The 288358-nt window shown below is 35.0% G+C and overlaps 1 long non-coding RNA gene and 1 other non-coding gene across 4 annotated transcripts; one reads left to right on the plus strand and one right to left on the minus strand.

The window, feature by feature from the left end:
- Positions 1-79640: 79640 nt before the first annotated feature.
- On the plus strand, positions 79641-206153 carry LOC123860692 (uncharacterized). 3 transcript variants are annotated; one of them, XR_010413174.1, is made up of 6 exons: positions 79645-79908; positions 158873-158952; positions 162379-162448; positions 187145-187206; positions 188540-188606; positions 205620-206153. It is a non-coding gene; the product is annotated as an uncharacterized LOC123860692 (long non-coding RNA). The 3 variants fall into 3 exon arrangements; XR_010413175.1 differs by lacking the exons at positions 187145-187206; positions 188540-188606; positions 205620-206153 and adding an exon at positions 167410-173121 and having other exon boundaries at positions 79641-79908; positions 160271-162448; XR_010413173.1 differs by lacking the exons at positions 187145-187206; positions 188540-188606; positions 205620-206153 and adding an exon at positions 167410-173121 and having other exon boundaries at positions 79707-79908.
- Positions 206154-249912: 43759 nt separating this feature from the next.
- On the minus strand, positions 249913-250019 carry LOC123836302 (U6 spliceosomal RNA). Its single transcript, XR_006788932.1, has one exon. It is a non-coding gene; the product is annotated as a U6 spliceosomal RNA (small nuclear RNA).
- Positions 250020-288358: the final 38339 nt, after the last annotated feature.

The following is a 288358-nucleotide window of genomic DNA, read 5'->3' on the forward strand; positions in this document are numbered from 1 at the left end:
AAGGACCTCTACTCACTGCCAATTGGGGAAAAATTTTACTTGAAGTTGGACCTGTGCAGAATTACTGACTTGGCACTGGATGTGTATTAGTAGCATTGTAAGGCTACAAATGGATATTGGCTGTAGGTGACACCATTTTACTCTAGGTGTTGCTTATTCTGAAAAACAAGCAACTTCAGAGAATACAAGGAAAACTTAAATTTATATATTTCACCTGTCACTAGTCAACATATTTCTCTTTACAAATTTTGTTAGCGAAATGAAAATATGTTCCAAATAGTTGATCATTTTTGTCCACATGAATATATTTCATCTGATAAAATTTTATACTTCATGCCACTAATGTTCAAAAATCAGATATGAAAAAATAATCTTACTTAGCTATATCACCTACCATATAGCCCTCAGAGTAGTATTCTCATTGGAAAATGGAATCAGCAATTAAATCTGATACTTAAAACAGGATGGAAATTTTGATGTTGGTAAGGCTAAGGAGCAACATAATCTCTCAAATAATCTCTCAAATAGCATTGAAAAATTTGGATTTGCACAACTAATTTTTTAAGAATCTACTTCTGGGGGTGCCAGGGTGGCTCAGGGTCACCTGATTTCAGTGCAGGTCACAACCTCAGGGTCTTGAGATGTGCCACCCGCCCCCCCATTGGACTCTGTGCTCAGCACAGAGTCTGCTTATCTCTCTCCCTCTGCTCTCGCCCTGTTGCTTGCTCTCTCTCTCTCTCTCTAAAATAAATAAATAAATAAATCTTCAAAAAAATTCTACTTTTTATTTTTTTTTAAAGATTTTATTTATTTATTTGACAGAGAGAGAAAGCACGAGCAGGGGGAGTGGGAGAGAGAGAAGCAGGCTCCCTGCCGAGGAGGGAGCCCGATGCGGGACTCGATCCCAGGACCCTGGGATCATGACCTGAGCCAAAGGCAGATGCTTAACCATCTGAGCCACCCAGGTGCCCTTTACTTTTGATTTTTAACGAAAGGTAAATATGTACCTATTCTCTGGCTCAGCAATTTTATTGTAGTAGAAGTGCATGTGTCCATATACAAGGTGACATATACAAGGTGACATATTCAAGAAGGATCATCACATCATTATTCATAATAGTTTAACACTGGAAATTAGAGATTTCCAATAATAGTGAAATGGCTAAATAGTTATGTATTTATATAATTGAATTCAATAAAACATTGAACAATGAATTAACTATAACTCTGGGGATAAAATGAATAGAAATTACAAATGTAGTATTAAGTGAAGGAAGCTTGAAACAAAATAACACGTATTGGATGATCTCCATGTAAGTGAAATTCAGTAAGAGAAAAAGCACATTTATATTGTTAAAATTGAGGATAGGTTTTTACTTGGATGTACTCAAGGGTATAACTGGAAGAGTGAATGAATCAACAACTAGCTGTTAATATATTTTATTTCTTACCCAATTTTACATGGCTGGTAAGTGGCTGACCAATGATTTGGACTAAGGTCAACTAATTATAAAATAAGCATTGTATTCATCACACAATGTTTCCACACTAAAAATCCTTCTATCATTGGTCATTTTCATGTTTAAAGATTGCCTATATCCACAACATAAGTAATTCTAGTCTTAAATTTACATTTTAGAGCATCTATGTATTTCTACTGGTGGCTGGCCATGCATGTCTCCATTCAGACTCTCCATATAGCTAACCTGATCTTACTCACATTATGGCAGTCTTTTAAGTAAGTGCCAGGCTGGGCTTCTGTAGCTCTACATTTAAAAAGAAATATCGCTCCGGGGCATCTGGGTGGCTCAGTCAGTTAAGCATCTGACTCTTGATTTTGGCTCAGGTCATGATCTAAAGGTCATGAGATTAGATTGAGGCCCATGTCGGGCTCTGTGCTCAGTATGGAGTATACTTGTCCCTCTCCCTCTGCTCCTACCCTAGTGCTCTCTCTCTCTCTCTCTGTCTGTCTCAAATAAATAAATAAAATCTTTAAAAAAAAATATTGCACTAAGTCTGTCCTGATTAATTTTGACCTTTAGTTCTCATTCTCCAGTGAATCATCATCCAACATTTCCTTTTATATATTTCACCTGTCACTAGTCAACATATTTCTCTTTACAAATTTTGTTAGCGAAATGAAAATATGTTCCAAATGTCTATTTCTGTTTAATAAATCATTACAAAATGTAATGGTATAAAGTAAAAATATATTATCATCTTTCATGATTTTGTGTTTTGGCTAAGTTCAGCTGGGCTGTGCTTTTGCTGGAGGTTTCACATGTGTTTGCAGACAAAAATGTGATGGGTTCCAGTAATCAATGTTATTTAGATAACTGGATTTGCAAATGGTTTCTTCCCTTATAGGTCTGGTGTCTTGGCTGGGATATCAGGACAACCAGGAATGATCATTTATCTCGTCATGTAACCTCTCCACAGGGCTAACCTGAGCTTCTTCACATCATCACAGTTTTAGAGTAAGGAGACTTCCTGCATCTTGGCCAATTTCCCTGAGAATATTCTAAGAGACCACAGCATAATTTTCAAGACTTCCTCTAACCTAACTCCAATTATGAAATGTCACTTCTGTTACATTTAATCTGGGCCAGCCCAGATTTAAAGAGAGAGAACACCTACACAAAGATGTAAATATATACACTACACAAATGTTCATTGGAGGTTCATTGAAGGCTAGCTATCACATTGTACCTCTGATTTGCAATGATTCATACCACTCCTACATGTAAGAGTTCAAAGGCCCCCAAAGCATCATCCTATTATAGCACGAGGCTTAAGATTTAAATCTAGAATGTTATCATCCAAATAAGATTCATGCATGGAAGAGTTTTCTCAGGTAGAACTCTTTGAATAAAATTTATCTCATCTAACACCTGGAGCATAGAGGGACAAATTGTCTAGAACCCACATCCCCAACATACAGTGGTGATACATGGATAGGATAGACTATGGGAATGAGATGTCCATAGGGAGCTCCCACATATTTTGGGATATCTAGAAGGCCACACACATGTACAAGACAGCACACACCCTAGGGCAGTGTACATGCTCAGCAGAGACCTAAAAAGGCCCTGTGTTTTCACTTCTGGATGACCTTATGGTTGTGAATGAGCAGGAAGTGAAGACTAAGAGTTGTAAACTACCTGGCTGAGTGTTTAAGGTATTCCACTGTATATATGCAGAGCGCCTCAGCAAAGACTGGGAGACTTACTGGTTCTGGGCATTTAAAGAAATCTATGTCCAATCATTAGCTGAGCACCAAGTTAACAATCAGGATTTGGTGGCCACTCAGGACAAAAGGTAGACTTCAGAGACTAAATTCAGAAAAGTCACAAGATAACTACTACAACGAATAGCAGCAAAAGCAAACCCTGGGGAGGAGAATCTGATTCCCCTCTTAGTCATGGTATATAAATCATTTTATATGTTGCTGTATTTGCATTGCTAGCTTTTTGTTGAGGTTGTTTGCCTCTGTGTTTATAAGGGATATTGGTCTGTAGTTTCTTCTCTTGTGATATTTTTGCTGGCTTTGGTCTAAGTGTAGTGACCTCATAGAAATGGAAAGTGTATACTTTCTGTTTTAGGAGAATTTTTGTTAAATTCCACTCCTAGTTACATACGCAGGAGAAATGAAAACATATCCATGCAAAAACTTGTTTAGGAATAGCAACACTATTCATAGTAGACCACAGATGGAAACAAACCAAATGACATCAACTGATGAATGGATAAAAAAAATACCTTATATTCATGCAACGTAAGATTTTTCAACCATGAAAAGGAATGAAGTACTGATATGTGATAAAACACAGGCGAACATTGGAGGTATTATAAGGAGAGAAGTCAGACACAAAAGGCCACACATCATATGATTTAGAAGAAATGTTCAAAAGAGGCGAATATATACGGAAAGAAAGAGTAGGTGTTGCCAAGGAATGGTTTAGGGGGATGAGAAGTATCTGCTGATGGGTATGGGGTTTCTTTTTGTGGTGATGAGAATGTTCTGAAATTAAATATGAGTATAGTTATGCAACTTTGTCAGCATGCTAAAACCACTGAATTATTCACTTTAGAATGTTGACTTTATGACATACCACGTCTATATAAAAAATTCTTACAAGTCCTTTTGTCTAGCTTAAATATTCTCTGTTCTATCTTAGACCTTTCTGAAGTGGTAATGAAGGTAGACCTTATAGCTCCATCTGAGATTTGTTTTTCACCCTGAAGCATGTCTTACTTTGCAAGTATTTTGTGAGGAGAGAGTTTGAAGAGAAACAATCTTACTTTTCAATTTAGGAAATTGTACTTCTTTACATTCACTTTAAATTCTTTTCAGAATTGAACATTCATTTTTTAGTTCATCATTCCTTTTTAATATTACATCACAGAAATATGAGAGATTCTCGATATTATAGTTCTGTATTTTTCTGGAAAATCTCCATGGATCCATGAATGTATTAGATGCTGTGTGTATTAGATACATGTGTTTTCATGTTGTCATAAGGGATAGCGTTGCCAACTTCCTGCCATTACATAGAATGTGTTATTCTCCCATCTCCAGAAGCATTGTCTTATCTGTCCTTCAGGCTCTAATGAATCATCTCCTCCAGGCTCATCCAGTTTACACACTAAAAGGCACCTTTGGGCTCTGGCAGGTCATGCTTACTGTTCAGTTTAAAAGCCAGTGCTAAATGTTTTAGATTTTGGTACTTCGCCCATTTCCAGGTACCAAATTTTGTCCTAGTTTATCTATTACTGTGTAACAAAAATGCCTAAAGCTAAAAAAAACCACAAACAACAATTTGGGATGTGAAGAATTCAGATAGGGCTCAGCTAGGTGAATCTCTTGTTCCACATGTCAACTGAAAGCATTCACTGGTACTTTTTAGGTTGGCCTGGAGGTTCTGAGATGGAAGAAAGGCTTGGCTTGCTGGGCAGTTTTTTGAATAAAAGCATCTCTATGAGTTAGCTTGAGCTTTCTCACAATGTGAGGAATGACGAGTAATCAAACTTTTTCATGTGCCTGGCCTCCAGTAGGATTCCAAGAGACCAGGGTGGAAACTACAATATATTTTTCTGAATTGGCTTCACAGGTCACATGCTATCACTCGTAATATATATTCTTTATGAGAAAATCAGACAAACCCAGATTAAAGGCAAGCATAAGAAAAGCCTGTGAATAGTGGGAACTGTGTTTCACTTGGGGGAAATGGGCAGATTTGTGGAGACAGAATTTTTTCATAGACATTTACTTGTGTTTAAAATTCCATGTAATCTTATGGATATATATGCACATAGATACATCACTCCCTAGAGCTAAACTTTCAGCTTCCTCTACATTTGACAGCTGCTCCTCCTTTGGTTCCTTTGAACAATCTATACCGTACCCGATTTTTTTTCATATTTCTGATGTGATGAGGATCAATCAAAAAATAAAGTCACATGTTATTTTTTCCAGTTCCAGCTATAGGTTCTTTTTAACATTTAAGTAACATTTTGCTTTGTTTTGTTTTGGTTTGGTGTTTTTAGATCAGCCTTAAGGGAAAAATATTAGCTTTGTAAGTGTACAGAATACTATAAGATAGATACAATTCATTTGAAAGATTCCTTTTCACCCCAACTTTAAGGGTAGCAAATTTTCTTTGTTATAAATAACGTAACAACATAGAGTTTCAGTATAACCTTTTTAATCAACTAGCCTTGTGCATTGTAGTTTTGGTACAAAAGAAAACAGGTTGTGTCATCATTTGAAAAAAGGTCACTAGTCTTATACACGGCGATTTTCTGTTTTTTGGACATCTTCTTTTTTTCAAGCATTGTCACATCTGACCTTTAGCTTAGAGGAAACTTTTGGCCTTTTGCTGCTACTGTTCCACTAAATACCTTTAAAAATAAATGGAAGTATGTTGCAAAAACTGGTATATTTAGGGAAGTGTAGCCATAGAAATGCAGTGTAAAAAATATAGGAGAAAGAAAATAAGATGATTCTGTGTTATCTTACTTTCTAAATATTTCCTGGATGGCAGAGGATATAAAAACAAAACTTACTGAATGTTTCTATCAGATCTTTATTTGTGGTCATGATTCTTTGAGTTTGTTGTTGTTGTTTGCTTTGTTTTATTTTTGTAAGTGAATTGCAATGTTTTAAAAACCCTTGATGGGGAAGAAACCTGAGAGGAGAATCTGCACCTGAGTAGCTATTACTGTAAAGTACTCATTCTCCCTTCACAAGTATATAATATCTTCAAAAGTCTAGGTGGACAAATTTCACAAGTCCCAATTTTCATAAAAGAGAGAAAAGCAGTGACTAACGTTTATTAAGAGACTGATGTCAGCTAAAGATACACAAGACGAAGTAGATAAAATAAGCTTTAATAGTAGATTTTTTTTGAGCCACTAAAAGAAACTTACAGATCTGATATTGAGAAGCTGGACTTTGAATAAACAAACAAATTTTAAAAAAAGCTAGATTGGGAAAGTAAATATATGGGTTATAAAAGTTTTGGTCTGAAAATGTTACTTCTAAATTTAAAAGAAAACAAAAGCAAGAGTTGTATTTTCATTTATTTGTATCATCTTCAAATCATATCTTTACATATCTGTATAACAAATGGCCCCCAAACTTAGTATCTTAAACAAACATCCATTATCTGACATGTTCAGTGAGTCAGAAATTTAAGAATGGCTTAGGTGAGTGGTTCTAGGTCAGGATCTCTCATGGAGTTATAATCAAAATGTTGGTCAGGGTTGCAGTCATCTGAAGTGGGAGGATCCATGCTCAAGCTCATTTATACAGTTGCTGGCAGAGGTCTTGGTTGCTTACCATATGGGCTTCCCCACAGTGTAAAATGGCACCTGGCTTCTTTCCGAAGGAGGAAGGGATATTGTGCAAAAGAGAAGCTACAGCATTTTTTATATCCTACTTCATAAATGACATACCATTATTATGCCATTTTATATTGGTGACAGACACAGACCAATGATGATCCAGTGTGGGAGAAGACTATAGAAGCTATGAATAGGAGAGGGGAGTGAGTCAGTGGGAGACCTCTTGAGGTTAGCCACCGCAGTCCCAAATCAGATATTTACCATAGGGGGTGCCTGGGTGGCTCAGTCATTAAGCATCTGCCTTTAGGTCAGGTCATGATCTCAGGGTCCTGGGGTGGAGCCCCACATTGGGCTCTTGCTCGGGGAGGTGGGAGGGGGAAGCCTGCTTCTCCCTCTCCCACTCCCTCTGCTTGTGTTCTCTCTCTCGCTGTCTCTCTCTCTGTCAAATAAATAAATAAAATCTTAAAAAAAAAAGAGATGTTTATCACAATACATCCTGAAACAGACTGAAATGTCTTTCTAAAATCTCTATTTTATTCAATTTGTTTTTCTATAAATATGATAAATAATTTAAAGATATATTATGATAGATGTAAAGCAAATGTCTAAATATTTATAGGTACATATGTATATATTGCATATATATGTGTGTGTATGTTGTATGCTCTTCAGTCTATTTTCTTTATGTAGCTTCTTTCTTTAGTTCACAAAAAGAAAAAAAGAAGTTCTTGCTGTATAAATTTTTACATCTCAGTAGGAAGTCATAAACTATTACTTGGTCAACAATTACACTTCATGAAAATCATTCCTTAAAATTAGGCAACTCTTTAAGAATGATATTGTATGTTTATATTATTTTCTGGGTGAAGTGACAAATAGTGGCTTGAATTTTCCTCTGGCATGCATAAAAATATTCTAATACAACATTAATGCAAATAACATGTATTTTAATATGCAATTAAATGTTTAAGTGATAATTTTCTCATATTAAACCAAACAGTAATTGACAGGACATTCATCATGGAAAATCAGACACATGTATTTTTAGGCTCTATTCAACAATTAACTATTAGTATACCTCTTAATTTAAAAATATCATGGAGATAAATACAGTGTTTTTTCTGAGGGATGATTCTGTACAATTTTGTTGAATTGTAGGGTATGACAAATTAATTTTAAGCTAGCATCTGTTTGAGTTGATTAGTTTATACATTATATCACTGTATTTTACATATTTTAATTAACCATAAAATGCCAATAGCTCACAGATTTCCTTAATTTTGAAATAGTTTACAGGTGGCATTTAAAAAGTATCTTAAAGAGTGTGGTTTTTTTTTTTATGAGATCAGTTCTTAGGCACTTTTTGGCGGGGGGTCTCAAATTATCATATAGCAATAATTTAAATTCCAGAGGGAGATTATGACTTAAATCTTAGCTGTGTTAGGTATTATTTAGCTTTTATCACACATATTATCATTCCCTTCCTCAAATTTGATAAGACTGGCTTAAGTTTTAACTAGGATTAGATGTTCTTTGTCATTACTAAGACATAATTGTTGAAATAGACTCTTGTTTCAGTTTCCATGAGCTACTTTTTCCTTCTCTCATACTGAGGACCATTTTATGGAGATAAAGGTAATGTTCATACTACTGACTCATAGTCTTCCTTTGTGAAAATATATCTTTGTAGGAAGTCTACTTTTGTATATAAATGTATTATGAGTTAGAATTCTACTTATTTATTTGCATACTTACCTGTTTAAGGAATAAAAATTAATTGCAGAACTGCATTAAATAAAACTCATTTTTAGAATTAATTTCATTTTCTCCAAAATACTTCTTTAAGAGAATTAAGATACCTCCAATAACCAAATTATTCATTTTGAATGTATAGAATGGCATACACACAAAAAGTTTAATCAGGTAAGTATATAATTTTTAGTAAACATATATAAATGCCTGTCTAAATAATCCATATTGAAATTTATTTATTTGAATAAGGACATTTATTCTTTCAAGGACTATTCAATTGTCAGCCACTTAGAAAATGATCTTACACCAAGACATTTCTGAGGTGAATATTATTTTTTTAATGCATATGGAAATGAGAATAGACAAAATGAGTGACTTACTCAAGGCCATGCTGAAAAGAAGTTGTAGAGACAGAAATAGTTGTTTTAACTTGTAGCAGCGTTTTCAAAACATGTGGAATATCTCTTGTAGAAATGTCTCCAATTGGGGGAAAAGAATGCATTTTCCAATTTAAAATTACTTCTACCCCTCCTCATCAAGACACTCTCATGGACATCAGACAGACATTTTTCATTCTTCTTCTTATGTGATCTTCTGTTCCAGCCGGCTGCCTTCTTCCTACCTGAGACTCGTCTCAGCATCCATACTGCAACCGGGGGTTTACTTTGCTGTAAAGGCTTTCCCTCATTGTTTTCAGCTCCATGTTTACAAGTTGTTTTTTTCTGAGCAAAGGCCCCTTTCATTTTCTTCTGTAATTCCAGAAGGAAACTGGCTTTTTGTCACCTTCTAATTTTCTGTCCACTCTTGTTGTCTGTGCTTTCTGATCCTTCGAAGTTTAGAATAAGAAAAGAAAGAAATTGTCTTATGCTCTCTGGAATGTGGCAGGATTTGAAAGACGATATGTTTTGGGTCCTCTCATGGTTTCTCTGGAGGCACCCTGTGCTGATGGTGTCCAGTGTTACTCCTGGCAGATGAATCTGTCTCTTGGCTGAGCTTCATCCACATCCAGGGATCTTCCACCTTTTACCTTACCCAACCCCCTTACCTTTCTAGGAGGCCTTTTGCACAGAATACAAGACAACACTGTGCTGTTTTGTTTTGTTTTGTTTTTCCTGTGTAGCCTGTGTCCGATTCACAGAAATGCTCCAGCATCTTTGCTTCAACCGACTGTGGGAATGGAGTAATTCCCAGGCCTTTTGTCTGATGCCACAGTTGCTTCAGCCAACCTTTTGTTCTTGAGATTCCTTGGACACTGTTCCACCTCTCTCCACACCTAGTGCTCTAAGTAATTTTGTTACAACCCTTTTCTCAAGAATTCTAAATAGGAGGCAGCCCTCCTTTCCCTTTCCCCCTTGAAGCCTGAGCTCATAGTTCTCACTAAAGAAATATTCTTTAGGGGAGCCTGGGTGGCTCAGTTGGTGAAGCTACTGACTTGGTTTCAGCTCAGGTCATGATCTCAGGGTCCTGAAGTAGGACTCCGGGAGGAGTCGTCATCTGCTTGAGGATTCTCTCTGCCTCTCTCTCTGCCCCTCCCCCTACTCTCTCTTTCTCAAAAAAATAAATAAATATTTTTTTAAAAAGAATTACTGTTTAAAAAAAAAAAGAATTACTGTTTAAAAATAATATCTCAACCTCCATTCTCCTCATCTTTTCATACCCTTTGGGAGCGAGGCATTTCTATGGTTATTTAACATCTAGTTTACCTTCTCTCAGAGTTTTTGTGTCTTACCATATAACTTACTTTGGAATGTGGCTTGTCTGGCATCTTTATTTTTAGCATTTGATTATAGTAAATGAAAAAACTATGAATGAAGGAATATCTAAATTTATTTCCTAATTCTTCCTTATGTGAATGTTCTCCCACCCTTTCTCCTTATGAGGCAATAAACAGAAGGATTTTCCGTTAGTGCTAATGATTTTCAAAATTTGTTAATCTCCTTTAAGACAAAAGTGGCAGTAGCAAATTCAAAGGAGCTCAAGGAGCAATGTTTGAAGTGGGATTGTCGATATGCAGTTAGGAACACCTATCAGAAACAGGAATCCTTGAACTGACATGGAGGAGTACAAAATTTATATTCATAGACTTGCCCCATTTTCACTTTTTCATCATTAATATTAACTAGTCTATGATACAAAAATATTTCAAGAAAATTTAGAAAAATACTTACACTTTAATGAACAATTTTAAAGTCAATGTAAAAATTAATGAAGCATAACAGTTGTAACTAAGTTTAAGTTATTCAACAGTTAGTCTCCAGTATTATTATTATCATCATCATTGTCCCAGTTCGAGCTAGACGTATAAATATTAGAAGATACTAGATGCAACAACATGAGTTAATATATCAGGAACAGATATCTGTTTATTTAGTTTTGTCCCTAATAGCCATATTAGGATACTTTAGTTCATTCATGGTTCCATTTATTCAGTTATTTTTTTTAAAGATTTTATTTATTTATTTGAGAGAGAGAGAATGAGAGAGAGCAAGTACATGAGAGGGGGGGAGGGCCAGAGGGAGAAGCAGACTCCCCGCGGAGCAGGGAGCCTGATGCGGGACTCGATCCAGGGACTCCAGGATCATGACCTGAGCCGAAGGCAGTCGCTTAACCAACTGAGCCACCCAGGCGCCCTATTCAGTTATTTTTTTTAAAGAAAACAGATTAAACTACTATAATTTGGGGTCTGTTATCTAAATAGTATGACTGTATATTTAAATGAAAATACTGAAAAGAAGGTTCCCATTACTGATCCCATGTCAGGCACTCATTTAAGTGCTTTGGTTGCATCACCCCATCTAATTCCACAAATCTATGAGACAGTTAATAGTACTATTTCCATTTTACATGAGGAAACTGAGCTTAGCAAATTGTTGAAGACTACACATATTGTTGAGTGAGGAAGTAGGATCTCGTACTTGTTTTATATGTAGGCACAGCTCATGCTCTTAATGACTACAATACTCTGAATATAATGATTGCCTATAACATTTGGAGTTTGTTCAGAGACACTTCATATTAATGTCAGCGTGTTATAAGGATGTTTTTAGAAACTTAATTTATTCTAAGTCATCTTACCAAATTATGCAGATAATTTTTACTTCTTAGCATAAAGTAGAATTTATGTAATCAGCCATTTATATATCTATACACATAGGAGTAGGAAAACAGGCCCTGACCCCATATTTCTTTCATTCCTTTTTTTAAATTCAAGATAGAAAAAGTTGAGCTGTTGTTTTTTAAAAGTGTAATAAGTAGACATATTAATCAAATGCCCAAATTACCCTGTAATTATATATACATTGGTTCCATTAACATTAATGAGAAATAAAAGTCTGGGGAAATATGACTTAGTAAAGACTGTATAAATGAAAAGTTAGGTTCTATTTCAATCACTTGAGCTGCAAGAGTTTACAAAGTTCTAATAATACCTGCAACATTTACATCGGATCTGAATCATGTTTCATTCTGGTGTATAAAGCCGGGAAGCTAATGTGATACTGTAGGGCAAAAATCCACATAATGAGCGATCAAAGAGCCTAAAGGGCTCCTATTATATGTCTTAGGTTTCATTTTACCTCTCATTTATGTGTAGAAATGAGGTGTGAAAACTGTGCTTTGGTTGTCTTAAGTGTCAGTAAACTACATCACACCACACTTCTTTACTACTTAATGGGAATGAGTGAGATTCACTTTACAATTAATTCCTGCATTTAAGTGAAAAAGGTAATAGCCAAATGGTGTTACACTTTCTGTTCAAGTGAGTTTTTCCAGTGAATGATTCATTAGTTCTTTCAAGTCTATTAGCAATAACTTCTCTTTGGTAAGATTTTTTTTTTTTTTTACATGAAATGCTTTCCAAGTACATTTTTGTATAAACTATACTCAATAAATATTAAATTATCTAATGGAATATATTTTCACTGGGGTGACAGGGAGCCAGACCAATATCCAGTGATAATGTTTCTAAGATCTAGGTTAGGGGTAATGTGGAATTCTCACCCCATAAAGGACTAAACAAATGCAATTTTTAATATTGCCATTACTAAATGAAGTTCTTTGCCACGTCTAAATCCCTAGAATTCACAGGTTATTGAATTTGTGGTTTCATGACTCATTTCAAAAGAGGTTAATTTAATAGATTTTTGCTAAATTACTGAATGCTTTTTCCTAAGAAAATGAGCATTTTTTTTAAAGATTTTATTTTTTGAGAGAGAGAGAGAGGGGGAGAGTGAGCATGTGCGGCGTGTGGGGAGGGGCAGAGAGAGAGGGACAAACAGACTTCCCACTGAGCAAGGACCAGAAAACAGCCAGATCCCAGGACCCCAAGATCATGACCTAAGCCAAATGCAGACGCTTAACAGCCAGCCACCGAGGTGCCCTGAAAATGAGAATTTCAATTTGGTCAGTATTAGGGATGGCATATTTATTCCTCCTTACTTCTTGCCCCCCAGTCATTTGTTGAGACCTTAAGCCTCAATATGATTGTGTTTGGAGATGGAGCATAGGGGACGGGGTTAGGTTTAAATGATGTCATGAGGGTGGAGCCCCCATGATGGGACTAATGCCCTTCTAAGAAGAGAAAGAGACTAGAGATCACTCTGTAGGTCCAGTGTGGACATGGCTATCTATAAGCCAGGAAGTGAGCTCTCTTAGGATGTCAGACCTGCTGGTACCTAGATCTGGGACTTCCCAGCCTCTACTATAATAGATACAAATGTCTGTTTTTTAAGCCACCCAGTGTATGGTATTTTCGTTATAGCTTTTCAAACTGACTAAAATAATCAACTTACTTTTACCTCTGGAATTAGATTGCTTTTCTTCCATTCTGCTATGTTGGCAAAAGTATTTAATTAGACCTTGAGAATTTAGAGTAATTGTCAATCTCTATCATAATTTCTTTAAAAGAAACTCAAGTCAGTACAGGAGTAATTACAGGAGTAATACAGAGTGGTACCATCTCTTTTCGCAAGAAGACTTCTCTGTTTACTCATTCACACAAACAACTTTTTGAGATCGTATTTGAACCAAGTGCTCTTAATGATGGAGATGCTTCTAAAAGTTTAAAAAGCTTATCACTGAGCAGTATTATTAATAATTCCATTTCTATTTTTGCTTCATTCTCTTTTTCACAGTGTAGCTATAATTAAATATTGTATGTTATCTTGTACATTGCTAACATGGGCGTATAGCTCAGGACACAAGATTTGCAACAGGCTGGAAGAGGGCTCTTTCGTATTCATCTGAGTTTAAAGGTATAATCAGAAATGTTTGTAAGGTTTTAAAGTGATAACATAAATTCAAATGATGTTTGGAATTACTGCCTTTTTCATCTCACTGCTCCATACTTTCTCATGTTAGATCAAAATGACTTGATTTGAAAGAATATTTTCCTTGTCAAAGAAGTGGTGTTTTTTTTGTCAAGTGTCAAAGAAGTAAGTTCTTTGTAAGAGGAATCAAAATTCTTTTTCCTAGACTTTTTCCCCAAAGATCTTGCAGATTTCTTATAATCTTAAATTGTATAAAATGTTTTGGTTTTTTTTTTTAAAGATTTTATTTATTTATTTGAGACAGAGAGAATGAGAGAGAGAGAGCACATGAGAGGGGGGAGGGTCAGAGGCAGAAGCGAGCTCCCTGCCGAGCAGGGAGCCCGATGTGGGACTTGATAAACACACACACATTTTATGTAAACCCTGGGTTTTTGTTTTTGTTTTTGTTTTTAAAGATTTTATTTATTTATTTGACAGAGAGAGACACAGCAAGAGAGAGAACACAAGCAGGGGGAGTGGGAGAGGGAGAAGCAGGCTCCCCGCAGAGCAGGGAGCCTGATGCGGGACTTGATCCAGGGACTCCAGGATCATGACCTGAGCCGAAGGCAGTCACTTAACCAACTGAGCCACCCAGGCGCCCGTATAAAATGTTTTTAAATTCTATTGTTTAAAACACATGGGATTCCATCTTTAAAAAGTCTGAAGACCCCACTGCAAAAAAAAAAAAAAATTAAAATTAAAAAAAAAAAAAATATATATATATATATATTTGAGCAGTCTTCACTAATAACAATTCATCATATTTTGATGAACTTACTGGACAAATAAAAAGTCATTATAATCTAATCTAGTGAATAAGTAGGGTTATCCTAACCATTTTTGGCAAAATTGTGAAACGGTAATAAAATGTTTTTTTCTCAACTGCTCCATGGGCAAATTTTTTGTTAGTTTAGAATAAGAAATATTACATTTTAAAATATTAAACAGTTTTTTCACAAAGATCTTCAAAAATAAATAGGTGCCCTCATCTTCATCAAAACATCTATTACAGGGGCATCTGGGTGGCTCAGTCGGTTAAGCATCTGCCTTCAGCTCAGGTCATGATCCCAGGGTCTGGGATTGAGTACCACAACAGGCTCCTTGCTCAGCCAGGAGCCTGCTTCTCCCTTGCCTGCTCTGTCTGCCCCTCCCGTTGCTTGCGCTCTCTCTGCCCCTGACAAATAATAAAAATAAAAAATCTTAAAAAACAAAACAAAACAAAAAAATAGTAAACTTACCATTCCTTTAGTCAGAGCTTGGGAATAAATCATAATAAAGAATGCATTGCTCCACTTTTCTCAGGAAGACAAAGAAAACCTTGATTTTTTTCAACTTCCAAAACACAGGTTGATGTAATGAGTCTATGTCTTTGAATCGATCACCCCCTAAGTTCAAACTGTGCAGTTTTTCTCTAAATATTAATCTCTGTTGTATTTAGTATACTAATTATGCTATGCCAATATATGCGAATAATTTGGGGGGATTATAAAATACATTAAAATGTGTTCTCCTGGCTAGTTAAAATAAGTTCTCTAGACTTCCTATTTGGTGCCATTTTGTTTTCTCTCACAATTATTGAAGAACCTCCTTCATAACATTTGCCACCTTCTCTTCCAGGCCCCACATTCACCTAAATATTGTATCTTTTCTCCCTATAGGCACGATAAATACCCTTTCCTTTGTAGATAACTTGTGTCCACCCTCTTTTCCACCCACTCATATTTTGTAGATTTAATATTCTCTGTCTGGACTAATAATAACAATTTTGTAATAACAAAAGTGCACAGCATGTAATGCTTTGTAGTTTTGCTGAAATCTGGTGTGAATCATGCATACTGTGAACTGGTGTGGTGACATGAGTCTTTGTTCTAGTGACAGTGTCTAATGGAGTCCCCAGTAACTGACTTCCATGCACAGTTTCTGGTTCTTCCATAAACTAATCTTCCTGAATTTATTTTTTTAAAGAAGAAGGAGAACTTTGATTCTTTGTTAATATGGCCATAAAATGAGAACTGAAAGTTACTACTGTAAACTGTAGGTATTTTTGAAATCATTTACATTGACTCCCATAAACCACTAAATTTGTTTCTTATTGTAGTTCTCTAGAATGTACTATTTAGCTTAGGAGCTCAGTCCTTACAAGAACAGGATATTTGAGTTTTTTTAGGGTTCACTTCTTTACCTTAAGATAAAAATGCTCTCCTTATTGAAATACTGCCAGTTCCAATTTTTCTCTGATTTTCCTCCTCATGGTAGGGTTCTCCTTGGAACTTTCAGATCTGGAACTCAGTTTGAAAGCCCCTTTCCAGGTGCATCCTTGAAAATAAAACTGATCACCACTATAAACTCCCAACAGTTGACTTACTCGCACCGAGCTTTACCCAGGGTCCATTAATTAGTCAATATTTACTGAACCTTGGGTCCTTTAGTAGAATTCAAAAAGGAGGAAAGAAGAAACGGCAAGTGAGTAACAGCATTAATGCCAATGAAACTGGGCATAGTATGTTAGGCCCTCATCCGAATAAGATAAAAATACCAAACAGAAATAAGGATAGAGAAAAAAAGGATTGAGGAAGAGGATGAAAACAAAACAAAACACAACAGAGGTTCTTGAGTGCCATGTTGAACATTTTAGACAGTGTGGTGGAAAATATAGAAATTTTGAAAGCATGGAATATGATGGAAGCTGAATTTTTAATGTCGTATGCATTCATGTATGCTAATGGAGGAGAAGCACTACACTTCAACCAGTCAACCAAACGTCATTAAATGTCATTTATCTTGATTGGCCTTTGGATTGCCATGGGACTCTCTAACTCAGTGCATTTTAGATACTTACCTATTCCACTTGTGTCCTGCTGAACCTGCCCTGAAATGAGGAAGTAAGTCCAGTGGGACATTGTGTGATATGCTGGGGGGCTTCACTCATTATGAATGATCCTTTAATCTGTAGTGCATCCCTACTCCTCTTCTGCTATGGAAGCTTACTGACATTGCTGGTTTAATTTTCTTTTTCTTTTTTTTTTTTTTTTTAATTTGATTTTGCTACTCAGTGATTCCATCCCTGATGTGATTTACATTTTTGATGAGTAGACTCTTGGGAACTCTTCATACTTCAGCATTGAAGGAAGGAATGTTTGAACCTTTTTAGTAGTGACTATTATACATAGCTGACAAACCAAGCAGAAAATGTACCTTATGGCTACACATCTCAGTTGCTATCATGGACATATTATTTAAGGAACTAGGGAGGCATTCCAGCTTGTATGGTGTCACAGCTCACTTGTGGGGTAGTCCTTGGTGGGAGAGGGAAAAAGCCTATAGTCTGCAGCTAACCATGTGACATCATGAAGCTTGAGCAGGGAATGTGATAGGGAGGAAATCAGAAGCCCAATTTTTACTGGTTTTCATTATCTTGGTCCTAATATTTTTAAAATAGTCTTTTTTCTTTAATTGCAAAAAATTCTAGCATCTTCCCTTTAAGTGGCATTGACAACTTTTTAAAGGCCTCTGCACATGAGGTGATTTTATATAAATCATTGCTTAAGGAGTTTTTTGCAGAATTGCTGCCCAAGTTTTGACTCTACAATTACAAGATGCACCTTATTTATATGTCTAGATATTTTTTAGAATTTTGCATTGGATTCTGCTGCTTCTAACCGATTTCCTAGTTTGACCATAGTATAACATAATTTTCTTCAATTTCAAATACATTTTGGGAATTCTTAGAGACCATGCCATGCTTGTTACAATTGCAGATGAGTTCATGATGTCCTGAAATTTTCTCATTAATTTGTTTAACTTAATTGACTGTGCTCATGCTTCCAATGAATGCTATATAACCATGGCCATAATCATAGTTAAAAATATAATTTAAATTCTGTAACATCTTAAAAAGGAGAATTAATAAATGATAATAAAAATCTCAGAAGTCAAACATTTTGAGATTCTTTTTTCTTACTGCAGAACTACATAAAGTTAAAAAAAGTGTATATATATATTTCTAAAGTATTTAATGGAACCCCAATTTACTAGGAAGTTCAATAATTTTATAGGCCACTTTTAATGGTTTAATAAAAGACCCCAAGGGAAATTAAAGTTTATTTCCAGTCCTGAGGAGGTACACAGCACGCTTGGGGCGGGCACACAGGAAGGCAGGGTGCAGGTAGCAAAGGGCAGGAGGACCTGGAGCACATGGCTTTGTTAGGGCCCGTTGTGGAGGCCTTTGTGATTCCTGAGCTAAAGCTGGATTGGTCAATTTAAACCAAAAAAGAGGTGTAAAGTTAACTGGTGAATTCGGGATTTTTCTATTTTTTTGAGTGAGGCTTGGATGGCTATGTATTTCCCCCTTAGGACCGCCTTTGCAGTATCCCAATGGTTTTGGACTGATGTGTTTTCATTCTCATTGGTTTCCATGAATTGTTTAAGTTCTTCTTTGATTTCCTGGTTGACCCAAACATTCTTGAGCAGAGTGGTCTTTAGCTTCCAAGTGTTTGAATTTCTGCCAAATTTTTTCTTGTGATTGAGTTCCAGTTTTAAAGCATTATGGTCTGAGAAGATGCAGGGAATAATTTCAATCTTTTGGTATCGGTTGAGACCTGATTTGGCACCCAGTATGTGGTCTATTCTGGGGAAGTTCCATGTGCTCTTGAGAATAATGTGTATTCTGTTGTTTTAGGGTGGAATGTTCCCTATATATCTATGAGGTCCATCTGGTCCAGTGTGTCATTCAAAGCTCTTGTTTCTTTGTTGATTTTCTGCTTAGATGATCTGTCCATTGCTGAGAGTGGAGTATTGAGGTCTCCTACAATTAACCTATTGTCAATATGACTCTTTATTTTGGTTAACAGGTGGCTTATGTAGTTGGCTTATGTAGTTGGCTGCTCTCCTACAATTAACCTATTATTGTCAATATGACTCTTTATTTTGGTTAACAGTGGCTTATGTAGTTGGCTGCTCCCCATGTTGGGGGCATAGATATTTACAATTGCTAGAAACTCTTGTTGGATAGACTTTTTAAGAATGATATAGTGTCCTTCTATGTCTCTAACTACAGTATTTAACTTAAAATCTAAGTTGTCTGATAAGAGAATTGCTACCCCAGCTTTCTTTTGAGGTCCTGTTGGCATGGAAGATGGATCTCCATCCCTTCACTTTCAGTCTGGCTGTATCTTTAGGTTCAAAATGAGTCTCTTGTAGACAGCATATGGATGGGTCCTGTCTTTTTATCCAATCTGCAACCCTGTACCATTTTATGAGATCATTTAGGCCATTCACATAGGGAGTGATTATTGACATATATAAATTTATTGTCATCATGTTGCCTGTGAAGTCCTTGTTTCTATAGATTGTCTCTGTTAATTTCTGTTCTATATCACTCTTGGGGTCTTTCTTCTTTTATAGAACCCCCCTTAATGTTTCTTGCAGGGCCAGCTTAGTGGTCACATATTCTTTGTTTCCATCAGACTTGGAAGCTCTGCATCTCTCCATCCATTCTAAATGACAGCCTTGCCAGATAAAGTATTCTTGACTGCATGTTCTTCTCATTTAGTACCCTGAATATGTCTTGCCAGCCCTTTCAAGGAAATAGAAACAATTTTTAGAAATTATTATCAACAACAATATGCCAATAAATTAAGCAACCTGGAAGAAATGGATGCTTTCCTGGAAACCTATAAACTCCCAAGACTGAACCAGGAAGAAATTGACAACCTGAATAGGCCAATAACCAGTAACGAGATTGAAGCAGTGATCAAAAACCTCCCCCAAAACAAGAGTCCAGGGCCTGATGGATTCCCTGGGGAATTCTACCCAACATTCAAAGAAGAGATAATACCTATTCTACTGAAGCTGTTTCAAAAAATAGAAACAGAAGGAAGGCTTCCAGATTCATTCTATGAGGCCAGCATTACCTTAATCCCAAAACCAGGCAAAGACCCCATCAAAAAGGAGAATTTCAGACAGATATCCTTGATAAATATGGATTCCAAAATTCTCAACAAAATCTTAGCTAATAGGATCCAACAATACATTAAAAGGATCATCCACCACAACCAAGTGAGATTTATCCCAGGGATGTAAGGTGGTTCAACATTTGCAAATCAATCAATATGATAGAACACATTAATAAGAGGAGAGAGAAGAACCATATGGTCCTCTCAATTGATGCAGAAAAAGCATTTGACAAAATACAGCATCCTTTCCTGATTAAAACTCTTCAGAGTATAGGGATAGAGGGAACATTTCTCAATTTCTCAATTTCATAAAATCCATCTATGATAAACCCTCAGTGAATATCATCCTCAATGGGGAAAAACTGAGAGCCTTTCCCTTAAGATCAGGAACATGACAAGGATACCCACTTTCGCCACTATTGTTCAATATAGTACTAGAAGTCCTAGCAACAGCAATCAGACAACAAAAGAAATAAAAGTTCTTCTAATTGGCAAATAAGTCAAACTCTCTTTCCTTGCACATGACATGATACTTTATGTGGAAAATCCAAAAGACTCCACCCCCACATTACTAGAACTCATACAGCAGTTCACTAATGTGGCAGGATACAAAATCAATGCGCAGAAATCAGTTGCTTTCTTAAACACTAATAATGCAACTGTAGAAAGAGAAATTAGAGAACTGATTCCGTTTACAATAGCACCAAAAACCATAAGATACCTCGGAATAAACCTAACCAGAAAGGTAAAGAATCTATACTCTAGGAACTACAGAACACTCATGAAAGAAATTGGAGAAGACACAAAAAGATGGAAAAACTTTCCATGCTCATGGATTGGAAGAATAAACATTGTTAAAATGTCTGTGCTGCCCAGAGCAATCTATACCTTCAACGCCATCCTGATCAAAATTCCAATGACATTTTTCAAAGTGCTGGGACGAACGATCCTAAATTTTGTATGGAAGAAGGAAAGACCCCGAATCGCTGAGGAAATGTTGAAAAACAAAGCTGGGGGCATCACATTGCCTGATTTCAAGCTATATTACAAAGCCATGATCACCAAGACAGCATGGTACTGGCACAAAAACAGACATATAGACCAATGGAACAGAATAGAAAGCCCAGATATGGACCCTCAATTCTATGGTCAAATAATCTTGGACAAAGCAGGAAAAAATATGCAATGGAAGAAAAGACAGTCTCTTCAATAAATGGTTCTGGGAAAATTGCACAGCTATATACAGAAGAATGAAACTCTACCATTCTCTAACACCATACACAAAGATAAACTCAAAATGGATGAAAGACCTCAGTGTGAGAATTGAGGAATCCATCAAAATCCTAGAGGAGAACATAGGCAGTAACCTCTTTGACATTGGCTACAACAACTTCTTTCAAGATACATCTCCAAAGGCTAGTGAAACAAAAGCAAAAATGAACTTTTGGGACTTCATCAAGATGAAAATCTTCTGCACAGCAAAGGAAACAGTCAAGAAAACAAAGAGGCAACCCACAGAATGGGAGAAAATATTTGCAAATGACACTACAGACAAAAGGCTGATAATACAAGATCTATAAAGAACTTCTCAAACTCAACACCCAAAAAAACAAATAATCAAGTAAAAAAATGGGTAGAAGACATGAACAGACACTTTTCAAAAGAAGACATACAAATGGCTAATAGACACATGAAAATATGTTAATCATCATTAGCCATCAGGGAAATTCAAATCAAAACCACATTGAGATACCACTTTACACCAGTTAGAATGGCAAAAATTGACAAGGCAAGAAACAACAATGTTGGAGAGGTTGTGGAGAAAGGGGAACCCTCTTACACTGTTGGTGGGAATGCAAGTTGGTACAGCCACTTTGGAAAATAGTGTGGAGGTTCCTCAAAAAATTAAAAATAGAGCCACCCTATGACCCAACAATTGCACTACTGGGTATTTACCCCAAAGACACAGATGTAGTGAAATGAAGGGCCATATGCACCCCAATGTTCATAGCAGCAATGTCCACAATAGCCAAACTGTGGAAAGAGCCGAGATGCCCTTCAACAGACAAATGGATAAAGGTGATGTGGTCCATCTATACAACGGAATATTACTCAGCCATCAGAAAGGATGAATACCCAACTTTTACATCCACATGGCTGGGACTGGAGGAGATCATGCTAAGTGAAATAAGTCAAGGAGAGAAAGTCAATTGTCATATGGTTTCACTTATTTGTGGAACATAAGGAATAGCAAGGAGGACATTAGGAGAAGGAACGGGAAAATGAAGGGGGGGCATTGGAGGGGGAGACAAACCATGAGAGACTATGGATTCTGAGAAAAAAACTGAGGATTTTAGAGGGGAGGGGGTGGGGGGATGAGTTAGCGTGGTGATGGGTATTAAGGAGGGCACTGGGTGTTATATGAAAACAATGAATCATGGAACACTATATCAAAAACTAATGATGTATTGTATGGTGATTAACAATATAATAAAATTAAATTAAATTAAAAAAATAAATTAATTAAGCAAAAAAGAGTGGGGTTCTGGTAGGTTCCACAGGGGTCTTACATAAGGGACACACAAGGGGAAAGCCCAAAAGGCATGAGAGACTGTTGCTCACAAGAAGTGTTGGGGAAGTCATAGCAGGAGCTTACATTTGCTGTGAGTCTGTGGGTTTCTCTCTAGGGCATGCAATTATGGGATGGCTTGGGTCATTTCAAGTCCTGCTTAGCCACATAATTGGATGCTAAGGCAGCAAAATCGTGGAGGGGTTTAGCAAAACTCTGGACTCACACACTCACCCAGGTCATTACAAGTAAAAGTGGGGAAACTCGAGTAAGGTTGGCAAAATATATAAATGTCAATATATTGGTTGTGATACTATGCTATAGTTTTGCAGATTTCAATGGTGGAAACAGGGTACACTATACAAAGGATCTCTGTATATTTCTTGCAGCTTTGTGGGAATATATAATTGTCTCAATAAAAATTTTAATTAAAATGTTAAAAAGATACATATTCATTATAAAATATTTAAAAAAGACTAATAAACCCAAAGAGGAAAGTTGCCCCTGTATAGACATCTGTGGTCAGTATTTTCCTCATTATCTTCAGGGCACTTTCCAGAGAGTAAAATAGTGTGATTCAGTTTTCATTAGCAGTACAGTCTGTCCCAAATAAGGTCATCATGCTAGAGTCTGATCAAACAGTATTAACTGAGAAAGAGGTATTGTGGACTATTAAAAAAATATTATGCCGTTATTATAACTTCTTTATGACTGTGGGAAATACTTCCCTATCCAGTATAACATTGTGGCAGAAACTGTTAACACTTTGGAGTTGGAATGGACCTCATGTATCACCTAGTCCAACCTCTCTATTTCTCATATGGGGAGACAGGTTTAAAGAAGTTCAGTGACTTACCAAGGGTGCACAGCTGCTGAGTGGCAGAGGTGGGATCACCCTCATGGTGCTCATACTATAACAATATACAACCCATTGTGGCACCTAATAGCATTTAAAAGCATCGTCTATACTTAACGACTGTGCAGTCCTTATATTTGAAAATTGCAGTTTCAGACGATGGAACACACATTTGAACTGGAGCCCTGGGTTAAACTTCCTGTTGGAACAAATTGAATGCTAGAAATGTGTGTTCTGTTGAGATCTTCAAAGTTAGCAGGGTAACAAACAAATGCTAAAGCTTGACATTAATTTCTCAGAATGAAATAGCAGGGTATTCTTTCTTAATATTGTACTCATCTGAAGTGAAGAAAGTTTAGATGAACACTTGTTACTTAATTTATAATTCTTCTAAGGAGTTTGTCGCCACTCATTTATTTTTCTTTTCACGCAGTCCCTCATTTGAGCACTCACCTTCATGGTTTTGTTCATTTGACATCTTAGAATATTTCTCAGAATTCATTAAGTGTTTGCGAAGCTTTATAATGACCTAAAAACTGTGTCAGTGTGTAATTAACATTAGTCAAATATATCTTAGTCTGAGAAACTTCAATGTAAGAAGTCAAATAACGTAAGGACTAAGAAAAAGGGGACGTTTTCCACATCACAGCAAGTACGTTCCTGCATTAACATATGTGCTCACGTTGCAATAAAATTTCTTATCCAAAAGTATTAACAAGTTTCATGGAAAAATAAATTGTGACTACTTTAAAATTATTAAAATACCAAACATTTAGAAAAAATCAGTAAAAAACATAGAAGATAGGAGACCATTTATTTTTTCTTTTGTCACTGTATACAAAATCCAAGGTTTGAATAAGTAGAGAAACCTAGCGTAATGTGAGATTCTGAATGACCAGCTCCAAATCTGTCTACTTCTCTCCATCCCCACTGCCAGTTTGAACTCTCACCTTTCCTAATGCAGTAACTCTTCAGGCACCTTCTTTTTTCCAAGTTTATCCCGCCTGGCACCTCTTTTAATCCACTGTTCTCTAGCATCTAGACTCATTATTGTCCCTTTCACTTAAAAAAAAAAAAAAAAAAAGAGAAAAGGAAAGCAGGGATAGAGGAACTGGGGGGCGTTGGATATGTTTTACCTCGCTTGTGATGGTGGCATTATGGATGCTTGCATTATGTCCAAACTCACCAAATTGTACACAGTAAATATGTGTAGTTCTTTGTAAGAAACAAACAAAAAACTATCCCTGCATTCCCACTATCCTGACACTAAAATCTGGAATCTACCATCTCACAAGGTCTTGTATTAAGAAGACCCTGTTTATTTTTCTGATTTTATCTAGTACCCACTTCCTGCCTTCACTATGCTCCAGACACACAGGCCTTTGTTTGTTTCTTGTAAATGCTAAGTCCTTTCACATCCTATGAACTTTGTACTGATATTCCTCAACATGTTTTCATCATCACTCAGATAAGAGATTATACGTTTCCTCCTGAGAGAGGCCTCCCTGATCATTCTATCTAAAGTCATTTGCATAATGTCTCACTTTTCTTTAAAATATGTATCTCAGATAGAAATCATACTGTATAATTACTTGTTAATTATTAGTTATTTCTTTCCCTTTGCCCCAGGTAGTCTCCATTAAGCAAGGATCTTTTATGCCATGTTTATGACTGTATTCTCATGGTCTGTATCAGTGCTTAGCAGATATTAGACACTCAAATATTTCTTAATAGCTGTGTACCATCTCCCAATCCTTGATTTATTCATCTGCCCTACAGGACAAATCTATACAGTAACAATGAAGTGCTCAATTTTAGAAATAGCATTGAAAATCATTGTTTTTAATATCCCATGTGATCATTAATAAATTTTCAGAATTGTTGATTACAGACCGATGAGTATAAAAATTGATAAATAATATCGAAAAGTCACTCCAGGCTCCTCTCTTTCTTTCATCACATACATGATGTAGACAAATGGTCTTTTGGAATGTACACCTCTAAGGAATGTAATGGTACAACAAGGTCACAACTATCAGCTGACTAGGTTGAAAAGGAAAAATCAAATTAAAAAAAAATGTAAATTTTTCTCCCTAGGATTCTGGCAGTTATTTTTCCTCTTAGTAATTTTTCTATTTCATATTTTTTGTTTGTCAGAGATAGTCTGCGAGTCACTATCATAGCTGGGAGGCAATTTGACTCAGGGACTTCATGAAATAGAGTCTTACCATTAGGTAGTTGGAAATCATTCCATATTTGCACAAAACTAAAAGACTACCCTTCAAAGGAAAATTATCACAGCTTTGAAACAATGATTCTTTTATATTCTGTATTATAGATACTAAATTGTTAGGACAGGCACCCTCCCACACACAGAACATTACATCAATTTTCCACTCTTTTATCTGCTTTCCCTGAGCACTGACAAAGATTATTCTTTATCAGATGCTACAATTTCATAGTTATATTGAATCTTTCTAAAATTATCAAAATCTTGCATGAATTCAATTACATATTATTTTTAGAAGTAGTTTTTCTCACTTTGGATAAAAGTGTTTATTGATGGAATTCAAACAACAGGCACAGTGTTTAGCAGGTGACAGCAACATCAGGAACATAAAAATTTTGTAAAGAAAACCTTATCATCATTTTAAGATTGAAAACAATTTCTTGAGTGTTGATATCAGAGAAAGATGCATGTATCAAGGAATTACAGATTATCTAAATACTTGTCTGGGTATTTATAAGAGAGGACAGTGGGATTGGTTTTGTTTATTTGTTTCATTACTTGATCAAGTAGTTAGCCTTGAATTGTCTAATATTTTAATCTTCCAGTTCCTATTTCTGGCATAAATCAGTTAATGGCAAAGATGTTTTTGGCTGCCTGATAAGTATAAGAAACTGTGTTAGAAAACAATGATGATGACGCAGTTACTTTTCCCTCGTGACAAATTAGAGGTTATATGCACACATGAAGTAAGAGCGGAAAAATCACAAGCCAAATTCTAGAAAATTACAAGATGCTGTTGAAATAGATAGTGGTGGTGCTGGTAATAGAGACCTCTTAAGGTAGCCAGGAGGGCCTTTCTGAGAAGTTGCAATTTAAGGTGAAGCTTGCATAGTAAGAAGTTATCAGCCATGTCTACATCTAAGCAGGAAGCATTGCAGGCAGAGGAATCAACAAGTCAAAGACTCAAGGACAGGGAAGTATTATGTAGATTCCAGGAATTACAAACTGGAGTGGCTAGACCATAGTTGAGCGTAAAGGGAAGCATGCTGGATAAGATTGTATAAGTTAGCAGAGACCTGTTGGCAACTATGTGGAATTTTATATGAAGAAGAATTAAATTATTTTAAATAGGAGACTACAGAATCTGTGTGTTTTTTTTTTTTTTTTTGTAATTATAGTGTGGGTGTTCTATGCAGGATTAATTTAAGTGAAAGGAAAAGAGGAAGTCAGGAGACCATTTAGAACAATACCATGGTCTCAGAAGAAATCACAGTGGCTTGGTCTAACACTGTAGCACTGGATGTAGAGAAAAGTGACCTGGCTTTGGTTATATACGTGAAAACCATGATTTTATAGAAGTTGGAGGTAGAAAAGAGGGCTTAGCTCTTGGGAAAAGCAGTTTTGGACACACAAGGTTTAGACTTCCACTCAGCTGCCTAACAATGGGCCTTGGGCTTGCAACACTACCTTACCAAGAGATAAAGAGCCTACAGAGCTTGTGCCAGACTTAACACTGTGTGGGGCTCTCTTTTCTTTTTTCAGGCTCAGTGAATGCTCTTAGATGGTCTCTATTTAAAGCATGTGCATCACATGGCACATGGCCAACTCCACTGGTTACATCTGTCATCTAAGAGGAGGGACAAAGTCCTTCCTACTGTGGCACAAGAGGGATAAATGTGAGCAAGTTGCCCTGAAATGGCTACCTGGAGAGACCCACTAGCCATGAGGGACCAATGCCTACTTCTGAAGCTGATCTTGCTCCGTGTCTTCTCTCTGTAAGGTGTTGTTCTATTCAGTGCCTGATTGTGCTGTGTTTTCCTTGTTGACTCCTATACCAAGATGCAGTGGGTAGAATTATTTAGAGCCCTATCCTGGGATTGATAAACTGGTACACAGGACTCTACTCCTCTGGGATTGCTAACTGATGCATGGTACTCTTCTGGACAGCAATGTGAATATTTTAAACCTTAACAACTGAATGATAAGGGGGGTACAGTTTGGGATAGGATAAAGTCAAGAGTTTAGATTGACTATGTTGAGTTCAAGTATGCAGGTATATATACCTCAGAAGAAAAATGGGAAAAATCTCTCATTCATCAGTAAGCCAGTAGTTCTAAAGTCATGAGAATGAGATCATCTATAGAGAAAAAAGGTGGTCCAGGACCGAATTGCAAGAAATGACATTTTAAGGTCTAATATGCAGAAATTTGCAGAGAAGAACGTGAAAGAGAAGGCAGAGAATTAGGTGGGAAATTAAAGTTATGTGTTGTCAGAACCTAAGAGAAACAGAGTTTGTTAAAAATCTGGGCTCAAGCAGATTCATTGAAGTGGTTGATGGATGGGGTTGGGTGAAAGCTAGTTTGGAGTGGTGTAAAAAGTGATGTGATGTCAGAAAGTGGAGGTGAAAACTGTAAACAGTTTTTTGAAGAAGTTTGTGGAGAACTTTTGCTGATAAGAATATGAAGTCAAGAGAGGCTAAAAAATACTTGATCTGGGAAAAACAGAGCAGATTTATATGTGAATGAGAATGATCTAATTAGGGAGATATTGATAAGTCAAGAGAGAAAGGGAAAGTCAGAGAAAATGATATTTTTATTGAGGAAAAGAGTCATCTATGAGAGGAAAAAAAAAAGCCCAAATAGTTGGTTCATTAAAAGCAGACACTGGTAGGTTTGCAGATTTTGTCATGGGGCAAAGAATGAGCAGTACTCCAAAAGTCCGTGTTTCTCAAAGATGGGAAAAGCAGTCAATGGCAGAAAGTAAGGGGGGACAGAATCAGAGAAATAAGACTCTAGGAGAGAGCTCATTAACTAACTTTGAACTTATCGTGACAGTTATTATATAATATCTGATTTAATTATATTCCCTAATGACATTTGTTTGCACAGATTGCTAGCAATCTTGACCCAGATATACTCATCAAAGTGGCTGGTAGGTGGGGTACATGGGTGTAGGCATGGAGAACATGAATGGCTAAATTCCTGCAGACATTCCAACTGTTTTATGGCTGGGCCATAGTTGTTTAGTAGACATGAACTGTTAGCAATCTAAATACAACTACCTATGGCATAAATGTTTGTGAACATCCCAAAATGCATATATTGAAATTCTAATGCTCAGTGTGACAGTATTAGGAGATGGGGCTTTTGGAAGGCGATTCCATCATGAAGGTGAAGCGAGACTACTACCCCTTTAAAAGAGGCTCTAGAGAGCTCTTTGCCCTTTCTGCCCGTGAGGATATGCGATGTCTACAGCTCAGAAGAGAGCCCTCACTTCAACAACACTGGTACACTGATCTCAAACTTCCCTCCCCCAGAATTGTGAGAAATGCATTTTTGTTGTTTCTAGGCCACCCAGTCTGTAGTATGGTGTTAAAGCAGCTCAAACAGACTAAGACAACTACTGTGAGTTACTTGGTGTATTTAAACCATGTGCTTCCAGAATTATTAACCAACTGTCATCAATATATTCTAAATATCCCTGCTTCCATGACTTCTACAATCACCTCCTATCTTCCCTCACAAAATATCTGTGTGTATATGCACATATGTGTGTGCATATACATATGCATGCATATATATACATATATGTGTGTGTATATATACATATATATGCGTGTATATATATATGTGTGTGTGTGTGTGTATATATGTATATATATATACCTATCCCTATCTAATCTTTCTCTCTCTCTCTCTCTTTCTCTCAACACAGAGAAAAAAGACCCAAGATACAACCTTAAATCAATGAAAATACACAAATCTTAGGATCCATCTAAAACCTAGGGTGATCCTCAAATGAATCTGCTGAAATATCTAGACATCTCAAATGAACCTGCAAAATGCTTAAATTCTACTTTTTACTGATATCTTTTTATATCACTTTACTCATCATCTCTATCTCTTCATCAAAGTTTTCTCCAAGTTCTGGCATATTTTTTTTAAGCCAAACTTCTAAATAATTGATTAGAATTGTGTAGTATTCTGTAATCAGTTTGTTGCCTTTTTCTTGTTTTCATTTTGACAATTGTGATTTCCTCCGATGTGTTCTTTCTTCTGAGGGGGCTCCCATTGGCCCGTGTAGTCACATATTTGAGAACACACCTAGATCCTTCCTCCCTAAGTTTCCTCTTCTTCCCTTGGGTACTATGACTTGATAGAGGGATGTTGACTCTGAGCCTTTCTCCGTGACAATACTATTCATGCAACAGGGGACATAAGATGTGGCTGTTTAAAAAAGAAATGGCTCACTTTTACAGATATGAGTGGTGACTTGATATGGTAGACAGGAAAAAAAGGCAAAGGCGAGATCCTGAGAATAAGATGCTAACATTTTTGATTCAAAATATATGTGTGTGTACCTGTATGACCAGCATGTGTCTGAAAAGTATACACACACAGCTATTGACAACATGAGTACGCAGTGAGGCTGAACTGCAGGATGAGGAACGTGTGTGGAAGAAAAACTCTCCATGGTTTATCAATGTAGAATCTGTTTATTATTTGATATTATCATTTGCATGCCCTTAAAATGAGTAAATATTTTAAAGGAAAGAGAAACAGAAATTACAAATATTTAAGAACAATGCCACCTTGAGCACGTCTGATTTTGTTTCCCTCTTCTCACCTTCCCTGGAGGAAGAATAAAAGCCAGTACAGGCAAGCTGCCAATGCTGGGGCGTGGGACTGTCAGATTCAGTTAACCATCCAGAGCTGGGAATTCCTGCTCCTTGACACTGAGTGAGAGACAAGACGAAAGCATTCAATAGCAGGACTTGCCTTGATTCTCTGCTTGAGATGAGAATCAACCAATCAACTAACCAAACAACATGTCTAGACACACTAATGAAACCAAATCATCTTGAGGTGTCTCAGTCTGCTCAGTGCCATTTCCGTTAGAAATGGAGGACATTACTGTGTAGCTGAGTGAGAGTTGCCACCAACAGTTTGGGAATCTGGGAACACAGATGCTCCCTTGTCTCTTAGCACAGAACTTAGAATTTGGTGTTTCTGTTTTGTAGTGTTGTCACCACCAGCTTTCTAGAGCAGAGACTATTACACTGTGTTTCATTTTCTCATTCCACTTCTTGAGAAACAGACCAACCTAGGGCTGAAGAAATGAAAAGTCATGACAAGGGAAAGAAAAATGAAAACTCACTTTCCAGGACTAAGACATCTGAGGGAGGAAGACAAAAACACTGAAGAGTTAGCTTTTAGGAGTTTTTGTTAGAGTCCTTTTTGATATGTATGAGGTCTCTCAAGGAGAAGCAAATAGAGTACAGAATATTTTCTAACTAAAAGATAAAAATTTTTGAAGTAAACATTCAATACATATCCTGAAGAGGAAGATAGCGAAGGAAAACCTAGCCAAATAGATGCTATTATGTTGTAAGGAAAATTATTAAACTTGAATAAATAAAAAAAATTTTGAAGAAATTGAATTAATAACAAAAATATCCCCAACCAAACTCCTTGAAATTAACATGGCTTGACAGGTGTGTTCTACCAAACGTTAACATTCAAGATGACCCTTATGTAATACATGCACTTTTAGACCATAGAAACGGGAGAAAATGTTTCAAAGTTAAGATCTAAATAAAACAACCATCTCCTACAACCAGATAAAGACAGTGCAACAAAAACAGTTTTGGGACCATTTTACTTAAAAATATTTTATTTCCTTTAGAAATCTTAAATCCAAACTAGAAATAACAGTGTAATGAAAATGACAGTACTTCATGACCAAGTTGAAGGGAAAATGTTTTAATATCAGAGAATCTGTTGGTATAAACTACCTCGGTGATGGGCTGAAAGAGAAATGCAATCATTATTTAAAATAATGGAGAAGATACACGATAAAATAAAAAGTAGTTATTATAAAAAGTTTCATCGTATTAGAAAGAGAAAATTCCTTAGTTTGTAAAAGTCTATCTAAATAACTAAAATCAAATATCATACTTTATGGGAAAAATGTTCATTCATTAGGCAAAACGGAAAGAATACTTGATATCACTCCTAGTTTATAAATGAAAAACTGAAAGCTCTGATTTACCAAATAAAATAAGAACAAATAAGAGTATGCAGTGTGAAAGGGACAGGGAAATGCTTTTCCATGTCTAGGATTAAAAAAAAAAAAAAAGCACCAACATAGATTAGTCACTGTGCCAGAAAAAAATTAGAACAAAGCAAAAGTTGCAGCAAGTTTTCCAGATATAAAAGCAAGATAAAAGCCAAGGATAGTCCTAAGAGATAGCACAGAATAAAATGTAGGCTTCTAAATCTTGCTAATGAACCAGCAACTCCACCCTGGACAATAGACACACAGTATATCTAAAACTGACCCATAAAGAAGTCAGTTAAAAGGAAGCCTACTCCTTAGTTTTCCTTCATTAAGGAAATGGGTGGGTAAATGTGTAAAATATAATGGATGCATGCTTGAACTAGTATATAGCAGCCAGAAACAGCAAATTAAATGTACCTTATGCATCACTAATAAATCTTAAACAACAACAACAACAACAAAAATCCTATGGGCAAAGTATTATGAAATAAACCCAGATCGATGGCACAGTGTCATATACATAAATTAAAAGTTTTTTAACTTTTAAAAGTTAAAAGTTTCCACTTTAAACATTTAAAAGTTTCCACTTTAATGAAGGGTGGAGATATTCATGACACAGACAAATGTTCCTGACAAATGAAAAACTTATATTAGAGAAGATTAAAATGCTGCTGAAGAAAGGGTCTTGAGAGGCATTAAGATTCTAGAGTTTGGAGAGCCACAGAGATTTGAGTTGATAATCTGTAACCAATTTTTTTTACTGTGGGCATTCCTGATTCTGGGTGCCATCAAGAGAGAGAATCTTGGCTTTTTCTTAGGAGATAGGACCACAGTTTGAAGTAATAGAAACAGGCAAAGTGTTGTTGTTGTTGTTGTTGTTGTTGTTATAGTCTTGCATGGGGTGACAAAGTTGAGCTTGAGAGTCAACAAGCACATGACTGGGATTTTCTGAAGATATTTGCCAGTGTGTGAAGCTTTCTGGAGAGTGCTGTTAAAACAAAAACTCTGTAAGTGGAATGGTGATTTGGCAGTCTCTCTGTTCTGTGCAGACCAGGAGCAAAGTTCAGCATATGCCTGGGAGAAGAGCAGTGATGAGTGTACCAAGGAAGCTACCCTGGGAGGTGAAGCTTTGGGAACAGTAATTTTATCAGAACCCAACCAAAATCCTTAATTGAGTGTTGATAACATAATGAAGAGTGACCCTTACACAAAAATAAGAAAGGGTGAATCTAGCCTGAAGAAAGATCGGCATCAGGCATGTCTACATTTTTTTTTTTTTTTTTTTTTTACACACTACTAGTCTTTGATGTTAGAAGTCAGGAGTTTATATGGTCCATAGTGTGGCTGGTGTCAGGAAGGGGGTTTCTGAGATGCATTCAATTTGCAAAGTTTTATCAAGCTTTTCATTATAAAATTTATGCTTTAATGTATGTTATAATTCATTTAAAAACTTACTTAAAAAATCATGTATGCATAAAATAATTTTAGTTCCAATAGGTTTTTGCCTACAGCAAAGGTATTCCTGAAATTTGCACATAGGTGAGGCAATAAATTTTTGATAGGCCAGTTTTGTTGATGTATTTCTTAACGTTAAGTCATTTTCCATTTCTCAAATAAACCCTATTAAGTTGTGTTATGTTATTTTAATACATTGCACTTAGATTTTTCCCATCCTAGTTTATAATTATTTTTGGTAATACCTTCATCAGATTTTCATACTAAGGTTATGTGAAACTATTTGGGGGGTGACCATCTTTTGTTGGGGATCAAGAAGAAAACCCACTCTAAATGTTATTGAAAAGATCTGTTCTCTAAAGTTTAGAGATATCTTGAAGCAGATAAATTCAGCTCAGTGGTTAAGGGAAGGTGCTATGCTGAACTGTTCAGGCCTGGCTGGCTGTTCCATCTCCCGGGTTCTGCTTTCTTTGGAAGTGCCTGAATTGAGAGTGAGGTATGAGTTTAGATCCCCAGAGAAAAATCTGGGTAAGGTTACAGAGGGTGAAAGAATGCTTGATGGCAAGATCAATCATAGGCAATGTAAATAATCAGACACTTTTCAGCTTCTCGACTAATATGCAAAATACATATTGTTGACTTTTAGGCTTGTTGTACTATGCTACCACGTCAATCTTCCACTTTATTTAAAATATGTAGTTATGCTAAATCAGACAACTACGATTAGCCTAGTTTCTTTTATTATCATACGAAGAAAGTTGAAGTAAAGTCTTTGATTTGAGGTTTCCTGTGTGCAGTATTAGTAGTCCTGGAATATTCAACACTTCAGCCTACCCTCTTTGGATACATGGCAGACAGAATAATGTCCCCGCAAGTATGTCCACATGCGAATCCCTGGAATTCATGAATGTGTTACCTTACAGGCAAAGGACACTTAGCAGATGTGATTCAGTACATAGATCTTGCAATGGGGAAATTATCCTAAATTATTCAGGAGGCCCAGTGTAATCACATGAATTCTTAAAATCCAGGAAGAGTTCTGGATGGGTAAGAGAGATGAGATGGAAAATGAAGGAACAGAGATTCGAAGAGTAAGAGGGACTTGATATTGCTGGCTTTAAAAATGGAGAAAGAAGACCTTGAGCCAAGGAATGTGGCACTGTCTAGACTCTGGGGAAGGTCCTCGATCAATAGCCAGCAAGGAAGTGGTGTCCTGTAATCTCTAGGAAGTGAATTTTGCTAACTGTGCAAGTAAGCAGAAGATGGATCCTCCTCTTGAGCATGCAGAAGATGAATGTGGCCTACAGACCCCTTTGTTGTAGCCTGGGAAGACCCATGTTGGACTTCAGGGCTTCTGACCTAGAGAACTGAAAGATAAATTTGTTCAAGCCACGGCATTTGTAATAATTTTTAATGGCAACAACAGAAAACTAATACAGAATATTTTGTACAATAAATTCTATGAGGACTTTGCACATCCATTGCACTTATTAGAGCTTCTAGATACAATTCAGTATCTTATAGAACTTTCTGGTACTAATAACCTATGGGAATAAGTGACTACTATGTTGTATGTTTAAAGAAACTAGAAATCAGTTCATTTCACAGGAACTAAGAGATACAAATGTACGCAGTTTTAATCATTAAGGGTATCTTTTCATCTCAATCTTGGTCCTTAAATTGATGGTAGACTATGTAGAATATGCTCAATTTCCAATAGCAATGAATGTAAAAAAAAGAAAGTTTTTTGTGGAGAATAATGTTCCTTGTTTTTATATCCAAAATTATTGGACAAGAGTCCATTCTGTGAAAGTACAATGAACACTTTAATCATGCATTATTTTAATGTCAGTTGTAATGCTATGTGACTAGCATAGGACTCTTGTGGGGGAAAAATTAACGGAAAAGAAAATAAGAGAGAGGAGAAATTTTAAATTCAGTACTTCTCATTTTGAGTCACTGAAAACTCAAAAGGGAAGTTAAAGGTTAATAAACACAAATTTAATGCCTATCATTTTAAGACTGACTAGGCAGTTATTTTAATGACTGTCATTATCACAACATCTTTCTGTCAATATGAGGTCTGCAACAGGCAATCCAACCCTCTTAATGTGATGCTTTAAAGAGTGAGTGCTTATATAGATTTAAATTTCAGATGAAATCCACTTAAATGGCGGCACACAGTATTTAATAATCTGTTTCTTTTGTATTTAAAATGTACTAAAAGCACCATTCTTATAGAGGTCATTTATTTCTGGAACTCTTTATTTTACTTCTTGTCAAGCTCTCTATTATTCCTGCCTCTTTCTGGTACATAACTCTTTACTACAGTTACTGCACTTTGAACACCAAATACCCTCATGGTCTGAAAGAGTTAATGTAGTTCCCTAGGCATCTAATTTAATACATGAGAGTGACGCATACTGATGATGAGCTAGTCCAATATATATTATAGAGAATCAGTCATGTTGTGAAAGTAGCGGTTAAATACACTTTAATTGAGATTTTTTGTTACAAGTGGGGAGTTTTAAAAGTGCTGATGAATTAAGAATTCCACTTAGAGTCAGAGTTAATGTTTTAGGCTATAGGGCTAATGTCTAGGGTATATTTAAGGCACCATGAAAGTGGATGTAGACACAAGTAGGAATAATTCATGCATCTGAGGTATGGTTGAACTAGATGACTTTAAGGTCTTTTTTAACTCTGAGAGTGCAGGATTCTGTGCACTATGCATATTAGAAATTTAGCCCTGGAACAAATATGCATGAGCAGTCACACTATAAAATCAGAGCATAAAGAGGAAACTATAAAAATAACTAGAGTGTGGGGGAAGATGGACAGTTAAAATAAGAGCCCTGCTTTGAATCAGATTTAAAATAACTTTAAAATGCTTTAGTTTGAGTGTCCTCTGGCTAGTGATTTCCACATTTTTTGGGTAAAGACTGGTTTTAACAGATAGGTTTATTATTTCCTAAAATGATTATATGCTGTTAGTATTGCTTGAAACAGTAAATGAAAACAAACAAAAATCCATGTTTTTAAATGATTTTGTATGTTGATAATACTCGTGTGTGTGTTGCATTGTTTATGCAATCAGCAGACCAGGCCACAGGTATATAATGTTTTGTAAAGAAAAAAAAAAAAAAATCCGGCTCTCATAAGGGTCCAGGGACGCAGATTATGAATCATGGCTTTATATTTTTTTAAAGATTTTATTTATTTATTTGAAAGAGAAAGTGCATAAGCAGGGGGAGTGGAAGAGGGAGAGGGAGAAACAGACTCCCCACTGAGCAGGGAGCCCAATGGGGAGCTTGATTCCAGGACCCCAAGATAATGACCTGAGCTGAAGGCAGATACTTAACTGACTGAGACACCCAGGTGCCCCTAAAACACCTTTTAAAGTATCATTTATTAATGATTATCTTAAGACTTGAGATTGGTTCCTCATTTGAAATTTAGAAGGTGAATGTGAAGTCTAGGCACCTGACATGTAGTAAATATTATTTGAAAACACACACACCCCTCCCCCCATCAACAGGAGAAGGTAACATGTTTTTCTTATACCCCATTTGCCAGGAATAATGTGAAGACCTTCATATTACAGCTCACAAAAATCTTAAGAATCATTATTGCAATTGCCTTAAAGTTGCCAAAAATAAAACAAGATACTAAATAACTTACTTAAAGATGAACAGATTTCAACCCCAAAAGTCTGTCTGTTCCCACATACTTTATTCCCTTCACTAAATGATATGCTTATAACATACAGTGAAATATAGCCAACATTAGAAAATCAAAGTGAATATATTAGGAAATAGTGCCTTATATTTGCAAACACATGACGTTTAAATTAGCAACTTTTAGTAATATTTTCAGTTATATAAGACTTCTGTCTTTCTCATAGACTCTGTGACAGAATATCAGATGGTAAAAATACTCCCTTTTTTCTTTCTAGTAATTTATATAACACTTTAAATTATCACAGCAACACCTTAAATTAGGTGCTAGTTTTATCTTCATTTTACACATAAAGATCCAGAAGAATGAAGAGGTTAAATGACATCTCCTAAGTATCATGGGTAGCAAGTAGAATTTGAGCTTAGATGGTCTAATTTTAGAGTCTGTTCTCTTAATTCTTTGCTTATTGCCTTAACAGACAGAATGGCTGAGCAAATACCACAAATATGCATAAGAGGACACCTGGAAAGCAATGGAAAAACCTGGTGTCCAAGAAACCACATTTAACACCACCTGGCTGAGTGATCAATGGCAACATAAATACCTTTCACTGAATTGGAATTTTGCAATTCTCAAGTGATTTAATATATATCCTAACATTTAGTCACAACTTTTTGAGGGTGATACAGGTTATGTATAGGATAACCCTATTTTATAAATGCATAAATGTAAAAGAGGCAAAGTCTCATTTTAATAAGTGGTAGATCTCCATGGACAGATTTTATTCTGGTTCAAGTCTTCTATCCATCAGGTAAATTAGACAAGTATTACCTTAACTGATTTATACTTTTTGAGATCTCTGGGATTGGCCCTTCTGCGTTTGGAGATGTTTGAAAACTTCCAGCTGAATAGAAAACTTCCAGCTGAATGCATTTGACTACATATCTTGAGACAGCAAGAGTTCTAAAGTAAAATAAGAGGTGAAATTAGTGGCTCAAATTAAAAACCATCGACTTAAGTGTGACCATGTCATAAGAACTTGATCTTCAGTCATAACTTTGGTGAAATAGCAGAGCTATGCATGTCTGCATATACACAGATGTGACAAGAACAAAATCTGTATTATTATTTTTCACATATTCATTTTCCCCTTCCCCAGCCAACTCCACACACACACACACACACACACACACACACACACACACACCTCCAATTTCCTTGTAAGGAAAATTATCTCTGTAACTAAACATTGTTGAGATAATGGTGCAATAAATGAAGATAGGGAATTAGGGAAGCCAGGGGGTTGGGAAGGATAAAAAAATATGTGCCCAGGAAAAGATGGAACACCTAGAAGGAAAGGACTTAAGATGGGGGACATCCCTGGAGGTAGCCATCGGGATAAAGATGTGAGGGGAGAACAGCAGTGTCCTAAAGAGAGGAGAGATTTTTGAGAAATAGGAGAGGGAACCAAGAAAGGAAGAGATATCAGCAGATGCTTTAAGCAGGGATTTTGAAGAAAGGGAGAAACTTCATAACTGTTCATCAGTACTTTGGTAGTTTGTGTGTGTGTGTGTGTCCGTCCACACGCGTACGCACAAGGTTGCTGAATTTTGTATTGTTTTATGTGCCTTTATAGCATTTGACAGTTTTTTGAGCTTATGTGGAATATAAACCTAAAAGGGCGTGTTTTATTTGGGTAAAAAGTAGAGTGATTATAACAACGGAACATGTGTGAGGTCTTGTTCTCCTTTGTTTCTTCTGTGTCTATGGATCTCTTAGTGCCTTTGCTTCTCTATCGAGTGGTAGGAGGATTGCTATTTCTTTCTACAATATGCTGTGTAGATGAATTACTACCTCTCAAATGATATTCTAGCTTTAAAAGTATATTGCTCTGTGATTAGACTACTGTTCTATGTTCTCATTCAGCTGAACAATGCACCTTTATCTGTAAGGATCATTACACAAGATGCTAACCTGATTTCAGTCTCTGGTGACGGAAAGGCAGGGACACTATGTTGGATAAGGAAGATGTAATATCTTGTATATAGAGAACAAATTGACCTTGTGAATACTGTAGTTAATTAAATGAAGACCACAATTGAGTGTCAGTTTGCACTAAAAAATGGTCTGCCACCTTCTAAGATTCATCTAAGAGCAATTGAGACAGTCAATGTGTAGGTGTTTATGGACTTGACATTAGATCATTGCAAGTGTTCTATTAGCAATTACCACCTTTATTATCCTGCTTACAAAGAATGTTAAGCTTTCCTCTTGCTGGATGAGCATATTACTTAATATTATAGAAAGTATGCTGAGCATTGATTTAAAATTTACTTTGATTTCAAGCACGTGTGACCACTAAGTGATTGATTTTAGGAAGGATTTTGGAGAAGTCTACACACCCTACAATTTGGAGCATGAATCTCCTGGCATATGCTATTAGCAATATTTCTTACTGCTGAAAATAGTGGATATTTATAATATAATTACTTATTCTAAGGAACATTTGCCAGAAGTAGCTGCAGTTATTTTTCCATAAGATGTTTCTTAACACTGAATAAAGATAAATGACATATATATATATATTTTTTTTTGTTCAGTAACCCTTCTGTTTATTTCTATGGAGTGTACATCTTGACAGTCTGTTTAGAGAAGAGAGCAGATTCCCACTTTATATAAAAGTCATTAAGCTTTGTCTTGTTCAGGTAGATTTTGTCACCAACCACACACTACATCTTTCAAATCATATCAGAGAATGGTGATGAGAGGGGAACAGTTAGTTGCTCGACTTTTGGGAGTTAGTTAGCTGGTCTAAAACAATTGTGGTAAATGTTCAACTATGGCTTGTTGGTAAGCAAATGCCACACTCAATTCCCATATAACTACCCCAAACAGAAATAATGAAGTACTATTTTGGTTTCATGTCCACTCAGAAATCCAATATTTTCCATTGTCATACAGACCTGAAAGCAATGTCAGTATATTTAAGTATGGTTTGTGAATTGTGGGGTGACAAAAGAATGTTCAGAATCCTTTCACCAATTTTGACTGACTTTCTAACATTTCTATTACCCATTACATTTGTTAAGTTTTTATTTAAATTCCAGTTAACATACAATGTAATATTAGTTTCAGGTGTACAATATAGTGGGTCAGCACTTCTATACAACAGCTGGTGCTCATCACTAGCCCTCCTTAATCCCCATCACCTATTTCCCCCATCTCCCCACCCACCTTCCCTCTGGTAACCATCAGTTTGTTCTGTATAGTTAAGACTCTGTTTCTTGGTTTGCCTCTCCCTTTTTTCCTTTTGCCTACTTGTTTTGTTTCTTAAATTCCACATATGAGTGGAACCATATGGTATTTGTCTTCCTTTGATTGACTAATTTTGCTTAGCATAACACTCTCTAGCTCTAACCATGTCATTGCAAATGACAGGATTTTATTCTTTGTCATTGCTGAGTAATATTCCATTGTGCATACTATATATATACCACTCTTCTTTATCCATTCATCAGTTGATGGACACTTGGGCTGTTTCCATAATTTCGCTATTGTAGATAATGCTGCCATAAACACTGAGGTGCACATATCCCTTTGAATTAGTATCTTTGGGTAAATACCTAGTAGAACAATTGCTGGGTTGTAAGGTAGTTCTATTTTTAACTTTTTGGGGAAACTTCATCTGTTTTCCAGAGTGACTGCACCAGTTGGCATTCCTACCAATAGTGCAAGAGGGTTCCCCTTTCTCCACATCCTTGCCAACACCTGTTGTTTCTTGTGTTGTTGATTTTAGCCATTCTGACGGGTATAAGGTGATATCTCATTGTAGTTTTGATTTGTATTTTCCTGACCATGAGTGATGTTGAACATCTTTTCATGTGTCTGTTGGCCATCTTTAAGTTTCTGGAAAAATGTCTATTCATGCCTTCTGCCCACTTTTAATTAAATTATTCATTTTTGGGGTGTTGAGTTTTATAAGTTATTTATATATTTTGGATACTAATCCTTTATCAGACATGTCATTTGCAAATATGTTCTCCCATTCAGTAGGTTGCTTCTTAGGTTTGTTGATTGTTTCCTTCACTGTGCAGAAGCTTTTTCTTTTGATGAAGTCCTAACAGTTAATTTTTGCTTTTGTTTCCCTTGTCTCAGGAGACGAGTCTAGTAAGAAGTTACTATAGCCATGTCAAAGAGGTTGCTGCCTGTCTTCTCCTCTAGGATTTTGATGGTTTCCTGTCTCACATTTAGGTCATTAAAACTTTTTGAATTTATTTTTGTGCATGGTATAAGAAAGTGATCCAGTTTCTTTCTTCTGCATGTTGCTTTCCAATTTTCCCAACACCATTTCTTGAAGAGACTGCCTTTCTCCCATTGGATATTCTTTCCTGCTTTGTTGAAGATTGATTGACCATATTGTTGTTGGGTTCATTTCTGGTTTTTCTATTCTGTCCCATTTATGTGCCTATTTTTATTGTCAGTACTATAAATTGGCAAGGATGAAGTAAAACTTTCACTATTTGTAGATGACATGATACTCTATTACCTGTTACATTTTAATTAAAAAATCAAATGTCAGGGTGCCTGGATGGCTCAATCGCTTAGGCATCTGATTCTGGATTTCTGCTCAGGTCATGATCTCAGTGTCGGGAGATTGAACCCTGTGTTGGGCTCTGCGCTGGGCATGGAGCCTGCTTAAGATTGTTTCTCTCTGCCCCTCCCCATGCTCAGGCACTTGCTCTCGCTCTCAATAAAATAAAATAAAATAAAAATGTCATCTACCCTGGCATGTTCATCAAATTAGGCTAAGCCATTCTTAGGTATCAGTTAAGTCTTGAAATATTGGTGGCCTAAGTTTATTTCTCCAGAGAAGTGCCCTTCCAAGGGAAGTTTAAGGTCCCATCTTGTGGTTTTTCAGTATAAACATGAAGCTTTCAGGGTCAGTGTCATAGTTTGAGCAAGCTACAGAGTCGATCAGGTGCTTTTAAGTGTTTTTCTATTAGCAGTTCAGGAATAAAATACACGGTATGACCAGTAAGACTTGCCTAGAGCATGAATAAAATGACATCTGTGAATCTGTGATAGTAAATTAGCTTTGGGTCTTACAGGGACACAGAAACTGGGTTGAAAATAATGCTGTGATTAGTTAATAGAAATGGGGAATATGAACACATTTGCTCTTCAACTTATTTAAAGAAGAAAAAAGTTTTTATCAGAACATCTATACTTCAGTTCTTACAACTTCATCTTAGTCTAAGATATCTCTTCTGTGACCATTTCCTTTAGAGCATGGAAAGGCTCAATTTTTAGAGTACAATCCTTATTTTTGTCACCAGTGTGCTACTATTTTTGGAATCTTACCCTTTGCAAAATAAGCAATTAGACCTGCCTTTTATTCACAGTTTAGGTAAATCTACATCAGGTGTATTAGAAGCAAAGACAATACGTTAGGAAACTGGTGAAGGAACAGATGTATTTGTAAACACATGCATATTGAACACAAATTTATTGAGAGGGAAAAAAGAGAAGAACTGAAAGTAAAATTAATTATTTAAAAAAAATTTTACCACTCTATTATTTCTGGAAAATAAAAAAACTGAGACCCTTATCAAATCTAAATTTGTCATCGATGAGATGGCCTTGTCATTACCAGAACACTTGTGTGGAGACCCAAAGCCATTTCCTCATGTCCCCCCCAAAACTGTCTAGTACTATAATTAGAAAACAAGAGTAGATGAAAAGGTAATGCTTAAGGCATCGTTTATTTTTATTGCAAGATATTGTATGGTAGTTATTAAAATGTTACATAATCTGGGTCAGTCTTTCTGTCTCTCTAATTTAGTGGTTAATATTGGACACAGCCTAAATCCATTCTTTTTTTAATAAGAATTATAATAGATTTCTTTCCAAATCAAGTCAGATAAATATGTCACTCTTCCCAGAAAGGAAACCTAAGATGCAAGGATATTGCGGACATTAATCTTATTGGATAATTTTGTCTTTTTTGTTATATATATCTATAGTGCACATATTTTTCATATGCAGTGGATAAATAGGGGAATATAACAAGCAAAACATGAAAATGTGTCTGCTCATTTCTGGTATCTTGTGAGATGATTTGGCATAGACCTACCAAATAACAACAGCTGAAAGAAAAAAAAAAAATATATATATATATATCATCAAGCTGAGTGAACAGCCCACGAATATACTCTCCCTTCCCTAGACATGTGCACACACTTGGTGGACTTACGGTCTTTCTCTTACTCCAGTTTCCTACATCTGTTGCTTAATTGGTGTACACTATGCTATTATCCCAAAATTGTTTACTTTTCTGACAAAAGTGTTTAATGCAGCATCTCACACATGAATAAGTGTGTTGGTTATGAGAATCCAAATAGTGAACAAAAGGGAAAGCCTTAAGTAATGAGAAGATTTAAATAATAAAACACTTTGAACGAAATGGAGAATCAAGCCTGAAGAAATCACATTGTTATGTGAGATAAAGCTACAAAAATAAATAAATTAATAACAATGAAAGCTTCACACATCACAGTTATCATCTTCTTTAAATGGAATTGAAAAGCATTTGCAATGGATTTAAATTAACTATAAAGCTGTGTATAGGAGGATGCCGTTTTGTAGCATCTGTTCTCACTTGGCACCCTATGAGCAATTTCTTTATGAGGTAATTGGCCAAACAACAAATGTTAAGTTTCTATTTTAAGCCAATGCATAAAAAAAATGAAAACAGGACAATGAACCATAGTTATTAACCTACAAGGTTAACATAATATTCTTTCCAACATCTCTTTCCACTTCAAAGAGCCACAATGCTTACTATGATCAATTCCACCAAGCAACTTATAAAAAGTTTGTAAAGATAAAGCATTGTATTTATTTTAGTGTTATTAGAAATTTAGGATGTTGAAAAACTGGTGACATTTCTACCGATTAGTTTCTATATTATTTGTGAGTCTTTGTAGGTTCTTAGTGCTCTGTATTCTGTTTCCCATAGTTATTTATTTGCAGAACTTTATAACAAAAATATATATGAACATATATATTTTATATGTTATGTAATTATTATGTATACTACATTACTATATATATATTATATATAACACATATATAATAGAAAAATAATATTTGGGTGACCAACCTAGATTTTCTGATAAAAATATGTTTTTTGTATCTGTGGGGAGAAAAATATAAATATAATTAAAAAGATATCCTAATTTTTGAATGTACATTTTTTTTGTAGGGAAGGGTTTGATTTTGTTCCTTTTGGAACTTTAGACACTGCTCACCATATAGTAGTTATGCATTGTTTTTATTTTTATTTTTTTTTAAGATTTTATTTATTTATTTGACAGCGAGGGAGTGAACACAAGCAGGAGAAGTGGAAGAGGGAGAAGCAGGCTCCTGGCTGAGCAGGAAGCCCGATGCGGGGCTCGATCCCAGGACCCTGGGATCATGACCCGAGCTGAAGGCAGACACTTAATGACTGAGCCACCCGGGTGCCCCTGTGCATTGTTTTTAAACAAAAAGTGAATAAGACTTCTCAGAAAATGCATTCCTCCCATTTCACAAACTATGATTGTTGGCCATTTTCAGAGGCGTACATTATTGGAGGCTCCCATCAGCATCTCTGAACAACTCGTCATTGATTTTCTCATTTCTCATAAATTGAATGATTAGAAGTTGATGATCCCCTGTCTGTAACTACAGCTAAGAACTTCAACACTTGAGTGTCCTTATAGGCATCTCAAATTATGCATGCTTAAAACCGAGTTTCTCAACTATTCCCCAAATTATATGTCAATACCACTTGTTTAATCGACATCTCTGGCAATATTTTGACTATTCTGATTTCCGATCTCCCAATCTCATATACAAATCCTAATAATTCTGCCTACTGGTCACCTTTTGAATTCATCCACTTCTTTTCATCTCCTTTTCTTCTAGCTGATAGTCTACTGATACCTCTTACTTAGGTTACTTCAATAGCATATCCAAACTTGAAATCACTTTGTCTTTTCAATATAAAACAGGTTGCTTATTGTTAATCTCCCAGCTAGCACCTTTAGTGATCACATAAGATGCCCTAACAAGCCCTCTCTTCAAAATTCTGGTGGCTGAATAGCTGTTTCAAGGGACATTGTAAAACCTCACTGAAGTTACATTAGATAGCCAGTAGAGAAATAGAAAGTGTCTTACCCCTAGCTGTTAACGATATGATGATGCTTAAGTTTATTCACTTGCCTTCTTAAAGCTCATACTCATTCCAACTGAATCTTGCCCAGGAGTTAAACTAAGCATGCTTGCTGACTGTTTGAACTCAGGTCACAGGGAAATCTGTTCAAATAGTCATTTTCTACTAATAAGTTTCTCTATTAACCATTGCCTTCACTTCTAGCACATTCTTAAGGCCAACACAAGTATAAAAATAAATGTTCAATTTCAGAGATAGAATAGGGATTTTAAAGTTCTCTAAGTTACCCAAACAACTCCAAAATAAATATAATTGTTTGAACGAAAAAATGGCAATTCTAGGAACACGGAAGCAATGAAACTCAGCTTTCATGGAAAGGGAAGTAAAAATTAACTCAGTAATAATGTCTCAAGATACACTTATTCTTATCACTAAGGTAAAAATAGGGACCAACTCGAAAAACAGAGTCAAGATAAAGTATAAATATTAAGAGAACATTTAAAGGTATAAACTTCCAGTTATGAGATAAATAAGTACTGGGGATATAATGTACAACATGATGATTATAGTTAACACTGCTGTATGATACAGAGGAAAGCTGTTAAGAGATTAGATCCTGAGAGTTCTTACTAAGGAGAAATTTTTTCTTTTATTTTTATTGTATCTATGTGAGATGGATATTAATGAAACCCATCGTGTTAATCATGTCACAATATATGTAAATCAAACCATCATGCTGTATACCTTAAACTTATACAGTGATGTGTGTCAATTATTTCTACATACAATTGGAAAAAGGGTCACCTGGGTGGCTCAGTCAGTTAAGTGTCTGCCTTTGGCTCAGGTTATGATCCCAGGGTCCTGATGATCCTCGATCCTGAGATCGAGTCCTGCATTGGGCTCCCTGCTCAGTGAAGAGCCTCCTTCTCCCTCTCCGTTTGCCCCTCTCCCTGCTTGTGCTCTCTCACTCTCTCTGCCAAATAAATAAATAAAATCTTTAAAAAAAATAAAATAATAAAATAAAACTGGAAAAAATATTGAGAAGTAAAAGGTATGTCAATTTAATATGTAAATTAAAAAACAGATCCTACATCAGATATTTCTAATCAGAATTGATGGAACTGATGGAAAGGATGACACTGTATTCATGATGCCCCATATATCGATGACAGAAAGCTGTCTTTCATTAGATTATTTGTAAGGTTTGATGTTCTCAGTGCTTGGAATGGCATTTACTTACTTGTTTTTTGGAAACCACATTCCGTTTTTACTCAAAAGGGCATATTTAATATTTCTACCTGTGGAAATTGTTAGTATTCAGTCTACAGTTGGTATCTCCTGCTTACAGGAGGACTTCTTTGGTCACTGTACTGCAAGAAACCATCTTTTGATTACTGTGACCAAGATCTCTGCTCTCGTTTCCTTTCAACGAATTTGTACTGCGGTGTAAGGCAGGAGTGACCACAGCAGCCATGTCAGAGCTGGGACATCTGCATGAAAGGGGTGAAACACATCAGTGCTGTTTTTGCCAGGATCCTGGGGCACAGACCAGCATGGTTAGGGGGAAGTGTTCATTTATTTCTTTTTTGATACCCTTACTTTATGTAGATGTGTTTTTGAACTGTATTATTTTCCTTCTCTCCGAAGAATTTCTTTTAACATTTCCTCCAAGGCATACATTTCTCTTCAGTTTGTTTGCCTGAGAAAGTCTTTATTTCTCCTTCACTTTTGAAGTATAACTTTGCAGGGTATAGATTTCTGAGTTGGAGGTTTTTATTTTCTCTCAATATTTTAAATATTTAGCTTTACTCTCTTTTTGTTTTGCGTGGTTTCTGAGGAGAAATTAAATGTCATCCTTATCTTTGTTCCTCTACAGGTAAGCTGTTTTTTCCCTCTGCTTACTTTCAGAAGAGTTTATCTTTGATTTTCTGTAGTTAGAAAAAGATATGCCTATGTATATTTTTTTGGGGGGGGGATTTATCTTGCTTGATGTTGTCTGTACTTCCTGGGTCTGTGGTTTGACATCTGACATTAGTTTGGGGAAATTCTCATTGTTTCAATGTTTCTTCTTTTACTTTATCTACTTTCCTTCAGGTATTCCTATTACACATCTGTTAAATCTTCTGTAGTTTCCCGCAGTCCTTGGATATTCTGTTCCGTTTTCCCCCCCCTTTAACCTTTGTTCTCTTTGTTTTTCAGTTTTGGAGGTTTCTGTTGAGGTACTATAACCTCATGCTCAGAAATTCTTTCCTCAGCCATGTTCAGTCTATAAGGCCATCAAAAGTGCTCTTTATTGTATTATAATGTTTTTAATCTCTCACATTTCTTTTTTGGTCCTTTCTTAGAATTTTCATTTCTCTGCTTACATTGTCCATCTGTTCATGCATGCTGTCCACTTTATCCATTAGAGCCTTTAGCATATTAATTATAGTTGTTTCAAATTTCTAGACTGGTAATTTCAACATCTCTGTCATGTCTGGTTCTGATGCTTGCTCTGTCTCTTTGAACTGTGTTTTTTGCCTTTTAGTATGTTTTGCAAATTTTTTCTTGACAGCCGGACGTGATGTACTGGGTAAAAGGAACTACTGAAAATAGACCTTTATTGATGTGATGGTTTGGTATTGGAAGAAGGGAAGCATTCTGTAGTCCTGTGATTAGGTCTCAGCGTTTTAGTGCATCTGTGCCTCTAGATTGAACTTCATGAGTGTTTCTCAGTTTTTTTCTGCCCCCTTAGTGGGAGAAGATGTCTCCAGTGGGCTGGAGTTGGGCATTTCTCTTCTTCCACAGAAAAGGCAAGAGCTGACTGGAGGTGGGTATTTCCCTTCTCTCAGTTTGCTAAGGCTCTAATAATACCCTAGCAAGTTAGACCTTAGTTCACTAGTTTCTTCTCAGAGCAGGCCTTGTTAAGAACAGAGTACTGTGGGATGTTTCAAAATTGTTGCTCTTCGGGGTGTCTGGGTGGCTCAGTCGTTAAGCGTCTGCCTTAGGCTCAGGTCATGATCCCAGGGTCCTGGGATGGAGCCCTGCATCGGGCTGCCTGCTTGGTGGGAAGCCTGCTTCTCCCTCTCCCCCTGCTTGTGTTCCCTCTCTCGCTGTCTCTCTCTCTCTCAAAATAAATAAATAAGTCTTTAAAAAAAAATTGTTGCTCTTTTCCTTCTTCTGGAAGCACAAACAGATTTTATGTTGATATTTACTGATGGAAACTAGTCAAGCCTCTGAAGATAAACCTTACAAAATTATGGGGCCCCAGGCCCCAACTACGACTGGGTCCCCCTGAAGATTTTAAATCTCAGACTTGTCCACCCCGAGCCTCCAGCAATTTGTCAATTGTAAGTCAGAATTTTTACCCCAGCACTGGTTCCTGCCTATTTGTTTCTCTGTCTCTTTAATCTGTGACTTGGGGACACTGGTTTGCCCTGTGTCCTCACCTCTCTTATGGATCCTAGAATAGTTATTGATTTTTCAGTAATTTCAGTTTGTTACTTATTAGGATGGAGTGGCAACTTCCAAACTCTTTACCTGGGGAACTGGAAAGTAGAAGTATTCAATGACATTATTTTCTAACATGAGTTTTCCCATTTTTGTTGCTGGTGGTTAGATATAATGTTAAATTTTGTGCAAAGACCTGGTTGAAATCACTTATTAATTCTAATAGTTTATCTGATTTTTTCAACATATATAATCATTTGCCTATGAATAATATTTTTCACCATTTTTTATATATTATTCCATTGTCTCTGCTTGAACTTGTTTCTGTTAAGAAGTTAGCTATAAGTCTTAATGAAGCTGCTTAAAATAATTATTTTTATACCTCTTGGACTTCTGATTTTCTGTTTCTATTTGGTTTTCACTGATTTCACTATTATGTGCCCTGGTATGGTATTATTTTTACTAACCCTTTGGCTATTTCTAGCACTTACTAAGTCTGTGGTTTGAAGTCTTTTAATTACTGAACAATTTTGGCCCTTATCTTATTAAACATTTCTTTATATTATCTGTCTCCTTTTTCTGAGACTTCACGTAATTAGATGTTCAGTATTTCCACCTTGTACTATATGACCTCTATGATGTTTTCTATATTTTTTTCTTTTTGCTTAAGTTAGATTGCTTTACTCTTAATGTCTTTTAGTTTCATAGTCACTGGGTTCTCTTCTGATTTAATATTATTCTATTCATGTTTAATTCTTTAAATATGTTTTTCAGTTCTAGAATTTTAGTTGATGTTCTAAAATTTTAAGATAACTGCTGAAATTCTCCATATTACTCATTGTTAAATATTATAATTTCAATCATTTAAAATATCTGTCCATAGGGGGGCCTGGGTGGCTCAGTTGGGTTAAGTGACCAACTCTTGATTTGGGCTCGGGTCATGATCTCACGGTCCTGGGATCAAGCCCCACATTGGGCTCCATGCTCAGCACAGAGTCTGCTTGTCTCTCTCACTCTGCTCCTCCTCTTGCATACACTCACCCTCTCTCTCTCAAATAACTAAATAAAATCTTTAAAAATAAAATATATAGATGCCCACAAGCAGATTTTTAAAAATTTGTTTCTATTTCTCTCTCTCCCTCTTTGTGTTATATGATTTTGTTTTCTAGTATGTCTAATAATTTTTTTTTGAATGCTGGACAATTTTTATGAATTATCTCTAATTTTCATTAGAGATATTATGGACTCTGGATAATGTTTTTTTCCCCACAGAGGGAATTTATTTTTCCTTCTGTCAAGCAATATGGTGGCTATAGTTCACAGAAATCGGGGGGTGAACTATTTATAACTGGCTTAAGACTTACTGAGAGCTGTTCTTCGTGGCTTACTTTTAATCCTAGTCTATAGGCCTCTGTGTACCCTGCTACAAGTCTCTCCTTCCAAGAAACATAAGAGGACTGAAAACTCTTACCAGTCTCACAAGCAAGTCAGCTTATTAGTCCCCTCTCCCACTTACAACTTTATAATTAGTATATACCTCAAGAAAAATATCTGGTGAGTGTTACTTTTACTTTTTTGTACCTCTCTCTTAGTTCTTGGCCCCTCAAGCCTTCCCTATTTTTTTTTATTTTAATTTAATTAATTAATTTATTTTTTTGAGAGAGAGAGAGAGAGTGAGTGCATGGGTAGAGGGAGGGACAGAGGGAAAGGGAGAGAGAGAATCTTAACCAGGCTCCATGTCCAGAATGGAGCTTGGTCATGGGGCTCAATCTCATGACCCTGAGATCATGACCTGAGCCAAAATCAAGAGTCAGATGCTTAAGTGACTGAGCCATGCAGGAGCCCCAAGCCTTTCCTCTATTACTTTTATCTTCCCAAGAAAATAAGTGGTGTGCAACAAGATAATTCAATATGAGTGGAACAGAATCCAGTATAATTCAGTATGAGTGGGACTAGGCCTCAGAATCCATGATACTACTAGATGATGTTTTGATTTGGAAACTATTGGTGATTCTTACCCTAAACACGCAGGAGGTTTCAACAATCCTCAAGACAAAGGGGGATGCAAAAACACTTATGAAAGAAAAATTCAGGATATAGAGAAGCTATTCATTATGTATCAGCTATTTAATGTAGCAAAAATGAGTGGAAGGACTGTGGATAGAAGAAAATCTTCTAGCTCTGTGGGTTTAACTCATTCCATACTTATCAAGGATTGTTCATTTTAAAACTACCTATTTCAACAAGATAAAATAATAGGTTTCACTAAAAATTTATCTTAAAATGTATTTGGTAAGTATAAAAGCATAAGTGTATTTTATTAAGGACAATTAGAACAATATATAATCTGCCTCCTGTGTAAATAAGATTATAACCAACATATAAATTTAAAAGGCAGCAAAGTTTTCAGTAAGTTAATTTCCTTGTTCCATGTTTCTTTCTTGTCCCTTCCTAGACATGTATATTTATATTTATATAAAATTGTATATTTATAGTTATATATATTTAATATATCTAAATCATAGAAATAGAATATTTTATTATTTCATTTTATATGATGAACGTTTTCTCATATTAATACATAATCTTTATATGGTAAGTTGTTATATGTATGTGATATATTGTCCTATTCTGCCATTTGCTCAATCATTCTGCTATGTATTTATACTTACAATATTTTATTTTTAATAATATGCTATTGTAAATAACATTTTTAAAAACTTTTAAACTCCGGGAGCCTGGGTGGCTCAGTCATTAAGCATCTGCCTTCGGCTCAGGTCATGATCCCAGGGTCCTGAGATCAAGCTCCACATCAAGCTTCCTGCTCAGCGGGAAGCCTGCTTCTCCCTCTCCCACTCCCCCTGTTTGTGTTCCCTCTCTTGCTGTGTCTCTCTGTCAAATAAATAAATAAAATCTTAAAAAAATAAAATAAAATAAAAGGCATGTATCTTTAAAAAAAAAACTTTTAAGCTCATATATATTTTTTTTATTCTTTTGCTGGATGATTACCATTGTATAAGCTTCCATAAGAGGGATACTCTTATGGTCAGCAGGCATGTCCATTTATATTTGGATATTTTAATATAATGTTTAAATTGCTGCCATCAGTAAAATTTGAATGTTAATTTCACTATGATCAGGTAGCACTAAGCATTATGGTTAATTACATTAATTTAATGAAATATAGTACTTGTAATGGTTTAATGGAATTTCTTAGGTAATTATTGATTTTTATTTTTTTATTTTTTATTTTTATTTTTTTTTTAAGATTTTATTTATTTATTTGAGAGAGAGAATGAGAGACAGAGAACAGGAGAGGGAGGAGAGTCAGAGGGAGAAGCAGACTCCCCGCTGAGCAGGGACCCCGATGTGGGACTCGATCCCGGGACTCCAGGACCATGACCCGAGCCGAAGGCAGTCACTTAACCAACTGAGCCACCCAGGCGCCCCGGTAATTATTAATTTTTAAAACTTATATTAGAAACCTAGAAAACTATCAGATCTTCAGCAAGTTCCACTTAGATAAGCCACCAGATCAGGTACCAATAGAATCCTCCATATGACTACTTGGGATTAGAATGGTCAGTATAGATAGCACCTCCTAACTTGATAATAATCATGTTAGTACTCTTCCACCTTTAATGTACTGTATTAAATAAGCACTGAAAAAAAAAGTTCCTACTTTTATATACTGTAATTCTTGATCACATTGAATATAAGTTTCTTTATGAAATATTTAGGAAGAACAATAGGAATAAGGAAGCTCAGAAAATGTAAGAGATATCTATTAGTTATCAAATTAGAAATTTTAAAGCAGGTATGGACTGATGAGGAAAACTGCTAAAATAGTTTTGATGATACCCTTATAATTGCATTCATTATATATAGATCCCTGTATGTAAAATTAAGGTGTTAATATTTTGAGTAACTTTTTAAATTTTTATTTCCCTTAAATATCTGATTTTTAACAGCCTCATCAGTCTTTACTTTTATAAAAAATTAAACTTATTTAATATATATTTACAAATTTCTAAAACCTTAAAATTAAAAAAGAAAATTATATAAAGTGAGAAGTCTTCCTTCTACCCTTGACTCCCTGTGCTAATTCCCAGCATCCCTTACACTATTATTTATTTCTTATATATCATTCCCAGAGATTTTTATGACAAGCAATTTTATATATATTGGTTTTACTGAAATATAGAAGTTTCACTTAATACACAGTCTCTATTTTTCTCTCTAATGTGAAAGGCATTTATTAAATAGATTAATTAAAATTATTTTCAAAAGTTTTATGTTGAAGACAACTCAAGAAAGGGTAAATCAAAGGATTTTAATTTCTGATCCTACCTATAAATTAAGATGTAATTGTCATATATAATTATTAAAATTCAACTCAGTGCTTTATCTTGCCTAGCAACAAGTTTGGACATAAGAAAACTCCATTGCTATTTAATCCAAATTCAGTAATAATCTCAGACTTCTAAATTATTTTTATCTTTGTTATATCAGTTTATCACTTTCTACCGAAACAAATGGTTTTCATGTTTGCAAGAAGCTAAACTAGTTCCAGACTTCATATCCACAGACAATAATGACTAGGCAAGGCCAAGACCACTCACTCACATGCTTCCCCTTTTAAAAATGAGAAACGTTTTAATGAAGCATTTTCCTTCCTAGCACATTTACCATTACATCTCATTGAGCAAAATAGCTCACATCCTCACCAATAAACCACTAAGAGTAAGGGGATTACTTTCAGAGGTTTAAACAAGCACACTTTTACCACATAAATATGTTGTAAGAAAGAAACACTAGAATCCATTCCAGTCTCATTTAGTGAGAAGGAAGTATAGAATAATAATAAACAGTGTTTTCTATACTTACTGTGATCACTCATTTGAACAAAAGGAAGGAAGAAAGGAAAAAAGAAAGAAACAAAAACAAGAAAAAATACAAAAAAAATATTTGACTAATAATGGAGAAAAACCACTGAGGAAATGTTTAAATAAAAGAGCGTGGGAAAATGGTTTTGAGAAAGAAGTAAATATGTAGTGAACAGATATGTCTTCATTAACCACTCAGTAGATGTTAAGTATTAGTCATCTCAGGCTGCTATAACAAAATATCATGAACTGGGTGGCTTAAACAACAGAAAATTATATCCTTACAATTCTAAATGTTGGAAGTCCAAGATCAAGGCGCTGGCCAACTTCGTTTCTAGTGAAGACTCTTTTCTTGGCCTGCAGATGGCTGCCTTCTCCCTGAGTCCTCACCAGCCTATATCTGTGTTCCTGCAAGGAGAGAGAGGGTGAGCTCTCTGGTGTCTCTTCTTAGAAAAACACTAATTTTATTGGATCAGTGCACCACCCTTAATTTCATTTAACTTTAATTACCTTCTTAAAGTCCCTATCTCTGAATACAGTAACACTGGGGTTTAGGACTTCAACATGAGAATTTGGGGAGGTCACAATTTAGTCCATAACAATGTACCACTGTTAATAGAAATATATATTTCAACGTATAATGGTTGGCATATAGATGATGCTATAAAATGGAGAAAAGCAATGATTGCAAAACATCTTTCCAAAACTTACAGTGGAAAAAATCTGCACTCTTGAATTAAAGTTAAAAAGTGACTTTAAAAACCTCTTGCTAGCAAATATTACCATAACATCTTCGGTAATAATGATTTGGTGCTTCCAGCAACAGTAAATGATTTAGATAGTGTTAGTAATACTTCCAATTTACCCTTTGACTGGTTTTATCACCCAAACATAAACAGTGCATGCTGCCCCAGAGCAGAGTTACTTGCTTTTGATTCTGTAGACTTCTAATACTGTAATTCTTAGACACAAGGTCAGGAAAAGGAGAGGCCCTGTGAGGATTTCTAAATCATTGCTTTTTTCTCCAGGAACACAGCTTTAATTTCTGATCAATTCAGTTCAGAAACAATGAGCCTTTGAGACCTAACTCATGAGTTCAACTAATGTTGAATGTTTGGTTATGTTCTTCTTTAAACTATGTTAGAACAGAAACGATTTTGTCAAAGGCCAAGACGATAGCATATGGGGAGACAAACCCCAAGATAATATTACTTTCCTGTTGCTACAGGAATAGTTTCGAAATTTAGAGCATCAGAAAGGGCAGTTGGTAGATAGTACTATTTGCTTTGTGGTTATTTACAATATAGTCTCTAAAGGAGTTGTGAAATGTCACCTAGGAATTAGATCCCACGAACATAATGAGGAAAACATGAGTATTGAAATAAGGCATAAGTCAAAATAAACTATTAAAACTATTTAAACAGTTGATGAAAACTCATACTATTGAAAACGATACTTCTATAACCCTGGCAGAGCTGGAGGCTGGTAGCAGGTCTCTGTGAAGAGGTGCTCATAGTATGAAAGCTTTTCCATGGCAGGGGGCAGGCTTTAGTTTTAAGAACACAGCCAATTCAAAAGGCTCTAATTTTCACCTTTGGAAATGACAAGGCATTGTATATCTGAAACTGGAAAGCTCTGAGTTACTTGTTTTTTAATATATATTTTTATTTTTCCCCTATCAGCCTTAACCTTCTCACATCAGATGAATATCTCAATATGAAAAAGAAAAAAATGATATATATATGCGGCACAGATTACAATATAGTACATGACTTATTTGAAAATCAGCCTTCAGAACAGGAGGTGAATGGAGATAGCATATAATACAAGCATATAAGATAGCAGCCTAAGAAGTGTCATTTAGCATTCTGGAAAATCTTTGTTAAATAATGTCATGGTTTACATAAATATAACTAAAACATTAATAAAAGTTAGGGAAATAGAATAGTATTTGAAAATTCATGAGCTATATTTAGATCACTACCTCAGCCTCATGACCAGGGCAATATCAACAGTAATAAATCATGTTAATACTATGTATCCTTAATACGATGTGATGAAAATGACCCTTCACTGGTGGTAGCATTCCTACCAAAAACCCTTCACTACAATCTAGTCATGAGAAAGATCTCAGACAAATTCTAGAAGATCATTCTAAAAAATATTGAACCTGTAATTCTCAAAACTGTCAAGGTCATTAGAAACAAGACAGGTCTGAGAAACCATTAACAGCCAATAGGAGCCTAAGGAGATGTAACAATTACATGAAATGTGGTTTCTTGGATGAGCTACTGAAAGAGAAAGGATATTAGATAAAAACCATACAAGATAGAGTAACTAAATCTATAACTAAAAAAATACATTTATGTGCTATATATTGATAAAATTCCTTTATGTTAGTTTGCTTGGGATTTTAAAAGTGGATCTATTTTTATACTAATCATACCAAACTATGAAAATTAAAGAAATCTCTACAATATGCACACCACATACTAATAGCATGTTAATCCTTTGCAGAAAAGCCTACTTACGTAAAAAAAAAAAAAAAAAAAAAAAAAAAAATTACATATGAGGGGAAATTTCTCTTACAATATGTGAGCTAATTTCACCTGATTTCTATCAGTCATCATCCATTCATTGAATTGTTCAATTGCAGTATACTTATAGTATTAGAATATTTTCCCATATTCCTTTGGGGCTCAACTTTATCAACAACTAAAGTACAGATTGGTTTGTTTTACTTAGTAATGTGCATTTAAGGTTTATCTGTGTCTTTTAGTGGCATGATTGCTCACTTCTTCCTTCCTTCCTCCCTTCCTTCCTTCCTTCCTTTCATTTTTTCCTTCTCTCCTTCTTTCTTTCTTTCTGAATGATATTCTATCCTAATGCACAGTTTATCTGTTCATTTATAGAAGGACCATCTTGGTGATTCTTGTTTAGGGAAATTATGATCAAAAATACTATAAATGTGTGTCTTCGTGTTTTTTTGTGAACGTAAGTGTTCAAAGCAATTGGGTACATAGCTAGGAGTGCTTTTGTTGAGTCCTGTGGTGAGATTGTGTTTAACTTTTTAAGAAAGTGCTAAACCTTCTTCCAAAGTGGTTGTACCATTTTGTTTTCCAGCCAATAATTTCTTGCAAATTCATAAGTGATTTGTGTGAGCAAATTTAAAATCCAAGAGATTAATAGATAGCCATAAAATAAGATACACAGGGTCCAGATCATAAAGTCCAAGTGTCCATTCAAACTATGGAGGGAGGAATCATCACTGAAAAATTTTATTAGTTGGAGGGATATAATTACTTATATATTAAAATTATAATTTTTGCAGCAGTGTTAGGAATGGAAATGTGAGATAAAAGTTGGAATAAGGAAAAGCATTACACTGTTGGACAAAGAAATCGGAGTTACAGATGACAATAGAAACAGTGATGGAAGATGGGAAACAATGGAGCTGGAAAGGTAGACTCATTCTAAATTGTTACGGAGATGCAATTGATAATGGCTGGCTGGATGTGGGAGGTTAGTGAGGAGAATTTGGCTAGGAGTCTCAGGTGTCTCCCTTGGTTTAGTGGCACCATTAACCAGGATGTTGAACAGAAGAGAAGCTTGGCCTAAGAATACAGTGAGATTAGGTTTATAAATACTGGATTTAAGCAGCCTGTGGGATATCCAGGTATAGGTATAAGATATTTCATATAAAGATTTAGAAATCAAAAGACAAATCTTGACTGGAGAGACAGATTGGAGAAGCGTTTCTCTGTAAGGTGTTGGTTAGAGTCATGGATGCTAAAGATGAGACGAGAGAAGACAGACACAGTACCTCTGGCTTTATAATCAAAATATAAGAGATGAAAACAAACCCCCATAGGTTAAGAAACTGTGACAGACACAATTGAAAATGATCCATGCTTGAAGAAAAAAAATTAGAGAAAACCACTGTAGCACTTGTGAAAAAAAAAAAAAAATCAGATTTTTGAATTCAATCACAGATTTACTGAGTCACAATCTCTGGGGCTTTGAAAAACTGCATTTAAAAAATTCAGTAAATATAGTCTAAACTATGAAAGACTATTGAGAGTAAATACCATTTTGTAATGAATTAAGGGTATATGGAAGATGAGAAAATGGAGGCATTGAGTAGAATTTATGTACTCATAAAATTTGGCAGCAAAAGTTAGGAGAGAAACTGCAAGTGTAGGGTGGTATTAAACATGAAGAGATAAAGAAAACAAAGGAAAGGGAGAGGATTCCTGATGGAAAAAAATTCAACTTGAATATGTACATATCTATATTATATATCTGTGTATATGTATATTTTATATATGCGTGTGTATATACAGAGGCTAGTGGTTAAGAATGTGGGTGAAGGCGTCTTAGCTCTGAGAACCACCAACTGTGACTTTTTGAGCAGTTACTTGACCCATGTTTCAGGGTCTTCATCTGTATCAGAAAGAATGATACCTACTCCCTGAAGGAGTTTAGGAGAACTACATAAAGTGAAGTAGAAAAGACTTGGTGTAATACTTGCTACATTAATGAACATTCATTAGGTATTTTGCTAGCGATATGCCTTCAGTTCCTAAAAAAGTTCTGGTCTAGGATAGGGCAAAAAATCTAAAAGTCAAATATATACTAACTAGAAAGAAAATACACTTAAAAATAAAAAAATCTATACCTTTATCCCTTTTTTCAATAGAGACCTCTTCTTTAGTAATACTGTAAAGCACTCAAGAACAGCAAATCCAACATTTCTCAGCTAGCATTCCCAGAAGAAAATCCCCAGCAGCAGTATACCTACAGCTCCACAACTTAAGAGGATGAGTTTTTCTTATAGTTGGGGGAAAACATGCTCTTTCTGTGCTCTCTAAATATACTTTGGTTGGTAGAAATGTTCTACTTTTCAGCAATGAAAATTTCAAACATTGGTTGATTTCCAGAAATGTAAATGTTTAAATACCTGGATTTTGTATTGTTCTATTTGTTAGTCAAATGTGTAAATAAGCCCCTGAGGAAAAAGTCACTGTGAAAGTTTCTCAGTTATAATTAAGGCAAAACATGTGAGAGTAGTTACTTCCGTGAGCTCACCCAGGTAGACAGATATTTAACTTCTGAGTGAATCACATGAAGATCATGCTTGGGGATTAGTAAATTGCTTTTAATAAAGTTTCAAAGCTTTTTTTTTTTTTTTTTTTTCCTTTGCTGCTCTATCCTTGGTTAATGCCTTCCTAGCAGGGATAATTTATAAATGCACAGGATGTACATAACACACAGGAATGAAAACAAATCTCTGATCCTTGCCAATGCTCATTCCAGATAAGCACATACTCTAATTTATACTTGGGTTCGATCTTTAATTAGGTGAGTAGTCACGTTTACTCTCTTATGAATAATATTTAATGATTTCCTATGTAAAAAAATATATTCGTTCTTATCAAATGCCTTAGCTACATGGCATTCACTTAATAATAAACTCTTGGATGATTTTAAAATAATATTTTACCATATTGGCGTGATTTCATGTCCTTTATAATATAACAGCTTTATGCTATAAAATATTATGTAATTATAAAACAATTAATTGTAACTTAAATTTAGCAATAGCCATAGCAAACCAAAACCTTTTACTACAGTAAACTATTAGGATTACTCGTTGAGCATGTGAATGATTCAACAATACTTCACGATCCCTATCATTTAGGAAAATACATGTTTTGATGAAAGCATTGTTTCAACAAACTTTTCTAATTTAAAATGTCACTTTACAGTTTACATTACAGCCACTTCCCTGAAAAATTTCTATTTTAAAGGACAAATGAGAGATTTTATTAGGTCCATAGTATTTGAATGGATGGTACTTATTTTTTCTCACAGTTACAATGTCTTATAGACATTGGAGTTCTGGATTTGATATTATAATTTTAAATAATAAATAGAAATTCTGTTATTCCTCAGACCCAGGTAGGCTCGCATCATATATTTATTGACTAAGAGTTTTAGGAGTTGAGACAATTTTAATAATGTAGAAATGGAGACAGGAAGCTGAGCTAACTTAGGGCTCTTTTGCATATGTAGCAAAGGATAGATAACATTTTGACCACCTGTAAGTGTACAGTTTAGTGATATTACATACATTGACATTGTCATGCTAGATTTGGGTTTTGATGGCTAAATATCAAGTCTTAAAATGCATTTGTTCAAAATTACTTAGTGCTTCTCAGAGTGTGTGTGCCATTCAGAAAGGATGATCTGACTAATTAGTTATGTTTTAGAGATATTTTAATGTTTAAAATAGAGGTGCTGCTTGTTAAACAGGAACACTTGCTTGCATTGCTTAAAATAGGGTAAAACTAGGGATCCTGGACTCAATGCTATATATACCAGATGCCTGGAGCCGAGGCCCCAAGAGGGTGGGCCTCAGGCCCTCTCGCCAAGACGGTTCTTGGCTCTGCTCAAGGAAGAATTCAAGAGCAAGCCATTTAGAGAAAGGGACAAAGGTTAATTAAGTATAGAAGTTAGAAAGGAGCTACTTCATACAAAGTAGCAGTCTCTCTAGCCAGTTGAAAAAGAGGACTCCCTTTTGCCTATAACAACATGTTTTATGTTTTCTTCAGTTAGCTAACTGTATAGAGGGGCTTGCTCTTTAGCTATGGGTTTATCATTCACTTTGGGCAGTTAGTGTTTTCATTGTCTTAAGGTTGTGGAATTACCCCCAGGGAGCAATTTTAAGAATGTCCAGCCCGAGGGAGTGGGGTCTTGAGGTCTTCCTTGAGTCCCATCCTAGGACTCCTTTTATGACCTGCTGACATTTAGGTTAAGGGTCAGCCTAAAACCAAAATGGATTTACTTTGGTCAGCTTGACTCTTGAGTCTCCCTTCCCTCCTGCCTCATACTCATTAGTAGGAATGATAATATTTTGGTTGTCTACCTGTTAGTACTTTTGTTTTATTTCTGAATTGTTTCTAAACTTGGGAAAAGCAGGTATTTCTTACTCCTTATTCAGAATGATACACACTTAATAAAACATTTAAAATAGATAATAAGAGAAAATTGCTATGTTATTACATTGAAAGGATGCATGGTAACATCAGCATTACTGCTTACATGAAAACTTGCTTTTCCCTGTTGAGTTGCTTCTGGAAAAACTGACATCCTTCAAATGGGTTCAAGGCTAAGAATGAAAAGACAGAAGTAATTAGTTTTTTAATTAGTGAATATTTCTATCCAAGATATTTAAGAATATGTCCTATTAATTTGGAAATCTAATCTATATGCCCACTAAGGATTGACAATAAGAGGTTATTGATGATTCTTGAAAAGGTAAACATTCAAATAAATGCCATGTATTATATAGTTTTGAGTACTATATCTACAATTATCACTTTCTAAAAAAATGGCTTATATATCAGACATATTTTGTAGGTATAATTCACTTCTCCTGGCAGAATAGAAATCTCATCATATCATGAATTTAATTGTTCTTTTTCTCTCTTCTATATTCGTGGAAACTCATCAAATTAATAATTTAAGTTTTATTCTTCCAAATGTGTACTCACTGCCAAGGAAATCAGGTCAAATAGATTATATATATTTGTATGTGTAAGTGACATGCTAGGAATTTGTGTTACTGTTTCATTCACTGCAGAAGTCCTGGAATTCTCTTATATGACTGCTCATTGCAGGCTGAATAAAATGCCCATCTCCTTACTAGTCCCTTTGAGATTTGGGGACATACATTTTCAGTCTACTAAGGACATCTCTTATTTCCCACAGTGTGAGTTATCTTCAGGAAGATGATTGTATCTTTAGGTAAAACATATTAAAACTGGTAGCCATTTAAACTTATTAGCTCAGAATGGATTTCTACTTATTACTGCTGAATACTGCTTCCTGAACACATGTCTACATAGTATTTCCTTAGAGAAATCTTGCTGAAAGATTGTCTGAATCTGATCCATATTTAGCCTGACATTGCCATTATTCCAATTAGGGAAGTGTCAGCCTTTACAGTTCATTTACTGCGTGATGGCCAGGTTGATATTTATAGATAATTTTTCTTAGTGTCTTTCTTGGTTCATCATTTAGTTTTTAGTTTTAGTTTTTGTTTTTTAACAGAGGTTAAGTCTCAAACACAAAAAAAAATTATATACTTCCTAAGGCTAATAGGAAGCAGTATGGTCTGAAAGACCCACAACAGAGGGAGTTATTATTATTACTAGTTAGCAGGCCTAGCCCATAATGAAATGGTAAGTAGCTGAAATTTGTCTCCAGGCCATCTCTTTTCTTCCAGCACCTTTCTGTTTATATACATACATTCCCTGCTTCTTCACATCCTCATTGCCAGAGATGCCGGGGTCCACAGCGTACCACATTCATCATTTACCTTCCCTGGGAGGGACTTATTTTGTATTTTCTGTTTCTTTGCTCATAAAAAGAATAGTAATTATATAGTTATACTGTGCTCTGCCTACTCAGCTAATGTGAATATTTAATGTGGACATGTTAATTTGAAGTAATAAATTATATCACAATGAGGTGATCTTATCCTGTTTCCTCCTCTGGCAAAGAGGATTTTGATCCATACCTTACCAGAAATTAAGTGCAGTATATTGTCCTTCATGACACAACTCATTCTCTTTCTATTTTTAGTCTTGGTGATTTAGTTCAGATCTATAACTCCCGCTTGATTGTAGTAGCCTTATAACTTGTCTTGTTTGTGGTATCTACATTCTCCAACCTTTCAACCGTATAGACATTCTAAATGCTGCCTGCAACTTGTCATTCTATCTTTGCAGCATTTGGTGGTGATTTTTAAGGCAATATGGCCGACCACATACCAACAAAATTACTTCCAGTACAGCTACTAAAAATACTAGATAAAGTATTTTTTAAATCAACTTCATTGAGTTGTAACTTATATCCATGAAACCCTACTGCAATCAAGAGATAGGGCATTTTCATATCCTGAAAAGTTCTCTTGTGTCATTTATAGCCAATCACGCACCAACACCTTGGCTCTAGGCAATGCCTAATGGATAAAATATTTTTAAAAATTATTTTTAATGCATTGTTGAACTGGGAACCTCAGGTTCATTGGAACATTGTAAAATGAACATATCCCAGGTCACAAAGCAAGCCTCAACAGATATCAGCAATAAAAATGATACAGATAATATCCTCTGCATACAAAGGTATTTAAGTTGGAATACATGAAAATATATTTCTAAGTTATCCAGAAATCAAAAGGAATTATAATGAAAAATGTAAAAACAGAATTAAATTATTTAAAAAAACTCATATTTAAATGGATGGGATATACCTAAATAATTTTAGAAAGGAAAACTGTAGTTCTAAATGTTCATGTTTAAAAGAAAGAGTTTCTGATTTAAGAAATTATAAAAAGATGAGTATATTACATTGGGTATATTCTGCCCCAGGAAGGAGACAGGTGACCTTGAACCTGTTAGGACCTACATTCCTGAAGGGAGACTTAGGCAGTGTATAATGGCATCCACCCCATCCTCACAGCTATCCTAGATTCCTTGGTAAATTTTCTTGTCTATCTTGTCTAAGCTTGGGAAAATCCTCTCAGTAGCTCTTAATTCTGAAAGAGACCATGATTTAAAATCAACCACGAGGGATTTCTTCCTTTAGAGAAGCTAACTGTAAAGGCCAGCTGATCTTTGAAGAGTTTCCATTTGACACGAGCCAAAGGAAGAGATTCAGAAGGAAGAGTAGTACTAGTAGGAAGTAATAATAGTGTGTATGTTATGGGAAGGGGAATATATGACAAATATAGGTTCAAGTTGTAGTTAGGGTGATCCAAATGCAACACAGTTTTAAGTTTTCCATATCATTTATTTGTCTTAAGGAATCCTTAAGGAAGCAATTTTGGAACCTGAGTTCTTTTTTTGCAATCTTCCTTGTACCAAGTCTGGTTCTATAGCCCATGGGGAGGTTCTGAAGAAACTTAAGTATTCCTTAAATCCCTTTCTCCTTAAACTGACTAGAGTAGATTCTTTTGTCTCTAATATTCATAAATTGATACAGTATAATTCCTGCAATAGGGAGCAAGAAATGTGAAACTAAAATGCTATACAAAATATCTATTTGGGCTTATGGTCAGTATCCTGAACAAACATATACTTTTACTCAGATGCAATCCACATACCACACACCCATTTAAAATGTGTACTTAAATTTTTTTTTTTTTTTTTTTAGTATGCTTACAGAATTGTGTAACACCGAACATCATGAAAATATAATTTTAGAACATTTGTTACTCCAAAAAGAAGCCTGTACACATTAGCAGACATTTTCCATTCCTTCCCAGCCATAGGCAACCACTAATTTACTTTCTCTCTCTGTATCTTTGTCTAGTATGGGTATTTCATATTAATGGAATGATATAATATGTGGCCTTTTTGTGACTGGCTTCTTTTACTTAGCATGATGGGTTAATGGTTGATACATGTTGTAGCAGGTATCAGTACTTATTTTCTTTTTACTCCTGAATAATATTCCATTCTACAAATATACTACATTTTAGTTATCCATTCTTTATTTAAAAACATTTGGGTCGAGATGCCTGGTTGGCTCCGTCGGTTAAGTGTCTGCCTTAGGCTCAGGTCATGATTTCAGGATTCTGGGATCGAGCCCCACGTCGGGCTCCTTGCTCAGCAGGGAGCCTACTTCTCCCTCTCCCTCTGCCTGCTACTCCCCCTGCTTGTACTCTCTCTCTTTCTTTCTCTCTCTGTCAAATAAATAAATAAAACCTTAAAAAAAAAAAAAAACCACATTTGGGTTGATCCCACATTTTGGCTATTGTGAATAATGCTGCCATGAATGTTTGTATAGACATATTTGAGTAGATGTATGGTTTCATTTCTCTTGGTATATATGTAAGATCCCATAGTAATTCTATGTTTAACATTTTCAGGAAATACCAAACTGTTTCCAAAATGGCTGTGATATTTTATTTTACATAACTACCAGCACGTTATGATAGTTCATATGTCTTTGCATCCTTAACTATCATCTTTTTTATTAGTCATGTCAATAGGTATAATGTGGTATCCCATTCTAGTTTAAAACTAGATTTCTCTGATGACTAATAATGCTTAGCATATTCTAATGTGCTTATTTGTCATTTGTAGATCTTCTCTGGTATAATGCATATTCAAACCCTATGCTCATTTTTAATTAGCTTGTTTTTATTTATTGCTGTTCCCAATTCCCAGTTCTGTAAGAAAACTTTAAGTAAACTTTTCTTTTATATATTGAAATTTCCCCAATGTGATAATTTTCTTGTAAATTACATTTGCTATATTTTGCTACTTAGAAATAAAAGAGTAAGAATTGGTGTTATAATAAGAGTCCTATAAGAGGCCAGAGTCTGGTCAAGAGGAGACATGTACATACATAGATAGAAACCCATGAAAATATCTTTGATCAGGGCGCCTGGGTGGCTCAGTTGGTTAGGCGACTGCCTTCGGCTCAGGTCATGATCCTGGAGTCCCTGGATCGAGTCCCACATCGGGCTCCCTGCTCGGTGGGGAGTCTGCTTCTCCCTCTGACCCTCCCCCCTCTCATGTGTTCTCTCTCATTCTCTCTCTCTCTCAAATAAATAAATAAAATCTTTAAAAATAAATAAATAAATAAATATATCTTTGATCAAATATGTTGCTTAAGTATCATATATATCAGGATCCCAACCTAATAGAGTTGGTCCTTTTCAGTTGGAGAACAGACACATTAGCAGCCACTTCTAATAGAAGGTGTTTAAGTGGATCTTTGGGGCACCCAGACTCCCATAGACAAAACAAGATTTTAGGAAAGTTTTCCAACTATTTGAGAGATGACTCAAGTGGAAGATTGATCTATATGGACCCTAGGCTATTGCAACCTGTCGCTTGTTATTCCTCATAGCTGACGTGAAAGACAAACTTAGCTGCCTACATTTGTCCTTTGCCCTGTGAACTTCCTCTTACAGACTAACAACTGAAAGAGATGAAGGCAGTTAGAGAGACACATAGTGTCATTAGTAAGAGAAAGACTTTTTGCAAAGAATATTAATTTTCAAAATTGATCAGTTTATCAAAAGATTTTTAAAACACGAGGGGCACCTGGGTGGCTCAGCCAGTTAATTGTCTGCCTTTGACTCAGGTCATGATCTCGGGATCCTGGGATCAAGCCCCACGTGGGGCTCCCTGCTCAGCCAGTAGCCTGCTTCACCTTCTCCCTCTGCCCCGCCTCCAGCCTGTGCATGTGCTCTCTCTTTCTCAAATAAATAAATAAAATCTTAAAAAAAAACAAAAAGTGACTATACATTCCTGGGATACACAATAAACTCAGGGTTTGGGATTTCCATTAAGAGTTGTTTGTACTCAACATAGAACATAGCTCAGCATTGTAGTAGTAGAGCTCTAGAGATCTCAAAGGCATACTCTGTTTTGGAAAAGATCATTTTAAACCATGGCATCAAGGTGGATTCTGGTGGATCTTGGTAGGGTCTCCAGAATTGTTGAAGACGACTACCCCACTACAGAATTAACAGGAAAATCTATTGAACAAGCAAAATTAAATTTATTAAACTTAATGCAGCAGAGCAAACTTGGCAGAGTGAAGATAGGGAAGGTTATTTAAAGGGTTTCAGGACCTGGATTTGGTGCATTTAGGTGGATTGTTCAAGGTAAAGAACTGACTGGAATTAAGTAGATTTGATGATCGAATAGCTTTGGTTTGGTGGGCACAGCAAGGCAATGATCTTAAAATGAGTCTTGATGATTGTCCTTTTAGATTTGACAGGTAGACTGTTGTGGTTGGGTTACTTATTTTCTGAGAGGAAATACTTCCTAGGGCCAACTGTTAGGGTCTTTTTGTTTGGTCTGAGATGTTTAAGAACCTGAAAATATGCCTGTCTTCATCTTTTACAGAGAGGCAGGTAATTATATTGGCTTCATTTCTCACTATATCCTTTTTTAGAGAAGGAATGTAGAGGAAATAACATGAAGAAACAAAATCGGTTACATATGGAACATTTAGAATTTGATTATATTTGTTTTCAAACTTTCTATGTGTAATAAATATACTTTAGCTTTGCTAAAGCAAGGCTCAAACTTTTAAATTTTTCTGCTAAAGTTGTGTATTTCTTATGGAAGTTATTCAGATAAAAATCCAAGGTGATATCTCTTCACAGCTTTCTTTGAAATATGGTTCTTTATTTTAAAATTGTTCTAAGTATTTGAGTTTATTCTTTAGTTCTAATAATTTAATTGAACCATGTGATTTTTTTATCCCCATCAGTTTATTATCATCTTTCCTATTTCTCTTGTTAATGGTATGCAAATAAAATGTACAAAGAGCCAGTTTGGATCAAATGAGTAATTAATAGGATTTGCATTATAATGCCTAAATAAATATTGTTCAATTCAGAACCAAAGGATGTGTTATGATAACTATCTTTTTTTTTTTTTTTTGGCTGCAATTCTGTCACCCCATTTCCAGAGTTACTTATTGCCTATAATTTTCTTTTCTTCCTTTATAACATACACCTATGTTGTGCCAATGTCTCAAGCTTTGACATTGCTTGCTGTTTTTGTTCTTGTTGTTTTGTTTTTTTCTCCCATCTATAGAAATTTTAGAGTCCTTGCTTTATTTTTTTAAATTTTATCCATTTATTTGTCAGAGAAAAAAAGAGAGAGAATGAGCACAAGCAAGGAGAGTGGCAGGCAGAGGGAGAAACAGGCTCCCAACCGAGCAGGGAGCACAATGTGGGACTCGATCCCAGAACCCCAGGACCATGACCTGATGAAGGCAGCCACCCAACCAACTGAACCACCCAGGTGCCTTGTAAAGGGTGATTTTAAAGTAGCTTGTGTCTCTTTATATCCAGGAAATGGGTATAAATGTTTTCATAATCAGCCTATGTTCATTTGAAACTGTTGGACTTTCTGAATTGATGTTCTAGCTATTCTATATTTTCTACTTGTCTTTTATTGTACATTTTTGAGAATTTCACCTTTTTGGTTTCTAATTTTTTTGTGGCATTTTAACTTCTGCAGTTACATTTTTAATTTCCAAGAATTCTTTCTCACTCTCTCATAACTCTTTTCACAGTATCTCTTCCTCTTATTTTATCATTAAAACAGCTTCTGTAATTTGCCTGAAACTAAATAAAGTTTAGTTTTTTGTTTTCTGCATTATTTCCATTTATTCTAACATCAGATTGTGTATTTTATTATTTTAGATTTTTCTCTTTCCTGTTTCATTTTTTTTTAAAGATTTTATTTATTTATTCATGAGAGAGAGACAGAGGCAGAGGGAGAAGCAAGCTCCCCGCGGAGCGGGAGCCTGATGCGGGACTCGACCCCAGGACCCTGGGATCACGACCCGAGCGGAAGGCAGACGCTTAACCGACTGAGCCACCCAGTCATCCCTCCTGCTTCATTTTTCTTGAACTTTGGGTGACCCTCAGTTTTCCTCTCTTTTTGGTAATAATACAATAGAAATACTCAGAAACTGTATATATGGGTTAGGCACATCCAGGGATACTTTATCCAGTAATAAGTTCAATTTTAAAGAATATTCAAAGATTAGTTTGTATAATATTCTTCACTATGAGATGTTAAAATATTTAAAGCTTTAATTTAGGAATCCAGATCCCTTGTTAGATTCTACCATAGTTTCTTCCCTCTACACTCTATACCTGGCTGTATTTTGATCTCTTTTATTGTTGTTATTATTATTATTATTATTATTATTATTACTATTATTATTATTACTATTTATTTTTCTAAATGTTTACCTGTAATTGGCAAATTCCTGTGTGGTGACCATTTTGGACAAAGAACCAGGAAGATACGTGGGAAAATTTGACTTTTTCAATATATCCTTTTTTAAAAAAAATTTTTATTGTTAATTACCATATATTACATCATTAGTTTTTGATGTAGTGTTCCATGATTCATTGTTTGTGCCTAACACCCAGTGCTCCGTGCAGAACATGCCCTCTTTAATACCCATCACCAGGCTAACCCACCCCCCACCCCCCTCCCCTCTAGAACCCTCAGTTTGTTTTTCAGAGTCCATCGTCTCTCATGGTTCGTCTCCCCCTCCGATTTCCCCCCCTTCATTCTTCCCCTCCTGCTATCTTCTTCTTCTTCTTCTTTGTTTTTCTTAACATATATTGCGTTATTTGTTTCAGAGGTACAGATCTGTGATTCAACAGTCTTGCACAATTCACAACGCTCACCATAGCACATACCCTCCCAAAAGTCTATCACCCAGCCACCCCATCCCTCCCATGCCCCCTACTCCAGCAACCCTCTGTTTGTTTCCTGAGATTAAGAATTCCTCATATCAGTGAGGTCATATGATATATGTCTTTCTCTGATTGACTTATGTCGCTCAGCATAACACCCTCCAGTTCCATCCACGTCATTCCAAATGGCAAGATCTCATTCCTTTTGATGGCTGCATAAGATTCCATTGTGTGTATATACCACATCTTCTTTATCCATTCATCTGTCAATGGACATCTTGGCTCTTTCCAGAGTTTGACTATTGTGGACATTGCTGCTATAAACATCAGGGTGCACGTAACCCTTCGGATCCCTACATTTGTATCTTTGGGGTAAATACCCAGTAGTGCAATTGCTGGATTGTATGGTAGCTCTATTTTCAACTTTTTGAGGAACCTCCATACTGTTTTCCAAAGTGGCTGCACCAGCTTGCATTCCCACCAACAGTGTAGGAGGGTTCCCCTTTCTCCGCATCCCCGCCAACATCTGTTGTTTCCTGACTTGTTAATTTTAGCCATTCTGACTGGTGTGAGGTGGTATCTCATTGAGGTTTTGATTTGGATATCTCTGATGCCAAGCGATGTTGAGCACTTTTTCATGTGTCTGTTGGCCATTTGGATGTCTTCTTTGGAAAAATGTCTGTTCATGTCTTCTGCCCATTTCTTGATTAGAATATGTGTTCTTTGGGTGTTGAGTTTGATAAGTTCTTTATAGATTTTGGATACTAGCCCTTTATCTGATATGTCATTTGCAACTGGATCAATATATCCTTTTAATGAATGCAACCTCTCCTACCCCTGCCCTCCATTGAAAGTACATTCATTGATTTCATGTCTCTCAGGGTATTAACTAAGTCAAGTGTCGAAACCCACTGCTCTAGCCCCTTTTTGTGTGGCATACCAATCAACACCATTCCCTCAGTTTTCCACCTTTGAGAACTCTGCTGACATCTCTCGCCTGCTGAGAGCAAGACAACAGATTCCTTCCCATTTTCCTTAGGCTTTGGGCTCCCCCACATTTTTCAAATTTCTTTACTATCATTCTGCTGAATTTTTAATAGGACAGGAAATAAACTCAGAAGCTTAGCTTGACATCCTGAATCTTATGTTTTAATACCAGGGTATTTATCTCCCTATTTAATCATATTCAAAACCGCTTTTCACCTATGGTTTAAGCAATGGTTAGAATGTATAGTTTTGCTGTTGTTGAGAGGAAGTTGAGATCCATGTCTGCAACCTGCTTAGAGCAGTCTACATAATCTGTATTACTCTGGCATTCCTGGAAAGGAATTTGGTTATGTGGATCAAAATACTTAAAGATTTAATGCCTGGTAATTGTAACAATCCATCCTAAAGAAATATCTAGGGACTTATTTGAAGAACGCTGAACAGGGTTGTTCATAGTATAAAAAAATGAAAAGTTTGAAAGATGCCAACTCAAAGGCCAAAAGATTAGGAAATTATTATATATGTTATACTATCACTCATCCAAAGAAATTTAGGCAAATAAATCAAAATATGCTTAAATGATGACAGTATAATATTAAATGAGAAAGCAGAAAAATATATTATGCATTCAATATAATGCACATTTTAACACAATCATATTGAGTTACCATTTTTATCAGTACAGTCAAATACTGGCAATTTTAAATTAAAATATATAGATATTAAGCAGTTATAATAAATATAGTTACATATACCATATACTTACATAAGTTAAAAGGAATATGATATATAAATAAAAATAAATATAGGAAAGGAATACTAATAGAGGTTATCTTGAGATGATTGGATTTTAGTTGGTTTTTATTTTTCAAATTATCTATAGAGAATGTTGTAATCAGAATAAAAAATTTTTATCTATGTTTTAGGGTTTACACTGTGAACAAATTTGAAACTTCAAAATGTCTTGATTATTAAACACTGGCATGAATGACCTAAAAGTAGGAAAAAAGTACCATAGGTCTATTCATTATAGTGTTTCTTTAATTTGCATGAACTTTATCATTCAACTTTCAGGGTATTTACACTTATATCAGTGTATACAGAACAAGTGCATTGCTCTAAGACAGGATTTAATAATACAGTTTCACAAATAGCTGGGTCCCTATCCTGTTGCGACAGTTGGGCTTTACTGTTATTTGGTTTATTTTGTGCTGCTGTAGGCATTTTCATTGATTACATAGAAAGCACATTTACTCTGTTAAAGTTCAGCACCATTCAGAAAGACATTGGCTTAGAAGGGAGTTTGGGAAAGCAAGATAGGAGCCTTTTAAATTAATACATTGACAAGTCTGAACTAAGTCATCTTCTGATATGCTTGCTGAGGAAAAAGTTCACTTGACTGGATACTTCTATCCATTCATGGCATAAGAAGCTGCACTCATCTTCAACTGGTCTAAATTTGATGGTCCTATTTTTTGCTTGGTTGGGAGCTATATATAAATACATCAGATTTTCTTTATTAAAGTGTACTTTTTTAAAGAAGTGTACTTTTAAAACCTGTAATGTATTTTAGTATTCTCAGAAAACTTATTAGTGTAATGAGCGTCTATTAAATTTTCAGACCCCGCCAAGTATAGCGGCGTATGACACCTCACGTTATGGACTGTAAAACACACTTTATGTCAGTCATTTTCAGAAAACAATTTTAGATAGTAATGTAATAAGATAGCTTATGCAGTTTTTAAAGAAAATTAATAATTTCTTAGTGATTAGACCTTTTTTCTGACCTTTAAAATTGTGATTCAGTATACCTGGGCAGATTTGTGCATATGTGTATATCTGATAGTTCTAAATTTAAGTTACATCAGGTTTTTCTCAGAGAGTCTGGATACCGTGGTAGGTCTTCCAAGTTAGTACCAAGTTTTGTAAAAAACCCTTAAAAAAAAAAAAAAGCCACACGTTTGTGAATTTAAGCTGATAGGATTCAGATCAATATAAAGAGGTATCTCTGTTTAGATATAATATTGCCTCGTATGCAATGAACATGATTAAAACCAAAAAAAGCCTGACAGCAAGATTTTCTTTTCTTTTTTTTTTTTTTTTAATTAGACTTTTTTTCTTTTGAAAATCTCATTTCCATTCATACATGTGTGGAAACCTAGAGATACACCTTCAACCATGGTGGGAAAAGGCAAAAAGGGTAGGGAGGATTTCACTCATCATGGGCAACTTCACCACTTTCCGTAGGAAGCAGCTATTACCAGTAAGATCCATTGGGTTAGACAGCACTGTTTGCCAGGCGTGTCTGGGGGGAACCACTTTTTAAAGAATATGCTTTATCTACATATGAAATCTCCATCTCTCGTAATCCTAGCTAGTACCTAGTTAATATCAAAGAAGACAATATATGAAGTAGTTAGCATGTACAGAGAGGAAAATACAATCTAAAACTGTGAAATTAAGGTAACATCATTATAATTATCTTTAAACTTAAAGATTATTACATTTTAAAGATAGGACCAAAATAAAAAGTCTAGCTGCTAATGTTTGTCAAACACAAATTGACAAAAGGTTGTTTAAAATGGTTTAGGGGACTTTTTATCCTGGAACAAAATTCAGAGTAACCAGATACATTAATCATGGTCATTCCTGGATTCGAGTTAAAAAGAGTTTTCCCAAGGGAGACTATTTTGAATGCCTGTGTACCATTACTAAATAAAGCATCCCTTCCCCTACCAGCTGTAGGAGGTGTTTCTTTTTATTCCTTATTTCTTGTTCTTTTTAAAAAAAATTCCTAGTCAGCTATACTTACATTTAAGGTTGTTTTATATTTATTTTATATGGTTCTTTATCACCTTAATTAAAATCCTTAGGTCCAGATGAGCTTCAGAATTTAAATTACTTTCATTTTTAATTTAAGAAAATTCTGAAACACATTTCAAATATTGACCACACCTCAAAGTAAACAATATTAATATTTCTGCATCAAAATGTACAAATATTCAGTAAATTTATTAAATGGAATAAATAAAAAACAAAATAAGCTTTACGTGAATTCTAGTCAAGTGTTATAATCAGACCAGTTATGAAATAATATTGGATCTTCAGAAAGTTTTGATTTTAAGAATTCTGGATAGGGATTGTGTACCTATGGGTATCTTTTGTTAGTTTTTGTCTGAGAAGTTTTTATTGAAATTGAGTATTAAATTAAAAAAAAATAAAAGTGTCAGAAGATTAGAATTTTCAAACTAATACAGTCGTCAGTCTTTTAGTAAAGAAAAATCACCAAATTAAAGTAAATATTGCTTGTCTAATTTTTCGTTGCTATTGGAGCATTGTTATTCCCAAAATATAGTAGAACAAGGGTTCCAAATTCAAATGCTTATGAATAGTCAGGTACCATAAATGTATGAGGTGGTCAGATGATCAGATGTGATGCAGTTGGGAGTAAGAGAGAATGTGTCCTGAAGATGGGTTACCTTGCCTAAAAGCATCCACAGTCTCCCTGTCTGTTTTTTCTGTCTGTCTGTCTGTCTCTCTTACCTGTGCATACACACACACCCACATACACACAGCCAGATGTGATCCTTAAGTCAGAAATCTATGTATCTTATAAGGAAAGATGGAAAATAATTTGGAAGAATTTCTGACAGCTTAAATAGTCTTTCACATTTAGCTTATTTGTTGTTGTCAGTTTTTTTCTGCTTCTCTTAAAAAAAAAAATACCTAACCTATCATTTAATTATTCATTCATTTATTCAGTCAGTCTTTAAACAAATAATTATTCATCTTCTACTCTGTTAAAAATGAGTGTAAAGCTCTGGGGAAATAGAAATGAATGAGGCAATTCATGCCTTAAAGATGAGATGAACAATATGCAGTCACCATGCGGACGTGAGAGCATGGGGCTGCAGGATTCCAAAAGATGTGCACCCATCCTATTAGTTTGAGGATGTTAGAGAAGCGTTCATGGAAGCAACAAACTGTGGCTTGAAGGAAGAGTAAAAGCTAGTCAAGCAATGAAATGAGACAAGGGATTTCTAAATAGAGGGAAGGTTTAAAGGACAGGTGTAACTGAGAATAAAGGGAATTCCTTAAAGCAAGAGCCTAGGATGCAAGTTTATTTCATGTTTTAAATAAGCAGGGCAAAAATAGAGCTACCTCCATTATTGAGGATGTTCACTTATTTGTCAGTTGCACATTTTGTTTCCCCTTTCATCAGTTAAATGCAGTGTAATTTGGATGTGAATACTATTTAGGTGGTTACTCTACCTATTGTCCTTTTCTAAAAAGTCCCTCTCTGTACTCCCTACACTCTAAAAAGACCAAAATAAACAAACAAAATAAAACAAACAAACAAAAACCAATTCTTTGGTTATGCTTAATAGATGTATATCAGAGAGAAAGGAAGGAAATAAAAGAATATAAAGAAAGAGAAAATGAAAGCAAAAAAGAGACTAGCTCTTTCCTAGTCGTAATTTCAGAGTCATTCTATCTCCTGCTTCAAAGAACGAAGGCAATTTGTTTTACATTAAGGATTCTGTATTATTTTGTCATGTCAGTATGCTTTAATATAAACCTCATCACATAGTTTGAAACACCAAAAAGAGAGGATAGAACTAACTCCAAAGCAAGGCGTTCAACTGCAGTTTTAAACGCTTATACGATAGCTCCATGGAAGAAATTGGATTAAAAAATTATATATTGCCCTCTTATGAAAAATTCCTGCAAATGGACAAGGATATCTGTATTCCGAATGCATCCAATGTTATGATATAAAAACTGTAACAGAACAATAGCTTGAAAATCCATCGGGGGAAACTTCACACTGACCTAGGTAGAACTGCTAATTTAATTTTATCGTTTCAAGTGAAAGTGACTTGAAACCAAGGGAGACTAATCTGAACAGTAAGCCTAATTGCAAATGCCTCAGTACATTATGTAGATAATAACAGCTCCCATGTGGATAATAGAAGTTAGAAGAGAACTGAAAATTACACTTTCTTTTGCTATAGTGAAAATGAACCGATATTGCAACTTATCTCCTGATCCACATACTAAAATGGAAATTGCTTTCCAGGTTTTACTAATTTTACTGACAGGATATTATGTGAAGGCTTTTTTTTCCCTTTATGCACTTAGCCTGATTAAATATAAAAATAGACCCACTCACAGTATTTGAAACTGACAGAAAAAACAGAAAAGGGAAAACCTATTCATGTTCATGTCTGATTTCATATGGCTTTATCATCAGGATTCAGTAAGATATCTAAAATATATTGAGAAGATTCTCTTTCAAATTATTCTATATTATGCAAAACGTATTCTGTGCATGTGCCTGCGAAACTGAATGTATCTGAAATTAGCATGAGCTGCTAAACCATACACACCAACCTTACACTATTTAATTAAACACCATAAATGCCATTATGAGTTAGCATTGAGATGTTTAATATTTGCATATAAATTTAAGTCATTTCAGGAAATTATATCTCAAATAAAAAAATAGGCTTTCATACTTCAAATAGAGAGATTAAAAACCAAGCGAGGTGTGAATTGTGCAAGACTGTTGAATCTCAGATCTGTACCTCTGAAACAAATAATGCAATATATGTTAAGAAAAAAAAAAAGAAGAAGAAGAAGGTAGCGGGAGGGGAAGAATGAAGTGGGGGAAATCGGAGGGGTGGACGAGCCATGAGAGACAATGGACTCTGAAAAACAAACTGAGGGTTCTAGAGGGGAGGGGGGTGGGAGGATGGGTTAGCCTGGTGATGGGTATTGAGGAGGGCACATTCTGCATGGAGCACTGGGTGTTATGCACAAACAATGAATCATGGAACACTTCATCTAAAACTAATGATGTAATGTATGGGGATTAACATAAGAATAAAAAAAAAAAAAAAACAAAAAACAAGCGAGGTGCCGAGAGATTATACAACCACATGTGTGGGAGTCCAAAAGCAATCCTCTCGCCCAGCCTTCTAACGGCCCTGCAGGGAGGACACCAGGCTCAGACTCCAAAGGCTCGAGTGCCTGTGCTCACCCAGACTAGGACTACTTGCAGTTCACAAGGGCAAAAGAAAGAAATGGTGTATGAACTTTCCTTTGCCTTTGCGGACGGCTGCAGTGTTCTCACTGATGTACGCTCATCGGCACACGTATGCACATAGAGGTGCAGATGTTTAAGAGAATACTCTTAACAAACAACAAATAGCTAATGTTTCCAAGTTACATTTATAATTCAAGTCATGTTTACTGTGTTTAAACATTTTGTTCTGCAGCACAGTACTATTTGGTGTGGGTTTTTTGTTGTTTTGTTTTGTTTTAATTGTTTTCCCATCAAGCTTTTTAAAAACATTTTTTCTTTGAGCAAGTTAATGAAACACAGAATATTTTAAGTTCGGCAATAGAACAGAATACTCTTTTCTCTTTTAAAATTCAATCGATCCCCAAAAGGGTGTGTATTGAAATGAAGTTTCTTGAATCTGAAAAATTCCAGAAAAGTCCCAGATTGGTCTATTTTACATCATTCTGGGAATCTATTCACTTTCCCCACCTAAAGATTCAAAAGCAACTTAATAAAAAGATACAAGAAAAGGCATGACAGAAACTTGAGGGTAAAAACCTTTTTACCCAATATGCTTGGACTTAAGAGATCCACTAAACTAATTTAACTGATGATACTTTATTTCATTAGTGGCATGATAACCTCAGAGCAAGTTACACTAATGAACTAATGTTTCAGATAAGAGTATTTGGTTCATTTTCTTTTCTTTTTTTTTTTAAAGATTTTATTTATTCATTTGAGACACAGAGATACAGAGAGAGAGAGAGAGAGAAAGCATGAGCAGGGAGAAAGGGAGAGGGAGAGGGAGAAGCAGGCTCCTCGCTGAGCCAGAAGCCCGATGCGGGGCTCGATCCCAGGACCCTGGGATCATGACCTGAGCCGAAGGCAGACGCTTAACGACTGAGCCACCCAGGCGCCCCTCACTTTCTAAAAGTCATCTTAAGGCTACAGAATGCTTGTAACACTGTCACACCACCACCATATTATGTTATATGGGTAAATGGGGAGGGATGTCTTACCGTAACTATATTACATTGTACGTAATGGAAAAAAAAATATCTTTGAAGCACATTTTGCCCAAATATCCTAGTCAAATTAAATGTTTTTAATGTATTGATACTTTCATACTTAACATGCGAAAGATACTGTACCAAGTACCGGGAATAGTTTGGAAAACAGATACCACCCCCATCCTCATGAAGCTTATTGTCCAGTAAGGAAGACAGATAATTACACAATTCTGTAAACAAATATAAATTCTGTGAAAAAATATAAAGTTGCTAACTACTTTGAGAATGACATGATGCTGTAAAAGCATATTGGATTTGACATAGGCTGTGAGATGAGAGATGACTCCTTGTATCATCTGTTGAGGAAGAGTCATCATCCAAATATTTAGATGAATCCATGTCTGCCATTGTAAGGGGAGAGCTGTTCTTGCTGTAACTATAACTTTCCATTACATACCTCAGTATGGACAATCTTCAGAGCAATGTGATCAGCAAAAACTTCAACTTTTAGGCATTTTGTCTCTGTCACTTTTTGACACCACTGAGTAATTTAAGAAAACATTATGTCCATAGGAAAGTTGATCTTACATTGTTAATGTCCACACACCCTAAGATCCTGTCTTGTTACAAGCTTTCACCTATTCTTCCCTAGTTGTTGAGTAAGTAAATATTCAATGACTTTCTTTAGTATGACTATTCAGGAGTCCATATGTTGGAAAGTCCTAATATTTAGAAGTGATTATTAGTTTTGGTTGATTTACTGGAGAAGAAATGTTTTCACATGTTCTACTTTTTAGAAAAAAGTATATTTTGAAAAAAAACTAATAAACTATTTTGGACAAAAATTTTAACTTTGTAATAGAAAGCTAGAAATTCAAACACAAGTCTCATTTTTATAGTCAGATTTGATTTTTGGTATAACTTGGGGGTAATCTCCATGTCTTGGTTTCTTCATCAATGAAGAAGTGTTAAAAATTACTACCTCTCTACAGGAGTCTTGTAAGGATTACAGAATTAATGTATTTACATTTTTGGAGTCTGAGATGAAAGTTTCTAGATGAGTATTAAATATTATTCCTGATGAATGCTGTAGTTAATCTCACATTCAGGTTAATAAATGTCACTTTAGATCAAAGGTTTATTTTGTGCATTTCTGCAGAAATATGAAGGAAATTATTTATCTTCAGTATTCTGACAAGAATTTTTTTAGGTGTCAAGAACTATTACTAAGGACTGAAGGAAATAGTCTTTGACATTTTTCAACTCTGTATTTGTGGCATTATCTACAACAGCTATACTTTACAAATGGCTTTCAAAATTAAAAGCAGTACTTCTGGATCTAAAGGGAAGAAAGAAAGTGTCTACCAAGACATGAATAGTTTATGCAATGAGAAATTGAAATTAGGTAATGTGGATCAGAGAGAACAGGAAAGAAAATGGTACCATTGGGAAGATTATAATGACAAATTTTAAAATTTCTGCATCTCTATTAAAATCTAAGTTTCACAACCAAATGAAAATTCTTTAATTTTCATTAAGATTACTGAAAGTCCCGCTGAGAATCATTTACTTTAAGCAAAGATTGATTTCCTTTATAAAATGTTGTATCTAACACTAGTTTATAGTACATATGGTTTTTAGTTTAGCAGAAAAAATATTTTAAGATCAAACATTAGATTGTAGGAACATGATCTTACCATGTTTTCTCTTCATGATTTTACACGTGACTTACACAGAATGCAACTATAAATACTGTATAAGACAAACAGAAGTAGTTTAAGGTTTTCTCAGAGTGAGAAATTCCTGGCTTGAGGATTTCAAAATGTCATGTGTACTTTATTGATATTTATATCTTTGTTGGTTTTCAGAAGGAATGAAATCCAGTGGTTAAAGATAAAAATAAGAAAATTCCATCATCTCTATATGCTCCCTAATTGGCCTGAATGAATGTAGTTAAGCAACATGTTGCCTCTGAATTTGTAGAATTTTGTCACTGGATGAAAAATACTTAGCTTATTCTACATCTACATCAGAGTATAAATCTATTATAAGAGTTATTAAACTATAAAATTATATCTAAATAAGTAGTTTTTCCTACTAGCACTATTTTTTTTTTCTTTTAGACATCATAGGAATCATCAATAAGCAGAAGCTGATAATGTTTTTTGAGATTCTCAGAAAATGGGTCTAAGATATCTTACCTTGAACTGATTTGCAAAACAGTAATTAAGAGAAGTTCTGAAATAAACATAATACATATGTAAATATGTGGTTGAGGGTTTTTTAAGTTAGTGATAAAAATTAATAGCTCTGAAGGCTGAATTTTTTGTGACAGGGTACAGTACTTGATAAGGAGAGTGTAGGAATGAATGACCTGTTAACTCCTCAGTTTTCTGATATGTTAGGCAGTTTATAGAGAACTTTATTATGACCTTATTCAACCACAAATGTGGACAGGACTTTAAGGATCATCTGGTCTAGTTATTAAAGAAAGTGTTTCTAAGAAAAAGCCTCTAGATTGGTACAAAGGTAGAGGTAGTGGATCAGTTTGAGTTTACTTTTAACAGATAGTAGTTTTATAAAAGATGTCACTGAAGGAAATGGCTCAGCTACATGAAACAGTTTGAAATACACTGCTTTACAAAACTCATTCAGTTCTCAGAGTAAGAGCCAGAGGGTTCAAGTGATTTTTTATGTCATGAAGTTAGTGCTTTGAACTTTGAAGTCATTCATTCAGTTTTTTCCCCCCAGGACCTCAAGATTTCACTGACATGTACCCTAGCGCCCTCCACCTTGCTCCCTCTGCTGTAACTGCAGTCGCCCGTGTTTTTCCTTTAACAATTGATGCATGCTCCTGCTGTAAAGACTTGGCCCCGGATGTTCTCGTTCTCCATGACTGCAATGATCTTTGCCAAGATAACTTCCTAGCTCTTTCCCACAACTAGATATTTTTATTCAAATGTCAGCTCTTCAGTGAGGCCTTCTATTTTATCCTAGCCTAATTGATTGCAGGAATGGTCACGGTTCTTTCCCTCCCTCTGACAGTGTTCCTTGCAATATGACTTTGCAGCTGCTCCCGTGAGGACAGAGATAAGATGTTTTCCACCCTTTTACTCTGAGATGACTTTTGACTTGCTTTGGGAAATAGCCTGCTGTGCATGGGATAGGTTCTAAACCCAAGCGTAGGCCTTATAAGAACTTGCACACTTACACTGACCCTTTTGGAGCCTGGCCACCCCCAAGAAAACAAGCCTACACTAGGAAGATGGAAGACTATGTTCATTAGAGACAACTCATTTCAGCTGAGTTTAACTTCAACTGGCAGCTTTCAGCCTACAAAACACAGGTATGAGCGAAACTGGCTGAGATCAACCAAGTCTAGTCCAGATCCCTAGAACTGCCCTGGCACCGTTTAGACCCATAAAATTTTAAAATGGCTATTGTTTTATCTGCTAAATTTGGGGGAATGCTGTTACCCAACAGGAATTAACTAACATCACTGAGTTTCCTAGCAAGCAGGACTTGAGACAAAGCTTAGGTAGGAGTATGTAAGAAAAGGGAAGTAAGGCTGGGAAAAAGGAAGGAAAGGAAAGAGAAAGGAAAGGAAAGGAAGGAAGGAAATAAGGAAGGAAGGAAGAAAGAAGGAAAGAAGGAAAGGAGGAAGGGGGGAAGGAGGGAGGAAGAGAGGAAGGAAGTAAGGGGAAGGGAAAGGAAAGGAAGTAGTGTAAGCAGATCCTTTTGAATGGATGATGGCCTCACAAGGAATATCACTGTTTCTTAGGTCATTCAAGCCATTTCCAAAAGTAACCTATGCAATCATTACTTCTTGGAAATGACCAACAGGGAAAGAACGAGCAAGACATTAAATGGTCTGTTTGCAATCTCTTATTTCTCATTAGAGTTTACTTCATTGGGTATAAATTCCCAAACCCTTCTAGCTTGCAAAGCAGTTTTTCCAGCAGTCACTGATGAAGACAGACCTCCGCTGGTGAACTTGAAATAGGGTGCAGAGCTGAGGCTTTGTCTCTGCTGCACATGAGGAGAGCCATGTGGAAGTTCTTTCATTCTGGGGAAAGTCTAAGAATAACCAGTGGCATTAAAAAATAAATAAACAGTGGGAAAGTCTGGGTCATTTATGACTGCAGGTCTAGCGGGCTCTGGGCAAACCATCCTTGTGGCCACTGCAGCTAGGATGTGGGGCAAAGGGACAAAGTACAGGGTTCAGTAGGTCCTGCAGAAGAATAACATCTGAGATATGTATACACCGGTCCCATGTACCTCCTGGATCCTGGCTCAATTCCATAACCCTCTCAGACAGAGTCAGCATACTTCTTTTATGCCGTTTTTCTCCTTAGGTCTTTCACATTTATCATATTAGATACTTTGATTTTATTTTGAAAATTATTTTCCTCCACTAGAATTTAAATTCCATGAGGAAAGGAAATCTTATATGATTGGTTCACTCCTATTTCTTCAAGACCCAGAACAGTGGTCGGCACATCTGTCCCCTTTTTTATTAATATATGTGGATTTAATTGGATTTAATTCTCAATAAATACTTGATTATTGGAGGAAAGGAAGAAATTTTAAACAGTACTCAACTAGCTAAATATTAGATAGTATGAAACTATTTGCATGCCTTTAAGAATTAAAGAATTCCTAAATTTAGACTATTTTCAAATCAATTATGCAATAGCAGCCACATTTGCATTACTAAATTCTATTGATAAGAATGTTTTAAAGAAAACATCTGTCCCCTTTTTTATTAATATATGTGGATTTAATTGGAGAGAAAACTTAAGTGATTATTTTTAGACATATGAAAATCATCTAACAAGATTACTTTTTTGATCATTATGTAATCAGTTATTCACTTAGCTCACAAATTTAGGCAAAAATCTTGATTAAAATTACCACTGTTATTTTAAAATAATGTAATTCTGCTTCTTACCCTGAACCAGACACCCATTCTGCCATACCCATCCAGGGGCTTTTCTTGATTAAAACACTGAGTTACCTAATCACTTCTGTGCCCTATAAATGTATAGCATATGTTGAAAATGTAATAGCATGTGGCTTTTTAAAATAGATTTTCTACTTACCCTTCTTACTCAAAAATTTAACTCGTATTACCTACTTGTCCTTACTCAAGCATTAAAGATGCCCAATAACCTGCATTATTTTTCCTCCCTGTGTTAGGCTCATTTCCATTTTTGGAATTACTGTTAATGTTCCCTACTTATGCTTATAGCAGTAACAACAAGGAAAAAGGTATGATCACTATAGGATAACTAGTTATCTCAGTTGTGTCCTATTCCTTTAATTTAAAAAGATTTTTTTCAAGTACATGAAGATATCATATAGGCTAGAAAAATTAGAATTCATCAAAGTACACATACAATATTACCTATTTGTATTTCTTTTATTTTAAGATTTTATTTATTTATTTGACAGAGAGATACACAGCAAGAGAGGGAGTGGGAGAGGGAGAAGCAGGCTCCCCACTGAGCAGGGAGCCCGATGCGGGGCTCGATCCCAGGACCCTGGGACCATGACCTGAGCCAAAGGCAGACAACCATCTGAGCCACCCAGGCGCCCCGAGCTTATTTGTATTTCTTCACAGCATTTCTCAGTAACTGCTTTTTTTCTTTTTTGGACTATAAAACTTATAGTTCCTGAACCACCCTTATTAATTTTGTTTTAATTTTGTTTATTTTCATAAAGGATGTCCCTTTTGAATTTTATCTGTATATGCATATGTGTTTGTGCATATGTGTGTGTGTGTGTGAGAGAGAGAGAGAGAGAGAGAGAGAGGGAGAGGAAAAGAGAAAGAAATTGCAGCTTGAGAGTAAACTGTGTTAAACTTTGTATTTCAGAAATGATGTCCAGATATGTCTATACTTGATTAAGTAAGAGTCTATTTCACTGGGGAACCAAACACATTTTTGGGGAAGCACTAATTCTAAGGGAGGAAGGTATCAGAACCATTTAAATACTGTATATTAATTTCACATGTAAACAATTTATTAAACCTTGGTTATTGTTTTAAAAATTTGTAGATTTTAAAAAAATTTCTAAGGGTGCCTGGGTGGCTCAGTCGGTAAGCGTCTGCCTTCGGCTCAGGTCATGATCCCAGGGTCCTGGGATCGAGTCCCACATCGGGCTCCCTGCTCGGCGGGAAGCCTGCTTCTCCCTCTCCCGCTCCCCCTGCTTGTGTTCCTCCTCTCGCTGTATCTCTCTCTGTCAAAAAAATAAAAATCTTTAAAAAAAATTTTTTTTTCTAGGTGAATGGTCATATCATCTGCAAAACAAACAAACCAAAAAGGAAGTTGTATTTCCTCTTTTCCAGTGCTTCTGCTTCTAAATTCTTTTTCTGACTATTGACTAAAGGCTTCAATATTATATCGGTTTATGTTGAGACTTTTTAAAAATTAACATTTGTTAGATAGTGAGCCTTGGTTCAACAAAAGACCAAAAAGGAAATGAAATAGAGGAGTTTATAACTCACACGTCCTAGAGGTGGTAGAGGGCATGGCTCCAGGGGCCACAAGGAGAGGACAAGGCAGTGTGTATGCTAAAAACACAGCAGGACTTGGGTCATGTGCCATTATTAGGGTTCTCAGAATGCTTTGGGGTACCTGAGCTGAGGCCAGATTGGTCAATTCAAACCAGAAAGATGGGGGTTTTGGTAAGTTTCGGGGGGCTCTTATTTAAGTGCCTCACAAGGAAAAGGCCCAGGGTAAGGACGGGAGAGACTGCTTATCAAAAGGGCCTTTGGGGAAATGATATCAGGAACTTAAATTAACTTGTGACTCTGTGACGTATTATTTCGGGCATAGACTAGTGTCAGCTATTCCTGAAGGCCACTTGGTGACACAAAATGATTGCCCAAGACAGTGATATTATGAAGCAGTTTAGCTAAATTCTCAACAGTGTGGCTGGTATTTCTCCTTATTACTGATTTTAAAGGGAAAGTTTACAAAGTTTCTACAAAACAGCTCAGGTTTTATTTATTTTTTTCTTTAGTTGTTTGGTTTTATAAGTATTTGTGTACAAGGCTAAGAAATTATCCTTCTTAGAGACTTTTTTTTTTTTTTTAATAATGACTTGGTAGCGTGCTTTACCAAGAAATCTTTCATTGTCCTGATATTTTAAAAGCTACACATTTGAGGATTGTATTAAAAAATAATTAGAAATAAGATTATCTAAAGGCCTTTTATATATCAATTTTTAAAAAACACAAATGCTTGGTAAAGTTGAGGGAAAAAGGAATAGCCATAGAAGAGAAAACACATTTAGTCAGCAAACAAAGAGATGTTCAAAATCACTAACACTAGAAGCTGGCCCTGTAAAGCTTGCTCATATTCAATTTTATTCCTTTCTAAAAGATGAAAACATGTAAGGTAAACTGCATTGCATAAGAACATATCAGAAGAATTAAAGTAAATATAAGGTAATAAAAATCAGTAATTTAAAATAAAAAAAATCATTAGTGATCAAGAAAGAGAAGAGCAAATCAAGATCAGAAATACCATGAAATACAAAAACCATGAAATACAATTTGATGCTCATTTGAAGTCAAAATTAAAAAAAAATCCATTTGTTAACATCAAGTGCTGAAGAGCATATAGATCCAAAGGATCATTAATCACTAATGGGTATGTTACTACAGTCAGGAAAAAGGTTGGCTTTATCTCTTAAATGTGAACATTTATATATAAGATGACTCAGCAATTCCACTCCTAGGTTACTGTCTAAGATAAACTTGCATATATTTATGACCAGGCATATACAGGAATATTCACAGAGGTATTTTTCACAGAAAGGAAAACAAAATGAAAAACTATAGTATATCCATGTAATGAAATATTTTACAGTAGTCACACCTGATCCAGTGACACATAGACTTATAGATGAATATCACCAATATAATACTAATTATAAATATATGTCTTTAAACATAACATACAGCATAATGTAGTTTATGTAAAGCTAAAAAAAATCCTGAAATGGAAAAATGTTCTTTATAGAAAAACATGTGTATAAGCATAAACTTACATGAAAAGAACACAAAAGATTAAAGGTAATGGTTAACTCAGTCTGGGAAAGGTCAGGATGTGCGGTGGGGGTTACCAGATACTTTAATATAGGCTTATGTCAATATCTTGACTTTTTGTCTCAGTGCTTGATTGGCAGGTGCTTATTTTGTTATTTAAGTTAACTATCAGTTAATAAAAGTAGACCATACGTTGAGCAATGCTTGTATCATGAAACAAGGATAATCATTAATCCAATTTCGTACATGTGTGATCTATAGACAAACCAAGAGTGACTTCCAGAGTCAAATCTCTTTCTAAATCTTTCTCTTGGCTTGTGAGTGTGATTAGATACTGTACAAATGGAGTTTGTAGGTAAATGTGGTCTCTGGAAAGACAGAATCCTGAGTCCTAATGGCATTTGAATGATTTGGATTCATTTCAGGTTCATTCCTTGGAGAGCTCCTTTCCCTGCACTCAACAATGGTGTGAGGAAGAAGGGTGGGACTGAATGACCATTGACTTTTTTGGCTCCCTTCCCAGTTTCCTTCTTTTGACCTGTAGTTCCCAAAGGGAGCCCTTTACCAGAAACATCAGAATCACTTGGGAATTTAGAAATGCAAATTCTTCAGTCCCATCCTGTATCTTCTGGATTAGAAACCTTGGGAGTAGATGCAGCAATGTGCGTTATAGCAAACCCTTCAGATGGTTCCGACACACACTCATGTTTGTTTTTTGTTTTTTGTTTTTTGTTTTTTTTGAAGATTTTATTTATTTATTTATTTGACAGAGAGAGACACAGCAATAGAGGGGAACACAAGCAGGGGGAGTGGGAGAGGGAGAAGCAGGCTTCCCACTGAGCAGAGAGCCAGATGTGGGGCTTGATCCCAGGACCCTGGGATCATGACCTGAGCCGAAGGCAGACACTTAATGACTGAGCCACCCAGGCGCCCCCATGCTCATGTTTGAAAACTACTTCCTTTGTCTCCACTTCCTATGCATGTTTTCTTTGTTGTTTACTCTTACTAACCCTCCCATTTCAGCTAAAACATTTTAATTTAATTCAACTAACTAAACTATGGCAGTGATTTTCTTTTAGGTTTCTCTGAATTCAGAGCTGCCATCTTCTAATCCTTTCCCATTTAGAGACAGAGTGATCTTCTAAAATGTGAACCTACTGTGATGATATTTCAGTGCCTAACAATTGCCCTTAGCGTAACATACAAATTCTTCCACATTTTGACGTCTTTCTCTTTAGATTAACTTTACTGCCACCATTAGGTTCATTTTCAAACCTACCAAACTCTTACCAGTTGTGTCTGCTCTTCCATATTTAGTGCTTGGTACTTGCTGAAACCTTTCCCACTGCTTCCTTCTTGTTCTCCTCCTTTACTTTTTTTTTTTTTTTTAAGATTTTATTTATTTATTTGATGAGAGAGACAGCAAGAGAGGGAACACAAGCAGGGGGAGGGGGAGAGGGAGAAGCAGGCTCTCCGCTGAGCAGGGAGTCCAATGTGGGGCTCGATCGCAGGACCTTGGGATCATGACCTGAGCCGAAGGCAGATGCTTAACAACTGAGGCACCCAGGCGCCCCATCTCCTTCTTTACTTTTAACTGGTAACTTCCAGCCCTGATTTAATTCTCTTGTACAATTCCTTAAACTTAGAATTCTTGATCTAAAGTTGGTCATTTCCCCTTGCTGTTCATTCTCACCCCTCCCTGTTATCAACATTCATTATACTTAATTATAGTTAATTTTTAAGTTGTTTGTCCTCATACATCTCAGGTTAGGATTTATCTGCCTGTATCCCCAGCATCAGAGCTTTAGTTTTCTCATAATTAAAATAAAGATATAATTGTATTTCTGGGATAGATGTAAAAATAAGGTGAAATCACAGATTTAGCACAGTGCCATCATTACTACCTATAATGTGTTGAATGAATGAAATGTAACTCCAGTTACTGTGAGTTTCATTGTTAATAAATACTACTTTAACCATAATAGTAAACATGGTTAACTGTTTTGTTTATGGTTCAATATTTGTAAATTAGGAAGACAGCTATTCAAAGAAGTTGCATACACAGTGAATGGTGTCTTTTTTAATGTATATCAGGATTGTTCAGTTTATTCCTGTATATAATATGTAGGGTAATTGACATGTGGGATTTACAGAAATCTCATTGGGACCTATTTAAAAAAAAAAAAAATCTGTCTGCTGGCAGACTGCCAAGGAAGAAGCATGATGCAGTGAAAACCAGTCAAAATAATGCTTCATTTAACATTGCAATCATAGATCCTTGGATAATGAGTCTACCTACTTTTCTTGATGATGTACTGGTCTTGGAAGCAGTCTGAAATTTTATTCAGAACTTAGAAGTTGTATCTCATAATTAGCAGGTGCTAAATGGCTGGAATTGAATCTTTGGAAAATCAAGGTAAACTTGATGGGGAAACATTGGAATGTGCTACACTCAATGCATTAGTCCTATACTAAGCTAGCCAATTTTTAAAGCTGCAGGAAATGAATTATATATATGTGTGTATATATATATACACACACACATAATAATCAAGGATGTTACTCTTAATATGGGTTTCTTCTCAAAATGATCAGAATATCTAGAGATATACTTGGGAACATTGAATAACCAAGAGAAAGGTTTTATTTTCTTTTTTCTCATGAGTTTTTTAAATAGTACAATGCCTTTTTCCTATCTATCCTGGAACTTCATCATTTAAAAAGTGTCATGTTATGATAAATTTTTTGGTATTGAATCAATTGGATTTTGTTGTGCTTTTCCAGTAAGCCAGTATGAAGTGGCTGATAAAATCTGACATGACAAATTACAAAAGATGAGTCACCTGGGGTTGACAAAAATCAGTATTCATTTGTTTACTTCAGAGGACAGAATGCGTTAAAGTGAAAAACATGCAGCACTAGCTGTAAAATATATTGAGAGGATGTACCAGAAAGGGAAAATAAAGGGTACTCATGGTACAATAGCCAGTAAAATGATTTGGTTAAAGATATCACATGTAAACTTAACGGATTTGCCATTTGATAAATATACATTTTCTAAAAAAAAATCTCAAAGATTTGTGTGCAAATTTATGTGCCACCTCATCCATGAACAATTGGAATACAGTTACATTCTCTACTCCATGTTGAAAAGGCAAATACTCAAAAGTTGAAAAGGTTTTCCCCTGGATACTAGAATTAGTTGAGAGATGGGGCTACAAGTTCATATGTATAAGTATGTCCCTACAAGGGCACTCTATGAAAGCACGAACTTCCCGCTTTCACATTAGGCTGTTTGTCTTCAAGTTATTGAGCAGAAAGTTGTTTCAAAGGAAAACCCTTGAGGCCTTAATATTTTGCCTTTTACTCGGGATTATAGTTTAGTGTTCCCTGTAGGCTATCATGCTGCCTCTTATCCTATGTCTTAGAATCTTTTCCCTGTCTTGGAATGGTTTTTGGAAGTGAAACTGACATCTCATACAAAGCTGAAGGGACCCTTAAAATTAATCTTGAAATATTTTAGTCAAATATGTTCTTTCCTCTTGTTTCAACTTTATCTTAAAATTCATTTCTTCTCCTTTGCAAAGAAAATGTTTGCACCCTGTGCTGCAAGAGAGCTTTCATGGTTGATGATGTGATTTAGTGTTTGAGTTCTACTTCCTTTCAGGCAATTAATATCTCAAATTCTCTTTTGACCAACTCTAGAGGATTGTTCAGACACCTCTGTGATACTGAAATACTGCTATAATATGTCTCTAATCTTGAAATATGAATAGAATTCAACTATTTACTATCACACCAAAACACCATGTTAGTCTAGAACCTCATTAATTTCTTTCCTGAAATATTACAATAGAATCTTAACTACTTTTCTTCTGCCTCAACCCCTCATCAATCTGTTTTTAAGAAAGAAGCCAGTGATACTGTTAAAATGTGTTTAATGCCACTCTTCTGCCCAACCATTACCATGACTTGTAATCTCAGAGTAAAACCACACTATAAATATATTTGAGAGTCTTTGTAAGCTGGCTCCCCATCCCCTCTTTCATTATTCCTCTTTTCCTCACAATGACTCAGCCACATTGACTTTTTCTCTATTCCTCTACCATAACAGGACAACTCTCAACTCCCAGCCCTTAGATTTCCATTCCTTCGGCAGGAAATGCTCCTCTATAAAATGTACATAATCCACTCCCTCATTTCCTTTAGGTCTTTACTTCAAACTTAGATTCTCAGTGAAATCTTCCCCGATCATTCTATTGACAATTTTAACCACCTCCCTGACACTATGCTACACTTCCCAGCTTCATTCCCCTCTTCGTTATTATTATTATTATGCTAGTTTTCATAACTTATTTATCTTATTTCTGCTTATTTTCTTCACTGCAGTGTCAGTACTGTGAGGACAGAGATTAATTTTCTTTCTGTTCTCCACCCACAAGCATTATTCCAATTGCTTAACAAATATTTCTTTAATTGTTGAAAAGCTATATGACTATTCTAATATATTGGCCACTTGCTGAGAAACTGAAACAATTTTGTCATAAAAATTATATGTATACATATATATGTAAAAGTGTTCATTGAAAGTGGATTTATTTTATAATTTCTTATTCTTTTATTGATAGTCACTGTTTTTGCATGGTTATGATATACACAGATTTCAGTTAGGACAGATTAGTTAAATAATACTGGTCTCCCAACAACACGGGTCAAATTTCAGTTGCTAGGATATATTAACTGTGAGTAATTACGTGAAGTACAAACTTGACTGCCTTACCTGAGTCCATAAATCACTATGCAAATAACATAGATCTGCCTCATGATCAATACCAATCCCATCACTTCTTTCAAAGTTCATTGAAAATTGGTCACCACACACATACTCAATTTATGCACAGATACTTAGCATGTAGTTGTACTGATTCTTTGTCCCTAGTGATAAGCCCATGTGATATTTTAAAGAAATGGGCTATTGAATTGGCCAACAAAGATGGAAGTGTAGCAAAGAAATTAAAAGTGGTTAACACTTGAAGTAAACTTTGAATCAACAGAAGTGGAATTAGAGAAGAAATAGCTGATCGTGGGAATGTTGACACTGCTGTTGGGAGCCTCTGGATACAATGCCAACAGGGCGGAGTGAAGGCAAACTTAGAGACATAAAGGAGGAAAGCAGTCGTGAAGAAAAGGATGGAGAAGTCTCAGAGGAAGTGACACTGGCCAAAAAAATACACTAAGGGAATGCTGGAAACATTTCATGTCACCGAAAGGCCAAGGGATAAAATGCTACCACTGATCAAATTTAGAAAGGCATGTTACAATTTCCAAGATATATGAACAATGCTCTTTCCCTCTTTGGATCATATGACTAGAAGGTAAACACTGTTTAAACTACTGCTACATTAAAAGAAATAAAATATTTTAATCTCATTGTTTCTAATGTAAAATGCAGTGCATTAAATAAATATTAGTGTATTTTTAAAACTTTATTATGTATTTGTAAGTGACAGGATTTTTAAAATTTTGACACAAAAAAGTTAAAGTTCACAGGACAGTTGTTAAGATGATAAATTGCACAGTAACTATTATGGTCCCCTTCTACCATGCAGAGTGGGGACTGTCTATCGTTAAGTGTTTGGGAGTTTACAGAGATTTATTATTTATTTTGTATCAGTTGATACAAATTGGTAGAAAGAAATTGAAAGTACATTCTATTACATAAATGTTAGGGGCAAAGTTGCAGAGCTAAGAACACACAGTTTCTATTGTACTGTGTTTTTATGCTGGTAGCAATTTACCTGGTATCGAGTAATTCAGCCATTTTTTTGATGTGCATTTTTGTCTGTAGAACCGTAACACTAGACCCCTGAACCTTTTTACTCAAGAAGCTTTAAACCAGTTCACAGACCCCTAAGTCAACCCAATGTTTTAGTACTTTGGTTAATATACTATGTTTACCAAACTGATCTTTTATCTCTATCATTTGCCTGCAAATGCAAGATCTTGGGTGGTTTGTATTTGGAGATTAGGGAAAATAGCATTTATTTAAGATTTTACTATTTAAAAAGTACTCTTTCTATATTATGTAATTTGATTTTACAGATTTAGAAATAAAGTGACTGGAATGTGGGCAGATTCAGTGCCATATCATCCACTAAGTTAATAAAGATAACATGTTTTTGTAAGTGTAATTCTCATATGCTTTCTAGTATGTAATGCTAACTGAACTATAATATATAAAAACCTTTTTTCCAGTCTAGGACATAGTCTACATGCTGCACTGTGGTGATTTCAGGCTTTAATTGGTATTTATGAACTTTGTGGTTAGTGTTTTTAACATTTTAGATGATTTCTGATAAGCTCCTCAGTCTTTTTCCTTCTTATAATTACTGCTTACTGACTCTATGCCTTTTTGTAGAATAGAGTTTTATCATTAGGGCATCACATATCTCCTTTACATTGTTTCTTCTTCACTTGTAATATATCCACACAATCCAAACCAACCCCATCCAGCTTTCAAACCAGGGTAATCACAATTAGGCATTAAACAATGAATGTTTAAACCAGGCATTAAAAATAAATGTATTTCCAGCACAAAGAGGTTTTCATTGAATTTCCAGATTCACTGGTAATTTTTATTATTTTTTTGTTTTTAAAATAAGGTTTTCATTTTAAAATTAATTTAGATTTATGAAAAAGTTGTAATACAGAGTTCCCATTACCCTTATTCCTAGTTTCCCTTATTAGTAACATATTAGGATGGTACATTTGTCACAGTTAAAAAACTGATATTGACACATTATTATTAACTGAAGCTCATGCTTTATACAGATTATTTTAGGTTTTTAAAAATTTAATCTTTTGTTTGTTTGTTTCAATATCCCAACTGAAATATCCCATTATGTTTAGTTGTCATGTCAAATTAGGTTCCTCTTGTCTATAGCAATTTCTCAGATTTCCTTTGTCTTTGATGACCTTGACAGACTTAAGGATTATCAAATAATTTATACAGTGTTCCTCAATTGGGATTTGTCTGAAATTTCCTTTGATGATATTGAGGTTATGGGTTTTTGGTAGGGAGACCATGGAGATAAATGCCATTCTCATAACATCATATCAAGGGTAAATGCTGTCTATATGACATTACTGATGATGATTTCATGATCATCAATTCAAAGTCATGTTTGCCATATTTCTTCACTATAAAGTTATTCTTCGTCCCCCATACCATACTATATTTTTGAAAGGAGGTCACTATGCACAGCCTATACTTAGGGACTGGGGAGATATGCTTGCCCTCCTTGAGGGTGAAGTATCAGCATAAATTACTTGGAATTCTTCAGGATGGGAGATTTGTTTATTCTTTTTGACTTTTTTTTTTAAAGATTTGATTGATTTATCTGAGACAGAGTCAGAGCATAAGCAGGGGGAGGGGTAGAGGGAGAGGAAAAAGCAGACTCCCTGCTGAGCAGGGACCCTGATGTGGGGCTTGATCCCAGGACCCGGAGTTCATGACCTAAGCTGAAGTCAGATTGCTTAACCCACTGAGCCACCCAGGCACCCCTATTCTTGTCAACTTTTAAAATTTTATTTAATCATTTATTTATATCACTATGGACTAATAGATATTTATTTTATACTTCGGGTTATAATTAAATTATCCTTTAAAAAATCTGTTGCTGAATTTTGTCCAGCCTTGGCCGTTGGGAGCTTTTCACAGTTGGTTTCTATGTGGCTTTTGTTTTTTGTTTGTTTGTTTGTTTTTCTTTTCAACATAATCATTGTTTCTTTTTGAGCATTTCTTTATTTTCTGGCATTACAAGATACTCAAGGCACATCTTGTACATACCATGCCCTCCAGTGCTAGAATCAGTCATTGCTCCAAAGTGTTTCAGTTCCCTTTTTTGGAGAATAATATTAGAAACCAAAATCTGGGTAATAAGTGTGATCATTGTTGTCAGCATGTTGATACTTTCAGGTTCTTGGGTGACAGAATAAGGAAGTACATGGATACTAACTCAAGCATACACTCATGTGCATAATTGTCTCTCTGTGTGTATATCCATCTATATCTGTATTCAACTAAACATGAACTCCTATAGATGCATAATACATTACCATGTGGATCTTTCTAGCCTTCTCCCATTGACTGTCTCCATCCTCCCACTTCAACGGTTAAGAAGCCTGCCTTCTACACTCTGCAATTAACCTGCTTATTGTTTCAATTACATTATCCATGTAGCAGTTTCCAAATTGTTAGCCTCTGACTCCATGGAAAATAACCTTATCAGGTAGGATACAGTCCTTTATTCATAGCCCCCACTTATTTTCTGAACATCTTATGTCAATGACTTCCCCACCCTTTTGAGTGAGGTTATTTCATACATTTATAATTCAGTTAGAGGGTTTGATGGGGGGGTTGTTTGTTTGTTTGTCTTTGTTATAGTCCACATTCAACGCTAGGAGCTCCCAATTTCCTAAAATATATTTTTAAATTCTCTTATGTTAAGGTTTATTTTTGTCCTGTAAACTTCCTTTATTTTTTGATAAATGCACAGTTGCTTGTACCCACCATTACAGAAGCACATAAAATAATTTCATCACCTTATATGTTTCCTATTCTTTGTCTATTCAGTTCTTCCTTCTTCCAAGGCCCCAGCAACCACTGGTATGTTTATTATCTCCGTAGTTTTTCCTTTTCCAGAAACTGATGTGAAACAAAACAATACAGTAGTTTTTTCAGACTGACTTCTTTAACTTAGAAATAAGCACTTATGAATTATCCTTATCTTTGTATGGTTTCATAGCTGATATCTTATTATAGCTCAAAAGTACTCCATTGTATGGTTTTCTAGTTTGTCTATTTATTTACCCATTGAAGAACACCTTGATTGCTTCCAGTTTGGGGAGATTATAAATAAAGTATGTATAAACATTGGCATGCAGGTTTCTGTGTGAACATAAATTTTCAAATGAGTTAAGTAAATACTTAGGAGTAGGATTGCTGGATCATATGGTAAACTCTATTTCGTTTTTGAACCATCTGAGAAACAAGCTATGAATGAGAGTTCCAGTTGTTCTATATCTTCTCCAGCAAATTGTATTGTCCATTTTTAATTTTTGTCTATTCTAGTAGATGTGTGGTAATATCACGTTGTTTTAATTTGCATTTTCCTTTTTTTTTTTTTTTATTTGAGAGAGAGAGAATGAGATAGAGAGCACATGAGAGGGGGGAGGGTCTAAGGGAGAAGCAGACTCCCTGCCGAGCAGGGAGCCCGATGTGGGACTCGATCCAGGGACTCCAGGATCATGACCTGAGCCGAAGGCAGTCGCTTAACCAACTGAGCCACCCAGGCGCCCTAATTTGCATTTTCCTAATGACAATGTTGAACATCTTTTCCTATGCTTATTTTACATCTATATGTCTTATTGAGTCAGTCTTTATAGATCTTTTGCACATTTTATAGTGGACTTATCTGTTTTTATTGTTGAGTTTTAAGATTTCTTTGCTTATTTTGGATGCACCTCTTCTATTAGATGTTTTGCCAATTTGTTTTCTAGTCTGAAGCTTCTATTTTTACATACTTCATTCCTCTCCAATGCTCTCAAATGTATCTGTTGAAAATAAGACCCAATTTTAGTAACTGGAAGAACAAAGATCAACAAATCATGCTCTTCTTTCATTGCCCCCTGTAATGATGTAAATGTTCTCAGTTTACTCCCTCTTGGTCATTCTGGTTCCATTAGTATTCTATAACAATTGCTGGAATAATTGGCTTGTTATTTTTATGCTCTTCAGAATATTTAATGTCTGTTTGAATTTTAGTGATGAAGATAGTATTCCATAACATATGATTAAATCTTTAGTTGAGAAATTGCATATATATTTATAATTAAGTGTGGGTGGAAATAACATACTATTTTTGGAAAACCTACTGACCTAGGCGTTATGATTTCCAGATTAGAGTTCCTGATCTTTTATTAATCAACTGTGCTACCTCTGATCAATTATTTAACCTTTCTGAATCTCAGTTTTCTTAGATTCAACTTTGCTAGGTTATCTCAAAGTGACTGTCCCATTCCATGGTGTTCTATACCTTTGCCAGAGATTAAGCTTGCAACACCTGTTATGCTGCTGTCTGTATTTCGGATATGAAGGAGATTGATACAAAGAGAAGAAAGAGAAGAGGTATATTTGTGATTTGGAAAGACATTATCATAGTTGTAGGGAATATTGGATATTGTAAACTTTTTTCCTAATATTGTCTTGATTTGACTTATTAAAATTAAATATAAGTGTATATCTAGCTATTTATATTTTATTTGTGAGATTACCAAATAATATGTTAAGAATTTTTATTTCACAGAGCTGATTTGGAATCCTATTTAGCTTGCTCTTTTATGATATACAAAGATGTCTTGATTCATCTGAAAGGCTTATGGCGTGATATATATTCCCAGTATCATTCAAACCATTTGCTTCTTTGTTGTGTCCTTATAACTTAGTAAGAAATACTAGTGGTAGAATATTTCTTAAAATTTTGTTTTGTTATTTCTAGAAACATGTTTCCAATTAATCTTCTCGATACCTTTCATGATTGATACTATCACCATTTTAAAGATAAGGAAACTGAAGATTATAAAATGTAGGTAAAGTAATCAAAACCAGCTTCATTTATGCTTTCTATTATATTAATCTTTCCATTAATCTCTACATGGTGCTATTAATATGGGAGTTATAGACATCAATTCCAATGAGGGCAGGCAGATAATATAAGTGATGCTGATTGGTTGAGAGAAAGATAATAAAAGCATCATGAAAAATGACAACTGATAAATTAGCCTTAGGCCATTCTTGCCCACTTAAAGATATAATGTTTTTCAAATACACTAGCATGTCTTCTCTTTCTCCTCCTTCTCGTTCTTCTTATAAAAGAATGAAATCAAAAAAGCAGTCATGTATCTGAAATAGCCAAATTATTCAACATTTGCAGCTAATACAAAAATGTTCTGACATCTTGGGAGACCACATAAGTCTGATGTGTTGTCTGGCTGCAACTTGTGTGCTACTAGTTTCTGAGATGTGCTTTAACGAAATAGCAGGAATCATTGTAATACTGCTTTTGGTCAACCAGCAGGTACACTGACAGGTGCCTCTCATGGAGCACTGGCTAGGACACGCTGTACATATACATGCCTCCATTGTGCTCATGTTTTGTCATTTACTTCACGCTCTTTGTATTTTATTCTATAAGAACCGTAAAATCCTTGCTCTATACATAAGAGAGAGTTTCCAATTCCTATGACATATAATGGAAAAAACATTAAAAATGTCATCTTTAGATGACTAAAATAATAGACATTTAGAAATTAAATCATGCTTGATTTATTTTTCAAGCATTTTCTCCAATTTGCCATAAAAGATAAATAAATAAAACCACAGGCAAAAACAACAGGCAATAGAGTGATAGTCTTCCTGATTGGCATTTCTTGCCAACAACTTTATTAAAAATGAAAACTCAGATGCCTCCCACATACTAAATATTTCATAGACATACTCTCCTCCAGAGCTCTTGGCACATTGGATTAACTTTAATGTGTTAGTCCACAGCTACCTCTTTCAGATAAAAACACATAATATCTCATTTTATTGATAAGGGATTGGTACCAGAGAACTCACATAACTTCCCAAAGCCACACAGAGATTTTTTTTCACATGGTAAATGTTATTATGGAGTAGAAACTCAACTATTTGAATATTATCACAGAAATATATATTTTTTTAATTTTGCCTTTTTTTTTTAAATGAGATCATGGACAATCTACAATAACATCAAAGAAGATTTTACAAGTTTCCAGATCAGTTCCCCATTTTATTTTATTTTATTTTTTTTTTTTTTTTTTTTTTTTTTTTTTTTCAGTTCCCCATTTTAATTACAAAGAAGGGTCAATCAGATTATTTGGGAAGAAAAGTGTATAGGAAGACACAGCAAATGGGATTGTCTTAAACTGTAGCCGTGTGTGTGTGTGTGTGTGTGTGTGTTTTAGTGTCACATGGGTTACAATTAGGGATTCTTTTGGATGGCATTTAACTTTCTCTGACTGAGAAGCTTACCTAGATTTCCTGATTTCCTTTCTCATGATCTACCTGATCTTGTAAGCTTCTTGTTTTAAATGGCTTCTGTAATTTTGCTAGGTTGCCCATTCTGAATTCAATTGAAAAAAGTAATTTCTATTGAATGATTTCTTTCATTTTCATTTATCAATCTAAGTGGTTTTTGATTTTTGAATTATTGTAGTATGAACTACTTTCCCATCCAATTTCATACCAAGGTTTGGAGAGATTGAGGCCTTTTTTTTTTTTTTTTAAGATTTTATTTATTTATTTGACAGAGAGAGAGATAGCCAGAGAGGGAACACAAGCAGGGGGAGTGGGAGAGGGAGAAGCAGGCTTCCCGCTGAGCAGAGAGCCCGATGCGGGGCTCAATCCCAGGACCCTGGGAACATGACCTGAGCCGAAGGCAGACGCTTAACGACTGAGCCACCCAGGCTCCCCGAGATTGAGGCCTTTTAAATGACATTTAAAAAAATAAAATCCTTATGATTACTTCTTTCCCTATGGGTGCAGTCTTTTTTCTCCCTGTAAAGCCATTCACATATCCACCTACTGCATATATATCCATCAGGAGATATGTTTGTGAATTTAACCTACTGATCTATAAATAGTCTGAGTTAAATATGTTACAAATTATACAAGTTACCTAGTTTATTTAAATAATACGATACAAACATGAATTTCAAAGCTTATTGACTTATCTTTAAGTTGGAAACCTGCTTAGATTTTATTGAAGGAAAATCCTAAAATGATAATCACTGTATAATAATTTATTACACCAAGTACTCTGCATAATATGGTTCTAATACATTAAAAAACTTCCATTTCTCTGTTAAAACTAAACCACTGATACTAGTTTTATGATTTGACATATAATAATTATATAAATAGTTATAACTATAATTTGGGAATTTATGTAAACTAAGAATAATGATACAGAACTTTAATATATAATACTTTGCATTATTTTACTTTATATTAGAGCAAGAAAACCACATGTTTAATATTTGCTGTTATCTTTCTTGGTAATCTTCTGTAGTCAGTTGGGCCATATTATCAATATGAAGTAAAATATTTTTTTTGAAGTAAAATATTTTTAATACTCCAGTTCATATTTGAAAAAATCCATTCTGCCTTATCTTTGCGTTCAGAACTCACCTTACTCTTGTTAAACTGCCGAAGAGTAGACAAAGAGGTTTTTTGTTTCTCATTTATTTGTTTCATACCAGTTAATTTCCTTTCCCTTAAGAGAATCAGATGTGTTTTCCTTGGTTTTGTCTTCTAGAGACATTGCTGCTCCTCCTCTTTACTGCTCAAAAAAGAGAAAACTATTATTTCCAAATATCTTTGATTTTTTTTTTATTTTAAGGAACGTTATATTAGAAATGAATACCCGGATTTGTAAAATATTAGTCTTAACAGGAGGATCCTGGGCAAAAAGAGAGGATATATTGAAAAATAATGACTGCAAATTGAGATCCTCATACAAGCAAAGACAAAGGATAATTGAGGTCAGAAAGGAAAGAACTGAAAGGAATTAAGCTAGCAGGTTAAAAAGAGTGCAGTGAGTTGATTATCCATTGAGCCTGGGATTCAAGCCCTTGCAGAGCTCCTCTGTGAATGCATGGATGTACGCAGTGAGAGTGGATGAGGGAGACCGAACGCAACGTCTGTGTGTCTGGGTCCCTTGCCGAGGTGTGGAGAGATGGAGATCCACTGATGTCTCCTGCCACCCAAGCTCCAAAGACCATGCCTCATTTCTACGGAGAGTGAGCTTGACCACAGCAAAATGAGCCACGTGTATGAAAGAGTCTATAAAATTCAAGATGCAGAAATTAGGTCAGGTGACACAGATTTCAAGAAAGTGACACATTTCAGACTTTCTTCAGGAGGACGCTCTGGTCCCAGCAATGACACACAAGCTTTGATTAACAATCCAGGGTTTTTCTTTTTAGAAGATTTTATTTGTTTATTTGACAGAAAGAGAGACAGCGAGAGAGGGAACATGAGAAGTGGAGGGGCAGAGGGAGAAGCAGGCTTCCTGCTGAGTGGGGCTCGATCCCAGGACCCTGGGATCATGACCTGAGACAAAGGCAGATGCTTAACGACTGAGCCACCCAGGAGCCTCAACAATCTAGGGTTTTTCAATTTGGAGAACATCCTAGGGAAGAAATCAGAGCTACTTTTAACCTCTATGGTGAATTTATTAAATTAAATAAATCACCATTTCCAAAGGAGACTTTAACTCTTTCTGTCAGAAAACTCTGCTAGTATATTGGTTTGGGAAGAATAAGAACATGTATTGCTACCTGCTGGAGAACTGCCATAGTAAATATGCAAATCTGTTATGTCCAAGATGTGAAAGCTGTCTGCAGGTGTATGCAGTACGGTGCAGGGGTAAGCTCTGGTGGCAAAGGAGCACTTCCCAGAGGACCACGGCGACAAGGTCAGGGGCATAGAAGGATAGCACTTGCAAGTAGCTTATAGATATCAATAATATAAGCAGGGTGGAAAACATGAGTGTGTTTCACCTGTGCATGGGTCTGACCCTTGTTAAATTCCAGAAACAAGGGAGGTCATAAAAGGAATCCCCAAAGAAGCTAACTATTGAAATTAAGTATTAATATTACATTACTCTCTCAGTATAAATTTTGCTGGGTACATTCCATCTCCTTTTCTTTCACAGGAGGATTTAAGTCAACCTGCATGGTGTACTCCATTCACAAATCTTCTGTTATAAGATTACTGGAGGAAAACAAACGAGACCATGTGCCTTACTAATGATTTAAATCAAGCCCTTGGATGTTTACGTCCAACCATTGAACTCCTTCAAATGATACCTGTCAGTTTATTTTAAGTGTTGCATTAATTGTTTTCATATTAAATTATTAGACAATTGTAGACAATGAAAAAAATGTACAGTTTTTGTGAATTTTTATCACTTGATTTCCACAGCTAACAGGTTAAAAAGAGTGTAGTGAGTTGATTCCCCGTTGATTCCCAGTTCTTTTTTTTTTTTCTCATAACATTTATAGTCAGGGATGCAGATGTGGTTGGAGGAAACCGTCTAGAATGTGCCACCGTGGAATTTAAGTACCTGGCAAACTGCCTGATGTATGCAGCGTCGTCCTTTCTTCCCAGGACCCTACCCAAACAGATTTTTTCAAACTTGTAATTTAAGAGTGAAGAAGTTCACATGCTTTCATCTGCCTTAGCCTGCGTCTTGAGCAGGGCATTTTGTTACTGGAATTACTTGGTAACCACAGAAAGGCACTAATGAGGAGCTGCCATGGCAATCTTGAGAATTCTTCAAAAGTCTTGCTTGTAAGATTCATTAGGCTGCATTATCATATGGAGTTCGTCTTGTTTGAAACATTGTCATTATTTCCTTTTTGGCTACATAGGATGAAAAGCCAAGGATTTTGCCATCTAAAGAAATGCAACAGTTTTTTTTTTTTTTTCCTATTCGTGACTCATTAATTGGAAACATATTTTGCTATTTCTGACTTTTATGAGCTGTAGCAGCTCGGGATCTTTGGCTCTCTCCAACACGAGATGCTTCAGAGACTATAAGCAATCACAAATTCTAATGACAGCAGACCACTTTGTACTCCATGGTAATTCTCACCTCGCAGGGGCAATGCATTGCAGATGCACCATTGTCAAGGAGCTGCCATAGAGACCACATCTTTTGAAATCAGGATGAGTCTTTACAGCGATTCTAACTGTGTGTGTCATTTGCAGTATTCTTATCCTGATGATTATTGTCATTTATATAGTGCAATTTAAGTGGTTTCTGAGATGCTTTGTATACTCAGCCCAACTCATTTCCATTTGAAACTTTAGTTCACAGTTTCAATTTGTAACTTCCAGAGTTTAGCAAATAACCCTTGCTTGTCATACAGGTTATTTTGGAAATACAATTAACTCCATTTCTCAATTACTACAAGATCGGGTTTCTTCTCTTCTTTTTCCATCACAGCCTTACATTTGTTCTTCTTATGGCCTTGAGTCACATATTAGTACACTTTTCACACCAGGATCCTTATAATTCTTATATTTTTCTTCTGTCTTCTTTAGCATTTATCACAGTTCGAGGCACATGGTAACAACCCAGTACAAATGGAATTCCTCTTCCTTCCCTCTTTCCTGCCATTCTTGCATCCTTTCATTCTTTTGGACATATTTTCTACATACGATTTCATTGTTGACACAGATTTAAAGAGTTACCAGGTTGAAATGATCGCATAACCCACTAATTCTTAGCAGGGTGTGAAGAACCACAAGAATCACTTGAGAGAGAAAAGAAGGGAAAGAATGAGTGGGGAGGATAATGCATGTGCAGTGACTCAGCTACACTTTACCGACTGCTAAAAGAACTATTGTTAATTTATTCCCATGATTCTCAAAGTATGGCCCTGGGTTTGCAGGAATGGCATCACCTGAGAATTGTTTAGTATGTAAATTTTTGAGTCCCACTCCAGACCTACTCAATTAGAAATTCTGAGACTGGGGACCAGCATTCCAGTTTCTAAGAAGCTCTCTTGTTGATGTTGAGGCATGCTCATGTTTGAAAACTGCTGATGTCCAAACCTACATTTACACATAGGGAACAGAGAACAGAGAAGTCAGGTGGTGATTCAAGGTCATATAGCTAGTTCATATAAGCGTGCTTGCAGACATTCCAGGTCCAATTACCCACACCATGAGAGAACTAGTTCCAAGTTTAGGTGTGCCCTTGCATGACAAATACTGCTCCTCCCTCAATTCAACATATCCATATAAAACTTAATTTTATGTATGGCAATCATCGAGGGTGCAATAAACATATACATAAGACTTAGGAATTTGAATTGGCTGAATGATTTCTGAATGTCCAGATCTCAATCTCCTATTATACTTCATTTGACAATTTGTTTCTTAAAACCTAAAATCTTCTTACAGGTGTAGTTAATGTAAAATTAGAGCAGAGCTACTCCTATTTCCTTTTATTAAGACATCTTGATTCTTTTTTGATGGCACACTCTATTGTCACAAATCCCATCCCTTTACTTTCATATGGCAGCACCATAAAAACTTATATTCTCTTTGTGCACCTCTTTCTATCATTTGGACTTCTCTGTTTTTATTTATATAGGTCTGCCTACTGGTTATGTTTATATTTACTTGAACTACTTGGTAGGAGAGTGCCTACATGAATACTCTAGAAATGAACAGAGAAAAATGAAGTCCTGATGATTCTTTCCTTAGAAATAACACTTTATTGATGCTGAAAATTGAGCTGTAATCTACCTGCTGTGGAGGACTATATGAGCATCTTTCCTTCCTCCTATTTTTTTAGACTCATGAGGAGAAAAAAAATATTTGGTTTGTGAAAGAAGGTTTCCAACAGAAAAGGTATGCAGAAATGGCTGAAAGCTATTTGAAGATAACTTACAATCAAGACATGACTATTATATTTTCTAGCATCTTATCTTGAAAATTCCTTGGGGTCATTTCACAAGTGGCACCATCACCACATATGGTCCAGGTCATGAAGCACTCTGTATAATGGTGAAGAGTATGGTTTGAGAAGTGCGGTAGACAGAATAATTCCCCACCCCCTACCCCAAGATGTCCACATCCCAACCCCAGGGACCTAGGAATATGTTCAGTTAACCTGGCAAAGGGGGGATTCAAGATTACAGATAGAATTAAGGTTGCTAATTGCCTGACACCAAAATGGGGAGATTGCCATCAGAAGGGTTCTTGCAAGTTGAAGAGAAAAGCAAAATAGCAGAGTCAAGGGAGATGTGACTATGGAGGAAAAAAATGCTATGTTGGCTTTGAAAATGGAGGAAGGTCAAGGTGTATGGGCAGCCTCTCTAACCTGAAAAAGGCAAGGAAGCAGTTTCTCCTCTAGAAAGTAACACAGCCCTATCAACCCAGTGATTTTAGTCCTGTGAGACCCATGCAGGACTTCACAGAACTATAACCTAAATTTGTGTTGTTTTGAGCCACTAATTTTATAGCAATTTGTTAACAGCAACAATGAAAAATTAATGCAGGAAATAATACAGATCTGGATTTGATCCAGCTTTACCTCTGCCTAGGTGTGTCCTTGAGAAACTTTCTTAAAACTCTGAGCTTTAGTTCATTCATCAACAAAATGGGTATAGAATAAAATAGAATTTTATTTTTTTTTATTTTTTTTTTTATTTTTTTTTTTTTTAAAGATTTTATTTATTTATTTGAGAGAGAGAGAGCACATGAGGGGGGATAGGGTCAGAGGACAAAGCAGACTCCCTGCCGAGCAGGGAGCCCGACGCGGGACTCGATCCTGGGACTCCAGGATCATGACCTGAGCCGAAGGCAGTTGCTTAACCAACTGAGCCACCCAGGCGCCCCTAAAATAGAATTTTAAAAACTCTTCCTCTGCTAATACTCCAGTGCACGTGTTGTGTTTCATTACTGACTTTATTCCAACTGATGATATAAGGGTACAGTATCTTCAGCTTTGAATCTCTATTAAGGCTTTGGATTCTTCTGAATCCAGCTGGCATTTGGGAGAAAAGAGGTGGAGAAGATATTTCCACTTTTTAACCATTTTTCTCTAGAAGTTACATATTTCACTTGTGATCACATTTCCTTTAGAGAATAATTCTTATAGCCACATCCAGATGTAAGCAGGGCTGCAAAATACAGTCCCCAGCTGGTGAACACTGGCAGGTGACAGTTATAAACTATGAAAAGAGAAGCAAACCTTTTTGGTGAGCAGTGAAGCCACCTTAGCCTCTTTACTGTAGAGAAACAAAGACCTAAAAGAGGGCCCAGAAGTCATCTACTGTGGACCTAAATCTGGGTAGTCTGGTTAGATTTTCTCATTTACAAAAAAGATAGGCATCATGTTATCCATCAATAAACACCTTTTTGTGCCAGAGTTTGAAGAGTTAAAAATGATAAATAATATTTATAAAATCATTTTGCTCATGCTTGCCATTTTATATGCATAATATATGTTAACAGTTTAAATGTATATCCATTAATTTTGCATATTAATGGCAGTGACCAATACAGGGGTATTTTTTGCCTGGGTGAGCCAAATACACAGAGATTGATTAAAAAAAAAAAAAAGTACATTTAGTGATCCTAAAATAGAGAATACTCATCTGACCTTTATTTGGGAAAGATATTTAGAGGCAGTAAACACATATATGTTTCTAAAAAGGGTGTTTTCAATCACTTCCAAATAAATGAGAGCTACCTATTTATTCAAGGTTAATACCACAGCTTATAAGGTTTACCTCAAGCATAATTATTGGTGGTAATTAGGAGACACAAGATTTCAGTTTTTCGGAAGAAATTCACTTCTTAGAAATGTAGTGCAATCTGTTGTTTACTCATCATTAAACGTATGTTGTTTTGGTTAGTTCATAATGAAAATAAAGACCCAAAAATATCCTTAATTTATTTGCAAAGTTTTAAATATATTTTCCTCTTATCTCAGCATGACATATATTTATGCAAACCCCTTTTGGCTTATTTTTTGGAAGATGAATAAATGTCTTAAGCACATACATGTGCTGTGTATTCCTCTGTATCTTTCAAGAAGGTTTTTCTTTTTCTTTCTGCTTGGAGCAAGACATGACATTAAGTATTCAACCAAAGGAAGTCACAAGAAACTAACATCCATAGAAGGTTTACCATGACAGTTTTTCACCAAACTCATTCACTTGCATAGCACTCTTCAAAGACATAGTCGTATGATTTTTATAAATATGAAAAAATAATAATAAATTTTAACTTCATTAAATTGTGATCACTATGCCTTTGAACTCTCTTACCCTTCATCATGCTTCCCCTCCTAAATACAGATACATATAAGTCTGCTTTGATTCTGTGCCTTTTCCAACTTTTAAAATCTTTAAAAAACAATTAAGCTCCTTAAAAATAATTATATCATTTTAGGAAATACTGAAGTTTCCATAAATTACATCAGAGGAAATTCCCAGGGACTATGATTTTGCCGCCAGCTTTCAATAGAGGCATCTTATTGTTAAATGCTTTTAGATAAACTATAAGTTGTTAGTATCTACAGATCTTTATGTGCTGCAATTGTTGCCTTAATAATTCATACGTGTTCCTTTTGAGCTTTTAGATGTCTTTGCATATGGACACTCCACTAGAGATTTTTTCTGTATAGCAGATGCTTTTAAGTATTGTGGGGGGTTATGACAGAGAGTGGTATAAATTACTGAAGTTGACTGGGATTCTCATTCAATGGTATGTTTTCCACACTTTCTTTCCTGAGCTTGGGGCCTGGCTAGGGGTATTTGAAAGAAGAAATGAGAATGAGAAAAGAATATCTAGTGTTTAACTTCTCAAGTCCGTTCCACCTTCGTAAATATCTGGTAGGTGTCTGTGCACTTTGTTCTTGAGCATTAGATGGGTTTAATCCTGTGCCATTGGCTGGGAGTTAAAGTGGGGCTTGGGGAGAAGATACTTTTCTTTCCATGAGAGAAACTCATCTTGGGAGATGAAAACTCATCTGAAGGAAATAATTATTGGGAGATTTTCTGGTAATCATTGATTCACTAGATTGTTATCTTCTTTAAAGTTGCTTCCTGCTCCTTTGATGACTCAACACCCTCTTTTTAAGCTACTAACTAGGATCTGCATGTTCTTGATTATCAGATCTCAGTCTGAGACATTTACCTAAGAATGAAGCTAGATGAATTTGGAATAAGACTAGTACAGTAAGCAGTTCAAATATTCACATTATTCTTGCTTTAAAAATATCATTCATCACTTATATTTAGATAAAAATATTAAATATCATAATGTGTAACAGTTCTTTTATAGCATTCAATTGCTTTTGAATAGTATCATCAGCAATAAGAAAATGTTTTGTATATGAAGCAAAAATTTCTTTTTGAGAGAAAGAGAGTGTGACTGGGGGGAGGGTCAAAGGGAGAGTGGGAGAGAGAATCTCAAGCAGACTGCACGCTCAGCATGGAGCCCGATGCTGGCTCAATCTCACAACCCTGAGATCATGACCTGAGCCGAAATCAAGGGTCTCACGCTTCACCGACTGAGCTACCCACGTGCCCCTGAAGCAAAAATATTCTTTTTATTCGGGATAGGAACAAAGAAGAGGTAGTTGGGTTTGATGCTTCTAATTGTCAGTCTTTTCAATTTTAGCTAATCAAATGAGTATGAAATGTATCACTTTGGGGTTTTCATTAATATTTCCCTTATGGCTAATATTCTTGAGCAATTTTTTGTGTATTTATTGGCCATTTCTATTTTAAGTTGTGAATTGTCTGAACTATCTCTTCTCCATTTTTAAATTGTTGTTTTCTTTGTTGTTCCTTTGTTTACTTGTAAGGTTTCATTGTATCTTATGAATAATAATCCTTTGTTAGATATTTATATTGTGAAAATTTTCCAGTCTGTGATTTACCTTTTGATGAGTAGGAGTTTTAAATTTGATGAAATCCAGTATATTATTATCTTTTTAATTTTGTAGCCAGTGCTTTTTTATCATCTTTTAAGAAATATTTGCCTGTTCCAACCTCTGGAAAACATTTTTCTTTGCTTGCTTCTGGAGGCTTTATTTACTTTTTTAATTTTAAAAATCAGATGTATAATCCATCTTAAATTACTTTTGATGGGGGCGCCTGGGTGGCTCAGTCCTTAAGCGTCTGCCTTCTGCTCAGGTCGTGATCCCGGGGTCCTGGGGTTGAGCCCCGCATCGGGCTCCCTGCTCCGCGGGAAGCCTGCTTCTCCCTCTGCCTTTCTCTCTCGCTCTGTCTCTCATGAATAAAAAATAAAAAAAAAAAAAAAAATCTTAAAAAAAAAACAACTTTCTTCTTTAGCAGATACAAAATATTTTAGGGTGCCTGGGTGGCTCAGTTGGTTAAGCGTCTGCCTTCGGCTCAGGTCATGATCCCAGGGTCCCGGGATCGAGCCCCGCATCAGGCTCCCTGCTCCACGGGAAGCCTGCTTCTCCCTCTCCCACTCCCCCTGCTTGTGTTCGTTCTCTTGCTGTGTCTCTCTCTGTCAAATAAATAAATAAAATCTTTAAAAAAAAAATTACTTTTGATGTAAGGTGTGAGGTAGGGGCTGAGATTCAACTTTTTCCATACATTTGTTCAAACAGTGTATTATATTTTTTATTTCTGGACTCTCTCTACTGTTCAGTTTTCCAAAATATCTAGGCTTATGCCACTATCATACCTCCTTGATTAGGTAGCTTTATAATAGATCTTTTAATCAGTTAGCTTTATTAAATAACAAAAATTCAACTGAGTACATTTTAAAGATCGAATTGGCTTTATGAATCAATTCATGAATTGGGCAGCATCCCATCCAACAAGTGGAGGGGATTGCCAAAGGAAAAGATTTTTGAAGGCCTGACAAAGAAGTCCTAGGCAGAAAAAAATAATCATTTCATGTGAGCCAACCTTTCTTTGGGGACAAAGGGTCTTATTAGGTGGATTACCTCATCTTCCTTTGGGGCATGGAGAGGGCCTGTGTGACAGATTGCCTTACTGGTACTGAGTGCAAAAGCCCTGACTGACCAGTTAAGACTCTATTTCTGAGGAAGATCAAAACGATAATTAGGTTAAGTATTAAACCCTCATTTGGTAACCTGGCCTAGCATGACTGACTCCACTTTGCAGCTGTGGTTTTCTTTTTAACCACTTAAGTCTTCTAACTTTGTTCCTCTTTCTTCATCATTGTTGTCGCTGTTACTCTAGTTCCTTAGCATGTTGTGTCATTTATTAAGTTCTTACCTTTCAGTTTCAAACAATCCTAGTCTGCCCTTTTTGTGATGCTGGAGATTTGATTCTGTAAATTACTTTTCTCCTTTGACAGTTATGTCCCTGTTAAGCTCTGCCAGTTGCATGCACTACAGGGACACGACACTGCAAGGTGAGGGACTATGCATTAGATTTTTGTCAGTTTGTTTGTTTTTGCTGGAAAACTTTCTGAAAGCTTGCAGTTCCTAGAAACAGCACTTTAGCATCTCCACAGTGACAGCAGACCCCAGGCTTACACCCTTTCCTTTACTCTCCCAGCTCCATTTGCACTCTGAGGGCCTCACATTCAAGTTTTACCCAAATCCCTCTATGTGGCCACCACTCAAAAATAGATATGCCCTCATCTGTGACCCAGCCTGTCTTCATTCAGTATGAGCCAGAAAGACCAGAGATGCTTAGAATATGGTGTAGAAGGGGACCTCAGGCTCAGGTCCACTTGTTAATTTGGTCCCATAGGCCCCTCCCCTCAGGAAGGTAAAAGAGAGCAATCGTGAGTGTCCTAGAGCACAGAGCCCAGGGCATGGAAACTCTTGCCTGCCTCTAAATGTGATTCTGCTTGTAATGTTCATTAATATATTCAAGACATGTAATAAGGATTTCGTATGTTGTGCCTGACTATGTGTAATATGCTGATTATTCCACAGCCAACAAGAAATAGCCCTATTTTTCCGTAAGTATTCAGGAAGAGGCAATTACTTCTACTCACAGTGTTCTATTGTTTGGATTTGTTGTAATGAGTATAGACAAACTTTATAAAAATAGGCTGAAAAAAGACATTTGCAATGCTTAAAACTGATGGTGGAATAATACAGAGAACATCTAAAAAACTCTTGTGATTTAACATGAAAAGTAGAAATATCACAAAAGAAGTTGGTAAGGGATATGAGCAATTTAGAGAGGAAAAAAAAATCAGGGGCCTTACAAACATAAGGAGAAAATCTCAAAATCTTTCACATACAGATAAAGCAAATTGAAACAAAATTATCTATTGCTATTTATTACTAGATCATCACAATTTAGAAGTCTAAATAATCCATTCTAAATTATAAAAATATCTCTGCAAGATAAACAGTGGGTAATGGCAGGAAATTGGTCATTAAGTCATCAAATATGATGTTAGATACATAGTTCACAGAGTTGCATGGAATATTAAAGAGGGCAAAATATAGGACATATCCTGTTGGTGTTTGTAGACTTAACAAAGATAAATTTAGCAACAGTCTATAATAGGGAAGGAGAAAATCTAATGGGTTAGGGAAAAAACATGTGGTTTCAGATTGAGCTGTATCTTGAAGAAAGTTAAACACAAATGATCAGGTAAAGAAGAACAACCAGAAGCCAAGAAAGCAGGATCAGAGGAGTCCAGAAGGAAATTAATGATTTAAATTAGTATTTGTGTATAAATACAACAAAAATATTAATACACTTGAGAATTCCATGGTAAGATTTTAAGGCCCTATGCCCTGTAAGATAGCAACGTCAGGCACAGAGTGAAGTAATTATATTTGCATAGGAGAATTATGATGTCCATTAGAAAATTACAGTCATTTGTTTGCTCACATTTTTGGAATCTTTTGAGTCCCCCACCATTCCTTTCTCTTTCTGTGTTCATGCCGGAAGCTTCACTGGCAGTTGGAGTTAGTCTTACCAAGCCAGCATCCCAGTACACCCAAAAGGAAGATCTCTATCAGGGGACACACACAAGAATCCAGGAAATTAAAAAAAAAAAAAAATTAATTAATTAATTAATACATGCCTACAATATGCAAATTCTAAACAGCAGGATTTTACTTTGTCTTTCTGGACTTATTCTTCTTCATATCCCTTTGTCTTATATGATCATTTTATATACCCATTATTTTACACACATACACGCGCACACACACTCTTTCTAAACAAATGTAAGTGGATTAACCACTTAACATAGTTTACCTTCTGGAATGTATCAATTCTAAGTCTATTGATTACAAACTTTCTATGGGATGAGTCCTAGAAAATCATTTTACAGATACTGTTGGGTATAGAATTCTGTTAGTACTGGGAATCTGGATCCTTTTGGTCACATTTTAGTTTGTTGCTCTAAGAATAAGATGAATAGCACCTTCTATGGTGAGCGCTGTGAATTGTGTAAGACTGTTGAATCACAGACCTGTACCTCTGAAACAAATAATACATTATATGTTTTTAAAAAAAGAAGAAGATAGCAGGAAGGGAAAAATGAAGGGGGTGGAAATCGGAGGGGGAGACGAACCATGAGAGACTATGGACTCTGAGAAACAGAGGGTTCTAGAGGGGAGGGGGGTGAGGGGATGGGTTAGCCTGGTGATGGGTATTAAAGAGGGCATGTACTGAATGGAGCACTGGGTGTTATACGCAAACAATGAATCATGGAACACTACATCAAAAACTAATGACATAATGTATGGTGATTAATATAACATAATTAAAAAAAAAACATTGTTACCTGATAAAATTAGTGATTTTCTTAAGCATAAAAAAAATAAATAAATAACCAGAGAGTATGATTAAATGGTTAAAACTCAAAAAAAAAAAAAAAAAAGAATAGCACCTTCTATGCTTCTAGAATTTCTCTGAAACACTATAGTTGGTGTGGATTGCTTTTATGTAGATTTATCTTAATGTGAAGATACATATATGTAAAATATGAAGAAACTTGTCTTGTTGAAGTCTGATTTCTGACAAGTGCGTTTTTGAGTTAATGACTGTAGCTTCAGAGTTTTACTAAATTGGGATTGGCTTTCTATTTACTATTATCACATCCATCCACTCTTATGGTTAAGTAGTAAGTGTCACAAATGCCTAAAAGAATGAAGGGTAGAGTTAGTTATAGGAATTTATTTGAATGGATTATTAATATGACAAAGGCAAGACCATCATGAAAAGTACCCTTCTGATTGTGTGATTAGTAACAAAGAACCTAAATGGAAAGTCATTTTAGGAAAAAAAATAAAAAAGGAATAATCAAACTGTGCTTAGCATCATTTAGTTAACAAATACTGATTGTGCACTATTTATCCATCAGTGTTTTGCTGGCCAAGGCTTATGCTGCAGATGCATATTCTTCCAATTACTGTCTTCACATGTTACTGGATTTTAAGATAGAGGCAAAATTCCTCATTTAGTATTTGAAGTAGCATTTGTAGCATTTAACTTAGAGAAGTAGTGTTATCTTAATTTGTTAATATTCTCAACTGACCAAGACAAAAAATCTCTCACCCAATGCGAGAGATTTATTTCATTTAAATTTGTTTCATTTAAATTTATTTTTACTCATATACTCAGAAAATGCTTTTATTTCAATTTATTGCATAAGGTATTTTTTAAAGTTCAGATATATGTGTATTAAAATGTATTACTACTCCACTCACATAGCAATGTCCTTTGGTTAGAAAAGTCAGTTCACATTTATTGCATTCATTTTAGTCTCTCTGATTAGATCTTAACTGAAACACTTTGCATTGCTCTAGGCTAGAACACCTAGAATGGAAACAATGTTTCTGCCTAGTTCTTTTCCCATTGTATAACTAGAAAAGTATCTAGTGGGATTCTTGTTTCTCTGTACTCATGGGAAAAATCATATCAGGACCTTTTGTGCCCAGGGGTCAATTACTAGGATCAAGTACGTGGCCATATAATAAAAGTGACACTAGCCTACTTATTATTATTTCCTGTTTTCTTTTAAATACTATAAGATATACATCCCGCATTTTTTTTTAACCAATTGCTAGCCTTTGCTTCTTCTTTTACCAACAGAAAGGAACATTTGACCAAAACTTACAGAGTTACCCCAGATGGTATAAACAACCCAGATCTTGGGTATTAGAAATTTAAGGAATTATAGTGCGGAACTTCAGATATCAGCATCATATGGTTCTCGCTGATGATCTGTCCCTAATTGTGTGGTACAGTGATGATAAGGCCCTCCTGTCTTTTTTCGCTTGTGCCCACTATACCTTCTTGGAAACTGCTGTGGACATTTGTTGCTTTAGTCAACTAAGCATCATTTTTCCTTCTGGTAGAAGGAAAATTGCTTACTTTTGGAAAAATGCCTTTACCCATTGCTTACACTCTTGGTCTACCCCATTGATCCCTTATTTTCAATTCATCAGCAAATCCTGTTAGCCTCATATTTAAATTATGTCCATAACTGGCCCCTTTTTGTCATCTGAAAACTACCCCTGCCTCTTACTGAAGTTATTTCAAGAACCTCCTTACTGGTGTCCTGGCTTCCCAAACTTAGCTCTCTATAATCTGTTCTCCACATAGCAGTCAGCATGATTTTACTAAACAGGAAGCAAAACCATATTATTCGTCTTCAAAATTTTCCATTCTTTCCTCATCTTGCAATAAAAATCAAAGTCCCTGCTGGGACTTCTATGGCCAGGCCTCCTGCTGTTTCTTCGAGCTTATCTCCTACTACACCCTGTACTGCCCTCTCTCATGCCCTTCCGGTCACACAGGGCATTTGCACTTTCTGTTCTTTCTGCCTAAAAGCACTTTGCTCAGATGTATTCATGAATTGCTCACTTACTTTCTTCTAAATATTTGAACAGTGTTTTTATCCGAATATTTGAACAGTGGTCCATACAGAGTAAGTAATCATCACATTTTGACTGAGGGTCTGAATGACTGTCAGTCAATGTTCTCTGCCCTCCTCTGATAAGGGATGGTCACATATCCTAAGAATATCAACCTCCGTTTCTCTTTCGCTCTTCCTTTCTCTCATTCTCTTTCTTCCCAAGGAAACTGATTATGGCATGGAGTCGATAAGGTCAAAAAGAGGTAAAACGCATTCTTGATAAAAATGCTGTCTTTGATATTCAAAGATTAGAGTTCTAAACATGAGCCCCAGTGTTTTCTGGGTGGTGTCAGATTTTTAATTGCCACTTACTTTCAGTATCACCTCCTCTCTATCCCCAGCTATTCACCCACCTGTGTGAACAATGCCAGCACTATCAGAATCCCTTCATTCCCATTTCAATTCTCTGGGCTTCCTAGGCGATCTCTAATCTTTAAGGACTGTAGCACATCCACTAGCAGGGACAAACACACTGTATCAGCATGCTCTTCACATCAGGTCCAACATTTTAGCATGAGTTGCATCATACAGACTATTTGCAGCTCTGATGGACTATAAGGAATAAAAATATGAAAAATACCGAAGACTTGGTTAGAAAGTGTGACAAGTTCTTCTATACACAAATATGTCTGTACATAGAATATGTAAATATGTATATAGAATTTTTAACCAAACATATATTTTTCTAGTCTATATTCTTTCTCATATAAATTGCTATGCAAAGAAGTAATATGTTTATGCAGTGGTTTTCCCTTTTCCCCTCCTCAAAACCCCACATTAGAAAATGTGAACTTCTTTTTCTTTGAGTTCACCATTGTAGGTGGCCTAGATGGTCTATAAATGATCTTCTAAATGTCTGTCAAGTGAATATTGGTTACAAGTGAAGACATGAGATCTTGTGACTTAGAAAAGGCAAAAAGCATATATTCATCAATACAATAGTTTTAACAAATATCTGCTAGCCCTCTACTATATACCAGGTACTCTTTTTTTTTTTTTTAAGATTTATTTATTTATTTTAGAGAAAGAAAGGACACAGCAGAGGGAGGGGCAGAGGCAGAGGGAGAGAATCTCAAGCAGACTCCCCACTGAGTGTGGAGCCTGATGCAGGACTCGCTCTCACAACCCTGAGATCATGAGCTGAGTCAAGATCAAAAGTTGGCTGCTCAACAAACGAAGCCACCCAGGCACCCCTGTACCAGATACTCTTACAAGTACAGGTATACGATGCTGACTAAGAAATGGTCTATGCTAGCATATTGCTTAGCATTTGCCCATTTGGAATAAAATACCAATTCTGTGACAACAGTCCTCACAAGATTTCTCTTTCTTTCTTTCTTTCTTTCTTTCTTTCTTTCTTTCTTTCTTTCTTTCTTTCTTTCTTTCTTTCTTTCTTTCTTCCTTCCTTCCTTCCTTCCTTCCTTCCTTCCTTCCTTTCTTTCTTTCTTTCTTTCTTTCTTTCTTTTTTTCTTTTAGAGAGGGAGAAAGAGGTGGGGAAGGAGCAGAGGGACAGGGAGAGAATCTCAAGCCTACTCTATACTGAGCGCAGAGCCCTATGTGGGGCTCAATATCATGACCCTGACATCATGACCTGGCATGACCTGACATCAAAACCAAGAGTCAAATGCTTAACTGACTGAGCCACCCAGGTACCCCTGAAGATATTTTATATTATTAATATTTTAATCTCTGAATTAAATATTCTCTATGTAATTTATTGTTTCTCTATTTTCCCATTTTTTTAGAAATAAGTAAACAGATTGTGTTCCCTTTCAAACTGTATCTCTGAACTTATTTGAAGAAAATAGAAGTTAAAGAAATATGCACTAGTTGGGGTGCCTGGGTAGCTCAGTTGGTAGAGTATGGCACTCTGGATCTCAAGGTTGTAGGTTTAAGCTCCATATTGGGTGTAGAGATTACTTAAAAATAAAATCTTTAAAAGAAAAAACGAAATAGGCACTACATTCTAGATGCTGAATAGATGCTCAGTCTAGTGGAGGATAATTATACGGAATAAATATATTTTTAAAAGACTTAGGTAATTTTAAATGCAATGACGAATTATCTGAATTTGTTTAAATTTATATATTTACAATAAAATATGTTACTTATAAATTACGTAATACTTAAAATTAAATTTCATACTACATATTAGTTATATAGAAATCTTATATAATTATATGATTCTACACAAAAATATTAAAACTACAGTATTTAGTAACTAAAACATAACATCAATGTTATTATTAGTTACTGTTGTTTTAATTTAGGATAGTCCAGGACTTTGCCAAAATTTAGAATTTAATGTACTATGAATAAGAGTAAATAAATTTTGCTTTCTAAAGGCCATAATTATAAAAAATGAAAAACTATATTTCCTGCTGAATTGAGTGTTCACTCTTTTAATTGAATTCACTCCTAGGTCAGAGCACACTCTTCTAATGTAAGTCATTACAAATTCCCCTGATGGCAGTATGAAACATTTAAGGAGCTTGAATAGACTCAATAGGAGAGATGTAAGCAACCAGACAAGTGTCATCATGGCCAATCTACCATCCTAAAATAATCCATTTTCAAGAGATTTATAATTGTGTGTATTGATTCAAAAATTCTTTCATCTCAGAGAAAATAACCACATTTACTTTTCTTAAAAACTACTTTAAAACTGTTTCTTCAGAAATATATTTTCCAAGTATCAATGATTTCAAATGTCAAAAAATTAAACTTTCTACAGGTAGAGTTGTGATAAATTGAAAGATGGATGAACTCAGTAAATGAAACAGTAAGTGAAGAAGAAATGAATTTCATTGTTTCCCAATGAGGTTGAGTTAATGTCTAATTGAGATGATGTATTTTCATGTTTCTCTTCTCCAAATTTGACAAGAATGTATTGATTTGGATTTTTCCCTGAATATGCATGCATATGAATATTTTTCCTTCAAGTGCAGTTGAGCCCACTTTGCCAATGCAGAAATACTTCTAATTCTGAAATCTTCAGCGTTTTAAAGATATGAGTTTGAAGTGAATCCAACTACAACTTTTTGTTTTGAGGCTAGCCCAACAGCCTATATCCAGTGTGATATTTCCTTATCATTCATTCACTTTCATAGGTGTCATTAGCCCCTGTAGTTTTGATAAAAGATGGAAAGCATCTTTTATCACATGTGGATTTGTGTCTTTGGAAGTTTACCAAACATAAAGGAAGAATAACAACAACCAAATCTAAAAACCAAGATTACAGAATTGGCTCCACTACTTGCTTACTCTATTACCTTCAGTAATTTGTCTCATCTGGCTTTCAATCTATTTCTTGCATAGAAAGCCATGTAAATAGGGATCTGATGATTTTTTAATCTTTTTAAAATTCATTAAAGAATATATTTTTTTCTTATTTTATATTTGGATGGGTTGGGGCAGGTTTTGTTGCTTTGCCTGTTTTATTTCCAATTTAGACAACTATATAGCTAATAGTTTGGAATATTTGACATCCTTTTCAGTGTCATTCTTTTTCATTCTTCAAAATAAGCCTTTAATATTTTTTTTTCAGTTTCGAAGCTTCTTTGAAAGTTACAGTATTCCTTTTTTATTTTGAATGGTTTATTTGGATTGATTTTTAGAACTCACTAATGTCTTTGTGTTTCTCAGTTTAGTGCCATTATAGCCTTCATTTATTTTTCCTTCCTAATTCTAGCCCATTTATCATATATTCAAAATACCACATATCTCTCCCTGAATGCTGAATAATGTCTGCTTGTAAATTTCACAAATCGAACACAAAAGATATTTTTAGCTTACAGAAGATATGAAAATCACTGATTACGTGAAAGGTTAAAAATTTATAAAGCATGTCAAGTATCATGGACATTTCATGGGGGGGATTTTGCTCTTTTTAGTTTGCACAAATACATACAGAAGTCTGTAGAAGCTGGGCTAAAACACTGAATGATCAGGACCCTCAGAGCACAGGCATCTATCCACATTCATAGATGCAGGGACTCTGAAGAAGCACATATCACAAAACTACTGTTGACAGTTTGGACAGTGGGGACTTGCTCCAACTGGCGCTGAAAAGGCATCGCAAAGGGAGAATGTACAGGGTGTACAAGGGCCCAAATGTCCATCATCTGTCAACCATCCTCTCTCATCTCTGACTTGGGTTCAGTTCATTTTATCTTTGGGACTCAGACACCATGACTTCCATGGCATCTGACAAAAACCCTACCAGACTGGGAAAATAAAAATAAATTTTTATAGCTGAACTTACAAATCACTCTTAGGGTCTTTTGAAAAGTCTGTCATTTCTGTTAGAATGCCTGTTTAGTAAGTCCAGATGTGCTGGCTGATATTCAAACGGGAGTTACCATTCAGTGTTTGATAAACAATGTGGGTATGTAATATTTCATTCCCTCAACTTGAATTGTTTTGCTTTACCAGTCTGTTTTAGTAATCAGCCCTTGAGACTTTATGGACAACCTATCTAAGGCATATCTCTTTTAGGTAAAGAGTATTTATCTTATCACTATATGATAGGTAATGGCCCATAACTGCTTAGACATAAAGTTCCATTGTCGATTTTTACCTGATTTTGTTTATGTCTTGTTTTAATTTCATCTATACTATTGGTTCCGGGAAGGTCCTTTGCATCCTGTTTTATATTGTTATAGGCATGAACATAACTTAAGAGTTTTCATTATAACAGCAGAATGGATAGAACCATGGAAATCTTAAAAAAAAATCATGTTGACTCCTCTTTTCCCAAAACTGTATATCGCAATGGATTACATAGTACTATCTATAAAATAACATGAAACAGAGATTTAATTTCTCTTAGTAAATTTTTCTTTTACAAAGGTTGTTTCTTGGATATTGTGACATGATCTAAGCTTTCTTGCTTGTTTGCTGTTGTGTATGGATTGCCATTATTGAAAGGAATTTGTGGTAATTTTCTTAGTGTATGATTTACAGCTAGTGAGTATCTCCTTATTTTGTTGAAATCTTTCAGTTAGCCAGCCATGAACATCAATTACTGTTAATTAACATGCAACATCTGAATTCTCTGTTTGGCATTTGATCTTTTTATAAACCACCCAAATTGCACTTTATTGTGATGCTTGGATTTAGGCTCATATCCAGCAGAAAATTTATTTCAGAGTCCCTAAACGTCCTGCTACTTTTATAAACCCAAGCGGTGTTATTGCCTCATTGAACTGCATGAATCAACTTAATCAGCCAAAAACTCTGAGCAGCATGTGGTCCACAGATAAGTAAAAATGGGTTTCCTCACCTTTAGCATTCTTATGATCAATGAAGGTGACAAGCCATGAATAAAAGGAATCAAAGAAAGAATTGACAGAGGGCAAAACACGTTAAGACTGATCAAAGGGAGTTGGAAACAAAGGCTAGGAGTTACAGAGGACAAAGCCATCTGGAGAACAGTTGAGAGTGAGAGTAAAAGTGGAATGCCAAGGTTGATGATAGATACAACTAAACCTTAAAGGATGGGTACGTGCATATTGTCACTTTGAGGAGATGGAATATGAGGAGGTTGATCCTTAGAGGTGGAGGGTTGGAAGTCTGTGCAAAAAGGCATAGACACAGAAAGCAAATGGAATTGTGAAAAAATATGTTTAGACCATGTGTCTTAGGTGACACACAGAAGTCTACAACAGAGTGTTAGCTGTAAGAATTGAAAGGAATGGCAGAGAGAAGATACACAGAAAATAAGAGCAGATAAGTAAGGTAAGCCTGAAATTGGTTTTGTAAAGAAAATATGAATTCAATTTTTGAAATGCCAAATTTGAGATGAAAATGGAATAGCTCGTAGTTATTTTAGATAAAGGATCAGAATCCAGAAAACTTAAAAACAAGAACAAAGATCTTGGAGTTGAGCTTCGAGGTTTCTATGAAATTTTGAGAGCAAAGCTCAGTTAATAATTATACGTGAGGTTTCCTAGAATGCCAAATCCTTTCACAAATGTTTGCATTGAGGAAAATGTCTTTTCCCTCACCAAAGGCTAAATTCCAAAAAACCTCTCCCCCATTCCAGCTACCTGGGAGATACATGCCATAGTTCACAAATTCAAAACCATCACTGAAAAATTAGTTCCAAGTACCCATCCTACTGCCATTATACTAGCAGTAGGCTTTTATGAATTTCCATATGAAATAACACATTCCCATTTGACAGGGACATATTTTCTTTTTAAAAGCACTTATCTCAATATCACATACCATTTATGTCCTTTATGTGTTCTTCCCTTGATTATTAAGAATTAATTTCCACAAGTACTTCATTCTTTACTTATGATACATGTATCAGGACAAATATTTCAATCTCTTATCTTATTTCTTGATAAACACCCTATTATATATTTATTCAGTCATTGGAATAAGAAGTAAAAGTGCTTTTGAAAGAGTAAAAAACAAGTAAATATATAATGGTATATATCTCATTTAGCTTTAGAACTTGTGAAATCTAAATTTATGCTGAAAGGAACTCTGGTTATTTGACATTCACTTGTCTTATAAGCTATAACATCTATTCATATTATTAGGATTAAGTATCAGTGATACCGGATATATTCCAGAATTCTGTAAAAGCTTCATCTTGCTCGAGAAGACTAAATCAAATTCAAACTATTTTATAGCCTTTTGAAGACTAAGGAGGCCCTTATCTGACCATCACCACCTTTAAGTTTGATAGCCTCGTTTCTGGTCTTGAGGATCCTAGGGTGGCTGGGTACTTGCTAGACTCTTAGAATAATGGATTCAATATGGATGCAAATCCTTTCCCATTCCTAACATAGAGAAGTGGACTCATTTATCTCTTCCTCTGAAACTGGGCTGGCCTCGGGACCTGACTGGACCAACAGAATGTGGTGACTGCTGAGGCTTCACCTGAAAAGCTCGGCAGTGTCCACCTTTACCACTTGACATGTCCTCAGAAGCCAGCCCCATGTCAGGCGTCTGTCGACTTTGACACCACCATTCTGTGGAGAGGCCATCTACATGACCCTGCCCAAGTCACTGAGCATGCTAGTTTAAAAATGGGGAGAATAATATCTTCTGTACTTTCTTGATATTCTGAAGATTAATTAATTAGTCAAAATAAGAGTGTTTATATTAGTATATATTTATTTTTTAGTATGTATTTCTGAGCACATGTAGTTTTATGAATATGTATTTAAAAGAAAAACTTACTCTGCAAATACAGCCAGATTCTTTTAGTATTTAAAAAAAAGGCACCCCATTTATTTTTACTAAACATTTTCATATTGGATATGGAAACTAAGTGAATGAATAATAATGAAATGCTCAATGAGGAAAAAACGTTAAGTATATCACCAAAAAAAATAGTGACTGCGTGTTTTGTGACACATGCATTGCATGTGTGTACATGTGTGTGAATATGCCTCATGTATTATGTAAAAATCTGTACAAACTTTACAATAAAGATCTTTGTAAAATGCTATATGATTCTCTCTTGAAACTTTACCTCTTTGTTACATCTCCTTTTTGCTTCCCTCCGTATTTCAAAATACCTGGGTCAGCACAACTATATTCTAGACCATTTTACTGGCATCCTTGTCACTTCAGTTTTATAAACATATATGTTATTCTTTCTCAGGAATCTCATTACTCTGAGTATAGATCTGTTTTTCAGGTTGCTAGCTTAAAGAGTAATGTTTTTTAATTGAGAACAGTCAAGTGTTATAATTAAAGCACAAATAAAAATGATTAGCCACCATCTACAGTACATTACCTCAGTGCTGTGTCCTAATAACAGCTTTTTACATCAGTAAATCCACATAGGAATCTTCAGCATCTTGGAAGCAGAGGTTAGGATGTTGTTTTTGAGCACAGCACAACCCTGACTCAGCACCTCAGTGCCCTGCACACCCTCATCTGTCCTCTAAGTGGAGAAGAGGTGTGGTCCTGGGAAGGTAGCCTATGAAGATACAGGAGGCCTGGGCTTCAGTCCTCACAATTAGTAACTTTTCTGGGTCTGTTTACTCAGTCGTACAATGGAGGATATCATTGCCATCGCAAAGATTTATAATTACAAAATATGAAACACTGCCTATGAACAGGTAGGAACAAGTAGGGTCAGATAGGATACTCTAAGATATGGCAGTGACATTTTTAACATAGATCACATGCTGATAGACCATCAAGTTGCTTGGAATGATGCTCCCTGGGTTGGGATCACCATTGATTATCTTATTTCCCCCTCTGCTGATATTCTGAGCAATTTCCACTATCAGAGAGTAATGATATGACCTGAATTGACAAATTATGCAGATAAAGAATAGAACTTTAGGGCACCTGGGTGGCTCAGTCGGTTAAGCATCTGCCTTCAGCTCAGGTCATGATCCCAGGGTCCGGGATTGAGTACCGTGTCGGGCTCCCTGCTGTGTAGGGATCTGCTTCTCCCTCTGCCCTTCATCCCACTTGTTCTCTCAATCTCAACCTCTCTCTCTCTCAAATAAATAAATAAAATCTTAAAAAAAAAGAATAGAACTTTAGGGGGAAAATAGGCCCTGGAGGATATTTGCCTCTTGGATAAGACCCTAGAAGTTTCCAACTTAAAATTTACATTTTTTTATTTCCAATATACACTGGAGTTATTTTCTTGTGTCAGTCTGTGACCTTGAGAATCCATGGATTTAAATGATTTTAGGAATATACTATGTGATAGAATGATAGAAATTTCCACAACTACATTTACAAAGGCAGTTTATCTTGGCCAAGACTTCTGGCATATGTGGCATTGACTCTGTATTTACCTTATTTGTAAATACCAGAAACCAACTTGAGTTTAATAGAAGAAGAGCTTCATTCTGAGGATTCGAAGAAGCAAAAGGACAAAATATATTTGGGACTCAGAAAGCGACGAGAGTAGGAGATAGAAACGCATTAGGAACTCAAAATATTCTCACTTGTGTTTCTCTTTGTTTACTTTATTACTGTGTTTTTTTATAATCTGGTTTTGGGGCTTTTTGTTGTTATTGTTCGACAGCAACTTTGTCAAAGTACTGGAGGAAAATCATAGTACAGTACTCAAGTTTTTAAATTGCCTTTTTGTTTTTTTAAGAGACCATTATATATTAAAATATAATCCCTTAAAAACCAGTCACATAATACCAATTGCAAATTCTGAGAAGTGGATTCTAATAGTCTTGGGTTAGGTCATCATTTCTTGTGTAGGCATCTGTGGCTTTGGGGATGGGACCCATTGTACTGACACTACCATGGAAGCTCCAACTCTGTGAACTGGTGGGTAGAGACTTAGATTTGATAGAAAAAAGAATGGGATTATTGGCTTGGACTGAACAGTCAGCCTAAAGGTAGTCTGCAGGTCATTATTAGTGGAACCCTAGAAAATTATATTGGTTTGTTCTGTATCAGGATCTCATTTAGACTATCATTATTCTAATATTATTTCTCATACCTTCTTCCTTTATCATTAAGGTTTCACTCAGAGAGAAGTGACCTATTTGATTTCTAGCTGAGAAAGCATGTAATTAAATAGTACCCTTGGGCTCATTCTATTTTCCTGCCTTATCATGAAATAAGAACGAAAGGTCTCCTGAAGGAGAATTAAAGAAAATGCTGATACATAGCAAATGATAGTTATTTTTGCCTCCAAGGACAATCCTCTTTCTACAAAATAAGTGAATGTACTGATTTAGAGAACTTTGCAGGGGGGAAAAAAAAAAAAACTACATAAGCATTATAAATGCTGTCATGTAAGTATTTTTTTTCACTGTTTCAAAACAAAAAGAATAGTAGGTGATTTTCTGTTGTTTCTGCTTCATTATCAGCAGCAGCTGTGCCATCAGGAGCAGCATCTATGACTTTACTAAAAATGACACAAACTAAACATATGCTACATTCTTCGGATTATTTCCGAAATTAGGACTTTTTAAAGGAGACTTATTTTAAGCTTCTATTAAAGATATACAATTATTAAAACAGAAAACTTGTGAAAGAAAATAAAAGATTCAAATGTAAGGTAGAAATCTGAAGGTTATGGCATTCATACTATACACCAAATACAAACTATTTTAATTTTTGAATTTCATTCTTTCTCATATTCCCTTACCTTTTATATGTACTTGAAGATGAGCAAAATTGAAAAGAATGTTAGTAGTGAATTAACACAAAAATATTGCTTATAAGGACTTGAGTTATAAATGGGAGATTAAACAAAAAACAGACATAAAATTAAAAGGCATCTTAAGGAAAGACTCAGAAGGAACTCATCAATAAGCATAACAATTTTTATTTGTACAAAGTATCATACACATGGATATTGTGAAAGATCTAATTGGTTAGTTTTAATTTCTAAGCACACTGGGATATTCGAGGCAATGAAAAACCAAAGTTAAAAAAAAAAAAAAAAGAAAGCAAAAACCCCAAACAAACATGAGTATATACTTGGAAATATTTGGAAAGTTAAAAGTATTAGAATTAATTAGGTTAAAATTGAGGGTAACGCTGATTGTATTGATCACCCTATAAAATAGATAGACTATTGGTTAATTAATCTCAAGAAATGGTTTAATTTACATATATAACTACTCATAAATGACATGCTCAGTGAAGTCATGAAACAGATAACTTCCAATTTTAAACAAATTATTTTAAAAATCTTTTTTTTAAAGGTTTATTTATTTATTTTAGAGAGAGAAATAGAGTGTGTGTGCATGCACCTGTGAGTGGGGGGAGAGGTGGAGGGAAAGAATCTCATGCAGACTCCCCGCTAAGTGTGGAGTCCCTGGGGGTGGGGGGTGGGGAGGCTCCATCTCACCACCGATGAGATCATGACCTGAACCAAAACTAAAAGTCAGATGCTTAACCAACTGAGCCACCCAGGTGCGCCCAAAAAATCTGTTTTATAAATCAATAGTATCTTTCAATTTAGTTTTTATTAAGATATTATTATAACTACCATGGTATCACAAAATAAATTATTAAAAAGATAACACATTAGTTTAATATTCAGCCAATATTTACTGAATACCTAATGCTTACAAATCAAGTTATAAACCCTGGAAAGCAATCAAAGATATAAGAAGCATACAACATGTATGAATAACTATAGAATATTAAAATAGTAAATATATGCAGTACACAAGGTGTTGTGATTGGTTAGGAGAGCGTATTTGGCTTTGTCCTGCTGGTCATAAGTTGGAAGTGGACCCAAGTATTAGGTAAGGTATCAGTTATTGATTTAGGACTGACTGGGATCGATTGCTATACAGTGTGTGGTCTGGCTTCTTGGATTGGTCAGGTAGATTGTGGGTCAGTTGTATTTTTATATATGCTCTGGCATTGTCCGTTTGTATATTCAGTCTCTCATTACTAAGGCAATGACATCCGTCATTATAAAGGTTTTCAGAAAGACTTCTTATAGCTTCTTTTATATGATCATTCTCATATATTGTATCATCTCACATTAACCCTATTTTCTCAAACCCTGCAGCATATTTGAAAAAATGGTAGTTATAATAAATGTTCAAAATGACTAACTTTAATGTTATAGTTATTTGTTGTTTAAATGTCTGTATTTTCAGAGACATATATCTGTTTTATGGGGAGGGAAAGAAATTAAAATTTATTTTAAAAATATATGTAATATAATAGATTTGAAATTGAATATATTCAGGTCACTAGGACTTATAAGAGTCACAAAACATGTAGAAAAAATTGATAGAATCATGAAATTGTTTGCATTCTTTGACCAAAGAAGTGAGAAGAGTCAATGAGAGAGTAGAAATTTAATTACTAGAGGACTAGAGCTAAGGTCCATGTTGGATATACCGTGTACCCTGATCTGCCCTCCTCCTCACCTTATGGTAATAAAAGAGTAACTATAGAGTTGGGCCCTCTGTCCATTTCTGCTATTCTGAAACTTTAGAGAAGATTTTGGGAAAGTTAGGATAAAGATAAATTGGTAAGGCCATAAGGAAACTGATGAGTTAAGAATGCAGGAATTACCTTGAGTTTTTCTATTCATGAGTGTTTCTGAATTTTGAGAATGTACTCTTTCACATATTCTGGTTAAGTTAATGTAGATATGATTGCATATATATCTTGTCTCTCTTGTTTTATTTATTGGCCACTGTACCTAAAAAAAAAAAAAAATCCTTTGAGAAATTGATGAGGTTCATTCTCCTTGTTTACTATGTAAGTTCCTCAGGGCCCTGGAACATTTAATTAGGCAATTACTTAGATTGCCCTCTCTATCCTTACTATCACGCAGGTTTCAGTACAAACAGGCCATGGTAATAGAACAGAGTCAATATTTACCGTCAAGTGTTTGTTACATCTACATAGTAGTGAGTACTCCTGTGATAATTTAGCATTGAATATTCTACAGGAATTATGTACTTGTAAGTGGAAACCCGACTATCATTATACATGACACCTGACCCCTGTCCTTTGCTAGGTGATTATTCTAGAAAACTAGACATGTGCACACTTAACTCTCATCAAAGATTAAAAGTATGTAATGTCTAGGGGTTCCATAAAGTCATAGAAATTTTCGCAGCAGACAGCACGTGTTTCACTGGAAGTAAAAGAATGCATGGATCAATGCTAGCTCTGTGGAGGGGTTAAGATTGCAATGGAAATTAAGTGTAGAATGAATTTACATTTGGGAAAATTTTGGGGGCTGGGGAGGATTTTTTTTTTTAGAAGGAATCCACATGATCGAAACATAAAAGCTAGAAACTTTTTGGCAGGAATTTAGATTTTCCTGGGGTATAATGATAATACACCTGAAGACAGACACAAGATTAAAACATGAATGTTCAGAACTACTGAAGTGACCTGAGCTTTATAATACTTCTTTGTGTATGAGATTTCAATAATGGCCATCTCTACCTGTCTAAGCTTTAACTTGGGTGACCAGCAAGTAAGTGCACAGAAAACTGTACCACAGTTCTAAGGAACACATATTTTACTGATTAAATCTAGACTTTTGCTAAAACAAAACTATTAGAGAGAGGGAGCAAGATGGCGGAGGAGTAGGAGACCTGGATTTCGTCTCCTCTCAGGAATTCAGCTGGATAGGGATCAAACCATTCTGAACACCTACAAACCCAACAGGAGATCAAAGAAAAGAAGAGCAACAACTCTCTCATCAGAAAAGCGACCACTTTCTGGAAGGTAGGACGTGCGGAGAAGTGAATCCGAGGCGATATTCGGGAGGATAGACGGTGGGGGAGGGGCCTCCGTCGGCCGCTTCTGGCAAGTGATAGAACCACGGAGCACAAAATCGGAACTTTTAAAAGTCTGCTCCGCTGAGGGACGTCACTCAGGTGGCTAAGCGGGGGGTGGAACCCTCCGGGACAGTGTGGTCTCAGGACCCTCGGGGTCACAGAAAGACTGGGGGTGCCTGAGTGTGGCAGAGCTCCCAGGTATCGGAGCGGGGAAGCCGGCTGCAGAGGCGGAGCCCAGGCGCGGGCGCTCAGCTCGGGGTGGCCATAAACCGTGATCCGCGGCACAGTCGGGCCACTGCTCCTCCAGCAGGGACCCAACAAGCGGCAGATCCGGGGAGACTCACCTTCCTCCCCCGGGAGGAGCCGCGCGGGAGGGCACCGCAGGGATCTGCTGGGTTTGGAGACTCCAGACCGGGTCGGGTGCCAGAGATAGAAACGCGCGGTCACAGGCCGGTTGAGCATGGAGTGCAGCCGGAGACGGGGAGACGGGAGTGACTGACGGCTTTTCTCTGGGGGCTCACTGAGGAGCGGGCCCGAGTTCTCGGCTCCTCCGGGGCGGAGATTGGGAGGCCGCCATTTTCACGCTCCGCCTCCAAAGCTGTACGGAAAGCTCGCAGGGAACAAAAGCCCCGGAGAGCAAACCCGAGCAGATTACTTAGCCGGGAGGGGGCAAGGGCGGGGCAATTCCGCCTCCGGCAGAGACATTTGGAAACCACAGCAACAGGCCCCTCCCCAGAAGATCAGCGAGAACAGCCAGCCAAGACCAAGTTTACTGATCAATGAGAACGGCAGAACTCCAGCGCTAGGGGACTACTGCACATAGAATTCATAGCTTTTTTACCATGATTCCTTAGTCTTTTAAAGTTAATTTTTTTTTTAACTGTCTTTTTGTCTTTTTATTTCTTTTTGAATTTTTCTTTTTCCCTTTTTCAAACAACATCTTATCAATCCCTTTTTTTAAAAAAAAAAACATTTTTATTTTTCATTTTTAGAGTCATATTCTATCCCTTCATAGTAGTTACCCATATTTTTGGCTTATATATATAAGTTGTTCTCTCTTTAAAATTTTGAGATAGTTTCTTCTAACAGATTAAAATATACCCTAAATCTCTAGTATATGGTGTTTTCTATTCCCCTGCCTGATCACATCCTCTCCCTTTTTTTTTCTTTTTCTTTTTTCTTTTTTTAAATCTTCTTCTTTCTTTTTCAAACAACTTCTTATCAATTCCTTTTATAAAATTTTTTATAATTTCCATTTTTACAGTCATTTTCTATCCCTTCATCATATCAACCCTTATTTTTGTACATATATCTTTTTCTTTCTTTAAAATTTTGGGAGACACTTTCTTCTAAAAGACCAAAACACACCCCAAATCTAGTGTGTGGCACTGATCTATATACCATATAGATCATATTTGATCACATTCTGGTTTTTCTTTTGTTGTTGTTGTTTTGTTTTGTTTGTTTTTGTTTTTATCTTTATCTTTTTCTTTTTTTTTCTTTTTCTTTTTTCTCTCTTTCCCCTTCTTATCCCACTGCTTCAGGTCTTTTCTGATTTGTTTAGAGTATATTTTCTGGGGACGTGGTTACTCTGCTAGCATTTTGTTCTCTCATTAATCTATTCTCCTCTGCACAAAATGACGAGACGGAAAAAATCACCTCAACAAAAAGAACAAGAGGCAGTACCGACTGCCAGGGACCTACTCAATACGGACATTAGTACGATGTCAGATCTAGAGTTCAGAATCATCACTTTAAAGATACTAGCTGGGCTTGAAAAAAATATGGAAGTTATTAGAGAAACTCTTTCTGGAGAAGTAAAAGAGCTAAAATCCAACCAAGTAGAAATCAAAAAGGCTATTAATGAGGTGCAATCAAAATTGGGGGCGCTAACTGCTAGAATAAATGAGGCAGAAGAGAGAATCAGTAATATAGAAGATGAAATGCTGGAAAATAAAGAAGCTGAGAAAAAGAGAGATAAACAACTACTGGATCATGAGGGCAGAATTCGAGAGATAAGCGATACCATAAGACGAAACAACATTAGAATAATTGGGATCCCAGAAGAAGAAGAAAGAGAGAGAGGGGCAGAAGGTATAATGGAGCAAATTATAGCAGAGAACTTCCCTAATTTGGGGAAAGAAACAGGCATGAAAATCCAGGAAGCACAGAGAACCCCTCTCAAAATCAATAAAAATAGGTCAACTCCCCGACATCTAATAGTAAAACTTACGAGTCTCAGAGACAAAGAGAAAATCCTGAAAGCAGCTCGGGAGAAGAGATATGTAACCTACAATGGTAGAAACATTAGATTGGCAACAGACCTATCCACAGAGACCTGGCAGGCCAGAAAGGACTGGCAGGATATATTCAGAGCACTAAATGAGAAAAATATGCAGCCAAGAATACTCTATCCAGCTAGGCTGTCATTGAAAATTGAAGGAGAGATAAAAAGCTTCCAGGACAAACAAAAACTAAAGGAATTTGCAAACACAAAACCAGCCCTACAGGAAATCTTGAAAGGGGTCCTCTAAGCAAAGAGAGACCCTAAAAGCAACATAGACCAGAAAGGAACACAGACAATATACGGTAACAGTCACCTTACAGGCAATACAATGGCACTAAATTCCTATCTTTCAATAGTTACCTTGAATGTAATGGGCTAAATGCCCCAATCAAAAGACACAGGCTAACAGACTGGATTAAAAAACAAGATCCATCGATATGCTGTCTGCAAGAGACTCATTTTAGACCCAAAGACACCCCCAGATTGAAAGTGAGGGGGTGGAAAACCATTTACCATGCTAATGGACACCAAAAGAAAGCTGGGGTGGCAATCCTTATATCAGACAAATTAGATTTTAAACCAAAGACTGTAATAAGAGATGAGGAAGGACACTATATCATACTTAAAGGATCTATCCAACAAGAAGATCTAACAATTGTAAATATCTATGCCCCTAACATGGGAGCAGCCAATTATATAAGGCAATTAATAACAAAAGCAAAGAAACACATCAACAACAATACAATAATAGTGGGGGACTTTAACATCCCCCTCACTGAAATGGACAGATCATCTAAGCAAAAGATCAACAAGGAAATAAAGACTTTAAATGACACACTGGACCAAATGGACTTCACAGACATATTCAGAACATTCCACCCCAAAGCAACGGAATACACATTCTTCTCTAGTGCCCATGGAACATTCTCCAGAATCGATCACATCCTAGGTCATAAATCAGGTCTCAACCGGTACCAAAAGATTGGGATCATTCCCTGCCTATTTTCAGACCACAATGCTTTGAAACTAGAACTCAATCCCAAGAGGAAAGTCGGAAAGAACTCAAATACATGGAGGCTAAAGAGCATCCTACTGAAGAATGAATGGGTCAACCAGGAAATTAAAGAAGAATTAAAAAAATACATGGAAACCAATGAAAATGAAAACACAACTGTTCAAAATCTTTGGGATGCAGCAAAGGCAGTCCTAAGAGGAAAGTATATAGCAATACAAGCCTTTCTCAAGAAACAAGAAAGGTCTCAAGTACACAACCTAACCCTACACCTAAAGGAGCTGGAGAAAGAACAGCAAATAAAGCCTAAACCCAGCAGGAGAAGAGAAATCATAAAGATCAGAGCAGAAATCAATGAAATAGAAACTAAAAGAACAGTAGAACAGATCAACGAAACTAGGAGCTGGTTCTTTGAAAGAATTAACAAGATTGATAAACCCCTGGCCAGACTTATCAAAAAGAGAAGAGAAATGACCCAAATCAACAAAATCATGAATGAAAGAGGAGAGATCACAACCAACACCAAAGAAATACAAACAATTATAAGAACATATTATGAGCAACTCTATGCCAGCAAATTAGATAACCTGGAAGAGATGGATGCATTCCTAGAGATGTATCAACTACCAAAACTGAACCAGGATGAAATAGAAAACCTGAACAGACCTATAACCACTAAGGAAATTGAAGCAGTCATCAAAAATCTCCCAAAAAACAAAAGCCCAGGGCCAGATGGCTTCCCAGGGGAATTCTACCAAACATTTCAAGAAGAATTAATACCTATTCTTCTGAAACTGTTCCAAAAAATCGAAACGGAAGGAAAACTTCCAAACTCATTTTATGAGGCCAGCATTACCTTGATCCCCAAACCAGACAAAGACCCCATCAAAAAGGAGAATTACAGACCAATATCCCTGATGAACATGGATGCAAAAATTCTCACCAAAATACTAGCCAATAGGATCCAAGAGTACATTAAAAGGATTATTCACCATGACCAAGTGGGATTTATCCCTGGGCTGCAAGGTTGGTTCAACATCCGCAAATCAATCAATGTGATACAGTACATTAACAAAGGAAAGAACAAGAATCATATGATCCTCTCAATAGATGCAGAAAAAGCTTTTGACAAAGTACAGCATCCTTTCTTGATCAAAACTCTTCAGAGTATAGGGATAGAGGGTACATACCTCAATATCATAAAAGCCATCTATGAAAAACCTACAGCAAATATTATTCTCAATGGGGAAAAACTGAGAGCTTTCCCCCGAAGGTCAGGAACGCGGCAGGGATGTCCACTATCACCACTGCTATTCAACATAGTATTGGAAGTCCTAGCCACAGCAATCAGACAACAAAAAGAAATCAAAGGCATCCAAATTGGCAAAGAAGAAGTCAAACTCTCACTCTTTGCAGATGATATGATACTTTATGTGGAAAACCCAAAAGACTCCACCCCAAAACTGCTAGAACTCATACAGGAATTCAGTAAAGTGGCAGGATATAAAATCAATGCACAGAAGTCAGTGGCATTCCTATACACCAACAACAAGACAGAAGAAAGAGAAATTAAGGAGTCGATCCCATTTACAATTGCACCCAAAACCATAAGATACCTAGGAATAAATCTAACCAAAGAGACAAAGGATCTTTACTCAGAAAACTATAAAATACTCATGAAAGAAATTGAGGAAGACACAAAGAAATGGAAAAACGTTCCATGCTCATGGATTGGAAGAACAAATATTGTGAAGATGTCAATGCTACCTAGAGCAATCTACACATTCAATGCAATCCCCATCAAAATACCATCCACTTTTTTCAAAGAAATGGAACAAATAATCCTAAAATTTGTATGGAACCAGAAAAGACCCCGCATAGCCAGAGGAATATTGAAAAAGAAAAGCAAAGCCGGTGGCATCACAATTCCGGACTTCAAGCTCTATTACAAAGCTGTCATCATCAAGACAGCATGGTACTGGCACAAAAACAGACACATAGATCAATGGAACAGAATAGAGAGCCCAGAAATGGCCCCTCAACTCTATGGTCAACTAATCTTCGACAAAGCAGGAAAGAATGTCCAATGGAACAAAGACAGTCTCTTCAACAAATGGTGTTGGGAAAATTGGATAGACACATGCAGAAGAATGAAACTGGACCACTTCCTTACACCACACACAAAAATAGACTCCAAATGGCTGAAAGACCTAAATGTGAGACAGGAGTCCATCAAAATCCTAAAGGAGAACACAGGCAACAACCTCTTTGACCTCAGCCGAAGCAACTTCTTCCTAGAAACATCGCCAAAGGCAAGGGAAGCAAGGGCAAAAATGAACTATTGGGACTTCATCAAAATAAAAAGCTTTTGCAAAGCAAAGGAAACAGTTAAGAAAACCAAAAGACAACCGACAGAATGGGAGAAGATATTTGCAAATGACATATCAGATAAAGGGCTAGTATCCAAAATCTATAAAGAACTCATCAAACTCAACACCCAAAGAACAAAGAATCCAATTAAGAAATGGGCAGAAGACATGAACAGACATTTTTCCAAAGAAGACATCCAAATGGCCAACAGACACATGAAAAAGTGCTCAATATCGCTCGGCATCAGGGAAATCCAAATCAAAACCTCAATGAGGTATCACCTCACACCAGTCAGAATGGCTAAAATTAACAAGTCAGGAAACGACAGATGTTGGCGGGGATGCGGAGAAAGGGGAACCCTCCTACACTGTTGGTGGGAATGCAAACTGGTGCAGCCACTCTGGAAAACTGTATGGAGGTTCCTCAAAAAGTTGAAAATAGAGCTACCATATGATCCAGCAATTGCACTACTGGGTATTTACCCCAAAGATACAAAAGTAGGCATCCGAAGGGGTACGTGCACCCCGATGTTTATAGCAGCAATGTCCACAATAGCCAAACTGTGGAAAGAGCCAAGATGTCCATCGACAGATGAATGGATAAAGAAGATGTGGTATATATATACAATGGAATATTATGCAGCCATCAAAAGGAATGAGATATTGCCATTTGCAACAACGTGGATGGAACTGGAGGGTATTATGTTGAGTGAAATAAGTCAAACAGAGAAAGACATGTATCATATGATCTCACTGATATGAGGAATTCTTAATCGCAGGAAACAAACTGAGTGTTGTTGGAGTGGGGGGTGGGGTGGGAGGGATGGGGTGACTGGGTGATAGACACTGGGGAGTGTATGTGCTCTGGTAAGCGCTGTGAATTGTGCAAGACTGTTGAATCTCAGATCTGTACCTCTGAAACAAATAATGCAATATATGTTAAGAAAAAAAAAAAGAAGAAGAAGAAGAAGAAGGTAGCAGGAGGGGAAGAATGAAGCGGGGGAAATCGGAGGGGTAGACGAACCATGAGAGACAATGGACTCTGAAAAACAAACAGTGTTCTAGAGGGGAGGGGGGGTGGGAGGATGGGTTATCCTGGTGGTGGGTATTTAGGAGGGCACATTCTGCATGGAGCACTGGGTGTTGTGCACAAACAATGAATCATGGAACACTTCATCTAAAGCTAATGTTGTAATGTAAGGGGATTAACATAAGAATAAAAAAATTAAAAAAAAAAAAAACTATTAGAAACGAGTATTTTCTACTTTAGATTTAAAATGAGATGAATAAATTTTATTTTCTATAGTGTAATTTTATAACTTTGATTAATACTGCTTTAAAATGCTGTATTGTTTCCTAGTGTAACTGGCAAAAATACAAAAAGGTTCAAATCCTTCATGACCAGACTCTAGGTACTATCTCATCCCTAAAAAGACAAACAGTGGAATATACTTCCTGTTGTCGTGAAATAGTTGTTTTTGGAAATATTGTAGTCAAGGTAAAGTTGTCTAGAATTAACTTGTTAGATTTTCATTATGGATGAGGCACTTTAATAACCATCATTATGGAAGAAAATAGAATTACAAATAATGATTGTTTTGGAAATTGCAATTTAGCAGAAACAGCTAATGGGAAGCTTCTATTCAACCTGCAGTTAGTATTTCTCATTTTCTGACAAAATGTTACTGCAAAAAGAATGAAAAGCAAACATTGCATTTTTATAATTTAATATTTTAAATAGAATAGATGTACCTAAGGTAAGAAGATTACCGAATTTGGTCTGAAGTGTGTTACAAGGGACAAGAATTTTTGAAACTTGGGCATATAAGGCTGTCTAGATTATTAGATTATTCTTGCTTAACATTTCATGTTAAAAGTACAATTAATTGACAAAAATGACATTAATGTTTTGACTGAAAATACCAGTGTCTTGTCTTTCATGAGCTCTGAATGGCCTAACCTCCCTTCGTCGGTCTTTTATACTGTGAAGTCATCCTGCCAATTAACTCTCCACAGTTAACACATTATGGCTGATATTTCTGTCTGGAAAATATTGAGTCTTGGCTTATCTTGCAGGAGAGCCTCATTTGCCAATAGTCGTGCATCAGTGTGGAGTAGTGCCCCCGAGGGTGTCAACGGTCCAGAGGATAAAATCTCAGTGGTCCACAGAGAAACCTTGTATAGTTTTATGGACAAGGTCAGCCCACCACAGGCTTTCTGCCCCCTTTATCTCTCTCTAATCAGGCCTCCTAACCCCCATGATTCTCTCTCCTAACATCTGCTCTGGAACTTCTGAGGTAAAAATGAGCTTATTTCATAAATGTTCTTTGTCTCTTAATCTAAGAATATAGGGAAACTTGCTTTGCTCATACCCAATAAAGTCTTCTCCTTTTGCTTTTGTAGTTAGTCTGTCAAATTACACTTTGAAACTTGATTATACCCATATTAAAATCCATACGATATCTTTAGAGACAATGAAGGCCCATATATTTTTCCAAATCTGTATGCTTTAATTTTATTGTAGTAAAATATACATAACACAAAATTTACCATGTTGGCCAGTTTTAAGCATAGTCCACAATATTTTTAAAGAATATCTGTGATGAGAGTTCAGGGGAGGTTGAATTATCTTATAATTCCCTGTATCACATAGGCCACAGGTATCAAATGAAGAATCTTCAGCAAGTAAGTGGTTCAGTTTCTCAGTAGGTTTTTCCTCCCCACCCCCCATATACTTTTTTCTTACCATTATCAAAATCTTATGGCATGTATAGTAGATGTGACTATTCCACAGTCACCAAATACTCCTTCCTTCTCATATTAGCTTATGGTTGTGAGGTCCTTTAGAGATGGGAATATAGGCTTTCTTTGATTCTGCTTTAGCGGCTGCCTGCTAAACTCCATCTGTGACAGTTGTGTCTTTTCACAAGGGAATGAAGAATGATTTGCTTCAAATTTTGACAACACTCTACCTTCTGGTATCCATGGGAAATTTTGGTAATGCCATAGATTACTTAGGCAGAATAAAATGATTATCCTTAGGTTCGGACTTGTTGCATGTTTAATTCTGACATTTACTAGCTGCCTGACATCTGACTTTTTTCTCTGTCTCCATTTCCTCATCTACCAAATGAGCAGAATTGTGATTGATCTCACAAAGAAAATTATTCATCTCTATCAGTCCCCTACTCCTCCTGCCAATCATGCCACATTTCTCTGGCTCATTCAAGTTTCTAGACTCTTCTAGATGACTAGTTCTCTTTTTATTTCTCTTATCAAACATCCAACACCTTGTCCCTCATCCACATTCTCAACTTCTGACCTTCTTCCTATTTTGCTAAGAAAAAAAAAAGTGAGAAGAAAATTTCAGCAAGCTCCCATCATCACATATACCCCCACTCACCTGTACTTTTGCTCTTGTGCTTTGCCTTTTCTCCTCTAAATATTTACAAGCTCTCTGCTCTTAACAGAGGCCACCTGCTTCATTGGTACATCAGATCCATCCCCTCTTTACTCAAGGCTGTCACACCAGATTTCTCCCTTCTTTTTGGCATAATCATGCATTTATTTCCTCCCCATCATTAAATACACAGACTGTATTTTTTCCACTTTAATCAAATCTTCTCCTGACCTATTGTCTCTTTCCAGCTACTACCCTGTTCCTTCCTTTCCCTTCCCTTCCCTTCCCTTCCCTTCCCTTCCCTCCCCTCTCCTCCCCACCCTCCCTGCCCCTCCCCTCCCCTCTCCCCCCACTCCCTGCCCTTCCCCACCGAAATTGTTTAGTCAAAGTCACCAGTAATCTTTGCTCTTCTAAATCCCTTGTCGGTTTCTTCTTAAAATATGAGTGCTGTGAATTGTGTAAGACTGTTGAATCACAGACCTGTACCTCTAAAACAAATAACACATTATATGTTAAAAAAAAGAAGATAGTAGGAAGGGTAAAATGAAGGGGGGAAAATCGGAGGGGGAGACGAACCATGAGAGACTATGGACCCTGAGAAACAAACTGAGGGTTCTAGAGGGGAGAGGGATGGGGAGATTGGTTGGCCTGGTGATAGGTATTAAAGAGGGCACGTATTGAATGGAGCACTGGGTGTTATATGCAAACAATGAATCATGGAACACTACATCAAAAACTAATGATGTAATGTATGGTGATTAACATAACATAATAAAATTAAAAAAATATATATTCTATTCACTAACATTCTTAATTCAGCCTTTTCTAGTTTTTTCTCCTACTCCCCTGGCTACCTTTGGTGAGTGTTTTGCTGATTCTGCTTTATCTTCCTATGCCAACCTTTGGACTTCCTCCCTTTTCTATATATAAACAATCTCTTTTGTTCTCATCCAGTCTCATGGTTCACTGAGTATCATCTGTTTACAAACAACTCCCAAATTTACGTCTTCAGCCTTGATCTCCCCCTGAAATCCAGGCTTATGTCTGCAGCTGCTTACTTGATATTACACTTGGCTGTTCAATTGGCACCTCATACATAATACTTCAAAAGATAAACTTCTTAGAGTCTCAGGGCAGTCTTTCCCATCTCAGCAAATTTTAACTTCTTCCTTCCAGGTGCTCAGGCTAAACTTTTCAACTCCCCTCCTTCCCTCACATCTGATATTCAAACCCTCAGCAAAATCCTATTGACTCTGCCTTTCATCCAGTAGGAGACCACTTCTCAACATCCTCTTCATCCCCACAGTCATAAAGCCACTGGTCCAAACCATCTTCAGCCCTGAAATGAGTTATCACAATAGCTTCCTGTCTGATCTCCCTGCTTCCCTTCTCCCTTCAGTCATTCTCTTCATGCAGCCACAGTGTTTCTCAGTGAGCATATGTCCCTCTTCTTTTGAAATCACTTCAAAGCCTTTTTATCTCAGTGAAAGCCAAAGTTGTTAAAAATATCACAAATATTTTGGGATCTGATAGCTCTTTCCCATTCTTTCTTCATCACCTGAAACTCTTACCTGCACTTCTTCACCTTCGGCTACACTGTTGTTCAAGATACTCCCAAACAAACCAGGAATCCTTCCCCCAAAAGATTTCCCCTTTCTTGTTCCTTAGTTTTGGGATGGTCTTCTCCAGATATTGCATTACTCAATCTCTCATCTACTTTAGATTTTTATTAAAATATCATCTTGTAGCACTGGGTGTTATATGCAAACAATGAATCATGGAACACTACATCAAAAACTAATGATGTATGTATGGTGACTGACATAACATAATAAAATAAAATGAAAAAAAAGAAAAAAAATACTAGCTATAGTAAAGATTCAAAAATTAAAAATCTCAAAAAAAAAAAAATCGTGTTCTAACTAAGGGAGACCTGGTTTGACTATCCAATCTATCTCTCTATTTCCTTTCTCTGCTTTCTAAAAATAACATCTGCAAATGACATTTTGTATTTTAATAAGTTGTTATGTTTATTTTCTGACTCTTTCTTCTTCCCACTACCACGAGAACGTAAGGTCCATGAGGGTGGAAACTTTATGCTTTTTAAAAATAGTGTTATTTAAATTGTGGAAATTTAAAAGTATCTGGGATATAGTTGTTATAGACAGATATTATTTGAATTATTACCTATCTTAAGTGGTTGTTGAAAAATTAGAGGAGGTAATGTACATAATCCCTGAGGACATTTGGTACATAATAGAACTTCAGTACATGCTTTCTGTTATCAAGGAGATGCCTTGAAACCTCAGATATGTAATCATGCTTTAGGATATGAAGGTGGTCCATGAGAGAAGAAGGTATATTAATCTCTGTCTTGGTACATAAGGGACATTTGATTGGGATGGTCAATAGTAGACTGCAGATCTTTCTGTTTTCCTAAAAGGAAGTAATTTTAATTAAACTTAGGAGACTATGTCGCTGAATTGCATATTTAGATGTTTTTCTAGAATAATTACTTTTCTGTATTTCCATTAAATTAAACATTGTAGTATAGAAGTATATGCCATTTCATTCTGGTTTTACAACAGCAAATACAAATTTTGTAACATAAGTTTAATGTTACTAAATTATTTCCAATCTTTATTATACAAAATCAGTGATTACAGTGAGAAATATTTGCAGTCAAAAATGCTCTACAATTAATGAAATGTTTAAAGTTTTCAGTTTAAAAGAAAAAGCGATAGTGTCTAATTTTCAAATAATGCTTTTTATAAAGATTATTTGAGGCAGTTATGTACCAGGTTTTGTATATATTTAATTTTATGAAATGAGAAGTCAGGTAAAACTTTATTGCTATATTTTTTTAAAAAAAGCTTTTATTTATTTGAGAGAGAGAGAGCATGAGCATGGGGGGAGGCAGAAGGAGAAGTAGACTCCCCACTGAGCAGGGAGCCCAACAGAGGGCTTGATCCCAGGACCCTGGGATCATGACCTGAGCTGAAGGCAAATGCTTAACAGACTGAGCCACCCAGGTGCCCCTTTATTTCTCTATTTTAAGAATAAATACTCCAGATCTTTGTATCACTTAATGGTGACAAAAACTGAAATGTGATGGATAGCAACTTACCACTTACTAGGAGGGATAGCAACTTATCCCTAAGTAAGGGATATCTTATTAGGATGAGATACAGAAAATAAAAATTCTTTGAATGTTTCCAAATTGTTCTTGCAAATTAACATGTTTAATATATAGGAATTACAGTTTGCTTCTAAACGTTTTTCACTTAGCAATTTTATGAGGTATTGTTGCAATCAAAAATGAAATCACACTTAAACTTATTAAAAAAATTGGGGGCACCTGGGTGGCTCAGTCATTAAGCATCTACCTTTGGCTCAGGTCATGGTCCCAGGGTCCGGGGATCGAGCCCTGCATCGGGCTCCCTGTTCATCAGGAAAGCCTGCTTCTCCCTCTTCCACTTCCCCTAATAGAAGTTCTGTTATGTACCTCTCGCTGTGTCTCTCTCTGTCAAATAAATAAAATCTTAAAAAAAAAAAAAACATAAAAAATTAAATATATATATTTTTATTTTTATTTATTTATTTGTCAGAGAGAGAGAGAGATAGCAAGAGTGAGCACAAGCAGGGGGAAGGGCAGGCAGAACAGATAGAGGGAGAAGCAGGCTCCCCACCAAGCAAGGAGCCCGATACAGGACTCAGTCCCAGGACCCTGGGATCATGAGCCAAGCCAAAGGCAGACGATTAACCAACTGAGCCACCAAGGCGTCCCAAAATTAAATATATTTTTAAAATATATTTTCTTTAAAATTATTTTGATGGGGATTGTCTGGATGGCTCAGTCGGTTAAGCATCTGACTCTCAGGTCATGATCTCAGGGTCATGACATCGAGCCCCATGTTGGGCTCCATCTAGTTGTGGAGTGTGCTTAAGATTCTCTCTCTCCCTCTCCCTTTGCCCTTCCCCACCCTGCTCATTCTCTCTCTCTCTAAAAATAAATAAATTAATTAATTAAAATAAAATAAAATAAAATAAAATAATTTTGATGGGAGTGTGAGTCAGCTCCTGTAAGTATCTTCAGGTTAGAAACATATGCCTCAATCCTCACAGCATCTAATTTGAGATCTGGTACATTCCAAATGTTCAAAATTTATTTGATGTAATTTATTGAAGTTTTTTGAAAAGTCTCTTTTATAATATGGTCAAAATATATTTCTCATACATTATAATATATGTATGTTTTCCTTATTCTTCCTATTCTCTTTATAAAAAAATGAAGACTGAAAAATTAATTTAGGATAAATATTTGCAGATAGGGAAATTTAGTTATTGAATTTATTTATTGAGCTGCTATCTTTGGGTAGCCTAAATGCTAACTAAATAACAAGCTATGTGCCTCCTTAAAAATGTTTAGAAGTTAAAAAGATATGAGGCTTCTGAAAGTGCAGAAAAGGAACAAATAAATGTTTTTATTATGCATCAGATTTATAAAGGAAAGTCTTAGAGGCTTCAAATTGAAACATGCAGTCTCTAAAGGTAATGAGTAAGAGAAGAAATGTCTTCATACTGTGTCTACAGTATAGTTACAGCATTTTCTGCATTGTATTGCCACAGCATCCGAGCTAGAAATCGGCCAAAATAGCTTTTCCAGGAGTTTCTTTTTCATGTCTTTTTGTTAAAGCATAATTATATTTCCCAAATAGGTGATGACTTAGTCAAGGTCATCCTGGCACTTTTATGTATGTAGGAAAGGAGGGGCATGGTGACTTGCTGACACATCATATCTGTAATATTCAAGTAAGAGCAGGTATAGTAGTAACTGTGGAGAACAAAGTGAGGGTTACCAGTGGAGAGGTGGCTGTGGGGGATGGGTAAAATAGGTGATGGGGATTAAGGAGAGCACTTGTGAAGAGCACCAGGTGTTGTATGGAAGTGTTGAATCACTAAATTCTAATCACCTGAAGTGCTGAATCATCTGAAACTACTATTACACTGTATGTTGACTAACTGGAATTTATTTATTTATTTATTTATTTATTTTTTAAATTTTTTTTAAAGATTTTATTTATTGGAGAGAGAGAGAATGAGAGAGAGCACAGGAGAGAGGGGAGGGTCAGAGGGAGAAGCAGACTCCCTGCTGAGCAGGAAGCCTGATGCGGGACTCGATCCAGGGACTCCAGGATCATGACCTGAGCCAAAGGCAGTCTCTTAACCAAGTGAGCCACCCAGGTGCCCGACTAACTGGAATTTAAATAAAGACTTAAAAAAAATAAACTACACTAAAAAAAAAAAAAAAAATAGGTGCAGTGGTTCTATTTATAAACTTTAACAAAATTAGACATTTTACAAAGAAATTAAAATTACAAAAATAATACAAAATTGTAAACATATGTAAATATAATTTTAACCATCTTACCAAGAAATCTAGCCAGTACTAAAAAATCTGTGCACCAAGAAAGCACCAGTCACATGCACTTATACATTGAATTTTACCAAACTTCAAAGAAATGACATGCCCTATCTTATACCATTTCTTTTCTGACATAATAGAAGGGGAAAACCTCCCACATCATTTTTAATATTAATTGCAGTCTCCAAAAATGTCTTCACAAAATGATTTCTTATTAAAATATAAGTATACTTAATTTATCTATCTGTAAATAAAATAATACATTGTGACCAAGTAAGTCTTAAATCAAAAAAGCATGGATGATTAAATATTAAGGAAATTATTCATACACATATGAATATTAACAGAATGTTACTTTCTGTTCATGTTAAAAACATTTACTATGTGCATTGTTTTTGTAACTAAAATGTCTATCTAAAACCTCTAGTAATTTTATTTAATGTTGAAACATTAGAATTATTTTCATGCTGATTAAAAAATTGGGATTGAGACAAGAAGCTAATTACCAGAGCTTCTATTCAATATTGTATTGCTAATTCTAGCCAACATAATACAACAAGAAAACTATGTAATAAAGGATAGAAAGCAAAAAAAAAAAAAAATATTTGCAAAAGATCAAATTATGTATCAATAAAACCAATGTCTACATAGAAACTACAATTAATGAAATTCTAAAAGTGTGCACATGCTGAAAAATCACTATAAAAATTGTCAATTTTGTTTTACACTAGCACATAATAAAGGAATAAATAAAGAGATAAATGAAACAAACAAAAGTTTAAAAATCTGAATGGCTAAAAAATACTATCCTGTAAAGGAAATAAAGTAAAATATTAGTAATAACACCCCATAATAGTTTAGGTTTGTATATCTCAGTTATTCTATTTTCATGTATACACTTAAAAAACCTAGGGATGCTTTCACCAATATAGGAAGACATAGATGAGGCTATTAATTTATTACAGACAAATAAATGTGTAGTGAAATTATAAAATGTGGATGAGGAAGAAATTCATGAGTTGGACAATAGTGTTTACTTCTGGGGTGGAAGAGAGAATGGAATTAGGGAGTAAAACAAAGGATCACAGAAGAGTTAAGCAACATGATCACTGAGATTTATGGATATGTACCAAATTTCTATAGTGATAACAGAAGATACATCACCTTTTCAAATGCATATCAACATTTAAAAAATGATGGTGAGAGAGAAAATAGTAATTTTCATGAAATAGAAATACATCATTCTCTCATCACAGAGCAGTAAAACTGGAAATCATCAATAAAACAATAAAAAACTCAAAAGTCCTTCCACCAGAAAATTAAAGAAAAACTTTTATTCAAAAATCACTTGGGTGAGAAGAGAAATACAAACCTAAAAACTGCAGGCATATAGTTGTAATATTCATTCTTTTAAACCTGTAAGGGACAGAGTTGTTTTGAGTCATAGGCAATAATAAAAACTCTTTAACCTATTTTAAAAGGCTAGAGGGGTGCCTGGGTGCCTCATTTGGTTAAGCGTCTGCCTTTGGCTCAGGTCATGATCTCCAGGTCCTGGGATCGAGCCCCACATCGGGCTCCCAGCTCAGCGGGGAGTTGGCTTCTCCCTCTCCCTCCCACCAGAGAGCTGGTGCTCTCTCTCTCTCTCTCAAATGAATAAATGAAATCTTAAAAAAAAATAAGAAAAATAAAAGGCTAGAGAAGTCTTAATACCAGGCTGAATAGTAATACTACTATAAGTCCATGTCACTTTCACATATAAATTTAAATATCCAAAATGAAATATTAAAAGTGTAAAATATTTGTGCTTTAGAAATATTAGGGCCATGGAGTATTTAATAAAGGAATGGAAATTTGTTTCAATAATACAAAATACATTAATTTAATTAACTGCATTAATGGTAATAGAAGAAAAATCTCATGACCAAGTTAAGAAATACCCCCCAGATACCTTTTATAAAATTCAACACCTATTCCTCAATGAAGCAAGTACTAAATAAACAAAACAATATAGTAGTCATTTCTGTTACAGTAACAGAATTTGAGAAAATTAGGTTCTAATCTATATAAAGAGGAGACAAAATTTCCATTTTTAGAAACTGTGATTAAAACCCCAAATCTCATTGTGCTTATTCTTTGAAGATTATCTTCTTACAACTCTCCCTTAGCAGACAAACTATGAAGTATACCTATATGTTATACATGCATGTAAATAGATGTGTGTGTATTTACATGTGCACTCTTGTAAATGTATGCTATATATCGATCTACCAATATTTTAATGACTTTATTTTCTGGCACACACATACACAAAAGCTGTTCCAGAGTTTTATTCCTCAAACTCCAGCTGTAGAATCAGCAATTTTTTATTTGTCTGTTTGTTTTGGTATGTGAACTAGTAACATAAATATGGAAACTAGTATAGAAACTAGTAATATGGGTCCAGAAGTGAAAATTGTACACAGAGGAATACAGAGAATGTCATCTTCACCCTTCTATCTTTTCAACCCTCTTGCCACCCACTCTTTGTAAGTAATCAATACCATTAGTATTTGATTTACTTTCTCTATCTTTATTTTTGCAAAGAAAAGAATAAATACATTTATATTTTTGCCACATTTTTAGTAAATGAAAAAATGACTCATTATAGATATTCTTTTGTATTTTGCTTCTTTCAGTTAAAAATATATCCTGGATATCACTTCCTATCCATTCATAGAGGTCATCATCATTTTTTGTAGCTACATAATGCTTCATCATGCAGAAGTACTGTCTGTTTAATCACTCACCTATCAATGGAGATAGGGTTTCATTTTTTTTTCCTTTTTCTGTTTTTAATTACAGCTAATATTGCATGAATAAGTGTGCAAATGTGTGTTTTCAAGTTGTTATTTGATTTATCCCCAGCCTAAATTCATAGAAGTGAGTTTGCTGGGTCAGAAGTTAATGCTAATGAACTTTTGTTAGATGTTGACAAATTCTTCCCTAGTTTGAAGTATATACGATACCTTTTTATCCTGATTCATGCTCAGAATATGTTGTCATTCATATTTTTAATTTTTAACAGATATTTTAATTTTTTTAGCAATCTGAGAAATTGAAGGTGAAAAATTGAGTCATAGTGTAGTTTAATTTACATTTCTCTAATTACGCGTTATAGTACTAGCTTTTTGTTATTCATTTTGTTTTGTAAAAGGCATACCAGCTTCTTTCTTGGACCCCTACTTTGTTCAGTCAGTGAGACTCCAACTAGCATGCTGTAAGAACACTCAAGCTGTCTTTTGGAGAGTCCTCAAGAACAACTGAGGTCTCCCATCAATAGCTAATTCTAACTTCCAAACCTGTGGGAGTCAGTCACTGCCGAATCAAATCATCCAGCCCCATTTCAGCCTTGAGATAACTGCAGCCCTGGCTGGTATCTGAATACTACCTCATGAAAGACTCAAGTCAGAAATGCCCAGCCATGTTCTCCTAGTGGCAGTTCCAGGTTCTAGTTTCTGTTTGTCTGAAACTGTCTTTCATTTGTCAGTATCTCTGAAGGCTATTTCCCACAGAAAATAAAATACTATGTTTGCAGTTATTTTAGCATTTAGAAGATGGAAATTCATTATTTCTCTTGTGAATACAATGCTTTGTTACTTTGTTGTTCTTTTAAATGTGAATTGCAGGTTTTGTTGTTGTTGTTGTTGTTACTTTCAAGCTCTTGTTTTCATTTTCTTCTTAAACACTTTCATTATGATGCTAAGTGTGGTTTTCTCAGATTCATCCTGTTGGGTTTTGTAGAACTTCTAAAATCTTTCTAAATAATTTCTTTTGCCATTTTTTTTTCAGTTTTATCAGCTTTTCATCCACTGTCTCTTCTAATAGATTTTGCCCTATTATTCTGCTTCTTTCTTTTGGATTGCATATTTTTATTTATGACCACTATAGTGCTTATTCTGTTTTATGTATTTTCATATTAAATTTGTCTCTTTTCTTCAATTAGCATCTTTTTTTTTTTTAAGATTTTATTTATTTATTTGAGAGAGAATGAGATAGAGAGAGAGCATGAGAGGGGGGAGGGTCAGAGGGAGAAGCAGACTCCCTGCTGAGCAGGGAGCCAGATGCGGGACTCGATCCAGGGACTCCAGGATCATGACCTGAACCGAAGGCAGTCACTTAACCAACCGAGCCACCCAGGCGCCCCAAGTAGCATCTTTTCTACTAATCTATCATTCTGTTAAAATATTGTCTCTTCAGTTGTGTCTAATTTGTTCTTTTTTTTTTTTAAGATATTATTTATTTATTTTAAAGAGAAAGAGAGCAGGTGGAGGGGCAGATAGAGAGGGAGAGGCAGAAGATCTCTAGCAGATTCCTGCTGAGCACCTAGCCTGACATGGGGCTTGATCCCATGGCCCTGACCCAAAACTAAGAGTCAGAGGCTTGACCAACTGAGCTACCCAGCAGTGCCTCTAATGTGCTCTTAAGTTCATTTGCTGAATTTATAATTTCATCTACTATATATTTCAGTTTTAGAAGGTCCACTTCGTTTCTTTTATAAGTTTCAATTTATTGCTGAAATTTTGCATCTCATTTGTATTTTTGACCTTGTTATTAATGGTTAAAGACAGTATTTGAAAATACTGATATCTGGATTGTCTAGGAGACTTTTTCTATTTCTTTGGTGTTTCTCTTGGTCTTATTTTCTGGTATGATTATAATTTTGCTTAATGTAGATATTTTATGTGAGATTCTGAATAACGTCATCTTCCTGCCGAAGTATATGTTTTGGTTCTGGAAGCATTTAGAGAAGGGGTAGGTGATCTGAATCACTCTTGGACTGAGGGGATTCTAAGGAGTTTTCCATTTTTATTTTGATTGGTTGATTTCCATAGTGCTCTTCCTTTAACGCGTCTCCCTTCAGAATCTGTCCTAAAGCCCTACTCTTTTTCTAGGGATCCTACGCCTTATAGGCACAAGGATCTCTGTAATAATCTGCCAAAAGCCCTGTTTGACTTCTGAGACTCTTACCTTCTACTTTATACTTAATTATCAGCCTTTTTTAATTGCTGCACTCAAATACAAACACATCGTAGGGATTAGGGAAAATGTTGTACAAAACGTAAGACTCCATTTGACTTTTTGTTTTCTCTAAGATGTTATAACCTCAATTCATAAATGTCCTAAACACCATCACTTGTCTCTTCAGCTCTGACCACATAAAACCTTATATTTCTTACTCTCCCGGTTACAACTTTCTGCTCAGCTCTTCATATCTTTACCTTTGCCACTTATGATATGGTAAATATCTCTGGGGAAAACTAGCAAAAAAATTGAGATTCACCTCACTTTGTTCCTTCCTTATCACTGGGATATCAACTCCTAATTCCATTTAAATAAGAATTGGTCCTACAAGGTACTCTTATATAGCCAGAAGTGAAAGTTTTCTTTGCTGACTTATTTGTAAGATTCACAGCATTAAACTGTACTTATAATTTTCTCCTTGATATTGTCAATTTGTATATTAGTTTGTTTTGTGGGTTTTTTTCTAACTTTTAAAAATTATATTTAAATATTGGTGAGGGAGGTCTTAATGTCTGACCTCATTTACATTTTTTTTTTTTTTTTAAGATTTTATTTATTTGACAGAGAGAGACACAGCGAGAGAGGGAACACAAGCAGGGGGAGAGGGAGAGGCAGGCTTTCTGCTGAGCAGGGATGCGGGGCTTGATCCAGGACTCTGGGATCATGATCTGAGCTGAAGGCAGATGCTTAACGACTGAGCCACCCAGGTGCCCCTTCTTTCTACATTATTTACCAATACTTCTTTATCAAGATGTCACCTTTTTTTTTTTTAAGGATATCACCTTTCAAATCATTCTGGATCAGTGTCATTGTCCATTCCCTTTCATTGTAAACCTAGTTAGTGATTTTCTTTTTTTCTGTTGAGGCACATTGAAAGTTTTATTTTTCTTACTTGTACTTGGATATTTAATTGTGTTGTTGTTTTTGTATTGTTAAAAATTTTTTAGGGATATAATTGTCCTAAATGCAATGAGATAATCACTATTTTATAAAATAGAAAAATATATATATGTATATATTAGTGTACCTTTTAATACACTACCTAGTGATTATGCTGGGTGTTGATATGCCATTATTTATAAAGACTCAATCAGATGGAAGTAGCACTACATGAGTGTCAGGAGTTTTATGGTTCTTACTGACTTTATAGTCTTGTCCACATTGATATTTCTGAAACTCAACTTATACGCATCTCAAATTATTTTAAAGAGAGACATATGATTTTTTAATAGTGACTACATAGCTGAAAATTTGAGTTCTGCATTAGAACAAACCAGAATTTGTGGGATGCCATTATCTTTATACATAGTTCTTTCTAAATATATAGACTGAAAAAAATATGTAAGAAAGTAAAAAAATAGCAGTAGAAACTGCAAATTTCCCAACCTAAAAACAACAAAATAACTGCAATTTATCTGCATGATTATTTTCCCAGCCTATCTTAAATACTGAATTTTGTGGGGATTGTATAAACATCACTATCTATTCTTTTATAATTACACAGTGCTTAAGCTTTTGCTTGTCTGCAGATTTGTTCACAGGACTATTTATTCAGTCTTATTCAACTAGAAGAGAAGTAACTTCCTTTCTGTTATACTCTAATGGATACCATTTGGCAAGTGTTTTTTTCAACAACCTTTACCTTTTTCCTGAAAGAATCCGGCATTCTCTAGGCAGATGAAAGATGGTAAATCAACTGTAGTGTTAATCAGTAAAAGTAATAAGCCTCTGAAGCAAAACCTATCTATTGTAATATGTAACAACTAGCTCTTGTGTGGACTTTAAAACACAGCTTAAAGAGTGAACAGAGTTCTGCTACACTATTTTTTCCACTTTATTCCAAGTGACATTAGAATTTTAGATGAGACTAGAGTTTAAACAGATTGTTTGAGAGTATGTGCCCTATGAGTATGAGAAGAATATGGAAAGGAATGAAAGAAGCAATGGAAATTGTGAAAAAATATTCTCTGCAATGTGATGTAATGAAAGAAAATAAGCTCTAGGGTATGATACCAAATATGACTTTGCATGTGAAATAAAAATCTATTTTTGTGGCTTATGTGCCATCCAAGGGTTTTATCTAATTTCCAGATCATTTTCTTTTGTGTAATTTCTCATCCTGTAAGCAACTGTCAATTTGGTGATAGAATTCTCTTTCCATTTGAAAATTTATTTGCTTGAATTATTTGCACTTTATGCTTCATTGACATAGGTCTTCAAATTAATTGGTTGATTACATAATGTACTTAGTAGAAAAATTAGATTAAGAGTTTAACATTGAAGCAAATAATTAAAGAAAATTAAAGAAATGGTTAAAGAAATTGTTAAAGAATTTACTAAATAAAATTTAAAATAGGTATGTTTTGAGGATGGTTGGAGGAGAAGAAATGAAAATCAGAAATAGGAACATCTATATTGAACCCATGTAATAAAGAATGAAGGAAAGTTTATTTAGGACATACATTATTATTATTATTTTTTAAAGATTTTATTTATTTTTATTTATTTGAGAGAGAGAGTGAGACAAAGAGAGAGAGAGCCTGAGGCAGGGAAGGGGCAGAGAGACAAGCAGACTCCCCACTGAGCAAGGAGCCTGATGCAGGGCTTGATCCCAGGACTTGGGGATCATGACCTGAGCCAAAGACAGATGCTTAACCGACTGAGCCACCCATGCGCCCAAGACATACATTATTTTTTTTTTAAAGATTTTATTTATTTATTTGAGAGAGAGAGAGAGAGCATGAGAGGGGCAGGGTCAGAGGGAGAAGCAGACTCCCTGCCGAGCAGAGAGCCCGATGCGGGACTCGATCCCGGGACTCCAGGATCATGACGTGAGCCAAAGGCAGTCGCTTAACCAACTGAGCCACCCAGGCGCCCAAGACATACATTATTTTTATCAGTTACTTAAAACATTTTATCATTAAAAGAAATATAATTACTTTAACCACTGATGAAGTGAACTTCTCTAATGCTAAATACAAAAATTTTAATGGAAAGTTATTTATAAACTTTAAAGTCTATGATAAATGATAAGTACATACAATTATCAAAATTTCTAATGACATTTAATTTATAAAAATATCATTAAGTAATATACAGAGATTTCTAAATGTTAAGTCCTTAATATTATTAAGCCAGAATGGAATAATAAAAATAATAACTGTGACAAAAACAACTAATACTATTGTTTATAACAAGTATATATTTTGACATGTAGTCTCTATTTTGCAAGTCTGTAAGTAGTCTTCTTATATTTGAAAAACAAAACATAAAACTTTAGGGTATATTTAGCACTGTTCTTACATCTGAGCTTTACTTTAAATATCTGTAACCCATAGGGAGCAAGACATGTTTCAGACTAAAGGACTCATATGAGCAACAGTCACTTTGGGGAATAGGGAGATGTAAAGTACAAAAAACATTTGCTGTGATGATCCCTTTATATTACTGGCTGCTGAAACAGTAGGTGGAGAGAAGCAGTGGGAGTAGCAAAATGCTCGGGTAGATCTGTGGGGTTGTTCAGACACATGAAAACCAGGATGTTACTTCTTACCCGCTGGGACCTTGTTACCAGAGTCATTAAGGACTTACGCTAGAATTAAGCACTAAACAATATTAGCTCCAAACAGCATGGAAATTGGAGTATCAGGGAAAAATTGTATATTGTGATTTGTTGGCTAAAGTTCGGGGGTTATACTGTGGAATTGCTTTTCAGTTATATAATATTCCTCAAGTAAGAATTTTTTGTTACTTATTTTTGTAATCAAAGGATATATGTAAGATCTGATGATCTGTATGTATAGATAATCATACTCAATGTCTAATAGTTGATAGGTATGCTCTATTCCATCTTCCCAAGAGATTCATTTTTTTAAAGATTTTATTTGTTTGAGAGAGAGCCAGAAAGAGTGTGTTTGGGTCAGAGCAGAGGGAGAGAATCTTCAAGCACACTCCTCATTGAACAGGGAGTCTGACGCGGGGCTCAGACTCACAACCCTGAGATCATGACCTGAGCTGAAACCAAGAGTCAGCTGCTTAACTGACTGAGCCACCCAGGCACCCCAACAAGAGATTCATTTATTGGTGTTTGTCAGTTATATATGATAGCCTCCAGGCTTCTAGAAAAATGGTCTGTAAACATGTCCTTCCAGAGAGACCAAAGGTTATCAAGAAAGTATTTACAAGTCAGATTGTTAAGTGTTTGTTTAATCATCTTATGGTTCTCAAAAACAAGCTCTTTTAAAGCATGTTTATTCACTCCTTAATATGATATAAAGCTTCATTTGAAATAGGCTAATGGAGTTTAATTCTCCAGCTCTACTAAAGTGATTGTAAACTTTCCCTTACCAACATCACTTCAGCTTCTTCTGGCAATCCCCGAGGTTAAGAAACGAGCCCAGATAATAGTCAAATCACAAATTATTTTCCTTACTACAATTCTCTCTTTTCACACATTTAACCATGTAGAATCACTGTGAATGGTTCATTTGTGTTGGTGAATGGTTTCTAATACCCCGAAACAGGGAGAATCTTTGACCAGTTTTCACTGTCACGTTCTATTTGTGCCACCTGGAACCTGTGAGTCAGCAGCTGGTTTCAACATCAAATGGACAATCAGCATCCAAGGTCACGGGGTAATAAGTTTAATTATAGGACTTAAGCTTCTGTCATGAGACCAGTAATTTTGTCTTGGTTGTTAAACTCTACAAAAATAACGTGTCTTTTCTGTCCTGGCAATTGAGTTCGTTATTTACTATCTCAACTTGCATAACTGACTGACAAACCCTAGGGGTTTCTTCAAAGTCTGTAATACAGGTGTTAACAACCAATGCTTTAAACCTCTACCTTGAGTACAAAGTGACTGTAAATGACAATAAATCTCAGTGTGTGTGATATGGCCGATTTACAGTGTCAAAGCACAGTCTTCTAAGGCTGAATCTTATCTGTCATGTGTTTAAAAATCAAAGCTCTCAAAACTCCAAAGTATAAAATGAAACTTAAGAAAGGTCTAGATTATGTAAAGCTCCCTAAAACTTGTGAAAATAATTTATTTGTTTAATTTTATCCTTTTTTTTTTTTTTTTGCATTAGCAATGAAAGCGGCTTTAAGGGGAACAGTGAAACTTGCTAAGTGGAGTTTAATTCTCTGTCTCTACTAAAGGGATTGTAAACTTTCACTTAACAGTATCACTTCAGCTTCTTCTGGCAATCCCCAAGGTTAAGAAATTCTGTTAGAAATGCCTTCCCAAGCAAATTTCTAAGTTGAATAGCATGATATCCACATTCTTTTTGCACAATAGTATTTAATTTCTATACTTTTCATTCTTTCATACATAGATGGAGTAACTCCAACAGGAATTACATGTAAAAAGGAAGACACGCTAGACAGGAAAACTAGTTGTAGTGTTCTTTTTATGTGATTTATAATTATCTTTTTTTTTATTTAAGCAATTTAAGTACAATGAAAACAGTTAAAATGAAATTGAACAATTACTAGCAATTGAAATTAAAATTCCTTCTAAATAACTTTATTTTAATATGTTAACTGTTAATTAAATGGATTAGAATTAGTATATTCAGTATATGATGAAGATTGTTTTTAAGATAGTGGATCGACCACTGTGGCAGGCAGCCTTCTCTTCTGTTTCTAAGCAATAAAAGCACTTAATAGCTCAAATTTCATGAGGCATCTCTGAAAAATGGCTAGTGGATTGGATAATATTGAAGAAGTTAACCAAATTTTTAACATTTATAGGGAGGTATACTGGGGAAAAAAATGACTGTTTTCACAGACATTCAAAAACTAGAAGTGTTATCTTCCAGAAAGAGGAAGGTAACTGTTTCCTAAGAATGCTATAACAAATTACCCTGGTTTGGGGGCATTTAAACTACAGAAATGTATTCTTTTGTAGTTTTGGATGTCAGAAGTCGACAAACATGGTATTGGCAGCTCTGCAGTCCCCGCGAAGTCTCTAGGAGAGCATCTGTTTTTTTCCGTTCCCCAGCTTCTTGTGGCTGTCAGCTCTCCTTGGCCTTCTTTGGCATTCATGTCTCTGTCAGATTCTGCCTCTGTCTTCACATTCCCTTCTCCTCCGGGTGTCTGTCTTCTCTTCTGTCACTGTCTGTCTCCTATTGGATTGAGTGCCCACTTGGATAATTTGGAATGCTATCCCCATTTCAAACTTAATTGCATCTTTAAACCTCTTCTTTCCAAATAGGATAATACGCACAGAGTCCAGGGATTGGGACTTGGATATATCCTTTGGAGGCAAGATTTATTATAATACTAGAATTATTTCTGGTAATACTGTGTTAGCATTATTTATACAAAATAATAATTTTTCCCCACTGTTCACATCTGCTCAGCATAAGGATTTAACAGTAGAAAGTTATTCTTTCAGTCGTGAGCAGTAATTTCAGATTTGTGCTTAGGAGAGGTGAGGACATATACATAGATTTTGTTATATCTGCTAGGCATGAGGAGATCAAGATTCCAAATGACCAAACACTAAACATAATTTTCTTTTTTCTTTTTTTTTTTTAAAGATTTTATTTATTTATTCATGAGAGACAGAGAGAGAGACAGAGGCAGAGGGAGAAGCAGGCTCCCCATGGAGCAGGGAGCCCAATGCGGGACTCGATCCCAGGACCCTGGGATCATGACCTGAGCCGAAGGCAGACGCTTAACCGACTGAGCCACCCAGGCGTCCCTAAACATAATTTTCAACATAAACTCCCAGTCATTGGAGGTAGGTTTGACTACACCATTTTCAGCTGTATATCCCGTATTTCACCCCACCACATACACACATACACTACCCTCAATAATAAGTAATAAAGGAAAACTGTGTTGTGAATCAGGATCTACAAACAGATTAAAGCATATGAAAAATGCACTCATCTGAGACTTACCAAATTTAAGAATAGTGAACAGAGGGCGCCTGGGTGGCTCAGTCGTTAAGCGTCTGCCTTCGGCTCAGGTCATGATCCCAGAGTCCTGGGATCGAGCCCCGCATCGGGCTCACTGCTCCAAGGGAAGCCTGCTTCTCCCTCTCCCACTCCCCCTGCTTGTGTTCCTGCTCTCGCTGTCTCTGTCTCTGTCAAATAAATAAATAAAATCTTAAAAAAAAAAAAGTGAACAGCATGAGAAAGCAATATGACAAAAGTAACCAAGAAATCATTTCATACCCAAGAACAAAGATTTAATAGAAAAAAGGACATTAGATGAAACATTATCAATGAGCTCAACAAAATGTAAGATGCAATCTCTACCACTAATAATTATAAAACCTCGGTTTAAAAATTGAAAACAAACAGGTCTTGAAAGTTGCCAGGAAACATCAAAGAGAGCCAGAAATTAAGAGGCTAAGATCTCTGAGAACAGGACACTAAAAAAACCCTCCAGATTCATCAATGAAATTATGTTTCAGAAAATCTGATCATTTGCTGACTCCTGAAAAATATTTAGAATTTGAGAGAAAGTAGTTACCTAGGTCCTGCTGAGTTCTTAGTGAGTTAGGGAGAACATAATTATACACAGTTCAGCACTACCACGCTGCCAGGACACGAGACATAATCATGAAGGAAAAAACAACTATAAAAACCGTGCATGAACCCAATATTTTATAAACAATAATGCACATAAGGCATTAGCCAGCCCCTGAAGGGCAAGTGCAGGGAGTGAGAAGCAGACAAAGCAGAAAGCACCTGTTTTGTGGCTGAAAATTTAATCAGAAAATTCTGCAATATTGAGGGTACTGTGTATACACTCTATTGATTCTTTTCTCTGAAGAATTCTAATACAATATTCAACTCTTCTTAGCCTGGTGTTGCAGGGAGAATGCACTTTGTCTTTCTGATTTAGCCTGTGTCTTAGGCAAGCATTAAGTCCCTGAGTCTCAGCTCCTATTCCTCTTGGTGCCCCTACCCTTCCCTAGATGTGTTTCTGGGCCCACCTCTCATATTTCTATTCCTCTTCCAGGTGCAAGGTTTTGTTTTTGTGTTTGTGTTTCTGTCCCCTTCCTTTAGACGTAATATGTTTATTTCAGTGTCCAACAGTGATAGTGTTTATTGCTTTTAACCTCCACATATTGAAACTTTTATTCCAGAAGGGATAGAGTGGAGAAAGGAACAAGTAGAACTGCATGCCCTTCCCCCCGTACCTGCCATTCTTTCTCTAAATCTTCAGTGTTAACGACATCTTCTTATAACTTTATCCAGTAATTTCCAAGAGCACCTGATGGGGTTCAAGGAGAAAATCCTGAAGAGGAATTGGACTCCCCAGTTTCTGTGGCCCATAAAGGGTTTCCCACTCCCTCAGCAGTGCACTCCTGATATCCACCAATTCACAGCCTCTGCTAAATAAACTCTACCTTGTAGCTAATTGCCCAATAAGCCACTGCCTCTGTCCCATCTTTTTTTTTTTTTTTAGGATTTTATTTATTTATTGGACGGAGACAGAGATAGCAAGAGCAGGAACACAAGCAGGGGGAGTGGGAGAGGGAGAAACAGGCTTCCTGTAGGGCAGGGTGCCTGATGTGGGACTTGATCCTAGGACCCTGGGATCATGACCTGAGCAGAAGGCAGACGCTTAATGACTGAGCCACCCAGGCGCCCGTCTCTGTCCCATCTTTCCCTGCAGGCACCTCCTTAGATTTTGTTCACCTGAAACCTCAGTGCCCAGGTAGGTTCAAGGGAAGTTGTGAATTTGTAGTTTGTCTGGCCTTTTTTCCCTTGTAAAATCGAAATTCTTTCCAGGTGTCTCATCTCTGAGCAGATACCAGATGTCAAAAATAGATTTTTTTAAAGGATTATATTATACATGTTTCTGATCCTCAAACCACTACTTTATGCCAAAACAGACTTGGAATATTAAGCTTTGGAGGTTATTTATTTATACAGTGGTTGAGTAAAGCTTTATTTTTTCTCCCCTTCTCTTTTTCCTTCCTTCCACTTTTGATGGGATGCAGGTCTTAGTTTCGTAACCAATATAATTCCAATGTTTTCTTGAGGTCTGATAGAATTTAGATTTTTTCCACTATTTTTTCAGATATAATTGACATAACATTATATTAGTTTCAACTGTACATGATTTGAGATATATATATATAGATATATAGATATATACACACACACTGTGCGTATATATATGCAATATATTGCAATATGAACACAGTAAGTCTAGTTAACATTCGTCACCACAGAAAGCTAGGAACGTTTTTCTTGTGATGGGAACTTTTAAGATCTACTCTCAAAGCAACTTTCAAATATATAATACAGTATTATTAACTATAATCACCATGCTGTACATGACATCCCCATCAGTTATTTATCTCATTAAGGGCTTTGTACCTTTTGATCTCTTCACCCATTTCACCCATCCTCACCCCCTGCCTCTGGCAACTATCAATTTGATCTCCGTTTAAATTCTTTTTTTTTTTTTTAATTTCACATATAGGGGCACCTGGGTGGCTTAGTCCTTAAGCGTCTGCCTTCAGCTCAGGTCATGATCCCAGGGTCTGGAGATCAAGCCCCGCATTGGGCTCCCTGCTCAGCGGGAAGCCTGCTTCTCCCTCTCCCACTCCCCCTGTTTGTGTTACCCCTCTCACTGTGTTGCTCTCTGTCAAATAAATAAATAATCTTAAAAAAAATTAAAAAATTAAAATTTCACATATAACTGAGATCATAGGTATTTTTTCCTGCTTGACATATCTTGCTTAGCATAATGCCCTCAGGCACAATCTATGTTGTTGTAAATGGCAGGATTTCCTTTTTTTTTATGGCTGAATAATATATCCATATATATATCCCCCCCATATTTTCTTGAGTTAATGTTTTCATTTCCCTCCAGTAAATACCAGAAGTGGAATTGCTAGATCATATGGTAATTCTATTTTTAATTATTTAATTTTTTGAGGAAGCTCCATACCATTTTCCATATTGGCTGTGACAATTTACTTTCCCACCAGGGGTTCCCTGTGCTCCACATTCTCACCAATACTTGTGGATTTTGTTTTGTTTGTTTTTGATAATAACCATTTAACAGGTATGAGATAGTATATCATTGTGGTTTTGATTTGCATTTCCTGATGATTAGTGATGTTGTGCATCTTTTCATGTACCTGGTAGGCATTTGTATATCTTCTTTGGAAAAATGTCTATTCATATCCTCTGTCCATTTTTTAATTGGATTGGGTTTTTTTTTTTTTGGTATAGATTTGTATGAATTTTTTATATATTGTAGACATTAACCTCTTAATAGATACACGATTTCAAATATTTTCTCCAATTCTGTAGGTTGCCTTTTCATTTTGTTATTAATTTCCTTTGCTGTGCAGAAGCTTTTGATATAGTCCCATTTATTTGTTTTTGCTTTTGTTGTCTTTGCTTTTAATATCAAATCCAAAAAATAATTGCAAAGACCTATGTCAAGGAGCATAGCACCTATATTTTCTTCTAGGAGTTTTATGGTTTAAAGTCTTACATTCAAGTCTTTAATTCATTTCAAGTTGATTTTTATGTATGATGAAAAATAGTGATCTAGTTTCATTCTTTTGCTTGTGGTTGTTGTTTTCCCAAGACCATTTATTGAGGAGATTGTTCTTCTCCCAGTGTATATTCTTCATAAATTAATTGACAGTATATGTATGGCTTTATTTCTGGGCTTTCTCTTCTGTTCCATTGATAGATATATCTATTTTTATGCCAGTACCATACTGTTTTGATTACTGTAGCTCTGTAATATAGTTTGAAATCAGGAAGCATGATGCCTTCAGCTTTGTTCTTTCTCAAGATTGCCTTGAGTATTCAGACTTTTTTTTAAATTTTATTTTATTATGTTATGTTAGTCACCATACAATACATCATCAGTTTTTGATGTAGTGATCCACAATTCATTGTTTTCATATAACACCCAGTGCTTGAACATCTTGGTAGTCATTTGTAATAAAAAAAAATCCACATCTCACATCTCACATTGTGTGTAAAGAAAAAAATTCAGTTAGATTAGAGATACAAAAGTAAAAAAAAACAACTATACAAGTATGACAATGAAATATGGGTGAAATTCTCTTGAATCTCAGTGCAGGGAAAGGCTTTCTAAGTTTTAAAAAATCCAGAGGCAATAAGTAAAAGGATTGATGAATTTGAGTATGTAAAAATATTTTTAAAGCTTTTGTATTGTGAAAATCGACATCAAATAATCAGTGAAAACTGTGAAACTGGGAAGAAACTTTTACAGTAATCAGAACAAAAGACTAATAGTCCTAATGGTAAAAAAGCCTTAAAACTGATGTGTTCTCATTTTCTGATTGAAAATGAGAAAAATACATGGACAGGCGATTCAACAGAAAAGATAGAAAAATGGTTTTTGAAAATATGAAAACATTTTCAAACTCACTCATGGTTAAAAAAAAATACAACCAAAACAATGAGATACTATTTCTCTCCAACAAATTAGAAAATAAAAATATGAAAAAAGAGTGTAGGGAAGGATTATCTCTCTATATATGGAAACTTGGAAGAATTCCTGCTAGAGTGGTCTGTGAAAGAGTAACAGTGAGACATTAGCTAAAATCATTAGAAAATGAAAGGTGATGTCCCAGGACTAGGCAGATGATGACAGTAATGAGATATGGTGGTTAATAAAGCTTGTTGACCTGAGATTCAGAGCTGGAGATTTTAGAAAAAAAAATGATTGTGTTACTTACATTTTGCTGTGCAACCAATTAACTAAAATTTGGGACCATAAAAACACTGCAAGTATTTATTGTTTCAGAGTTTCTGTCAGTCAGGCATTTAAGAGAAGCACTGCTTCAGGCTTCTGCCTTAGAAATTTCTCTTATGATAGTGCAACTTTTATGTCAGCCTTGACTGGGGTCATCAGAGTTTCCTTACTGAGCCTGGAAGATTTACTTCTAAAGTTGCTCACTCATGATTGGCAAGTTGATGGTGGTGGGTGGAAGAAAATCTCACTCAAAATGTGGACTTCGTTATAGGGCTGGTGGAGTGTCCTCAGGACATGACAGCCAGATTCAGAGCAAGTGATTCAAGAGAAAAAAGGCAGAAGCTTCAATGCCTTTTATGGCCTACTCTGAAAGTCACACTCTATCACTTCCCACAGTGTGGGCTAGGACTACACAGAAATGTGAATACCAAGAGATGAGAATTATTAGGGATTACATTTGAACATGGCTACTAAAAAGGTGGGCATATGCTCTAAATGTGACTTTGGAAATAAAAGAATACCTAGTTCATTTCCAAAACAGTGATATAAGGACTCAGAAAAATAAAGCCACTAGTGAGAAAAATAAAGCCACCATTGGGAGACACTATGAGGGAATTCATGCACTAATTACTACATCCAGGTGATAGCTGGATTTCAATTTGGACAAAATGAATGAAGGGACCATTCAGGTAATACGTTGACAGTATAGAGAATTTTATGTGTAACTCATACATAACATTGAATTTCAAGGAATAGAGTAATAAAATTTAAGAAGTTGACAGAAGACTACAAAAGAAGAAACAATGGAGATTTACAGGGCTTTACTGGATTAAGGTGTAGAAATAGAAAGATAACCTAGCAGTTTAGGAAGTTTTTTGCTGAGATAAAAAAAAGACATAATGAGATTAGTCCCAATGGATTCATTGCAGATAGTGGTAGCAAGGCTTTGAGTAATATAGGATATGACCCAGTGAGTTTCTGGAGCTTTCTCTACTTATCTGGGTAGGTAGAGCTCTGTCCAAGGGAAAATAAGGTCTTGGCTATAGTGCTTAGGCCTATACTAAAAGACAGGACTAAAAGTTTCTGGGAAATGTGGACTTAATCCCAGTTGTTCTGGTGGGAGGATTTCTGTTGCTCCCCTTGGAGAAAAGCTACTCTAGCTTTGAGTTAGTGTGCTTTCTTCTGTTAGGTTTTGATGGACTGAATGGTGGGGAAGCTGGGTGTCACATCAATATGTGGGCCTCTTCCCCAACCCTGAAGGTAGGATTAGGGGATTTAGAGGAGGAAACACGCTCTAACTTCCATTTTTGTGTATTTCCAATTATTTTGTAATTTCTATTGTGATTGAACGTCAACTGGAAGAACTTTTTAGAAGTGTTTAAGTTCCCAAAATGTAACAGAATGAAGGAGGGACTTTTTAAAATTAGTGATTTTTAATGGAATTATATTGTTTTTAAAGAAGATGATTTGTATGGTGGTAACTACTATTTTTTTAGTAGTTTTACTCGTTTTTATTACTATTTCTTATGAATTTTTTTTTATGTCCTAAAACATGATCAAATTTGGGAAAGTGTTATTACTAACATGTTGAGATCTGTCTACCTCTATATGTCAGCATACAAATGCATATATGTTGATGTAAGTAGTTAGACATATGTACGTGTTTTAAATTTCATGTTGTATATTAAATGTGTAATATTTATATGTAGAATATTAATATGTATTCTGTATATAAACTACTGTTTAATCAATGTTCTTAGTATTTAATTTTTTACTGGCTGATCATTTTGAGAAAAATTAATGTTAAATATACGTTTATTTTTTGAATTCTAACAATTCATGCATTATAACTTTTAGTCTATTGTAATAGGTATGTAGCAATACATGCTTTTTATATCTTGATGAATGATTATAGTTTAGATACTATCCTTTATTTATATACTATTCTGTTCAAATTCCCATAATATTATTATATTGCCTTTCTTTTATAGATTTGTCTGGAATTTTGCTTGGCCCATCCCTTGTAATTTTCTACTCTTCTGAATCATTATGATTTAGATAAGACTTTTTGAAACACTGTATTGTTGTGATTTTTAAAATACAGGAGTCTGTTTAAGTGATTTTTAAAACTTTACATTATGATTTCTAGTATATGTGAAATTATTCTTCTCACATATTCTGTATTTTCTATTGACTATCTCTTTTTTCCTTTTCTGCCTTATTTTAGATCAGTGGTTCTCAAGTGAGGCTATTTGTGGTTCTCCCAGCAGTCAAAACAGACTGAGGATTGCTACTAGCATCAACTGGGTAAGTCTAGGGATGCTGCTAAATATCCTACAAAGCACAGCGAACCCCATGCAACAAAGAACTACCTGGTCCAAAATGTCCATATGCTAAGATCAAGAACACTTGTTCCAAATTATACGTTCTATATTCTATTCATTTTTTTTTTACCTCTGTCAGTGTTAGACCTCTTAAGATTATTTTAGTTATTACTTAAAACAATCTTTAAAGGATGTTGAATTAATAGACATATTTATTCTCCTGTAGTACTAGAAAAGAGGCATTTATAAAGACTTAAACTAATGTGGTTAGTTTTCTCATCTTTCATATTGCTTTTAAATTTTTATTTTTATGATATTTTTAATCACCCCACACTGAGTTATTGTCAATATATACACACAGAATAGTCATGTGTATATATATACATATATATGTATACACACACACACACACACACACATATATGTATGTATATTTACCTATAGGTTTTACCATTTTCTTTACTTCTTATACCCCCTTCTCTCTGTCTGGATCTCCTTTCCTGCTTGCTGAGTTACACCCATGAGTAGCACTTTCAGTGGAGGTAGATGGGTGGCAATTTATCTGGCTTTCATTGTATCTAAAACTGTTTTTATTTCACTTACATTATTTAATGATTGTGTAGCTGGAATAAAATTATATTCATAGTAATTTTCCTTCGTCACTTTGAAGATTTTATTTCAGTAACACATTGTTGCTCTCTGTGATGAGTATGTTACTCCTTCATAGGTAATCTTATCATCAAATCTGATTTAGAACCAGCATTTTTTTACTTGCTAACTCAGTCATTTTTGATTCTGTGTGCCTTAGTGTTAATTAGCTCTTGACCCATGCTTGAGACCAATTATGGTTTTGTTGTTATTTAGTTAGATAACATATTTTATGTTGGTTCTGAAAATTATTGCTACTGTCTTATTAAATGGTATATTCTTTAAATTGTCTATAAGTTTATTAAATCATCATTAGAAGCCTAATAGACCATTTTTTATTCTCTGTAATTCAAATCCTATTTTGTATGTTCTATCTTATAATTTCTTTGGAGAATTATAACATATTTTTTGATTTTCACTTCATCTGTCTAGTTTGAACTTTTAATTCTCCATTAATTATATTTTTATCTTAAAGATTAAGATTTTTGGAATCATACAGATTGGAATGTCTGCTTAGCTTCATCAGATATACTTATTTTAATTTTTACAATGTCTTCATTTTCCCATACATATTCTCTACATTCTTATCACTTTTTACCTGACAGTAACAAGATGGCTACTCAATAACCAGTGTCAATTTCTCTTATTCTTAGGACACTAAGTTCTAAAATCTGAAGGAGGTCTCAGTTGTGGCCCCAGTTACAACGGTGGAAAAAAGGAGCTGTGCTTCATTCCAGTAAACTTCTCAGAAAGAGAGGCCCCAGAAAACCATGCAAGAGCTTAGAAAAGTGCATGTATAGTTGTAATGGGTAAACTGCCTCAGCCATTAAGGTGCTCTGCTCAGATCTCTTTCACAGGCTTTCACAGGGAGCATAGCTGACTTTCATCCTCCAGCTGTCACTCCACTGGTTCTATCACATTCAGACCAAAGCATGTTTCTCTTGGGCTCCACAGCCCTGCTCCTTCAAGGCTGCCCCAGCCAAAGATTAAGCCTGATATGGAGTACTAGATCCATTTGATTTCTCTCCACTTCAGGACTGACCAATGGGCAGCTCATTGGCCAGGTCAAATTTTTCTCAGAACTGGGATGTAGACTGATACACTTCCTACCCAGTCCTTTTTTTAACACTTGTTAAACTTGCATCATGATCTGAAGGCTCTCGATTCCTACTCCTGCTCCCATGGTTGGCTACCTGCTTTCATCTTGGAGTGAGCAAAGACACTTTCATTTAGTTTTTGGATACGTTGTACAAGAGATTTTGTATTCCCTATTTAGTTGGTCTAATGGGGATTTGGAAAGACCGCCGCTGTCACCATATTCCCCAAACTCCAACCATTAAACGTTTCCAGGTAAAGATCTAATATTTTTTATCAGATATATTATCCATATAATATCCATGTTCCAAACAAATACTGAGGTATATAACTTCTTACTTCTTCAGTAATTTTAGAACACATATTGGAAATGTGGATTCTAGAAAGTTACTTCTAAGCACAACTATAAGCAAAGAACAGAGAAACTGAGTTCAGGAAAGTTGATAGTATAATTGCAACAATATCAATAATTTTACCATATTTAATGGGCTGAATTTATATTTAAAGCAATTTTTAGACAGTTTCCACTGAGCTGACAATAAAATTATAAATAAGAGTAGAGGAGTCATAATATATTTATCTTTTATTCTAGGAATAAAAGCTTACTGTAGTGTTAATCTATGAGTTATTAGTTGTTAACATTATCACCTCCACAAGTAAGGGAACTTTTCTTGTATCCAGCAAACTGACAATTCTTAAAGTGAGGATATGTACTAAGAATTTAGTACAAAGACTATCAGTATCCACGAGCAACTGAAATGTGACATCCTTTATTTTAGCAAGTTATACTTAAGATATTCATTTGGTATGTATATTTTGTAGACAGAAAGAGAATAGTTATATTCAATTGGAAATTCTATACCATGGCACACAATTCTGACATAAAAGGAAATGGCATTGTAAAAATTGAAGTCATTTTGACTGAGAGAAGTAAAACAGAGGAAATTTCTAAGTAACAGAAAGCAGTTAAAGCTGCCCTTAGAGAACTATAACTTACTGACACTTAAAAGAGAGATAATAATTTGTGTAGACACTGAATTTGGCAGAGCTATGGGGATAATATATCTTTTTCAGTATCAAATATTATTTCATTTTTGATGCTAAGTCTTTCCTGCAATATTAACTTTTTATACTATTTTTTTTCCTCAATGACCTTGACCAACATGTGGGAAATAATCGGCCCCATCTTTTTAGGTCTTGAAGGGTTTGGTAATTTATCTTAAAGAGATGTCATTGTAGCAAATGTCCTCATTGTTGCTTGAAAGCTGTATCCTCCTTAAAAAAACAAAAACAAAAGTGAATGGTACATTAGGCAGATGTGAAATCATCCAAAACTATGAACTATTTTAGTATGCAGAATATTTTAGATTGCAACAAAATAAGCTAGTTTCTGTTTACATCCAGTGGGATTTTGTGAGATGAAATTTTTGTGAGATCCAATTCATCGTGGTTTATGAGGCAAAGGCAGAGTAGCCTGAGACCTAATCTTGATTTCTCCACATTTAACACATTTATTTTTAGAATTACATGTAAATGTTATCCCCCAAATTTCAAGCTGTTAAACACATTTGTCATGTGGCCTGTCACTAATTACATTCGTATTTGATTACCAAATTGCTCATATCATAGTCTTTAGATAATGTGTGTGTGTTTTTTTTGTTTGCAGTAGCTTTTGGGAATCCTTGCTTTCTCCAGTATACTAGGTGCACTGTTGACCGCTTAATTTTGAAATGAAAGTAAGTACCTAATACTTCATCTCTTTGGCTTTACAACCAATGATCTTACCACTCTAGTGAGTCTCACCACTCTAGTAAGTTTCTAGAAGAGGCTCTTTAATTGTTCCAAGAGAGCAAGAAATTCATTTTTTCTGAATTTCTAATAGAAATGGATCACTTCTTTACCCCTCAACACCTCAGACAGGAAAGGGGTCAGGAGAATTTCTGGGTAATATCATTAAATATTCCACGATTTCCTCTTTCCCACCACACTGACTAAACATGCCAGCAAAGCCATATTCAGTGATGTCACTAAAGGCAGATTTGCAGTGAAGCTAAATGAAGCTTAAACTTCAGGGCCCTACACATATGTTTACAATGACATACATTTTTGACAATTTACAATAGTAAGATTTTTCTGTTCTCATTCTTTAAAATGGCTTCTGGCAAATGCCCAGTGCTTACAAACATAGGAAGAATGAATCTAATCATAAAATTTTAGAGCTTGGTGGAGATTTATGGTTTAGCTACTTCAGTTCCTTTTTACTGAGATGCAGGAATTTAAGCCCAGAGAAGTTCACTTACATGCCTGAAGTCAGAAAGGTTGTTAGCTGCAAAACCAGTGCTGAAATTCCAGTGTCTAATCCTGAACTAGTCTCCTTTTGAATGTATTACTCCACCCCTTAAGAATATAATGGGTATTATGTTCTGTTGATACAGTAAAGGGTAAATGCTATGGAGTTGAGCTGATAAAGGAAATTCTCAACTTTTAACCTTCACAGGCCCTGTTTGTGGGCTCCCAGGGAAGCTATTACTTTAACATTTACCAAAGTCAAAATGACTCCAAAAAACCTCAAAGCATGGCTCTATTTCTGCCTTGAGCATACATTGTACATCTGCTTCCAATAAATAAATTAAAAACTAACTAACCAAAAAGGAGCATTCTAAACATAAAGATAAGGGGGGAAAAAATCCCTGCTTCTCATAAGATTAAAGTCATGCAGTTTGCACATACTAAAAACATAAGATAAAGTCTGTAACTTTCTGGAATGTCCTTCATCATGATGATTTGTCTCTTTACGTAAAGAACATAGATAACCCTGCACCAAATGTAGCCTCCCCAGAGCACTCTCTTCTTTGTGAAGACTGTGTATCCCAGGCAGCTGTCCTAACTTGGGCCCAAGTGAAATATTTTTCCCTTCTCTTTAAAATTTTTAAAAAGTTTTGTTCATTTTGTATCAAAAAGGTGGATGAAGATATAATTCTAGTGCTGACACACTTGCTGGTTGAGAAATCCTTACTTCATTTTTTTTTTTTTTTCCATCTGTTAAATGGCAATGACATTCTGCTTGAAAGGATCATCCTGAGGCAGTATATGGGAACTTTCTAAGGAAGTGATATGCTGCCTAAGTTGCACTTATGCTCTGACGTTCTGTAAAGTCTCTGCATACATATTGTAAATCTGAAACTATTTTAAAATAACAAATGAAAGACAAACAAATGTAGGGATAACAGCCAACCAGCTCCCAACAGCCTACAGAGGTCCCCACAAAGAAGAGTCCCTTGTTTAATCTGTTTGTTTAAGTCATTTGAGTATGACCATTAGTGGAATATATTTACAACAATATTTCACTAATGTCCTACACCCAACTAAAAGCTTCTACTAAACCAGGAGTATTCCTATTTTGAATATATTGGAAATGTTTTTTCTCTCTCTCTATATATATATATTTTTCCATTGGTATATTTAATGGGATTATGTTAGCTTTTGATCCATTAGTTATGACCATTAGTGTTCATATTCTCTCTATATAATAAAAAGTTTATATTATCAACTATATAATAACATATACAATTTATATATTATAATAAAATATGAAAGCCCTTAAATAAACCCAGACTTCAACACTCTAAACTAAAGCAGAATACTTATTGTTTAACTTAATTTTTATTTTATGATATTTTTAAGATTTTATTTATTTACAGAAAGAGAGGGAAAGGGAGTGTGAGAGGGAGAAGCAGACTCCCTGCTGAGCAGAGCCCAATGTGGGACCCGATCCTAGGACCCTAAGATCATGACCTGAACTGATGCTTAACCAGTTGAGCCACCCAGGCACCCCTACTAATTGTTTAATTTGTAATGTTAGATAAAAATTCCATACTGCTTTTGATGCTTAATATTTTCATAGTTACCTAAGAAAAAAAGGAAAATAAGGGAAAAAAAGCTATCAGAGATTCAGAAGAAATAACAATAGAAAAGAATTAACAAAATGAGAAATAATCTTTTGGGTCTCTTCACTGACTAAAGTTGAGTTTACCCTTTAAATTACATGAGACCAGGGCGCCTGGGTGGCTCAGTTGGTTAAGCGACTGCCTTCGGCTCAGGTCATGATCCTGGAGTCCTAGGATCGAGTCCTGCATTGGGCTCCCTGCTCGGCGGGGAGCCTGCTTCTCCCTCTGGCCCTCCCCCTCTCATGTGCTCTCTGTCTCTCTCATTCTGTCTCAAATAAATAAATAAAATCTTAAAATAAATAAATAAATAAATAAATAAATAAATAAATAAATAAATAAATAAATTACATGAGACCATGAAATATATTAGGAATTTTAAGAGAAAATAATGATGAAAAGTACTCTGAGTCATAACTAGGGTTTTTAAGTGGGCTCATGTATCAAACATGAGCAACATTCTCTCAAAGTTCTATCAGAAGATACATCTTCAAAGTTTCCTTGCAAGGTAAAATATTATTTAAAAGGTAATAGAGAAATAGGATGATAAAAGGAAAACCTAATGGACTAAACTAAGAAATTGCTATTATCACTTGTTGCTCCTAGTGTAGTACTTTTGGAAATCTTCTTTTTGTAAGGAAGAGGCTGAGCAAATAATCTCTTAATTTTATTTTTTGTGATTAGATTAGAATTGCACAGTGGGCTTAGAAATCACCCACAACTCTGAATATGACTTCATTTCATACCAAATTCCTTCCCGATCAAATTACCTTTGAAATTGATGATTCATCTTGAAATTAGGCCCATAAAGCCCTTAATTGAGTTGGTCAAATTGAAATCTTGTCAAAAATTTTATAAAGTTATTGTTGAATGAAAAACCTTTCACTATAAACAAACTGTGGAACAATTAAAAAAAAAAAACAACCTGCAAATACTTGGAAAAATTTTCCAAGTAAAAGAACAGAGAGAAACTGATGACAGAACCTTCTTAGTAATATCCTACCAAAACAAATATGAATAAGGAAGGAAAGACAGTAGCAGAAATTCGATACCTACCATTATATCTTAACAGGTCTACAAAGAAAGCACATTTAAAAATCATTACTGCTCTTAAACTCTATAATAGCTATCCTTTTCCCAGTATTAGAGGGGAAGGAAGGTGAGCGGTCAAAATCTGACATTCATTCTTATTACCACCCAAAATGGTATTGTAGAAGGCTCATCTTGGGTAGGTAGGCAGGGAATATACAAAGAGAAGCTGAAAACTCCTCTAGCACAGATGTATAACTTTACCATTCAAAGTGTCACTGCTGCTATCCATCACTATTCTTTAAAGCTAAGAGGAAAGTTAGAAAAAGCAGCTAGTTTAAATTGCCCTTGAGACTTTCTCTTCAACTCATGCATTAGATAGATGTGTTTTGTTTTTTTTTTTAATTTCTAAATAACTGGGAGATTTTCTGGCTACCTCTCTGTTAATTTAGCTTAATGTTGTTACAGTCCAAAAACATATTTTGCATAATTTCTGTTCTTTTCAATTGATTAAGGATTTATACTCAGGGATGCAGTCTACCTAGATGTATGTTCCATGTGCACTTGAGAAGAATGTGTATTCCACTATTGTTAGATGGTTCCAGAACTCTCAAATGGATCCAAGTGATGGATAGTATTTTTTGGGTTCTCTATTTCTTTATTGGATTTCTGGCTACTTGTTCTCTCAGTTTTTGAGAGGCATATTGATGTCTCCAGTTACAGTTACAAATTCATCTATTTGTCCTTTCATTTCTATCCATTATTTCCCCGTGTATTTTGATGCTCTGTTGACACATGCATACAAATTTGGTAAAATTATCCCTTTTTATCATTATGTATTGCTCCCACCTATCCCTGAAAAAATTTATTGTACTGAAGTATAATTTGTCTGAAATAGTTATTCCAGATTTCTATTGGTTAATAATCGATTGCATCTTTCTCCATCCTCTTACCATAACATATTCATATGTTATATTTGTAGTGGATTTCTTATTGACAACATATAGTTGGATCATTACTTATTTTTTAATGTAAAATTCTCCTTTAACTTGTGGGTTTAGATCATTGACATTCCCAATGATTATTGATGTGGTTGGGTTATCTGGTAGCATCTTGTTGTTTTCTATCTTCTCCATTTGGTCCTTGTATCTTTTTCTCTTTTCTGCCTTCTCTGGTTTTAATTTAGCAGTTTTTAATGAGTCCATTTAATCTAATTAATTTATTGGTTATATTATTTAAACATATATTTTACTGGTTGCTCTGGGTTTTAAACATACATTTAAAAATAACCTGCAACTACTATAGCATAATATTATACCACCTCATGTTCAGTGTAAACAATTTTTATGTGAAAACCATTCCCTCTCCCATCCCTTGGGCCATTGTTGACCTGAATTTTATTCTGTAAACACCTAACATATAATTTGGCCTGTTTTCATCAGTTATGTTTTAGAAAAACTGCGAAAAAGAAAAAAAATACTGTATTTACCTCTATTTTTTCCATTTTCAACGTTCTTCACATCTTACTAACAGTCTCATTTTCTGATTGATCTCATGCCTTTTTCCTAAAGACCTTTCTCTAACATTTTTTGCACATTAGGCTTAATAGCAATGGATTCCCTTAGTTTTTGTTTCCTTGAAAGTATTTATTTCTCTGTAAACTCTCAAGAATGTTTTCACTGTATAAAGAATGCTATGTTGACAGTTTTTTTTTTTTCTTTCAGCACATGAAGATACCACTGTTTTGTCTTGTTTGTATGGTTTCAGATGAAAAGATTGCTGTAATTCTTAATACTTGTCCTTCTGTAAATAGTATTTTGTTGTTGTTGTTCTGGCAGCTGTTAACATTTTCTCTTTGTCCTTGGTTGCCATTAGTCTTCAATGGTTTAAATATAATATGCATAATTTTGTTGTTTCTTGGATTTGTGGTTTAAGGTCTAATTTTGGAAATTCTTCAGTATTTTTTTCTTCTATACTCTTTCCTGTTAATCTACTTTTAAGATTCTGATTACACATAGGTTGAACTCTGATACTGTCACAGTGAAAATAACTGCTAGAGGGAGGGAGATTATCTCTGACCAAATGTTAACAACAACAAAAAAATCTATGCGTGATTAGGAGTGAATTACAATACAAGCTTTTTGATATTACAGGTAACAGAGAAGTTATCCTTGTCATTTTGTATCATTGGGAATGCATTTGCTAAGAATTTCTCACCAGAAATATAATGGAAGTCCAGAGATAGAGCTCCACACCAATTCAGAACATCAGAGCTGCTATTTGGAACTCACATTTCAGACTCCTTGAATGTTAGCTTGATTTCTAGGCTTATTATTTCAAATCGTGGGCATCTCCCATTTAACTGAAGGGATAGTTTTATTTTCATCATTTTCTTTTTAATTTAAAGGATAGGGCCTTTTCCGTAAATTATCCCCTCAGCAAACTTTTTCTTTGTAACATTAATCAATCAAGATTGACTAAAGTATCTATCTGCTCACTTGGAGAGGGGGAAAGCTAATGTCTGACATTAATAGCTTTTATAGTAAAAATCAGGCAGGAAAATATGTAGATTAAAAGTTTGCACCCAAAAAACAAATAATCCAATCAAGAAATGGGCAGAAGACATGAACAGACATTTCTCCAACGAAGACCTCCAAATGGCCAACAGACACATGAAAAAATGCTCAACATCACTTGGCATCAGGGAAATACAAATCAAAACCACAATGAGATACCACCTCACACCAGTCAGAATGGCTAAAATTAACAAGTCAGGAAACGACAGATGTTGGCGAGGATGAGGAGAAAGGGGAACCCTCCTACACTGTTGGTGGGAATGTAAGTTGGTATAGCCACTCTGGAAAACAGTATGGAGGTTCTTCAAAAAGTTGAAAATAGAGCTACCCTATGACCCAGCAATTGCACTACTGGGTATTTACCCCAAAGATACAAATGCAGTGATCCGAAGGGGTATGTGCACCCCGATGTTTATAGCAGCAATGTCCACAATAGCCAAACCATGGAAAGAGCCTAGATGTCCATCGACAGATGAATGGATAAAGAAGATGTAGTATATATACACAATGAAATATTATACAGCCATCAAAAATATGAAATCTTGCCATTTACAATGACATGGATGAGACTGGAGGGTATTATGCTGAGCGAAATAAGTCAATCAGAGAATGCTATGTATCATATGATCTCACTGATATGAGGATTTTGAGAAACAAGGCAGAGGATCATAGGGGAAGGGAGGGAAAAATGAAACAAGATGAAACCAGAGAGGGAGACAAACCATAAGAGACTCTTAATCTCAGGAAACAAACTGAGGGTTGCTGGAGTGGAGGCGGATGGGAGAGATAGGGTGGCTGGGTGATGGACATTGGGGAGGGTATATACTATGGTGAGCACTGTGAATTGTGTAAGACTGATGAATCACAGACCTGTACCCCTGAAACAAATAATACGTGATATGTTAATAAAAAAGTTTAAAAAATGGAGTAACAACAACAAAAAGTTTTCAATTATGTAAGTATTGGTACTACTAAACACTTTTCCCCAAAATCACTTGCAATGGAAGAGATGGATAAAATATATAGTACTTAACCTCTCAAGTCACAATTTCAAGTTAAAATTGCACATCCATGTAATCCAAGACATTTGTCCTTATCACCTCAGTGACATCATCCTGGTTCATGCCATGGAGATATCTCAATAACTGTGCTCTCAAGTTCAAACCATAATACCCATACTCGATTCTTGTCTTATGGTATTTTACCAGGTATGTGGTATAGGGACTAGGATTATATTTTATGTCTGTCCTTCCCTTGATAAAATGCAAGCTGAATTAGGGTAGGGATATTTGGAATTATTTTTCATTGTGTATTCTAATGATAGGAATAATCACTGGAACCTAATAGGTAATCATAAATGTTAAATAAATTGATGAATGTTTTACAGAAAAACTGTATTTTGATAGGATTTCTAATCTTCAGTATACATTTTTGGAAAAGATATGTGAGGACAACTATGAAAAAATGCTACCTAAGGATAAAAAGGAAAATGAATGAAATGTCAGATAAATACCTTTTGGAAATGAAACCTAAGAAACAGATATTTGCTTTCATTTGTTGTATAATGGAAAAATGTAAAAAGAAAATAAATTTTTAAAAATGGAATGAAATAAAAAGGATCTTGGCAAGCTAAGTACACTAAGAATGAGAAAAAAATCACTGCTGAACAAATAACTAATTTAGTAACTAAGAAACAGACACAGATAGAAAATAATTTGGTAACACAGAACGAAATAATTATAGTTAATGCAAAGGAAAAAGATGGGATAAAAATGATCAAAACAAAACAATAATAGCAATTTAATATGAGTTGCTAACCATTTAAAGAACAATAAAAAATAATTTTGCAATAGCAAATCTAACCACTTACAGAACAATAAAAAAATTAGCAAAATTTCAGAAAACTGAAATTTTAATTCAAAGGGACAAAAGTGTTTCAGTAAAATTGTCATAAAATAACTAACACTGACAAAACCATTTGGCATGTTTAGGTTTTAAATATATATATATGTTTAGGCATTCTGTCAAAAAAAAATCCCCTAACAACCATAAAAGGAAGACTTCCTTTAGATTTTGTCACAGAACCATGCAAGTTCAAAGTAGAGAAATATCTCTAAATTTCCAGTGAAAATAAATGGAGTGATAACTGTGAAATCGTGGGGTAAAAACACTCCAAAAAATCAATAAAAGCAGCCAAAAACTCAGAATCAAATTTCTCAGAACTCTGAAGACTTCAGCAATGAGGTAACGTTTCATCAAGAAAAATGGCTGAATCTCAGCATCAACAACATGCTTTGTGGTGTTTAATCCACCACTCTACAGTTCAGCAGTAGACTTGAAAAGATAATAGGCCATATTACTGGTTTCAGAGGAAGCAAAACAGCACCATAGCTGTTTCCAAACTTGATTTCCAAAGAATAGTAATTACTTGACCTGCGTAGTGGTTCTCTGGAAAACTCTACTCAAATAGCTTATTTTAATTTCACCTCACTTGAACTTGCTGAGTGCCTTTAAAAGCTTCTCCCCAAGAGGTATTTGTCAAATATTTTAACATCCTGATTGCCTAAAGTGATTTATAAGAGTTGGGGCAGACAGCAGATTAACCAAAATCTTAAAAGGGAAAGGTGAAGAATGAGATGTCTATAGGGGCTTTAAAAATCTCTGATATATTCCTGGGAAGCATCATTCATTCATAGCGTTGTTCTCATGTACAGGAAAAATACATGAGAAGCTCTTCAGGTCTCACCTCTGATATTCCCTGAGGCTCTGCATAGCTAAATCTGGGTTTAAAGTTCCTGGTTGGGTGTGGTCACGCAGAGCCCCTCAGCAAAGAGTGGAAGACTTATTTGTTCTAGGAATTTAAAAAAAAAATCCCTATTTAGTTATTATCTGATCACTAAGCAAACTAAGTAGAGACTTTAATGGCCACACATTATAAAGAAACACTTTAAAATTTGTTCAGAAATGTCATTAACCAAATAATAAAAGCAAACAACACTAGTAACAAACCCTGGGTAGGAGGAGTATCTGATTTCCAGATTGTACCTTACGGTATTTGAAATGTACATTTTTCATCAAAACATCATGATATATACAGCTATTTTAAATGTGTTCAAAGAGCTAAAGGAGACCATGTCTAAATAACTAAAGGAACATATGGGAATATTCTCTCAACAAATACAGAATATCAATAAGGAGAGAGAAATTATAACAATGGATCAAATAGATATCCTGTAGTTGAAAACTAAAATAACCGAAATAAAAAATTCAGTAGAAAAGATCCACAGCAGATCTGTGCAAGTAGAAGAATCAGCAAACATGACAAAAGATAAATTCAGACTGTGCAGTCTGAGGAACAGGCAAAGAAAAATGAAAACAGTAAATAGAGTCTCAGATACCTATGGGATACCATCAAATGTAGCAAACACAAGTGTACCCATTAAAAGGACTAACGGCAGAAAGAGATATATATTTTTTAAAGATTTTATTTATTTATTTGACAGAGTGAGCACAAGCGGGGGGGGCAGGCAGAGGGAGAGGGAGAAGCAGGCTCCCCACTGAGCAGGGAGCCAGATGCGGGGCTCAATCCCAGGACCCTGGTATCATGAGCCAAGCCGAAGGCAGATGCTTAACCAACTGAACCACCCCAGAAAGAGATATTTCAACAGTATTTGGACACTTCAATACCCAACTTTCAATAATGTATAATACAAATAGGTAGACAATATCAAGGAAATAGGAGATTTGAACAAGCCAACTAGAACTAATAGACACTCTACCCAACAAGAGAACACACATTCTTCTCAAATGCTCAAAGAACATTTTATAGGATAGACCATATGTTTGTTCATAAAACAAGCCTCAAAAAAATTTAAAGGATGGAAATCATATAAAGTGTGTTCTCCAAACACATTAAAGGAAATTAGAAATCAATAACAAGGAAATTTAGGAAATTCAAAAATATTTGTTATTAACAAATTAACCAAGGAGTCAAATAATAAACCACAGTGGAATTACAAAATACTTTGTAATATCAACATTTAATGCATGCAATAAAGTTAGTGCTTAGATGGACATTTATAGCTGTAAATGCCTCCAATAAAAAAGATCCCAAATCAGTAACCTAATCTCCAACTTTAATAAAGTAGTAAAAGAACTGCAAACAAAGTCCAAAGCAAGCAAAAGAAGCAGTAAATATTAGAGAAAAAAAAAAAGATAAAATACAGAAAAAAATAAAACAAAAAACTGATTCTTTGAAAAGATCCATACAGTTGATGACTCTAGCTACACCAACCAAGAAAAAAAGAGAAAAAATTTAGTTGTTTAAATCAGGGACTAAAAATGGATCGTAACTACAGACTTTACAGAAATATAAGTGGATGTTAAGGAAAAGCTTTAAACAAATATATGCCAAACAGTTAAACAACAGTGAGTACATTTCTAGGAAGACACACATTACCAAATCTTAAGATGAAAAATAAAATCTGAATAGATGTATAACAAGTAAACAGATTGAATTAATAATAATAATAATAATAATAATAATAATAATAATAATAATAAACTTCACATGAAGAATCACTCAGGACCAGATGACCTCACTGGTGAAGTCAACCAAACATTTAGAAGAGTGACACTAATACTTCCTAAACACTTATTTTTTTTAAAAAGCAGACATATAGGAACACTTCTTAGATATTACTGATTTGGGATCTTTTTTATTGGCAACATTACAGCTATAAATGTCCATCTGAGCATCAATTTTATTGCATAAGTATTGATATTATATATATATTATATTGATATAAGTATTGATATATATATATAAGTATTGATATATATATATATTATATATATATTATATGTATATATATATATTATATATATATTATATGTATATTGATACATACTACAACATCAATATATATATATATGAGAGACTCAGAATAGCTGCCCAAATCTAGAAAAAGTAGATAAAGGACTCATACTTCCCAACTTCAAAACCCAACACAGCTACAGTAGTAAAGAAAGAGTGTTACTAACATAAGAATAGACAAATCAATGGAGTGGAATTTAAAATCCAGACATAAAACCAACCTCACTTTTATGGTCAATTGATTTTCACCAAGAGTGCTAAGAAAATTTAATGGGGAAAATAATCATCTTTTAAACATACCATCTTTCTTTTTATCTAGCTGCTGGGACAACTAGATATTCACATGCAAAGGAATGAACCTGAACCCCTATCTTACACCACATATAAAAATTAACTCAAAAGTGATCAAATATCTAAATTAATTTTAATAAGATAAAATTATAAAACTCTTAAAACATACATGCAAATCTTTGCAACATTGGATTGGGGAACAGTTTTTTTAGATAGGACACCAAAAATGAAGCAACCAAAGAAAAAATAAGGTAAACTGGAACTCATCAAAGTTTTGTGTATCAAAGGATACTATGATAGTAAGATAATCCACAGAATGGAAGAAAATATTTGCAAGTCATACATAAGACAAAAGTCTAGTATCCAAAATATATGGAGAACTCTTACAGCTCAACATAACAAGATAAACCCATTAAAACTGGGGAAGTATTTGGATAGATATTTCTCCAAAGAATATATTCAAATGGCCAACAAGCACATGAAAATGTACTCAACATCATTTTCATTAGGAAATACCAATCAAAATAATACATAATGTGCTACTACTTCACACATAAAAGAATGGTATAATAATGTAAAAACAAATATAAAACAAGATATGGAGTAACTGGAACTCTCATACATTGCTGGTGAAACTATGATTTCAGCCAAAAGATAAAACAGTTTGGCAGTACCACAAAAGGGTAGAATTATTATATAATCCCATGTTCCACTTCTTCATATATAGAAATTATATAACAAAGAATTAAAAAATAGGTATTCAAACAGAAATTTATAAATGAATGTTAGAACGTTATCACAAAGCCAAAAGATGGAAGCATCCTAAGGGTCCATAGGGTATGAAAAATATATATATATTAATATGAATATATATGTATATATATTTCAAATATATATTATTGCATGTTATATATTTATAAATATATTTTATATATGAATAGATTATATTTAAAATTTTTATAATTGTATAATATATTAATATAACAGTATATTAATAATAAATTTATATATTTATATAAAATTCACCCATTTTATGGATATATATGATTATTGTTTACCCATCAAAGAAAATAAACAATTGATACATACTACAACATCAATGAACCTTAGAATCATTATGCTGTGAAAGAAACCAAAAGGCACATATTTTATAATTCCATTGTATGAGATATTCAGATTAAGCAAATCCATATAGTCAGAAAGTATATTTTCCCCCTAGTGGCCAAGGGGAAGGGGGGTAGAAACTGATAACTGGTATGGGGTTTCTTTTTGAAGTATTAAAAATATCCTAGAATTACTTAGGATGGTTGTATAGCCTTGGCAATATACTAAAAACCATTCATTTGTTCACTTTAAAGTGGTGGATTTTATGTAATTATAATTTTATATATTTATATAAATAAATATTTATGTATGTAAGTATGTATATATATTTATATTACAATAAATATAAATATACCCATACACACATGCAAAGTTGAGCAAAAATCTAATACTATACCTGTCACAATTCTTAGGACAGTAGCATGAAAATAGCACTAATTGTGAGTGCTATATGAGCTCAGGAAATATCACAATCATAGGACATTTACAGGAAGGTCAATAAGAGATACCTGAAAATGTTGCATTTTTAATATGGAATATATATAAATACAGAATTAAAGCTAAAGAGTTATAAGAATTATGAATAACAGAATATAATAGACTGACTCATACAGGATAGCTGATATAAGAAATGTTTCATCTACAAAAATACCAATTTCATACAGTGTAACTCAATAAATGTCATAGACAAAGTAAAACTTATATTGAATAAAGTATAGAGAAGAGGTGACAGAAAATGATAGTATGTCAATTTCCGTATTTTTCCTAATGATGTAACAAATTATTTAGTCAAAACTGATAACTGCAGGGCAATTTTAATATCTTATTTAAAATGATAAACATTAAAAATAAAGTAAGCTACAGTAACCGTAAAAGAACAAAATATAATTAATGATTGAGACTTTGAAAGTGGAAGAGTGGTAAGGAATTTTAAGAGTTTTTTAATCTTACATTCTTAAAAAAAAAAAAAAGTAACTAAATATTTGACACCAGAAAAAGAATAAGAACCTAAATAGAATGGAATCAACAAAAGAGAACTGAACCAAATTCATGTTAGACTTTAATATATAATTATATTTGAATTCTTCAGTTGGTGGCAAAAATTTGGAATTTTCATTGGATTTCAATGTTTTTATCATAACTAGTTATTTGTTCAGGGATAAAAGATGGTTCTCATCTTCCTTGTGTGTGTCAAAGCTATGTAATTACAGATGATTTGTAAAAGAAATCATAAATGCAATTCATTTTATATGTTGCATATTATACATTCAGTATTTAGTATTATGTTTTTGGAAAGAAATATAATACCAATCAAAATGTAAAATGTATATTATTTTCTATACAACAATGTAACTCCTAGAAACTTATCCTGGATATTCACACAAAAAAATAGGGCAACACTGAAATGTACTCACAGAATTTTTCATAATATCCAAAATTTGGAATTGACTTAAATGACCATTAGTAGCAAATTACTTTTTTTGAAAAGTGTGTGGAGTATAAATGAAGATTTATTTACTAATTTTGGAATATGAGCTGGAGTGACAGGGATCTTCAGATTTCTATGGGAGCAAAAGTGCTGGCAGATTCCCTTTCTCTTCCTCTCCCCCAGTTTAGATAGCAGGAACCAGCCCTGATACTACATCTATCTTGCTAGTACTACATGCCCCACCTCCATGTTGCCCTCAGACTCACAGCATCCACCCTACCAGCCTCAGCAGGCTCCCTCCAAAGTGGTTCCTATCCTGCCATACCCTGGAAGCAGCCTTTGCAGAAATCTGCACCACCTTAAAGTGACTCCTGCCCTGTGGAGGGGGAAAATAAGTCCACACACCAGTGCCCCTGCAGTTCCTGCAGCCAGGCTTCTTAGCTGGCTGCACAGGGAGAAAGACCTGCTATTCTATGTGGCAAAGAGGTGGATTGAGACACCTAGTCTGACTCCTGGCCTCTACCACATAGAGCCTGCAGTGGTCTCAGGCCTCTCAACAACACTGGACCAAACCCAGCCCAGTGCACACACAGCAGGCAAACTGGGTCAGAGCAGCAAACTGCGCTAAGGATAACCATGACCCAGTCACAACAGTAGGGTGCACAGAGACCACACAAGAGATACCCTAGATATCTGGTTCTGGTGACCAAGGGGGTTTGTACTAACAGGGGACCATAGGACCTCTTCTACACTGGGCCACTACTTTCAAGACCAGGAGATGTAGCTGACATCCATAATACATAAGAAACAAACACAGAGAGTTGGTAAAAATGAGGAGACAGAGGAATCTGTCTCAAATGAAAGTACAAGACAGTATCACAGCAAAACATCTAAATGAAACACAAATAAGCATTATGCCTGATAAAGAATTCAAAGTAATCATCATAAAGATATTCACTGCACTTGAAAAAAGAGTAAATGAACTCAGTGAGACCTTCAGCAAAGAGATGGAAAATATAAAAAAGAATCAGTCAGAACTAAAGAATTCAATAACTGAAATGAAAAAAATACACTAGAGGGAACCAACAGATTAGAGGGTGTAGAAAAATGAATCAGCAATCTGGAAGACTTTTAGAAAGCTTTTAGAATGCATTCAAATTTAAGTAGTCATCAACTCTATTATAGGCTGCTATACACATAATATGTTATATATGAACCTAACGATAACCACAAATCAAAAACCTATAATAGATACACAAAAAAATAAAGAGAAAGGAATCTAAGTATAGCACTAAAGGAAGCCTTCAAGCCACAAGGGAAAAGAGCAAGAGGAGAAGAAAGGAACAGAGAGGAACTGCAAAGCAACCAGAAAATAATTAACAAAATGCCAGTAAGTACATACCTATCAATAATTTCTTTAACTCTTCATGGAATAAATGCTCCAATCAATAGATACAGAGTGACTAAATAGAAAAAAAAAATAAGACCCATTGATAATGCTGCCTATAAGAGACTCATTTTAGACCCAAAGATACCTCCAGATTGAAAGTGAGGGGGTAGAGAACAATTTGTCTTATTAATGGATGTAGAAAGAAAGTTGGAGTAGCCAACCTTTTATCAGACAAACTGGATTTTAAAACAGACTATAAGAAGAGATTAAGAAGGACACTATAGAATAAAGGGGTCTATCCAACAAGAAGATCTATCAATTGTAAATATTTATGCCCCTAACTTGGAAGCAGCCAAATATATAAATCAATTAATAATAAACTTAAACTAATTGATAATAATACATTAATAGTAGGGGACTTTAAAACCCCACTCACAGCAATGGACTGATCATCTAAGCAGAAGATCAACAAGGAAACAGGCTTTAAATGACTCACTGGACCAGATGGACTTAACAGATATATTCAGAGCATTTCATCCTAAAGCAACAGAATACACACTCTTTCTGAGTGCATATGGAATATACTCCAAATTAGATCACATACTGGATCACAAATCAGGCCTCAACTGGTACAAAAATACTGAGATCATACCATGCATATTTTCAAACAACAATGCTATGAAACTTAAAGTCAACCACAAGAAACAACTTGGAAGGAACACAAATACATGGAGGTTAAAGAACATCCTACTAAAGAATGAATGGGTCAACCAGGAAATTAAAGAAGAATTAAAAAAATACATGGAAGCAAATGAAAATGAAAACATGACAGTCCAAAACCCTTGGGATGCAGCAAAAGTGGTCCTGAGAGGGAAGTATATAGCAATACAGGTCTTCTTCAAGAAGAAAGAAAACCCTCAAACACACAACCTAAACTTACACCCAAAGGAGCTTGAAAAAGAACAGCAAATATAGCCTAAATCCAGCAGGAGAAGGGAAATAATAAAGATTAGAGCAAAAATCAATGAAATAGAAGCCAAAAGACCAGTAGAACAGATCAATGAAACTAGGAGCTGGTTCTTTGAAAGAATTAACAGATTGATAAACTCCTATACAGACTTATCAGAAAGAAAAGAGAAAGGACCCAAATAAATAAAATCATGAATGAAAGAGGAGAGATCACAACCAACACCACAGAAATGCAAACAATTATAAGAGAATATTATGAGCAATTATATGCCAAAAAAAATAGGCAATCTGGAAGAAATGGATGCATTCCTAGAGATGTATAAACTACCAAAACTGAAACAGGAAGAAGTAGAAAACCTAAACAAACCCATAGCCAGCAAGGAAATTGAAGCAGTAATCAAAAATCTCCCAAAACAAGAGTCCAGGGCCAGATGGCTTCCCAGGGGAAATCTACCAAACATTTAAAGAAGAATCAATACCTAATCTTCTGAAACTGTTCCAAAAAATAGAAATGGAAGGAAAACTTCCAAACTTATTCTATGAGGCCAGCATTACCTTGATCCCCAAACCAGACAAAGACCCCACCAAAAAGCAGAATTACAGACCAATATCCCTGATGAGCATGGATGCAAAAATTCTCAACAAGATACTAGGTAATCACATCCAACAGTACATTAAAAGGATCATTCACCACAACCAAGTAGGATTTATTCCTGAGCTACAGGGGTGGTTCAACATTTGAAAATCAATCAACATAATACACCATATTAATAAAATAAAGGGTAAGAACTATGTGATCCTCTCAATAGATGCAGAAAAAGCATTTGACAAAATATAGCATCTTTTCTTGATAAAAACCCTCAACAAAGTAGGGATAAAAGGAACATACCTCAACATCATAAAAGCCATATATGAAAGACCCACAGCCAATATCATTCTCAATGGGGAAAAACTGAGAGTTTATCCCCTAAGGTCAGGAATATGACAGGGATGTCCACTATCATCACTGTTGTTCAGCATAGTACTGGAAGTCCTAGTTTCAGCAACCAAACAAAAAGAAGTAAAATGCATCCGCACTGGCAAGGAAGTCAAACTTTCACTCTTCTCAGACAACATGATACTCTATGTAGAAAACCCAAAAGAAGCCACCAAAAAATTGTTAGAACTGGTACAGGAACTCAGCAATGTTGCAGGGTATAAAATCAATGCACAGAAGTCTGTTGCTTTCTACACACCAACAATGATGCAGCAGCAAGAGAAATCAAGGAATCCATCCCATTTACAATTGCACCAAAAACCGTAAGATACCTAGGAATAAACCTAACCAAAGTGGTAAAAGATCTGTACTCTGAAAACATAGAACACTTATGAAAGAGATTGAGGAAGTCACAAAGAAATGGAAAAGTATTCCATGCTCATGGATTGGAAGAACAATGTTAAAATGCCTATATTACCCAAAGCATCCACACATTTAACGTAACCCTTATCAAAATTCCATCAACATTTTTCATAGAGTGAGAACAAATGATCCTAAAATCTGTATGGAACCACAAAAGACCCCAGATAGCCAAAGCAATTCTGATAAAGAAAAACAAAACTGGAAGCATCACCATTCCAGATTTCAGGCCATATTACAAAGTCATCAAGACAGTATGGTACTGGCACAAAAACAGACACATAGCTCAATAGAACAGAATAGAGAACCCAGAAATGGACCCTAAACTCTATGGTCAACTAATCTTCAACAAAGCAGGAAAGAATATCTAATGGAAAAAAGACCATCTCTTCAACAAAAGGTGTTGGGAAAATTGGACAGCCACACGCAAAAGAATGAAACTGGACCACTTTCTTACACCATAAACAAAAATAAATTCAATACGGATGAAAGACCTAAATGTGAGCTGGGAATCCACTAAAATCCTAGAGGACAACACAGGCAGCAACCTGTTTGACCTTGGCCTTCAGCAACTTCTTGCTAGACACATCTCCAAAGGCAAAGGAAACAAAAGCAAAAATGAACTATTGGGACTTCATGACTTCGTCAGGATAAAAATCTTTCACACAGCAAAGGAAACTATCAACAAAACTAAAAGGCAACCTATGGAATGGAAGAAGATATTTGCAAATGACCTATCAGATAAAGGGTCAGTATCCAAAATGTATAAAGAACTTATCAAACTCAACACCCCCAAAAATAAATAATCCAATCAAGAAATGATCAGAAGACATGAACAGACATTTCTCCATAGAAGACATATAAATGGCTAACAGACACATGAAAAATTGCTCAACATCACTTAGCATCAAGGAAATACAAATCAAAAGCACAATGAGATACTACCTCACACCAGTCAGAATGACTGACATTAACAGCTCAGGAAACAATAGATGTTGGTGAGGATGTGGAGAAAGGGGAACCCTCTTACACTATTGGTGGGGATGCAAAATAGAACTACCTAGGACCCAGCAATTGCACTACTGGTATTTATCCAAAGGATACAAAAATAGTGATTCAAAGGGGCACAGGCACCCCAGTGTTTATAGTAGCAATGTCCACAATAGCCAAAATACAACATCTGTTCATGATTAAAAACTCTCAACAAAGTGGGTTAAGAGTGAATATACCTCAATATACCAAAGGCCATATATGAAAAAAAACCTGGCTAACATCATACTCAATGGTGAAAAACTGAAAGAATCTCCTCTAAGATCAGAAATAAAACAAGGTTGTCAACTCTCACCACTTTTATTCAAATAGTAGTGGAAGTCCTAGCTATAGCAATCAGACAAGAAAAAAATACAAGGCATCCAAATTGGAAGGAAGGAGTAAAACTGTCTGCAGATGACATGATAATATATGTAGAAAACCATAAACTCTGCCAAAAGAAACAAAACAAACAACTATCAGATAAATAAATTCAGTAAATTTTCAGGATTCAAACTTGATATACAGTAATCTGTTCATTTCTATGCACTAATAATGAAGTAGGAGGAAGGGAAATTGAGAAAACAATCTCATTTATAACTGCACTGAAAAGAATAAAATACCTAGAAATAAATTTAACCAAGGAGGTGAAAGACACATACTCAGAAAATTATAAAACACTAATGAAGAAGTTGAAGACAACACAAATAAATGAAAAGGCATACCCATGCTCATGGATTGGAAGAATTAATAGTAAAATGTCCATATTACCCAAAACAATCTACAAATTTAAGGCAATTTATCAAAATACCCATAACATTTTTTTTAAGATTTTTATTTATTTATTTGACAGAGAGAGAGATAGCGAGAGCAGGAACACAAGCAGGGGGAGTGGGAGAGGGAGAAGCAGGCTTCCTGCCGAGCAAGGAGCCCGATGCGGGACTCGATCCCAGGACCCTGGGATCATGACCTGAGCCGAAGGCAGACGCTTAACGACTGAGCCACCCAGGCGCCCCCCATAACATTTTTTTATAGCCCTGGAAGAAATACTAAAATTTGTAGGGAACCACAGAAGGCCTCAATGAACCAATGCAATCTTGAGAAAGAACAAAGCTGGAATCATCACACTTCCAGATTTTATGATATACTACAAATCCATAGTAATCAAAACATTATGGTACTGGCATAAAAACAGACACATATACAATGGAACAGAATAGAGAGCCCAGAAATATACCCACACCTATATGGTCAATTAATTTACAACAAAGGAGGCAAGAATATGCAATGGGGAAAAGACAGTCTTTTCAATAATGGTGCTGGGAAAACTGGACCACTTTCTTACACCATACACAAAAATAAACTAGAAGTGGATAAATGTGACCCAAATATGAGACCTGAAACCATAAAACCCCTTAAAGAAAAGATTGTCAGTAATCTCTTGGACATTGCCTTTAGCAACATGTTTATGGATATGTCTCCTCAGGCAAGGGAAACAAAAGCAAAAATAAGCTACTGGAGGGGCACCCGGGGGGCTGAGCCGGTTAAGCATCCAACTCTTGATTTCAGCTCAGGTTATGATCTCAGGGTTGTGAAATCAAGCCCCGCCTTTGGCTCTGCACTGTGTGTGGAGCCTGGTTAAGGTTCTCTCTCTCCCTCTTCCCCTCTCCCTCTCTAAGAAATAAATTAAAAATAAACTATTGGAACTATACCAAAAACTTTTACACAGCAGAGGAAATCACCAAAAGGCAGCATACTGGGGTGCCTGGGTGGCTCAGTTGGTTAAGCGACTGCCTTGGGCTCAGGTCATGATCCTGGAGTCCCGGGAACGAGTCCTGCATCGGGCTCCCTGCTCAGCAGGGAGTCTGCTTCTACCTCTGACCCTCCTCCCTCTCATGCTCTCTGTCTCTCATTCTCTCTCTCTCAAATAAATAAATAAAATCTTAAAAAAAAAAAAAAGGCAGCATACTGCATGGGAGAAGATATTTGCAAATGAAATATCCAATTAAAAGTTATTATCCAACATACATAAAAAATTTATACAACTCAAGACCAAAAAGACAAACAATCCATTTAAAAAATGGGCAGAACTGAAAAGACATTTTTCTGAAGAAGACATACAGATAGCTAACTGATGCATGAAAAGATGCTCGACATCACTAATCATCAGGGAAATGCAAATCAAAACCACAAGGAGATACTACCTCACATGAATCTGAATAGTTGTATCAAAAAATATACAAGAAATAATAATGTTGGAGAGGCTATGGAGAAAAGCGAACCCTTGTGCACTGTTGGGAGGAGTGTAAATTGGTGCATCCACTCTGGAAAATAATATGGAGGGTTCTCAAAAAATTAAAAATTGAAATTCCATGTGATCCAGTAATTGCACTACTGGTTATTTACCCAAAGAAAACAAAAACACTAATTTGAAAAGATGCATGCACCCCTATGTTTACTCCAGCATTATTTATAATAGCCATGATATGGAAGCAAACCCAGTGTCCACTGATAGATGAATGGATAAAGGGCTATGCATAGAGAGAGAGAGAGAGAGAGAGAGAGAGAATGGAATGTTACTCAGGAATAAACAAGAATGAGCTCCTGACATCTTGACATCTGTGCCACACAGATGGACCTAGAGTATATTATGCTAAGTAAAATAAGTCAGACAAATAAAGACAAATACCATATGATTTCACTTATTTGTGGAATCTAAAAAACCAGCCAACCAAATGAACAAAAGCCAAAAACAGACTCATAAAGAGAACAAACTAGAGGGTTTGCCAGAGGGGAGATGGGAAAGGCAGTGAGTGAAATAGATAAAGGGGATTAAAAAGTACTTTCAATTATAAAATAAGTTAGTCACAGAGATAATAAATACAGCTTAGGGAATATAGTCAATAATATTTAATAACATTGTATGGTAACAGATGGTGGCTACTCTTATGGTAAGCATTGAATAATGTATAGAATTGTCAGTTCATTATGTTATGTACATGAAACTATTATAACATTGTATGTTTACACTTCAATTAAAAAATATGAAGAAAAAGAAAATTCAACTAAGTTAGAGTATCCCCTCATGTTACTGTGAAAAATTATTTTATTATGGATGTAGTAAGCTTAGTTTTATATCATAGCTACAGTTAATTCTAACTTGACATTTGTCATTTCTAATTTAGAATAAAATACTATTTTGTATTATCTGGTTGGAGCTAAGTTAAAGTTCATCATACACCATTGATTTCTACTAGTCAAAATGATATAGAAAAGAATCTCACTTTGGACATTATAATCACAGTTTTCCCATGATATATTTACTCTCAGAACAATATTCTAATTCAAGAACCAAAAAAGAAAACATTGAAAAATATACCAAATCAGTAATCAGACAATGTCATTAAACGAAGCAATCAAACCATTATTTATCAATATCTTATTGTAAAAATATAAATTGAACATTTAATGTTTTTTGAACATTTATTGTTTTTATAATGAGGAATGTAGAACATGGTAAAATATATTCATTTCAAGTCACAAAATCATTCATGATCAAATTAAGATTAAATCTTTGCTGGTATAGACTCAAAATTCCTTAGTATTATACTTCCTAATTCTAAAGCAGTATGATATTTTTATTTTATTTATTTATTTATTTTTAAAGATTTTATTTATTTATTCATGAGAGACAGAGAGAGAGAGAGAGGCAGAGGGAGAAGCAGGCTCCCAAGGAGCAGGGAGCCCGATGCGGGACTCGATCCCAGGACGCTGGGATCATGACCTGAGCTGAAGGCAGATGCTTAACCATCTGAGCCACCCAGGCGCCCCAGCAGTATGATATTTTTAGAGTGCTATTAGTGGTGTGATTACTGGTTAATTCAAATTTCATAATTCAAATAACTTGAAAGTAGCATAAATAGTTGGTAAATCCTTTAAACCAATACATGTTATATGTATATTCAGATGTTCTATGGTTCTGGGAAATTTTATAGAATTTTGTAATTCTTTGCTCAGCTAACAAAAACCAATACTTAGGGACTTATCAGCATTTACATATTTTATATAGAATAAATATATACATACTCTAATGATTTGATAAAAATATAGAATATTATAAAGGAATATATATATATTTATATTTTAATGTCAAGGACAACTGATGTATCTTCACAGACTTTAGATAAAGTTACTGAAAATTTTTATATCAGAGTGCTGACACAATTATTTGAAAAGTGACCTAACATGAAAATCCACGTAACATATGTAACTGAAAATGTTACTTAAAGCAATGGGAGAATATGAGAGCATTACATGGAAAATTTTAGCAAAATTTCTTTAGGATAAAATCCTCATAATTTCTCTTATTTCTACATTTCAAAAGTAAGAATATTATCAGTAGGCTTGGATACAGTCATACAGAATAAGCATAACTAAATCATTATTCCTTATCTGAATGCCTACTCTGTTACAAGCTTCTAATTAGATGGTCATACTGAAAGAGATAAAATGTACAAGGACAATTGTGATGAGTAAAGATGACAGACAAGTAAATAATTTCAGTATAATTTTATGAACCCTAGGACAGATTAGACTATAGGCTTTTATGGTAGTACATCAAAGTGTACTTTTCATGAAGAAAGGAAATAATGATTGAAGCCATCTGGAGTAAGTCATCCTCTAAACTGACCCTTAAAGTTGAATGGGAATTGGTCAAGTGAAAGTGGAAGGAGTTGACTCCCCACAGATGGACCAATATATGCAATATCACAAAGACACAGTTCAGAAAGGTAAAGATGTGTGCATGTCTAGGCATGATGATCAGAAAGGAAGAGGGCAATAGAAAAGTCTGGAAAAGTAGACATATTAAGATCTTAGGGGTCATGGGGTGCCTGGGTGGCTCAGTCGTTAAGCGTCTGCCTTCGGCTCAGCTCATGATCTCAGGGTCCTGGGATCGAGCCCCCCATCGGGCTCCCTGCTCCGCAGGAAGCCTTCTTCTCCCTCTCCCACTCCGCCTGCTGTGTTCCCTCTCTCTCTGTGTCTCTCTCTGTCAAATAAATAAAGTCTTTAAAAAAAAAAAAAAGATCTTAGGGGTCATGCTGATAACCACGGCTCAGAAATTGCCATTGTGTTATTCTCTAAAATGCCAACCTCTCCTGGCTATATGCCAGTTGTGTCAGGTAACCAGATCTTGTAGCCATGTGGAATAAACTGGACATAATTTCATACTAGAGTGCCAGCCTGTGAACAGCTGCCCTTAAAAATATATGAAAATATGAGGCCAAGAACCATATCCACTGCCAAGGTCCAGAGGACACAATAGCAAACTGGCAGTTCTACTAAACCCCCCAGAGCATTATCCCACGATCTGAGGAGTACCACTCTCTTGTCTGTATTTTATGACTCCAAGAGCTTCTGATATATTCAGGAGGTAGATTCCCAAATGCAGATGTTTAACAAGTCTATCACTTTATTTATAGCTATTTATCATCTATCTAAAAAATAATGACCTGAGTGTAAACAAGGGATATTTCCAATGTATTTAACTCTGCCCATAGTAAGTATGAAACCCTCCATTATTTTTCAAGTGTTAAAATAGGAAGATTTAATATTTGAATACTTAAATATTCAAATGCATTTAAATAAATTGAATATTAATGCCAATGTTTAAATATTTAAATAAGATGAAGATACTATATGAATATTTGAGTAGTATCATTTATAAATGACTTTGAAATTTTGAATTTTGTTCTGTTATTCTATTTCGTGTAAGCTCGGGGAGGGGAAAGGGCCGAATGATCATTTACATGAAATGGCTAAGTAGTAAAATAATCATGTGTTGCCACACCAAGTGATGCTCTAAAGTGGTTATACCAGAAGCTTCAAAAACCTGAACATTAAACAACAGATCAGTCCTTCAAAACCTGGTCGGGCATTGTAATCATCTATGGACAGTATGAAAAGTACAGGTTCCTAAGTCAGTCCTCCAAGATAATGACTGATAAATCTGGGTAGAGACCCAATAATGTATATTTTCAATGAGAGCTTCAGATGATACTGATACCGGTTTCACACAGATTGTCATTTGAGAACCACAGGTACGGGGCCTCCCTTTTCAGCTCAGGTCTGAGCCAGGAAATAAGTTTTATACTTCAATATTGCATTGATATTTAATATATACGTTGAAACTTCTATTTAGATCAAATTATAAACAAGGGCCCAGTGTGCTCAGGATTGAGAGAGAAGTGGAGATAGGTAGCGGCTCTGCAAAATGAACTATCATTGTAGAATAACAACATTTATAGGCAGTTTTCAAGACATTAGTGAGGAATGTTATAAAATGACATTTGTAAAGCTAAAACAGAATGTTAATATGGACTCTTCCTGTTTACGGTTTAGGCTGAGCCCCAAAGTCAAAGGATATACAAAATATCACAAACATCCCCTTATCCAAAAGACAGGTAAGTGACCCTCTACACTTTTTACAAATCAACTCTGCTCACATTAGTGATCACCTCTGTCCAGAGTATAAAATGATGGGATTGAACTTTGCAAGGGAAGATTTCCTCAGAACGTACTGTCATGATAAGTGCATGACAGTACTTTCTGACAAGTACTCATTGACAAGTACTGTCAATTGACAAAGTACTGTCATGATATGTGCATGACAGTACTTTCTGACAAGTACTCACTGACAAGCCATTAGTCAATATGATATATTTTTTCCTCCAGACCAAGAGAAAGGAGGAAAGGTTCTTTTCCTCTCACCTCAAGCCAAGAGAAAAGGGGTTATGAAATCATTCAAATAGTTAGATATTTGTGTCAGGAGATTTGACAGTATGAAATATCCATGTGAAAAAGGTTATCAAAAAAAAAATCATTACCTAAAATGGGGCAAAAGTAAGGCAAACATTTGGGAGGCAAGTCCTTTTGATATTAAAATGGTGACCAAAAAATATACAATAATAGTCTTAGGTAATGCACTTAACTGATTTTATTTTTTACTATTGATTTATAGTTTCAGACTAAGTAAAATTTCATCTTCTGGCTTTTTATACTGTAGTGATACAAAGAAATTCTCTCTGGTGGAACAGGTTGCTCTAAAGATTTATGGCCTGTTGAACACTAACCAGTTTTATATTTAACCCAACAATGTTATATTAATATTTCTTTGTTAAATTGACTATAAATAATTTGGCTTCTCAGATACCTATTGAACCAATCATAATAACTTAATTTTCCCCTCATTAATTAATGGGCTAAATAAGATCTTATATATTTGCTGACTTTATGTTTGCATTGAAGTTATGATTTTACCTTTTTGAAATTTGCAGTTTTTCAAGGCTATGGCTAGAACTGCCTATTTGGTGGCAGAATTAAAAGGGGTAACTGAATCACAATAATCTATCCTCCCCACTCAGGGTGTGGGAAGGGAGATAACCTCATCCTGGATTTGTCTCTCACAAATACTGCCTGGAAAGTCAATATGATTTTGGCACAGAGCTGTGCATAGTGTTTTGTCAAAGCCTTCATTAATAATGGGTTAAATAAAACATATGATGTATGTTCATTCTATATTAACTTGAGAATAAAATTTTACTTTTGATAATTATACTTTCATAGTTTTGAGTGGGTGAGGGAGTGTATCATGTAAGCTCTTTAAGTTTAAACAAGTCTTTGTAGACTCCCAGAGAGTACTGCAAGTAAAACCCAGAACTTTACCCTCATCGTCTCTTTCCCTGCCTCATTTACTCCAGGTTTTTATTGACTTTGACTTCGTTTCTGTTTTTCTAGTTTGAACAGTAAACTATTCCCCATTGGTGCCAGTGGTCTCTACAGGTAAAAAATGACAGAGGATTAGGTAAGGATTGAAGAATAAATTTTAAGACTAGCAATTTCTTTCTCTAGGTGAAGCCATTGAAACAACTTGATCCCTGGTAGCAAGAGAAATAACTGTCTTGTTTATCATTGTATCCCAAACGTCTGTCAAAGAGTCTTGCAAAGATTAGGCATTTAATAAATACTTGGTTAGTAAATAATATTGTTGCTTCCATGAGTGAGTCTGTTTAGTTTCTTCCTTGTTGCATTTATTAGTTAGTGACGTTTCTGACCATTAACTGCACCCTTCCCTGCCTTTGTCTTTCACCTGAGTTCTAGTAACCTATATTTTTAACTAGGAGGATAAACTCTCAAAATTCCATTTTATGTGACCATACTGAGCTCTTATATGCCACTATATCCTATCGTATGAAAGGCACTCATCTCAAAATGGCAAAATAGCTTTTGGTAAATATTATATTCCAGTAAAATCAAGAAAAATTAGTTATAGATAGTAATCCACCCAGAATATATTTTGGTTTTCTGACAGGTTCTTATCTAAACCTGGATACAGTTATGTTTAATCTCCAGATTAGAAATATAGATAGACCAATTTGTTTCAACATTGCTAGAATATACTGAGCTATTAGAAAACTGGCAAGATCTCTAATATATTAATGTTTCCATCATACAGTAATGTTTTTGTGCAAATTAATATGGGGTCAGAAAAGAATTGAATAGCAAAAACAACAAAATACAGTCTTAGGCATGGTAACTATTATATAATCTCTGGCTCTCTGTTCTATATCCTTAAGTCCTGATAGTATCCTTTGAAACTTTTTTTTTTTTTAATGATACATCTAAAGTCTTCCCTAAATGCTTATTCCTTGAAATCCAGACACTCTAATATTAAGTTTTCTCAAAAACTGACAAACCATTCAAAGAGGTGTTTTCCATGATTGTATATGTCTATACTTCTGTTAAGATGTATCCCAGGATTCAAATGGGAAAGAATATCTTAAAGCACCTCCTCTCACCCAAGCATATCTTTCACTTAATATTTACTTAAGCCACTTTCTTGGTAAGGCAAGGTGGTGTTAATTAGAATAATGTGCCCCCAAAAGATGAAATGAACACCTATTTACAGTAAAAAACCACTACTGCTTACTATATAGATAGAATTCACAATGTCATAAATACTCTAATGAGGTAGAAGCAAAGTTATCTACACTCAAAAACATTCTAGCACTTTAAAATCTGCATATCAAAAGTGAACTTTCTACTTTTTGCCTCAAGGCTATTCTACTTTTTTTGGATTGTGTTCCAAAAAAATGGCTTCAAAACTCATTCAAATCCTGGGAGAGATTAATGAATTTTTCTTTTACATTTTGTTCTGAAAATCTGCCTGCAAGTTATAATCAGAATGCTCTTTTTTAAAAACCAAATTCTATTGCTATCAATTTAGAATACAGTTTTGCCGTGGGTTCTTTAGGATAGTTATCTGAATAGGTCAAGGTGGCATTGGAAATAGGAATCTAAAACACTGACAAATAGGTTGAAAGAAACAGATTAAGGAGTTAAGACAAATCATATGCACCCAAAAAATCAAGAAAACTAGTAAATGGCAATTTAAGCAACAAAACAGTACTATCAAAAATTTTGGCAAAGTCTTCTGAGCAGAATGTCTTGAAATTTATTTCACTCAGAACACACATCCATTTTGGGATCAGAGCCATTGATAAGTTTGGTGAAAGCAATGGTGACAGGGGTATGCACCTTGTATTGATAATAATTCCTGAATATCACTAATCAAGTTTATATAAACCAATCAAAGTGCATTTTGATTTTGGCTTCTATTGATGAAGCATAAAGAATAATACATACATCAACGCGATACACTACATTAAAAAAATGAAGGATAAAAACCATATAATCATCTCAATAGATGCAGAAAAAGCCAGTGATAAAATTTAACATCCATTTACGATAAAAACTCAATGAAATGTATCCAAAGGGAACCTTGACATATTATATAGTTCATATATGACAGGCCCACAGCTAAAATCATACTAAATAATGAAAACCTGAAAACTTCTTCTCTAAGATAAGAAACAAGACAAGGACGTCCACTCTCACCACTTTTATTCAACATAGTATTGGAAATCTTAGCCAGAGCAATTAAGCAAGATAAAGAAATAAAAAGTATTCAAGTAGAAAAGGAAAAGTAAAATTATCACTATATACAGATACATGGTATTATATATAGTAAACATTAAAGATTCCACCAAAAAATTGTTAGAACTAATAAATTCAGTGAAGTTGTAGGATACAAAATCAATATAGAAAAATCTGTTGCATTTCGATACACTAACAATCAGAGAGAACTATAAGAAAGAGAAATTAAGGAAACAGTCTAATTTATAATTGCATCAAAAAGAATCAAATACTTAGAAATAAATTTAGCCAAGGAGATGAAAAACCTGAAAATTGAAAACTGTAAGACACTGATGAAAGAAGTTGAAAGAGACAAATAAAAAGATATCCTGTAGTTATGGATTGGAAAAATTATCATCACCCACATATTATATCCCATTAATATTACCATATTACCCAAAGCAATCTACAGATTCAGTTTAATCTATCAAAATTCCACTGGCATTTTTCACAAAAATAGAATAAACAATCCTAAGACTTGTGTGAAACCACAAAAGACCCTGAACAGTCAAAGCAATCTTGACCCCAAAAAAATTAAAAAAAAAAAAAAGATAAAAACTGGAAACATCATACCTCCTTGAGTTCAAACTACATTACAAAGCTATAGTAGTCAAAGCAGTATGGTACTGGCATTAAAAACTGACACATAGTTCAGTGGAACAGAATAGACAGCCCAGAAATAAACCCATACATCCATAGTCAACTAACTACAAAGGAGCCAAGAATATACAATGGGGAGAAGACAGTCTCTACAGTAAGTGGTGCTGGGAGAACTGGACCACTATCTTCCACCATACACAAAAACTAACTCAAAGTGCTTTAAAGACTTGAACATAAAATCTGAAACCATAAAACTTCAAAAAGAAAACATACATGGTAAGGACCTTAGTATCAGTCTTGGTGATGATTTTTTGGGTGTGAAATCAAAAGTAAAGGCAACAAAATAAAAAATAAACAAGTGGGGTTACGTCAAACTAAAATCTTTCTGCATAGCCAAGGAAACCATTAACAAAATGAAAAAGCAACCTATGAAGTGGGAGAAAATATTTGCAAATTGCATCTAATAAGGTGTTAATATCCAAATTATATAAAGAAATTATACATCAATAGGGAAAAAATAACCTGATTAAAAAATGGGCAGAGGTAGGGCGCCTGGGGGGCTCAGTCACTTAAGAGTCTGACTCTTGATTTTGGGTCAGGTCACAATCTCATGGTCTTGAAATTAAGCCATGATCGAGCCCTGCACCAGGCTCTGTGCTGGGTATGGAGCCTGTTTGAGATTCTCTCTCCTTTCCCTTTCCTCCTGTCCCCTCCCCCCAAGCTTGCACTCTCTTTCTCTCTTAAAAAAGAAAAGAAAAGAAAGAAAAGAAGAAAAGAAAAGAAAAGAAAAGAAAAGAAAAAAAAGAAACAATTTTCCAAAGAGGACATACAAATAGGCAACAGGTATATGAAAAGATGTTCAACATCACTAATTATCAGGAAAAGGCAAATCAAACCCACAATGAGATCTCACCTCACACCTGTTAGGATGGCTATTATCAAAAAGACAAAAAAATAACAAATGTTGAAGAGGATGTGGAGAAAAGGGAACCCTTGTGCACTGTTGAGGGAATGTAAATTGGCATAGCCACTATGGAACAGGTATGGAATTTCCTTTACAAATTAAAATAGAACTACCATATGATCCAGCAATTCCACTTCTGTGTATTTATCTGAAGGAAATGAAAATATTAACTCAAAAAGATACATGGACTGCCATATTTATTGCAGCATTATTTACAAAAGCCAAGACATGGAAACAACCTAAGCGTCCATCAATGTATGAATGGATAAAAAAATGTGATATATATTTATAATGGACCTTACATACATATTTATATATATGCACAGGTATAATTGAATATTACCCAGCCATAAAAAAAGAAAATCCTGCTATTTCTGATAATATAGATGGGCCTTGGTGGCTTTATGCTAAGTGAAAAAAGACAGAGAAAAACAAATACTGTAAGATCTCACTTATATGTGGAATCGAAAACAAAACAAAGCAAAACAAACACCTCATAGATACAGAGAAGAGACTGGTGATTGCCAGAGGAAGGGGGCTAAGGGGTGGGCAGCATGGATAAAAGGAGTCAAAAGGTACAAACTTCCAGTTATAAAATAAATGTTGTGGATATAATGTACAACATGTTGTCTATAGTTACTGTATTGTATATTTGAAAGTTGCTATAAAAGTAAATTTTGAAAGTTCTCATCACAGGAAAAATTTATAACAGTGTTGTGATGGGTGTTAACTAGACTTACTGTGATTATATCACATAATTACAAGTGTCAAATTATTATGTATACCTAAACTAATATTATATGTTAATTATTTCACAGTAAAAAAAAAGCAATACATACACTGATTTGGACTCACCCATTTTATACCATCTTTATTCTATAATTTTAAAGTAACTTAATGAAAAACTGGTTTATATTTTTTAAGAGATTAAGTGTATATAGAGATCTAAGTGGAATTACTTTATAATCCCTTTAAAATCAAACCATCCTCATTCATTTGGTAAAAAATATTAATTGTACAATTTTATATATATTTAATGGTAAACCAGATACCCTTATCCTATACAAAGGCTTATATTCCATATTCCATGGAATAATGAATTTAACTTAAATTCAACCAAAACAAAGTGACACTCTCTACTACCTCATAATCAGTAACCCTGAAGGAAACATTGAGTGATAATATTTAAAATTATTTTTGTTTTGGGGCACCTGGGTGGCTCAGTCATTAAGTGTCTGCCTTCCGCTCAGGTCATGATCCCAGAGTCCTGGGATCGAGCCCTGCATCGGGCTCCCTGCTCCGTGGGAAGCCTGCTTCTCCCTCTCCCACTCCCCCTGCTTGTGTTCCCTCTCTCGCTGTGTCTCTCTCTGTCAAATAAATAAATAATATCTTTAAAAAAATTATTTTTGTTTTTAAATGGAAAGCCCTTTCCAAATTGGGTCAGCATCCCAAAACAAATTTCGAACGTATTATTTGAGAAGATTTTAAAGCCTCTTTAAATTGTCACTGGAGGAAATAAGGATGCATAAATTTTCAAAGTTCTAAAAGGTGAATTGGCATTTATTCTGAGGAGTCCCTATGTTAAATTGTTTTATCATAAGTTTACATGTTATATAGATTAGTAGACTTACTTCTTAGGTTTTCCTCATTCTATAGGTTTAATTAAGAACATCGATGTGGATGGAACTGGAGGGTATTATGCTGAGTGAAATAAGTCAATCAGAGAAAGACAATCATATGGTTTCACTCATATGTGGAATATAAGAAACAGGGCAGAGGACAGAAGGGGAAGGGAGGGAAAACAGAATGGGAAGAAATCAGAGAAGGAGACAAACCATGAGAGACTCTTAACCATAGGAAACAAACTGAGGGTTGCTGGAGGGGAGAGGGGGGTGAGGGGATGAGGTAACTGGGTGATGGACATTAAGGAGGGCACATGATGTGAGGAACACTGGGTGTTATACACAACTGATGAGTTACTGAACACTACATATGAAACTAATGATGTATTATATGTTGGCTAATTGAATTTAAATAAAAAAAAAAGAACATTAGATAATTATGTTGTCACCTAAAATAAATACTTAAATTTCAAAAAGGTTAGCAACATGTTTTACCCTCTGTCCTCTTTTTAATAAGGGTTCTTATTTCTAAGCATCCATGTTTTCATTTTCAGCATTTTAATTTACAAAAGCCACTAAGGGAGGTTTGTGTACAAAGAGATTGTGTCCTTTTATAATGTTGACATTATATTTTAAATTTTTAATGGAGGTTTGCAGTAACTCAGTTTGAAAATTGGAAGAAATCAACACTCCACAAACTTAATCTTTCATTAACTCCTAAGGATGTCTATAGTTGACAATACACGGTTAAATTTTCCTATTTACCTACTCAAACAGTTCCAGAAAAGGTCAGATTGAATTTATACCAGTGGTTGGGCTGCTGTCGATATCTATCACTAGAGGGATAAAATAGTCTTTGCAATGATTTTACAGCAAGCCAAGAAGAACAGTCAGAAATATTAATTATGACAGAAAGAGTGAGTGCTGTTAGATAATAGGTCTTAAAATGTCTTGGGGTCCTAGTTTTACTTAAGGAAATAAAAGGAAGAAAAGCAGGTGCACAAGGATGTTTTTCCTTAATGGAAAATTGTATTTTTTTTCTTTTCTTTCATAAATGTACCCATACCATAGTTGGTCAGACTAATCAATATTTAGACTAAACTTTTGCCTTGCAAATTCAATATTCTATTACTTTTAAACATTTGAATGTCTTAGAAAATTACATACACTAAGCTAGAGTGAGTACAATAGAAAAGCAGTCACCATTTTGTCTGTTTTATTCCCCAACATGGACACCAGTCATACTTCTCCAATTAGCACAGGGTCTAACGTTGAGCAAGTGACATATTTCTTTTTTTTTTTTTTTTAAAGATTTTATTTATTTATTTGACAGAGAGAGACACAGCGAGAGAGCGAACACAAGCAGGGGGAGGGGGAGAGGGAGAAGCAGGCTCCCCGCAGAGCAGGGAGCCCGATGTGGGACTCGATCCCGGGACTCCAGGATCATGACCTGAGCCGAAGGCAGTCGCTTAACCGACTGAGCCACCCAGGCGCCCCAAGTGACATATTTCTTATGCCAGAAGGTTTATATATCAAATGAAGCTTTTGGACTAGGTGGTATCTGTGATACTGTAAACTTTAAAACTGAACACACAGTTTCCTATTTACTTTCCATAGTGCTAAAAGTTAAAAGTCTCATAACTTTTCTATTTCTCTGACCAAAACTAATTGAAAACATAAAAACTTTTGAGTTGAAAAAAAAAAATCCTTTATTGCAGCAATGTAGTTCACTATTTGCAGTTTCTTTGATCTGTTTTAGAAAGAACATTTTATATTTAATGTGACACTTGCCTAGGTAATATCAAAACTAAATGTACTGTTTTCTTATACTCTAACAAATGAAGGAGATAAAGGACCATAAACTCTGAGAGACTCCATTACACCACAATACACTATACCCTTACCGGACTTAAATAAAGACTATTTCCTAAACAAGCAGCACTGGGACTTATTTTAATAAACAAGTACAGGCTTATTAGGAAGTTTTGCTTTTAACCCTTAATTAGCTTAACTAAAAATAACCCCCACCCCCAGGCCCTGCCCTTTCTTGTGCTTAAAAATTCCTAATTATACTACTTGGGAAACTTTGCAATCACTTCTGATATGGGGTTCTTTCTCTTGCAAATTAATACACTCAGCTTTGTGTGTATGTTTTGTTGTTGTTCTTGGTTTCCTTTCGTTCTTACCTTCAGTGTAAATTCTTACCTTACCCTTTAACAGTATGAGGGTTCCACTGAGATTTCTTTAGGAGCCTCACTCACAAGTACTGTGCTACTTGTCAACAGAAAGTTAAACCTTAGCTTTCATGGGGGCTTTTTAGCTCAGGTTAGTTTTCTGGTGGTCCCAAGCCATGAGTCAGAAAATTACCATCTCCTGTGAGAATTTCTTTTAATTCTCTAAAGGATTTTTCTTTTTTTTCCATAAAATTTGTTTTTTTTTTAAAAAGATTTTATTTATTTATCTGAAATAGAGAGAGAGAGAGGGAAAGCGTGTATGTGGGTGAGTGGGGGGGGGGGTTGCTGAGGGAGAGGGAGAAGCAGACTCCATGCTGAGCAGGGAGCTTGATGTGGGGCTCCATCCCAGGACCCTGAGATCACAACCTAAGCTGAAGGCAGACACTTAACTGACGGAGCCACCCAGGTGCCCCTAAAATTTCAGTTTTGATTTGTTGTCTACCTGTGATTTGGGGGGAGAAGAGAGGCTATTGCAGCCTTTTTCAGGATTTGTGTTTTTCATCTGTAAAAGACAACCTTTCTGTGTCTGTTCTATGTGAAGCATGGTACTGCCAGGCTTTAAACAGTTATGCCCTCCTCCCTCACTGGAAACCATTTTAATTTGAATTATGGTTAGCCTTTTCAGTTGCTTATAAAATTGCCATTATGTGTATATTCTAGGAATAGCTAGCCAATGCAGTAAGCTATAACACAAAATGGGAGTAAATTAATACATCGGATTATAAAGTTTTGCAAAATCTTCAGGAGCTCTAATGTCAACTGGTTTACAGAGACTCTGAATACTTATGTATTTCTAGAACAATGTTTGGCTCTCTAAGGAAAATTTTGCTGTTTAGACAGCAATTTTAAAAAAGGGGTTTATCCTGTTTAGTTGGTTATAAAATTAAAAGGAATGAAGGTTTTTTATGTTTTTTTATTATTATGTTCAGTTCATGTTTTTAAAGTGTTAATACGATTTTACAAATACAAAAAGGGAAAATTTTTATATGATGTTTCAAATAAAGTGAATCACTTAAATTTGATAATATAATTTTGCCCTGGTTTTACCATAGTATAAAAATGTAAGTGTGATCTATTTTGTATAATATTTACTTTACTATCCTACAGAAAGCATAATTAATGAAAATTTCCTATTCTCTAAAATAAGTTTACTGGCCTTAGGCTACTTTACTTTCATAGATGTTTAAGATTAACGTAAAATTATATTAACAATGAAAAATGTAAATTAGGCATCCAATAAATTGAATTCTAATATCCAATATCTTCATAAAACAGATTATTTCTGGTAGCTTCGGACATGGTAAAACTTACATGAAACTAGAGTTTCCCTAATAATATTACTTAGACCAAATGACATATTCTGTAGGATATTTTTTCTTTTTTTTTTTTTCCCTAGCTACGTAAGTGCAAAACCTCATATTAAAGGTTTATTTACCTCAATTCCTTTTACAAATGCAACATGTCTGGCTTTCAGCAAAAAAACTGCAGGCATTGTAGGATGGTTTTTAAATCAGCACTAAATTAATTGTTCTTTAGGGATGCCTTAAATCTAATTTCTGAGATACCTATTTGGCTTTGAAAACTTGTGAGATCTTATTGATTGAGTAGTTTTAATTAAAAACAAACAAAATTCTTAAGATGGAGAGAAAAAACATTTTGACTTATGCAATAGTTGTTCATTATATTTTTTCTTACATCTCAACTACTTTGTTCTTTTTAATTTGTTTTTAAAATTATCTTATTTTTTATTGTAGTAAGAACACTTACCATGAGATCTACCTTTTCAATAATTTGTTGATGTACAATATAGTACTGTTAACAATAGACACAATGCTGTATAGCTTATCTCCTCTAGAACTTACTCCTCTTGTATAAGTAAAACTTTAGACCCAACAAACAGCAACTCCCCAACTCCTCTCCCCAGACCCTGAGAACCACCATTCTACTATCTATGACTCTGACTCCTTTAGGTACCTCATATAAGTGGAATCTTGCAGTATTTACCCTCTGTGACTGGCTAATTTCCCGGAGCATAATATCCTCCAGGTTAATACACGTTGTTGCATATGGCAGGATTTTCTTCATTTTTAAGACTGAACAATATTCTCATTGTATGTATATATCAAAGATTCTTTAGCTATACAGCTGTTGAAGAACCTTTAGGTTGTTGCTATTTGTTGGATACTATGGATAATGCTGCAATGAACTGGAGAGTGCATAAATCTCTTTGATATCCTGATTTCAATTCTTTTGGGTATATATCCAAAACTGAGATTCCTTGTTCATATGGTAGTTCTGTTTTTAATCTTTTGAGGCAACCCCATACTATTTTCCATAGTGGCTACACCATTTTACATTCCCACCAGCAGAGCACAAGTGTTCTCTTTTCTTCACATCTTCACCACTTGTTATCTCTTGTCTTTTTGGTAATAACCATCATAACAGGTGCAAGGTGATCTCATTATGGTTTTGATTTGTGATTCCCTCATAATTAATAGCATTATCTCATGTTTTTTTTAATCTATAATTCTCTAATTGCATAGGATGATGAGTATCTCTTCTTTTTTAATATTTATCTATTTATTTATTTATCTATTTATTTATTTTATGTTCAAGGGCACGTGTGGTGATGAGCACTGGGTGTTGTCTGCAACTAATGAATTGTTGAACATTACATCAAAAACTAATGATGTATTATATGTTGGCTAGATGAGTATCTTTTCATAAGCTTATTTCTCATCTATAGATCTTCTTTAGTGACATGTCTGTTCAGGTCTTTTGTTTACTTATTAATTGGTTTATTCATTTTTTTTTTACTGTTCATTTTAAAGCATTCTTTGTGATTTTGGATAATTGTCCTTTGTCAGATATATCTTTTGCAAATATTTTTTCCCAACCTGTGGCTTGTCTTCTCATTCTCTTGACTTGTATCCATTTCTAACAGTACAGCCATGTGGCCATGGTTCCTTTATTGCTTTCATAGCAACAGCTGTACATTATTTGCTATTCTAGTGCTTCTCCTTTATTCTCTATTTGTATTGTTCAGCTTTGGATCTTGCCACTGCCTATACTCTATTTCTGCATGTTTTATGCAAAACTCTTCAAGACAGGACTGATTGGTTTGAAGAACTCATATACCAGCATTATTATTAGGCTCTGGACTCACCTATGGTTGGATGGCTTTGGGCCAGATATACTTCCCATGCCTACTCATCTGTTGTAAGAAAGACTGAGCCTTGTGCTCATCTTTTCAAGGAAAAAAATACTCTGAACTTTTTAAAAACTATTGAATTATACACACACATACACATGGATTTCAAATATATGTACTTCAAATATATAAATTTTATATACAAATGTACTATTATTTTATGCCATAATACCTCTTAATATGTCAGCCATACTGACTTTACATCTGAAATCAACATGTCTCTTCCACAGGGGCTTTGTCTTTTTTTTTTTTTTTTCTGGGAACATTCTTTCTAGATATTTTTATAGTTGATCTCATCTAGTAATTCCAGACTCGGCTTAAATATAGTTCCTAAAGCATTAGACTTTCCCTGGCCAACATCTAAGGTCACTTCCTACTCAGTTACCAGGTTACCATGTTATCATGTGAAATAACCTATCTAAAATTGCTTTACTTTTCTCTTTGTTATTGTACTGGAATACAAGCCTCATTAAAGCCTGGACTATTTCTGTTTCATCACCCTGAATCACTATAGCACCACACATTGGCTAGGGCAGAGTAGATGCCTATTAGATGATTGGTTATTAGCAGACATTTAGGACAATATTCCCATCAGATAAAATATATCAAACACCTTGGCATTACACAAGTATAGAAAGTGGCCCTGACAAATGCTCTCCAAAATTTAATATATGAAAATGTCATTTATTTTTTTAGTTTCCTAAGACAGGACTTCTATATATTCTGTCAACGTGAGGAGGCTTTGTTGGCTGTTTGGTTTTCCAAACCTCTTGAATGCTTTCAAAACCCTGAAACTCTGCTAGTGTTGGAGTGGAGTGCACAAACCATTGCACCCTCTAGCCCCCAAAAGCCTAGATTCTATGCTCCAGGGAACATCAAAAAACAAGGGTATGCTTTCATTTTCCAAAATCTAGAGAGATGTTTCCTTTTAAAGTTCCCATAGCTTGCCTCATGGTAACAGGTTACTGGATAAGGAAACCTCAAATTCTATAAAATACACAACGACATAGATTTATAGATATTAGTATTTTATTTTTTGTAGAAAAAGTGACACAGAGTTATTTTTTCAGTATTTTTCATGACACCATACCTACAATTCCTTATTATGCATATAAAGACTGAAAAAATAAAAAATAGAATGAAGGAAAGTACAGAAAGAAAGAAATGTAGTAAGTTAAACTTTTGTATATTTTTCTCAGAGAGTTTTAACATTATTTTAAATATTAAGTATTAAGTATTAAGTATTAAATTGCAAAGACATAAAATGTTATTTTATTCTTTCTAGTTTTCTCTGCTAACAGCAGAACTAAAACCTGAGATCACTTTCCCTCATTCTGTAAATTCCGAAGTAGAATCTAATTTATAAGAATATTTTGCACAGGAAGATTCCTGAGAATATTTTTTCACACAGCCATGATAAAGTCTTCCTGGCATAGTGTTGCAGGGGATTTCTGTATTAACAGGTTTTGTGGTCAGAAATCTTGTTTTTAATGCAGGCATCAAAGAAAAGAATATGAACAAAGCAAAAAATTTGTACAAAATTGTAGCAAAAATGTTCCCTCGAAATCTGAAGAAAGTAGAAGTGAATGCAAACAAAAATGTGTAAACAGATTTGTAATAAATGTAATTTTTATTTGATATAAAGCCATAATTTAAAAAGATAAAAAATAAGAGCCTGTAGAGTGGAATATTTCTTGAAATAATGTTGACATGAATTTCAGGTGCTGGTAAAAATAAAGAATTTTTAATATTATGCTTCTGGAATTAAATTTAAAATTTACTTTTTGCTATACTTAAATCAATTTCTATTATTTCTCTAATGTTATTTTGGAATTATAAAAAGGGAATGTAATGGGAATAAACGGGATTAGTTTATGTATGTATATAATTCTGTATTTTACTGGTTTATAGATAACTTGAAGTAAATTGGAAAAATATTTTAGAACAATATCAATTGAGAATACAAATAACAAAATCCATTCTGGGTAGATTAGTAAAATATGTTAGGTTGTCACAGATTCTTGGGGGAGGTCCAGAAAGTAGGAACTATGCCCAAACACCATTTAGCACCAATGACACTGCTTCTGGGTACCAGCATTTCTGTTAGTACAATCCATGAAGAATCAAGTCTTCATTACCACACTGACTGACTCCAAACCCAAATCTTGGTCAGTTGTATCTGACTGATGAAATCTAGGCCATAAACCTGCGCCTTACATATAGAGAAGTCTAAAATTATAGGTTATCTGCCTTTTGTAATGGAAAATCAAGACATAAAATAAGGAGAGTTATAAAATGTTCACAGTGTTGTGAAGCCACAAATAACAGATATATACTATCAAATTATGCTAGAGTTCATGTAACAAAACGGCTTCTTACAATGGATAATTTTGAATTAGATAATGATGGTTTGACTTCAAGGACAGATTTCTGAGACTGAGTTCAGTTTTCTAGCCAAATGTGACATGTAGAGTTGTCCTCATTATCAGGATTAGAACTAGGTTATAATTTTTTCTTCTTAAATCCTGATGGACCAATTCCCTGTAGTAATTCTAATTTCCCCCGAAGAACCTTAAAACTTAAACTTTTCACTTAATACCCACTAGGATGGTTAGAATAAATAATCATATAATACATATTGGCAAGGATGTGGAGAAATGGACATCTCATATATTGCAGCTAGGAAAGTAAAATCATGTAGCCACTCTGAATGATGGTCTGGCAATTTCTCCAATAGTTAAATAAAGAGTTACCATATGACCCAAATAATTCTAAGTTATATACTCAAGAAAAATGAAATATATGTCTACACAAAACTTGCACAGGAATATTTATAGCAGCACCATTCAAAATAGGCAGAAAGTGGAAATGTCCAAAAACTGATAAATGGATAAACAAAATATGGTATATCCAAACAATGGAATATTATTTGGTCATAAAAATGCTACATGCTACAACATGGATGATCCTTGGAAATTTTCATGCTAAGTAAAAACAAAAACAAAACCCAAAAAACAATTACAAAGGAGCACCTACTTATAATTCCATATACATGTAATGTCCAAAGTTAGGCAAATCTATAAAGGATATAACATATGACATGGCAACTATAGTTGATAACACTGTATAGTATAATTGAGAATTGCTAAGAGAGTAGACCTTAAATATTCTCACCAAAAAAAGGAGAATACATGTATGAGTGTGTATGTGTGTATGTGTGCATATACTTACACACACATACACATAGTAGAGAGATATTCGTGTTCATGAGTTGGAAGAATTATTACTGTTAAAATGTCAGGCTAAGGAAACAGAAACAAAAATAAACTACTGGGACTACACCATAATAAAAAGCTTTTGCACAGTGGAAAACCACTGGTTGCTAAGCCATCAATCAAATGAAAAGGCAACCTACTAAATGGGAAAATATATTTGTAAATTATATATCCAGTAAGGGGTTAATTTTTAAAATACATAAAGAACTTAGATAACTCAATATCAAAGACAAACAACAAATGGGCAGAGGACACAAACAGACATGTTTCCAAAGAAGACATACAGATGATCAGTTGACGCATAGAAAGATCCTCAACATCATTCATCTGTCAGGGAAATGCAAATCAAAACCAAAAGGAGACATCACCTGACACCTGTCAGAATGGCTAGTATCAAAAGGACACAAAATAACAAGTGCGAGCAAGGATATGGAGCACAAGGAACCCCTGTGCACTGTTGGAGGAGATGTACACTGGAGCAGCCACTCTGGAAAGCAATATGGAGTTTTCTCAAAAAATTAAAAAGAGAAATACCATGTGATCCAGTAATTGCACTACTGGGTATTTACTCAAAGGAAACAAAACCACTAATTTGAAAAGATGTATGCACCTTTATGTTTATTGCAACAATAGCCAAGCTATGGAAGCAACCCAGGTGTCCATTGACAGATGAATAAAGATGATGTGGTGTGTGTGTGTGTGTGTGTGTGTGTACATTTATACATATATATAAGGAATATAACTCAGCCGTGAAAATGAATGAATCTTGTTCTTTGGACAACATAGATAGACCTAGAACGTATTATGCTAAGTGAAATAAGACAGAAACAAATACTATATGATTGCACTTATACATGGGATCCAAAACACAAATGAATAAACAAAAAGCATAAAAAGGCCCTTATGTATAGAGAACAAATTGATGGTTGCCAAGGAAGGTAGTAAGGGTGGGGAGATGGGCAAGATGGGTAAAAAGGAGAAGGAGATACAGGCTTCCAGTTAAGGAATGAATAAGTCATGGGAATAAAAGTTATGGCATAGGGAATGTAATCAACAATACTGTAATAGCATTGTATGGTGACAAATGGTAGCTACACTGGTGATGAGCATAACATTATGTATAAACTTGTTAAATCACTATGTTGTACACCTGAAACTAATGTAACATTTTCTGTCTACCTATATATAATACATATACATATGTATATGTACATACGTACATATAAATATAAATATATATATATTTAAATGAACATTAAAGATAAACTGAGAAGCTCTGTGGTAGCAAAATAATAGGATTCCAAAGATGCCCATGTCCTAATTCCAAGAAAATACAGTATGTTAGTTTACCTGGCAAGGGAGAATTAGGGTTGCAGATGGAAATGAGGTTGCTTATCAGTTTATTTTGAGATGAAGAGATTATTTTAGGTTATCCAGGTTGGCTCAATGCAGTTGAAACACTGCTTATAAATGGAGGACAGAGGCAGACATGAAAGAATCCAAGATGGCAGCGTGAGAGGGACCCAGCCTGGAATTAACTGGATTGGAAGACAGAAGGGTCACAAGGAATGGGGGCAGCCTGTAGAAGCTGGAAAAGTCCAGAAAATGGATTCTCCCCTGGACCCTCCACAATGAAATGCAACCCTGCTGACATCCTGATTTTAACTCAGTGAGGCCAATATTGGTTCTCTCTCCTCCAGAACTGTGAGCTAATAAATTTGTGTTATTTTAAGCCACACAGCAAATACGATGGTTGCTTCCACATAAATAGCAAATGTCATATGACAGTGGAGCAATGTTTACAAATTTTTTGGAACAATTTTAACCCAAATATTATAATCCAATTGTGGTGAATTTATTGAAACAACAGAGATGAAATATGATGAAACTATTCAAAAAAAGGTATACATGAGAAAGTCTCAAAGAAAGCCCTTAAGTGGATTTCAGCCAACAACAAAATAAACCCAAGTAAGATAATTACAAGTGAAAAGCTGTGATAAACTAAACAGACAACTGATAATGAGCAATTAGAACAATCTCCACAGAACTTGAGTCTAAACAGCGAAGTATTATAGAAAGAAACTACATCTTAAATACCGTAATTCTTAAAAAATAAAATGAATATAACTGTCCAACAGGAGGCAGGAGGGGAGAGGAAAGAGAAATTAATAGCAGGAAGTAAAAGTGTACTTATCTGTCATTTTCCACAATCATTTTATGTTTATTTTTAGCTCTGTTTTCTGACTCAAGATACGGTTTATTTGGTGAATATTCCATGTGCACCAAAAAGGAAATATTTTCCACTGTTGGGTGAAGTACTCTCTAAATGTCAGTAATATCCAGCTGGTTTATGGTGCTGTCAGGTCTTCTAGATTGATTATTTCTCTAGTAGTTCTGTTAGTTACTGCAAGAAGAGTGTTGGAGGTCTCAGTGAAAACAATGCGTTTGTCTCCCCTTTCTACTAAGTCCATGTGTGTCTCATGTATTTTAAAGTGCTTTTAGATTATTTTGTTATGATTTTAGATTATTTTAGATTATTATATCTTTTTAGTGAATTGATTTCTTTTTTATTATATAATATCCCTTATTCTTGATACTTGATAATTTTCTTTGATCTATGGTCTGTCATTTGATGCAATTTTATTTCTGCCTGAAGAACTTTATATAGCAATTAAAAAAACAAAACAGGTTTTCTTGCAAAGGATTCTCCTAGTTTCCTTTAATCTGGGAATGTGTTCACCTTCATTCTTAAAAAATATTTTCATTGGATATAGATTTCTGGGCTGACAGTTTACTTCAGCTCTTTAAACATGTTGTGGTACTTCCTTTTGGCCTCTGTAGTCTTGGAAGAGAAATATACTGTCATTTGCATTGTTGTTAGCTTGTAAATTTTCCTCTAGCTGCTTTCAGTATTTTTTCTTTGTCTCTAATTTTAGAAGTTTCTGATACTCTCAGTGTCCATTTCTTTGCATATTATTGAAAGAGGTCATCGAAGACATGACTGCCACTTGACCTGAGAGCTGGACCTGGACAATCAAGAGGATCTTCACCCCCACCCCTGTCTTTGGAATGTATGTTCTGCCCGCTGTTTCCATGGTAGGAGTTGGTTTCAAGTATGCAAACTTGAGAGAGTAATGTGCTACTGAGACCATCTAGACTGTGTATGTGACCTGAACCCTGTTAAAGTCTCCATATGAACTCTTAAGATCCTGATGGGTTGTGGCTTCCCGAAACAAGCCTTGTATGTTATTTTCCTTCTGTATTAAACCTATCACCTATCAATCTGGAGTGATCTTCCTCTTTGTTCTGTTTTTGCCCTCGGTGTATGGGAGCTGATTTCGTATTTCACCTGGGAAACTCCTAAGGTTGCCTGTCAACGTGTATATACAGTTTGGGGTTCATTGAACTTTTTGAATCTATATATTTATATATTTGACCAAATTTGGGGATTTTGCAGGCTTTTTTTAACTTTTTGACTTTTTTTAACTTTTATTTTTCTATTGAAATTTTTCTCAACTTCTATGAGGGGTGGTCCCTCAAAGGAACCTGATACACTGTTCATATTTTTCAATCTTTTCTTTTTTGGTCAGACTGGATACTTTAGATTTATCGCTATAAGTTCCCTGACTCTTACTTTTGTCATCTCCAACCTGCTCTTGAATCCAAAACAGTGAAGGGGTTTTGTTTTTTTATTACTTTTTGTTCTAAAATTTCCATTTGATTTTTAAATATTTTTTCCATTCTTTATATCATTTATTACCTTGCTGAGACTTTCTGTCTTTCCATTCATTTTACAGGTGTTTGTCCTTATTTATTGGAACATTTTTACAAAGTGTTGCTTAAAGTTTTTCTCAAATGTAATGCCTGTTGTCTCAAATTTGATTCTGTTGGTGATCTTTTTCCATGTGAGTTGTTATTTTTCTGAGTACTTTTTTATGCCAACCAATTTTGGATTGTCTGATTTTCATTTGAATAGTATGAGACTATGTCTTGTTTAAATCCTATAGAGTATGTTGGTATTTTTGTTATTTTGATAGAAAATCAACCTAGTTGGTTAATTAAGACTAAGTTCAGTGGGTCATGGCTTCAATAGAAGTGTTTGTTTGTTTGTTTGTTTTTTTCAAATCTTTGCAGGGCTATTCAGAGCTATCTTTTCTGTGCCCTACCCACTGTCTAATCTGGGGTCTTGGCAGTGGTCTAGCTCATGACTCAGTTTCCAATGTCTGTGCATGTTGTTTAGATCAGATTCACATATGCATATCTTAGAGGTGAGCTCAGGAGTTCATATACAACTCTAGGGTGTTGCTTTCTAAGTCTGTCTCCCTCCATAATCCCCTTTGTACTTTGTGGTACCCGGCGCTTTTTTTTTTTTTTTTATCCTTTGGCCAGAAGTCTGCCCCTTTATTTTCTAGATCTTCTATGAACTCATATCTGTGCTTGTGACTCAAGAGACAAGACGCCGGGGTGGGGGTGGGGGGATCCTGATAACTATAGAGGTTTGTCTTATCCTATTGGGACCATGGTCCTCTGATTAGAGTAAGTTTCCCTACCTTAGATTGTCAGATAATCCAGCAGCCCATTTCACTCCTGCTCCTACTGCTACACCATACTCTTGTTTGGGTGCCAACATATAGGAGAACAGAGAAAAGGTAAACCATTGAGGATTCCTCCTACTTGCTGTGAATGTTAAGAGACCCTTTTCCCTCAAGCCAAAACTAGAGGGCTTATCCTTGGCTATTCGTGGTCAGGGTCCTTGCCCACTTCTAAGTTTCAAGCTGCACTAAATGAAAATCAGGGTTTACCAGTAGGGGGAAAATGACAAACTTAACACTCTTTGGGTGATATTTTGAATTTTGATCTTACTCTTCAATGTACCTGCTACTGTTTACTTTTCAGAGCCCTCAAATAGCTGTTCCATGAATTTTGCCCAGGTATTATATAGCTGTATTCCACCAACTCTCTTACTGAATATTATTATTATGTTCAGTTCCAGGGCACCTGAGGGGCTCAGTTGGTTGAGTGTCCGACTTGGTCTCCACTCAGGTCATGAATTCATGGGTCTTGGGATTGAGCCCTGTGTCATGCTCCATGCTCAGTGGGAAGTCTGCTTGAAGATTCTCTCCCTCTGCCTCTCCCCCAACTCTCACATGCTCACATGTGCTCTCTCTCTAAAATAAATAAATCTTGGAATGCCTGGGTGGCTCAGTTGGTTGGGTGGCTTAGTTGGTTGAGCGGCTGCCTTTGGCTCAGGTCATGATCCCAGGGTCCTGGGATCGAGTCCTGCATCAGGCTCCTTGCTCAGCTGGGAGCCTGCTTCTCCCTCTGCTTGTATTCTTTCTGACATAAATAAAATCTTAAAAAAAAAATAAGATAAATAAAATAAGATAAATAAATCTTAAAAAATATGTCCAACTTCATATTAAAATTGCCTTATTAACTTATATGCTGAAGTCAAATGCCTCTGGTTTATGAGAGCATTTTGTGCATATCTTTTCCTAATTCCACATTCACTGATCTCATGTTAGTAGCTTGGATTCAGCTGTAGTAAGAGTATTTGAACAATGAAAATTATCAAATGCTACTGGAAACTTCCCCCAACCCCATAATTAATTAAACATTTACCAAAACAACACTGCTTATGCTCAAGAACAGGAATTTTTACTTCATAGGAAAATGATTTTATAGAATATTTCAAAGATGGCAAAGGTTAACAAAAGGTAGATTAGGGCATAGTTCTATCATATATTAAATATATTCGTTCTTCTGGCAATACAATATAATCTACTGTTATAGAATCTGTCTGTAATTTCTGAAACACTGCCTAGCATTTTCAGAAACGCTGTCAAATTTTGACTGGAAATAAATTAAAATTATACAAATAAGTTGTAGCTTACATAGCCAAAACCATGGCTATTTTCTTCAAAGACTCGATTGATCGCTCTAGGAGTAAGGTTTGCAAATATTGCTTATAGAGCCTGTAGATATAATTTATATGCTATATCCAACTATAAATCTAAATTGGGAAAAATTATTGCAGCATCTGCAGGAAATTTCTTTCCAAGTAACATTTAAGTAGAAGATCTTATGAACATGGTTTACATGAATCACCTTGAGGGAAAGGTGATTGTATTTTTTCAAGGTTTTAAGGGTTCTTTTTAAGGGGTTCCTCATGTAGGTAGTTACCAAAACATGTCTGCCCCTTAATGTAGTTAGAAATTAATTGGAAGAAAGCAAGAGGGTGGTGCATAATAGTTCTATATTGAGAAGCAGGGAATGATGGATGGCTCTCATCCAAGATATATTTGCTCTGGTGATTTTATCATTGTACCACAATTCAAGTTATGGTCTTCATGTGGAAGAGTCAGAAACCCAATTTCATCAAAACAAGTATGGGTCTTCTACCTGAGGAATAGTTATATCAACAAACCTGAAGACTGGCATATGAGAACAGAATACTAACCATATTTTATCATAGCACATGAACCCAGCTACACAAATAGGCAGGCCTACATAGAATGCCAAGTCATAATCAGAAAATTATTAATTTTAATCAAATGAATTTACAAATGGCATCAGTTCTAAAAGAATCTATTCATTTCTACAACAGGATTTATTTAGTCATTGAAGCTATAATTATTGATATCAGTGGGTGAGCTAACCAGTGCTGGCTCCACTGAGCTTGTCTGGGAATTCACCATCCCAAATCTATTGGCTAGGGCTGCTATTGGGACTCATCCGATCTGACAACTTTATCTGATATTCATACGGAAGCATTTGCTCCTTTATATTACTGTTTTTAGAAATACCACATTTTATTTTTATCAAGATTAAAATGAAAGTATTTCTATATACACACACATCTAAATTCTCAGGGATAAATAACAAGCCTATTTATATGAGGGTTTTTCTAATTTTTTAAAAAATTAATGACGTCAAAAGCTTGTAAGCAGAACATGCTGGGTCTATGACTAGTATACAGAAAATGCTGTAATAGACTTATTTATATTTCTTTCTCTCACCCCTACCTCCAAAAACATTTGATGCAGTTAATAGGTAGAGATATAGCAAAATATAAAATTCAACAAGATAAAACAATCATCTTTGGTAGTGTCACAGTTGTGGTTGTGTGGATGCATTCTGTTTCTGAACATAAAAATGTAATGAAATTAAAATTTTAATTGTTTCCCTTTGTAAGTTTTTATTTAAATGAGATTAAAATTTTAAAAATACATTAAAGCTCAAAAGACAATACTCAAGTGCCAGAAATTAATCCTACCAAATAAACACTACTCACTAACTGAGGAAAACAGAAAGAAAGCCTGGTGTCTAGCAGGTGTTAAAGCAGTGAGAAAATGTTATTTGGTAGCAAAGGACTAGCTTTTCATAGTAAAGATAACATGATTAATCACTTAATATAGATTGCTGACCATAGGGTGTAAGGACCTCTTATAAAAACCCAGATCATATTCCTTTTCACATGATAGGTAGTTAATTTGAACAGAAATTGTTTCAATTTTTATAAAACTTTATTGAAAAACATAAGAAATAGCTTATAAATATTTGTGAAAAACATTTTTCTACACTGTAGTCTCAGTAATATACCCTTTGATTTCCAAATATATACCAGGCAAGAATTCAATTGCTTTGCTTTAAGGAATTATGGACATCCCCAAGTGAAGATGAAGAAATTCTCATTGCTCTACCTCTAACCTCATCTAAGACAACTTCATTTCTCAGGTTCTTCACTTGAAATATTCTATTTTCATAAATGACACACTGGACCAAATGGACTTCACAAATATATTCAGAACATTCCATCCCAAAGCAACAGAATACACATTCTTCTCTACTTCCCATGGAGCATTCTCCAGAACAGATTACATCCTAGGTCACAAATCAGGTCTCAACCAGTACCAAAAGATTGGGATCATTCCCTGTGTATTTTCAGACCACAATGCTTTGAAACTAGGACTCAGTCACAAGAGGAAAGTCAGAAAGAACTCAAATACATGGAGGCTAAAGAGCATCCTACTAAAGAATAAATGGGTCAACCAGGAAATTAAAGAAGATTAAAAAAAATCATGGAAACAAATGAAAATGAAAACGTAACTGTTCAAAATCTTTGGGATGCAGCAAAGGCAGTCCTAAGAGGAAAGAGTATAGCAATACAAGCCTTTCTCAAGAAACAAGAAAGTTCTCAAATACACAACCTAACCCTACACCTAAAGGAGCTGGAGAAATAACAGCAAATAAAGCCTAAACCCAGCAGAAGAAGAGAAATAATAAAGATCAGAGCAGAAATCAATGAAATAGAAACCAAAAGAACAGTAGAACAGATCAACGAAACTAGGAGCTGGTTCTTTGAAAGAATTAACAAGATTGATAAACCCCTGGCCAGACTTATCAAAAAGAAAAGAGAAAGGACCCAAATAAATAAAATCATGAATGAAAGGGGAGAGATCACAACCAACACCAAAGAAATACAAACAATTATAAGAACATATTAGGAGCAGCCATATTTCAGCAAATTAGATAATCTGGAAGAAATGGATGCATTCCTAGAGATGTATCAACTACCAAAACTGAACCAGGAAGAAATTGAAAACCTGAACAGACCTATAACCACTAAGGAAATTGAAGCAGTCATCAAAAATCTCCCAAAAAACAAAAGCCCAGGGCCAGATGGCTTCCTAGGGGAATTTTACCAAACATTTAAAGAAGAATTAATACCCGTTCTTCTGAAACTGTTCCAAAAAAAAAAAAAAAAAAAAAAGGAAGAAAAACTTCCAAACTAATTTTCTGAGGCCACCATTACCTTGATCCCCAAACCAGAAAAAGGCCCCATCAAAAAGGAGAATTACAGACCACTATCCTTGGTGAATAGAATGGATGCAAAAATTCTCACCAAAATACTAGCCAATAGGATACAACTGTACATTAAAAGGATTATTCACCATGATCAAGTGGGATTTATCCCTGGGCTATAAGGTTGGTTCAACATCCACAGATCAATCAATGTGATACAATACATTAATAAAAGAAAGAACAAGAACCATATGATCTTCTCAATAGATTCAGAAAAAGCACCTGACAAAGTACAGCATCCTTTCTTGATCAAAACTCTCCAGAGTATAGGGATAGAAGGTACATCCCTCAATATCACAAAGCCATCTATGAAAAACCCACAGTGAATACTATTCTCAATGGGGAAAAACTGAGAGCTTTCCCCCTAAGGTCAGGAACGCGGCAGGGATGTCCATTATCACCACTGCTAATCAATGTAGTATTAGGAGTCCTAGCCACAGCAATCAGACAACGAAAAGAAATAAAAGGCATCCAAATTGGCAAAGAAGAAATCAAATTCTCACTCTTTGCAGATGATATGATACTTTATGTGGAAAACCCAAAAGACTCCACCCCAAAACTGCTAGAACTCATACAGGAATTCAGTAAAGTGGCAGGATATAAAATCAATGCACAGAAATCAGTGGCATTCCTATACACCAACAACAAGACAGAAGAAAGAGAAATTAAGGAGTCAATCCCATCTACAATTGCACCCAAAAACATAAGATACCTAGGAATAAATCTAACCAAAGAGGCAAAGAATCTGTACTCAGAAAACTATAAAATACTCATGAAAGAAATTGAAGAAGACACAAAGAAATGGAAAAACATTCCATGCTCATGGATTATAAGAACAAATATTGTGAAGATGTCAATGCTACCTAGAGCAATCTACACATTTAATGCAATCCCTATCAAAACACCATGAACTTTTTTCAAAGAAATGGAACAAATAATCCTAAAATTTGTATGGAACCAGAAAAGACCCTGAATAGCCAGAGGAATGTTGGAAAAGAAAAGCAAAGCTGGTGGCATCACAATTCCGGGCTTCAAGCTCTATTACAAAGCTGTCATCATCAAGACAGTATGGTACTGGCACAAAAACAGACACATGGATCAGTGGAACAGAACAGAAAGCACAGAAATGAACCCTCAACTCTATGGTCAACTAATCTTTGACAAAGCAGGAAAGAATGTCCAATGGAAAAAAGACAGTCTCTTCAACAAATGGTGTTGGGAAAATTGGACAGCCACATGCAGAAGAATGAAACTGGACCATTTCCTTACACCACACACAAAAATAGACTCAAAATGGTTGAAAGACCTAAATGTGAGACAGAAGTCCATCAAAATCCTAAAGGAGAACACAGGCAGCAACCTCTTTGACCTCAGCCACAGCAACTTCTCCCTAGAAACATTGCCAAAGGCAAGGGAAGCAAGGGCAAAAATGAACTATTGGGACTTCATCAAGATAAAAAGCTTTTGCACAGCAAAAGAAACAGTCAACAAAACCAAAGGACAACTAACAGAATGGGAGAAGATATTTGCAAATGACTTATCAGATAAAGGGCTAGTATCCAAAATCTATAAAGAACTTATTAAATTCAACACCCAAAGAACAATGATCTAATCAAGAAATGGACAGAAGACATGAATAGACATTTTTCCAAAGAAGACATCCAAATGGCCAACAGACACATGAAAAAGTGCTCAATATCGCTCGGCATCAGGGAAATCCAAATCAAAACCTCAATGAGATATCACCTCACACCAGTCAGAATGGCTAAAATGAACAAGTCAGGAAACGACAGATGTTGGCAGGGATGTGGAGAAAGGAGAAACCTACACTGTTGGTGGGAATGCAAGCTGGTGCAGCCACTCTGGAAAACAGTATGAAGGTTCCTCAAAAAGTTCAAAATAGAGCTACCATATGATCCAGCAATTACATGACTGGGTATTTACCCCAAAGATACAAATGTAGGGATCTGAAGGGGTATGTGCACCCCGATGTTTATAGCAGTAATGTCCACTATAGCCAAACTCTGGAAAGAGCCAAGATGTCCACTGACAGATGAATGGATAAAGAAGATGTTGTGTATATATACAATGGAATATTATGCAGCCATCAAAAGGAATGAAATCTTGCCATTTGCAATGATGTGGATGGAACTGGAGGGTATTATGCTGAGCGACATAAGTCAATCAGAGAAAGACATGTATCATATGATCTCACTGATATGAGGAATTCTTAATCTCAGGAAACAAACTGATGGTTGTTGGAGTGGTGGGGGTGGGAGGGATGGGTGGCTGGGTGATAGACTTTTGGGAGGGTATGTGCTATGGTGAGTGCTGTGAATTGTGTAAGACTGTTGAATCACAGACCTGTGCCTCTAGAACAAATAATGCATTATATGTTAAAAAGAAGAAGAAGAAGAAGATAGCAGGAAGGGAAAAATGAAGTGGGGGAATCGAAGGGGGAGATGAACCATGAGAGACCATGGACTCTGAGAACCAAACTGAGAGTTCTAGAGGGGAAGGGGGTGAGGGGTTGGGTTAGCCTGGTGATGGGTATTAATGAGGGTATGTACTGAATGGAGCACTGGGTGTTATACTCAAACAATGAATCATGGAACACTACATCAAAAGCTAATGATGTAATGTATGGTGATTAACATAACATAATAAAAAAAAAGAAGTAAATAAATAAATAAATAAATAAAATTGCAAAAAAAAAAAAAAAGAAATATTCTATTTTCAAATATCAAATTCTGTGACCAAAACCCAAATTAAACTATTGTAACCAAGAAATGTGAATATACTGTTTCAGACAGCTGGGAACTGAGAAATTTGTGTTTGCAGCTAGCTTCAACAATGAATGGACCTATGGACTTAAATTCATCTCAGGTCTTTGTCTCTTTACTCATTTCTTGATTCCAGTAGTCTTTGTAATCTGTCTCAGTAATCTCAGTAATCTGACTACCAACTCATACCTCAACAGTCCCTGAGTCTAACATCCTTCTTAGGTGTATATCTTTGTTTTTTTTTTTTTTTTTAAAGATTTATTTTATTTGACAGAGACAGACACAGCAAGAGCAGGACCACAAGCAGGGGAGTGGGAGAGGGAGAAGCAGGCCTCCCGCAGAGCAGGGAGCCCGATGTGGGGCTCGATCCCAGGATCCTGGGATCATGACCTGAGCCGAAGGCAGACACTTAACGACTGAGCCACCCAGGCGCCCTCTTAGGTGTATATCTTTCCTGACAGCTCAGGCATACCATGTATAGGTAGATTTTCTCAGCTTGGGCTTCATATCAATTTTTGAAACAATGAATTGGCCAGATTATGAGGTTATTTTCTTGCTCCGACTTGTGACACATGCCTAACCTCTCTGTTCATGATATGAATTTGCTTAATCTAAGCTGTAAAGTATGCGTTCCCCTCAGGTAAAGAGGTATGGAAACAGATAAATCATCTGATAACTCACTACAGTGTCCTTTCCAAAGGTATTTTCCATTTGCTCCATTAGATCCATTCTCTACTACTTTATGATCTGCTCTCTACAAGAAGCAAACCAGGACAGACTAAAGCAATGAGCACCCTTTCCTCTGTTTTGTTTTGGTTTTTTTTAAGCACTAAGATCCTTGGACCTGGATCTGAGGGAGGTAAGAACAATGCTGATTATTTTACCAGATCCTCTCTGTGGAGACACCTCAGGCTAACTGCAGCAATCACTTCAAGGTCACAGCTTCTCTCATGGTGCTTCTTTTCATCAGTTGCCCTGTTCACCTTGACTCACATCTGAGGGTGCTATTTGCTTCTTCTTGAAAACCTTATTGACAGAATATGTTTGTATCACTGGTCTTCATTGGTTTTATGATTATCTGTTTCTTAATTTCTTAATTTGTCTTTATTATTTCCCCTTTTTTATTTTGATCGATTTTTATCATTAATTTGCTGGCTGGGTAGTGGAATCCTTTCTTCGTGTTTTTTTTTTTTTTTTTTAAATCTTTCTATGTATCTGGGATTCTGTTTTCTAATCTCACCATTCCCGGTACCACCAATACCCTTTGGGTAATGTTTTCTCTGAGAGACAGCAACAATTATTCTTCAAATTCTCAACTTTTTCTAACAATAGTTCTGTTGTATTATCTATATAAATAGATAAGAGTGAAATAGTTCTGCAAAACTGTGTCAAAATTAAAATTTTTAAAGAGCACAAACCACTGACCTCAAGTAGAATTCCCCATGTGTACATAATATTACAACTTAAAAATTATTCCATAATCAAATGGAAGTGAGATATAGGAGACCAAGCTCAAGGAACTCCATAAGAAACAAGTAAGTTCCATTATGTTCCAAGTCCTAATAAGTCTTCTTCTTATGGCTCTACTTCTGACTTATAGCTCCCTTTTCAGCCCACATGCATGACATCATGAGGAGCTCCCTATGAATAGCTCACTAAAGGCAAAAAAGTTGAACTTTGCACCACCTACTGGTAGAAAATAGCAAGAAAATAGAAGGATGTCCTTGAACGCTAGGGGTGAAGGAAGATCTCAGTAGACAGAAGTTCAAAAAGCATGTCTGATTGTTCAATTCCCCTGGAAGTATAGATGACCAGAATCATCTACAGTGATTCATATGCCACTACTCACTTGTTGGTTAGACACTATGGAGTAGAAAAACACAATTAATAAACTGGTGACAAGAGGTTTGGGATGAGATTAAGTAAAAGGACATCTTAGTATAGACAAAAAGCATAATTACAACAAAGTAAGTTCTTAATATCAAGATAGGAAAGATGATTGGTTCTATGCATGTCTGATAGCCAGAAACCTCTTCTCTTTCTCAATGGCCTCTTGAAAAAGTGACTGTGGTGACAGGGGTGGGGCTTAGTTGTAGATTTTAAAACACAGTACTTCCTCTATCCAAGATTTAACTAGACTAGGGCCCACTTGCCAATAGTCGTGATTAGCTCTGAGCTCCCAATATGACACCATTTCCCTGGGACAAACATGTCACCTGACAGTAGGTTTATTAACTTGCATAGCAGGTTGATTATCTCGTATACCTTCGTATTAGAAATGACAACATCCGCATTTCCTTAGAATAGATATTTATTCTGGATGTAGACCTGCTTTTCCTGCCTTATCTCATGCTCTATTCATAATCATACACCATCATTTACTCTAAAGCCTTGTCATACAACAACCTTAAAGCTGATAAAGAGCTATGGGATATTTGAAGAAGAGGATCAGCAGGGTAAACACTTAGTGTGACTGGGAAGTGTCCTCTTGGATGTGTTTTATGCTCTGTAGCAGTGATCAGGAGGATAGCATTCTTTCTCTTAGTAGTTGTTCATATCACAGACCTTAATTTCTCATCAGCAAAAGTTTTGTATCCTATTGCCACAACTTTAGGCTTTGATGATTTGGAGTCATGGTTCTTAAAAGGGAAGGATATTTGAACCAATGTACTCAAGATTGATTCCATTAAACCAAAAGCTACACATTTTATGTTCCTTCTGTCACTGGAACATTAGATAAAGAGAAGAGGTTTACTCTTAGCTGAGCTGATTTGTCTTAACTGGATTTCATCATTCAGTGGAGGCAGAGAGAAGAGATTCTCTTACTACATCTGTGTTTTCTGGTTAAAAAAAAAAAAAAAGCCATGAAAAAAATAAAACTACTTCAGAAAGGGAAGACTACTTAGGGCGTATGTTCCTCTGGCAATTAATTTGAGAATGTAGCAGGCAAAGAAACATGATTGTTTACTGTGCTAGCTGAAGATGAGGAAATGTGGAAGGGGTAGTGACAAAGGGACGTTATAGATGCCAACTAAGACAATGTGACTTTTTGCAAAAGTAAGGATTGTAGGGATTATGCCTATTTTCTTCTTTGTTTTTATATACATGTTAGTTTATAAATATTAACAAATCCATTTTTCATCTTTCTGCCTGTGGCTCTCTTATTATCTAATATAAATGGTGTCACTAGAAATTGAATTTATATTTTAGTCTTTAAGTTTCAAGATACCCAAGAGGGATAGTGACTGAGCTAGAAAAGAAATGAACATTATCCAGAGATTAATAAAATGGCATATGGGATTTTCTATTTTGCCTTTTGAGAAGATGATTACACCTTTGAGTCTACACAGATAGTTCTGACAAGTTAAGCAAAGCATTATGCTTTTACTTTTGGTCAGAACTTAAATATGCATAAATGGGGTATGCACAGATGCAAGGTCCACAAATATGTGCATGATAGATGACCATCTAGGGTCAATTAGGCATCACTTCCACCTGGGAAATGGAAACTACATTTCCCAGAATCCTCTTCACTTTATGTTACAGGACAGGATTTCCTTATGAGAGGGATGAAGTGAGGGGAGGGGAAGCACCCATTCCTGGGCAGAGAGGAAGTTCACCACAGCATTCTCACAAGTACTTGAGAACCACCCTCTTCACTGTTAACAGACTGAACATTTTGTGGGAGCCTCTCCAAAAGTCCTCAAAGAATGCAGCAGCTTTCAGGCAGTGACTTGAGGAACTCTGGTTTAGTTCTTCAGGGGAAAAAAATCTTCATTGTCAACTTTTTGCCAACTTCAGCGGCAGCACCTGGGAACAATTGATGAAAACTGTCCCTAGATTTTGCTCCTCAAGCAACTGCAAAGTTAGGTAAAGGCCTAATTCTATATTCAGTGGAGAGGGGCTTGTGTTTTCCTGGCTGAATCCAGACTGGTATTGGAGTATAGCTCCTGGAGGACTGCAAATAGAATATATGTTTTCTGTATCTATTTAGTGTTTAATGCAGAATAATTGTTCAGTCAACTGTTTGTCCGGGTCAAATCTGTTTTTAAGCTTATATGACAAAAAAAGCTAAAAAGGGGGAAATGGTAGGGAATTTCAGGAAGAGATAAGACTTTTGCTTCCCATGTTTTCATCTTCCTATACTGAGTTATAATCAGCTAACAATCTTCTTCTGAGCATTCAAAGGTCTTGAATTATTTACATAGGCCATTGTAGCATTGGCTATTTCCCGACTTTACCAAATAGAATTTCCTTTGGTAGCTTAGATCCACTGGGATTTCTGTAGGTCACCTGCCTCAATAATGAAAGGACAAAAAAAAAAAAAAAGAGAGAGAAAGAAGGAAAAGACTACAACAAAAATTTTTCACCAGTACAATTAAATAAAGTAGGAGAGGGTTATAATTAACCCTGGGCATTACTATTGAAGTAGTACTCCAGTTCTGAAACTGGGATAAAATTTTGTCAAGGATATGTCCTGCATTAGAAATCCTGTCTTTAAGTACATTTAATACCCTTTAAATACTTTTAAAAGTCAATCTTTGCTATTCTATTTCCTGAAATGTACATTATTTGACTGATTTAAAATTACATCTTCATTGAAGTTTTGTTCAAGCCATACTACAAATGCAGTTTGACAGTCACATGCATGCATAGAATTCCTTTGATGGCATGGCTCCTAAATCATGTCTGCTTACTTTTTTTTTAATTTTATTTTTTCTCCTCTTAAGATGGCTATGAGTAAATGAAAACATTCAAACCAGGAAAATTGAGATTCTGTGTTGAGGATAGATAATCTAACATAATAGGAATTGTGAACAGACTCTAGGTTTTATAATTTAATATCAGCAATACCAACTGGAAAGCAGTCAATAAGAAATTAAAAATTTCACTGACAACATTTTGAGAATGATTCATTCAGTTCACTTAATGTTTTCCACAACTAACCACTTACTTGCAAGACCTAGCAAGATATACTTTCTACTGACCATGATCTTTGCTATTGATTACAAAAGTCTGCTTCAGTTCAACTAAATTGACATTTATATTGCTAACTTAGCAGGTATGCAATTTTAAGGAGTTTACTGCTCTACCCTGAGGGGCAGCAGCATCACATAACATAAAAGGCTTTGCTCTAGCTTCTGAGGTAGAAGGAAAGAAAATATATATACATGTAGCAGTTCTTTTTTTTTATGCAGCCATTTAGCTACACAGTGGATTACACTGATTTTATTGGAGTGACTGCACAGAAAGGTACATTTTAGTGAATGGATTTATAAATACATATCTGGCTGAATTCAGCTGTTAATAAGTGTAATGAACAAGAGAAGTATCAAATTAAGCATGATTAAACTTGGGAAACGAGACCTTTATAATTCTAAACTTTTTCTTTAGAGTCTAGATGAGGAAAAAAACTTCCCTGAATTCACAATGCTTTCAAGAGATCTGTGTCTAAAGCAATGATAATAAAGGCAGAAACTAGTATGATTCAGTATTACTGTCTACATAATAATGCTATTTAAGTTATTAAATTTGGATGGCCTATTTCTGTTTCTATCCTATCCTAGTAGAAAATAAATTCAATTTCCTATTTAACATTGCTGCATTGCTATTTTAGGGTAGGATACACAATCTATGATCCTACTCTTTGGATAGATTTTATTGTTTCTTTTTCATTAATATTGATTAAATGAATATTATTGCCCTCCTCTTTACTCCTTTAAGTCCACTTACTTTCAGTGATTCAATCATTTAGTTACAGCTTCAATGCTAGTCTCAAACAGGTTTCCATTTAAATTCTCTTCTCTGTTTATATTTGGTCTGATGTTTAGAACTCATTGTATAAAGGTTCCAAATGTCCATTTCAATATTGTTAAATTATTTTATTTTTATAGACTATTACGAAAACAATTCCCTTTGAACAATTTTCTATACATCAGGTTGCAATATGCTACTAGGACATATTATTTGAATTAATAATTCAGGGATTATCTGCTAAAATCTACACTCTATTGAATAAACTGATAATGTGAATTTTTTTTTACAAATACTTAATGTTTTCTCAGCTATTTATAAATTTTTGCAAATAACTGGGTTTAAGACTTCATAAATATTATGACATTCCTTTTTTTTTTTTTTTTTACAATATTCACTGGCTCAGTCCAGAGAGCACGTGACTCTTGATCTCAGGGTTGTGAGCTCGAACCCCATGTTGGGTATAGAGATTACTGAGATAAATAAATAATTAAAAAATAAAACAAAACAATATTCATTTAGTTATTTTTATTTGGAAGCAATTTCATAATGTAAGATTTATGGAGTAAGGTTTAATTTGTATTTCAAACCTGTTTTTCCATGTACAGTAAAACAATCTTTGTAATATATCCTAAAAATTCTGCTTCATCAGAAAAATATATTTTTTAAAATATTACCAGATTGAAGAGCATGACAGTAGCAAATATTTATTGTCTTTAAAATGCTGTACAAGTAGGCTAGGAGGAAGCAAATAATATTGGCTTTTGTGAAAGGTAAGAAAATATAACCAGAACCCAAAGCCTATATAAAATAAACTTATTTTGCATTACACAAGGAAATAATGGTATATGTATCTCTCAGAGAGTTTGAAAGATAAATCATGAGGTAGTTAATAAACTGGAAACTTAATTTTTACCATGTAGAATCACAGAGAGTTTTGAAATATTTATACTATTAAAATTTTTTAAAAATAAAACTATCAAGAGAAAAAAAAGGTCCAACTTCCCATATAATCAACCAGCATTGTTGATTTTGAAAATATAAATAGGTATGTTTAAAATTCAAATGTATAAAATTAAAAGGAAAATTCCATACTCCCTTCAACATTTCCCTATCCTTCTTGTCATATGTACCTACTGTTAACAATATTTTTGCATTCCACAATAATAAATGGATAGCTAGGTAAATAAATTCATGTCAGCTCAAAATCTTCTGATAGAAACATATAGATTTTTTTATGCTATTTATTCTTTCAGTATACAGTACATTATACCATAAACATTCCATCTACTGCCTTTTGTTATAGTACATTTTGGATATATTTTCATATCAGCATAATAAAGATCTAACTCTTTCTTTGTATATAATTATATTATATACACACACACACCCTCACCAGAATTTTTAAAATAATTTTTGCTTATTAAACTTTACATTATCATACTTTTTTGCTATTATATACAATATTGCAAAACATGTCCTCTTGTATATAAGCATAATTTTTAAGTATAATCCTATGACAAAATTCTACATCTAGAATCTACTGTTCATAAAGTAACTGCAATTTTAATTTGTATAGATATCATCAATTTTGTCCCCAAAGGTGTTAGGAGTTGCCATGAATTTATACCTTATTATCTCTCTGTTTCTTTTTCTTTCTCTCATTTTCTTTCAATCACCAGGTATCTGATAGTTAAAAAAAAAATTTCTACCTTTTTGGTATTTTTATTTTTTTAATTACAAGTGAGGTTATATATCCTTCTATGTATGTACTAATATTTCTAATTGCTTTTATCTTGCTCTCAATTGCTGATTTATATCTTTTTATAATTTACCTGTTTTCTAAATCTTGGTTGAGCCTTTGTACATTAATACAGTTGTTTGCAAAAATATTGTATGTTTTTCCTACTTATTTCTTTGCTGTCGTTATTTTACGAAACAAAAATATTTGTATTCCCCTTTGTGGCTTTTGATTACAAGGATTGAAAAACAAGTTCTGATTAAATGATTTCTTTTTTTTTTTTCGATTAAATGATTTTTGATTAACGATTAAAAGGATTTCTCCACCTCTGGATCATAAATATATCAAAACGTTGTTTTTTTTGGTTTTGTTTTTTGTTTTTTGGGGTTTTTTTAAAAGCTTTTAGTTATTTATTTGAGAGAGAGAGAGAGAGAGAGCACGAGTAGGGGGAGAAGCAGAGGGAGAAGCAGACTCCCTACCAAGCGGGGAGCCCAATGTGGAGCTTGATCCCAGGACTCCGAGACCATGACCTGAGCTGAAGGCAGACACTTAACTAACTGAGCCACTCAGGTGCCCCAAAACCTTGTTTTATCTAGAATAGTGTTGTTAAATGAAAGTATGTTGTGATCCAGCTAATAGAATTTAAAAGTTTCTAGTAGTCACATTAAAAAAGAAAAAGAAACAAGTAAATTAATTTTAATAAAATATTTAACTCAATATACCCAAATTACTATTTCAACATGGAATCAATATAAAAATTATTAATGAGATATAGTATTTTAAGAGTATTTTACACTTATATGTCAAATTGAAGTAAAGTTTTCATTGGAAATAATTGATCTGTATTTTAATTTTATAAAATTTACAGTTTAAAACATAGATTGACATATTAAGTTTTTCCAATCATGCCTGAGTATTTTCTAATAACTGAATCAAATATCAGTTTTAAATTTAAATATAAATTAAATAAAATTAAAACTTTAGTTGCCATTTACACCAGCCATAGTTCAAGTTCTCAAAAGCCACATGGAGCTAGCAGCTGTCGTATTAGAACAGTTCTAGAAATTTTACAGATTAGTTGTTTAGATGGTTTATTGGTTTGCATGAGTTTGGGATCCAGCTTCAGTTTTCTCCCAAAGAGTTAAGCATTTTTATTAACATCACATTTTTAAAAACGAAATTATTTTTACCAATAATTTATGTTGCCAACAAAATTCCTACCCTTTGGTTCTATTTCTGAATTGTTTCTTCTGTTTCATTAAATGTCTTCTACTTTCTTTTTTTTTTTAAGGATTTTATTTATTTATTTAACAGAGAGATAGAGAGAGCACAAGTAGGCAGAGAGGCAGGCAGAGGAAGAGGAAGAAACAGGCTCTCTGCTGAGCAAGGAGCCCGATGCGGGGCTCAATTCCAGGACCCTGGGATCATGACCTGAGCCGAAGGCAGACGCTTAACTGAATGAGCCACCCAGGTGCCCCAGATGTCTTCTACTTTCTTCTCTGGATTTTGTTATTTCCTAATCACCCTGGTATAACCCAATTCAGGCTTCTTATTTTTATTTAAATAACTATATAATTACTTCCTAAAGTGCTCTGAAGGAAACCTTTCTCATTTTAGCTCACATTTCAATTTTAATACTGTCAGAGTAGATAACATTGTAGTTTAAAATTTTTTAAAATTCTTTTCCACTTTACTGAGAATTTTGACTTCACTTCTTTAGTCATATTTTTTTAACTATATATTTTCCCCATTTCGAGGGATCAGATTTATCCTTAAATTCTTTATTAAGAATTCTGAATTGGAGACATTTATCCTTTCCAATTTACTGTTTTCTGATAAGCTTTTTTTTTTAAAGATTTTATGTATTTATTTATTTATTTGAGAGAGAGAGAGAACACAAGCCTGGGGGGAGAAGATCCACACAGGGAGCCTGCTGTGGGAGTTGATCCCAGGACCCTGGGATCATGACCTGAGCCGAAGGCAGATGCTTAACCAACTAAGCCACCCAGGTGCCCTTTCTGATAAGCTTTTGATAAACTTCCCAGTTGTACCACGGTGTTCAGTCTGCTCTTCAACATGCTAAAATATTTTTTATCAAAATTAAATGATCTTTGGTCTATAAAAATTGAAGGCAGAACATCATCCGCTGTTTTAAATTCAGCACTGCATTTTACGGAAGTTTCCTCTTTAGGCTCCTGGACATCCCCTGTGACTTGTAACCTGTGGCGGTAATGCTAGTTAACAGTCTCCCCAGTGGAATCCACCAGACTCTGGCTTGCTTTTATTAGGGAGTAGAATACCTTTCTTCAATTTCTTCCATTTTTCAGTTTTAATTCCTTCAGTCCAAGTTCATATCTTTGGATAAAGTGATAGGGGTGAAGAAAGAACTGAATTATCTTTCTTTCTGACAGGCCCACACCAGAGTAATTCTAGCTACTTTTACATTCTACACAAGCATGACTTCCATAGGGTGGCCAGTGAGTGCTGCAGGAGAGCCTACCAAGGGACTTGCTTTATACCTCTGGGGTACTGGTGCGGGGAGATGCAGAATTCTTAATAATGGCTTTATTTGTTTACCTTATTCTTTTCTTATTTCCTTGGTAAGACCCATTTAACCAGGTGTCACATTCTAAAGGAGCATAAATTCAACTCCCAAAGGCTTGAAAATGATGTAATTTTTGATGCAGTATGCTAGAAAAGGAAGCCTGGAAACTGGAATTCCATCCTTATACACAGAACCGATGTTCTAAAATTCATCTTTGGACAGATTTCCTTCAAAGTTCTTACCATTTCGAGGGCTGCTCCTTCAAATTTGGTGTCTACCCCAAACTTCATTCTGTCTTTACCTAATTTCGCCCTTTCACTGTGCAGGTATTACCCGTTCTTTGATAAACAGACTTAGTTTCCTTTTAATGTAACCAAATTTGCTTTTCCTTGATTATCCTACTTTTATCTACATCTCCATATCAAATGACAGTGGAACCTGAACTAAAGAGAAAGAAGAGAAAGTGGAATTATCTGAAAGAGTACATATACCCTAATATTTTCCATGTTATTACTTATGAGTCTATATTTGATATGGGTTGTTTTTTACCTAAACCTGTCACATAAGAAGTTTTCAAATTATTCTCCGTACAGATATTATATCCATCTATATAGATTTGCATAGGTTCCATCTGCCTTTTTAAGCATCTTCTGATAGTTATCATTATATAACATATTATTGGATTAAGATAAAATATTTTCTAAACCAAGCACTCTTTGCCACAAAAATTAAATACTAGAGACTAACTCATTTTTACTTTTTAGTAAAACTGTTTCTTCTAAATTTACAAAATGTCTAAGAATGAAATTTTTTTCTGAAGTGAGTGATACTTTATATAACACTAAATATATTTCTTGGCGTGGGGCAGGGGAACTATTTGATGGTATGGAAGTCATTCTTAGTTTTTTATTTAAATTCTCAAAAAATTCTTCACACTTATAGAATATACCCACAGTCAACCCTTTATTTGTGTTTAGATGAAGTTCCTAAGAGCCAAACTAGAAGAGAATCTACCATTTGTAAAGTTCTAGAAAAGAGAGCTCCCATCATCTACTTGTGCTTCATATTTCCTTTATAACCAAAAAAGGATGATTTGGAGGAAAATTTTCTCTCCCCCTATATTTGAAGTAACAAACACATTATTCTTGGGTATATCCCCTCCAGAACTCAGCACTAAGACAAGTTATGCAAAGCAGAATCAACAAAGCCATTTCTAAAACACAAAACTGTTCTATTTAGTAATGGCATTTGGATTCACACTATGGCTAGTATGAACATCTATGTATGTACTCTTAAGACTTCATACACAATATTTCATCATGTACACATAATTATTATAAAATATGGCTAATTCTTTAGCAACATATTTATGGGTATGTCTCCAAAGGCAAGGGAAACAAAAGCAAAAATGAACTATTGAGACTACACCAATTAAAAAGCTTTTACACAGTGGAGGAAACCATCAATAAAACAAAGAGGCAACCTACTGAAGGGGAGAAGATATTTGCAAATTATATATCTCATAGGAAGTTTATATCCACAATACATAAATAATTTATACAACTCAACACCAAAAGAAAAAAATCTGATTTAAAAATGGGCAGAGCACCTGAATGGACATTTAAGAAAATATATAGATGGCCAATAGACACATGAAAAGATGTTCAACATCACTTTTCATCAGGGACATTCAAACCAAAACCTAGGAGATATTACTTCATACCAGTCCAACTGATTAGCCTCAAAAAGACCAGAAATAACAAGTGGAAAAAGAAAATCCTCCTGCACTATTGGTGGGAATGTAAACTGGTACATCCACTGTTGAAATCAGTATGGAGGTTTCTCAATAAATTAAAAAGAGAACTACCATATGATCCAGTAATTCCCTACTGGGTTTTTACCCAAAGAAAACGAAAACACTAATTCAGAAAGATAGATGCACCCTTATGTTTACTGCAGCATTATTTACAATAGCCAAGATATGGAAGCAACCTAAGTGCCCACCAGACGAATGGACAAAGAAGAATTGGTACACACACACACACACACACACACAAGAATATTACTCATCCATAAAAAAGAATGAGATCTTGCCATCTGCAACAATATGGATGGACCTAGAAGACACCATGCTAAGTGAAATAAGTCAGCGAAGACAAATATCATAGATTTTACTTACATGTGGAATCTAAAAAACAGAACAAATCAACAAACAAGCAAAAAATAAACTCCTAAATACAGAGAACTAACTGGTGGTTGCCAGAGAGGAGATGGATGGGTGAAATAGATAAACGGGATTAAGAAGTACAAACTTTGAATTATAAAATAAATAAGCTACAGAGATGAAAAGTATAAAATTAAAAAAAAAGTAAGGCTAATTTATGAAAAACCATTGCTTAAAAACCTTTCGGAATGCTAGTAGTAAACTACAAAGGCAAAATGGAAAAGTCAAGAATGATAGGCTGAACTGAAATTTTAGGTAGACATAACTTTTGAGAGAAATATCTGAAAATAAAATATCAACAATATACAGGACAGTGGTAGTTCTAGAGATAGCAAATGTTCTGAATATCAGAAATGAGTATTTCTGAACAGTGCATTTGCTACTACATATTCCCAGAAAACTGAAGTAATTGTTATGTTTGAGCATTATGAAATTCTAAAAGACAAACCCCAAAATACCAAGGACTTCATACTATTCATGTCTCTAGAAGATAAAGAGAAAGGGTTGTTGTTTTTTTTGTTTTGTTTTGTTTTGGTTTTGGTTTTGTTGTTGTTGTTGTTGGCTAGGTAGGCATCTTTGCCACATTTGTGAAGAAATTTGAGAATCTAGTCTGTTTTCATATCCCAGGCAGAATTAAAAAATATGAGTACATGAGATCCAGTCAGCCTTAAATATGGTATTGCACAGCAAGGATAATGAAAGAATATTTAGTGGAGAAATGATGCCATGTGAATATTTTCTTATAATGGCTACTGACAAAATCAAAAACAGACCTTTCCCTTTGCTTATACCTAATTACAATGTCAGACACAGTTCCTTCCTCTTTCATCCCTAGTCAGTGTCATGTTCTTTGTCCCATGAGTAGTTAGGATTAGAATGGTTTGTCCCATTCTAATGGGACATGTTCCCTACATACAAAATAACCCTGAGGGTAAAGCACTTAACTTTCTCCCCCTCCTTATAAAAATTGCTAAGGCAAAAATATTCTATTAAAAACTCTATTAAATACTTTGATTTTCAGATATGGTATATTCTCCCTATTGTAGTTGCCCAATAAAATCACCTCTTAACTGTCTGGTGAATTTTGTCTTTGACAGTACCATACATCTCCATCAATAATTTTAAATAGATAAAAGAATAATAGCATTTAAATTGAGGCAAGCAACTTAAAGATTGAAAGCAATATGGAGGAAACAGATGAATCTGAAACCCATATTTCATTGTTCATCAGCATTTGACAGAAAATACAAAATTCTACATTAATGCTTTATATGCATGAGAGTTTGAACTATTTCAGAAGATCAACTTCAATGAAAGGTGCCTAGAACTATTTCTAGAAATAAAGGGAGAATACTTCTGTGTGCAGAAATAAAGAAGTAAAAGACTTACCTTTTCCTGACTGTTATGTAATCTTCAGTTTTCATCTCAAAATAAGTTTATTCTCTACCATCTGCTCTATTTTATTGCTACCATTTTTGAAATATATCTAATAAATAGAAGAGATATGAAATTTACCCAAACTCTCAATCTGATGTGGACTCAAAGAAAGTAAGAAAGGGCAGTACTAAATTCAGAATAATGGAATTATTAAATTATTTATAATCTGAACTATATATATGTATTCTGTTTACCTTATTCACTTTGTCTTTTTTCCTTTTTTTTGGCAATTTCTGTTTCTTCTCATGTCCCAATAATTGAACCCATATACAATTCTCACAGTTTTTTTTTTTTGTTTAAAAGATTTTTCTTGTCCTATTGACATCCACAGCCAGGCACCATCTCCATCTTCTTCAGTATTGGTAGGCTTCCCTAATTTTCTCTTAGCTATTGTTTATCTGACAAAATGGAAGGTTATATCATAATTCAAACTTCTATCTTTTGTAATACGTGTATAAAGACAATAATGCTTAAATTTTTTTTTTAAAGATTTGATTTATTTGACAGAGAGAGATACAGCGAGAGAGGGAACACAAGCAGGGGGAGTGGGAGAGGGAGAAGCAGGCTTCCGCGGAGCGGGGAGCCCGATGCGGGGCTCGATCCCAGGACGCTGGGATCATGACCTGAGCTGAAGGCAGATGCTTAACAACTGAGCCACCCAGGCGCCCCAATAATGCTTAAATTTTTAAGCATTTTTCAAAACTGTCCTAGATATAGTCCTTAGATATAGTCCTAGATTTTAAGAGACAAAGGAGAAAGGATAATTAATAATTAAATACAATGTGCTATTGAGGATGGAGCCTGGAGCAGACAAACAGCACTATTGGAAAAAAATCTGTGGAAACCTGAATCAAGTCTGGAGTTTAGTTGATAGTAGTACACAAATGTTGGTTCTCAGTTTTTTTGTTTGTTTGTTTGTTTTGTTTTGTTTTTTTAAAGATTTTTTATTTATTTATTTGAGAGAGAGAATGAGATAGAGAGAGCATGAGAGGGGGAAGGGTCAGAGGGAGAAGCAGACTCCCTGCCGAGCAGGGAGCCCGATGCGGGACTCGATCCAGGGACTCCAGGATCATGACCTGAGCCGAAGGCAGTCGCTTAACCAACTGAGCCACCCAGGTGCCCTCAGTTTTAATAAATATATAATTATATACAATTTTAACACTGGCAAAAATCTAGATGAAGGGCATATCTTTACAAATTTTCTGTAAATCTACAATTACTACAAAATACAAAATTAAAACCAGAAAACAATAGTATAGAAGTACCTACCATATTCTTCTTCAAGCCAACCTCCATGAATGTACCTTCTCTTGAGAGACTGCCTGAAAATCCTGGTTATGCTCATTGGGAGGGTTTTCATTTGTATTCAGTGATCTCTCTCAATGCTCCCAAACCTGGAGATCAAAGAAATATGGATCTATCTTCTCCGCTCTGATCATCACTGTGGTTGAGGGTTGTGCTCTCGGCCCACCTTCCCCATTCTGGGTAGCTTTCACTCCCCCTCTCTCAGGAGCTGTGCTCAGAATCTAGCCCAGTCTTGGGCTCCATGCTCAGAGGGAAGTCTGCTTAGATAGTCTCTCCCTCTGCCCCTCCCCACTTGCTCTAGCACTCTCTCTCTCTCTCTCTAAAATAAATAAATCTTTAAAAAATAAAAATAAAACAAAAGCAATTATTAAATAATGATGAAAATTAATTATTAACCATTGGTTATTTGATGGAGTTGGTATTCATCACTTTCCTTAACTATTGCTAAATCTGCATTTACAACCCTCCCCTGAAAAGACATAATTCATGCTGTAAAAGTTTGCTAATAAATAGCTAAGCTCCAGGGAAGACACTTCCCTATAAAATATATCATATGAATCTGAAGAATATATACAATTTTTGACCATATGAAGCAAGGGTTTCATTACCACCACTTTCTGCTTTCCATTGTGTATTTAATCACCTCCCATATTCTTTAATGATTAACCCTTCAGCTTCGGGAAGATGTGACATTCCTTCACAGGCCTTCGCGTCATCTAAGAAGTTTGTTTCATACATATTCAGCCAATGGCTGTATAGGAGGCCGATGTGACTGGGAGGCATTTATACCAGTTGAAAATCCATTCATAATGTTGTCTGATTCATAAGCCATGAAAATTCATGTTATTTATGTTCTACATAGCTGCCTTTAGTGCTGGAAGTTAAAGGGTTTGAAGAGAGATGGGACATTTAAAGGGTTTAATTTTTTCAACTTGGAAGAAAGATGGCATGTAAAGGAGCATTAAAAATTCATAGATGTACAAAGTGCTTTTGGATTTGCTAATTGTTTTCAAAGATGTACACAATATCTAGAGAAATATCAAGTTATGAGCTATAATAAATTTTTATGTAATTTAAAAAATTGATTTGGATCAGAAGCACTTATTCACCAGTATGGATGCTATTGACTTTATGTAAGAGCAATAAATATTTTGCATTTAAATTAAAATGGTGCATTACTTTACTTGTATCTGCATTTACCCGCAACACTACTGATGTATGATTTTATGCCTGTAAATATAAAGAAGGGGCCATGCAACATCAGGAGCAGTTAATTTCTCGCCCTATTTTTAAAAATTAAATGTTATTTTAAAATATAACTACATCATATCATCACTAAATTCAGAGAAAATTATAAAAAAGATAATGAATGTTTTCTTAAATAGTTATTTATTTATTTAAGATTTATTTATTTATTTGAGAAAGAGAGAGAGCCAGCACAGGGGAGAAGCAGATTCCTTGTTGAGCAGAGAGCCCGACGCGGGGCTCCATCCCAGGACCCTGAGATCATGACCTGAGCCGAAGGCAGATGCTTAACCACCTGAGCCACCCAGGAGTCCTTAAATATTTATTAAAAACATGAAAATATCTTTTTATTTCACATACCTAATTCTCTTTGGTTCATGTAACTACCACACTGTTTTTATTTGTTTGTTTTAGTGAACCACACCCCTCCTAAAAAAAGATGCATAGATATGATGGCATATGCTTTCTTCATATATTCCAATATACAAAGACTGTATAACTACTTCACATTTAAAATTTTTTTTATTAAGTTTTATAAAAATAATTGTTCTTTTACTGATTATTTTGTAAAGGATAATAATCACTAAGGAGACTGAACAATATTATACCTTTCTAATTGTTTACATTGGAGAAGACTGATAATTGGAAGGATGACAGAAATGCTCACAGACTGGGGCGCCTGGGTGGCTCAGTTGGTTAAGCGACTGCCTTCGGCTCAGGTCATGATCCTGGAGTCCCTGGATGGAGTCCCGCATTGGGCTGCCTGCTCGGCAGGGAGTCTGCTTCTCCCTCTCCCACTCCCCTTGCTTGTGTTCCCTCTCTCGTTGTGTCTTTCTCTGTCAAATAAATAAATAAAATCTTTAAAAAAAAAAGAAAAGAAAAGAAATGCTCACAGACTGCAGGCAGGCTCTGACAAGGGGGATAAAATTCATCTTTGGGGCGCCTGGGTGGCTCAGTTGGTTAAGCGACTGCCTTCGGCTCAGGTCATGATCCTGGAGTCCCGGGATTGAGTCCCGCATCGGGCTCCCTGCTCGGCAGGGGGTCTGCTTCTCCCTCTGACCCTCTTCCCTCTCGTGCTCTCTGTCTCTCATTCTCTCTCTCAAATAAATAAATAAAAATCTTTAAAAAAAAATCATCTTTGATAGAGTGATAGGTCCTTTTCATCTTTGGAAAAATCCATTACAATGTTTTTCATATACCTGACCAAGAGTTGATTGTCATGTTTAATCCTTTATCTTTGTAGCTCTGTGGAGCATCACAGAGTAAGACAAGTGTTCTAATCAGCTCATTTGAGAGTAGGTTTAATACTCCCTTATTTGATTTAAAAAACTTTCAGAGTTTTAGAGGTTTCCTATTCTGTTTGCTTTCTTTACAAGTAGTTTGACTCTTGCTCCTTAGAAAACTCCTGGATTTCTGAACTAAATGCAACTTAGGGCCTTAAGAAGAATAGATATTTTATGATTCTATTTATAGAATTCAAAAACAGGCAAAACTAAAATTTGGTATTCTGAGATCCTGGCAATGTTGGATTTCTTGATCTGGTAGGTATGTATACTTCGAACTAATTCAATGAGATCTACATTTATACCTTTCTGTAAGAATTATAATTTAACAAAAAATACTAAAACTCACAGCTACACTCATGTAGGTATAATTCATTTTAAGGCCAAAAAACATTACTAGAAATAAAAAAGGTCACAATACCATAATAAAAATTTCAGTCATCCAGTAAGCTGTGAAAAATCTTGTCTTTAGGTAGTAATTAGTTTTAAAATACTTAAATTCCTTTTTAAAACAGCTTTATTGGGGTATACTGAATACACAATAAACTGTACATTTTTGAATTGTAAAAATAAAATACTGAAAGGAAAATTAACAGATTTGTAAAAATTAATAGATAATACTACCAAATAATTTGAGATTGTAACATATCTTTCTCTAAAAGAAGTCATAACATAGATTTAATAACACAAAATTAAGTTTGATCTAATGAATGTAAGAATATTGAACTAAAAAATTGGGGAATATAATAAATTGGAGAATTTACTAAACTCACCACTTATAAGACCATAAAGTCATGTTTCAATGAATTTTAAAGAATATATGACTTTATTTTTTCCGCCTGTGGAGATTTTAATTTAAAAAATTTAAAAAATAACCAACCATCCCCATATTTAGAAACTAAGATTTCTTTTTTTTTAAAGATTTTATTTATTTATTTGAGAGAGAGAGAATGGGAGACAGAGAGCATGAGAGGGGGAGGATCAGAGGGAGAAGCAGACTCCCCGCCGAGCAGGGAGCCCGATGCGGGACTCGATCCCGGGACTCCAAGATCATGACCTGAGCCGAAGGCAGTCGCTTAACCAACTGAGCCACCCAGGTGCCCCTGAAAATACATTTCTAACTGAGTCAGAAAACCAAATTAACAATCAAAAATGCTATTTAGAAGTGAAAAAAATTGGGGCGCCTGGGTGGCTCAGTTGGTTGAGCGACTGCCTTCAGCTCAGGTCATGATCCTGGAGTCCCGGGATCGAGTCCCACATCGGGCTCCCTGCTCGGCAGGGAGCCTGCTTCTCCCTCTAATCCTCCCCCCTCTCATGTACTCTCTCTGTCTCTCATTCTCGCTCTCTCAAATAAATAAATAAATCTTAAAAAAAATAAATAAATAAAAAAGAAGTGAAAAAAATTTACATACCCAAGTACTTGGACTAAATTTAAGTGGTATATAGAAGGATTTTTATAACATAAAAACCAATATGAGAAAGAAGAAAGGGTGCAATTTACTGATGTATATTTTTAAAAATACAAACAAGAGAGAAATTCCTTATATATATATTATGTTATATTCCTACAATAGAATATAGTTGCAATGTACCAAAATAGAAATAAACCACATGACTTTCATTAATATAGTGGTAGTGAAAATTGTAGTCACAGAATACATACATAATGATTTAATAAATATAACATACAACACATGTAAAATTCTTGCTTAGTATTACTTACACATGTGTAATATTATTTTTAAAAAGAGAACAATAGAATGATAAATAAAAAATTCTTCATTTAGTTACCTCTGGGTTAGACGAACAAGGAGATTATGATAGAGGAGGGTACACAGGTAAAAGATACTTTTAATGCTTCATTTCTGTTTTTTTTAAGTTATACAAATATGACATGAATGCATCACCTTTGTAAAGTGATTCAAGCAATGCATTGAAATATAGGGTAAAAAAGTGTAAGTCTCAACTTCCCTCTTACAACTACATTTAGCGTCTTTAAATAATCATTAACAGTTGGGGTACCTTTTTCTATTCATTAAAAATGAATTTAAACTATCATCTATGTGCATATAAGCATGTAGTTGTTTTATTAAATAAATTATGTGGAAGTTTATATACTGTCCTATTAGCTATATGTCTTAGAGATCTTTTAATATCAGCACATAAAAGTCTGGTTCTCATTTTTTTTTAATAGTTACATAGCATTCCAATATATGGATGAGATAAATATTTTGAAAAAGTTCCTTCCCAAAAGATCATTTTTTACTCAGTTTTCATTTTACAAATAATAAATCAAAGGATATTATTTTCTATACATGTTTTTATATATATGCAAGTATTTTTTTTTAAAGATTTTTATTTATTTATTTGACAGAGAGAGACACAGCGAGAGAGGGAACACAAGCAGGGGGAGTGGGAGAGAGAGAAGCAGGCTCCCTGCAGAGCAGGGAGCCCGATGCGGGACTCGATCCCAGGACCCTGGGATCATGACCTGAGCCGAAGGCAGTCGCTTAACCAACTGAGCCACACAGGTGCCCTGCAAGTATTTTTTTAGAGTAGATTCTCAGAATTTAGATTACAACTTATTGCATAATCATGTAATAACATGTCAGAGTTTTTCTCAAGGGCACATGCTTCTCCTTCCTTCACTGAGCTCTGAATCTGATGGTGCAGACCTGGAAACTAAGTGAGGGGTCACAGTTTTCTATTACAGAGTTGATGTTCACCCTCTTCTTACCAGCTCCTGTGATCCCTAAGAACATCATGTCTCTTAGCCATTACCACAGACCATGAGTCAAGGTCACATATTTATGGTACTGCAATCCATTCTGATAGCTAGATCTACCTTTCCTTTGTCTTATTAGTATTGACATTTACCTTCTATTATTCTGGAATTCTGTCATTCCCATGAACTCTAAGACCCAGATCCCAGGTACATGACAGCATCTCTACCGCCAACCCTGATCCACAGCACAGGGGCACAACTGAGCTAAAAAGTAATGGTGGCCCCTCCACTAGAGTAGTCCTTATTGCTTTAGTGAAAGAAATATTCTCAAGCATTTATTAAAGACTATTTTCAGCTTGTGGTCTCTCTGGTTTCATATAATAAATCCATTCTAAAATTTCCTAATCCCCGAGCTATTCCTTAAGATTCTGCCAAAGCTTTTCAAGCAAACTATCAAATTGGAAAAAAATTAATTGATTAGTCTGTTTTTTCACCCTTATAGTTGAAGCTTGATCCTGAGTTATACTAATGTTTGCCCCATGACTGCCATAAAGGATAGTCACTTTAAACATGGCCATGACTTTTACAGTGTATTTTAAGTGATGTTTGTTGACCTGAGCCTTTCACTCTTTCTTCATGGCTTCTAAGGCAGCTAACTAAAAGCAGACAACTTCACATTTCTTACCACTACAGTTGAGCTTACACTATTTTAGTGCAAGACTTAATTCATTCCCCAATGTCACTTTTTCTAGTTCACCATGCCCAAACTATCACACATGATAATTCTACAAATGCTAACGTCACTGTGTTCCAGAATCTCCTACTGAATGTCTGTTTTCTAGGACAGAGAGACCATCATATGCTTTACTGCAAGCAGAGCATGAAGTTAGACTGGGATAAAGTGGGTAATTGTGAGGTGATACCAAGAAGCACAAGTGAAAGAGTGGAAAGAGGAAGAGTCAGGGAAGATGGAAAATCAATGTAAGAGTGCATTATTAACGCCACGGGGAAGACTAAGCTATGAACTCTAATAAGTAAAGAAGCCCTCCAGTGATGTCGACCTGAATGAAAAGAAACCAATGCATTTATCCCGTGACTCCCTCAACCCTCATTGGTTTGAGAGGTGCTCTTACAGGCATTAACAATCTCACATTTTATATTGTACATGAATGTCATCAAATTAGACTGTTGCTGCACCCAAAAGATCCTGAGGCAGAATGGAAAACTGAGTGGCACACATTTGAGATGGAATACAGCTAGTGCAGAATGAGTCTTTCCACAGCTGACTACTGAAATCATATACAGACAGAGGAAATATGATGTGAGAACCAAATATGTCTGCCATAGGAAGTATAAATGATATCTCTTAGCAAGGGCTTCTGGAAACCAAAAGGTATTTTGATCATATTTATGATGTAATGTCAATCAAAAGTTATTAGAAATAAATTCACATTCATTACTTAAAGATAAATGTAGAAGATGCTAGAGTAATTTTTAATTTTTACCTGACAAAGCAGGTATAATTCTATTTACACAATTGTATTTGTACTGCATATTTAGGAATAATAGAATCATTTTTAAGATGACATGTATTTTTTTTTAGTCTGTGATACAGGAACTTTGTAATTTTTCCCATATGTGTGATGATGAAACTTAAGGTGGACAGTGTTTTATATTTATGTACAAAAAGAACTTGAAGCAAAAGTACTTGGCCTGGGTTCTTACTATTCAATTGTCATATAGATTTTAAAAATTTTTAACTATAATACTCAGGTAAATAATTTTACGCTCTTAACTCATGAGGGAAATCAGTAACATTATTTTAAAACAGCTACAAATGCTAACTTTTATGAAAAAAATGACATCATTCTCAAGGTTAAAATATTAAATATCAATTGGATCCTACTATACTACATGAATATTTAAAAATTATAATATATTTGGGTTTTATAGCTAAATCAGGACATGGCTGCACTACAGAAATTTCCTAAATTATAAATTGTTTAAAAGCAAAAAAATTGACAATTTTTGTTTCCATGTTTGTTTCTTTTAATGAGACATCCATCGGAGACATATTTTACTTTAGGTATTTTGAGGGGAAAATATTAGGAATCCATAAGTAGAGATGCTTTCCAATAATTTTCTCTCCTTCAATTGAGATTCTTTTCTATTTATTCAAAAAAGATTTATTTCTACTTTGATGAGCAGAGTAAGACAGGGAAATTTGCTAGGAATACTTCCTACTATCTAAGTAGTGTGAAACGAAAGACTTTTTCTAAAGATATAAAAGTCAACAGACTATCTTTTTCTAATATATTCATTCTCCATTTGAAATAACACAGTTTCTATAATTTGCACACAACAGCTATTATTCCAAAAACATATTTCTGGCAAGCTCTATTTTTGATTTTAGGGGAACTTCTTTTGGCGTACTTTGAACTTAAAATATGTGATTTAATACTGTTAATTAAACTATGGTATTATGCTTCTTACCACTTAGAATTTTTAACTTATTCAAAGAGTTATTTTGGTCTTAATTTAGTCACAGGTTCTTACCATATATAAATCTTAGCCGTATGTAATAGGGAAAGTATAAGTGAAATAAATTGGTTAAGATGTTCCTAAACATTTCTACACTTAAAAATATATATATGTGATTTAACACTGCTGCTCAAAACTTTTACATCCTGTTTTTTTTTTTTTAAGTAATTGTTTCTGAGACATCATAAATCAGTTTGATTGTACATTCATATCTTTTTAAAGTTAAGAATGATTTATCTATTGCATCACTGAATTGTGTTCCTGGTGAATTTTTCCTTTATCTTTCACAAAAACTCATTCCTTGTGTTTTAAATGTAAATTCTTTCATCACTTGTTTTCATCTCTTATTTTCCCTGACATGCATTCATAAAGAGATGATGGATTTGTCCTCTAATTCTAATCTTTTTTATACTGTTTTCTGTTTTACAACAATAACAAAGATTTTTATTCTACCATGAGTTTTTGATTCCTTTCTTTTGCTCCTTGTATCATCATACTTCTTTTTTTTTTAAAGATTTTATTTATTTATTTGAGAGAGAGAGAATGAGAGAGAGAGCACATGAGAGCGGGGAGGGTCAGAGGCAGAAGCAGGCTCCCCGCCGAGCAGGGAGCCCGATGCGGGACTCGATCCCAGGACTCCGGGATCATGACCTGAGCCAAAGGCAGTTGCTTAACCAACTGAGCCACCCAGGCGCCCCCATCATACTTCTTTTTAATCAATCTGTATGAGTCTGTCATGTCTTCTCAGCATATCTTTTTCTTAAAATTTTTAAGACTACAAATCAGATATATTCTAAAATATTTATTGTAACAATTATTTTTCAAGTATATATATATATTTTCAATATTCTAAAATCATGCTCTGATTTCCAACTTTTCAGATAATTTTCCAGATCTGGATCTGGTATTTTGCCTCTATTTATTCATCCTTCAACAAAAAGTGATTTAGTAAGGACCAGCATTCACCACTGGCTGCAAGGGATGCTCTCATTTTCTCCTGAATTATTGGAAAGAGAAAACTTCACAGATAAAGGACCTAGTGTCATGATGAGGATCTGACTCACTGAAATTAAAGTTCCTAAGGCTGATCCTGGCTTCTACTGGAATTTTTCTGCTTGGTGGTTGGGTTCACTCTCTGCACATTTTATAAATGTAAAAACAGTTGTTTACACACAAATTATGCATAAAAATTGACTCCTGTCTTAACAGGCTTTGATCCTAAAGCTTTTAGTGTCTTTCAGAACTACATGGCTTAGTTCTATATATCTAATATATATCTATCCAAAGAGTTCTATATATCTAATATATCTCTATCCAAAGAGTAATGATTTCCCGGGGTGCCTGGGTAGCTCAGTCGTTAAGCGTCTGCCTTTGGTTCAGGTCATGATCCCAAAGTCCTGGGATCCAGCCCCGCATCGGGCTCCCTGCTCCACGGGAAGCCTGCTTCTCCCTCTACCACTCCCCCTGCTTGCATTCTCTCTCTCACTGTCTCTCTCTCTGTCAAATAAATAAATAAAAATATCTTTAAAAAAAAAAAAGAGTAATGATTTCCCTAACCTGTCCCTCTTTAGCCATACTCATATTGTATCCTAAGAGTTGAATAGGAATGGAAAGAGAGAATCTGTTTGAAGTGGTGACAAACAGGATTTCTGTAGTATAATCTTGAATAAAATTGGCCTGTAAAAATCCATAAATTATAGAATATGTGGCAGACTAAACCTTTTTACTACATTTCAGAAGTCACCAACATTGTTTTAAGTGAGGAAAATTTGCAATGCAGATAAGTCATTGTCATCTCATTTCCATTGCCTTGAATTTGAGATGAGACTGATGTCAATGTGGTAGTTTTAAGCATCATCATGCATGCCTATTTATAAATTGAGAACTAGTGAAGCATGAACTACTAGTCTGCTACTAAGACAGGAAAATTCTGCTTATTAGGATTTAATCAACATTGGATCTTAAATTCTGGATTTGTATTCAAACATACTGGAAAGTAATTTCTGACTTGAAAAGAAACCAATGAATCTGTTGTAGTCTTGAGGTTCTTGGTTGCCTCATATCTGAGATTTCTCATTACAAACTCTTTAATTTTAATTCCAGTTATCAGGTTATCCACCTTTGTCCAGTGAAAGTAGAACAAAGAATACCTCAAACTCTTGGCAGTTCTTTTAGTAAGTTTTATGGGTAAAGCCACAGACTGACCATTATGCAGTAATGGTTTTATTTAAGTTTTTTTAAACAGCCAGGATTTTATCTGTAATTATACATATCAGCTTGAACAAGGAATATAATATTTTTATATTAAGATTAGCCGTTCCGGGCGCCTGGGTGGCTCAGTCGTTAAGCGTCTGCCTTCGGCTCAGGTCATGGTCCCAGGGTCCTGGGATCGAGCCCCACATCGGGCTCCCTGCTCGGCGGGAAGCCTGCTCTCCCTCTCCCACTCCCGCTGCTTGTGTTCCCTCTCTCGCTGTATCTCTCTCTGTCAAATAAATAAAAAATCTTTAAAAAAAAAAAAAAAGATTAGCCGTTCCATCTGACAAATGGAAATTATTGAATAAATCATTTGATATATATTAGTTATCAGTATTAAAATAATTGTGAATCATGGCAAAGCCTACTCAATATTGTAATTTCAATTCTTCTTCATTGTCGTTCTTAAAAATCCATTTGAAAAATAATAGCTCTTGAAAATCATATCAGGGATAAAATTTGCTAAACGAATGACTCTCCTTGGAAATGAATAAACAGCTCAAGAGCTTAGCAATCAATCACTGCAATGATACTATATAAACCTAATTTTCTATTCCATTAGCATTTTGATTATTTGTACATTTTTCTTTGTCATTTAATATATTGGTTTGTTCAAATTGTTATGAACAGTAATTTTATACGTTTACTGATTTCCCTTTAATATTTAGCTTTACAGTTTCAGTGACCTTCTTTTGTTTATATATAAATGTTCTTTCTAGGAGATCTTGCCAACTACCAGCCTACCAATTACTGAATAAAGAAATGTAATGAGAGATTCACTACAATGGATTTGTTTCTTATAGGATTACTGGCTAAAACTCTATCAAGATTTCTTAGCAGATATGTATGTCTTCTACACCTGGAAAGAAGTGAAATCTTATGCTATTGTATTAGCTTAAGTTTATTTACCAAAAGGCTTATAAATGACATTCATTAATCTTTCAAATAATTGATATTCAATTGATTCGATATTCTGAAAAACTACATGCCAACAAGTCAGACAACCTAAGAGAAATGGATAGATTCATAGAAATATATAACCTGCCAAAACTGAAGCAGGAATACAAAATTTGAACAGACTGATTATCAGCAAGGAGATTGAATCAGAAATCAAAATCTCCCAACAAGCAGAAGTCCAGAAGCAGATGGCTTCACAGGCTAATTCTACCAAACATTTAAAGGAGACTTAATAGCTATTCTTCTCAAACTGTCCCCCCCAAAGAAGAAGAAGGAAAACTTCCAAAATCATTCTATGAGGCCAATATCACCCTGATACCAGAACCAGATAAAGATGCCACAAAAAAAAAAAAACTATATGCCAGTATCTCTGATGAACACAGATGCAGAAATTTTAAACAAAATACTAGCAAACCAAATCCAACAATACATTAAAAAAAAAAAATCACCGCAATCAAGTGGGATTTATTCCTGGGATACAAGGGTGGTTCAACATTTGCAAATTAATCAACATGATATATCACATCAGTTAAAGAAAGGATAAATACCATATGGTCATTTTAACAGATACAGAAAACACATTTGACAAAGTACATCCATTTATGATAAAGGCCTCAACAAAGTAGGTTTAGAGGGAACATACCTCAACATAATAAAGGGCATATTGGAAAAACCCAGAGTGAACACCATACTCAATGGGGAAAATTGAGAGCTTACCCCCTAAGGTCAGGAACAAGACAGGGATGTCCACTCACCACTTTTATTCAACACTGTACTTGAAGTCCTAGCCACAGGAATCAAAAAACAGAAAGAAATAAAAGGCATCCAAATTGGTAAGGAAGAAGAAAGATTTTCACTATTTGCAGATGACACGATACTCTATATAGAAAACCCAAAGACTCCACCAAAAACTACCAGAACTGATAAATTCAGTAAAGTCACAGGATAAAAAATCAATGTGCAGAAATATGTTGCATTTATTTATTAATTTTTTATTTTAAGATTTTATTTTTGGCACACCTGGCTGGCTCAGTCAGAGGAGCATGCAACTCTTGATCTTAGGGTTGTAAGTTCGAGCCCCACTTTGTGTATAGAGGTTAGTTAAAAAAAGTCTGAGCCAGTGAGGAACCCCAGTCTGTTGCATTTCTATACACTAATAATGAAAAAGCAGAAAAATAAATTAAGAAATCTATCCCATTTACAATTGCACCAAAAATAATAGGACATCTAGGAATAAACCTAAACAAAGAGGTGAAAGACCTGTACTCTGAAAACCATAAAACATTAATGAAAGAAACTGAAGATGACACAACGAAATGGAAAAATATTCCATGCTCATGGAATATTGTTGAAATGTCTATATTACCCAAAGCAATCTATACATTTAATGTATTCCCTATCAAAATACAAATCATTTTTCACAGAACTAGAACAAACAATCCTAAAATTTATATGGAAACACAAAGGCCCCAAATGTCCATAACAATTTTGAAAAAAGTAAGTAAAGGTGGAGGTATCATAATTCTGGACTTCAAGTTATATTGCAAAACTGCAGTAATCAAAACAGTATGGTACTGGCACAAAAATAAACACATAGATCAATGGAACAGAATAGAAAGCCCAGAAATAAACCTGCACCTATATAGTCAATTAATCTTCCACAAAGCAGGAAAGAATATCCAATCAGGAAAAGGTAGTCTACATGCAAAAGAATGAAACTGGACCACTTTCTTACACCATACACAAAAATATATTCAAAATGGATCACAGACCTCCATGTGAGACCTGAAACCATAAAAATCCTAGAGGAGAACACAGAGAGTAATGTGTCTGACAGGTCATAGCAACATTTTTCTACATATGTCTCCTGAGGCAAGGAAAATAACAGCAAAAATAAACTTCTGGAAGTACATCAAAATATAAAGCTTCTGCACAGTGAAGGAAACAATCAATAAAACTAAATGGCAACCTACTGAATGGGAGAAGATATTCGCAAATGACATATCCAATAAAGGCTATCCAAAATCTATAAAGAACTTGTAAAACTCAACCCCCCCCAAAAAAATAATCAAATTAAAAACTGGGCAGAAGACATGAACAGACTTTTCTGTAAAGACAACATCCAGATGGCCAACAGGCCAATGAAAAGATGTTCAATATCCTTCATCGTCAGGGAAATGCAAATCAAAACTACAGTGAGATACCAGCGCACACCTGTCAGAATAGCTAGAATCAAAACACAAGGAAAACCAAGTGTTGGTGAGGATGTGAAGAAAAAGGGACCCTCATGCACTGTTCTGGGGAATGCAAACTGGTGCAGCTACTGTGGAGAACAACATGGAGTTTCCTCAAAAAATTAAAAATAGAACTACCCTATAATCCAGTAATTGCACTACTGGATATTCACCCAAAGAATACAAAAACATTAATTCAAAGGGATACATGCCCCCTTATATTTATAGCAGATGTACATCAGGCAAATTAGGGTAACAGCCCAAGTGTTCATCAATAGATGAATGGATAAAGAAGATGTTGTATGTATGTATGTGTATACATATACATATGTATGTATAAAAGTATGTATGTACATATACATATATATAATGAGATATTTAATTATAAAAGAGAATGAACTCTTGTCATTTGCAACAACATGAACGGAACTAGAGAATATAATGCTAAGCGAAGTCAGTCAGAGAAAGAAAAAAAGTTCCACATATATGTGAAATCCTAAGAAACAAAACAAAAAAGCAAAAGAAAAAGAGAGATATCAAGAAACAGACTCTTTAATTATAGAGAACAAACTGATGACTAGAGGGGAGGGGGGTGGAGGGATGGGTTAAATAGGTGATGGGGATTAAAGAAGGTACTTGTGATGAGCACCGGGTAATACATGAAAGTGTTGAATCACTATATTGTACATCTAAAACTGATAAAACACTGTATGTTAACTATACTGGAAGTAATATAAAATTTAAAAAATGATTTGTGTTATGCTGAGAGTTCTTTTAAAATACTTTTTGTTTAGATTACTTAATATCTATTTTGAGCACCTAGAAGTATTGTGGTCTACTTGAGAGTAAAAAAAAAAAAAAAAAGGTTTTCTATGCAGTCATATGCTTGTAATTGTTAAAATAGATTTTCCAGAGAGAAAAGGAACTGATTTCTAGCATTTGACAATTTCTTTGATGTAAACTGTTTACCAAGGCCAATTTTAAGCTACCCATGTGAGGTTACTAAATGAGGAGTTAGAAAGGAATAAACACCATCACTTTCATGAGCCTATAAAAGCTGAGAATGATAGCCAGCACACTACTGAACATGACAAAGTCTTTTACTTAAAGTTTATAATTAGGTAAGTAATTAAAATCTCCTGAATGTGTTTAAAATGTATAGTGTTATATGACTGAGGGCCAAAAGTTGTATTGTAGTGAACGGTAACCTTAAAAGAAAGCTTTCATTATGCCCTTTGTCCAATCTTACCTTAATCTTTCAAATTTCCCCACACTTCTGTACCCAAAAATTCTTTCAAGGGTCACCTCCTTACCCATCTATTCCATTTGTTCATAATTATTAATTTCATCATACCCTTGAAAATGGCAGCTGAACTATCTGCTATTTCTCTCATCCCATACTTGATGCGCAATAATGCTGCAACCTTTTTTTCCAAATATTCCTAAGTACCTAAATATGGGGATACACCTGAAAAATAAACCACAAAACGCCAAATAATTTGGAGTAAGTTTATGTTCTTTAGAGCAGGAATGGCATTTATTGACTTTCCAAGTGTGCCAATTTAATTATTATATTGTTAAAATATGTAATTAATAAAGTCATTAAAATTCTAATATGAAATACTTCTGTTAGAAATGTATATAAAGCTCCAAATGTGTATTACATTGGAAATATTGGAAACCAGGAGGAATAGGTGGAAAATAGAGGAGGCATGCTATGAAAAGGGGAGGTAAACATTTTCAATAAGTTTACTAGTTATTAAGGGTAAAAACAAAACCAACATGTGTTTCCTCCCAATATAATGGCATTTGCACAAAACACTGGAGATACCACACTTTGGGAAATAATATATAGCTGATCAATATACATATGTAGTATATAAATTACCATTTTTTTCTGTCTATGATAGTGCATACAGATTGCTTAGATCATAGTTGATATACATTTACTGAAGTTATACAAAGTAAATTCAGCAATACAGGGAATTCTCATTACCTGAAGTATTTACTCTCCAAACAAATAATATGCATGTTGTATAGCAGGAAAAACATCAAAACAAAATAATTCAACAATGACAAAACAACTTTAAAAAGTAACCATCTCTCAAACATCCAAACCCATCATAAATGTTTGCTTTTTCCTGAATGCAGTATTAAAGCATATGAACATGTGTAGGTTTTGAGTCTGGCTTCCCTTGCATGGTACAGTGCTTTTGAGGTACGTCCGTGTAGATGTACCTCTCAGCAGTCTCTTCCTTTTTATTAACATATGGATGTTTTCACACTATTTATTTAATTACAGTTGAGCATTTTTTTTCTTTTGGGGGGGGTGGCTATTATTAAAACAGCCCTTGGAAATATTTGCATATAGGCCTTAGTTTGGGCATTTATTCTCATTTCCCTTGGGTAAATACCTAAGTGGGATTACTGGGTTATAGAGTGTATTTTTGATTTCCTAAGTAACTGCTAAACTATTTTCCAAATAGCTCTGCATTTGACCAGCTTTCAGTCACTTTGAAGGCCCAATTTCTCCTCATCTTGTCAGGTACTTTGTCATGTCTTTCTAATTTTAGCTATTCTCATAGGCCTGTTCTAGTATCCAGTATGGTTTAAATTTGCAATTCCCTAATTAATAATTTTGAACATCTTGTCATAGGCTCATGTGCCATTCATATATATGCCTTGGTGAAGTATTTAATTTTTAGATAAAAAATGTTGCCCAAATTTTTTGTTATGTTGGCACCTTATTGTTGAAATGCAAAAAAATCCTACATATTCTGCATTCAAGCCTTTTATCAGGTAAGTGTTTTGCAAATATTTTCTTTCAGTGTGTGTCTTGTATTTCATTTTATTAACCATCATCCAAAGAGAACTTTTAAATTTTAATAAACTTCAGTGCCTACATCTTCCCTTTAATGTTTGTGCTTTTTGCCCCCTAAGAAATTTTGCTTAACCCGAGGACAAAAGCTTTCTTTCTTATATTTTCTTCCAATTTTTTTTTTTAGTTTTAGTTCTTACATTAAAGTCTGTGATCCATTTTGAGTTAATTTTTTGTATATACTTAAAGTAATAGTGAAGCTTTATTTGTTTATTTACCAAATTCCCAAATGTTCCAGCACTACTTACTGAAAAAATTATTTTTTTGCAATGATTCATTTACATATTTCTTGAAAATTAACTGACCACACATGTGAGGGTTTAATTTTAGGCTTTGCATTTTGATCTTTTGATCTATGCCTATCGATACAATACCACATTATCATTTATTATTGTAGCTTTATAATAAAATTTGAAGTCAGGTGGTACAAAATTCTCCCACCATGTTTTTCATTAGATAAATATAAATTAAAATTACAACTTCATCCATTCACACATCTACTCAAATATCTGGTATTTTTTTAATCATTAATTTTAAATACTGATGAGAATCTGCAGTAAATGGACTTCTTATAATTTGTTGGTAGCATTTTAAATTGGTCCAATATTTTGGAAAATTCTATGGAAAGAAACTCCTAGGAATAAATATGCATATGTTCTATGGCCTAGCAATTCTACTCCTATGTAATAGGAATAACCTTCAACTTGATATAAAAGAAAATTCCAAGAACTGTAGATCATAAATGGCAATATAAATGGCAATGAATGTTCTTCCTAATATACTTACAGTAGGTGTTACAGATCAATGCAAGTAAGCCAATTCATACTTGAAGAAATTGCATAAACATAATGTTGAGTGAAAAAAGCAAGATTCATGGGATAATCCATAAAGTACAAAAACTTGTCTATGGTTTTAGAAGTCAGGGTAGAACCTACTTTGGACAGGAAGAGGAAACAGTGACTAGAAAAGAGAGTAGGGGATTTCTGAGTGTTATATTTGTAGGTTTGGATGATAGTTACATGAATGTATTCACTTTGTAAAAATTCACTTAGTTTTATAATTATACATTGTACTCTTTCCTGTATGTATATTAATTACTTTAATAAGGTTTATTATAAAAAGGTCTCACACTTCATTTAATAGAAGACATCACTATAGAACCCTCATAATGTATTCAGTGAAGGACCTAAGGAGCAGAGAAACTTTCTAAGATTAGCCTTTTACATTCCAAAAAAATTAACAAATTCAGAAATCATATTTTTCCATATGATATAAAGAATATTCATAAAATGTGGATAGAAGCAAAGCTATCATTCCACATGTCTCAAAGGGAGTGTAGGATTAAAAATAAGGGTACCTCTGTGTTAAGCTTTTTGTGAAAACCTACTGTCCTCATTTGGATACTGCTATTATATAATTGTCCACATACTTTAAATCAGAGTCCGGCAAACTTCTTCTGTAAAGGGCTTGAGAGTAAATATTTCAGGCTTTCCAGTCCATCTAGTCTTTGTCACAGCTATTTAACCCTGTTGTTGCAGAGCAACAACTAGAAATAACATGTAAACAGATGAACTTGGCTGTGTTTTAATAAAATTTTTGACAATGAAATTTGAATTTCATATAATTTCACATATAGTGAAATTAAAAAAAATCTTTTAAATATTTAAATATGTAAAAAAACATTCTTAGCTTGTAGAACATACAGAAGTAAGTAGTAGGCTGTATTTGGTCCATGGGCTTTAGTTTGCTTACCAAAAACTTAGCTATTTTTGACCCTTTTCTATTTTATCTATAGTGTTCTAGTCTTAGGGTATAACACCCTACAATCTGCTTGATGTGTTTTGTCGTCGTTGTTTTTTTTCTCTGAGACCTAAAAGAAACCAAAGAGAAAAAAAGATCCCTCCATTACTCATGCTAAGTCACTCCTGTACGATGTTCTCCTTCCAGTCAAGAAGCTGCACATGCACTATTCACTGGCCATTTATTCATTAAGCTAGTCTAGTCTGCTGTAGGGTATGTGAATGTGATTCCAGAAATAACAAGGACCTGTTTAAATATATCTTCTCTAGAACAGATTTTAAACTGACTGAAGGGGCCTGTCAATGCCCTGATACTGTTTGTATATTTTATGTATGAATGTGCATTATATATGGAGGGCCAGATTTATCATATTCTTCTGATTTTGAAGAAGTCCATGGCTCAGAAGATTTTAGGGAGCATAGTTAAGAGCCCAACAATATTATAGCCATATGGTCAATTAACCTTTGATCAAGCAGGAAAGAATATCCAATGGGAAAAAGAATGTCTCTTTAACAAATGGTGTTGGACGGCATCATACAAAAGAATGAAAGTGGACCACTTTCTTACACCATACACTAAAATAAATTCATAATGATGAAATACCTAAATGTGATATATGAAACCATAAAAATCTTGGAGGAGAACACAGGCAGTAACCTCTTTGACATCTGCCATAGCAATTTCTTTCTAGATATTTCTCCTGAGGCAAAGGAAACAAAAGCAAAAATAAACTACTGGGACTACTCAAAACAAAAAACCTTTTGCACAGTGAAGGAATCAATCAACAAAATTAAAAGGCAACCTGAAGAATGGGAGGACATACCAATAAAGGGTTAGTATCTAAAATATAAAAAGAATTTATAAAACTCAACAACCAAAAATGAATTAATCAAAAAATGGACAGAAGACATGAATAGGTATTTTTCCAAAGAAAACATCCAGATGGCCAACAGGCAAATGAAAAGATGCTCAGTATCACCATCAGGGAAATGCAATTCAAAACCACAATGAGATATCACATTACACCTGTCAGAATGACTAAAATCAACAACATAAGAAACAACAGGTGTTGATAATGATGTGCAGAGAGGGGAGCCCTCTTGCACTGTTAGTGGGAATGAAAACTGGTGCAGGCACTCTGAAAGTATGGTGGTTCCTCAAAAAGTTAAAAATAGAACTACCTTATGATCCAGTACTGTGCCACTAGGTATTTACCCAAATAATACAAAAATACTAATTCAAAGTGATACATGCACCTCCAATGTTCATAGCAGCATGTGTATAATAGCCAAATTATGGAGCCATCCCAAATGTCCATGGACTAATGAATGGATACAGAAGAGTGATAGATATATATATGAATGTACATACATACAATGGAATATTATTCAGCTATAAAAATGAATGAAATCTTGTCATTTGCAGTGACATGGGGGAGCTAGAAAACATTACGCTAAGAGAAATAAGTCAGTCAGAGAAAGACAAATACCATATGATTTTACTCATACATGGAATTTACTAAACAAATGAGCAAAAGGGGAAAAAGAGAGGCAAACCAATAAACAGACTCTTAACTATAGAAAACAAACTGATGGTTGCCAGAAGGGAGAGGAGGGGGGGTGGGGGTTTAAACAGGTGATGGGGATTAAGGAGCTCACTTGTCCGTGATGAGTGCTGGGTGATGTATGCAAGTGTTGAATCACTATATTGTACACCTGAAACTAATATTATACTGTATGTTAACTGGAATTTAAATTTAAAAGTTAAAAAAAAGAGCCCAACAATGTATCTATGTTCCTGTATCTGTAATGTAGGAATTGGCCATAATGAGGGCTAATGTATGTTGAAACGGGGACAATAGAAAAGCTAAAATTAGAGAAAAAGGTGTATGTATTCTACAACGATGCTCACATTAATGAAATTTTACTATTTAAGAATAATATAGGTAATGAATTCTTATTAATTTAAAACAATGTTTGCATTAAAGCAATTCACATTTTAGACTTAAACTAGAAACATGATTTTTCTGTTACCAGAGCCTCTGCATTTATATCCTGATCTTCTGTCATGGTAGTAAGATAAAGGTCTTTACTGGACCCTCCATTTTGAAGCTAGAATCTCTGTTCATGGAGCTGCCTCTGGCAACTCCGAGCTGGCAATGCAGAGCTACTGGGAATGTTTGCCCTTTGTTGGACCCACTGCATTTCAGCTCTGATGGTACTGGTTTTGCACACCGAAACACAACTATTGCCCTGTTTGGATATGTCATCAGGCTTAAGTCATTTTTATTCACACACTAGGATAAGTACCCCGGGCTGCATAGTCCATCTGGTTTCTAAGACTATCTTCTTACACAATCTGCAAAATCTCCCATGTATCATCTTGATGTCAGATCTCTGGCTTCTTTTGTTTTCCGTTGCCCACCAGCAGTATTTGTGCTTATAACATTTTCCCTTTGTTTTTGCTTCAAGGACTCATATCTAGAAAGCCATGAACAGGGCAAAGGAAGCTATCTTTTGATACTCTAATGCAAATTGTTTCTTAGAGGACCATCCTTTAGATGAGACACCTTCCTTTAAATATAACTGCTTATTATAAATGCAACTATCAAAGTGGTAAGTTTTTTTTTTGTTTTTTTTTGTTTTGTTTTGTTTTGTTTTTAAATATGGAACGCTTCACGAATTTGCGTGTCATCCTTGCGCAGGGGCCATGCTAATCTTCTCTGTATCATTCCAATTTTAGTATATGTGCTGCCGAAGCGAGCACTCAAAGTGGTAAGTTTTTAAATGGAGCCTCAAAAGGACTTGTTCATAATGAGAAAGTCATTCTCTTGATTAAAGATAATATTCTAAACCAAAGATGTTTTCCTTGCTGTACCCACCTTACCAATATCCTCCTTCTTTTTCTCTTGCACCTAATATAATACACAGGGAAACTTGCTTTTGAATGAAATGCTTTCAGTTATTTTCTTCCCATTTGTAGTCTCAAATTCCACACATATTGATTTACATATAATTATATTAATATATAAATTCTGTTGTTACTGTTCTTTAACTTACATTTCCTCATTCAAAAGCACATTGTAGATGCCTCTCTCCTAAATCACTTAGATCTGTATCACACTGTATGTTACTCCACTACATGTATTTGTCATAACTTACTTTACTAAGGAATATTTAGATCAGGCTTTTTAAAAAGTATTATGGCCTGGCAGTCTGTTGACAAAAATCCTTTTAAACTAAAGTTCTAAATATTTGATGTTTTGTAGGTTTATTATTATTGCCGTTGATTTTCCTTGATTCAGAGGACTGTTCTTGTTTTGGGGCATAAGTGATTTCTTCCATTTTCTCTCTTTGGTATGTTAATTGCTGGACTGTTAGGTTTTCTGATTCTAAATTTGATATATTTTATTGTGAAATCAGTATCTTTTATACTTTATTTTTACAATTTATCACTCATACTTCTTTGATTCTTGAGTGATGTGTTCTATTTATTAACTAATTTAAACCAAAGAAACTCATTTAAAGAAAAAAGCATCCTTATGAAGTAGGTAGAATGCTTATCTCTGTTTTACAGATGAGAAAATAGGGGCACCTAGAGGTTAAGTAACTACCCCAAGATTTTACAGTTAGTAAATGGTAGAGGTTATACTTTTAACCACTAAGGTAAAATATTTCTAGTATAGTTTTGTTTTTAGCTTCTGGAAGAAGTCTTGAAATCAGTCTATTTCATTATTTTATTGTATCAGCAAAATATTTTGCTATTCAACACTTCTGCTGAGTTTTTATCTCTAAGTTTTTTCTTTTCAGTTATCTTAATTTCTTTTTTTAAAGATTTTATTTATTTATTTGACAGAGAGCACAAGTAGGAAGAGTGGCAGGCAGAGGGAGAGGGAGAAGCAGATTCTCCGCTGAGCAGGGAGCCCAGCTCAGGGCTCAACCCCGGGACTCTGCGATCATGACTTGAGCCAAACCCAGACGTTTAACCGACTGAGCCACCCAGGCACCCCAATTATCATAATTTCTTAACTAAAATTGCCAACACCTATATCTTGGCTCGAACAGACAGTTTTCCTATTATGTTTCTGTGTTTTTTTTAAAGAACGACAATACCTTATTTTATAACCATATTTGTTAGTATGCATTTTTTTCATTTAACTTATCTTACCAGTTTATATGTTCAACTTTTTACAGGAAAAATATAATATTCATATGTATAAAGGTTTTTTTTTAAGATTTTATTTATTTGACAGAGAGAGACACAGCGAGAGAGGGAACACAAGCAGGGGGAGTGGGAGAGGGAGAAGCAGGCTTCCCGCTGAGCAGGGAGCCCAATGCGGGGTTCGATCCCAGGACCCCGGGATCATGACCTGAGCCGAAGGCAGACGCTTAACGACTGAGCCACCCAGGCGCCCCTAAAGTTTTATGTTCATTTAGAAAGCTCCATACATGGGTGCCTGGGTGGCTCAGTCAGTTAAGTGTCTGCCTTCAGCTCAGGTCATGATCTCGGGGTCCTGGGACTGAGCCCTTGTCAGGCTCCCTGCTCAGCGGGAAGTCTGCTTCTCCCTCTCCCTCTGCCCTGCCCCCTGCTCATGCTGTCCTTCTCTCTCTTACTCTCTCTGTCTCGTGCTCTCTCCCAAATAAATAAATAAAATCTTTTTAAAAAAAGCTGATAAACAAAAACTAAATACTGTTAAGTATGGAATTTATAAGTTAAAAATTGTACATGTTCACCACCTTCATGCATTTGAATTTGTGGAGCCAAAGTAGGAGACCAGGTTGAGTTATTTTCTGTTTAATTTCTGTTTACTCTTATTTTTGTAGGATTCTTTGTTGATTACATTATTGATTTATTTTGTTGACTAAATTTAAATTTGAAGTACATTTTATGGGATTTGGATGTTTGGAAGCTTCTCAGCATTGTATTTTATTTCTTTCTGAGTACTATTATTCAAAAATATTTTTGTTCACCATATTGTCTCTTTATTAAGAATGCCAATCATCCATGCTGTGGATTTCTTTTTCCATCCTTAGAGATGTGTTGACTTCTCTGTCTTTTCCTCTTTTGGTGTAGTTATGATTGGTTTGTTTTATTGGTTGATTTAAACACGATGTGCTCTCATTTCTTTGAGATGTACTTTCCTTTATCTTTATGTAGATCCCAAGCTTCACAAAAGCTATTAATTTTCTTGCAAAATATAGCCTAGTCTTTACCATTTAAAATGATGTTTAGGGGCGCCTGGGTGGCTCAGTTGTTAAGCGTCTGCCTTCGGCTCAGGTAATGATCCCGGGGTCCTGGGATCGAGCCCCACATCGGGCTCCCTGCTCAGAGGGAAGCCTGCTTCTCCCTCTCCCTCACTTGTGTTCCCTCTCTCGCTTCCCTCTCTTGTGTGTGTCTCTCTCTGTCAAATAAATAAAATTAAAAAATAAAAATAAATAAAATGATGTTTAAACATCTCCAGTGGCATTGTGAATAACTGCTAATGCCTGAATTAACTCTTCCAGATTGCTTTTATTCTTCTACCTAAATTCATTGAAAGAAATTCTTAAAAGTGAAATATGTTATAGGGTAATATATCTCAAATTTCTTCTGTTTCTGGCAATAAATATTCAGCAACTATGTGCATATAATTTATTTTTTTACACTGGATAATTTTGTTATAGATAGCTATACTTAGGTGCTATTTAGTTGAGTTTTTAATTTTACTTTTTCTAACATTTTGAATTCTCCTCTGAGCACACAAGCTAGAGATTCCTGTTGTCATTTAGGTTTCATGTTACCATGCTTCGAAAACTCCTACTTCCTGTCATATACACAGGATATCAATCCACCTGCTGAATTTAGACATCTCTTATTTGATCAGCAAATATTTTTAACTATCATACGTGGTTCTGTGTGCCAGATCATAGTTTGTTTTCATGAGCATGGCCTTTGTCTACATAATAACAATTGAAAAAAATAAAATTTTCAAAATTCCTTTTTATTTAATAAATGTTTTAAAACAGTTACAGTGATGAAAATAGTTTTGTACAGATGTCTCATGCATTTAGCATAATTAAAAGGATATTTGAAATAATGAGACCTGCTAATGGTGTCAAATAATTAAATACACATTGGATGTATGTCTATTAGAAGAGCATATAATTATAAACAAAAAGAATAAAAGAAATTATATTAAGAATCCTAGAAATACATCATCAATTATTGTGTCCATCAGGGAAAATGAAATCTAAAAATTTTATATTTTTAGGATTTCTTGGTAATATAATTGGCGTATACCAATTAGCTGACTTCTGCATATTAAGTGTCATCTATTTCCAGGATTACATTACTCACAAAATGATGAAAAAAAAAAAAAAAAGCTAAAACCATGAACATGTTCTGCTAAAGATATTTCCTGTGTCTTTTTTTCTTTGTTGAAACATTACTGTCAGTGCCTAATGACAATTTTCCACATCTCTTTTTCAATATACCTGGTTTGTATTCCATATATCAATAGAGCTGCAGCTGTTCCCTTCCTTTAACTTTCCCTTGCCAACTTTGAGACTCTAGACTTAGATTAAAAAAAAAAAAAGAGGCAGATAGTGAAAATGATGTTCCTTTGTAGCTATTGTTATTTAAAAGGATATTGCAATGTGAGAATAAGAAGTAATTTATATTTTTATAGTGATGGAAATGTGTATTCTGAAATGGCATTAACTTGATTCTAACTTTCTAAATTAAATGCTTTGGACATGAAGTCCCCGTAATTGGGAACCTCTCTCTCCAAATCTAAGAGATCTCTTTCTCTTTCTTCTTTCTAATTTTATTATTCTAAAGTATAGTTTGGCTGATTTACCACTGGTCAGACTGAGTGCTCATTCATCCTCCATGACCAATTACTCTTTTCTGAAAGAGCAAAAATGACTTTTATTCTAATATGAAACACACTTTGCTTTATTTTAAGAATCTTTCCTTGGTAATTGAATTCAATCCAATCTTGTTGTTGCTGGCAATTTTTATCCAGTCTTTCTCCATAACTCAGCTGATCTGAACTTTCATTGCCCTGCTTGAGGCAGACACTGATGCAGCATAATCAGGTAAATAGATTCAAATGAAAAAAGTCTCAGGTAGGAAAAATGCTCCTTATCAGAACTATCTATCCATGAGAGGTACTGTAACACTCATATTTTATAGTTATGGACTTGTCCCAAGGGATAAATGCGTTGAAATTTCCTGTTAAAGATTAAATACTCATCTCCCAAGAGGGCAACATCTATTCAGCTATTTACAACAAGGTTGTAAGTCAACACCAAGCAGCTGTTCAGTTTATTTCCTCATACAAGGATTCTTAGGTTCATAGTCTAATGAATCAAACTGAGGTTGATTTAGCCTTGTTATCATGCCAAGAGTTATACAGTTTATTTGTGACTTAATAACTTAAGAGGATCCTTGCCATTTTCTCAAAATATGACCAGTAAATCAATCATAAATTCATGACAGATGCAGACTCAACAAATTAAAGAGTAACCTTAGGAATACATAATGTTACTTTTGTTTTTAAAGTGGTATGAATCGTTTTATAAGTCATTTCTGGATGAAAGCAAAAGAAAACAAGTCATGGCCTCTTCTAGCATGTTTAAAAGGTGAATTAACCCCAAGGAAGCAGACTTGTTTTAAGTAATGAATATGTTTAGAGAAATGGTCACAAGCATCATGAAGCACAAGAAAACAGAAAATTGCACTGGCAGAGAACAACATGAAAAACAAATGACTTTGAATAAACTTGGTAGGAATACTTCTCTGAGCATGGAACATCAAGTGACTATGTGGCCATAACTGCCCATCATGAACCAGGTAGCGTCAGAGTCACCAAACTCTAATTTTGGGTAAACCCAATGGCAATCCATCATAAGATGGGACATACATCTGGGATGAGGAACAAACCAAAAGGTAAATGGGAGCTGCATGTGCCCAAACTCCCATGTCATCCACAAATGTTTTATCACAACCTCTTCTTCAGTTCACAAGTATGACCACCAGAGTGCCGTATGAATGGATGATAAAGGAGGTAAAAGTTCAAGCTTGGTTCAAGGTAGGGTCAGGTCAGTAGGTGAGTGCAAGCTGAAAATGATTAATGGCTTTGCTACGGCACCATTTAAGAGTAACCCAAAAAGAGACTGAAGAAATGTCTTAATGGGTAGACTTTTGTTTTTTACACCCAGTCATCCACTTTGTGGAAAGGAAAGTAGCCTATGGTTAGAATATATATAAACTCATGGAAAATTGTGTTATGGGCTAAATTATGTCCCCCCACAAAATGCATCTGCTGAAATTCCAATCCCCAGTACCTCCGTACTAGGATATAAGTTCTTTGAAAATGTCATTAAGTTAAACTGAGACCATCGGGATGGGGTCCTAGTCCAATATTATTTGTGTCCTTATAACAAGAGAAAGAAACAGCGGGGCGCCTGGGTGGGGAATGGCCTATTGAAGATATACTTGAAGTGTCATCTTGAGAATGATTCCCAAAGATGATAGGGAGTAATCCTCCCAGACATCATAAACCAACTATCATTATATTGTGAGTGGTCTCCAAGTGGTAAATTGTATTAGTTTGAGAATCAACGGGTGAAATTAGCGGTGGCTCTGCTTACCCTTCTTCCTAGTAACCTACTTAGGAAATGTGAGCTTTCCACCTCTGTAACTCTGGGCTCCTCGCGTATAGTGGTCCAGGGCCTCATAGGAAGAATACTTCCACCAGGTAACATAGCAGTATTCCCACTAAACCTCCAGATACAGTAACCTCCCGATCACAGTGTCCTTCTCATGATTAGAGACCAGCAGGCTAGGAGAATCGTTAATCCTGACAAGGATAAATTGGCCCTGATCATCTGGAGGAGGGAACGCTTTTGCTGCGTAATGGGGAGGGTAGAGAAGAGTAAGTTGGAAAACTGGGCGATTCACCTTATTGTCCTTTGATAATCCCTTGGTTAATTTTGACTGTGACTAGAAAAACACAATAGCCCCTCCCAAGAAGGATAAAGTTCCCTGCTAGTTAATTACATAGAGAATCTAGAAAGTATGGGAGAGGTGATTGTAATAATATACAGTTATGCCAGCAAGAGGAGCTACAGACCCAGGGGTTGGATTTGACAAAACTAACCTTCCTTTTACAACTTTATCCCAGGAAATGAGGTCCGACAGAATCTGAAGAAGCAATCTTCATAACATGTTAATTGAGTGCATCTGAATGCCCTAAGAGATGGACTATAGTAGATTTCATGGCAAGCAACCCAGATACCCACTTCAGCACAGAAGCACTTGTGACCTTTGTTGCTGGGAGTTTTGGTGGTTTATGGCTCTTAGCTAAAGCCTTTCCTGGGACTTACCTTAGCTGTAAAAAGCTGCTTCACCGAAGATCATTCCTCCTTCCTGAGGGGAACTTGTATTTCTTACTTAGTCAGTGTTGGGTATAAAAGCCTACCTCCCTTGCCCAAATGAGGAATAATTTTGAACGGTCCATCTTAACTCTAAAGCTCTTGCTGGAAAAGAGATACTTTTGAGTGATCAAAGTTCAGTTTTGATGCATTTTCTCTTCTAATTTCATTTTCTAGTCAATTTCTTCCCTCTACACGTTATATATAGCATCTCTACTCTGATAGCTCTGGACTCCATATCCGGACTGAAAGTATCTCTTTCAGTACCGTATTTATATTACTATATTACTCTTACCGTATTTATACTACTATATTTATCTATTTTTCATCACCACTTGGAGATCAAGTAGATATCTCAAACATAATAGGTCTATAAATGAATTATTGATTTCTTCCCACAAATCAGTTCCTTTCCCAGCATTCCGTACCTCATAGTAATTCTATTCTTCCTGTTTCATAGAGTTCCTATAGATTTCTCAATTGTATCATACTCTAAATGTAATCCATTAGTATGTCTTATCATCCATACCTTGGAAAGATCCAATATCTCATTATTCTCACTACTTGTGCTACTCTTACCCAAGTCCAAGGCACACATCACATCTAATCTGAACGACTTCAGTCACACACACTTGTTTTCCTCCTTCCACTCTTTTCTCTCTTCAGTCTTTTCTTTACAAAGCAGCCAGAGTGACCTTTTTAAAATAATGGATGCTTTCTATTATTTCTCTTTTCAAACACTCTTACAGTAGCATTCTGCTTCCAATATAATAATATTTAAATTTTTCTACATATTATACCTACAAGATCAAGATGCCTAGTAACCTCTTTTCTGACCTCATCTATAAGTAACTTGTTTAAATATGTAAACATGATCTGCCTAATTTAACATCTGAAGGTTGATAAGCTAAGTGATTCCTAGTCCTTATATTTTATCAAAAAGAGAGAGAGAGAGAAATTGGGAGTAATTTAAGAAGTATACCCAAGGCTCAAAATACTCATTACTACTCATAAAGGCAGTTCCCATGCCTGAAAAAATAGGTAGTCAATTGCGGGCAGTCACAGCAGAAATGGACAACTTGGAGGCAAGTGCTGTATCAGTCCCTTCCTACGGATGAGCAGTGCCTGTAAAAATAGTCATCTCAATTGAAAAGAATTTTGACAAATGCATTTTTCTAAATATCACATGGTAAATTTGAGATATGTTTAAGTAAAATGTTACCTATAGAGATAATCATAGTACTGATAGTATTTGTTAATACCGCTTTTCTTACTTTTCTGGCTTTTATTGAACAGAAATGAAATAAAATAAAATTATGAAGGAGGTAATATCCATAATTTAGATAAACTATTGTTAGTATTTTATGTGTATAGTTATTTTTATATTTTATGTTGGACTATCAGACATGTGCATACTTGAAATGTATCATATTGCATCCTAAAAAATGTTTTGTGTCTTTACTTTGGCAATATGCTAATAGCTTATAGTAGGAAAAAAATTCACATGTCTTTTACTTTGCATAATATGTGAAAATTGATAAAGTCAAGCTCTTTTATTTTTCACTATCAAGTCTTATGGGAAAGTTTTCTTTCCAGTTTTAGTATTAACATAATTATTATGAATTGCTATTGCTATTTTCCATTTAACTCTGGTAAGAATTCCTTCTACTTTCTTCTCTGGGTGGGCATGATCCTTTTGTTAAATTGCAAGATCTGCCTAGAATACTGCTACTCTCAGTCACTTCACTCCTTATGCCAGGAGAGCACAGCTTTCCATTTTTCCAGCCTATAATTTTGATGGTAAAATTGGCTAATCAGATGTATGCTGAAATATGCATATATGTTATCTTCTAGGACTACACCAGAATCTGCAGTTTCAAAACCATTCTCAAATACAAAATCTTGAATTTAAATATATTTATTTAGTAGTTACATTAAAAATTTCCAAAGCCATCTATGGATTCAACACAATATCTATCACATTTCCAATGGTATTCATCACAGAAACAGAAAAATATTCCTTAAATCTGTATGGAACCACAAAAGACCCAAATAACCTAAGGAATCCTGAGGAAGAAAAACAAAGTCAGAGGTATCACACTTCCTGATTTCAAACTATATTACAAATCTATAGTAATAAAAAAGAGTATCATACCAGCATAATAATAGACCCACAGGCCAACGGAATAGACTAGAGAGCCCAGAATTAAAACTCTTACATATATGGTCTCCTAATCTTTGACAAGAGAGCCAAGAACACCCAACGAGGGGAAGATAGTCTCTTCAACAAAATGGTGCTGAGAAAACTGGACAAACATAGGCAGAACAATGAAATTGGACCTCTATATTACACTACTTACAAAAATTAACTTGAAATAGATCCAAGAATTAAACATAAGACTAGATGCCATAAAACTCCTCGAAGAAAATGTAGAGAAGCTTCTTGACATGACTTTTGGCAATAAATTTTTGGATAAGACACTAAAAGCCCAAACAAAAGCAAAAATCAATAAATGAGATTACATCAAACTTAAAATCTTCTGCATAGCAAAATAAATAATTAACAAAATAAAACTGCAGTATGAAAAATGGGAGGACATTTTTACAAACTATGTATCAGATAAAGGGTTAATATCCAAAATATATAAAGAACTCAAACAGCTCAATAACAAAGGAATAAACAATCTGATTAAAACATGAGCAGAGGAACTGAATATACTTTTTTTCCCCCAAAGAAAACATGCAAATGGCCAATAGGTACACCAAAAGTTGCTCAGTACCACTAATCATTAGGGAAATGCAAATCACCTCATATCTGTTAGAATGACTATCATCAAAAAGATGAGAAGAAACAAGTTGGCCAGGATATGGAGAAAAGGAAACTTTATACACTGTTGGTGGGACTGTAAATTGGTTCAGCCACTATGGAAAACAATAGAGAGATTCCTCAAAGAATTAAAAATATAACTGCCATATGATCCAGCAGTTCCACATCTAGGCATATACCCAAAGGAAATGAAAACAGGACATCAAAGAGGTATATCCACTGTCATGTTTATTGCAGCATCAATAGGGAAACTTGAGTGTCCATGAGGGTATGAATGGATAAGATGACGTGGAATATTATTCAGCCATCAGAAAGAAAGACATCCTGCCATTTACAACATGGATGGTCCGTCAGCACATTATATGCTGAGCAAGATAAGACAGATTAAGACAACTGTTAAATGGTTTAGGTTATATGTAGAATTTTAAACAGACAAATTCATTAAAAAAGAATATAATAGTGGTTACAAGGATATGATGTTGTTTAAGGGTACAAATTTGCTAAGAGTAGTAAATAAGCCTTAGAGATCTAATGCACAGTATAATGAATATAGATAATACTGTATTATAATCATCAAACTTGCTATGAGACTGGAACTTAATTATCCCACCCACTAAAAAGAGATGATAATTATATAAGTTGATAGAGGTGCTAATTATTGCTACAATAGCAATCATATTACAATAAATAACTGTATCAAATTAACACATTGTACACCTTAAATTTATACAGTGTTGTATGTCAAATATATTTCAATAAAAAATTCCTCCTTCCTTTGTAAACTGACTTTGATCCACACTTGTTTTTAGCAATACCTTTGTTTTTTGGTTGTTGTTGTTTGTTAGTTGTTTTTTGTTTTATAAAGAGAGAGGGAGAGAGAGGTGGGGAGGGGAGGGGCAGCGAGAGAGGTAGACAGAGAATCCTGGGCAGACTCCACACCCAGCTCCTGACTCAGGGCTAAATCCTATAGCCCTGAGATCATGATCTGAGCTGAAATCAAGAGTAGTCAGACGTTTAACTGACTGAGTCACCCAGGTGCCCCTGTGCAATACCTTTCTTAAGTGATGCCACAGAGCCTCTATCTATGACCACAAATCTTCTCTCGTTGTCTATAGTATTAGACACAGATGTGCTCATGTGACTGACAACTGCCAATAATTTCTTTTTTTTCTTGATCCTGTACTTTCAATTCTGCTTATTTACCAAGAATTGTTTTCATCTTATTACTTTTTAATCTATGAATTTCTACTTCTCTTTTTAATGCTTAAATGACATTGTTTTATTTTATTCCTATTGATTAGGAAGTTTAAACTTTTCTTTGTACCAGCAGATACATTTTGCTGCTGAATATATTCCTTTTCTCTTTATCTTTTCCTGGACTGTTATGCTGCAACTATTTATTTCATCCTTTTGTAGAGTTGAATTTTCTATATATAGTTTTCATTGGTGGAATAAGATGTGGCATTTTTTATAAGATTTGAGATCTCCAGGGAAAAGAAGATTAATCTATATTATTAATTTTTGGTTTTATTTATATTGCTATCAAAGAGAGGCATGCATAAGTTCAGAACTATAGTTTGAGGTTTTCTTTTTATTTTCTTTTTTGATGTTTGGTACAAAGTGATTTTTTTATACTGCCTTCTTTAAAAGATGTTGACTCTCATTGATTTCAGCTTGCTTAAGTCAAAATTAGTTAAGCTAAGGTTCATTTTATGAGAAAAAACAGATTGTTACATTAATTATATGAATGAAATAAGATTTCAATATCAAAAATGATAAGATTTCAGTATCAGATCTATAATTAATTAGCAGACTTGCAATTGTAGACTAATTCAGACCCTACGACCCTGCCACTGAAAAGGCAAGTAATTTAACCACTCAATATTTCAAATTACTTTTCTGTAATTTAGAAATAATGTAAATTATTTATCCAGTTTTTAAATTATTGTAATTATCCTGCAGATTTAGGAAAACCTCACACAAATGCCAAAAATTTGTTTGGGTGTTGAGACTCATGACATACACACACACACACACACACACACCCAGAGGGTATGAAAAAGTTTATCACTCATATAATGATACTTCTTGTGGAAAACCAACCAGCTCCCAAGCAGGTCCAAAATGGGCATTAGAGAATAAAGAAAGGAATGTGGCTTGGTGTTTTCATTCGGAATGGAGCTGTGTTGAAGGTTCCCACACATGGTTTGAACTTCCCGCCAGTGATAAAGGAGCTCCCCGGTTTTCTTACCAACTTGTCCAAATGTGGGGTATAAGGAGAAGAGGGAGGGATGAGATTTAAAGGTGTCAGCAGTCAACATGGAAACGTTGAGTCAGACATTTGGGGGATTATGGGTGACAATATTTGCAAAATGCTTAGCTAGTAGTTATTTTTATACTATTATTATTACAATAAATAAAAGATTTATTACCTCAATTACTTGCCCAAAATCTGCGAGAGAAGGAAGACATCTACAGTTTCAATGAATTTCAAACATACTTGAGCTATAGCTAAATTGCTATAAAACGACAACAAGAGAAAAGACAAAACTGTTTTGGTTTGCCATCTTTACACTTTCCAAGATTGCTTCCACTACCTTCTTTGAGGCTATCCAAAAACAAACCAACAAACAAAATACAATAACAAAACAAGCCAACAAACAAAAACGTCCTACCTATGACCATATTAGGATATATACAGTCTAGGTACATGGAAAAGACATCCAATGAAATTATCTAAGCAAATAGAGCTAGCAGGAATTCATAGAAACAATAAAAATTGGAAGTGTCTGGGAAAATATTCTTTGTATTTTACATTAAATCAGACCAATTCTTTTTTTTTTTTTTTTAAGATTTATCTATTTTAGATAGAGAGAGACTGTACAAGCCAGGGGTGGGGGGTGGGAAGGACAGATGCAGAGGGAGAGAGAATCTCAAGCAGACTCCTTGCTGAGCATGAGCCTGACATGGGGCTCCATTTCACGACCCTGAGATCATGACCTGAGCCAAAACCAAGAGTGGGCTGCTTAACCAACTGTGCCATCCAGGCACCTCCCAATTTTTCTTTCTACCTACCATATTGATTTGAATTAATGAGGAAGGTAAGTGAACTACATATTTCATAGCTTTAACTAGTTAGTTATATAAGTGTGCCATTTTTCTATTCCTGTTTACTAGAGATATGTAGCTATCTAAGGTTAGTGGTAGTTCTAAAATTTACTAAGTTTACCGTTCATATCTCAGAGATTCCATTGCCCAGTGATTAAGTCCAATAATTTTTTCACTTCATTTTTCAGGGGAGAACCAAGATGATTACTACAACATACCAGGTATACTTTCTTTTTTTTTTTTTTTTTTTTTTTTTTTTTTTTTTTTTTAAAGATTTTATTTATTTATTTGAGAGAGAATGAGAGAGAGCATGAGAGGGAGGAGCGTCAGAGGGAGAAGCAGACTCCCTGCTGAGCAGAGAGCCCGATGCGGGACTTGATCCCGGGACTCCAGGATCATGACCTGAGCCGAAGGCAGTCGCTTAACCAACTGAGCCACCCAGGCGCCCCAGGTATACTTTCAAAGACTGATTTTTCATCTCCCATCCTCACCTCAGTTCAGTCCAATCTGTTTTATTCCCTTCTATGCCCTGATAGTGCTCTGGTCTGGCATTCTCATTTTCCATATTGCTAAATGTATAATGGTCTCTTGACCGTCTCATAGTACTCCACCAGTTAGCATTATGCAAAATATTGACAATTCCATTACTGGGTGGGGGTGGAGTGTTTGTTTTTGTTTTTGTTTTTGTTTTTCTCTCCAGCCTAATTTTCTGCTACCATTCAGTCTCCTTAAGTCATTGTCTATCCCACCAATAAATGAAAACTGTCTGCAGCATCTGTCCTGGACCTTCTTTTCCCCGTTACTTGTTCTCTGAAGCAATTTCATTCATCCCATTATTTAAATGGCATCTATCTGCCAAGGTGTTTCAAATATTAAAATCAATTTATGTTGATGAAAATACTATTGCATAAATATTCCCTTGGATTCATTGTATTTATTTAGTTGTGCAATGCTGAATTTTAAATGATTAGGTTAATTTGATTGCAATTATTGACAGTTTAGGTTTAACTATAAAGTAAGTTTTTCTTTAACCTACATACTATGAGAATAATTCATTTCCATAATTTTAGCATATCTTTGATTTGGAGAGGTGTCCTGTGACAAATTCTTTTACAGCTCTTTAAAACAATCCTGAATTTATTAAAAGGATAAATATGTCATAATGTCATCAGCAAAAAACAGTATTTCCCCCCATTAAAACAGGATTGAAATATTTTTAAAAATCTGTTTTCCTTTTTTTTCTTTTAACACTATTTCACATTCTCAGGCAATCTGCAAAGGCTTTAGGAGTGCTTTGGCATAATGAAATTTATGTCATATTAAAATGTAGCTTGATTAGTACAACTGAATAAAATGAGATTATTAATTACAGATGGAATTTTGTTCTACAAATTTCATAAAAAAATCAAGCAGTATCTTCCTGTTATTATTACTGTGCTTGCTTACCATATGTCATTAGGTCTTTATGTAGGAATCCTAGTTTTATTACTATGGTTCTAATGAGTTCTCCCATGCAAATTAGAATATGTGGTTTTTATTATCTTATCTTTCACCAATATCCAGAAGAGTTTTATTTAATTTTTTTTAAGATTTTATTTATTTATTTGACAGAGAGAGAGACAGTGAGAGAGGGAACACAAGCAGGGGGAGTGGGAGAGGGAGAAGCAGGCTTCCCGCCGAGCAGAGAGCCCGATGCGGAGCTCGATCCCAGGACGCTGGGATCATGACCTGAGCCGAAGGCAGACGCCTAATGACTGAACCACCCAGGTGCCCCCAGAAGAGTTTTATAACATTGGATATTTCAATGAATTTTAGCAAGTTAAGAAATATTTAGAATTACTGAAACCAGTATTTTATCGTAGGAAATCAGAAATATTTTATTTTTGTTCTAGCTAAGATTAAAATTTTCATCCTTGATACAATAAATAAAATAGAGAATTTCCAGGTGGTTTTAAAGACTATATGAAACTATAAAAGGGGTCTATTTTTTAATTTTTTAAAAAGATTTTATTTATTTATTTGACAGAGAGAGAGAGAGAGTTCAGTCAGGGGAAGCGGCAGGGAGAGGGAGAAGCAGGCTCCCGCTGAGTAGGGAGCCTGATGTGGGGCTCAATCCCAGGACCCTGGGATCATGACCTGAGCAGAAGGCAGACGATTAACGGACTGAGCCACCCAGGAGCCCCTAAGGGTCTATTTATTTTATTAGAAATCTCATTTCCTAATTGCTTAGTTCCTTTCTCTATTTGCTACTTATATTTCTCTTATCCCTTGGTAAGGCTTTTTTTTTTTTTCCCCTCAGTAGCAGGATAAATACATCATGATATGGTATTAAATAAATTACATGCTTATCAATGAAATCCAAATCAACAGAATCCCCTTATGTAAAATACTTCTAGAGAATACTGTGCATCAAAGATGCTTTCTATAGGAATAAAAGGGAGGTGTTCTAGGGTGTGCTAAATGATGATTTGATCAAATACTGTAGGCTGGAGGTCTTTAGTGTCTGCTTTCTCCTACAGTGCTTGCCAAACTACCATTCATAATCAGAAGGGTTTATTCCTCCCCAATCAATTAATAATAAAGTAACTCTAACTAGAAGAAGTCAAGTTGCCCAATTTGGGAACATTTTACTGCAGTCCTTTCTTTAAAGATATATATATGTATCTTTAATATACGTTATTATTATTTAGGACTAAATTATTAAAATATTGGCTGACTTCTATGCTGCTCCCTTTAACAGCTTCTTTCTGCCAGGTTCTCAGGCTGGTCAAGGTTGTTCTGTGGAATTGTTCACCTGCACTTTGCATAATTGAAAGATGCTATTGTTTTCTCTTTGTCCTGCCTATGGGTTTAGACAGCTGTTTATCCAACAGGCAGTAAACTGGTAAACAAAAGAATAACACTTTCTGGACAGCTGTATAACAGCACAAAAAAGAATTTATTAAGCTTTTACTGTCAAAAGGATAATTGCTTGGTCTATTTTTTGCATAAATTCTGTTCAGTAGCATTTCTATGGATAATCATTTCATTTATTTGCTACAATAAAAATATTTTAATCTACATGATCATAATGATGAAAATAAATATATAACACTTATCTTTCTTTTTTCATCATATTGTCATTTATCTAATTTGATGATGCTGAAATAACTGGAGGAAGCAGGTGTAACTAAATAAGAATGTAGGCAATAATATTGGATTTTCACTCAATGATGATTTGAGCTTTTCCAAAGGGTCTTCAAAAATGTCCATGTGCTTCTACCATTTGTTTTGCAAAACCTGGCACTGATAACAATTAGACACAATCACCAAATCAACAAAAATAAGTGGCAAGTAACAGAATGTCATGTAAATTTTTATTTAACTAAAAATAAGTAAGGCTGGCCATTCTCTTTGATAGCTCTCTGAGGTAACCCCTTGTCATCCCATAGAATTATCTGAGGGTAAAGAAGACAGTTTCGAATGTTTTTTCTGTTTACACAATAGCTACAAGGATACTTTTTGGACTCATATTCAACTTGGTTCAAATCCCAACTTCTGTGTCTAACTGTTCCACCTTAGCAATGTCACCTAAATACAGGCGTACTTTGTCTTACTGCACTTCATTTTGTTGAACTTTGCAGATATTGTGTTTTTACAGATGAAAGCTTTGTGGCAATCCCTATTTACCAAGTCTACCAGCACCATTTTTCCAACAGCATTTGTTCACCTCATGTTCACCTCTGTTACATTTTGGTAATTCTCACAATATTTCAAACTTTTTCATTATTATATTTGTTATCATGATCTGTGATCAGTGATTTCAACTTGCTGAAAGCTCAGATGATAGCATTTTTTAGCAATGAAGTATTTTTTTTCTGTTAGTAAACATGTTTTTTTAAAAATTCCATACAGTGCTATATTAATGTCAGGTATACAATATAGGCAATATTTTTAAAGTATATACATTGTTTTTTAGACATAATGCTATTGCACACCACTATAATATAGTGTAAATATAACTTGTATATGCACTAGGAAATAAAAAAACCATCTGATTTGCTTTATTGTGATAGTCACTTTAGTGCATTTTCTGGAACTGAACCACATTATCTCTGGGGTTAGCCTGTATTTGATTCCAGACCTCTTTATTTGTAAAAACTCAGATGAATAGTAGGTATTGCAAAAGACATTTGTGTAGATTAAATGAGATGATGCATATAATTAGCATAACATAAAGAGAAGTTGAACCGCTATGTTATATACCTGAAGCTAATGTAACACTGTCTCAACTATACTCAAATAAAAAAAGTTAATGAGATGCTGATGTTGCGTGTAGTATCTTTTAACATACACTGGGCTTACTGTGCAGTAATTGTTCAATTAATGCGATATACAAAGAATTTCTTTGAAACACACTGAATCTGTGTCACATTATTTTGTGATCTACATGTTCCACATGTACTGTTTCCTCACTGACCTAGGAATATGGCTTTTTTATTTTTAGTACCTCTGCCTTTCTCCTTGTTTTCTGTAACAGAGCTAAGCGGTCTTGTCAAGTGGAACTCTACTTCTAGTTATTTTTAAAAATTTTCACTTCAGGGCGCCTGGGTGGCTCAGTTGGTTGAGCGACTGCCTTCGGCTCAGGTCATGATCCTGGAGTCCCGGGATCGAGTCCCACATCGGGCTCCCTGCTCGGCAGGGAGTCTGCTTCTCCCTCTGACCCTCCCCCCTCTCATGTGCTCTCTCTCATTCTCTCTCTCTCAAATAAATAAATAAAATCTTTAAAAAAAAATTTTTCACTTCACAATGTAACAAATCCTTATTTTTCTAATAGATTTTTTGATCCTCTGGATCAGCATGAGGTTATTTAATCTCTTCTACATAATCTCTATTTCTTTCTATATTAGTTTTTTTTCATTTTCTCTCCCTTACTAAATAATAAGGAATTAAGACAGAAATCATGTCTTTCTTCCATATAAGCACTCTTATCACAGGACTGTGTATTGTCTAAACATATTACAAGAAGTAATAAGTATAAATTCATCAAGTTGCTCAGTCATTAAATTCTGAAAATATATTCAGATGCTCAAATAAAAAAAATGCTTTCATCTTCTTTCAGGACAAAAAAAGGGTTATACTTAAAATTGCAAAATTGATGGTTTACTACTTTAATAACCAATGTGAATTTGTTTTAGTAACATCTAAAAATATTAATGCATACTATACATAACAATTTGTAAGTAAACTAAATTTATATTTATTTTTGGAAATACAGCCATAGAAGAACATAGATTCAAAAAGATTCGCAAACAATGAATCATGGAACACTACATCAAAAACTAATGATGTAATGTATGGTGATTAACATAATAAAACAATTAGAGAATATATTCTTAAATTACAATTAACTGATATCCACTCCACAAAGTGTGTGGAATCCTCTACAAAGCCACACACAATTTTCATAAAATTACCACACAACAGGCAGGAATCCAGGGATATTAATGTCTAATTTGGTATAGGGTTGAATCTCTTTTACAGATTTCTGTGGCTGGCACTGTTGTTCAGCTGTGACATTATTTAAATACCTTAAGTGCTTTTAAAAGAAACATGCTTGTCCATAGGACAATTTAGATTATATGAGACATTTTTCACCTGTCCCATTTTATAAACCAAGTCACTGTACACATTCTGGATATGTGTCTGGATCTTGAAATTAGAAGATATCTGACTTCATAAATACAGTAGCCCATTCTTATCTGTGGAAGATAGGTTTCAAAATCCCCAGTGAATGCCTGAAACCATGGATAGTATCAAACCCTATATATAATAACATTTTTTCCTATACATATATACATATTATAGAGTTTAACAACAATAACTAATAAAATAGGACAAATGTAACTTTCTATAATAAAAGCTATGTGAACGTGGTCCTTCTTTCTTTCTCTCAAAATATCTTATTGTACTGTATTCCCCCTTCTTCTAACAAATTTAGATGATAAGTACCTATATGATGAGATTAAGGGAGATGAATGATACAGGCATTGTGACGGGGGACCATCTGCTTCTGGACCACAGTTAACTGTGGCTAACTGAAACCATATAAAGCACAACGGCAGATGGGAGGTGGGGGGAGGACTACTGTAGAGTATAATAGTTAAGTGCATATATAAAATAATTCAAATTTCAGATACCTCAAATGAGTCACAAATAAATGAGATTAAAGAAAAATTAGGAGCTATAGATATTAATTTAGGATGTTATACCGTTTTCTAAAAGAAGTGTAAAACTTCTAAACAATATATTAGAAAGTACTTACAATTTAGATTATATGAGGCAATTACAGATTTTTGAGATGCTTTCCTCTGCCAAGTAATTTATTGTGTTGCTTTCCTTATTTTTAACAAAACCAAAAGAAAAAAATGCATGAAAGTGACTAGTGGCAAAATCTATGAAAAGGAAAAACTATCATGTTAGATCAGATGGACTTAACAAATAAATACAGAACATTCCATCCAAAAGCAACAAAACACATATTCATCTCAAGTGGTCATGGAATATTCTCCAGGGCAGGTCATATTTTAGACCACAAAATAAGTCTTAATATATTTAAGAAGACAGAAATCATATCAAGCATCTTTCCCAACCACAATGGTATCAAACTAGAAATCAATTACAAGAAGAAAACTGGGAAATTCACAAATATGCAGAGAATAAACAATGTGCAACTGAAAAACCAATGGGTCAAAGAAGAAATCAAAAGAGAACTTTTATTTTTATTTATTTTTATTTTTTAAATTCCAGTTAATTAACAGTTATGTTCATTTCAGGTGTGCAATACAGTGATTCAACACTTGGATACAACACCTGATGCTCCTCACAAGTGCACTACTTAATCCCCATCATCTGTTTAACCCAATCCCCCCAACTCTCCCCACCTCGTTACCATTAGTTCTCTATAGTTAAGAGTCTGTTTCTTGGTTTGCCTCTTTTTTTCCCTTTGCTCATTTGTTTCATTTCTTAAACTCCACATATGAATGAAATCATATGATATTTGTCTTTGACTTATTTTGCTTAGCATAATATACTCTAGCTCCACTCATGTCATTGCAAATGGCAAGATTTCATTCTTTTTCATGGCTGAGTAATATTCCATTGTGTATGTACATATTTATGCCACTCTTCATCCATTCATCCATTGATGGACACTTGGGCCAGTTCCATAATTTGGCTATTGTAGATAATGCTGCTATACACATGAGGGTGCATGAACCCCTTTGAATTAGTATTTTTCTATTCTTTGGGTAAATACCTAGTAATGCAATTGCTAGATCATAAGGTATTTCCATTTTTAACTTTCTGAGGAAGGTTCATACTGTTTTCCAGAGTGGCTGTACCAGTTTACATTCCCACCAATAGTGCAAGAGTGTTCCCCTTTCTCCACAGCCTCACTAACACCTGTTGTTTCTTGTGCTGTTGATATTAGCCATTCTGACAGGTGTGAAGCGATACCTCATTGTAGTTTTGATTTGCATTACCCTGATGGTGAATGATAGAGTATCTCTTCATCTGTATGTCTTCTTTGAAAAAATGTCTATTCATGTCTTCTGCCCATTTTTTAATTGGATTATTCATTTTGGAGGTGTTGACTTTTTAAGTTCTTTATAGATTTTGGATACTAACCCTTTATCAGATATGTAATTTGCAGATATCCTCTCCCATTCTGCAGGTTGCCTTTTAGTTTTGTTGATTGTTTCCTTTGCTGTGCAGAAACATTTTATTTTGATGTAGTCCCAAGAGTTAATTTTTGTTTTTGTTTCCCTTGCCTCAGGAGACATACCTAGTAAGAAGTTGGTACAGCTGATGTCAAAGGCAGTAGTTACTGCCTCTGTTCTCCTCTAGGATTTTGATGGTTTCCCGTCTCACATTTAGGTCTTTCATCACTTTGAATTTATTTTAGTGTATGGTGTAAGAAAATAGTCATTTCATTCTTTTGCATGTTGCTATTCAGTTTTCCCAACACCATTTGTCAAAGAGACTGTCTTTTTCCCATTGGATATTCTTTCCTGCTTTGTGCAAGATTAATTGACCATATAGTTGTGGGTTCATTTCTGGGTTTTCTATTCTTTTCCACCAAAACAGACACATAGGTCAATGGAATATAATAGAAAACCCAAAAAGAGAAATTTTAAAAAATGCCTTCAGACAAATGAAAATGGAAATACAACATGCCAAAACTTATGGGAGGTCACAAAAGTAGTCCTAAGAGGGAAGTTCTACAGCAATAAATGGCTAAATCACAAAACATGAAAAATTTCAATAAATAACCTAAACTTACACCTCAAAGATCTAGATTAAGAAGAACAAATGGAGCCCAAAGTTAGTAGGAGGAAAGAAATAACAAAATCAGAACAGAAATAATTGAAATAGAGACTAAAAAGACAATAGAAAGGATCAATGAAACAAAGACCTGGTTCTTTGAAAAGATGAAATGGACAAACTTTTAGCTTACCAAGAAAAAAAAAGAGAGAGTTCAGATAAATAAAATAAAAAAGGAAAAAGGAAACATTACAATGGATACCAGAAATGTAAAGGATCATAAGAGACCAATATGCAAAATTATACACCAACAAACTAGATAACCTAAAAGAAATGGATACATTTTTAGAAACATACAACTTATCAAGACTGAATCATGAAAAACAGAATACCTGAACAGGGGCACCTGGGTGGCTCAGTCAGTAAGTGGCCAGCTCTTGATTTCAATTCAGGTCATGATCTCAGGGTCATGAGACCTACTCCTGAGCTGGCTCCAAGCTCAGCACAGAGTCTGCTTGTACCTCTCCTTTCCCCTATTCCCATCCCTCCCACACACTAATATTCGCACAGGCACACTCTTTCTCAAATAAATAAATAAAACCATTAAAAAAAATTTAACAGACTATTTACTACTAAGGAAATTTAATCAATAAACAAAAACTTCCCACCAAACAAAAGTCCAGGACCAGAAGCCTTCACTGGTGAATTCTACTAAATACTTGAAAAAAAAGGGGCGCCTGGGTGGCTCAGTCGGTTAAGCGCCTGCCTTCAGCTCAGGTCATGGTCTCAGGGTCCTGGGATCGAGCCCTGCATTGGGCTCCCTGCTCAGCCAGGAGCCTGCTTCTCCCTCTCCCTCTGCCTGCCTGTCTGCCTACTTGTGATCTCTCTCTCTTTCTCTCTGTCAAATAAATAAAATCTTTAAAAAAAAGAAAAAGAAAAAAAATGAATACCAATCTTTCTCAAAATCTTCCAAAAAGTAGCAAAGGAGGGAATACTTCTACACTAATTTTATGAGGTCAGTATTAACTTTGAGGCCAAAGTCAGACAAAGATGTCCCCCCACCAAAAAAAAAAAAAAAAAAAATTACAAATATCCCTGATGAACATAGCTGCAAAAAACGCTCCACACAATATCAGCAAAGTTAATTCAACAATACTTAAAAGCATTATACAACACAATCAATTGGGTTTTATTATGGGGATGCAAGAATTGTTCAACATCAACAAATCAATGTTATATACCACATTAACAAAACAAAGGATAAACATTTTGCTATCATCTCAATAGAAGCAAGAAAAGCTTTTGACAAAACTCAACATCCATTTATGATAAAAACTTTCAACATAGTGGGCATACAGGGGGCATACCTCAACAAAAATGACAAGTCCAGAGCTAATATATCATACTCAATGGTAAAAACCTGAAAGCTTTATCTCTAAGAAAGCAGAAGAGAGAGATGCCCACTCTCTCCACTTTTATTCAACATAATATTGGAAGTGTTTTGCAGAGCAATTGAACATGAAAGAAGAAATAAAATGTACCCAAATCAGGAAGGAAGAAGTAAAATGGTCATTATTTGCAGATGACACAATATTATATGTAGAAACCCCTAAAAACTCCATTGAAATGCTGTAGAACTAACAAATTCAGAATAGGTGCAGGACGTAAAATTGATTTTTAAACATAGTTGCATTTCTATACACTAATTACAAACTATCAGAAAGAGAAATTAAGGAAACAATCCCATTTACAATTGCATTGAAGAGAATAAAATACTTAGAAATAAATTTATCCAAGGAAGTAAAAGACTTGTACAGTGAAGGCAGTAAAACACTGACAAAAGAAACTGAAGACACAAATAAAAAGACATTCCATGCTTATGGACTAGAAGAATTAATATTGTTAAAATGTCCACACTACACAAAGAAATCTTTAGATTCAATGCAATCAAAATTCCAATACCATTTTTCAAAGAACTAGAACAAAGAATCCTTAAAATTTGCATGGAACAACAGAAGAGCTAAATAACCAAAGCAATCTTATGATCAAAGCTAGAGGCATCATGCTTCCTGATTTCAAACTATATTACAAAGCTCTAGTGATCTGGTAATGTAAAAACAGATACATAGATCAATGGAACAGAACCATGAGCCCAGGAATAAACCCACACATATATGGTCAATTCATTTATGACAAAGAAACCAAGAATATGTAATGGGGAAAGGACAGTCTCTTTGTAAATAGTACTGGGAAAACTGGACAGCCACATGTTAAAAAATGAAACTGGACTACTATCTAAAAACATACACAACAACTAGCTCAAAATGTATTAAAGACTTAAATAAAAGACCTAAAACCATAATTTTTTTGGAAAAAAATACAGTTGGTAAGCTCTCTGACCTTGGTTTTGGCAATGACTTTTTGGGTTTGACACCAAAAGCCGAAGCAAGAAAAGCAAAAATACAAAAGCTTTTGCACAGCAAAAAATAATAATTCAACAAAACGAAAAGGCACCTACTGAATGAATGAAAATATTTGCAAATTTTTATCTGAGAAGAGATGAATATCCAAAATATGTAAAGAACTCCTACAACTCAAAAGCAAAGAACAAGCAAACAATCCAATTTAAAAATGGGCAGAGGATCTGAATAGACATTTTTTTCCAAATAACAGAATGCATACAGACAGCCAAGTGAAAAGGTGCTCAATATCACTAATCATTAGGGACAGGCAAATCAAAACCACAATGAAGTATCACCTCATACCTGTTAGAATAGCTAATTATCAAAAAAGACTAGAGAAAAGAAGTGTTGGCAAAGATGTAGAGAAAAAAGAACCCTTGTATACTGTTGGGATTATAAAATGGTGTAGCCAATATGGAAAACAGTATGGAGGTTCCTGGGAAAAAATTAAAAATAGAACTACCAGGGGCACCTGGGTGGCTCAGTCGGTTAAGCAGCTGCCTTCAGCTCAGGTCATGATCCCACAGTCCTGGGATTGAGCCCTAGATCAGGCTCCCTGGTCAGTGGGGAGCCTGCTTCTCCCTCCTCCCTGCTCATGCTCTCACTTGCTATCTCTGTCGCTATCTCTGTCACTCTGTCTCTCTGTCTCTCTCTCTCTCAAATAAATAAATAAATAAAATCATAAAAAAAAATGGAACTACCATTTTAGCCAGCAATTACACTGCGGAAATTTATCTGAAGACTACTAAGACACAAACTCAAAGAGATATATACACCCCCATATTCATTACAGCATTGTTCATTGAAGCCAGGACATGAAATTATATATAATTTTATATATAAAACATAAATATTTATATATTTATATGCAATAATATGTAAATTTTATATAAATATATAAATATAAAATATATGTAAAATATATAAATATAATTAATATATAAGTATAAAATAGATAATATATAAATACATATTGCATATAAATAATATTAATATCATATAATATAAATATTATTCAGCCATGAAAACGAACAAAATCCTGCAATTTCTAACAACATGGTTGGACATTGAGGGCATTATGCTAAGTGAAACAGGTCAGGCAGAAAAAAAACAAACACCATATGATCTCACATATATGTGCAATCTAAAAGAAAAAAGAAAACAAAACAAAAAAGAGCTCATAGATATGAAGAACATACTGGTGTTTGCCAGAGGCGGGGGTTGGGAGTTGGTAAAGTGGCTTAAGGGGGTCAAAAGGTACACACTTCCAAGTATAAAATAAATAAATCATGGGAATGTAATGTACAGCATGGTGACTATAGTTAATAATATTGTATTGTGTATTTGAAAGTTGCTAAGAGAGTACATCTTAAAAACTCTGACCCTAAGAAAAAACCTTTTGTACCTATATATATGTTGATGGATGTTTACAAGACTTATTATGGTGACCACTTATTTTGCAATCTATAAAAATACAAATCATTATGCTATACACCTGGAACTAATGTAATGTTATATGTCAATTATATTTCTACTAAAAAAAAAGGAGAAGCAGAATTAATTTTCCAAGTAACATAGTCCAAAGACAGTACTGCCAGGAAAAAAATACCGATTTAAAGGTAACCAATGGATTAGAAGTTTGATTACATATTCTGTGGTAGATGAAGACTGTTCACTTTATTTCATTATATTGTATATTGTATGTAATATGTATATCTAAATATAGGTACACCTATATACATTTCACATAAACTATTAATTTTTATTTTACATTGCTTATGTATATATTTTATAGTTAATGATTTCATAATAAAAATGAAAACCATAAAAGATGAGGTTGATGTGGATTAATAATGGCAGTTGATTTATTGTCTCCATAATGGTAACAGTAATGACAAGAGACCTCACTTAGTTTGTGCTATGTAACTTCCTTGGGGCAATGGGAAAGTTATTATTTAGTTCATTGTATATTAATTTTCAAATTAAATTTCTCATGAAAATTATTTTTCCAAACCAATCAACTATAAAAGATAAGAAAATGTATTTTTAATTTTTTTTAAAGATTTTATTCATTTGAGGGAGAGAGAATGAGAGACAGAGAGCATGAGAGAAAGGAGGGTCAGAGGGAGAAGGAGACTCCTTGCTGAGCAGGGAGCCCGATGTGGGACTCGATCCCGGGACTCCAGGATCATGACCTGAGCCGAAGGCAGTCGCTTAACCAACTGAGCCACCCAGGTGCCCCAAGAAAATGTATTTTTATATACAGACATTTAGCTTCTCTTAAAAAAAAAAACACAAAACAGCTTATTTTACTTAGATTCATTTCTGAACTCACTGCTCTCATTAGGAAAAAAATAAAGGAAAAAATGTTTGCTTTTAAAAGCATGTGAAACTACATTACTTTTCTTCTAGAACATTTAGCCTCAGGTCTAAATTGTCTTGTATTAAAGTGACACACAGGAAGTAAAAAGCACTTTGAAAAAAATGTAAAGTCAAGCTATATTTAAGTTATGAAGGCTTAAGTATAGGGAGGAGAAAGCCAGAGAACTAAAGTTTTTCTTTAAACAGTGGATTTCTCCCCTAATGCTAATGTTTTACTTTTTCTAGAATCCATTATTATAAATCAAGAAATTGTAATATGCTTCCCTATAAGCCATTTCATTTCTAACACTTGCCTATAGTAAGGAAACTTTAATTCTCAATATGAGTCTCCAAGTCTGAATTTTTTGATTCTGCAACACTGATATAGTTATCTTCAAACACAATGTAGATGTACTATTTCTTTTGCATTTCTATTTGATCATTTTTTGACCTGAAAAATAGTTTATGTATGTGTGCCTTAAAGAAATCTTGAAGAAATAATTCAAATATTACATTATTTTTAATGTATAATTTTAACAAACATGTATGTTGTTAGTTTCTATGTATGTTATGATGTTGTTATTATAATGACTGTATTAAGTTTAAACTATGATTTTTCCTTTAATTTAGATATCATATAAATGCTTTATATTTACATAAAATATTTTTTTTCCTAAGAAGTGAAGCATGACCACTTGCTTGCTCCAGTTTGAGTTCCTCAACTGCTTCTTATATTCAAAGGTAAAACAAATTGTTTCTTAATAAGTGCACAGATGTAATGTATGATAATATATTTATGTCATATTTTTTAAGATTTACCCTTCATTTGTATGGATTTTATTGACTTGAAATTTTTCTTATAATATCCTATTAGAAATGAATATTAAAGGTTTTATTTTTATAAAATATTTTATTCCCTCAGTCTAGATAGAATACAAATGAATCACATTTAAAACTGGTATTTAATACATTTAAGTTTCTTAGGTATTTGTCATTTAATATTTAAATATTTTTTCCTACAACCACTTTTATTTGCATCTTCCTTGTATGGACTGTTTTGCCTTTAAGATCAAATATGTAATTTTTAAAATAAGTTTTTTCAAATGGCTTAAACTAATTCTCATTTGACAGCAATTTGTGATGTTTTATTAAATAATATAATCAGAGAAAGATGATAAAAAATGTAAATCTGTTGAAACAATATATGTATTTATTTATTATTTGTAATTATATTTTTCTTGGAGTAGAAGGTATGTGTAAATGTAGCCCCCCCCCAAAAAAACAAAACAAAACACAAATCAAATAAATAATAAAGAAGATGACTGACAGGTGTGATCTTGTAAAAAAATAATCAACATGGCAAGGAAATTCTAAAGATGAACTATAAACAAAATATAAACAAACTCTAAAGACAAATGATGAACTGAGTAAAAAAAATTGCAGCAACAGATAGTTAATTCTCTAAAACTGTCTACAAGTCCATGTGTAAATCTAGTCCTTCATTAGGAACATGGGCAAGGTTGATGAAAAGACAAATCTCATATTAAAAATAAAAATGTGAAAAAAGATAAAGATGTGTAATATATTTAGCTTTAAATCCCAGTTTAAAAAATATGACCTTTTGGGGGCACCTGGGTGGCTCAGACGGTTAAGCGTCTGCCTTCGGCTCAGGTCATGATCCCAGGGTCCTGGGATCGAGCCCCGCGTCGGGCTCCCTGCTCAGCAGGGAACCTGCTTCTCCCTCTCCCTCTGCCTCTCTCTCTGCCTCTCATGAATAAATAAATAAAATCTTTAAAAAAAAATAAAAATAAATAAAAAATATGACCTTTTGAATTATTGAACTTTTAAAAATTACTAACACTGACAAACCCATATTTGGTAATATGGAAAAAATACGTGTTTTGAAGCCCCCAAATTTGTAAAATTTGTAAAAATGTAATTTGTTCCAAAGTTTCTGAAGGGCAATTTAACATTGTCTATTGTATAAAACTTGGATATAATTTGTCCTAGCTATCTTTCAAATAGAAATTGATACTTGGGCGGGAGAGAGTGCGATGAGCAAAATGGGTGAAAAGGAATGGGAGAGACAGGCTTCCAGTTATGGAATGAACAGATCACTAGAATAAAAGGCTCAGCATAGGGAGCATAGTCAATGATATTCTAATAGCTTGGAATGCTAACAGACGGTAGCTACACTCGTGGTGAGCAAAGCGTAACACATAGAGACGCTTAATCCCTATGTTGTACACCTAGACCTAGCTAGCAGACATGTACAATTATCTCCCTAGTTTTCATTCCTTTCTTTGTTAAAACAATTCTTTTGAGTATGGCTGAAACACAAGAGGTAGAATATAAACTTTTGAGGAACAGTAAGATGATGGTAATAAAGCTATTTTCAAGTTGAAAGATTTACATTATTATCTAATGAAAGGAAGTTGAGGAGCTGGTGAGTTTATTTTGGAAAATATTAAGTGGTAGGTGTGTCAATGCAATTTTTTAAACATAACCTTTGTTCCTTTTAGGAAGAAAATTTACATTATATATACCAAGTAAAATATACCCACTAACATCACACACAGATAGTCATATTAGTAATTTGTGTGTACCTTGTCCATATATGTATATAGACTTTAAAATGCAATACATTTTAACAAATTATGTCATGACTTATTTTTTTGAAAATATGTTTTATATCTCTGCACATGATTTTTACTGCAAGGTTTTCAATACTCATTTATTAATGCATTGTTGTTGAGTGTTTGCTATGTGGCAAACCTTAAGATAAGCACTGAGGATAAAAAAATGGACAGAAAATAAGATTTCTACCTCATAAAACTCATGATTTAAAAGAAGAGACAGATATCATGCTGGGTTTGTATTATATTAATTTAGTCCAGCTGGACTAGGTTTTCCAGGATTTACTTCCCTGAACAATTCCAAGTTAGAGTGGACCACAGGAACATTTTTCCTGACCTTTCCCATCTAATAGTAATGGAAATTTCCTTAACCTGATAAAGAATATGTCTGATATCCTATAATAAATACTATGATGAAATCTTGAAATATTGAACCTTGAGATCTAGAATGAAACAAACATGTCCATTATCAATACTTTTCCATGACATATTTTAAGTTCTGGCCTGTGCAGTAAGAGGGGAGAAAGCATAATGCTTGGGAGGAATTAATACTATTATTATCTGCCATTAAAACCAAATGTGATGAGAAAATCCAAAATAATATATGAATATTAAATTTATTAAGTGCATTTGGCAAAGTGATTGTATATAAGGGAAAGATGAAATATAGCTATTGAATTTGAATATACCAGGAACAAAAATGGGAAATAAAATTTAAAATATCATGTTCAATAGCATCAAATTTAAATATGTAACAATAAATCTAACAAAGTATATAAAGAGAGCCACAGTAAAAGTAAAAAAAAAAAAATGAGAGAAATTAGTAAACACCTAAATAAATGGAAAAATATATTACATTTACAGACAGGAAGGAAATATTTAAAGATACCAACTTCCTCTAAGATAATTTTTAAATTTATGGAAAAATAAATGAGGGCGCCTGGGTGGCTCAGTCGTTAAGCGTCTGCCTTCGGCTCAGGTCATGATCCCAGGGTCCTGGGATCGAGTCCCACATCGGGCTCCATGCTCTGCGGGGAAGCCTGCTTCTCCCTCTCCCCCTCCCCCTGCTTGTGTTCCTGATCTCGCTGTGTCTCTCTCTGTCAAAAAAATAAATAAAATCTTTAAAAAAAAAAAAGAAAAGAAAAGAAAAAGAAAAAGAAATGAATGTGCTGGCAAGATTTGTAGCTCAAATTGACAAGCCCCATCTAAATTTATAGGGGATATGTAATGCTAAAAGACTGAGAAGAATGATAAAATTCTTTGAGGAGGAGAGAGAAGAGGAAGCAGTTTTGTACGATTTACATTATTAAACCTAATACTCACGAAGCTAGAGTTGAGACAGCGTAATACTGGCATACAGGTAGACAGATTCATGAATCAGAAATAAAAAGCCCAGTAACAGAAATACACAGATACACGGTATGATTCACAACACAGTGTGGTGCAGAGAGCTTCGATGTCCTTATCCACCCAATGGGCATAAAGGCCTTCTAAAGAGGGGCTGTGAGTATTGAGACCAACACTGCAAGGTTCCAACAACCCAGGATTCAGTACGTTGTACGGCCCCATTAGTGCTGGCTGTCAATTTACCCCAACCAAAATTATCCTTCTTGTCGTATAGTTACTGTTTATCATTTCATTCGAAACCACCGCTCCTAAATAATTTATTTCTGAAATGTAACTAATTTTCCTGTTTCATGGCCCATAGTTATTCTCTCCAATTCAAATCGATTTTCTGTGTCGTCAGGCCTGACTACTCACTTGGCTCCCTGTAGTATGTTCCTATTTAAACAGCATCTTTGTGTATTTAAAATTGCTTTATGGGGGCACCTTGGTGGCTCAGTGGGTTAAGCGTCTGTCTTCCGCTCAGGTCATGATCCCAGGGGCCCGGGATCAAGCTGTGTCAGGCTCCCTGCTCAGTGGGGAGCCTGCTTCTCCCTCTTGCTCTGCTGCCTCCCTCCCTCCCCACCCCCTGCTTGTGCTGTCTCTCTCTGTCAAATAAATAAATAAAATCTTTTTTAAAAATTCAAAAAAGTAAAATTGCTTTATGAACTATGTAAGTTCTTTTCCTTTAGACAAATTTGTATTCTGTGGCTTAACTAGACCCTCCTTCATTTTGGTTATCATAGACTAACTATTTTGAAAGAACATTCTGGATACTTAGCTTGTATAACTTTTCTGTTTATGGTTATGGGAATTGCTAAATAAATTCATTGCTTAGAATCCTGTATATCCTACCCCAGACCCAAATTTTGAATGGAATATCAAAGAGAGTAATCAACTCTAAGTAAATGGAATACTACTCCTAAATGTACTGAAAAAAGTAAATGTGTTTTCAGTAAAAGACGGACTATGCTTGCCATTTCTTTCTTTTTTTCTTCTGAGCCCAAATAGTTTTTCAGTATGTATCGAGCAAACACTAAAATGTCATGTGTAATGACCCAAAACAATTTTGTCTGTCTTCCTATACTTCTTTAGAACAGATTGTTTTTCTCTGCTTTAAAGCATTTAATAGCATCTAATACAAAAAATAGTCATATCAGACAGTTTTTGATTGAATGTAAGCATGGTAATTCTACTTGTTGGTCTGACCACTTTAAACCATAAAAATGTACAAAAATGCCACATAAAGCCCATTTCCTATAAACACCAAGAACGGATCATCAGAACTGCTAAGTGGACCAAAAATCAGTTCATGAGCAAAATGCTTTATTTTCATCCACTGATTTCCATGACAACTGAAATGGTATACTTAATGATTTATCCATTTCTCTTACCTACATGTCTATAAAAATCAAATCATCTTTAAATTGGATTTAGATTTATCTTGAGATTAGTATACTGCACCTAAATAAATAGCATTTACCCTTTCAATACATGTATGTAACTGAAGTTTTCTTTTAAATGACCAAATACAAAAAGGGTGAACCTCAAAATCAGCATTGTGGAAAGCACATTATTTCAAGCAAGTCTTTCAATTCACAGCATACAGGATAGTTAATACATCCAGTTGATTTCTATTTTCTTCCAACAAAATTACTATTTTGTTTGACTACCTACTGAGATTGAAAACAAGTTGAACAGAACATATTTAAAGCAATTCTCTGTTCTACTATAAATATATAAAATGCACTGCTGAAAATTAACCTTTGTATCAAAATTTCCTGTTCACTTAATTTTTATACCGGTACGCCAATAATAAGACCCTTCTTCCCCAGGAATATAGTTTTGTAAGCACACAGCTGCAGTGTTTCATTTTGTACAAATTTTGCAAATTATGTTTTCTAAAAATAATCAGAGGACAGTATTAATTCACTGTTTTATAAAAATAAATATGATAAATAAGACTTTACTTCAGCTGCTATAAAAATACAATCATAAAATTTATTTCTTAAATACATGGACCAAATAATGTTTTCAAAGATAGCCAAGTAAGGTTTTCAATCTGTGCTATTTGTTTAAGAGAGAACAAATTTGCCTATTTTGAACACAGGTATGCTATAAGCTGCAAACATTACAATGTTAGAATAAAAAATAGGTTGAAATAGGTTTATAACAATCTCTTCCTCTCTGGAAGGTGCTTTCCTTGGCTACTTAATCAGAACACCTTTTTTTTTTTTAAGATTTTATTTATTTATTTGAGAGAGAGAGAATGAGAGACAGAGAGCATGAGAGGGAGGAGGGTCAGAGGGAGAAGCAGGCTCCCCGCTGAGCTGGGAGCCCAATGTGGGACTCGATTCTGGGACTCCGGGATCACGACCTGAGCCGAAGGCAGTCACTTAACCAACTGAGCCACTCAGGTGCCCCTAAACACCTTTTTATATATAAATACAGAAGAACTCTATTTTAATACCAGTATTACAATATTTTAAGGGTAATGTAACTTGAAATTTTATAGACAATAATGTAGGATTTTCATGAATATTTTAAAGTTATTTTAAGTTTTCAGAATATCAACCATACATAAAATCTATAAATACCAAAGATACTGCTATCTACTTATTCTTCTATAGGTATTAGTGAAGTCTTGAAGTTGATGGCTATTTTACTTGATAGCACTACAGAATTTTTTCCCCTGATTCCTAGACTTATATTATGAGGTTCTACCAATCTTTTTCTGGTACAATCCATCACTGTATAATAATATGGTCACTTGAGTGTATTTGAGCAATTTATTAAAAACCATACCACATTTGCTTCTCTGCCTAGATTTTTCAAAGTGTGGTATTAAATAACAGAACCCTTGTCATTTAATTTGAACTGTCATTTAACTTATAATGTATCTGTAAATTCAGACTCAGGAATTATTATTTTCTGCGTCTGTATACCTCTAGACCCTCTGTCTCATGATCCACTCTCTATTGTGAGCACAGTGATATTATCAAATCGCTTGAGCCTTTTTTCAAGAATTATTGTCACCTCAAAAGTTTTTCCTCAAACACAAATATATAGATCCTGCATTTTCTGTGTACACTCTTAAACAGGTTTTCTTAATACAACAAAATGAGATTTTATAGTTATTTCCTGCCCTTAATCATGTAGGCTACTCGAGTATATCATCATTCAAATTCAAAATGCATAGCTTAATCCACTCTGTTTTCACTTGGGTTAGCAAAAATCCATTCTAAATGAGAGAGCAGTATCTTCTAACCTTTAATATAATGCATAGCGACTAACACTGCTCTCTATACAGTCTCTTCTTGGAGGGAGCAAATAATGCTTGTCTCTTCCATGTTTATATCCAGGGATACAATTTCAGATTGCACTCTGAATGCTAAGCTTTCTCAGATGATTTCATGGATTTAGAGCATCTTGCCATTTTACTTGCATCACGATGACTAAGGTGGAAATGTTTATATGCATAATATATATCAGAATTCTGTACAAGTAACTGTACGAGATGCAGTATTTGTGTAACAGAGATTTCACCGATGTCTTGAGCTGTCTTCTTTGTAAATTTAGTTATATCATGCTACCACAGGCTCAGATGAGAGCGCTGGACAGAGACAAAGCTATCACCTGCCCTTTGTGATACTGGCAGTTAGATAGTGGGAGACGCGCCAAGTTCCTGGTGAACAAGTCATCCTGTAACCTATTAGCTGGACTGCGCGCTCTTTGATACGGTAATGAAGTACGAACAGAATACTGAATTTGATATATAGTACAGAGATTGGCACTAACACGTCCTTCTTCAGCCTCCTCTGGCTTAGTTCTGCTGTGCTCCTATATTCTCTCTGCAAACCCCCTAAATCAAGGTGTGCTTCCAGGTGACTTCCCAAGAGAATATGATGTTGCTAAGTGAAGAATCCCTTTTTGTGTAATTTCAGATTGTGGAGCCCACTGGAACAGAACGAGAACAACAGGCCCTGGTAAGAGCCGACGAGAGCAAAGCATTTCACAGAGATGAGTGGTTTTTCCAAAAAGAGGTGGCGGTCCCGCATAGACACCTCTGCTCCTGGCTTCTCCGGCTACAGCTGGTAAAATAAACCAGACACTGAACCTTCCCATTTAAAACAGTGGAGAGATTTGGGCAGGCAGAGAATGTCAACATTTGAACTGTGAAAGTATTTTTCTTTATGGCTACTCTGCGACCTTTCTATTTATTTCCTAAGGTTGTGAGAATAGAGGAAATATAATAGAGCCAGTTTACTTGGCATCAAGAAGCAGATTTTTTAAAAAGGTTAAAAATTTCAGAAAATCCTTGAGATTCAATTTGTTCACAAGTAACAAACTTTGATAACAAACTTGTAAAAGCTATTGAAAAAGAGAAAGTAGATGAATTTAAATTCCTTACTCCCCCAATGGTGTTTTAAAAACAAATGTTCAAAAAAGAAGTGGCATAAAAGGAAAGGGAAACCAATAAGCTAGCATCACCTTGACAATACTAGACTGGCTCCAATTCATGCTTTTATAGAAATAATGAATACATGCTCCATATATAAGTATAGGAGCTATTAAGATCTGAAAACCCTGAATGTTGGAGAAGTTATGTGGCTTCCTCCAGGTTACTAAGCAGTAAAACTACTAAGTGGAAAATGTGAAATTTGGACCCAAACTATGTTCTAAATAACAGCACATCATTTTAGTGGTTCTCTTTATCATTGTTACAACTGTTCCTATACAATTTTGTATATTCTTTACTAAACCCTATGCAACTTATTTAGATACATTTTAGATATGATGAAACTATCTTATTAACTTCTTTCACAGGTGTTACAGAGCTAACAAGTAGTGGAGTAATTCAGATATCAAGGCCGGTCTCCGCCCTTTATTCAATTAGTTTTTATCTCTATCACTCACTCCATCAATTTTCTTTTCCTTAGCTAAAGACAAAAAATTGAGGCAAACACACACACACACACACACACGCACACACCCCACACCAAACATCACCGTTTGGCATATTTTACACATCATAATTAGTATGCTAAGCTTTTTAGTGCTTTTAAGAACATTTAATAGTTTTTATTGTTAGATTAAAATAGTTTCTTATACACACATCTTTATTGGGCTTTCTCTTTCTCCTTAATTATTTAGATAACATTATAAATGTTATGATTCTTGCAATTCAATGATAGACAAGTACTACAGATGAATCGAGTGTGACTCTGTAGTCAAATTTCCTGTCACGCACTTCCCCCAGAGCTTGTTGTAGCTGGCTTTTTCGCCTCCCAAGCTGCAAATTCCTCATGATCTGTGTTCCTCCCACCATCTTGATCTCAGCATGAACACTAGATACATGTTTTTATTCCCATATTAAACATTATATTACATATATTAAACACTGATGAATTTAGCAGAGTCACTGGGTATCAGGCTGGAGGATCTCAGTCTGGACCTTTGCACACAACACAGAGCTATTCCTTCTCTGACACTCTTCCCAGGATGCCTCCACAGGGATACATATCAGTCCACCTGTTTTGTTTTGTTTTTTAAGATTTATTTATTTATTGGGGGGCAGAGCCTGCGGAGCCCAACATGGGGCTCTATCTCAAGACCCCGAGATCATGACCTGCACCAAAACCAAGACAGACACTCAATGGACTGAACCACCAGGCGCTCTTCAGCCCACCTGTTCCAAAGAGATCCCTACTTTCTTTCTTTACTGCATTGCCCTATTTTATTTTATTCATTGCACCTGTTACCTTCTGAAATGTTTCTGTTCAGTTACTTGTTTGTTGTCTTTTATTGCCTACTAGAATGTCAGGCCACTGAGAACAAGAAATGTCACTCTTATGTCTGCAGTAACTGGAATAATGCCAGAAAACATAACAGGTTCTTAATAACTATTTGTGACAACCCAGAATCTTAATTGGCTCTCTTAATCCACATCTCTTTAATCTCTACTTCTCCCTTCAGCTTTCTGGTTTCCTCTCTGGAGCTCCCATTTCTTTTATTGCTGTAATGAAGATGAGCTTCTCTCTAATACTGTTGGGTCTCATTTTCTACTTTAAGCAATAACCAAGTCATTCTTCCAAAAAAGCGTAGTATTCACCCTAAAAAGACTTAAAATCCATACAAATCATTTCACAATTGTGTATTTGCAGACAGACTATCTATATACAAACATTTTTGTGTGCATGTAAACGTATATTACCTATTTTTTCAAACAGAAGGAATCTATCAGCACAAGCTTAAATACGATCAAGGGACATTTAAAAGGGGTTATGATTTTATAGTGAATTACCTATTTGTGCTACAACTTTTTTTTTTAAGAAATAGGGAGAAAATGATTTGATTAAGGACAAAGAATTCAACACTGAGCAGGTATGGCAAAGACAGACTCATGAATTACTCCAAAAGACTCTGGTTAATATGAGATCCACAAAAGACACTCAACTAAGGAAAATTTTCTAGAGAGTGCCAGGAGGTATTCTATGTTTGTGTTATCAAGATATTTTCCCAATGGTATGACCTTTATAGAGCAATGCTTAAAGAGAAGGAACTTCAGGACTGCTGCTATATCTCTGAATTATTAGAGATGAAGAAATAATTCAAAAGGATAATTCAGCTGCCAGGGATATTTTTGAGAATATTAAAAATCAAAGAGTTACAAAGAGGTAAATAATGAAATACAAAAACATCAACTTCATCCAAGATAAGTAATTATTCAATAGGTGAGAGGATAAATTTGGACTTTCTGTTAAAGAAGTGGCATTCTACCATGGACAAATAAAAATGGCTTACTTATGCTAGAAGGTGAAAAAAATATCTCACAAAACACAGAAAGAAAAAAAGACATAACTTCTGTTGCAATTTTAAGCTGAGAGTACTATGGAAATTGTCTCAGGTAGAGCCAACTAAACTGCTTTCCCTGGATATGCTCCTCATTAGAAATTTTGGGAAAATCTAACAACTCATCTTGACAGCTGTTAATTAAGCTATAAAAGACTGACATGGCCAATGAAATCTCCAATTTGAAGCTGAAATGTTGGACTGGAATAGGCCATGTTTGCAATACTTGCATCACTGGAAGAATGTGGCAGAGAAACAGAAAGAGTTATAGTGAATATGATTAGAATAGATATAGATAACAAGTATTACTTTTTCTCAACACTGATTTCTAATAAAGGCTTGACAGTTTTGTGATGGAGAAGTCTGAGTACTTTGAAGGAAACAAGGTATGTTAAAAAAATAATGCAATAATTTAGATGAATTCTAATTTACATTTTGGTCCTAAGAGAACAGTGACTGCATTGTTTGAGTGTTGACAATTTTCTCTTAGAAGCCTGAGGAGACAGTGAGAAGAACTACGTACTCTTATAACATGTAGGGTTTGATCAGTTGGTAATGAGAAGGTGTCAGAAAAGTATAAATGCATTTGTAATTTTATAAGAGAATGGTTACTATATTTAGATATAAGCCTTAGTCTTAGAAGAGATATTCCAATTATTCTGCAATGTAAAGATGATGAAAGAAGACTTATTCAGTTTTCTACTTAAAAGAGATGGCTAATTATCCTTTCAATAGAGTTGTACAGCAAATACAGGAAGACACATGAAGTGAAACATTTTAAGTGTGCATTTTGATGAATGTTTCCCCACCACCTACAGCAAGATACAGAACTTTCCGTTACATCAGATTTCGTGTGTGTGCATGTGATCCATTTAAGTCAATGCCTCTTTCCCAAATAGGAAAACTGTATGACTTCAGTCCTCAACAAAGATGCCTGTTTTGGGGGTTCCTGGGTGGCTCAGTTGGTTAAAAATCTGTATTCGGCTCAGGTCATGATCTCAGGGTCCTGGGATCAAGTCCCCCATGTTGGGCTCTCTGCTCAGTGGGTAGTCTGTTTGTCCCTCTGCCTCTCCTCCTGCTTGTGTGTGCAATCTCTCTCTCTCTCTCGCTCACTCTCTCAAATAAATAAACAAAATCTTAAAAAAAAAGATGCCTGTTTTTGAATTCCATATAAATGGAGTCACACAGTATGTACCTTAATGCCAGATTCTTTTGCTCACAATATCAATGAGATTTATCTATTTTTAAGTGTATTACTAATTTCATTATTTCTTTATCAATGTGTATGAACATTGTATTAGTATACCACAACTTATTCATCCATTGTATTACTGATGGATATTAAGTGTTTTGAGTTTTGGTTTTTAAAAAAAGCTGCTATGAATATTCTTGTAAATATATTTTGATGAGCATGAAATAGCATTTACAAAGTATGGATGGAGATGCCAAGGATATAGTCATTATATTCAGAGCCAGTCTCTGAGCTGTTTTTCTAGTTTCTGTGTCACCCTAGGCAAATTATCCAAATTCTCTCTGCCTCAGTTTTTCCATTTGCAAACTAGAATTTAAATAGTACTTAATTAATAGAATAATTGTGAAGAAAAGGAGTTGAAATATACCAACAATGCAGAGAAATGCTGGGGACACAAGTATTTTAAAGAAATTCAGGACAGTAATTTTAGGAAAGCAAACAGCAAAATGAACTGATGTTAGTAGAAAATTCAAATGACAACAGGATTTTTTTTAACTTTGT

The sequence above is a fragment of the Mirounga angustirostris genome, unplaced genomic scaffold, assembly GCF_029215605.1.
Source record: "Mirounga angustirostris isolate CCGP_5_RB_7025 unplaced genomic scaffold, mMirAng1.0.hap1 SCAF_7, whole genome shotgun sequence".
NCBI lineage: Eukaryota > Metazoa > Chordata > Mammalia > Carnivora > Phocidae > Mirounga > Mirounga angustirostris.